The following is a 288,358-nucleotide window of genomic DNA, read 5'->3' as shown; positions in this document are numbered from 1 at the left end:
TCAATGCGGTGTGGTTGAGCCCCATCGAGAGCTTGGACTCGGTCCTGTTGAGGCAGTAGAAAGGCGGCTGCAAGTGCTGCGTCGCAGCCAGCACGCTGGACACTCGCGAGTCGTAGTCGAAAGTGCCCCCAAACTGGGTCTCGACATGGATGCGGGTCTCGCCGCTGTACTTTCCTTCGGCCACTCGCTTCAGCATCGACGTCATGGTGGCCTTCAGACCCTCGAGGATGTTGCGCGCGTGCGACGGGTACAGCCTGGTACCGGCTACCTGTTCCGTCCTGAACGTTTTGGGTTCCAGGATGTTGAGGTCGACTTCGATCGCCTACCCGTTGGCAACCAAGTGGCCCGCTGCCGTCAACTGCACAGTTTAGAGCAAACTTTTGATCCTCACTATGCCATTGCAGTAATTTCGAATGTTTTCCGCATGTTCAAACGCACAATAACCCTTCCTTCAAATGTATTTTCGGCCACACCAGCGCATAATTGAAAAAAAAAAAGGTCCACACCGACTAAGCATAACAAATTAACAACAAAATGGATTAGTCGTTTCGCCACCTATGCAGGTGGCAGTATGCGCATTGATATTAATGAGGGGAGCTCGACCAGTTCACTAATCGCTTACGTCCTTGTCAACGTCAGGTAGGGCACGGTTGGTGTTGAAAAACGCATTCGCTCAAACTGCGAAGTGGTCTGTGTGACAACGTTGCCAGCGACCCTGTAAATTCTTGTCGTGAAGTAACCGCCATTTTTTCATGACTAGTTGCTTTCATTTTCTATTAACCATGTACGCGCTCATCGCTGACAAGTGCATAAACTGATAGCGTTATGAGATGTACCTAACAGATGAGCGTGTCTGTTCATTAGTTGTATGCCGCGGCTGTTTCTCGCTGTTATATAGCGACATCTTGTTTTTTATATATGTACGGTATCATACTGCTCATATTCACGCTATCTCTTTAGATTGTAATTCTTTTATTTGTGAACGCCTATACATAGTATAACACTGCCCTCCCTTTCACAATGCCCTTGCTGGAGCCTGTGGGGCTTTGAGAATAAATTGTGTGAATAAATAAATAACTCTACGAGAAATACGGATGACAAGTGTGTTTCCACATATAGCAACAAGAACCGCAAAGGAAAACACGTACGTTTGTTGAACTGGCATGCGTAAGGTTTCAGTAGGAATGCAGCTTTCTACCCTATGAGAAGTGCGCGTAAAGGAACTTTTTAAACAAGAGCAGCTACTGCTGGTGGGTAGATAACGATTGAGCAGCAGTTGAAACCATCTTGTGTCATCTTGAAATAAACATTTGTTGAAAGATACCTTAACTTCACCGTCCGTGTCCTAAATTTGCGCTATTGCTACGTCGTATATTGAACAGTGGAGTCAAGAGATATGGCGCATCGCTATTGCGGTTCTACACAGCCATGTCCTTGGAGGCCTTTCACACTGTACTCCGCTACTCCCTTCAGTGTGCTCTGCAGTAGATATGCTCTGCAGTAGATAGCGCCAGCTTTCTTTTCCTAAAAATCACCAGTTTCAGCAAAGATGGCGCAACGAGGCGGACGATGCGGCCACGTATGGGAACGGGTGGTAACAGCGACGTCAGGGAAGCAGAAGAGATCGGCCTCTGGCAACACGCGCCTGATGATGAACTTGCAATGGTAGGGGACTGGAATTCATTCATGCACACATACCATCGATATATTGACAGCAATGCATTTGCCGTGTCGCGGAACAAAGCGTCCATACAAAGGCAGTCGTTCTATACGAATACAATTTCAACATAAACATTGATATGGAAGAACATTATTTCATTTACTTATATTCAGATGTGTTGCCATAGAGAAAATATTTTTTGATGCTACAAATTCTCGTATGTGCTACTGTAAGAAAAACTTAAACGCTTTCTTATTGATATCAAAACGAAGCTCACAAGCAGGACGCATGTTGATATTGCATTTCATTCTCTTTCTTTACGTTATCGTCCTATTTTATTAGTTTAAATTTTTTAAATATTAGTTTTTCCGTTGTCTTCTCACCGTTCGCGAATACCGGGTTACCTGTCGATAGTTGCAGAGCTGGTTGCGACATCCCGTGGCGTTAAATTTGCTAAACTACAACGCATGCAAGTTTTTTTTTTTATTTTTTCAGTGGCGCCACTGTTCTGGTAACGAAAATGAACTGTGAGTTAATGACTATCCCACTGCAAATGCTTTACACCAGCAGTTAGGTAGACCTGAGTTGTAACTTACTACAATTTTTCGTTTTATCTTCATAGGCGCTGCATCATCAGATGCCTCTGCGAGCGGATGCGAAACTTGCTACCACCCGATACGAAGCGCAGAGCCACATCATCATGGCATATACCACTCCGGTAACCCGCAATGCGTTAACGTAAAGGTCTAGGGACAAACCTAAAGTACCTATAGTGCTTGTAAGGGCAGCCAGCAGCTGGATGGCAGATAAAGAAACTTTTAAACCAGACCTCTTCTGAAACAGCGCTCACCTTGGCGCTCTCGAAGATCTCACGCAGCTCGCTCGCCGCGGTTTTGGTCGTAGACTAATGCCGCTTCGGAGGCGCCGTACTGCGGGACAGGCTTGGCACCGAGAACGTGCAGCTGACAGGCCTCCTCGTACGTCTTCTGCGAGTCGGTCACAGCTTGAGGTACTCGCGAAGAACATCACAGCAAGAAGAGGGTGGCCGTCTCGCGCTTCTCCGACCGGAGCACGGCCTCCGCTTGAGAGATGACGTCTCCGTGGAAGATGATCGCCTTCACATTGTGCCGCAGGTTGACCTGGAACAAGCTTCTGTCCATACCTCCGCGTTCGAAAACGAATCGCCAAGCCAACTTATCAAACAGCACGCAAGAATGGATGGGTCATCTACTGATCGCTGTCAGATATCTATACCGTGCACGAAACCGCATCCCTCCATCACCGCTGCACGGCCTTTCGCGCGATAAAGGACGGCTTTCCTCTCCGCTTGAGCCGGCTGCCCTCGCAAGCTTGCACTCGCACATGCGACGCGCGAGGTGATGTCACCAATTTAGACTTCACACAGAAGCTCACGGCGACGGCTAAAGTGCGCCTGAAATGTCCATATAAATGCTATCACTATAAAATACGGTCGTGTTGTAAGCATCGTTCGACTTCATGACGGACCAACGTTCTGGTGTTAATTTTCCTGCTACTAAATTGTTTTACGCTTACACACGAAGGACATCAGCCTGTAAGTTTCTTTTGATAACTCATATCATCCGGTGGACTCCTCAGTATCGGCTATATAATCAATGTTAGCACCGGCGCGGGAACGCCCGGATTGCAATGAATGGAATATGAAAGAATAACTACACTAAGAAAACGAACCCTAGGTCACCTAAGGTACGTAATTGTTTGTGAAGCTACGTTCTTCTCAACTCGCCGTGCTTTGGTTTCTGTTACAATGTTTACCTCGCTAGGCACACTGCCGACAATCATCTCGCCGATCCTGAAGTTGCCAGGAGGCAAGACGTAGTGCTCGAGCTCAGGGTTGCCACTGACTTTCGAGTAAATGTCGCCAAACGACGAGCAAAAAGTCGCCAGAAGTCGCCATTTTTTCACAAATTTCGCCAAAAAAGTCGCCATTCTAGATGTGTGTGGCATACCTAGTAATAAAAATTTCCACTCACGTATAGCCCCGTAGAATACAGTAATATCCAAGACCCCGAAATTATATGGCTGTTTCTCATCGCCAGTCGTATCGCCTACTGGGTGATTCCACGTAAGATCGAACAAACGATGGCTGGTCGACCTCTCAAATTTATTTCAAAATTTTATATATTATTGCCTGATGAGTGGAAAGAAGAGATCCGCAATTTGTTTTGCCGCCAAAAATTTTTTCGAACCACAGGAAATCAATAATGACGAACAGGTGGAGTGGAGCGCTCATCCGCTCTGCTGTTTTGGCCAACTTTCGTTATGAATTGCACAAATATATTAACTTAGGTAGCTGAAATTTATTTACCTAATATATGCATGTTTTTGCTTCTGCTCAGGTATTTTTAGTTTTTATGTGTAGTGTAGATGTTTTTATAAAAAACCTCAAAATGGCCAAATCGGCAAAATTTTCTTTACTTTGAAGGTCTTATCTCAAAAAAGCCTTGTAGCAGAGCGACAAAAAATTCTGCATTACGTTCTTCGCATGCTTATCTACCACACTGGCCAAATCTTGTATTTATATAACTTTTCAGTAAAGAGATATGATCGGGCTAAGTTCAAGAAAACACCGAACAATGAAAATTTCTGACGACATTAAAAAAAAAACCCATTTTTAAATTTCTTAAACTTTGTCCACTTATTCTCCTTCACATCAGCTTCACAATCATTAAAAACATGTTGCATAATGTTGTTGCACTAAAAGTTACGGCCCCGCCAATGAGACCCTTAGGCAAGGAGTGGCAATTCAGACTTCTTGCCCAGCAAGTGTATAAAAATGCAGGCAGGATTGAATTTCTTTTTATTAACAGGCCATACGATACCTAAAAAGGTGTCGCCGGCACTGAAGACGTTAATTTTGAAAATATTGGTCACTGCAGCGGCCACGAGCGCGGGGCTACCGATCAGGCGCGCGCGCCACCCGAGATGCTCGTTGTAAGAGACGGCGCAGTGAGAGCTCGTTTTTTGCGTCCTCAGACCGATTGGAGTTCGAAACAGCAACACCTCTCGGGTGACTTGAACGCACGTGCAGCGGTAGTCGCAGTGATCTGTTAATTGCGTCGATTTCTTTTTCAGGGGGCATATGAAAGTCATCGTTAAACTGTGCGTTCCGTGAAGATCTTTCATTGCAGTGGTAGCAAAAGCACGCGTAGCACAAGTAGTCCGTCTCACTGACAGTCACTGATCTTTCGGGCGTTAAACGTTCCTTCAAATTAGGTCGGTAACTCTGCGAAATTTTGGCTTCTTTGCAATAATTAAAGGAATACTGACACGATTGTGAGACATCGCAAAAGGGACATTTTTTTGCTTCGTTGGTATGCACTGTCCACGCTGTCCACACAATGGAGTCGGAGAACACGTATAAAATATTTTAATTTGACTTTGAAGTTTTCGTCGCTGAGCATTTGCAAGCCAGCCACACTGCAAGGACATTACCCCGACAAGTCAAGACAGTTCCTCCGAGTTCGCGAGTTCTGCGTCCTGCATGCAGCCTAAATCGTAGAAATCACTGTCAGGGTCACTGGACGACAATTAACTCATCGTTGTCTATTGCACCACGAGCAGATGACGGATTTCCCGCTAGTACGTCGCAAATTTCTGTATTTCCGTGACGTCACACTGCTATAAAACGACACTGAGAAGCCACCCCCTCGATATCGAAACCGAAAGTGTCTTTTTAAGGTGGCGCTAATTAAAATATATAGGATGCATTCCCGGGCACCACAATAGTCGTTTTAGGTTTCTCGACACCAGTATTTTTATTTAGAGCAACAATCCGAAATTTTTAAAATTCGTGTCAGTACTCCTTTAGCTCTTGTGCTTCGAAAGGTAGTCTCCACAATAGACTCATTCAGAGCTATACTTTCTCGTCATGAGACGCACAGGAGGAGTAGAGTAAGAGCAAAGCACAAGAACTATCCGCGCCGAATGAAGTGTGAACAGCGCTCTGCACGCGCGGCAAGTTCAGGCCGTCTGCTGCCGACATCTAAGATAAGCAAGCGCATCTGGTTACCGATTGTTTTGCTTTTCTTTCCTTTGACATTCCATAGTTTTCTTTGCCACTGGAGCGCCACGTTAATGTTTTCCACTGATCGCAACTGGCGCAGCGCAGTTTCTGTGGCAGCAGCGTGCGTGAAGCGAGCGCTCATAGCTCCCTTATAGAGTTTTCATCTTGCTTCCACCTCCGCCGTGTTATCAGCGCCTAGCTGAGATGCGAACAGAGGGCGGATAGAATAGCGAAGCTCCAGTGCACGTGCGTTCAAGTCACCCGAGAGGTGTTGCTGTTTCGAACTCAATCGGTCTGAGGACGCGAGAACGAGCTCTCACTGCGCCGTCTCTTACAACGAGCATCTCGGGTGCGCGCGCGCCTACTCGGTAGCTCCGCGCTCGTGGCCGCTGCAGTGACCAAATAATTTCAAAATTAACGTTTTCAGTGCTGTCGACACCTTTTTTTGGTACTGCTGGTCTTTTAATAAAAGGAAATTCAATCCTACCTGCATTTTATACACTTGCTGGGCAAGAAGTCTGAATTGCCACTCCTTGCCTAAGGGTCTTATTGGAGGGGCCGTAACTTTTAGTGCAACGACATTATGCAACATGTTTTAATGATTGTGAAAGCTGATGTGGAGGAGAATAAGCGGACAAAGTTTAACAAATTTAAAAAATGGGGTTTTTTTTTTAATTGTCGTCAGAAGTTTTCATTGTTCGGTGTTTTCTTGAACTTAGCCCGATCATATCTCTTTACTGAAAAGTTATATAAAAACAAGATTTGGCAGTTTGGTAGATAAGAATGCGAAGAACGTAATGCAGAATTTTTGTCGCTCTGCTACAAGGCTTTTTTGAGATAAAGACCTTCAAAGTAAAGAAAATTTTGTCGATTGGGCCATTTAGGGGTTTTTTATAAAAACATCTACACTACACATAAAAACTAAAAATACCTGAGCAGAAGCAAAAACATGCATATATTTAGGTAAATAAATTTCAGCTACCTAACTTTAATATATTTTGTGCAATTCACAACGAAAGTTGGCCAAAACAGCAGAGCGGATGAGCGCTACACTCCACCTCTTCGTCATTATTGATTTTCTGTGGTTCGAAAAAATTTTTGGCGGCAAAACAAATTGCGGATCTCTTCTTTCCACTCATCAGGCAATAATATATAAAATTTTGAAATAAATTTGAGAGGTCGACCAGCCATCGTTTGTTCGATCTTACGTGGAATCACCCTACTTCACCATGCGAGTGCATGGTGCTGCTTCTCCGACTAGCCACAAGATGTGCGTGGTGGCACAAGAATGAATAGACAGTTATAGTTTAGCGTTAGCGTGATAGCGGGGGTTAAGGGAATAGCGTTACCGTGCCGCAAACTTTGGTTGCGGAAAGCGTGTTTTAGATTAGCGGGATAGCGTTTACGTGCCCAAGCCGGGACGGTGGCGCCACCTAGCGAAGGGTGAATGCGTTAAAAAAAGTGAAAAGAACAAAACCGAGAATGCTCGCCTGTATCCCCGCACGCAGCAATATTACTCCTTTTTTTAGTGAAATAAAAAGTAAATATATATGAACTAAGCACGAAAAGCGAAATTTTCATGTTGCACACTTGTTTACACCGATCTTCTAGATAGGCCTAGGGACGTTCAAAAATGGGAAGCGATCTCAAAAACTAGGCTAGTTATCCGTAATGCCGTGTCGTCGAAGCTACCTGAAGGCAGCGAAGCCATTTCGCACAGTCGTTTGCTACGAAAGAAGTGGATCCGTCCACATCAACGCTAAATTCAGTTCGAAGCGGGCGTCGAAAACCGCCGCCATGTTTTACGTACACTACGTTAACTACGCAAACACGCTAACGCTAAATCTGAAAAATAGCGTGCGTACGGTAAACGCTACGGGTCGTTTACGGTACTGCGCATGCGCACTTCGATCCCGCTATTCCGGTAAGCCCGCTATTCCGTTAAACCCGCTAAACTATAACTGTCTAATGAATGAAACGCTCATGACATCTTTCGATCGCTGTCCGCCCGTTTCGAAGGTAAAAGGTGGTAAACCTTGGGCGAAAACCATGGAAGCGTTGTTTGTAGACAGCTTTACGTACCCTTATATGAATTAAAAGGATTAAAAGGTTTATGATAAACAGAAGGGCGCGATAATACGGTACACAAAGAAGAAGATGGACACGGGACGACATCTTCTTCCTTGTGTGCCGTATTATCGCGCCCTTCTGTTTATCATGAACCAACACCAACTCGCCCAACTTTTCACCTTGCTTAAAAGGTTTATTGATGGTAACACGACAGAACTCTTACAGGAACCGATCATTAGTGAGTCTTACACCTTTTCAGTGTGAACTAATCTGATACCGAACGCCACCGACCCTTTCTTATAGTCAACTATATCTACACGCGTCCATCCCATGCGTTATTAATAATGAGGTAGAAATGTAAAACGTTATAGAGCAATTGTTTTCATCGTACACGCTCACCGAGGACAGTAGAAAATGCCCCAATAAATATTTTTTATTGCACGAATAGCCACGTATCGGCCTCTCTTTGCTATTCCAAAACAGTCTTTACGAGCTGAATTGGGAGTACTGCAACAGTGAATAAGTCGCCAAGCTATTCAGAACAGTTGGAGCTTTCGCGGAACAAATGGTCGAAACACGCGGCCAACCCGTCGTCTAGCCCCATCAGAAACGAAACTTTAGAGAAGCTTAAAGCACCTAAAGCCATAAACTTATAGTCAAACACCACCTCCTTGCGGTATACAAGGCAGTCCACTGACTTACATTTGCTAGAATGTCGCTGGGGAACGTTCCAGTACCTCCTGCAACACATGAGTTACAGGACGGACATACCGAATGACGCATAATGTCCACATTCTACTCGGGGATCTGAAACCAAGAAAAATACAGAGAATGTTGCCGCTAATTTATTGGGAAGACACAAGGCTTAGGATGCATAAGTCTGCCGAGACCTAAGCCGAAAATCGCCAAAAATTCGCCATGTCGCCATTCATAATTTTAGGTCGCCACGGGCCTCTCAAATTCGCCAATTTGGCGAAAAGCACCATTGGCAACCCTGCTCAAGCTTCTGCACCTTGGTGCCAGGTTCCTCCTCGAAGATGATGCTCGAAAGCGTCAAAGCCAGCTTTACAATGGCCTGAAGCACAAAGTCGGTCGCTTTGTTCCGCCACAGGTAACGCAGCAGGTCGTCCACGTGAACCAGCAGCTTGTTCTTGCCCACTAGACCGAATCTGTACTGGTCCGGCATCCTGGCCAATTAAATTTGATCATTACTTGAAAAAATTCTGCAGCACTTTCTATAACACTTGAAGGCGAAAGCCAGTTGCGCACTTGGTAATGCCTTAAGTTGTACAATCGGGGACCAGGCAATTCTACAAGGACATAACGAGCGCTGCAGTCTGAGAGACACTTTTTGAATGATTTTTGAATCAGGAAACAGCGCGGTAAAAACGAAGACGAAGCGCTGCGCGGAGAGACACGCACGAAATTATTTTCACGTTCACCTCACGGCCCCTACGCACTGAAGCTTTCCGTGCCTGACCCGCTCTTGCAGTACCTCCGGCATCTTTGACCAAGTGACGTTGCCAGCTGATGACGTCCCAAATTTCAAAGAACTGTGACGTCATGATGTCGGCACAGATGACGTCACAACATTTCGTCAGACTGACTGCACATGTCGTAATAAATCAACAATTACAATAAAACGACAGGAAGTTGAGCTAATTGATTGGGGTGTAACGAAGAAATAAAGCGTGAATACATGAAACCATAACAAAGACAAAAAGAAACAGCCGTCTTCGCGTTGTGTGCGTGACTGCATCATCATCGTCGTCGTCATGAGCAGCAGCAGCAGCAGCAGCCTATCCACTGCCAATGACCCATCCTGCCGTGCGGGATCCCATTTCATGCCTCCTAATTTCTGAATGTCATCGCTCCCCTTCGCCGCGCTTCCCATCTCGTGGCATCTATTCCGACTGACCATTGTCAGTCCTCATGACACACTTATTTTTCTTTTTGATATCTATTATCGGCTACCCCTGTTTAGCCACTCTGCCTCCTTCTTGTTTTTTTTTTTTAAGTTACGCCTATCAACGCCTCACTAAATTGCAACGCCTCGTACCAGCCGAGACGCAGCCACCCGCAGCGGCTTTGGTGAAATGTCGTTGAATGTCGCAGCGCGCTACTAAGACACAAAAACGAAGCCGGAAGCACAAGTGAACAGGAAACTTGTGCTCCTTGCTGCATCGTTTTTGTGTGTCTTTGTAGCACGCTGCAAAATTCAGTTATGTACAAAAAGCTATAGCTCTTCTATCGTGAATTATGTACAACCAACAAGGCCATTCTTTCGTGAATGTCGCACGACGACTACAGCGCACATCACGCCTGGAGCCTCACTAATATAGTAGGACCCTGTGTCCCATATTTAGGCTTGCATAAGGCACCCTTCGTGGAGCAGCTCAGCACGTAGGGTGCAGCGCCACTAAGCTCGGGGGCGCGGATTCGATTCCTGGCCACGGCGGTTTCATTTCGATGGGGGCGAAGAACACCCGCGTGCGCGTTATAGGTGGCCGAAATTTAATCCCGACTATAGCGAGCCTCATAATCATATCGTAGTTTTTGCGCGTAAAAACCCAGCAATTTACGTAAGGCACACACTGGGAATTCACTAGACTGGCGCGAGGTCCCCTCATTCTCCAGTCAAACGAGCGTTTTTCATCCTGTACATCGGGAATGCAGACTTTGAATATAGAGTACCGATAATGAAGATTGTTCAGTTTTAATAGAAATTGTGTAGAACGTCCCACAGAAACAGTTCAGGCAGAGATAAACCAACCAAATCATGTGCTGCACGCGCATTCACAGACAATCAGGAGCATGAGAAAAAACTCAAAGGGTCCCTCATGCATTCGCCTAAGACGACTCGAAGGCGAAAGCCATGTTCTTCTTTTTGTTATCAGTTGATGTAGTGATCCTACCCCTCCGAAAGCCTTCTGCACCTAACATGGTCTTGCACTGCCTCCAGGATCGGAGGCATTCCAAGCTTTCTCCACCTCACCCGGTTTTGCCCTGCTTCCGTGATCGGCCCACCTTTGAACAAGCGACAGTGTCATGTGGTGACGTCATCATGTGATGTCATGATGAAGTCACAGTGGCGTCATCATTACAACTTCTGGCGACCTGTGACGTCATGGTGACGTCATCACGTGATGACTTTTTGCGTCACTCGTGTTGACGCCGCCGATGGTCAATTTTCTCGTTTGACGAGGTATCTAAGTCTTTCGCCTTATCGCTCCACTACAATGCAGTTGTGCGCAGTGCGTTCGGTTGCGTTCTTGCCTTGCGTTGATGTGCAGATGGCTGGCCTGGTTGGACTTGGTGCGATTATACCTCGCTCGGCGGTGATGTTGAAGAGCGTGTTGATGCCCATGCGCACGGCGGCCTCGGTCAGGGCGTACATGGTGGCGTTGTGGTCGGTGCGCGCCTCCAGAAACTCCTTCATGTCGTCCTCCAGCGAGAAACGCATTTGGGACGCCATGGTTTGTACGAAGGACTCTGCGCATGCACGGCAAATGTCTCTCCTTGCAGGCTTGTACGCGAATGTGCTACACTCTCTCGCTCAGAAACCCAGAGGTCAGTGATCCAGAGGTCGAAATTTAATGGTGGCGTCTCATTTGTGCACGAGTCTATAGCAAACGCTAGCGGAGTTACACGTGTATTACAATCGAAACGCGGCCGTTGCTCGTTTCGCTCTTTACTTCGCTACGCTCCGTTCGTCTCTCCACCCCTCCGAGTGCTCCTCCTCGCCGTGCGAGGAGAAAGAACGGGGAGCGCCTGCTAGCAGATAAGCAGGCTCGTGCTCACCCACTTGACAGCGCCCGTTGTTCATGACTTCACCTGATCGGACAGGTGACGTCACGACGACTGATGGGGATAGCGAAGAGGAGCATGCAAGCGTTTGTTGGTGGTTTATCTTCGCCTAGTCACGTGGTACGGCAACGGTGAGGCTTGCGAGCGCAGCTGTACGCCTCTCCACAGCGGATCACGCAGTGTGACGTCACGCCAACACCGTGGTCACGCCTGCCACACCTGCGCTCCGGCTGCTCGCGCTCCAGCCGTACTTTATGGCATCAGTTAAGGTCCTACATGATGGTAGCGCAGGCTAAGGACAGAGAAAACAGATAAGGCACACTCGACACAACAGCTCTTTTTGTTGTCCCTGTCCTTAGCCTGCGCTACCATCAAACAGAATGCAATACCAACAAGCCCACATTGCCACCCTCATCGGCTCAACTGGGCGGCGCCAGGATCTTTCTGGCGGGGGGAGAGGGGGCATCCACGACAACCGAGTTCCTTCAGAGGCCACGGAGGCTGGGAACTTCGGCGCTGTGTTTTGAATACGTTTGGTCTTGGGGGAGGGCGGGAGACAAAGGGAGGCGAGGCGGAAATATTCTGTAGCCAGCTGCCCCCACCCCGCCCCCCGCTGGCGCCACCCCTGCCGAACAAGGTCATTGCAACGCAATGCATTTACATATATGCACTGTGAATCCTGCTTGTGAGGGCCGGATAATGTATTCGCATACTCGGAAGGCGCACGAGTACCGTGACATGTGAACTAATGGAGGCCTCTTCTATCAATGTGAAACGAGATGTCAGTGATACGTCGGTCATCCTGCGCAGAGCAGAAGTAAATTTTTTTAGAGCATGATTACATAAACATCTGTTTGCACAAATGCGCACCTGTCTGCACTGTATAAAGGGTAACCGGTTTTATTTTTTGAAATAAATTTGGTTGCAAGTGGCGCTCTTTCTTGTTCCTCTCGTTTCTTCACCTTTTTGCTCAAACCAAACTAGACGAAGCGATCAACATGCATACGCCGCAAAGTTCGTGTAAAAGTTGAATATAAAATATGCTCTATAAAACGTGAATGCTCCTTAGTGTACAGGCAGTTGAAAGCAAAGAACTAATTTTGAGAAGTCGAGCTGGAGTAGTCCCTTGTTTTAACCTGAACAGACGCTGAATCGTAATGTTGGGAACTTTCCCTCATATAGTTAGATGCTTTTAGCATAGGCGTGCGCAGGGGGGGGGGGGGGGGGGGCAATGGGGGCGAGAAGGGGGGGCGCAAAGTCAGCCCTATACATTGTAGGGGGGGCGAGAAGAGGGGCGCAAAGGCAGCCGCATACATTGACATAATAGGGAGGGGGGCGCTGCGACGAACCTTCGCCCCCCCTGAAGGGGAACCCTGCGCACGCTTATGGCTTTTAGTGTTCTTGGCTTCCTTGTGAACAAGGCTTCCGTATGGAAGCCGGAACGTCGTTTCTTTTAAAACTTAAATGGTCGGTGGTTGCCTTTTATTCACCAGTCCTTTGTTTTATTAATCCACCTGAAGTGTTCGCAGGGAGGTGTCCTTGGTGGCGTCCTCTCTGCAATATGTACAGCACTGCTGCTTATTGCGGTGGTAGATATCTTCGAAAGAGGGCGCGACCTCATCGCGAGTGCCTGGGGTCTCCCTTTTCGGAGGTGCACTGAGGGACTGAGGTACGGGGCGGAGTCACTTTTCTTTTTGTTGTTGTTCGTTTCCTGACGTGACTTCCGTTTCTTTTTTTTTTATTTCTTCTTTTTCGCGTAGAGCGGCCAGGAGCGGCTGCATGTTTTCAAAAGTTTTTTTTTTTTCTTTTTGCGCGGGAACAACACTGTGCAGAGACCTTTAATCGCGATTTGGCTAACCTCAGAGCCAAACTCGATCCGTGTCGGCCCTGATCGCGATCAAAAGTGTTCGTACGACACCGGTATATGACACGGTATGAATTCATACCGTGTCATATACCGGTGTAACGAACTCTGGAACGAACTGCTGGAATTAAAACTGCTGAACGAGTTGGCTGGGTGAGTGGAGCATTAGTTAATGCGCGCTAAATATGTTAATACTTTAATGAGGACGCGTCCAATGTCGACCGCATCCTGGATTATTACGTTGGCCGTCGTTCCAGTACCAAACAGCTACTTGGTGGCCCGTGGGCTCGCCGTATGTCGTATCCAATCTTTACTCGCGCGTCGCAGGCGCACGAATAATAAATCGAGCAATGTTGCAGGAACAAAAGCAACAAACCGTGTATCATTGTATCACCATAGAGAAAGGTATCACTGCCACTGTCATAATAGCCGACACCACGATGGCTCGAACTTCTGCGTGCCGTCGAGCTTGCTTTCACACCGTGCCATAATACCGTGTCGCACGGACACTTTTGATCGCGATCGACAGCCAACGTGATGTCGTATGTATACGTACAACGCTTAATCCAGGATGCGGTCGACAGTTCGTTATTGAACTCAGCTGACGTCTGGCCAGCGCTCAAGCGAGTAGTTTCCAGGTCAGATTCTTCGGGAACACAGGAGGCTTATGGTCAAGTCGATCACGACAATAACCTTGGAAATATTACGTGCGCCTTCAACGACCTGCGTATCCACCGTCATAACAGCGGTCACCACGATGGCTCGAACTTCTGCGAGCCGTCAAGCTTGCTTTCACACCGTGTCATATACCGGTGTCGTACGGACACTTGATCTACTTGATCGCAATCAGGGCCGACACGGATCGAGTTTGGCTCTGAGGTTAGCCAAATCGCGATTAAACGATTAAACCATGCAGCCGACCTTGATGCAGCGATCAAATGTGCCCGTGTCAGCAGAGAACATCGTGTCAGCCTGTCGACGCTGTCGGGTTAGTCGGGTCCATGCTCTGCAATGTTGGCCCTCCTACCCGCGCAAGAAAAAAACAAAAACAATAATGACTTCAGAAAACATACAGCCGCTCCCCGCAAAAAAAAAAGAAAAGACGGAAGTGACGTCAGGAAACGAACAACAACAAAAAGAAAAGTGACTCCGCCCCCGTACCTCAATGCACCTCCGGAAAGGGAGACCCCATCCAAAGTGCCTCGTGAAAGGTGCGAGGACAGCGGCCCGCGCCAATGGGATCCCGGACTAAGGATCCCACTCACCAATCTTCTCAAGAACACGAAATAAACGTTTTATTCTCTCTCTGAAAGTGTCGAGGCAGGTCGAGGACCTCCAGTGTTAGCACGAAAAGTGTATGCGTTATGTGGTGTGTGTTTTCACGCTATCCCGAAAGCACTCTTATCATTCACCAACTTTACGTTCAGAACAAACATGGAGCACTTGTGGCGCGATGGGCATGCCACTATCGAAATGTCTGGGCTAAAGCCCCTTTGAGAATTTCTATCATTGACGTGCTCACGAGGGGGGCACGGGGGGGGGGGGGGGGGCTCCCCGGCCCTAATCACCTAGGAGGGGGTAGGAGGGGGTCAAGTCTGCCCCATAGGTTTACGCAGTTATGGCCACGCAGGTTTTTGACGATAATGGCGGCCGAAGGCCTCTGATGTTGCATTCCAAGAACTGTTTACTTCCCATCTTTACTGCCAAAGCCAGGGACCAGAAGCAGTCTATCGTCAGGAGCACGTCATCGCTTCATTTTCGGTTTTAACGCGATAGCGTTAGAGAGCTCGTGTCGCAGAAATACCGCCGTCGGTGTCGGCACCGTTGGTTGTGAGCGAAAAATCGAGAAAGAAGCATACAAAATAAAGAATAAAATTTTCGGTCCCATTGAGGATCGAACCCGAGCCGTTCGCGTGGCAAGCAGGTGTCCTACCACAAAGCTACGATGTTACTTGCAGCTGCTGCGGAAAAAAACACTACATAAATGCCATGTAGTGGAAGGAGTCTCCTTATCGCATTTTGTTCGACAGGTGTCACGACGAAAACGAGCCCATTCGGCGATTTGTAGGCGCATTTGGGAGGCCATCAAACTACGTCGGAAAAGGCCAGGACAGTGCAGCCATCGCCGCTAAAAACACACACGAACTTTCAAACAGCTCTAAAAATGGACAACTATGTCCATCTAGCGGAAAACATATCAAGCCAACGCCGGCTTTCCAGAGGAGGCGTTGATCAAGCAAACAGCAAACATAGATAATGTGCTGCCATCTGTGAAGCATTGTGAGACTCATCATGGCCTCCGAGATGGCGAGCGCGCGGCGTGTATCTTGGAGGCCATGCGACTCTTGCTTTAGATCAAAAACCTGTACCATTCGCGCGCGCGAGCGCGTGTGTGCGTAACAATACACATTAATAAGTATGCACTTAGTGGTTGAAGTGCGCACTAGGGGCCGGATTTCGCTATTGCGTTCAACTCTTAAAGGCGAAGCTTAAGGGCATAGAGTTAATATACTGACTCTAGAGGAAAAGCTGGGCCGCGAGACCTATAACCACAAGAACGCTGACATCTTGGAACGTTGTCATTCTTACCATCACATATCAATCCTAAAGAAGCATCTGCATAATTAAAAACTTGCGGATATTGTTTTGTGTTTATTTTGAATACTTCTACGAAAGAATACGACGTACGGCTATTTATGCAATTTACTGCGCGCGGAAAGAAGCGTTTGCAGGCTAGTTAACTAGATGGCCCCACCATATCAACACTCGCGAGTACGCGAGTGTGTGCATGCGGCCGATTGCGCCGGTTTGCGCGTCGTGCTAAAGCCCCTGAAACTTCGTTCGCGTCGTGTATCTCGTAGTTGTCATAGTGTCCCGTTGTGTGCGTTTTCTGTCGCCGCATACCACTGGACTTCATGTGACAGCCCTTTTTTCTTTCAAGCTGGAAACTTCAGTGCAAACCAGGACGGACGGCAAAGAAGAGATGAGACAAGCCCTGGAAGTATGTACGAACTAGTCGCAAACGATTTTTTTAGACTTTTTAACGGCGATAAAGCTTCGTGGGCCGTGTAACTTTAGTTTCGATTGAAGCTTTCGGGAGATGTCTCACTCACATTCGCCGCTGCATGCTGCAATCGACATTTTTCTGGTTTACGGCTCTCTGCACTGAAGTACGACAGCAATGAGCTGAAAAAGAACGTGGACACAGGTGTCTCGCCATTGCAAGTCGAATCAGCGCGCTACCACGGCCTACGGACTTTGCTTCGAGCTGCGAATCTGTCAAGTGACCTTTGTGCCAGCGAACGGAGAAACTTTGGTAGGGAGCGCCTAGTAAAAACCATGCACAAACAGGTGGAAATTTTAACTGTTATCAACCGGACCAGCTGCACAGACAACCGTACACTAACACACGGCTTCACGCATCAAAACACAGCTGATGTTCTCTGAACAGCGCGTAGCTGGCTTAGGTTGGTAGATTAAAACAGATTACTACCGTAAAATATAGCGAGCGTCTCAGGGTCTGGCAACGCTGGCAACGATCGTTTTGTTCCATCATGGCGGAACCCATGCGGTTGTAGGTTTCAATGCATGGGCCCTATGGGGAGCTTTTCCTCTAGAATCAGTATATTAACTCTATGCTTAAGGGTCCCCCAATTTTTTTTTTTTCATCCATTATGAAGCACGGTGTCCTTTGGACTCGACCACGGTGTTAGAATAGGTTAGGTGTACCCAAGGAGGTTAAAATATTTTAAACCTCCTTGGGTGTACCGACGTTCCGCCTCCGCCGCACAGCCTCCTCGCCGAACGTGGGGACGCGCTTCGCGTTTTTTCCGACAGGCTGCGCTGGGTGCATCGAGGCTTCAGGTCAGCCGCTTCAACGGGGGCCGCGTCGCTTACAAAGATGCATTTGCGACAACTCTTCAACTGCTGGCCATTCCTTTTTTATCAGGGTAACCGCACATATCAGTCTGATTTGAAAGTAAATGCACAACATCAAGAAATTCAGTGGCGGTAGCCAACAGATGGAAATACATAGGAAATATAGCTTCTGCGAACAGCGATAATGAGTTTACAGGTGAACACGAATTTCAAAAATATTTTAGCTCGTGCACAAATAAGGCCACCGTCCCAAATCGGTTGAGGCCGCCGCGACAAACTGGGTTAATAACATCTGGTGTTTTACGTCCCAAAACCCCGATATGATTATGAGAGACGCCGTAGTGGAGGGCTCCGGAAATTTCGACCATCTGGTGTTCTTTAACGTGCACTGGCATCGCACAGGCCTCTACCATTTCGCCTCTACCGAAATGCGACCGCCGCGGCCGGAATCGAACCCGCGACAACGGAACACCGTGCCCGCGACCTTCGGGTCAGCAGCCGAGCACCTTAGCCACTGGTCCACCGTGGCGGACCCGAACTGGGTTAGTCAAAAAGAAAAAGGTATTCCCTGAAAAAGAAAGCGGGTGTGAGGGGGGTTGACGTCTCTCTATATGATGCTTGTAAGAAGAAAGCAACACATTTGACAATGGTAGGTTAGAAATTCCTTTCATAGGTTGTCGTTGTGCATGCACCATATCGCATGGATTTAAGCAGCCGCCCACGGTGTTAGTTGTTCAGCCGCCTTTGCAACGTTTACACGTGCTGGCTGGCGCGTGGTAGTGAAGGTTAACGTCCGTTTACCGACCAATCCATCATGAATCACCATATGCCATTCTGATTCGGCCTCTCGTTATTCGTCACAGACGTGCTGTTTGTTGCAGTAGCAGAAGTAGAACTTTGTGCCCTGCTCTGGGTGCACAAACGTGAAATGGTCGTGCCCGTTTCCTTTTCAGTGTCCTAACCATTTGCTTTCCAGTTTCTTCTTTCGGGAATGACAGGAATTGAGAGTGACACCATCTTCCGTGACGTCACTGTCTGACCCGTTCAAACTAACACGCCAAACCAGACGAGGCCCCATTCTTGCACATACGTTCGCCAGTCGAAATGCCTGCCGCCTAAATGCTAGCCTATATGAAATAGCTTATCCTTGTTCATCGTGCCCTTATTTACACAACTTATATTGTCCAGGTGGGCAAGAAGTGCTCTTTGCCGCAATGCGTCTCGGGCTACAAATCGTGCACGGAGAAAATTTGCTTTTTCGCTGCTCCGAAGGATTGTGACCGCTTGAAAATGTGGCCACTGCTATTCCACGGAAAAATCGCGAGTTGCAAACAACAAATTTTGTTTGCGAAAAACATTTTGATGCGCGATTTGTCACCAAATCATGGGAAGCGCTATTTAAAAGGAAACGTTCTTGTGAGGAAGCATTCTCTCGTATCATTTAGCCGCACCATACAATACTCGAGCTAAAGCAGCTTTTTCAGGCAAAAATATGTAAAATTCGTAGATCGTGCCAATACTGTGATAAAGTTCTTGGCGCACCATAACGTATATATCTTGCAGTCTATTTATTTTGAATATGTCAAAGAGCGGCTTCGTAGTCATTGGCCACAAGCTGTCGCCCACTTCATTGCATTGTCTTTCAATCCTGTATTTTCCGACGTGGGAGCGGCGCGCCACATGATGCTAGTGCGCGCCCCGAAAGACCTAACTAGAGTTGTTCTATTCCATTACATCAAAGCATCCGTCTTCTCGCAAATGTTTACGGAATTTGCAAATAAGCGGTTCGTAGTAAAATATTCTGAAGGTTCACTTGATCTCATATGCGAAATGCCCCTTAACATGACACCTGCTCTTTATATGATGCTGACCGCAAATACATTAATTAATCTTTCTAGGGCAAATGAAGGGTGAATTCAACACGCGTCACGCAACTGCAGATTGACATTTGCAGACAAATGCGGGCACGATCGCCTAGGCCACGGTGTTGCCGAGGCCGAAGGTGGTGTTTATGAGCTTCACGCCGCATGCCGAACCGTCATGCATAAAACACTACTGAGTCTTTATATCTAACTTATGTATATGGTATTACAATACCACACAATCCTCACAGGGCCTTGCGATATTGCTAAACACGCTAAAACACCGAATGTTAGAAGCGTCAGGTTTGTGCTGGATATAGCCAGGTGGCCACCGTCCCGCGCGCGCCTCCTTTCGGCAAGAAAGGGAAAGATGTACCCGATTTCTCCTCATTCCAATGCGCCGTCGCTCCGCCTCAACTATTCTAACACCGTGGACTCGACCAACGGAGGAAGGGGGGGCGCTGCGACGAAGCTTTACCCCCCCCCCCCCCCCCCCAGTGGGGAACCCTGCATACGCCTATGATTCTTACGTTCCCAAACTGCAAACTGGTGCTCCCAAGGATTAAAATCGGGGAAACACGGAGGAGCTCCGTAAAAATTTAAGGGGAAGCCCGGCCTCCCCTGTCTGGCGATTAGCTATGCAATCACATATGCATACATCCCATTTTTTCCCTGATACATACATACATACATACATACATACATACATACATACATACATACATACATACATACATACATACATACATACATGCGCACGCTCCGCGGGCGGCACTGCTGATGTGAGGACAATTCAAAACGATAGCGCCGCTTGCAAGGGTGTTTCTGAAAGCCAAAGAAAAATTGTAAGCCGGGTATTTGTGCCTAGCTTTGTGGAGGAGGGAAAAAGACATATTGAAGCTGTCCTGCCAAAGTACCGGGAAAAAGTAAAAAAAAAGTGAAAGGCCAATTGCAGTGGTATGAGTTCGGAAGTAGAAGATTTCTACAAATGCACATTCTTGCCCTTATCTTCAAGTCGCAACATGGATTAGAATTATTGGTCATTGCTTAGAGATATGATTACTTCTTTAGTATATAAATACGCCACCGAAATTTCCATGGCTAACGATAGCACAAAGCCATGGTTGAACAAAATCGTTGGGTAATCGAAAGAAACGGCCAGCGATGTGTGCCTCCAGTCTGCATGTAGAAAAGGTCTTAAAAGAAGTTACACTTCTACTTTAGACTCTGCTTCATACGAATTTCTGGAACATTTTCTTTGTGAATTATTTGCATTATCTTGCCCATGCGCTCTTGAGTTATTGACGTGAAAAGCGCGTGTAATACACAAGGACGAAGAAACGACGAGGACTAGCGCTGACTTCCAACTGAAATTTATTAACACAAACATAGAAAAACGAGAACAAGTAGGCACACGTGATCACCGCTCATTTGAATTGCGCATGACGGCAGGCATGGACAGGGAACCAAGAACCAAAAAGAATTATTAAGCAAAAACCACAAAACCGCGAAAAGACGTCAGGAGAAGCAACCGGAGTATGTCTAGGTTATCTGGCCGGATGAACATGGGTAATCTATTTCTTTTTCAGTGAGGGCGATTGAAGGTTTGCTGATACAATTGCCTTTAGCGATGGCTGCAGCTTCAATGATTATGCGCGTGCTATCCTGACGATGCCTAGCTAAAATTTGTGTGTTATCAAATGCTGGAGCGCACCCGCGTTGTGAACAGTGCATTGCAAGGAAACCTTCTGTCCCTCTGCGTAGCTTTTGGTTATGCTCCTGCAAACGTACATTAAGGCACCTGCCCGTCTGGCCGATATAAGTCTGTCCGCATGAGAGTGGAATGCTATAAACAACGCTACAAGAGCAGTCAACGAATTTATTCTTGTGGTTAATTTTGCATGCGCTTTCATCCCGTTTTAGAGGGTTGGTCCTGACACTCAGCTCGGACAGCTTGTGCGGTGCCGAAAATACGACTGAGATGCCCGCCTTTTCACCTATCTTTTTTAGCTTGTGAGAAATAGCATGCTTATACGGGATAACCGCCACCTTGTTTCTCGCTGGTGCCTGAAGATCAGGAGACCTACTCGACGGCTTGAACCTTTCCCGCAGCTTATCAGCAACAGAGACGAGAAGGTGGCGGGGATAGCCGGCTGCCTTCAATCTACCTATCTGCGAGAAGAAGCTTTCGTGAATGGAGTGATGGCAGGACTTAACAAGGGCGTTGTGCAAGCATGCTTGGATGATTCCCCTCTTAACAAGTTTACTGTGTGCCGAAGTGTACGGCAGGAGAGGTTTTTTGGCGCGGGGCTCGTACTTCCAGCACACATGCCAGTTAAAAAAGGACAGTTTTAAGTCGAGATATTTGAGCACTCCCTCATCAGCGAGCTCATGTGTGATGGCAAGCGGGTCGAGGCAATCCTCAAAAATTGACAAAGTGCCGCGACACAATGACCCAAAAGTGGCATCGTTACACTCAAACGAGACAAGATAGTCGTCCACGAACCGGAAGCATTTTGCCACATTGGTTCCTTCCAATCTCGCTTCAAGCTTCCTATCAACATGGGCTAGAAACAAGTCACTTAGTATGGGAGCGATGCACGAACCGATACATACACCACTTTTCTGCAAGTAAACACGCCCATTCCATTGAGCGAATGTAGAGGTGAGGTACACTTTGAGTAAATGAAGAAAGCCTGCTATTGTAACACCGCACTCGTTTTGGAAAGCAACGGCGCCGAAATCAAGGATTGCTTGTTCAATGACACTCATGAGAGCGCGATGGGGGATAGAATAATAAAGGTCCTTGACGTCGATGGACATACCCTTGTACGATACAGTGTTATGCTCATTGAGGTACTCGATGACATCAGAAGAATTATTAACTATGAAAGGATCATCGACCTGTAACATTTTTAGGTGATGTAGTAACCAGTTGGAAGTCAGCGCTAGTCCTCGTCGTTTCTTCGTCCTTGTGTATTACACGCGCTGTTCACGTCAATATGGAATACCAACTAGCCCGGTCACACACCTTGCCTCTTGAGTTAGCCTGCGCGTTTATGTGTGTGTGTACTTTCTTTTCACCAATAAACTGAGTTGTGAGTCAGCGCTTGTCTGCCTTCTCCCTTTACGTCTTCGTTTGTTTTGTGCGCGCTGAAAATTTTACATGATGAATTCCTACAAACTCGACCAGTTTGGAATACTTTTACGCTGAACTTTTGTCCGTTTCTTCGCAACGCTGTGCCCTGCATACCTCGCTAGATTGCCACCAACGTGCGCAACTCCCAAGTGTATGGTACCCTATGTTTTAAACATAGACATGTGCTACCTATTATCTGTACTATTCGGGAGAACAATATAATTTACTTAAAGGTAAAGTTGTTACCGAAGAATTTGCAGCTCTCAGCTACAGTGAAATCATGCAGGCTTTCCAGAAAGAAATCTTCCCAGTGGGCAAGAAATTCGTTCTTGGATTGGAAACTTCAAACGGCTGGATGACAATTTTCCTCTCCCATGAAGCTTCGCCCATTTCGCGGCTTTCCCTGGAACTCATTTTCCAAAAGCCTTTTTACAGCTGAGGGCACCTGTAGCTCTTACTTTGGCTGACTCTGGTAGTTACCAAAGCAGCAACCCTTTTGGCCATTTTGCTGGTGCGCCTGTGCTCCAGAGATGACAAAAGTACTAGCTCCTAAAAGTAACTCAATTACATTACTAATTACTTTCCCGGAAGTTTTTAAAATGTAGCTAAATTACATTTCTGATTATAATTAGTCAAAAGTAATGAGGTTAGATTACTATTACTTTTGAAAACTAATGAAACTACATCAAACTTACTTTAACGGATGTTCATTATTCACTCACAATTAATGCGCATTTTAATTTCCGCACATGCACATAGAAATCTCAGAGATCCCATGCTTTAAAAGGACTGCCTACCGTCCTTCATCGCTTTTCTGTATTGTGCCGCAATAGAAAGCGTACCGTCTGAAGTGTCCAACCTTGCAGCGGTTTCTCTGAAAAGCGATGTAGAAATTTTTAAAACAGAATTTTTCGATCTGCGTTCGGTCTTCTTCCATTCGCGTGAAACATGCCCACAACACTGGTTGGTGGACGCGATGACGATTGTAGTGCCAGTAAAAATTAAAACCGAAATCACATGTGATTTCTGTAGGATTACTTTATTTTCGCTGAACCCTATTGTAATGAATGTAAAAGTCGTTTTCAGCGCGCTAGCGGTTAACTGAACCCTTATTACACGATTACAGAACACTTGTTCTGCTGTAATCGCAGTCTATGTGTCTATTTTAGCACTGCTGCCGCAATCCAAGCCAAGTCAAGTCATCAACAAGAGAAAATAAATGCGCGCCTTCACAGCGCAGCACATGTGAGACATCCTAACAACGATACAGCGGCACAGTACGACCAGCGCGGAGAGCCGCATGGCACAGCGCATGAATTCAAGCAGACGAAATCGAAGACGGCGCCGCAAGCAGCGCCACCGGGCGCCTTTTTGGATGCGTGAGAAAAGAAAAAAAGCAAGAAATTACTCTCTGACGCGATCTAAAGGTGCCCCAAGTGCGTAAAATACAATTTCAAGTTATATATGTTTGTTTTTAAGCAAAATGAGTCTAGCTGCGAGGAATTCTTGTCATACCAGTAGACTGAACCACATCGCCGTTGGGTGACGCTAGCGGTCATTATTTCACGGTTTTCAACATGAAATTAAAAATATAATTCTTTTTTTTTATGGGGCAAAGGCATGGTCGTTGCCGCCGATGTGACGAACAATCTCATTTTCACCACAATCAGAAAAGAATTTTCAGAGCGGTAGACAGTCCCTTTAAGGTATTGCACTTAGATCAACTTGTATTTGTTATTCTCCTGCCCTTTTTATTTTTTTTTTGCACCATAAGGAAAGCGGACACGCTGTTATTTAGTCACAAGTAATTAGATAAACTCATGAGTAATTTTCTTGTGAGTAATTTTCTTGTACTTGTTCGCTTGAAGTAATTCATTACATTACCAACTTACCAGCCCACACAAGTAATTGATTAGATTACTCGTTAGAGCAAAAAATGAATTTAGTTACTGTAATTTCATTACTGCCAAGTCCAATCCCCACTCTAGAATGGGTGGTTGCTCGGTCGGTAAAATGCGCCGCACTGTTCCAGACGCATCTTAGTGCGCATGCGCAGTGTTCAACGCCCTTGCCGACCCTCTCAAGAATGGACGAAGGGCTCCGAAGGTGCGTACGTCGTGTGGACAAATAGCAGCAACTGGGCAGTGGTGCGGTGTTCGGCAGAACCGGTTCTGGCGTAATTGTTTCTTCGACGTAATTAAAACAGAGAGAGAAACTTGATCATTATGTCGGCCAGTATTCATTAAGGCACCAGGTTCGGCGGCGCGCAATCATGGCGCGCGACGGCCGAGCTCTGTGTGTGCAGCCACTTTCAGAGGAGACCCGGCCGGGCGTGGTCGAAGATGCACTACAGACTCGACCATTCGCTCACTTCCGGCTTATCGTTAACACGATGCACATCGCCGTCATTTTCCCGCCGTTTCCCAGGTGGCGGTGAGACCGAAGCATGTTCTATAACTCGGCCATTGAAACCCGCCACTCGTATCACAGGCTCTCGCAAACTTCTCGCTAACAGCCGTCAACAAAGCCCAGCGCATCATTTTTTCTTCATCGAGTTTCCTGCTTCAAAATTGAGATGTAAGCGCAATAAACGTAAGTGTAGCGTTTCTTATAAGCTGATTGATTGGAAATGGAAGACGACCAAGTGTTCTCCCCCCAATATCAGAATCTGGTATACTTAACCTGCTTCTTCAACTTGATGTCAAAAAAGAAAGTCACAGTTTCGCCGCAAGGGCGAAGCAATGAATGCGATAGCAAGAAATCGAAATCTCACACGAATAACCAGAAGCAGCTCGATACTTGCAGCGTGCCGCTGAAGCACAAGGAAGGACGCCCTAAATGAACGCACAGGCACACACAGGGCAAGCGTGAACTAACAACTGTCGCAGTTGTTACGCCTATGTGCTTGAGCAACACGCTGCAAGTGTCGACAATGGAGCATCAGACGCTTGCTTCCTTGCTCGCTTGCTTGACCCTTAATTCTTGGCTTTTACCCACTACGGGGGATCGGCCATGAAACCGGCGGTTAATATAAGTGGGGAAATTTAGAATTTAGACGCTCTTAGGTATTTCTTCTTCTTTTAAACTGCGGCGCGTGGAGTGACCCTCTGCGTCTGCTACCACAGGGGGCGGCGTCTGATGCAAGGTATTAGTGTGCCCAAGGAGGTTAAAAAAAATTCTGGAGTGGAAGCTCTCGAAACGCCTTGCCAGCGAAAGCGAAGCCAGCTTTTGCCCACCAAAGAGCTCGGAAACATGCTCTTTTCTGGTGGTGCCTACTTAGAGATCAAATGGCTTTGATCTGTTAGTGTAAGAGCTACGTTAATTATAAAATAAAAGATTGTTGTTGCCGACAACAGTAACCCTTCGAGAGGAGTATTGGCGATTGATATCCAATAAAATTTGCCATGACTTTGAGGCTTATTTATGAAAACTAGTAACACAAAGACACACTTGCAGCAGTATCTGACCCGTAAAAGTTGCCACATTAAACTTCTCTGGCGTACGTGGAGAACGCTCGCTTTCCTTCGCCAAACGCCGGTGGCTTATCGTGCCCCTACTAAGATGGCGGGTGCAGCCGCCATCTTTTGGTGGGCACGGCTTCACTATTGCGCAATAATCGCCACTCCAGCAATTTTTTTAACCTCAGTGTGCCTCGATAAAACGCGCATCAAGGCACCCTACAAGGTATGCCCGGTGTTCTTTGTCTTTTTTTCGCCTTCCACATCCCGAGTGGGTACAGAAAATGGCCACTTTGTCGTGCGCGTCTCAGGGGCAGTATCCGAAATGAAAGAAAATTAGGAGCGCTGCGTCTGCAAGTGTCGACAATGAAGAATCAGACGCTCTTAGATATTTCTTTTTCTTTTAAACTGTGGCGCGTGGAGTTACCCCCTGCATCTCCAGCCACACGGGGGCGTCTGATGCAAGGTGTTCCCGGTCTTCCCGGTGTTCTTTCTTTTTTTCCTTCCACATCACGAGCGGGTACAGAGAAAGGCCACTTTGTCGTGCGCGACTCAAGGGCATTTTTCAAATTGAAAGAGAAAAAATCACAGCATATCCACGGAGTGAATGATGATGAGTGGGCGAAGCTGCGGAGGTTCATCGGTAAACCGTGAATCTTCCGTGAATTCTGCCCAGTACATCATCACCGACGTGAGATCGGGCGCGTTTATACTAAAGGTTCGATGAGTTATGACGACTTGCAGCTCACTTTAATTTTACATGTACGCTGTGAATTTTCATTGTTTAGAAAACCATTGCTTTAGAAAACATCTGGCGTCTTTCGTTAAGCAGCTGGCGCCTTTTCGTTTTGCTTTAGAAACATCTGGCGTTCTTTCGTTTTGCTTTTACAGAACATCTGGCGTCTTTCGTTGGTTTATTTCATCAATCAACGGCGTTTTGAACAAAATTTTTATTGTTTAATCACGCACAGGAGAAATCTCACCAGGCACTACCTTGGAGGTAAAGAATGGCTGCTAATGGGAATGAGAGACAGAAGAAGTCGGCTTTTAGCTAACGCTGCGAATTTTTTATTGTTCAACAACGCACAGGAAAAATCTCCCACCGGCACCACCTTGGAGGTCAAAGCGTAAGACTGGTTACTCACAACGACTACGACTACGAGGGACGAACGGGTGCCGCCTTAAGGAGCTTCGCCCCTAAAAATTAGGAGCGTTGCGTGATAGAAAACACGCTCACGCTCCTCCGAGATTTGCTTACCACCAGCGGTACATAGTGTTATTTCGCCGGCGCATACATGGCGTGTGGCTGAGCTGTCTAACGCGATTTAAAATTTCTTCATATTGCATGGGCAGAAGAGGTCGCCGCAGACAAGCGGCCAGCTCCAAACCCATGAAATTTCTTTTGAATAAAGTTGTATCCTCCTCCTCCACAGTAAGCAGGGGTTCTACCCTAGCCAACCATGAAGGAACGCATATGTACAACCGCAAATAAAAAAAAAGAAAGCTGAGTTGTCTAACGCAGCGCGCTGCGGAGCGAGGGGTTGCTGATTCGAATTTGCGGTCGGGTACTTCGGAATTTTTTTCTTCTGCTTTATTTTTATTTGTGTCTTTTTTATATATGTACATACATATACATATCCGGGACCTGACGGTGTCGGCAGACGGCGACGGCAAAAATCAGCCGAGAGTGTCCATATAATTGCTACCGCAATAAAATCGCAAGGCTCGGATGAAATTTCTAATGCATTTCTTAAACGCTATGCTGCTCAGTTATCCCTTTTCTTGCAGAAGATATTTTCCTTATCGTTAGAAACAGCGGTGCTTCCTGGCGACTGGTTATGTGCGAAAGTGATTCCTATCCATAAAAGCGGGAACGAACAACTGATAAACACATACAGGTCGATATCACTGACAAGCACACGTTGTAAATTAATGGAGCATATCATAAATAAAGCACTGATGAACTACCTGGAGGATAATAATCTGCTTTACCCAACCAACACAGTTTTCGAGGGAAGCTTTCGCCCACTACACAACTTTTAGAAATTACTCATGATTTTGCCACAGCTATTGTTTCTAGGCAAGATGTATATGCGATATTTATTGATTTCTCTAAGGCATTTGACCGCGTACTGCACTCGTTACTCATACAAAAACTTGCATCATTTGGCGTTAATTCGAAAAAAGACTCTTGGATTGCTGCTTATCTCTCCAATCGTACCCAGTATTTTCTCCAATCGTACCCAGTAAGCTGATTGGCACTTCTCCTCAGATTAAACAGCGTACAAAACACTAATTAGACCCGTCCTAGAATACGAAGCAATAGATTGGAACCCGCACCAAAAGAACATGACTGATGTATTAGAAAAAAAATTCAAAATAGGGCTCTTAGATTCGTTTATTTAAAGTATGCCAGGCAGGAAAGTGTTTCCGCGCTGCGTTTGCAAGCACGTGTCGCAACTCTCGCTAGCCGACGACAGCTGGCTTGTCTGAAGTTTCTTTTCCTTCTTTCGAACGACTCAGTAAATATAAATAAGGACACGTACCTAAAAGCTCCGAACCGTCACTCCAGAAGAACTAACAACGAGAAATGCGTACGCCCATTCTTGTCACGTTGTCACACGTTTAAGTATTCTTTTTTTCCCGCAGTTTTAGAGTTGTGGAATGACCTGCCCAATGACGTCGTCAGTGCTCAATCCCTTGATTCATTTTTGTGGCTGCTGGAATCTCATTCAGAGGCATTGGAATAAATTGTCTGGTATCGGTGCGCAAATAAAAGGAAAAAACAATGTATCGCGCATGTACTTGCACATTACTGCACGTGTTTAACAGTTTTCGCCTGTGTGTATTTCATGTCATCTTGTTCCTAGGGCATAACCTTTTATTGCTACATTCTTATTTGTCTCGAACATGTATGCTAGTTTTTTTTTTCTTTTTTACACCCTTGGTATAGTTGTATGCATTGTTCATCTATTGGTTTTTCTTTTCTTGCTGTTGTCGCTGTTATGGTTACTTTGTACTGCGGATTTTCCCTTTTTAATCTTCCTAGTTTGAAGTCCTCTTTATTTTGTGCGCCCTCTCCTGTGCAGGCCTGAAAAGGCCCACAGTGTTGAATAAATAAATAAAAATAAAGTAAATATATGCACTGCTTCGATTCCCTTTTAGACCACATTGTTATTTGAAACCTATTTTCTGTGCAACGCTTAATGTACGCTTGTAGAGGCGCCCTTGAGTATTTTGTTCGTTATGTATGTACATTATGCACATTTGTAATAAATACCATGAAAGAAAAAAAAAGTCTTGGTAGCCTAGTGCGTAGAGTTCCGGGCGCTTATCGTCGTGGATCAAAAGGTCGTAGGTTCGATCCCCGGCGGGGAACTTTTAGGGGCGAAGCTCCTTAAGGCGGCACCCGTTCGTCCCTCGTAGTCGTAGTAGTCGTAGTGCGTAACCAGTCTTACGCTTTGACCTCCAAGGTGGTGCCGGTGGGAGATTTTTCCTGTGCGTTGTTGAACAATAAAAAATTCACAGCGTGCGCGTTAACTAAAAGCCGAATTCTTCTGTCTCTCATTCCCCATTAGCAGCCATTGGCATGTTCCAGTAGGAAACGTTAGTAGAAGTAGCAGTGTAAGTGTTAGCTAAAAGCCGACTTCTTCTGTCTCTCATTCCCATTAGCAGCCATTGTTTACCTCCAAGGTAGTGCCTGGTGAGATTTCTCCTGTGCGTGATTAAACAATAAAAATTTTGTTCAAAACGCCGTTGATTGATGAAATAAACCAACGAAAGACGCCAGATGTTTTGTAAAAGCAAAACTAAAGAACGCCAGATGTTTCTAAAACAAAACGAAAAGACGCCAGCTGCTTAACGAAAGACGCCAGATGTTTTCTAAAGCAATGGTTTTCTAAACAATGAAAATTCACAGCGTACATGTAAAATTAAAGTGAGCTGCAAGTCGTCATAACTCTCATCGAACCTTTAGTATAAACGCGCCCGATCTCACGTCGGTGATGATGTACTGGGCAGAATTCACGGAAGATTCACGGTTTACCGATGAACCTCCGCAGATTCGCCCACTCATCATCATTCACTCCGTGGATATGCTGTGATTTTTTCTTAGAATTTTTTCTTCTCATCCGTTAGCGTCCATTTTATCAACGTCTTATCCGTGACGGAAATACGCCACTAAAGTTTTGGTGGACCCCGGCATAAAACACTCTCGTGTTAAAAGTACGGCAAATCTTACGCATTGCAGGAATCGCTTTAATTGGAAGCAGTCAGCGAGTAGCAGCCTAGGTATGCCGGTATTTTTTGCTTCGAGTCAAGCGTTACGAGATGGACCGACGTCTTTGTGCAAATTGAGTAGTTGTGCGCATATCGTGGGCTTGCCAGGCACGACGACTAAACTCTAAAGTGTAGCTCATGGTCCAACGTAACGTTGGCACTCACATAATTGGAGCAGAGACGCCAGTTTTATCGAAACGAAGTGCTTGCTACGGTGCGATGATGTACATATTATAAGTAGCGATCTTCGGCGTATTAGAGCAACGCTTGACTATAACTTCCAGAGTTGCACGTGTGCATATGCAATGCTTGTTACATTTTTATAAAAGCCAACACTGCGAGCAAAATCGGCGTTGTCCCTACACGACGCCTGTAATCTTTTTCTGAAGCAGTGGCGTGGTAGAATGCTTGACTGCCATGCAGGATGCCTAGTTTCAATTCCGGCTCGAGGCGTGATTTTTATTCTTTGCTTCCATCAGGGTTCCTCACCCACTGACAACGCCGACGGCACCGCATTTTCCGCGACACGGGCCCCTTATTTTGCATTGTCTGGGATGGATCGATAGAATAGCGTTGATCTGAGTAGGAATCCAACGTCTGCATTTGGGTTTACGGATGAGAAGGCCAATCCTAAAGCATTTGCGCCACGCAAGCCCAAAGAACTAAAGGTCTGGGTAGCCAGTTTCAGTGATGTGATCGACGGAAACCACTTTGGCGCAGCCTCTGGAGCCGCTAACGCCTCACTTTGGAGCAGCAAAGCAGCCTTTTGGAGCAGTTGCTTGTCTTAGAACGACAACTTTTTAAGTCGATAAGCGGAAGTGAACTTACCATGTTTAAGGAACAATATTAATGAGAATTAATAGACTAATATTGTGCCTAAAAAAGAAAAACGAGCCTTTAAAAGTCATCTTCTTTCCTTCACGTTTAAGGCAGTAAATGTATGCATCTGTGTTGATATCTGAAAAGGTGAAATACCTCACTGCTTGTCGCTTTCCTGCGCACAGCCCAAAATTTCTATATATCCGCGACATATGCGTCCGCCCGACATTTTCTCGCGATACATTTCGCATTCAGCGCGGCTTTGCTGATGCGCAAATTTTCGACTCGTATTTTTTTACTATCGCAAAGAACTAGTATTGTGATGACGTTTGTGCTTTCAATACAACGTAGGCGTTCGAGTTGTGTGGTGAAGTACAGGTGTGGTCAACAGTTCCCAGGCCACGCTGCCGTAGGATTGCATGCTATAGCGGCCTGGAACTTTTGACCGCCCCTGTACATGCTGTCGCATTTCATGGAAAGAATCGCTAGGCTTTTGGTTCGTTGTCCGTTAATAAAATAAAGGGTTTAATAAAGAATTGGTGTATTGCGTCAAAATTCCAACGCTGCGCTACACGAATTTTTGTGAGAATGAAAGGCTTCGCATTTTAGACAGGTTCATTAACTTGAATTTTTGCCCAAGCCAAGAAGCAGCACCAATATACCGGGATATATAGTGTGCTATCCTGCTTTCACAACAACATGGCACAAGCCACTGCAGCGGCTGTAATTGTTTTCATAAATCCTGGCCGTTGAATGGAATTAAAACGTAACTGCCCTGCATGAAGTCTTCTGGAAATCGGAACAAATATGACTACATTAAAAAAAATAACCAACTAAAACGAAAGGATTTAAGTGCACACACGTACTATTTACTGTAGTTAATGCAATTAATCTTCATATACAAGACTGACGCCTCACAATATCTTGTAACTTCACGGATTATTAGATTTTTTCTGACTCCACAACATTCAGTAACAATATTTAGCTGACTTCCCGCAACCCCATTACCGGCCGGGAAACTTACATGCGGAATTAACGGTGTTAAGACGTTTATTGACGGCGAGATTGACGGCGACGATGCACAACGACAGAGCGCAGACTCGCAGACTCTCACGAGCACGAGCACGAGGGGCGTGCTCTCCGAGAATAGGCGAAGAGGGTGACCCACTAGGAGGCGCTTGAGAGGACGACCCATTAGAGCGTTCCAATGCTTCTCTACAATCACCCCGGGTACGAAAAGGGAGCCGCCTGGCGACCTAACAGCTGGTCACTATGAGCGGGTCAGGGTAGGGCTTGAGGCGCTCCACGTTGACAATAGGGAGTTTTAGCTTGTAACGTATACTTCTTTACGTTACCGTGTTACCGGATACCGGATGGGATCTGCGCATGCGCGAACTTTTACGGAACGTAAAGGTTTACGGAACGTAAACTACTCGCCGGATAGGCTTTACGTTTACGGCCCTATCTCGCAAATCCAGCTTCGTTCGTGGCTACTCGCGATATCCGCTTCGCGGAGACTCCAGCCGCCGAGTCAAAATAAGCCGAAGTGCGAGCGCCACTTACGATCACCTTATTTGAGCCGGATTACCGAGGCTAGAGCGACGTAGAGTTGGTAGAATACCGAATCCGCAAACGTTAGAGGCCTAAACAGGCTAGTGAAAGAAACCCACGTGACCGGTATGGCAAATTGAGGCGCCATCTGTTGACTGGGATCAGAGTTAAAATCTGCGTTTCGTCTCTTTCCTCCCAACTCTCTTCAACCCCCTCTCTGGCGGGATCAACTCCCTTTCCTGCGGGAGGCGCGCTTTCCGCCGCCTTGCTGGCGCCGCCGACTTTGAAATCCGTTAGAAAGTTTCGTGTCTGGCGTTGGTAAGGCGTGCGTTAGCCGTCGTCGCTCGTCCGTTTCATGGGTTTCATTGTGCTCGCTCGCTGTGTGCTTGTGCGACGCGATGTTTTACGACTCGCGCTGTTCGTGCATAGTGCTTTGTTGCTTGAATACTTCCAGAACAAGTCCCGGAATATATGTGCCGGCCCCCAAAAGAACGACAGGTGAGCGTGCCCCTTGACAGACAGACAACGAACTTTGAGTCGCGGTTTTTATTGTGTCAATTTGAATTCACGTCCATACCGAGTAGCTGTTCTCTGCAGTGGGGCTACAGTTACTGTTTTCAAAAATGACTGATTTGAAAAGGGCAGGATGCTGCGTTTAAATAGTTATACGAACAAGCAGCGGACATGAAGCCCATGCAAAGTAACTATAGTTACAGGTTTACAGCTCTCACAGAACCGCGTGCTTGAGTGTGTGCTTTGCATTTGTCTCCGGTTAATTACTCCCCATCGCCTATAACCACGTTTCTGAGGCTATAGGTAGATGTATGAAAACTTATGCTGCTCTGAGACGAACAAACGAGTTCACTTTTGCACGAATCGACGGCGCTCTTTATCTGATTGAAACTTGCCCTTTTCTTTAGGGTGTATTTCGGAACGCAACAACAGCTGATCGGTGCGCCCAGAGAAAAGCTGAAGAATTGCAGAATCGGCGCACTTCAAGAAGAGATGCCATGAATCATCCGATATCAGCCGTTCATTTTCTCCGCGTTTATCATCACTAGTTATATGAAAATCAACGTTTTTGGAAATGTAGTCAATAAAGTGCGGCCAATATTAGTTGTGTTATATGTGGAGTTCATTTTGACATCTTTAAAATGGTCGTTACATTATTATTCTACTTTTAGGTATTTCAACTGCTTTCATTGTTTTTGCATTTCAGGAATGTTCAATTTTGTTAGTTATGATAATTTTGTGCAATATCGTGCGCATATATCAGAAGCTGTTCTGCACTTTTGTCAGTATAAATATTGTGTTTTTGAATATGTGCCCTAGTGTTATGTTCTGTTTTTTTTTCACTGTTCTTTAAATTCTTAACATTGCCGAGAACTTTCGTGTTATTTAGTGATCACGAACACGTGTATGTTAATATCCTGAGCCTGTATCGCACCACATTTGATAGAATGTTGATTTTCGGAAACGAGGAGAATAAAAAGAGACCAAAGATATTTTGTGTTGTGAGTGCAATTCATTCATTTGCGTTCTGGCACAATGCTGCACGACTGCAGTGTTTGCAGAATGCCTGATTGCAAATTGCGCACATTCAAACGCGCGGCGCAGCACGCGCAGCGGATGCAAAAAAAAAAAAAAAAGCGCCCGGCGCGCTGCACGGTGCAGCACGCGGAGGAGAGGCGAGGGGGTCATAAAAGAAAGGGAGTGGGAGGCCCGCCGCACGCAAACAAAACAAAAAGAGAAAACCCGGCGCGCGCGAGGGTGCTAGGAGAGGAGCGCGCTGGTGTTAGTGTTGCCATGACAACGCATACCGTGTGCGCCGCCATTCTGCCGTTCGAGTCTCTGAATCCCAGCCGCCAGGATATTAACTGAAGGGACGTTTGGCGCTGCCAGCGCTGACGTCATGAATTAAGGCATCCTATGGGAGGTATACGGAGTAACCTCCCCCTGGCCTAAAGACTCTGACAGGCTGGATAGGTGGCGCCATCTAGCGGGGCCAAGGTGTACCAGGCGAGCACAAAATTGTTATTGCAGGAAGATCGGGCATTCTACTCCCAATGTAAATGCCTTGCAGCGGTATTTTTACGAATGAGTTGCCTTTTTAATCATTTTTTCTCTTCAAGAACACTAAGCGAAAACAAACGTGCCCATGATTGTGGTTGCGAGAAGCGTCACAAGATGTCGACACCATCGCCCGGTAACCTGGTATTGCTACACCCCTTCACTTATACCGGGATACTGCACACGCTAAAAACCTCTCTTATGATTTTGCCGCAGCGTAATTCAATATTATCTCAATTAAATGTAGTTTAAATCGTTATTCATCATTATGTGCGCAACGTGAAGTTCGCTCTATTGTTGGGCAGTAAAATTTACAAGGTTTCCGTAAACGTAACGTATCAAGTAACGTAGAGTTACTTACAAGCTAAACTCCCTACGCCCCGACGGCGCATGTCCGAAGATGGTTCAATAGGTCCGATCGGTAGTTGCCGGGGATGTGCGTTCGACGACACGGTAGGGGCTCTTCGTATTTGGGTAGCAGTTTGAAAGAGAGGCCAGTTCAGAGTGGTAGGAACCGAGAGCCATACGAGCGCCCTACAGGGCGGAAACGTGGGTTGACAGAAGTGTTGGTGCACTGCGAATGCTCTGATCTGCCCGCTCTTGGTCATGCGTAGTAAAGGTCCTGGCAAGCTCGCGACACTCCTCAGCAAGTATGGCTGTGGCAGAAATAGGCGCACACTCCGATCGATCCGGCGTGTATGGAAGGATTGTGTCGATTGTGTGCGACGGGTGCCTGCCGTACAATAAGAAAAAGGGTGAGAAACCAGTGGTGCTTTGAGGGGCGGTATTGTAGGCGTAGGTGACGAAAGGCAGAATCGAATCCCAATTTGTGTGATCGGCGGCGACGTACATCGATAGCATGTCGCCGAGCGTGCGGTTAAAGCGTTCGGTGAGGCCATTCGTCTGCGGGTGGTAAGCAGTAGTTTTGCGGTGAACAACGTTGCACTCTTTGAGGATGGCTTCGACGACTTCCGACAGGAAGACACGGCCTCGATCGCTGAGCAGCTCCTGGGGTGGACCGTGGCGCAGCATGAACCTGTGGAGCAGGAAGGAGGCTACATCGCGCGCTGTAGCCGCCGGGTGGGCGGCAGTTTCGGCGTATCGCGTAAGGTGGTCTACAGCGACGATGGCCCAGCGGTTACCAGCCGACGTCAGAGGAAGTGGCCCATACAAATCGATGCCAACGCGCCCAAACGGCCGGTCAGGGCAAGGTAAAGGCTGTAGACCTGCTGGTGACTGGTGCGTTGAAGCTTTGCGGCGCTGCCAATCGATGCAGGAGCGAACGAACTTCTGCACGTAGCGGTACATCCCCCGCCAAAAGTACCGTTGGCGAATGCGGTGGTATGTTTTCGATACCCCAGAGTGCGCACACTGCGGATCAGCGTGGAACGATTCGCATATGTCAGAACGGAGACTGCGGGGTATTACTAGTAGCCACTGGCGGCCGTCGGCGTTGTAATTGCGTCGGTGAAGGAGGTCGTCGCGAATGGCGAAATGATGGGCTTGACGACGCAACGCGCGAGTGGATGGTGTTGCCGATGGATCAGTGAGCAAGTCTATCAGTGAAGCGATCCACTGATCCTTGCGCTGTTCGGTAGAGATGGTGTGAATGTCGATGGAAGAAACGGCATTGTGAGACATTGAGCTGTGGGTATTGTCGTCAGGCAAGGGGGAGCGCGAGAGTGCGTCGGCGTCGGCATGCTGGCGTCCGTTGCGGTACAGCACGCGGATGTCGTAGTCCTGTAGGCGAAGTGCCCAGCGGGCGAGGCGGCCTGATGGTTCCTTCAATGATGACAGCCAGCATAGTGCATGGTGGTCGGTGAAGACATCAAAGGGGCGACCATACAAATAAGGTCGGAACTTCGTAAGGGCCCAGATAATCGCCAGGCATTCCTTTTCGGTGACGGTGTAGTTGGTCTCGGCTTTGGTAAGCGTACGACTTGCATATGCCACGACGTATTCAGGGAACCCTGGCTTGCGCTGCGCAAGGACAGCGCCAAGGCCAACACCGCTGGCGTCTGTGTGTACCTCTGTAGGTGCCGTGGGGTCGTAGTGGCGTAGTATGGGAGGCGACGTCAACAAACGACGGAGCTTCGCGAAAGCTTCGTCGCACTCTGACGACCACGAATTGAGCGGCCCATTACTTCCGAGGAGCTTCGTCAGCGGCGATATGATAGTCGCGAAGTTTCGAATGAAGCGCCGAAAGTAGGAACACAGTCCTACGAAACTGCGCAGTTCCTTGACGGACGTAGGTTTGGGGAACTCGGTCACGGCCCGAAGCTTGGCTGGATCGGGAGAATACCGTCCTTGGACACGACGTAACCGAGTATTGTCAGCTGCCGTGCTGCAAATCGGCACTTCTTTAGATTCAGTTGTAGACCGGCGTCGCTCAAACGCGTCAAAACATGCCGCAGGCGTTGAAGATGCGTGGAGAAGTCCGGAGCGAAAACAACGACGTCGTCGAGGTAGCACAAGCATGTGTGCCATTTCAGGTTGCGCAGAACGGTATCCATCATGCGCTCAAAGGTGGCGGGCGCATTACACAGCCCAAACGGCATGACGTTGAATTCGTACAAGCCGTCGGGCGTGACGAAGGCGGTCTTCGGTCGAGCGTCATCAGCCATGGGTACTTGCCCTGAGCGCAAATCGAGATGAAAAGAATTCTGCTCCTTGCAGGCTGTCAATCGCGTCGTCTATTCGCGGTAGTAGATACACGTCCTTACGAGTGATCTTGTTGAGTCGTCCGTAGTCCACACAGAACCGCACAGAACCGTCCTTCTTCGCAACTAGAACGACAGGAGACGCCCAGGGGCTGTTAGAAGGTCGAATAACATCGCGGCGAAGCATCTCGTCGACTTGCTCGTTGATTACACGGCGTTCTGTGGGAGATACGCGATATGGACGTTGCCGCAGTGGCGGCTGGGTGCCAGTGTCGATGCGATGCGTAACGGCGGACGTGCGGCCGAGAGAAGTTTGAGCGACATCGAAAGAAGAGCGAAATTCTTCCAACAGGCCCAGAAGCTGGGAACGCTGGACTGGCGTAAGGTTGTCATCAATGGAGGAACCAAATACATCAGCGGGTGATGAACCAGACGTGGAAACAGCACCGAGCGTACTGGAACTGTGGCAGTGCATTTCATCTGGTTCGTCCATAACTTGTGCGTCTTCGAGGGGTTCCACGCTACCGAGACATTCCCCTTGCACCAACGTGACACTGTACGGGAATGGATTGATAACAAAAATAGAGGTGCTGCCCTGAGTGACTTGCACGGTCGCGAAAGGCACCAGCAAGCCTTTCCTCGTGCAAACACGGTCAGACGGCGAAAGGAGTGCAACGGTGTCGGAAAGACTTGCGCAGTAGACTGACACCGCCGTTGACGAGTTTGCAGGCACCTTGGTGTCGTCTTTGACAAGTACCTTGCCCGCAGCCGATGGACTGTCTGCCGCCGTCCAATCAGGGAACGGTGAGAGCTCTATTTCGGCTGGTGCGCAATGAATGAAGGCGTCGTGGAGGGAGAGAAAATCCCATCCTAGGATGACGTCATGAGAGCAGGCAGGAATTATGATCAATTCGACGGCGTACAGAGCATCCTGAATAATGACGCGGGCGGTGCACACCGCTGTAGGGTGAATACTTTGGGCGCTGGCTGTACGGAGGGAGAGACCGGAAAGTGGCGTGGTCACTTTTCGCAGTAATCGGCTAAGTCTGGCGTCCATGACGGATACGGCGGCTCCAGTGTCGATAAGGGCAGATGCGCGAACACCGTCCACAAACACGTCTATCACGTTCGATGGGCTTCGCTGAGGGCTTTCGCAGTTCGATAGCGTCGCAGCCCTTGCCTCGTGGACTGCGACGACTAGTTTTCCTGGTCACAGTGGGACCGGACGTGGCCGCATGGGCGACAGTGAGCGACGTCGTGGAGACGGTGACCGGCGGGTAGATGTTGCGGCGCGGGACGTCGGTGACATATATGCGGCGCTTGGTCATAATAAGGTCGGCTTGATTGGCTGGGGAGGGCTGGTGCGACCCGAGGTGGCTCCATGCGATTGCAGTAGCGTGCGACGTGACCGGCGCAACCGCACGCGAAGCAGATGGGGCGGTTGTCGGAAGTGCGCCAGCGGTTCGCGGGTCCCATCCATGACGCAGAACGGGACGGACGAGACGGCTGCTGATATGAGGGCATTGTGGGCAGGAGTCGGGGCCTGGGGACGACGTCGACGTACGTAGGCGGCACAGCCGCGTCGAAGGCCTGGGGTCCGACGACGGCTTCGGCGTAACTTCGCGGTGCAGCCACAGGAATCGTTGGGGGCGGCCTGGCTACAGCTTGCGCGTAGCTTAGTGGCGCATGCACTGGAGGCGGTTGGTGGTATTCAGGAATGACCTCTGCGATTTCCTGCTGAATCGCTCGGCGGAGAGGAGGCAGGAGGGTAGTGGGCGGCTGGTCAACACGCTGCGGTGGAGCGAAGGCCAGTAGAGAGATCTGGCGGGCAATTTCCTCACGCACGAACGACTTGATTGCGGCGAGCAAGGTGGAGTGGTCGGAAATGGCCGACAAGCCCGCGAGATCAGCATCGCGTGATGGCGGTCGACGGGTCATCAAGCGCTGCCGGCGCAGCTCCTCGTAGCTTTGGCACAGCGTGATGACCTCTGCCACTGTGCGAGGGTTTTTGGCCAGCAGCATGGTGAAGGCATCGTCGTCGATGCCTTTCATAACATTCCTGATTCTGTCAGACTCCGGCATGCTCGCGTCGGCTTTTTTGCACAAGTCAAGGATGTCTTCAATGTAGCTCGTGAACGATTCACCGGCCTGTTGTGCCCGTTCACGCAACCGCTGTTCGGCTTGCAGCTTACGGACGGCAGGGCGGCCAAACACGTCGACGATGGCGGTCTTGAAATCGGACCACGTCGGGAAATCGGATGCATGGTTGTTGTACCACATGCCTGCCACACCCGCGAGGTAGAAAACCAAGTTGCTCAGCTTGCCTGCTTCGTCCCATTTATTGGGGACACTCACCCGTTCATAAATCGCGAGCCAGTCCTCCACGTCGGTGCCATCCGCGCCGGTGAAGACAGGAGGGTCACGGATGCGGGGGACACCGGGACAAGCGGTCGGAGCAGGAGGCGGCGTTTGCTGCGCGGCGTCTTGCGGCATGGTAGATGGCACGGTACGGGATCGAAGCTCCAGGGGCATCGAATGAAGACCGAAGTAGTGGTGACGGTACAGCACTCTCCACCACTTTGTTAAGACGTTTATTGACGGCGAGATTGACGGCGACGATGCACAACGACAGAGCGCAGACTCGCAAACTCTCACGAGCACGAGCACGAGGGGCGTGCTCTCCGAGAATAGGCGAAGAGGGTGACCCACTAGGAGGCGCTTGAGAGGACGACCCATTAGAGCGTTCCAATGCTTCTCTACAACGGCTTGAATTGAGTCTAGACATGTAGTACAGCGCTGAAATAAAGCTTGCGTACGTAGCAATTATTTATACTGCGTTCCTACCACAGTACACAGTGGACACCTCGGCTTCCCCGAAGTGTCCACACAACCTTCCAGCTTACGTGATTTCGCACGTCGCCATTTACTTATACCCTCAGCAAAAGTTTACGGCAAGGCACGCGCTTCGGTGCTGAAGTCGCCATTTACGAAACATAGTTTTGCAGCTGGCAATGTTGCAGCACGAATGCTGGTTAGGCATGAATATTACTCAATCAAGAGCTAGGTGGCAACTGGGATTTGCTTGCTCATCAGCATTAGCTCAATCGAATAATATTCCCTGTTGAGTGCGTAGTTTTTTTTTTTTTTTCAACTGCACAGCTCTCGCCTGTCTGCTCCAATGACCACTAAAAACCATAACGGTAACGTAGGTATGTATTTCGATTGTACGTCAGCTTTTCTTTCTCCCCGAAAGACCACGAAAATGACGGCGCATGCTCGGCGCAAATTATACGATTTCTGCAGAAATGTAGCATGATGTAGCAGCTTTTACCTCTTGGCGCAGTTTGGTCAAATCGGACGCAGCAATCACATCACTGCACTTGTAAAACTCTCTCGTACTAAGCTGCCTAAAACGGGCTAGTAACAGCGCGGTCGGTGCACGCAGCATAAAACTCATTACCCTGCGAGAATTTCCATTGTGATCAAGGCCACAATCTAAGGTGTTCCGTGTGACTGACACGATGCGTAGGACGCAAATGAAGAAACACTGGAAGAAGAAATCCACCATGGCTTTAAAGGACCCCCGACAGCGAAAGTCTTGTTTGCGACTTTTGTACTCTAATTTGTAGCTCTGTGTCCGGTAATACCGAAACTGAATCGTAAATGATCTAACGCATCTGATAATTAATGCTAGCGTTGTTAATTGAGAAAAATTTTGCGTCAGTTCGAAACGCCCGCCTTAGTAAATACCATAAGAAACTAGTGCCCCACAGCGGGGGAGCGCACAAGATCACGTGCACTCAAGCTTTGGGGTTGTGGAAAGCGCAGTTTTCAAATCGGGGCCCCGCGCGCAGTAAAGATGAAACGATGCGGGTGCTGCGGTATGTTAACCCCCCCCCCCCTTTCCTTTCCAGAAACAAAAAAGGGAATCCTGGTCGAAGCAGCCAGAACCACATTAAGATGGACAACAGTCCTCGCCGAACAACAGCCCTCGCCGTGTGCCAGTCGTGCTATTCTGCGCGCCCCGCAAATCTTCTCGGACGTCGACAATACTCGCTTTACTCGTGGAACGTCACAAGGGGCCTCGGTCAACGCCATGCCAGTGGCGATGTCGCGAGGTGCTGCCAACTCGGATGAGCCCTCACGCTTACTTTAAACTAAATTAAAATATCTTAAAGGCAACGTTCGGCGCTAATAATCGGTCAAAAGTGCCCACGTATACAGGACAATCAAACATCACATATGTCTTGAGGTTTCAGTTTTGGAGTCGGGGGTCGTTTAAGCAATTTATTGCTAGCACTAACACATTTAAAGTCTTTTCTTCCCCACATGCTGTTGACATCTGCAATTATCTACTTGGTGCATGATGAACCGCAGCTCAACTACCGAGACGAGGGAAAGGCGCTCACTTACAACTGGTTTATTTTCGTTAGAGAGCATCTGCGAGCCCCAGTTTGAGAATTGCCGCATATTAGTAAAAGTTGGGACGCACTTACCCGTGAAATAATCGAGGCAGCATAGACTTGACTGCTGGGGCGAGCAATGCGTAAGCGTGGCTTCATAATGTGAACTTAAACTGCGCTCAGGGGCGTAGCCAGAAATTATTTTCGGGGGGGGGGGGGGGTTCAACCATACTTTATGTATGTTCGTGCGTGCGTTTGTATGTGTGCGTGCCTATATACGCAAGCAAAACTGAAAAATTTCGGGGGGGGGGGGGTTTGAACCCCCCCACCCCCCCCCTTGGCTACGCCCCTGACTGCGCTCAATGCGCTGGGGACGAGACACCAGAGTAGCAGTAGACAGGGCGAACGCAGACTAACAACTGATTCATTGAAATCACACGAACTTGCCTCCTGGAACAACGCGCGTGCGCAATGGCAGTCATGACCGCGCGTCGATAATGCAGTCCCTCATCAAGGCCTCTACTCCAGAAAATCAAGCTTTGGAGAGATAACGCAGATGCTTCGCTGACGCACTTGTCTGCCTATCAATTCACGAGGTGCCCAGCTTTCAATTCTTCTACAGGCTCCCAGGATTTCACGTGCCCTTCGCTCGCCCTAACACCATCGTCCTAAAATGGGCTTCCTGGCACACTGTCCTACAATGAACTGGCAGAAGAATAGACGATGACTTTTTAAGGGCTCGTTTCTTAGACACAATATTAATGAGAACTAACAGACAATAATGCCAAAGAAAGCTATAGGGGATGTTATTGGTTGTAATTAGGATAAAGTGTGAAGAAAGTAAAGTGGACGAAAAGATAACTTACCGCCGGCAGGGACCGAACCTGCGACCTTCGAATGACGCGTCCGATGCTCTACCACTGAGCTACGGCGGCGGTCATCCTCCCGTCCACTTTTATGGGGTATATATGTTCATTTAAACCTAGGAGTGTTAGTCAGCGCCAGTCGAAGCCATGGCGGCGAGTGTGGAACACTCTTCTTCTGCCTGTTGGCGCCACGTAGCACTTTCTTCACACTTTATCCTAATTACAACCAATAACATCCCCTATACTTTGGCATTATTGTCTGTTAGTTCTCATTATTGAACTGGCAGGTGCTTCTAATTGTTATCTCCTAGTGAGTTACAGTGCTCCATTCATACACCTCCCGGTCTGCCCCACATTACCCACTGCACGGGTCAGGGTAAATTCATACACCACTCCCGTTCTGCAGCGTACATATCTGTGTTTTACGCCACCGTTCTTTTCTTTACCTTTGTCAGAAATGGCGCCCAAACGCGACAGCTTGCACGGCGCCGAGAAAATCACGCCAGCCCCGAATATTCCCGCCACACTCTTCATGTCGTCATGCGACGCCTTGTGGACTTATGGCGTGACTGTCGCATCTCTCTTTTGTGCTTCTTTTACGCCGGCGGCAGCGGCGCACGCGCATTGTTCCAGGAGGCAAGTTTGTGTGATTTCAATAAATCATTTGTCAGACTGTCTACTTTTACTCTGGTGCCTCGTCCCCAGCGCAGTTTAGGTTAAAATAATGATACCTGTCCAACTAGCCTCCCAACACACGCTCCTTGCGTGGATGATTCAATAGCACTCACCAAGAAAGAGTTAAGCTATCTTAACAGAGCACGTGTCGATAACGGTTAATAGCGTCATATTTTGTTGGTCTATCATGCGGCTTTATGTTTTTTTCCTTGTTTCCACGTTGTTGTACTTTTTTCTTCGGTGCCACTTATACGTGAGCGTTTCTGAAGAAAACAAGTCAGCGCCTCGTTCGCCCTTCTTCTCATCGTCTCGGTAGTTGCGCAGTGGTTCACCATGCATCGCCAACTCACCAAAGTTTCCGCCTTATCTACCTGCGCTTACCCATTCCCTTATAACGAAATTTTCCGCCGCACTCGCTATCATTGCGGCCCCTCTCTCTTTTTAATGTGATTCCGTTCCTTAAACCACGTTCATTCTTTTTTTTTTTTTGCGGTTTAGACAGGTACCGACAGCCCACCTTTCCTGGGCTGCAGTATTTCAAAGTGAAGAATAAATGCGGAATAAAGCCAAAATGATAATGGGACGCTCTAGTGCTCTGAAGTATTTCCTTTTAGGAAAAAAAGGAGTGGACCTCCAATTCAATCACCAGATTTCGACATTGCAGGCAGGCGTGGTGAGTAGAACAGTCGGTAGCGATCGCGTTTGCACATTATGAGGCGCCTGCATGACAAGGAGAGTTCGACATTTTAGAACGGATCTCTGCGGCCCCTTCTTTTCTCTTCGAGAGAGAATGAAAGCCAGCACGCACTATGCCTCACTACCACGCACTCGTTCCAGGGCCATGCTGGAGTGGCGCGCGGCCACACCAGTCGTGAAACGTCACTTACCATGGAACGCGACATCATCATCCAATGCGGAGCGCCTCCACTGCAAGTGCGCCGAGAAGCAATATAAAAAAAAAAAAAAAAAGAAGAAAAAAAGGAGGGAGACGCGGCTCGTCACATGAGCACGACGTGCTCGTCCCCTCCGACACTTCAGAGAAGGCAAGAAACCTCATTCCGACGAACCTCAGTCCCCGCAAACAGCAGTTATGTCCAGTTACAGACCAAAGCCCAACTGCAGTTCTCCCACTAACCGCGGTAGCTCGGAACTAAGTTTGGCCACATCAGTTGAGGAAGCTGACTAAAGAAATGGCGGTTCACATGACGGCTGTCGAAGGCAGCCTGGGTCCAACGGACGCCGAAATGTCTTCCCAAACGCGTTTCAACTTGTCGGTCTCAACAAAAACGCTGATGATACGCAAAACAGTCCGGCAGAACAAACCACGCACGCCTCAAGAGCAAACGTATCAAGCAGCCGACTACCTAAGCTTTCGCACTGACCGCAGGGTGACCTCGCTCATAGTTGCGGGACCAGCCTTCACTTATGCCATATAATGTCAATGCACTTGAAGCAATATGCCCGGAGACTGCAGATACAAACGGGAACGAGTTAAAGATAGTCCGCTTTATTTGCCAGTGTTACCATTAAAAGCAGCTGAGTCTTCACATTCGAGAAGCTGAGTATAACGTGACGTGTTTAACAGCCCAAAACCGAGCACAGCTTTCCCGTGTAACAACTGCAGTTCACTCCGGTTAATTGAGGTTCCTCGTAACTGAGGTTAGCATGCCCCTGTAACTAGGTTAAAGGTGGTGGTTTGGCCTAGTTGGTACTCCATGATTCTTCAAGGTAAAGCGCAAAGAAACAGACGATGTAGAAGACTTACCCGTTTCTTCACGCTTCATCATGGAATCAAGAAAAGCACGCTGCTTGGGGACACTAGTAGCTGGTAGACTTATGTATGTACGGGCAGTGAGCTCGTCTGCCGGGGGCACGAACCGTTCTCTGAGTCCCCACCTTAAGCTCCACTGATTAAACGACATTTACAATGGGTCCTGGTGAGGAGCACGTTAAGGTGAAAAATGACAAAACTGGCCTTTGAAAGGCATTAGCGGAGCGAAGTAAACAGGAAAGAAGGCGACAGTTGAGATGACGCTTTTTTTTTTCTTTTAATATTTTCGTCTCGTATCTCTGTCACGTATATGTACAAAAGAACGAAGGGAAACACTCGAAACAAGCTGAGGTAAGAAAATGAGAAACAGCGTGACATATTTCTTAGTCGTTTTCATTCTTCGTGGTCTTCACCATCCACTTCCGAAAAGTGATTCAGGCACGCGCACAAGCAGTCACTCAACACGCGCACAGTGGACGCACTCACGGACACCCTTGCTCGCTCTCGAAGAAACACAAAGTGAACACAATCGCATGTTCCACAGTTCAATAAAATTACACACAAACGCTTGCGACACGTGGCAAAGTGAAAGCAACACAGATGGCACAGAACACCTCTAGGCTGGGATGTCAATGAAGATGCGCGTGAGGATAGGTATTTCGTTGGCGCTTTGCTTTAATAAAACAGATCCGTGGTCGCGTTCTGAGATGATTTCCTGCGATATCCTAAATTTTGTATGACGGTACACCCGACACGATTTCTTCACGCTACGGCCTCCATCGCGTCGACACGATGAACAAGCATGCGACGCTATGGCTTCCCGCCAGCATGTGTTGTTCAAACAACCGCATCACTGCTGGATTCTCGGGAAGTGTCAGCACTGTCGCCTTGACGCGTTGGCAGCAGAGCTTCAGTGCGGTCGGACAAGAGTGACGCCAGACAGCCTGCCGAGCAACTCGACCGTCACGGCCTGCGTTCCCCGTCTCAGAGCTGGTGCCAACCCGTGGTGATCGCGAAGCTCTACAGCGTGATGACATAGTGCGACAGGCTATCTCCTCCACATCTCTTTAGACCACTTGAACGCCTACATTTATTCGTCATTAAGTCAGTTGTACCTCGCTTTTCAGTACTTATCGAGGCTAGCACTTTCAGTACTTACGAGGCGCGCCGTGGTGGAGGGCTGCGGAAAGTTCGACCACCTGTGGTTCTTTAATGTGCACATAAAGGTACACGGGCCTCTGGCATTTCGCCTCCATCGAAACGCGACCGCCGCGGCCGTGATCGAACCCGACACTTTCGCGTCAGCAGCCAAGCACCGTAACCACTGTACCACCGCGGCGGCTGGTTTTGGTCAGACCGTCTCGGGGTGATCGCAATGTCGGATTACATCTCAGAATGCGACCCTCTTACAAATAGAGCAGCCAGGTTCGCGAAGCCATCCGACCGCCAGAACTGTGACGTCATTATAGCCGTTTCTGCCTGCACCGTTATATAGACTGGCCTGCAATGAACAGTTCTCGCGCGCGAATGGCTTCGTGCACGTCGGCTAAAAACACGGAACAGAATCGGTTGTGAGCAATGGCGGAACAATAACGAACAAAAAATTTTCGCTCTGCACAAATTTAAAATCGTTGGGCGGTCCGTGCAGTTTCATCATAATAAACAAAAGTCCCAGCGTCGCCTCACGTGCATTTCTCACATGCGGCTTGGCGCAGGCAACCTCTGCTGGAATATAGCCTCTCCCGAGGAACAGTGCCGCATGAAACGGAAGCTTCGAGGGAAGGAAAATGCGTGGCCTTACGTTGCGTCTCCTAATAGTTTTCCAACGTCAAACCAGCACAGACGCGTCGGAAGCTGGCCACTAAAAAGGCCTATCGAGCTTCCGAAGCACTGCGAAGGTTCGAGACAAGAGACTTTTTTTTCCTCCTCGGCAAAAAAGGAATCGCTCCTCAGGGCGGAACGATAAGCAATGGCCGCATGTCAAACGAATCCCCAAAAAGATTCAGTCCACTTTAACTCAGAGAAAGTCGCAGCCCGAAAGTTCAATATGCTTGAGGCATCGTCACATTATGTCTCAACAAACTTGGCAGAAGAATAGTACGAACCTTTTGTTTCCTGCAACTGCACACGCGACAGCAACATCTCAAATTTCGCTGCGACACACATTACCCGAGCCGCCTTGAGATAATGGACGCAGCATAAAGCCACAACGACGAAACTGCGTTCAGAAAAAAAAAAAAATGAAGTGATGACTAGAGCCTTTGTGCCGCCGTTAACATGACATATTCCGCAGTTGGTTCGATCACGACGTGTGGGCACTAAAAAATGCAAATGCGTTTCGCTCAGCGAGAAAATTTCAGGAGCGGGCAGGGTGATTCCCATACCTGCCGCACCTTTTTGTCCCGGTCGTAAGCAAAACAAAGCGGCAAACTTTTTTTTTTTTTTATCGCACGTTTCCCAAGAGGGATGTTAACGTTTTCACGAAAAATCAAGGTTATACGTACTAGATTTAAAGTATAATGCAATGATTGGTATTGCTTCGTGAAAGATTACGTGCATCAGCCTTCAGCGAACATTTCTACGCAGGCATCGACTCCCGCTCGTATTTCGGGATCTTTTTCAGACGACAGTAAAACGGTCTCACCAAAGGTGGAAAAGCGCTCCGCTAGCAGTCTCGCAGGGAAAAATTTGAAGGAAGTTCATAAAGGCGAGACGGTAAAATGCCGCGCTTCAATCAGCCGCGCCACTCCATGAAAATTACAGCAATCAAGCAAATTATCGTTTGCTGCTAGATGAATGCATATACAAGTGTACAAGTTCTGTGCAGCAGCAACAAATATCATGACAGAACAAGCAGAGGAAAGAAACTTGTTTTTCGCCACAAAAGAAAGCTAAGCAAACTCTTCTCGGTCACGTGGTTCTATGAAATCGTAAGCAAACGCTTGTATAAGCTGTCATGTAGTCGCCTCTGTCGTCACGACTGACATACCGGCAATGGCACGCACTGAGATCACACGACCATGTCACGCGAGACCGTCCGACGTCGTTATTATATTGAATAAATATACAGGCTATTATTTTAAAACTTGCGTGCCACTGGTAAAAGGGAAAATTTATAAACGCGCCATGAATTTGCTCGTGTAGCGGAAAAAGTCACCACTCTTACTGTCGCAAACAAGATTGGCGACCACATAGGTTTCTACACTTGAAATCCAACGTAAAAATAAGCAAGGACAAGACACACGGGAATTTAAACGAGCAGAGGCTGAACTGCACACACTCATGACGCAATTGGTTCTAATCTAATATCGCGAGCTGTGACGAGGCTGCTGGTCACTCACATTCATCCACGCTTGAGCACTACTACAAGGGTTTCCTCGGGGCCTCTGCTTTGCTTCTTCACTTTTTTTGTTTTTTATTTCAGATACGCGAGCTTAGACCACGGAAGTAATTCTTGTCCCGAAGACTAAAAACAACGCGCTTGTCGTTGTATTTGCGTAGCGAGAAAAATGCGTGAACGGACGAAATTTGCCACAAGAACGAAGAAGATACGACTCTAACAATCGATAACAATGACTGACGAGAGGAAAATTTAAATAAAGCGGTAAAGAAATTGTAAACGCGGCGATTCTCGCTCATACACATTGGTATATTTTGAGAGTAAGTTTTATCTTGTCACGCGCCATCCGAAAGTACAGCTGTGTTCGAAGGAGATGTGGGAGAAGCTATTCACTTAGAACGACAGAAAGCTGAGCTAGTTGAGAATGATCCTTCGTAAAATATGGTAAGGCGTGCGAACACAATAGAACGAGACAAAAAGAACGCCGACTATCAGCTGAAACGGCGCAGCGCAACAGAAAAGGAAGTCATAGACTTGTCTGTGAATGCGCAGGCATGGCAGCACCGCCTGTCAATCCGGCCCACGTGGGTGTACTAGGCGAGAGTTGGGGCATTTAATTTCCTCTTCGTGCGAGTTAATCGAAGGCTGGCTCACACATGCGCTTTCACTACTACGGCTGTGTTACAATTCTAGACAGAATCGTAGACAGTCTATGCTGACAGCTTAGAAGACAGCATCCAAACCCAGTCGTCCGAGTGATGGAACGCTTCCGGATTGCCTCGCGTGGCGCCAACTAGCGTCGACTGAGGCAGTTAAGGAAAGCAAACAGAATCGCTGTTTTCTTTGAGCTTCTTTCGTGTTGGAATCTATGAGAAACTGAACGTCGCTCACATTAAGCGTGCAAGAAAGCGCCTACTTCTGGGCAGGCGAGCGTACCGGTTCGGTACAAGCATTCCGCTAAGCCGCCATCTTGTTTGGGCAGCAAAGTAGCCTACATCCTCCTATTGGTCGCCGATGCTGTCTTCGTCCAGCTGCGCGAGAAGTAAAGCGAGACACTTAAGATGGCCGCTGCCCGCTTAGCTGTCCATTTTTCAGCATGCGGCGAGTGTTAGAACACAGCCTATGTTGCGCTCTTGAGCCCGTTTTTGCACGCCTTACCTTGTTTTATGAAGAGGTGCTATTCCTTTTCGAAAGCATCCTTTCCCAATTCGCTGGGCCTAATTTGATTTTAAAACGGCGCAGGCAGAGGAGAAAGAGGGTTGCACACGGGCGTGCGAAGGTTGTCAACAGTATCACAAGGGTTGGTTCTCTCCGGCAGAAGCAATTAAGCGTCACGTACGGGACTCGTTACGAGTGCGCCATCCTCGGCCGGTTCCTTGGGGTCGTTAATGCGCATCTTGCATACTAAACAGGCGTCGTTCCTCGCCACGAGAGAAAAACTGCGTAGCACTCGGGGGGACACACCAACGCCGCTCAATTTGGAGCAGGGGCATTTCTCAACAGCCCTTTGGGCATACTGAGAATTCAACTGGCCGCCAGGCAGTGTCTGTGAGCGACCGCGGCGCGTAACACGTTATTCGGAAGATATTTCGTTAAAAAAAAAAAAGGTTCGCCACGCGAGAAGCGCCGGTAAACAAGCGAGTGGGCATTCGATACATGCGCACGAAACATCACACTTGAATGTTGCCCGCATTAGCCATCGGTTCGGGTACGATGCGGGTGTGGCGTCCGTGTTTAGGCATACGCTTCCTTCCACGATGATCCCGGTGTATCTCACGATTAAGGTTTTGATCGTTTAAGAAGCAAGGGAACGCTACGCTGCTCTGGGAGAGCGGATATTTGCTCAGGCTTGAAAAAAAAAAAAAACTCGATGGCACTCAAGCGACTGTAAAGATCCTGGGCAAACAGATTCAAGTAAAAAGCGCGGCTTTTCCTTAATGTTATGCCGAAGCAGCACAAATCATGTCGCTCTGTAGGATCGAAGGAGGCCATTCTCGTGACCACTGGAGTGTCAAGCATTTTAAAGGAGCACAGCAGATGGATACGATAAGAGACCTCATCAATCGCAGAGTGGCCTCGAGATTCTTATCTTAAGCAGTTGTGTTAAGCTTACCACGCTTCTAGGGCAAAAGGGTGCACTAGATACGCTGCCCGCCGCGAAACAGTGACACAATCTCCTTCCCCTAAATCGAAAGAGAAAAACTAGGAAAACGTTGATATGCTCCCCTCTATGCTCGACAGCTGACGCGGTTCAGTGAGCATCACTTGCCACAGAACGCATCTGGAAAGACCTCTGACCGGCGACGCCCCTGCTTGCCTAGGGTATACACGCACACTCATTCGCTGCATAGTTTCTGTAAGACATTTAAATTATCTCAATACGTTACTACTACTAGTGTACGCCGAAGGTGCAACACTCGCCCACAAATCGTGAGACGATGTTTGAACCGATGGCTTGTCCTAAGACTACACGGCTAAAGGCCGCGCTGTCGGGAGGCTTGGGAAAGAGAGGGGGGGGGGTGCTTTTCCTACGACACAAAAGCCTCCTTTCCCCCAGTCCAACACGGATGAAGAAATAGAGCAGTAAGTGCGCATATTGCGTAGCCTCCGTGCGTCGCGCGATTATTGCGAAGAATAAGCTGCTCTCGGTGGTGCACAGGGTGTACACATGGTCATCCTCATCTGCTCGCCGGTTTGACTCGAACACATGGCTTTCGATGAGAAGGCAGATGGATAAAGAAGAGGAAAAATCGAAAGACGACTCTCTTGATCCGAGAAACAGTTCGACGACTAGGGTGGTAACGCTTTCGATGCTTCGAGGACAAGTGGACTTGTTTTGCGGGACGCCTCATTCGACAAATGACGCGGCGAAACGGCGTTGCCTGCTCGACTGGCAGATACGCTAGTAACTAAAAAATAATAATAATAATAAGCGCACGGTAAACCTCCTGTGGTTCATGCTAAACACACAATGTACACGCAACGTTCGGAAAGGCGCGTCCATTCCTCAAAGTCCCTCGCACGAGGAGTCAGCATGTCGGTACGCACGTGGTCGAGCACATGACACTCGGACGCGCAGATCACGTGCACAGAGTCCGACCACTCTGGTCAGTCGGGAAAACGGGCCTAATGTCACCGTATGACGGCACCACCGAAGCCTCCTTGGCCACTGTCCGAGCACCTTGTCCCGTCTTGGCGGCTACCCTGGCCCCGCCGATGGTGTACGGTCCCGCCGCGACTTCGTCGTCGTCGATGGACGCGTAGATGTTCTCCGCGTCTCCTTCGGCCGCGTTGTCCTCTTGGACGGCGCCGCACGGCTGCAGAAGGAAAGTCGAGAAAGGTGCATTGGGCGCCGGCGGGTACTGGCAGTCGGGCCCCATCATGAAACCGGCTTGCGACGCTGCACCGAAGTTGGCGGCACCGGGTGCCGGTTCAGGGGGCGAACTGTCCTGGTGCGGGTGCTGCATCAAGTCGACCGAGCTGTACGGGCCCGGGTTCCTCTGGTCGAACGCCAGCGCCGACTTGCTCAGGTAGTAGTTGTGCTTCGCCTGCAGTCCGGTCGCATTGTTGCGGTTGCGCTCGAGCGAGTGACTGTGCTTGGTCCTGGCCTTGGGCCGCCGGTTGCCGCTGGACCTGGGCTCGGCGTCCGGCGGGCACAGGTCGCCACCCGTGGAGCCCTGTAGGCTGCTGCTGGCCGACTCGGCCGGTCTCGGGTACTCGCCCAGGCTGAGCTCGTCCTCGGCGAACTCGTCCTCGCTGCCCAGGCTCCTCGCTTCGTCCTCTTCGCTGTCCTCGCTGTCGTGGTGACGGTAGCCGCCCCTCCTGGACTTGGAGCGGCCCGACACCTCCTCGTAGATCGGGTTGAACTGCTCGCTGTTGCCCCCGCGGTGCGAGCGGCGCGACGACGCCGTGCGGCTGTTGGAAGATGCTTTGTGCGACGAGCGCTGCGACGTGCCTGGCGCCGAGCGGCGGCCGCTGCCCGTCGAGCCGGCGTGGTGGCCATGCAAAGTGGCGTGCTGCGGCGTACGGTGCTGCGCAGAGTGGTCCTGAGGACGCAGGCTGGTCGGCCGGAACGTGTAGTTGGTCTGCGTCAATGGGGCAAGGTGCGGGGCGCCGTAACTGCCGTATTTGACGTCCAGCAACTGCGAGCACAAAGAGACCGAATTAGAACGAACGCGTCTTCCAGGCAACGCACCACATACAGCACTACATCATTGTGGGTCACACAGAGAACCTCGATCAAGACAGAGACGCACAGTAAGACATGAAATCTCGAGACGGTCGAACAAGAAACCTCTGTGGAGCCAACGCTTCCATAATGTCTTGGTCAGGGCTCCACTGGCGTCTTGGTTGATCCCGGTTCTATCCTAGGTGAAAGCTTTGCCGCTTTTAGTGCACCCTTTTACTGCAAAATACAGCCGATAAGACACCACTCAAGATGACAACCTATAGAGAACACGCCAACGCGAAGTGAGACTTACATCGGAAACAGTGTTTCGGATCTACTGACTCTATATGCAAACTACGGGCCCTATACTATAAATACCAGAAGACCACGGCCTCTTCAGTTTTCTTTCTTATTTTCAGAATTAAGACGGGCAGCGGTCCAAAACGACCATCACGACAGCTTCACGCATTGCGGAAATCTGACGAGTATAAAATTAGTGAAAACACGTATCGGTTTCTGGACTTCCTTACTGGCATGACAAGCCTCACACACAGCATCCTTTTTATGTTGACACTCTCGGAGGATTTTTGCCGTCGTCATTACCGTCATGTCCCGTATATGTATGTACATATACAAAAAAGGCACATAGAAAGATAAATCAGAAGAAAAAATTCCGAAGCACCGGACCGGGGATTCGAACCAGCGACCCCTCGCCCCGCAGCTCGCCGCGTTAGACACCTCTACCACGCGCCATGCATCCGCCGGGATAATAACGGCGAGCTATTTATATCTACTATTTACCGCTGACGGTACGCAGATCTCGGAGGAGCTTGGGTGTGCTCTCTATCACGCAACGCTCCTATATGTTATTTAAATTTGAAAACTGCCCTTGAGACGTGTACGAAAAAGTGGCTCCTTTCTGTACCCACTCGCGATGTGGAACGAACAAAAAAAAGAGAACCCCGGGCACACCTTGCGTCAGACGCCCCCGCGTCGCAGGAGACGCAGAGGGGTCACTCCACGCGCCACTTTAGTTTGCCTACCTAGTCTTTGAAATAAAGCGGCGCGTGGAGTGACCCCTCTGCGTCTCTGCCCCGCGGTAGCGTCTGACGCAAGGTGTGCTCGGCGTTCTTTTTTTTTTTCGTTCCACACCGCGAGTGGGTAAAGAAAGGGGTCATTCCCTGAATTGGTCGTGGGAGGCACGGCTCGCGGAACTGGAAATGGGAAGCCAACTGGCGACCCTTGACCAGGCCCGGCGAGCCGCTGTAGCCAGTGCGGCCCTAGAAGAGGGGCACCGCCCACCTTAACCATTCTAAGCCCTGATATGAATAAATGTTTCTTCTTCTTCCACGAGCCGCAGTTTTAAAAGAAAAAGAAATATCTAAGAGCGTCGGGTTCTGCATAGTCGACACTTGCAGCGCGCTGCTCAAACACAAAGACGTAACTGTGACAGTTAGTTCACCTGTGTATACCTGTGCGTTCTTTTCGAGCGCTCTTCTTTGCGCTTCAGCGCCGCGCTGCAAGTTTCGAGCTGCTTGTCGTTCCTCGTGTGACATTCCAATTTCTTGCTATCGCATTAATTGATTCGCCCTTGCGGTGAAATTGTGACTTTTTTTCTTTTTGCCGACGGCTATACAACATAATCACGGAAGCTAAAGAAAAGAATCTTTACCCAATCAATACCCTTATTCATCTTTATCATGCCCACTACTTTCCTTTCTTGTGAATCGAGCGCGAAATAAGCCTGCATGTAATGTTTTACCGACCATTCTAAGCAGCAGCCCTGCAAATTATGTGATATTGATGCAATGTTCAAAGAATATTGCGGATCAATAGCGGTATGCGTGGTTTCTTCCAGAAAAGAGGCTGAATCGCCGTCACCAACAATGCCCCGCGTGCAGGCCATGCACTCTTGTAGGTCAAGCAGCGGCTGCACATGAAATCTCGTTACTTATTCACAGAGTCCTCAAGGACCCCCTAATAGTGCGAGGCGATAACGAGGACATAAGGGCGAAACATTCGCAATAACACAGCATTAATCACATAACACGCTCTATCACCAAGACATGAATGTATCAATATGTGGACCAGTACTTTTCGTTTGCTTCAGAACAAAAAGAAAGTCAGAAAGAACAAACTCTGGTTGTCTGTGCGGCAGAAGCAATGGATTGAAAGTGAATGAACATTAGCCAACACGGACCATGCATCGTTGAGCCAGCACAGGGCAACAGTATTTACCGATATTAAACCAACCCTATATTATATCATTTCGCCATGATAAGCGCTGATGGTAGTATGTGAACACGTACGCTGTTCCCAAATGGCTAAAATATGCTCTCGCATGAAGCATTGATACTTTTCGGGTGGTCTTGAGGGTGCTCCCTGCGAAGTAAGGCGCCGAGAACACTAAGCTGCGTGTAGAGTAGCGCATTCGCCTCACCATCTGCCGGCCGCCGGAAGCGCTAATGACGGCCCAATACAGAATTTCAAATCAACTAGACACAACCAGCAAATTGGCAAAAAAGTTACATCACGAATTGACCGTTGTCAATTATGCTGGTCAGCGACACTTGGTCAGTTTTGTGGAAGCGCGCTTTCTTGGACGCGGGACATTCTCAAATTTGCGCAGTATTCCGTCCAACCAGGCGGGCGTCTGTGGCAATGTGCGGAGCACCGAGCTGTGGTAGTACAAGTCCAGAGCTCAACCAATCCCGGCGTCGGAACATTTGTAACATCATTTGTGATTATCCGGTGTTGAGAGAGAGAGATACAGTAGGGAAAGGTATTAGCCGGAATTGGTTTGCTCTAAAGGGAATCAAAGTTCGAAGAAAGAGCGAAGAAGCGCACGTTGAGAGAGGAAGGCGGTGAGTAAAGGGAGTCTGTCGAATGGTCCGAGAAAAATTCCACAAACCCTTGGTGAGACTGGTGAGACGACAGTTCGGGTTGGCATTCTAAAGGTCGAACCACACGTACACTTCCAAGCGCGCGCCTAGCTCAGGCGCGGCTGGTGAGGAATGGCGGTTTCAACCTACGCGAGCTCACTCCAAGCAGGCAGAAACTGGCAGTTGTCGCTTCTGTGACAGCCTGTGCGCGCTGTAGCGATGACAGCGGCAAACATGTTGGATTGTTTTCGCGCTGGCGCAGTGAAGGCATGCACCACTGTTACGCATGTCTATTGAGAAGGCAAGACATTTGGTGAAAGCGTCACCAAGCCACAGTCGCAAAGCTTCATCGTCTCGAGTCGAGAGATGGGGGTCGGAGATAGATGCGCGCAACGCTTACGAGCGCAGACTCTACACAAAAGCCGTAAAACACGCAGGTGGCGGGTGCCGTCAGCGCATCCGATATCCGACGTGCTGGATAAACAAATGCCACTCGCGTTTAAAATAAGAGTTCGCGAACGCTACGAGACGAACCTCCCGAGTGGATCTGTCCAGAGGGAAACATCGAAACTGCAGGTCCGACCGTTGGTGCAAACCTTCGTAAGCTGACGAGCTGAGTGGCGCTCGCAAAAAGAGAGATAACTTGTGACACTGCAGGCCTTTCGGTGCTCGCACGAAAACGACAAGAAGCGACGGTATATTTGACTCGACGAAGGAGCGGTAAATCTATATCGTGACCAGGGAGGAGAAGTGAAAAGCGTGGGGCATGCCGAGGAGGTCGTAATAGGTTTTTCGCTCGGAGCCCCCGGGGTTAAACTGGGGCGTGGAAGCTTGTTAGCGGCCGAGGAAAAAGATGAAATCCACGAAGGGCAATAGACGAGAACTTTCCGAGACCTGCAGGGCAGAGTCGCCGAGCATTTTATTGGGATGAGCAGGCTGCCACTCGAGAAGGGCACCGGAGGAATCGGCGATAAGTGATGGAACGAAATTTGCCGAGGTGGGCATCACTTGAACGTATACAGCGCTGTGGACGAAGTGGGCCCAATTTTAGTAATCGGTTATATTGGTTCAATGCCAGAAGTTATGTTTATTAAGGCGAAAGCCTTAGATGCCTCACCAAACGCGAAAACTGATCGCCGGCGTCGGGGCCCCACGGCGGCGTCACCACGAGTGAGGCAAAAAACCATCACGTGACGAGGTCACCGTATGACGTCATCATGTAGTTGCGTCACATGATGACATCATCGCATAACACCATCGCTTGGTTAAAGGTGGGCCGATCACGGAGGTAGTGCAAAGCCAGGTGAGGTGCACAAAAGCTTTCGGAGGATGACAGAGAAGGAAAAGACTGCTTTCGCCTTCGAGTCGTCTTAGGCGAATCTTTTTCAGTGCCAGCACTTTCTTCCACAGGGATTCACGCAAGAAGCTGCTACCGACAACTCCGGATCGTTCAGACGCCCCGGGAATGACGAGTAGTGCGCGGACTTGTCTCGTTTTCGTATTTTCGGAGAACCAGATGAGAAGACAAAGCGTGTGCTCTCGTCTTGCTCCTTTCGTGCCATGAGCGAGTTCTTTGAGAATATCAAGGTGCATTAAATAGCCCCATTTTTTCCGATGTTGAATTGTTTTTAAGGCGCGAGAGAGCACAGTCACAAGAAAGAACACGGGACAGAGCGCCACTAACAACTGATTTATTTGCAGAAATACACGTACATATATATCATTCTCGGCGCGTACGCAGAAAACATGTTCGCATCAATGGTGGCCAGATAACGTATGCTCAATACACTTATTCTCGGATTTATACAACACTACGGAAGCGTCAATAACGCACATGTCACCTTTTTCGCCGCTGTGAGTGGCGCTCCGTCCCGTGTCCTTTCTTGTGATTGTGTACGTTCGCGCCTTAAAAGCATTATGAACGTTCACCAACTCGCTCAACAAGAAGTTCTCTTAAGCGACGCTGAATAGTTTACGTGTTCGTGGCTTCAGGCGCTTTCGTGGCGTTATCTAGCTACTCCGCATTTCGCTATTCATATTTCCAAGAAATACTTTTCTAATCGTCAGTAGGCAATATGTGCCTGCGCAAACGCATAATTGTCCCAAATTGGCATGACGCAACATTTTATTAAAAATAAAAAAAGAAAACCGACTCGTAGCGCAATTTGATTCGAAGCTGAAAGGAGAAGGAAAAATGGAACGAACTATTTGCGGCTTTCACCTTTTGTTACGCAGATGAACGCATACGAGAACTATACAGCTGCACAGTGCTTCGGGGCAAATAGCCCACAGCAATGTTCCCGTCAAGCGGCAGCCACCACCTTTGGTGGCAAACGAAGCGGAAGTGAAAGGAGCAATTCGGCTCCATCCGGGTTCTTCTTCGGAGATAAAGCGACGCTGCGCAAAGGAGAGCATTTCCGGCGGCCCCAAAGTCGGACGCAATCTGTCAGCCAATCTGGCTGCAGCGAAGTCGGCAAGTGTGAGCAGCAGCGGACGCCGCCGCGGCAACAGTGAATAATGACAATCGACCCGCTCGACGGAAGCTCTTGGAGACAATGGACTCGAATCGATCGACCTCTAATGGGTCCCGCCACGCCAGCACACATTCTGCATGCCACCGCCACCGTGCTGCTAGAGGCCGACATCAGAACAATTTTTCCCCTCGTGCCCGTCGGAAAGGCAGCACTGCTTGCAGCCGGTCGGTTGGAAGAGGAACTTCTCCAAGGAAATAACCGATTTCAGATGTCGCGCTGCGGAGAGCATAGAAGGTACCGTTATAAATAACAGGATAGATAGGGCTTAACTGCTAAAAACAGGGACAGTGCGCATTTTACCGCCCGTGTGACATGTGCAGGAACGCCATGCTTCAATGTGATGGGGTTCCTGGGAAGAAGCAAATAAGAAAGTAGACCGTGAAATTTCGGCAGTGCTTCTCACGAAGAAGATTGAGAAAGTCATCCATAAATAAGCTTGCATGAATTGAAAATGCGTTATCTGAAAAGTGCTTGTAATTATTGCTATGTATGTAAAAGCACGCGCACGTCGCGCAGGCGTTTAAGAAAAGTGGATTGATATGCCTGTTGTCTTCAAGAAATAAACATTTGAAAGTGAGCGTCCGTCCTGATCATGCAGTCTTGCGCGTTCGTCTTTTTTTTTGGCAGCTAAGCCTACTGTTCGTACAAACGATGCACCAACTCGCCCAACGTTTAAGTATGGAATGGAAGGGTTCCCAGCCGAAATACCAGCTGCTGAGGTTGGTGTAGTATATATACCATGTTACAAGCACTTAAAGCTATCAGCAGTATTAACAACAGTGTCGCGTTACTAGCTCCGCGTTACTAGTACTCTACGTTACTTCACTACACAGCTTTGCTCAAGATTGAAGTTCACTGACGAGGGAACGAGGACCTCGATGAGAACAACAACCAGCGACAGGTACCACACCTTGAAATAGCTCATTTGGTAGAGCATCGGACGCGTTATCCGAAGGTTGTAGGTCCGTTCTCTCTGCTACGCCATCGTCAGACGACCATGCGCAAATTTGCTCAGTATGGCCGCCGATAATTAACTTGCTTCAGTTTAAATTTTACTACGCAGTTTTATGTTATTTCATTCAACTCATTTTCATACTGTACCTATTTCCGCCTTTGGAGTTTGTTTCACTGCGAGGACTAAGCGCCTTGATAAACGAACACAGTACATCTCGAAGAACAATCTGCACAGAGGAATGAGCGACCTAGAGACGAGAGAATGCGTGCGTACCGCTGAGGCACGGCGACTAGCTTGAACATACTGTTAGGATCAAGCATGCCACAATTTCGATGTCGTGCCTTTCATGCCCCGAATGCTTGTCTGCCTACGTTGGCATACTCTTGAACTGCTCGTCGTTGTATTTCTTTCTCCGGGCGTGACATACGGCGCTATACAGCGACCCCTACAGCGGACGTAGTGATCAACGCAGCGCCCTGCGTCAACTTTTTCACTCGCAGGCACCCTCGCTTCCTGTTTCTTTACTTGCACGGCTGGCACCGCTGCTAGAAGGGAAGGAGCACAACCATTTCCACATCACGGTTCGTTGCGCCGAGCAAACGCTGCGCGGCAGCGCAAGAGCTAAACAAGGAAATGGGGAGAAAAGGGAGAACAAAAAAAAAGGGGGGGGGTGAGAGAGGGAAGGAGCGCACGAGTTCCACGCACGCGGGTGTGCGCCCCGGGGCTGCAACAGCAAACTTCCGCGCGGCTGGACAGGACCCGGAAAACAAACAGCGAGGAGCGCCGTCGACTAGGGAGCTTCGACGCCGCCACGTCATCAGCGTCTCCCGCGGCCGTCAAATCGCGAACGACAAACAGCCGAGCACTCCTTCCCCGGTGTTCTCCATCCTATATACACACGGCGCAAGGAAAAAGTTAGCAGGGAGCATTGCGCCACGAGACAAGCCTACTGCGTCGACCCAGCACGTGATGAAAGACGTCAGAGCGCGCGGCACAGCTTTCAGTACTCCCGGCATGGTTTTGGTACTAACTCACTCCGTGAGCCAGCCGAACATGCGCGCTTCGATTGAGTACATTACTCGCCGCCGCCAAGCTATAAAGTGTCGGCAAATCTCATTGCGTGATCCTGACGCGAAAAGTCTCGCGTTGGACCGACACTACCGACACTGCTGGCTTCACGGAGCGTTCGCTTTCCAAGGCTGGATGCGTGACGTAATGCTACGTGGGCGCCCGGTAGTTTTCAGTCGAAGCGCGCTTCTTTGGCCGACTCACGGAGGAGGTTCGAAACAAAGCCGGGAGTACTCGAACCTCGCGCGCGTCTTCGATCATGTGTCGGACCGATAGAGCAGGCCATCATCGCGTTGCGCAATGCTCCGTCCTAACCTTTTCCCATGGGTGAAGTCCGAAAGTTCTTGCGCTTCGCGCCGACAAGGTATGGTGCTCGTATTAACAGCTTGCAGTCATCAGTCCGCGCACGCACACGGCCACCTTTGGTCGTGAATGGAACGGACGCCAAAGAGAAACATTGCGAGTTGTCATGCATGTGCAATGAGTGGAAATCGAAAGGATGGAAAGTTTGGCGAGTTGGTACGGCAGCATAATCGCTTTTATGTTTCGTTCGCTTCAATAAAAGTTCAGTTGTGAGTAGGCGCTCGTCCTGTCTTCTCTCGTTTTCGTCCTCGTCCCTTCACACCCAAAATTTTCAATTATACAATGAGTGGAATCGTATCAAGACTATATGCTCCTTACTTCCCAATTAAGAGCGCCGCTTCGAGCGAGTAGCGCTGCAAACTGCCCTTTCCCAAGCCAAGATGGTTCCGGTAGGGCGCCAAAAGGAAAAGAAGGGAAAAACAATAAATGATTCTGGGTAAGGATAGGAAGACGTTGCAATGCGGAAGCGTCCTCTTATCCTTCCCGAAGCAACGCGCAATATCAGCACGTTAAAGCCTGAGTGTTAATTCCCGCTCCATGCACCACCACGAAATCATACGCTGACGCTCTGCCCCGCAGGGCTAGCGAAAGCTGCCAACGCAGAATGCCTGGTGGGGTCATTCAAGCAAGTAAGCTATAGTCGAAGGCGAAGTCACCAATGGCTACGCGTATCGCATAAGGATGGACGAGGCCGCAGCCACTATGACGTTGAAGAAACAATTCAGCATGCTCCGTGTATCTGCAGGACGACACAGAGACGCTCGTTTTTCATAGTACTGAACAAGTGTGACTACCGGCACATCACGGAAAAAATTCCACGGGATCTATGGACGTCAGAAGGCTGTGCAAGGCGAATCTCGCGATGTACCGCATTTCCTGTGTCCCGTCCTCTCTCTTTACAACCCAAGTGCAGGGTAGCAAACGGGTTAACCTCCCCGCAATCATGCCGCTTCTCTCCCTCGCCACTTTGTGTCCCTGCAACAGTTCTTACACAGTTCAGGCGCTGCATATCTTAAGGACGATCGTAACGATGTGCATGTGGTTTGTGAACTTGCTTTTGAACAAGGTATACGCGCTGGAGCGCTCGCGTGAGATTTCTCTTATCTGCTCGCGATTCGTCCTGCGTTCCCAGTAAATGGATTCTTTTTCCAGCGCACTTGAGCTATGCACGAAAAAAAAAAAAGAAAAGAAGAAAAAGCGTTTACTCTTCCCTTCTCCGAGCAAGATAAGGCCTTAACTGCGCTCGGCGAACAACTGAACAGAGCGGAGCTTATTTCATTGGAGGCAGCGACGTGGGAAGGAAGAAGCGGGGTGTGCGAAAACGACGGTAATGAAACGACATAAAATAAAAATAAAAAAGGCAAGAACTAGAAACAGGGGCCGCTGATTCGTCCATCCACTTACAACTCCCCTGAAGGCACAATTTCCATTTGCGCTGTGGCGGCTTTCAGTTGCCGCTACGAGGTCGGCAACAGTCGCTCACGCTCCCCATCGCAACCTGCCAGTTTTCCATTGCTGAAACGGGGTGTGCATCGGCTACGACACGAGAGCAGTCTCTTCTCCCTACAGGGATCCTCTCTCCCAGATCCTGGAGTCTTTGAACGCGTTCTTTTTTCCCTGCCTTTCTCCCAATCAGACGCAGAACCGTTATTTCGCGGCCGTGTTTTTTCGCTTCACACCGAGAACGGCCTCTGCACTTCAACCCCATTTCGGTACTCTCCAAAGAGTGCTTACAAAAGGGACAGAAGAGAAATGCAGGGCCTAAAAAGTGAATGAAGAAGAAAGAATAATAAACGAGTGAGCAGTTTATTTTTTTTTACTTTTTCGATTGCGTCCAAATCTACCCAATTCACCCTCCATATTACAATAGTCTTCCTTCTATCGCGCTCCGACTTCACTTTCCCGTCTCCACGAGATATTGTGACATTGCCGAGCGCGGTGGAACTGCGTCATCTCGAGCCCAGGCGTAATGTGCCACCGCGATCGCGCCCCTCAGAGCGAACACACACACACACGCTCTTCATCGGACCGCCAATTCGCAACTAGCTTATTCTTCAGCCAGCGACACGGTTTCCTTTCTCGAATTCACCTGTGGCGGTTTCCCTAAGGCGTGTTCTCACTCACTTTTCCTAGAAACTCCTTCTCTCGAAACTGAACATCTCTTTGGCTGCTTTCGGCGAGCAGGTTCTGAGTACGAAATGGCACAGTCACGTCAGCGAATGAACAGAAGAGGCAATTGGAGAATCAGCATTTTCCGATTAAATGCGTGTGAAGAGATGCTGAGGCCTCGTACAGGCACCGTCTATATCAGGGGTCTCAAACACTGCGGCCTCTTCGTCCCACATTTTTTCTTTCTTTGATTAATAAGTATGTTTACGAGCTACACAGACGTGACTGGTCTCACGCGTGTTTTCCGCGCGACAGCCTATGCACTCGCCATGCTTTGAAACCTAACCGTGGAAATAGACTATGTTTGAAAATCGGCGTCCAGATTTCCGTCATTATGAAGATCAATCAGCATCGGTATGATTCTCGAAACGTGACATCAACTCCCCTTCAGAAATGACCCACATACGAGATATGGGAAAGGCCTTTTCTCAAATGGCAACGCTAGCTGATATTTTATTTTGACTGTGCCTACACATATCTCCCCAATTCACATTGCTGTTTCTTTATGTTTGTACAACATCTTCCTACGGATTATAGTTTACTTTTAGCAGTTTTGTGAAAAGGAGTGTCCGTCAACATCACAAAGGGGCTGCTGGCCACAGCTTCTACATTTTCTTTAAAAAGTAAGGAAGCCCAACTTTCTAATTCACAAAATAACACGACTGCCGTAAGCTGGGCGGATGTAAACAAACAGCACGAAGGCCTCTGGCTACTCGCAGTTCTGTAACAACTCCACTGGAAGAAACACACTAGGCGCCGAGCAGGCCTCCTAATGACGACGCGCGAGCTAAGGGTCAAGCCAGGCAAAAAAGGGGTTCGGGACAATCCGTTGCGGGCGCGTAGTCGTCGGAGCCGTAATCAGCTTACAACGCCGGGCCACAAAGCAGCGCCGGCGGCGGCGCGCCAGTTTGTTCCTCATTACGCGCTCCACTCCAGGATTCGCCACCTCCGCAGTCCGGCCTCGTCGTCGTCATCATCATCGCGAGGCAACACAGTGGCTTTGCGTCTGCCAAGTCGGCAGGAGCAGCTTTGCTCTCGTCTTAGCCAATGCGGCGAAGGCAAGCAAAACACATGGAGGATTATGCGTCCTCCCGGAAGCTGATTAGGTGCAAGCGGCTTTGTGTTGTGCGGACCTTGCCGCCCCTTTTTCCCGACTCGCAATCACTTGCGTTGTACGGAAGCTAGCGAGGGGCCTGCTGAAAAACCAAGGCCGAGCACGGATGCGCGTGTTCCACCGCGAGGTAAGACGCACCAAGGACGGAACGTCGTACACGTTCGGTTCCTTGTTCGGTTCCCGCTAGTGCGATTGGCCAGAATCTGTTTGACGACGACAGCTGCACTGTGGCCAGGCGCGCTAGCCGAGAACGAACGTTCGAGAACCGAACAAAGACCGCACGTGCACATGATTTCGTCTCAGATCAGTTCGGCAGAGCAGGGCTAAAAGATGCTGATCCGGATGACAGACATCTCAGAAGCGCGCGCAAAGACGTTAGTCTCTGCTGGCCGAGCCGACATCGGGCTTCAGCTGCATTCTTATTTGTCCTGAATACGCACACTAGCTTCATATACGCCTACTGAAGTATTCAATTGCATAGTTCACTCATTGCTGTTTTTGTTGTTATTTTTGTAGCTGTTATGGTTGCTTTGTACGGCGGCTTTTCCTTTTTTATTACCTAATATGACGTCCTCTTTATATTGTACGCCCTCTCCTGTATAGATCTGAATAGGTGCACAGTACTGAATAAATAAATAAATAAATAAATAAATAAATAAATAAATAAATAAATAAATAAATAAATAAGTAAATAAATAAATAAAAATACATAAATAAATAAATAAATAAATAAATAAATTAATTAATTAATCTCATCATTCTATTCCCCTTTCCAGCAGAAGATTTTCTGGTCAACCACTCTGTTTTCTACCATCTGTACAATCTCTTCAACTAATTCCATAACTTGAAGTGTCCAGGCTGTGCGGTCCAACCTTTCTCTTTCTGGCGTTTTCCCTAATCGCAAATCTATAAAGCTGTCATTGACCAAATCCGTACTCGAGCGTAATTTCTGGCTTACAATATGCAAAACAACACAAAACAATACGATGCAATGCAAGTTAACAACGTAACAACAGCCACACCAGTCGTGGTAGCTTTCCTTATGCTGTGTATAGGAACGAGCCACCGGAGAGATGGGGATTTAGAAGGGGCGACATAACGGACGACAACCAAGTCCTTCGGGCACTCCTTACTCCCCCAGGCGCCTTGAAGTGGATGCGGCTTCGAACCGGGCAGCGTTGTCGAAAAAAGAAGAGGAAGAAAGAGACAAAGACAACTGGAAAGAGGTCGGCGTGCAATGGTAACTTGGCCTCGAGGGAGCGCTGCAAACAGCGGTCGTCATTTTCCCGTGGAGGGAGCGCGGTACCCTACGCGCCCCAAACCACAGTCGTTGGGAAAAGCTTGCGCAGCTCAGCGGTGCCCAGCGGCACCAGAAAAGCGCACAGCGGAGTCTATAATCGGGACAGGACGGTAAAAAAAGCAAGGGCGCAGTAGCTCCACGCAGACCCCTAAAGAAAGGGTCTGCACCCCCTCCCCCCCCCCCACCCCTCCTCCATCCTAGCGTCGACAACCAATTTCGGCGCACGCCGACCAACTGCCGTTTCGCGAGAGGCGAGCGTAATGACGACAATAAAGGGGAATCAGAGACGTCGAAGCTCCCGATCCGAAGCTTTGCGCAACCTTTCCCCGCCCCAGTGCAAACATAAGCCGGCTGCATCAAAGGTCCACGTCAGGCTCTCCCTAAACTTCGCTTCCCTTCCGCCGGTTACAAGAGAGAAACAACAATGAATTAGAGTGGCAGGAAGAGCAGCATACCGTATACGAGCATGTATAATCGGCCTGCATAAAATGACCACCAATGCAAAGAAAGGAAACGCCTAATTAGGCGGATAAGAAAGCTAGTCGTTTGGCAATTAACGCTCAGAAACAATGCTGCTCTTAAGTCTGTATCAGTAGTGCCCTTTTTGCAAACAGTAATAGGCCGGAGTCGTAAAGCAGTACTAGCGCAGATGGCACAGAGCTCTTCCCGCCAGGCGGCGTCAGCGAGTCTGCGGCCATAGCCGTGGTCGTTCAGCGATCCGACATATGACAGACAGGTGTTTGGCAGCGCTGCACCTCACTAAGCCGTTTTCTTAGCAAAATATCAACGTAACACGCGCTGCCGAGAACTGTGGTTGTTGTGCCATACTCGTGGTTTCGCGTCATACTCGCGCGAAACCACGAGTATAGCGACTGCCGCGCTAGCGCCCCCAGCGGATGACGTCACGTGAATACCTCCTATAGTGCGCATAAAGCGTCACTGTATCCACGTGACGTTACAGTGCGCCAGAGCAGTCACGATTGATGTAACGCAGAGCACCAAGATGTCGCAACATCGATGCGCTTAAATTTACGCACACGTTGAAAAAATTGTTCAGAATAGAAACAAACAAAGCTCTGAGCTACGACATTTCCTCTGTGCACGAGATAGTGTACCTTCAGAATTTCAAAAACCAATGAATCGATTATTGAAGGAGGCAGTGCGAGCGCATGTGCGGTAGCCTCCTTCCCAACGATCGAAACTGGGACAGGCGAGGCTCGAAAAGCGAACAATGTGTTCGTGTATGCAAGCGCGAAAGAGACGCTCCCCAGAGTTCGGGGAAAAAAAGAAACAAATAAGAGGGAGAAGGGCGTGGCTGCAGCATCGATACGGCAAGCGTGACTGTACTCGGGGACCAAAGACGCCGCACTCGAGGTGCGCCTCCGAGTCATGGCGCCGGGACGGTGCACAAATAATGCAGCGCCGCGGTATCCGCGCATGCGCAGCACATTCGGAAGGCCTCGCGCGGTGTCACTGGCATAGGCTGCAAAAAGAAAGAAAAACAAGATCCCGTGCACAGTGAGGAATACAACCTTCTGGCGGTCCTCACTGCGGGGCCCTCAATTTTTCCAATTTCGCGTCCGCTGTTTTTCCCCGTTTCTTTTGATCCGCCAGCTCCAAGTTCCTTGAGCAGCCTCCCCCCCCTCCCCCTCCCTTCTTCGTATATTTTTTTGAAGATGTTGCCTTTTTTTGCAACCTGTCCACTTTGCAGAGAGCACAAGTTCGATGGCATCATTTTGCCTCGTAAATTTTTTTTTTCCTCAGTCTTGATTTGCTGCGAGAGTGGGAACGCGCGAAGTACAAAGACATAAAGCAAGCAGAGAGAGAAGATGGACTCCACGCCGGAGGGGCGACGACAGCGACGCTATGTCGAAGGACGCACGGCCACGAACTGCACGGCGCAGAGTCCGCACGCGTACCAGCAATGCGAAAAGAGGACGGGGGCCCAACGAAATTGAAAAATCCACGCCCGACTCCACAGCGCACCGTGATGCGTACGCCGAAAATACGGTGCAGCACACCGTGCGAGCGGGCATTCGCATCAGCCAATCACGAGCGCCAACGAGTATGTACCAAATCGCTGGGTTACGACTACGCATCTTGTGCTCCAGCGCAGGTGCGAGAAGCAGCGACACCGAAGTGGTGCCTCGGTGACTCCGCAGAGCGCGCTTAGGAGGGCGCTCACCCGCACGGTTGACGTAAAGGTTAGCATTAACGAATTTCTTCAATTCTTTAAGTATGGAGTGACTCTGGCATTAAAGACAAGTGGGCTTCGATACCAGAAGTATCGAAGCCCACAAGCGTTACAGACACGTGACACGGACAGCAGAGTCTGGCCGTTCACCTGCGCCCCCGTCCGAAAACAGCGCTGTGACTTTGAAAGAGCGCTAGAGCAAGACCAATACGAAAGGACGCAAGCACGGCGCTGATTAAACTAATAACCGTATTTTATTGCGTTTGTACGTCAACATACACACGAAAGACACAATCAGTATACGTATCAGGGCATAGGCATGCGCAGGGTTCCCTCTCGGGGGGGGGGGGGGGGGTGTCATCGCCCCCCCCCCTCCTATTAAGTCAATGTATGGGGCAGACTTCGCGCCCCCCTCTTCTTAGGTGACGAGGGCGGCGACCGCCCCCTGAGCGTGCACGCCTATGTATCAAAGAACAAGATATCGCTGCATACACCGCTAAGTCAATGATAGTGTACACCATTTCATTTTTGCGGAGCAAGAGCGAAGCTACGCTTACACAGCATTCTCCACTGTCTTCTTGTCCCCTGATATGTTTACTGATTGTGTTTTTCCTGAATATATCGAACGCAATAAAATATGGTTCTTAGTAAGCGCCGTGTCCTCTAGACGTCGTCTTCTTCTAGCGCTCTTTCATCGTTGAAAAACCGTAAGCACCAACAAGCCGAATCCAAGACGCTAATGCCGCTGTGATGCCACGCACGTCCCTTTGTCGAAAAGCACGTGGCAAGAGGTCGGTTGCCATGTTGAGGCATGGCAGGAAATTTTGAGAGGAGGCTCACCTATAGCTGCCACCGAGAAAGGCCACATTCAATGAAGAATAAGTGATGCTCGCTGCAAATGGCCTCCTCCTGCACCTCGAGGGCTGCGCAACATTGTCCCGTATTACTTGCCTCGCCGGGAAGTCGAGAATGCAGAAAATGCCCGTACAGTCGTTATCGATTTCAATTTTATTTTTGTGATCAGCAACATCGCGCTCTTCAGAGAGCGTTCGCCGCTTGATATCTTTTCATCTGGGCTTCGCACTCGGCGTTGCGACACGAGTTGGCAACACGGGTCCCGAAAATTGAAAACGAAGGCGCTGCGGAGAGAAGCGGGAAAGGCGAGCGCTGCGCGACACATTTGCATGCGCGACGCACGAGGTGAAGGCGACGTAGGCGGGGATTGTCGACGTTGTACGTCTTCTAAGAATGGCTGCACCTGTATGTACTGGTATTTTTTAGGAAAAAAAAAATAAAATAGAAATGACGCCGCTCTATAAGAAAAGAAAAGAAGAGAAAGCTAAAACTACATATGCTTGTCTTTGTTCACTTGAAGTAGTAACCGACTGCAATTAAGTTCTATTCATACGCACGTACGGTTGGTGTGACGTGCCAGGTTTGTCCTTGATTGTGTTGACAACACTCAACCTTAGCACATCACGCACTGACAACTATCGGAGATAACAAAATTTTGTATTTACTCTTTCACCTTAAGCGAGTAATAAGCAAAGCATCTGCCTGCGCTATACACTTCACAGAATGGAAACGTCTGCCTTGAAGCGAGTTCTTGCAATCTGCAGGCTATAGTGCCTCTAAAAAGTTATTTTGTAACGAGCAGATAAGGCTATTTGGTACTGATTAACAGCGGCAACGGTCAAACCAACGCATCAGATATATGCCTTTTTCTACAGGAAGTTCGCCCTAAATAGTGCTGCAGCGACAGCTGCCCTGGAAAACAGCGCATCGAGCGGTCGAAGCGAAATGGCGAGGACTCCGTCAGTTCCAGTCGCGTACCACGGGTATCGATATTAATGGGACACTAAAGAGAAAAACGACTTTAACACCATGGAGCCGTTTAAGTCGGGCGTAAGGTGTAATCCGCGGACTGGAAAAAATCTTGCCGAGCGATGACGTCGCTCCCAGAAAACGTGTGCACGGGCGCAGCTGATGTGACGCCACGCACCGCCGCCGAACAGGCACGCGCTCTTTTCGTCCTCTTCTTCTACGTCGTCTTATGCTTGGTTCCCAGAACACGTGTGCCGATTTCTCCGGCGCGGGGCGCAATAACCCTGATGGGCGAGACAACGAGAGAAAAAGAAGGAGAGGAATTCTAGGGGAAAAAATTTCGTCGCGAGGCGAGATTCGAACCCGCGTACACACGATCCGAAGGCGAGCGTCTTAACCACTCGGCTATCCAGGCACGCTAGCAGAGCCTTGTTTATTATAGTACAGCAAGGTGGTGGGAACGGGGATAGTGAGGCTGACGAGGAAATATATGAGGGCGCGGAGGACGGAGAGGAGGAGGGGAGGGTAAAGCGTAGCACAGAAAGAGAGAGAATCAGAGAGAGTGGGAGTAAGAAATAGAAAGAAAGAGGAAGCGAGAGAGAGAGAGAGAGAAGTAAATAGAGACAAAATCAGGCATAGGCAAAAAACAGAGAGAAAACGAAACAAGTCGAGGAAGAAAGGAAGAGAAAATTTGCAAAGCTTAGCGAAACAGCAGCCAGGACTAACCGCAATAGGTGCCCATCAGCTCCGCGGTCTCTTTACCATTGCGCCTCCAATGCAAGCTAGGCTAACTTTTTTTTCTCGTATCAGTAAATTACTCTTTCGCAATTCCAGCAGAGTCACCATGCTTGCCGCGAGAAGACGCTTGGTCAGCGAGAAAACGCACTAAAAGAAAATGCCGGCGGCGACGCCACCTTGAAATTGCAGCCGCAAACGTCGTGACGTCATATATTTAAAAGGCATCTACTAGGACCTACGTAGCTCCTAACCGGCAAAAATTAAGTACGTACGGCTTTGAGGCGCCCATAGGCTTAACATACCGAGTTTCAGGAAATTTCGTTGAGCCAATGTCGCCAAATACGAAAAATACGCTTTGAAATCCTTCACGTGCAAAAAGGCAACTTTGACCTTGATTTTCTCCTCTATTAAAATGTCCACAGTGTTGAAACTAACGCCATTAGAGTTCTCAGAGTACCATCTATCATCTAAACCGATTCGTTGTTTCACTTTAGTGTGCCTTGAAGAAACGTCCATACTTCGGACAAGAATCGCTGTCGATGTCAGAATCTAAACTTGAGATCGCGGCGAAGCACGGCGCGACAGCTCTCTTGTGCAGTGTCGGCTCATTCTCGTGGCGACCCACCGCCAATGTCGGCAACAGTGGGGCGACAAAAGAAAGAATCGCAGCGCCACCTGCCAAGGTGCAGCTGCCGAAAGTACAACGAGAAATCGCGAATGCGCGACTTCAGCCCCAAAAGCAGCAGCGAAGGTTAAAGGTGCGAGCGAAGAGATTTGTGCAGCGAAGGCGACTTCCCGGAGAAAGGAAGCGGCCAGAATCGATCTTCGATGCGCCAACAGATAAGGAAGATTACTGCCTTTCAGCTCCGGCTCACCAAGGCGAGCCCGGTGCACAGATACAAAGAAACAGGCCGATGCCGCTCGCTTTTTACCGACGCATGCCGCGCCTAATTGGACGCAGCAGGGCCGACGGTGTCGTCACGCAAAGGTGTAAGTTGTGGCAGGCGTATGTATTAGGGAGAACGGATTAGGTGCCTCGTCAAACGTGAAAACTGACCGTCGGCGGCATCAACACGAGTAATGCAAAAAAAAAAAAAAGAAATCATCATCACATGACGGCGTAACCATCTGGCGTCATCATGGCGTCACACATCGCCCAAAATGTGAGGTCATCATGACGTGAACGCGGCGTCACATCATGTGACGCCACATAACGTGACTTCACGTGACGTCGTCGCTTGGTGAAAGGCGGGCCGATCACGGAGGCAGCACAAAACCAGGTGCGGTGGAGGAAACTTTCGGAAGAGGGGGGGGGGGGGGGGCGATATGCGAGGATCAATGATCAATATATCGACGGAGAAGAAAAAGAAGATGGCTTTCGCCTTCCAGTCGTTTTAGGCCAATGTGTAAGGGACACTGTGAGTTGTTTGATTTGCCTAACGACTTGGTTATTTATTTCCTAGCTTAACGCTATTGTAAGGCTCAAGCGGGGACAGGAAAACAAGCTGTATAGCTGCATGATGTATAGTTCCAAACAAACTAAGGGACGAACGATTTCTTTTAAAAAAACAGTACAGTACATAACTGCGCACATGCCCCTAAGATTTCTGAACCCACTTCTAGAAAATTATTTGTTTTTGTTGCAGTGCAATCGGTCAGGCGGCGTTGCAGCGCGTGATCAGTTCCAAACCGACGCTGAGGCTCTTGCGAGCGTATGATACGAGCATATATCGGGATACATTCGACACTAACAAATGTGTGGTCCTGAATGCGAGCCGTGCGTACTATATCATACGAAAGCGCGGTCGGCACGTTTATTACTGACTGCAGCCCGTTTCGGACCCCTGAATTTTCTCACCGCTCTCTTTGGCCCATTCGTTCCCAATAAAATGCGTGCATTCGCTTCGTATTCTGTGTCATCGACTTGTTACTTGTTACCTCGCTCGCAGCCGAGTGCAATTGCTGGAACGAGCGGAAGCGGGAGCACGTGTGAGTTGTCTAGGCCTCGCCATGTGGAGGGTCTCTAGACGGCACCTGCGTAACAGGGAATCACACAACTAACCTCCATTAGGCGATGTGTGCTGATATATACAGGATAAGGTCATTCTGATATTTCACGCGTATTTATTTAGTTATGCTTTGCAAGGGAGGAGGCTTTTACATCTCGGTCACGGTGGCCGGGCGCACGCACGCACGCACGCACACGCACGCACACGCACACACACACACACACACACACACACACACACACACACACACACACACACACACAATACGTGCATAATTAAATTTACGAAAAAGTGCTTCATGCAAGCAGTCCCGAGGCGGAGACGATATTCAGTGCCATATATTATCGAAAAATGTTTTGTATGCCGAGATGGGGCGCACTTTTGTCGTACTACTCTTCAGGCACACTCAAGCTGTACGCCGCAGCTTGTACGGCACAAAACCACAAAACTGCCCTCAGCCTCGGTGACACGCAGTTCTGCGAGGGCACACCCGTCGGGAAACGGCGGTAAAATCCGTGATGCGTAATTCCTAGCACAGCGTAATGTGCGCTACAACAGGCCCGTTGTAGCCAGGGGGTGGGAGGCAAAATTTTGATGAGACATCGTGTTTTACGGAAAATGAATAATGAAAATAGACGTTTTTGTCAAATAGTGAAGGCTTTCAGCAAGTGCCCCCCCCCCCCCTCCCGAAAAAAATTCCTGGCTGCGGGCCTGCGCTACAAACAATGCACGTTGCAAGCCCCCCTTCACACGTCCATATGTCGTGGAGCACCCGTGTAGTCATAATTTGAGCACGAAAAAAAAAAGAACCGGATGCGAGTGGCAACACCACAAACAACAATAGAAGCCACGACGCGTCACCTTGAAAACCCACAACGCGATGCGCTCCAGTCGCTTTGCGAAGGGATTTCTCGGTGTACAAATGAAGCCGTAGCTACAGTACTGGCAAGGTGCTCGATAATGTAAGACTCATGCGACCATCGAGGTTGCGGACGTTCTAGCTGTCTGGGAAACCGAAGCACGACGGTAGACTGCCACAAAGAATCTAGCCTTCCACATTGGACGTATTTATTACTTTCTTTACCGAAACGTTATTTTCGTTCGATGTGCAACTGATAGCCTTATTTCTTCGCGCAGCTACGCCTCGCAAGTAGCTGATATTGCAGTTATCGGAAGTTCGAGTATTCTTGACGTTGAGCGAAAACGCCTCGAGTAACGCCCTTCGTGCGCAACCGTGTCAGCACTGCACGTAACAAAAGCGAGGCCACCAGGCTGGGCCTTTTACGAGTGAGCTCCGGCGTAGATGTGCACAGACAGACTCTCGGTGTCCAATGAAGAAGCCGGGGCCGAAACAGCGGCCTACGAAACTCGGGCGCGCGAAGGCCGTGATAAATGACCGCCCGCTCCATTAAAAGCACGGCGGCGCAGACTTCGGCCAATGGAGCCGCCTGGTGGGGAGAAACACGGCGTCCATGTAACGGAGCACGCCAGTGTGTTCTTGCCTTTCACGCGGCTCGGCTAATTCTCCTCTCTTTGTTGCTTTGCTCCGCCGAGCGAGGACGAGATCAACGGGCTGGCTCTCCGCCGAATCCAACGGCGGTGTTCGTGTATACGGGTGGACTAGACTTCCCCAGTGGTCGTTCGCCGAACTGCGCCGAAACGCTCGGCATAAGTCAATTTGTTCAGCAGACAGTTAGATACAAATTCCATCAGCGCAAGTCGGAATTCGGTGGTCATTCAATGAAAGTGACAGAGTCATGTTGTGGCGAGGAAGTGATTCGCTGTCAGACACGGAAACTTTCTGCTATGCAGTCAGATTCCTCACGGTTTTCAGAAAGTGCAGCACAGGCGGCCTATTACTCATAACCAGCGTCTTCTTTTTTTCTTCAGAAAGCAATACCAGGTCAGGAAGACAGGAAGGACGATGAGTTAGATTTAAGACGGCGGCGGTGTTATGGATTCTAAATGTGCGTGTTAAATATCTCGTTATCCAGCCCTACTTCGTGCATCTAAATCGTGACGGCATTGTCTCGATGTTCAATCCTCGGCGACACTTGGCGCTTCTGTGACAATAAGCTGGCTTTGTTAGGCTTGATGGTTCGCATTCTGGTTAGCGCGTGGTAAACCGACAGGCACGGCAAAGTCTCGTGAGTGAAGATCTTGCGCACTGGTCTCCAGACGCCGCTTAACACTTACATGTAGGAGACTGTTTACTGCGGAAAACAGCGAAAGGTCCATTGCTGTGATCTGGTCTCCCACTCAACATGCAGGGGAACAGAGAGAGACGCGGAAGGGTTCTTCTCTACAAACCGCACTTTGCTGAGGACGGGACAGTGAGCAGGAGGCCACGATAAGGGAGAGCTAAGCAACAAGACAAAAGACAGATAACGCCACGGCGGCACGGCGATGACAAAAAGCAACCAGGGAAAGGCGGGCGGTTCGGGCCTAACAGCGTGGTACTGAATCGCATTACACCGCCACGCTAGCGGACGATCGAACGTTTGAGGGCGGAGTAGCTGCACTGAGCGCGATCGACAGAACACGCGGCAATGTTGGCAAGCAGCTGCGATAACGACTGCACGGGACTCGACTTATAATGAGCACAATGACCGGCTCTGTGAGGACGATCTTAACCAAACAATCGATACTCTAGTTTAATCAAACGAAAACCCTGGAACTGTCCGCGCGTACTCCAAATGAAGTGCGTCGCAAAGAGAGAGAGAGAGAGAGATACAAATGTGGAAAAAGGCAGGGAAGGTTGCACTGGTTACCACACAAGCTAGGCGAAGAAAATGAGTGGTTGTTTAGTACCTGTCTTCCGCGGTTAATAAGGAACGAACACATACACAGAGGAGAATAAAGGTAAAAGAAAGGCAGGCAGGTTAAGCAGGGTAGGCCACCCTGCACTGGGCAAGGGGAAGTTAGAGAGGAGGAGAGAAAAGTAACTGTTGCAGCCGACGTAACAGTTCCAAGTTTGATATCACAGATGGTGATTCAGTCCGGTATTCTAAAGAAATCGCAGCAGCGCTTGCGTGGCCTTTCAGAACTGTGATAGGCAGTCCCATGGTCTTAATATCTTCTCGACAGTGAAAGTGTTTCCGTCCAGGTGATTTAGAGCAGTACGAAGGTGACGAATCGCGTTTGCGTAAGTCGGGCAGAAGAGGCGCTCAACAGTCTCATCGACAGCACAGTCGTTGCACTCGGCTCTGTCGGCCGTCTTAAATGAGTAGGCCTTGGTGAATGCTACACCCAGACGCAGACGGCACAACGCTGTATCGTCCTCCCGGGGAAGACCAGGTAGCAGCCGCAGGCGCAGAGAACACCGATTAACAATCATGCCCTAAGGCAAGTCTCTGTCGCAATAAAGAACACTGCGAGGGAGATGTGAGCAGGCACAAGATGAGGAGTCCCATACCTCGATGGGAGTGAGCGTGTGCGTGTCGGTTCCGTGCACGAGGTGTGCGGGCAGCCTTGTGGGGTGGTGGTGGTTGAGCAGGATGTCACTGTACGCTGCACCATTGGCGGCGCTCAGGTCGCACGGCACGCCCCCCTGGTGGGGGCTCTTGCAGGGCAGGAAGTTCTGAACCTTCTTCTTGTGTCTGCACAGAGCAAGGAGGGCGTAAGTAGACTGCGATACGAGTAGACTCATCAGCTTCAACAAAGGGGACTTGCAAGACAGCTAGGCGCAGTTGCACGCAACTTTAGACAAAATAGACTAAAAACAAATACGGCCAGGTGATCAGCGGGACACGATATTTCCTTTTTTTTCATTAACGGACATTTCTATGCGATCGAAATACAATCATACAAGGGTCTGGAAGCATAGCCACAATGCTAGTAGAGGGTGCAAAGAGGGCATATTAAGTACACGGCATCACGTACATTTCTCTGCACATACGAGCTACGTCTTTCGCGAACAGTGCACAGCGAACGCTCCAGATCACCAGGCGGAAACAAACCAACACACAAGTACTCCCTCAAAAAGGTTATTTCACAACGCACAGCACGCGAAAGACCACAGCGCACGGCACGCTATGAACGGAAACGCTGGCTGGTTAGTTATCGTGCAGCGATCAATCAAATTTTCTTACGGGAGTGTTTGCGTCTAAATAGGAGTGGACGACTTGTTTTCGTAGTGAACGAGAACAGCGCGAAAAGACGAAGACGTGAAGGTGACACATGCATGCGCTGACTTACAACAGCCTCTATTTTCGGAAGTGTGCATGTACACACCCACACACGAAAATAAAGAAACATACACCAACCACGCGTGCGCCGTATTCGCGTCCTTGTCATATCACGCTGCCGCTGAGGATAAAAACCAACTAGCCTACCGAGAGGCCTTAGCAAGGTTTACCTTTCCCTGGCACCCAGGCTGCGCTACACCATGGGGGAAGCGTAATTCCTCTCTGTTCCCCAACCGGAAGCCTTCCCCGTTAACCTCCCTGCTGCCTTCCTTCCTCTCCTAACGAGAAGCAAAATTATTCGTGCGTTCAGAGAGCACGTATGGACGAAACAAACAGCTCGCTGACATTTATCCTGCTGCCAAAACAGAGTGCGCAGTGTGCCTGCTCGACGACAGCGCCGCATTTGGCCAAAGACAAATTGGATGATGGCCAGCCTCGAGAAACAGATTAGGCGGCAAGTTCTTCGCGCAGCCCAACAAGGCAAGCGTCGCTTCTCGAGTGCGGGACGAGAACTAACTGGAAGACAACGAGCCATGCAATGGGCCTCGCGGGGGACACTCCAAATCGCGCCGCGGCCAGCGCTCCATAACGTGCGCTTTCCCGTCGAGCTCCTCTTTGCACTTGGCTGAGCGCAGGAAAGAACACGTCTCCTCCTTTTCATGGCTCGTTGAGAGACCGGCCTAAATTAAATGAGCCCTCGCGACGAAGACGGTCATCGAGACACGGCTTCCTTTTGTTCTGCTGCAGAACAGACTGCGGTTTGTCCCTTTCAAATGGGCAGCAACGCTAGACTGGACGCAAGGGTACATTAGAGCTGCCTCTAGCATATATATACGGCTGGCAGTTTGTGCGTGAGAGCTCCGATGGCTCACGCGAGTCACAATGAGCGAGCATAAAAGTGCGCATAATGCGTTCGGGATCGATACTCGCTTTGTGGGCGATGATATGGAGCGCCCTCCATGTCCAAGTTCGTGCATAAGTGCGTGCAGTCCATAAGCAATTACCATAAGATATAACTTGCGTACAGATAACATCACCGAATGAATACGCTGCGCAAAAAATACGAGGACCAGAAGGAAACACTTACATCAGACAAGCGCAAACTGCCAAGTGAATTTTAGTTTGAAGAAACATGAATACTTAGACATCGAAAAAACTGATATCTCTATCATGACATTTTGGAGGGCAACAGCGCGAAAGACGAAGGACCAGGCAGAGTCCTTCGTCTTTCGCGCTGTTTCCCTCCAAAATGTCGTACCAACTCGCCCAAGCAACCACTTTATCTATCATGACGTCATGAAGCCTCTAACGCGATATAAAGGCGATCATCCTTATGTCGAGAGGTTGTCTAAGAATCCCTTATGTCGGATAACATCACAAGCGGAGGCGTGCTTCGCTTAATCTCCCCTATAGGGCCTTATTTATTTATTTATTTATTTATTTATTTATTTATTTATTTATTTATTTATTTATTTATTTATTTATTTATTTATTCGTTTATTTATTTATTTATTTACTTATTGCGAATATATTGAGGCTCAGAAGAATGGTTATTGGGTAAAGGGAGCTACATGGCGTACACTGCACACAATTATAAGCAAAGGTTGTTGAGCTATGCCATGAAGAATAAACTATGCGCAGGTTATATCATGCACGAAAACAACCATATTAGAAAATCAGTGCAAAATAAAAATATGAGTTCCAAAACCGAACACATATGTTATACAAGAGACAGGAAACACCCTTATGCAGTATCTATAGGGAAAAAAAATTGTCAAAAATTACGCAATGAAGAATCAAGTGCTATCAAGTTTTGCATGCAAGAATATCACTATGTTAAAGACGGACTACTGTACGTAAATATCGGGTGAAAGAGGCTCGAAGTGCGTCGGGAAAAGAAGTGCTACAAATATCGTACGAAAATATTAACAAGCAAATGCAGACAAACAGTTAATTAAAGAAATAAATTGGAATAAACAACGCGACTATTATGATGGCGCGAGGGAGAAAAGAACGCGGTGATAACGGTTCCACATATAACGTGTAATATACGGTGCCAGAATATAAAATTCGAGCACTGTTGTAGCACCATCCGCCAGCAGTTATGGGGAAAAGAGCTACCCGAAGAATCGCCACGGTTTGGAAATTGCACAACCGCGTCATGTACGCCACTCAAGATGGGGCCCGCTGGCATCGGCAGAAAGCAAACCTTTCTTCGAATGCCTGTCTTTATTACTGCCGCCCTAAGCGCGCTCATCTGTTGCCGCAGAGCAGGCGATATAAGTTCTGGAAATCGGCCCATTTCTCGAGCGTCGCTCGCAGGCGCGCAAGTATGCGCCGGGCGTCGAAGATTGCCTCCACGCGTGAACTTCCAGCGAAGGAAAAAAATACTAAAAAAAGGAGAGAACGATGATCGCGCACGGCGCGGGAATTACCGTAAGTGTGCCAGATAAAGGCTCGGAGAAAATTCATCCTTGGAGAAGCTTAAAACAGAGTTCGCGAACTCCGCTCATATGCTGTGCGTACCTTGGACGCGTACTGACGCGATTATAACGCGACGGCGAGTGTTAGAGGAAGGATATAAAGGCAAACACTAAATCACTTTAGTATGATAAATTATTCTTCTGTAACTCCATCATCGTTAATTGCGCCATTATAATAGGCCCGTTACTACGGCAGAAAATTAGGATCAACGCTTCACGCTTGAATTTCGCGCCGGAGTCGCAACACCTGTATGCGAGTGTGAGATCAGGTATTCGTCTTTGACAACTTACAGCGCCAATTAGGCCAGGACGTAATGAAGATCACGACGCGAACAAGCTGAGAAGCAGCATCTCTAACCGCGCAGTGTGGACATCGTGTCGTGGCTGTGCAAAAGAGCGAAACTGTTGCCCCTTTCCGCGTTTGCAATTGCTGTTGCCATTTAAAATTAGTCTCATTCACCTCAAAGCGGGGATGAAACAAAAATAAGTGAACAAGCTTACATTCGAAGGAATACGATATCTTTGTGTGTGCTTTTTGTTGCTTACTTTCAAGGCTTCTATATATTCGTAGAAATAGCTAATTATCGTAGCTAATCTACAATTAGTTATGGCCAATTATGCTATGTTAGGCAATGAGTTATTTCTTCCACCTTGTGTCCTCGTTCTTCGCGCTGCCCATTTCAAGATGCATAATTCCAGATGCGCGACTCGTACAAAGAAGTTCGGATTCAAATCTAGTATTCGTGATATCCGATAACGCTCTAAGTACATTTGGCAAGTTTAGCGTCTGTCGATTGCTCAGTAATTAAGTCTCTTACAGTCTCGACGACAAGGATGCCGAAGAGCAGACGCCCCTGGCCATTCGCGACATGCTGTGGCGTGGACGCTCTGTCGCGTTATCCAACCAAAGAGAGTTGGCTGCCATAAACGGAATGATTAGTTAGAATTGGTTGAAATGTTCTGCATCTCGACGATTAGCGTGGAGGCCGTGCCTGCTGGCGTGCGATACACTCGACCAAACAGATCGAACATCTTGGTGCGACGAATGCGCAGCCGGACGCACTTAAATAGATGCGGCATTTAGCTGGCTGGCTTCTCGAGCACGGAGCAGTCAAAGAGGCACTCGCACCCTCAGAACACCCTCGCAGCAAGGCCATCGATAAAGCTTCGTTAAGACGGAGCTGAAACCAGACATGTTCTTTGCCGTAACTTTCACCCTATATACATGCGGTGTAGCCCGTTGGACCGTCACCAACATCTCCATTTTATTTATTAGATGAGAAGCATCTTATGGCGGAGTTCAAACCGGTGGTGGTGGTAGTAGTGGTGGTGTGCGGCGTGACCACCCTTACTGCGCATGCGCGAACCCTCTCCGCACACCTCCTCTCCCACTACCCCCTCTCCCCTTCCCCTCTCCCACTTTCTCCCTCTCCACTACCCCTCTGAAACGCGGGCTCGACATGCCGAAACGCTGCTTCGCATCGCCTCGTGGTCCCGTTTAGTGGAGATGGTGTGATTTATTTATTTATTTATTTATTTATTTATTTATTTATTGGTTCATTTATACTGCAGTCCCCAAAGGGATTTTAACAGGGTGAAAGTACAATAAAAAAGGGGAATATAGACAACAAAACAAAATGGAATAAAGTGCCTACAAAAAATACAAATACATAAAGATAGAACAAATACATCGGTTATACTATATTGCAAATAAAGATGCAATGCTTACACAACCATCATTTGAATAAAGCTGGGCAGAAAACAAAAAGAAATGAATGAATGAAGGAGGTCATATTTGAGCCGGCACGGCAGGTGACAGATGGGGTAGGCATTTGAGCTGGGTGGTTCATGATTCACAGTAGAAAGCGGTAGAGTAAGCAGCAACAGTAGAGTTTTTCTTCTGAAGTAGCACGCCTGGAGCTTGCACGTTTCCCAAGAACGCTTTTGACCAGCATCGCAGAAAGCCTAGTATCTGGTTTTAAAAGCAAGTGCTCATCAGCTGTTCAATCGCAGAAAACAGTAGTGACCATTCATCATGTGCACAAGGTGGCACATAATCTTAAGAAAGTGGTCAGCAGGGCAGGAGTTAGGTTGTTGTTTTCTGCCAGAAATAAGCTTGGTAGCCTGTGTCAGCAAGTAAATCGAGAGGTCAAGACCAAAAGATGTAGCAAGAAGCATTGCCAGAAGTATATGTTGATTGTTGTGATAGTGCTGTGTATAAGATACCTCTTTCTTGCGGGCGTTACTATGTTGGTCAAACGGGGCGGTGCGCTAATGACCACACGCATATGCGGACTGGAAGAATAAAAGACGCTTGGTTGTTAGTCAGCGCCGTGGTTTGTGCCCTTTCTTCGTCCCGTCTTTTAGCGCTGTTTTTCTACCGTTAAGTGACAGATGTTAGCAGCAAGTGAGAGAGTGACTTCAGTCTTATAGTCAAGCTATTCCATTCTCTTAACAATGTCAGCAACTTGCAGCATCGTTCCGAATGAAGTGCGAGGCGCGTTTATCCGAAAGGAAACCTAGAGTGCCTAAACCGGTCTAAGCGAATGTCAGCGAGGAGGTTTTTTGCGCCGTGCATATGTGACTCGGAATCCTGTAAACACGCTAGACGACCATATATAGCGCACACATTTGCAGCGCAACTGCTGCTCGAGCAATTGAGTTCATTTCCTCAGTTCGCAGCGATGAGTGTAAAAGAAATCCCGGCTCATCTCGTGCAAAGCCTCGCCGAGTCGTCGCTACAGCATAGACGTCGTTACGACGACGCCTAGCTGGCCCCCGAGATTTGAATACGCGCGAGACGGAGAGCCGTTGTAATGCGATTTTAACAGCCAGCGCGGACTCCGAGTTGCGAGCGAAATAAGCGCCGCGGCGGCATCGTTATTGCCGCCTCGGAGTGCTTTTCCTTTCCTGCGAGGGCTCTCTGTAATGATCATTGTGGATATCACCACCTCCGGGAGCGAGTGCTGCGGCTTTCTTCTTATACGGAGTCGTTGCAGTGCTGAGCTGGCCGCTGCGAAAATGTTTTACTAGCGGCTACAACGTATCTGCGGTTGCCATGATCCCAACTGGAGTCGGGACTGCCTCGAAAGATGCGCCTGGTGAAGACACTTCAGCGATATGTTATAGGGCACTATATATATGTGCGTATGCCTTGGAACTTCAGAGCGCCACGTCAGAGCAATTTCAGGTTGGTTATGATCTATAAGGCTTCCCACTTATGGCAGTCGCCCGAGATTTCTTTTTAACCTGTACTGCCCGCACGGTACGCGAGCTTTCTTGCATTCTCCCGATATTGAAACGCAGCCACATCAAGCGGAAATCGAACACGTGACGTCAAGCGCAGCAGCGACATTCCGCGACCACTGCGCCAACACTAATGTTAAAGTTGCAGCAGATGTAACGCGCCCGCATTCCCAGCATGCAGTGTGCCCCAGGAAACGGAATGCTGGCACGTGGCAATTGGCCGGCTACCACAGCAGGCGCGCATGCACACAAGACTGCAGAAGCCTAACTGAAATGACTCGCGCGATTGCATTTAAGCTAAATGACGTCATGCCAGCTGGTTCTGACTCGCTATTTAATTTAATAAAATCTACTACCAGCTTTTATGTTTCTTTGCTCCGCAACAACAAGCACTTTTTGTAATACCACATTGCTTTCGCGCACTACTAGGGCACACGCGGCTAAATGAGAGCTAAATGATCAAACGATTTCGTAACTGGAGAACTTTTTGCTGGGCTAGTTGGTGCATGTTTAACGAAAGGAATCAGGCGCAAAAGAGACGAACACAAGAAGTGACATGGACGAACGCCTACTGACAACTGATTTTATTCAAAGAAAACGGGAATACATATAGGCTCACATTTCGACAGCGCTAATCACATGGTGTTCTTAAAAGCGATAAAACTATACGTGGTGACGTGTCTTTAACAAAAAAGGACATGCGATCAATGACACGTGGTGTATAAGGCCAAAACAACATGAATATGAAAGAGCAACAATTAAATAAATGATAACAGCAACAAAAATGCAAACAGATCACACGTAACCACCCATAAAAAACATTTTTCCTCTTCCAGACATGCGCGGTCGGTATACCACCTAATGCGAGAAGTTACTTTAACCCAGTGCTTCTAAAAAGGAGATTTCGCATTCGTATAACACTTTTGATGGTTCGCTGACGCAGTTAACGCCCTTTCCTTTGATACAGAAGGCTTCTTTGAGCTCGCGTGCAACTTTGTCTCGACTCCTACCCGAAACCAAAGTTTCCTTTAGACGAGGAACGCACCCACAGGCTTTACAATGTATTGCTAAATTGGACCCAGTACCTTTGTCAAGTGAACGCTCATGTTCTCTCAACCGCTCATTTAGACAACGCCCCGTTTGTCCTATGTAAATCTTATTGCATGACAGCGGGATCTGATACACCACATTTTCCTTGCACGTGACAAATGGTCTTGCGTGCTGGGTTCCGCAGGTCTTCTTGTTTTCATTGCTGTTGTTAATTCGAGGGCACAGGGAAGCAAGTTTAAAAGGGGCTGAAAACACCACCGGAACCTTGTACTTATTTGCGACTTTCTTCAGGTTGTGAGCAACGCGGTGAGAGTAGGGTATTACTACCGGTCTCACACTCCTGTATTCTTCTGGTGTGTGTATTCTTGTTTGTTTGCCTTTAATTTTTTGGAGCAAGGACTCCACTATTGCTGTGAGGACTGTGTGAGGATAGCCTGCCTTTTTTAGTCGTTCAATCTGGTGTTGGAAACTGCTTTGCATGCAATGTTGACATGATTTTTTGATAGCGGACTCCAATGCCGCTGAGGCGATGCCTCTTTTAACGGTCTTTGACTGCGCTGACTGATAAGACAAGAGCTCTTTTTGTGCTCGGGGGTTGTACATCCAGTGCACCTCTTCTTTTCCCAAGGTTAATTCCAGGTCTAAAAACTGTAACTTATTGCTTTCTGGTTTTTTGTTGCTGTTATCATTTATTCAATTGTTGCTCTTTCATATTCATGTTGTTTTGGCCTTATACACCACGTGTCATTGATCGCATGTCCTTTTTTGTTAAAGACACGTCACCACGTATAGTTTTATCGCTTTTAAGAACACCATGTGATTAGCGCTGTCGAAATATGAGCCTATATGTATTCCCGTTTTCTTTGAATAAAATCAGTTGTCAGTAGGCGTTCGTCCATGTCACTTCTTGTGTTCGTCTCTTTTGCGCCTGATTCCTCTCGTGTAACTGGAGAGCACGGAGACAATTAAGTGCAAGGAGCGCAAATTGATTGATCCGCATCTCGAGCTCCTGGACAACGAGTATTGCGGAACACCCAGTCACATTCGATTAGCGCTTGTGCAGCAAAGGCAAAAACCAGGGCGCAGTCATATGTAGCGTGTCACGTGACAGTTGGCCGGGCGATAAGCTAGGACGACATATATGCTTTGATCCGCCCTTTACAAACGCGCACGACAAATCAGCTATTCCAAAACCAATGTTACCAAATAGCGTAACAGTGGAAAAAAGCTCCGTAAAATAGGTGAACGAAAAAAAAAAAAACTGCAGCGACGCTGATGCGGTTAATGGAACTTCTCGCTGACAGACTGTGCCCGTGTTCCACTTAGAAACAAATCTCGGCCGTCAGTCAGCAGCAGCAGCTCTGTCGCCAGGGGAAGGCGGCAGCGATCAATAGGCCACCGCCATCAGAGGCGAGGCCCAAAGCAAGGGAAATACCGACAACGGGTTGACGAACACTTCTTCCGAAGGGCTCTCAGGCCGGGCGCGGGAAAATGAATAAGCCGAGACAGAGAGCGTCCTCCGGATCGCCATAAAAGCGTGCAGCGTGCCTGCCAGACACGTGAGGCTGGCATCGCTCGCTGTGTTCGGCACAGCAGCCATAACCGCTCGAAAAGGCTGACATTCTCCAGCACCAGCATGGCACTGGTATGACGAGACATTGTACTTTCGGCTATAAGTAGAAAGTGAGAAGAATAAAAACAATTAATCCCAGAGTTCACCTTCCCAAAACTGCGTGACGCGCGAGCTACTTTTCTTCGACCACTTGCAGTTCATCAACGTACCACGTGACCGTTCTGGCATTCCGTCCCTATCGGAATGCGGCATCGAACCCTCGACCTCTATTTCAGATCGCCATAGCCATTGAGCAAACATGTAGGCTCCATTAGAGAAATGAAGTAGAGGCAAGTGTTGACACGTACGAAAGGTAAAAATTGTCTTGTACGCTCGAAACAGCTCGACAGGGGCAGCTGTGTGACTGCCACCAAGCGGTGAAACACAGGCACTCTTGATTATTAGAGGGCAGGAGCACGGAACAAGCTCAGGGTACTGCGGCTTGGGTAATCGGTTTTTCATCAACGCATTAAGCAGCGAACACGATCGGCAAACAAACAAACAAACAAACAAATAAATAAATAAATAAATAAATAAATAAATAAATAAATAAATCATACAGTTATAGCCACATGGCACCAGTGAACTTAATCCTCGAACGCAGATAAGTTTACTTTGTTCGCGGTGTATGCGGGTTGATGAGATGCGATCGTCCTTCGTCAGCTCCTTCTTCGTGACAAGCTTTTCTTCGATTTTGCGCCGCCGATGCGAATGCGAGCTGTGGCTAGCTCGCCTTTCCGCCATGAACAATGATTCCTCTTTTTCTTTTTTTTTTAATGGCCCGTAGAACGACGGGAAGTTGAGCTAGTTGGTAGGTATTCATCGTGGACGAACGTAAGGCGCGCAAACGCGTACGCAAGAGAAGAGACAACGCGGCACTTGGTTCTCTTCAATGAGTGTTTGCAGCAAGCCTTACTTTTCTTACACGATGAATCGTTTAGCCTGCGTGGCGTTTAGACGAACTTCCATTTCCGAGAATCGATAACTACGCTTTTATCGCTCGTCGGGCAGGCGTTGCTGTGCCAACTCGGGAGATACTCACGACATCGTTGCAGAGCACTGCGCGCATTTAGTGCGACCCGACGGCGAAGAAGACCGGCGCACGGAGAGGAAAATAAAGCGGGCCCGACTCGATAAGACGAGAAGCACAAGCCGATTAAGATTCGGGCCCGCCGCTCTAAAAGCATTCAGCGCAGTTGTACGAGTGCGCCAGTTCCCGTCGAAGAGCGCTTTACTTCGGCTTTGCCTTCTTTCTTGCTCGAAGCTCCGCAAGAGCGCGGCGGGCAATCTGAGTGTTTGTGCAAGCGCGAAATTCGATAGACAGAGCAGCGACACGGCGAAAGGGGAAAAAATAAAAAAAAAAACGAGTGCTGACCCCTTGCGTGACTAAAAGGCTTCCAAGTCGACGCTGTGTTCGGATGCCGGCCCGTATAGAGTCAATACCCGTCGTTCGTAGAGCGCACGGCAGGTTCCGCTTCGCATGCTCCTTTTGGATTCGACATCGCTGTAAAAAAAGCGAAACAACGAGCGCATACCAGGGCTATCAATCCCGAGCAACTTCGTACACAATATGCCCGATTGTTGTTTCCCAGTGTTGCCATACTCTAGCTTGCTACAGACAATTTCCAATGTTTTCGTGTTTTCCTGTTGTCCATAGCTTTGGTTTCGTTATTCGTGGGGAAAACAAAGTGAATGATTTTGTCGTGTCCCAAGCACTCCCTGTCTCCCGAGAAAACACCGGACATAACAGATTTACATTTGCCTCTTGCAGCCGTAACAGAAGGCGCGCCTGGCGGCCTTAATAGCCTTTCAGGCGGCCTGCCACGTCACGACACGTGCGAAGCATATGTGGGTCGAAACGGTCGCTCCACCGAAAACAGCGGAGATTCGACGGTGCGAAAAATTAAAAAAATAGAAAGTGGTCCCCTCGAGCACTCGCGGTTTGATCAAGCGCGGGCAGTCGTAACGGGTCGGCTGCGCACGCCACGACACGATAGAGTTCTGTGCCAGTCGTGCATTCGTTCCCATGATGTGATCGCGTGATGTATGGTCCAGCTTGAGAAACAGTGGAGTGCCCGAACCTCACAATGCTTTGAACAGGATCAATCTGCCACCTCAGCCGCCAACATTTTCTATTTTCTTCGGATCCCATCGTTAAATAAAGTACGGCATTTATACGCTGTGAAACAAAATGCAAACGAAACATTCAGTGATTGGTGAAATCCGCCAACTCGTGCTCTAAGCGCCGCAGATGTATACACTGCAGCGGTAGGGTTAGGGAGAACACCGTGTCAACTAAGCCACAGTGGTGGTTAGAATACAGCTGCTATAGGCTAATCTCGAGCACGTTCTGCTCCGCATGCCTATGCGTGACGCCGTTTTAACGCGCTCGCATTGTGTTATGGACAAGCTGCCCGTGCGGAACCAAGGAGTACCAACGTGGCAACACAGGAAGATGCGAAAGGAGCAGCCGTGCTACAACGATGACAAACTTGTTCTCGTTTTTGAGATAATGCGTACACCCCCGAACACCGAGCAATAAGCACTATAAATAAAACGACGAGAAGAAGTCAAGCATACACCTCGACAGGCAGTCTGACGTACACTGATTTATTCACAGGGGAACTCGACCACTGGAAGAGAAGAAAAGACGAAAGAGAGAGAGACATCGACTCTGCTCTGTTCTGCGATATTAATTTTCGCAGGACGAACTTTTTTTTTTTTCATTAGCTAGGAAGCAAGGAGCTCAAATGAATACAATTATAATATAATCACTTCGGTCGGGCTATTCATTTATTCGCGTATTGTCGCGATCAGTCCATCCCTATTCGAAGCGTATGTCTTTACACCCGAGCTGTCTCAGTTCTCTGTCGTTCTTTCTCACTGCACGCTCTGTGTGCAACATTATCAATGCGTTGTGATGCGTACGTAAGGCGACATTGTTGTTGAATGCTTTTGTGACGATTACAACTGTGTGGTACCGTGAGCTCCTCCCGGTCTTTTTTTTTTTTTTTTTCCTCTTTAGTACAATCTAAATATGCGCTCATATAGGTGCGGAAACTGAGTCAATTGTCCACTGCTGTATGAGCGTGAAAAAAGGCTCACAGTATGGCTAGACAGAGGAAAGTATGTATGACGATGCACGCTTGGCTACAGGTGCACATACAGGCGCGAGTGCATAGTGCGATTGCATAACCCGCTGACCTGCACGGGGGCCAGACGGAGACGAGAGCCGCGCTATTTTCTTTGACTGTCGCTGCTTCCCGGAACAATGTCTCCCAGAGAGATTAATTAGGGCCGCGCTTATCGGGCGGCGCCAGACGGCGCCAAGAGGAGGAGTCGAATGAGCTCCGCTCACCTAGGGGACGACATCGCGGCTGCGGATCAGGCACACATCGACCAAAAGGAGGCATGTAAAGCAGCAGCAGCAGCAAGGGCTTAGTCTACCTCTGGAGCGTATAGAAAGACAAGCATAAAGACAAACCGAAAAAATGGGCTTTTCGTAGCTGCAGTACCCCGGTGCACAGTAAGTATAACGGTCTATCGAGCACGCAATAAGGAAGGTAAATAGAAGTTTATGAAAAAAGAAGACGAAAGGAAAGTACAAATGAGAGCGAAGACAAAGGGAAAACAGGGGCATAGCCATGGAAAGGCGGAAGTAATACAGAAGGAACGAGAAGAAGACAGGACGTGTCTGTCCCGTCAATGTGGCATGTCCTCTCATCTTCTCGTTCATTTTGTGTTCCGCTTGTATTCGTTCTAGCGCTGCCTTTCCATCGCTATGAAGCCAAACCAAGTTGTCCAGCTATCCTTTATTCTGAAAAGCAGGGACGTCAACCGGGTTGTTAACCAGGTTGCTATCCTATTCTGGGGGAAGCGGAAATGGAGGCAGAAAAGAGAACAAAGAACGGAAAAAAAGGAAAGAAAGAATCTGCGGCTGCTGTGGAGAAAAAGTACTGGCACACACGATTATACTGAACAACGGTTGGTTCTTGCAGTGCCTTGCAGAAGGCTTCGAGCCTCTAGAGTTGCCATTCTGTTGAAGAGCGTCCGTATAGCGCTCTTTTGCTGACCTTAACACGGGGAGGACAACGATATGGATGTAATTTATGAACGGGGTGATGATCAACCAGAACAGAAAAATTAAGAAAACAGACAGGATGTAGTCCGAGTTATGTCTTTTTTTATTTTAACACGAAAGTGTTTTATGCCGGGGTCCACCAAGATTTCAGTGACGTATTTCCGTCACGGAAATGACGTCGAAAAAGTTTACACGATCAGATGACAAAGAAAAAAGTTCCGTCAACGGGCGTCGAACCCACGACCGCTCCGTCCGCAACAGCAGATGCCGGGCACGCTATCTATCCACTGCGCCACGGTCACAGACTCTAGCGGCATTACAAACGCGCCTTTTATATCTGCGACTCTCCCGGTCGGCGTTGTGGTGCTGCCTTCTGGGAGAGGTAAAGTAACGTAATTCGTCATTACTGTTGCCTCCGCGATTAGTACGTGCAACGCGTTACACGTCTGTCCCATTCGGCGCGTTTTCAATAGAAGTTCAATTCTGTCACTGCCTTAACACACCGCGAGGTGGCGACCTTAGTTCAAGCGTCGTAAAAGCGTCGGCCTCGCTCATAGCATCAAGCTAATCCAAACCAAAAATAGCTCTGCAACGCGCGCCTACCTCAACATGCTATAACACCGCGTTCCCCACTCACGCGCTCGCCCCGAGAAAAATCGCGGCCGGGCTACTGGGGCGGCACGACGCGCTTTGCGTTTCCCTCTAGTCCGGCCGTGGTGTTCAATCACATTTTAACATCCCGCGGGATGGCGACCAAAATTTTAACCTCCTTGATGGCGACCAAGTTCTGCGTCCGATATGCGACGCTCTTCTGGCTATCACCCCTCGTTCTCTCAAGACACTTTCACCGTTAACCACTACAGCTACCACAAGGGTTTCTTTAATCATTTAACATGGGCCTTAGTAGTCGGGATGGAGATGTACCACCAATCATCAAAGTGGGTGCATCCACGTTAAACGGTGCTATAGCTGCCAGACATCAATATACATTGTGAAAACTCTCTTATATCAATGTACAGTAAACATTCAGTTACTTCTGTAAGGACACGCTTTACTTTCGTGTTATTCCGATTCCTATGACGGAGGGATCAACCATCTTTTTTTACATTATCTCTTGCTCAGAAGATATATCTATCGCTTTCATATAGTGCCCGCTACTCCTTTTCAGAGACACTAGAATTCGTGAAGACAACAGAAAAAAAAAAAAAAAACTACATGGAACAGCACCTAAGGACGGTTCACGTAAGTCAATAAACCCATAAAATAACCACATAAGTACGAAGTCCATTCACGTAGCGACACGAAAGACAACACAAAATACACTCCAGTCACATAACGCTACAGTTCACATAAAATGCAGTCACACGAACACCGAATATGTTGAAAATAACGCCGCACTAGCGTCCAGTCTCACAACAGTAATATTGGCAAAATCCAGCCACAGAGACCCGGCATAAGTCTGCACAGGAAGCGACACATTGCGCAACTCCTCTTCATATGCACATGAATAATGTGCACCTTTCGCTGCACAGTATTTATTTATTTATTTACTTATTTATTTTCAAAAAGGTAACGTCCCCAGTCACTGTAGTAGCCGAAGAGGACCAAGATGTGCAATCGATGGAAGAAAAAGTCAGCTACATTGCTGCTGTGAAAATTACGAACTGCCAACATAAATGGCTGCAGCCGGTACCTCTAAAAAAATTATTTTTGTTTCAAGCTTATATCAGGCATGTGCAAATGGGACGCGTTCTCTGCAGTGTGGTCTGCCTCTACTGCTTCTAAATAAAGGGAACGCTGTGACGGAGCAGCGATCGGCGACTGCACGCAGGCACGCCCGCTGTTCAGTTAGCTTTGGGGAGAGAATTGAGGCCGAAAAGTGGCACCAACTGCGTTCTCGCAAGGTAGCGGCTGATCGATCGGTGGTGAACTAACAAGGAACTGGGCATTCGCCCGACTGCGTACAACTACGAAAAAAATCCACGAAGGAAAAAAGATAATAAACAAACAGCGTTAACAAAGTCCGGATCTAAAGTTAAAAAAGACTATCGATACCGCTGCGCTGTCGATCCATACACACGTCGGCTGCGGCCGAATTTCATTCATTCTCTGCGCAGAGCTGAAACCCGAGGAAGAAGGAAAAGCCCGGGAGGATGACGTCGGACTGGGGTGAGGGGGAGGAGAAGCGCGTAACGGAACAGCCGCCCGGTGCCAATAACTCGGAGTGGGGCTCATTGCCGAAACAACACGAAGCTCTGATCTAGAGCTGCTGCTGTAGCGCTTTTCAGACTGGCCCCATCGACGAGGCTGTCTCGTGCGTCTGTCTATACACAAACATTTCTCGCGCAGCACCTCTTCACCCCGTTTTACCTCGGCCGCTCTCCCCATTTTCCCGAGACTTCCCGAAAAGCCGTTCAGTGGTCGTGACAAATATACCTCCGTCCCTACCTGCGTACTGTATATTTCGCCGACCGCCTACGTCGCCGATCTGTATTTCTTTTCAGTTCCAGCTGCCCGTTTGTTGCTCCTTGTTTGTTGGCGTCTGGAGAGGTTAGGCCCCGCTTGAAATATGGGCCCTCGCGTACCCGGCCACCGGGATATTTAGTACATATATACGCTCCGATACGAGAGAGAGGTGCGCGCGCTTTTTCTCTGCTGCTTTCTCTCGAGCCGCCCGTGGCAGCCAATGCGACCGGGGCCTTTTCAATTGCGCGGGGCAGTTTGCTGTGCCCCGCCGAAACGGCGACGCCGACACTGCAGGCCCGCAATTGCACGGGGGAAGGCCACTCCGGAGAAAACGGCCCGGAGTGTTTTCGAAATGAGCTTTCCGCACAGCTACGCGGAGAATTGTATTTCGATTTTCGAAAGAACCGTGGCGAATGGCTGACGCGGAGTTCAAGCGCGTTTAGAGATTCACGAACTGATACTTGCGCGCAATTCCACGCGCAGTCTGTCAACATGCAACAGCCGAATTTCGATGGCAACACGGCATCATTCCAGCGGTGCATACGAAGGACAGGAAAGCAAGATTTGCTATTCTGGTTGGATTTCGGCGACTACGCAATTAAGGGAACCTTCGGGAAGGTCGCGGTCCCAACCGAGCTGTCTTATCGCGTACCTACGTTTCGCACGCTTGCTACACCTCAGTCAACTGACAAAGCCACTTTCCTTGGAGTGTCGCATTAATATATGTGGTTGTGTCCGACGAAAAACAAGTACGGGCTCCATTTTCCTGCTTTCGTTCGTTCACACACACGCACGCTCCATATATATATATGAAGAGAGAGAACGTTTATGCAAGCTGTGAAACGTGTTTCTTTTTTTCTTTTTTCTCGACACCGTCAACTATCGGGCAAGAAAGCGGTGCTGCCCGCGAATCAACAATGGCGGCACAACACAGGCGTGCAGCTTGCACCTCACGTCGTAGAGCACCTTTCGAAGCGAGTATACCGGTGTGCGCGAAGAAACACGCACGCTTAATTAGCCATCCCAGAGTAGTTAATCTCGAACGCCTCGCGCAGAGAACCTTGGCCCTAGCAGCGAGCATAGGCTTCCGAAGGAACGCGTGAGCGGCACCGCTCGCTTCTGCTGCTGGCGCTGGCCTCCAATGTTGCGTCAGCAAAGCTGCGCCGCGGTGAGGGTGTGATGATGCCGCGAGAAGCGGTGATGTCGCTAACGGCCGAGTTAGCCTGGCAAATTCCCCGGCTGAGCGCCCCTTTCCATGTAGCATGCACTTCACCATTATATCACTGAGCCGAGTCTCTCGCGAAAAAAGTAAGAAGAATGGCGGACACTTCCTTCTGGGAAGACTACCTGATCTCGTGAGGAATCGTCCTTGTTCTCACGCCGTTCAGATGTCCGCGAAAAGTGCGCACTTTACAAAGAAAGTGAAGAAGATTTAGTAAAGAGACGGCAGGAGAGGTCGACGTGTCTCTAGCCTGCTACTCGTGAACGGGTAGAGAGGTACGATGACAGGTGGTATGGTACAATGAGTTACTGTACACACGTGTTGAGCGCATTACTTCACTCCTGGGTCCAACAGTCCAACAGAGTGAACGAGGACGGAAAATTGTAGACAGCAGCGCCACTATCAACTCGAACTGTTGAGATTAACAGCAACACGTGATGACACGAACTAATGTTATTTATTCAAAAAGAACTTCATACAATGCGACCAAGTGACGAATGACGCGTTAGTGTTTGTGTTCGTGAACCTGAGGAACCTGAATTACCCAGAATGTGCCAGGAGGCTCGCTTAGTCATGATGTATGCAGTAATGCTTTCATTTGGGCCAGTTGGTGCAAACTTGTAACTTGATTCATGGCTGCGCTAAAAACACGGACAACAGAAGAGACGTACACAGGACGTCTCTTCGATGTATGACCGTGAGCGCCTGCGTCTATCTTTTACGTCATCGTCCTACTTCCTTTGGTGTCATTACACAAGAAATGACCTTTACAGCGAAGGTGAAGCAGGCTTCAAGCACTACGCCTCGAATGATAATAATAATAATAAATAATAATAATAATAATAATAATAATAATAATAATAATAATAATAATAATAATAATAATAATAATAATAACAACGCAAAAGAGTAGAGAGAAATAGATGAAAAGGAAGAGGCAGGGAGGTTAACCTGGTGCGAGTGACCGGTTCGCAACCCTGCACAGGGGTGGGGAAATAGGTGTAGGAAATAGGACAGAGAGAGAGAGAGAGATCAAATGAGAAACACACACACACACACACACACACACACAATAGGTAAGTAATGGTGCATATGATGTAAAAAAAACTTCAACGGTTAAAGCGAACAAACTGAGAACTGCATGTGAAAGTACTTTGCATGGTTGAGACAGGAAAAAGACTTGAGCGGTTATCGCGGGCTGCACAATTGTACAAGTCGAAAAAAAAATAATAAAACTGCCGAGTGTGCTAAGATTCTTCGTAAAAACGATGACAAGGTTTCATTTTTCCACTTTTTTCCAATTTAGTCATTGATTAGCAGTCTGCCGTTATCGTCACGATGACGGGTGATTATAGAAGGAAAAAAAGAAAAAGTTATAGGAATAATATCTCGGGTTTTGCGTGCCAAAACCAGGATATGATTATGAAAGGCGCCGTAGTGAAGGGCTCCGGAAACTTCGACCACCTGGCGTTCTTTAAAGTGCCCCTAAATTTAAGTACACGGGCCTCTAGTACTTCGCCTCCATCGAAATGCCACCGCCGCGGCCGGGATCGAACCCTCGGAAAAAGAAAAGGTGTACAGCCGTACGCTCGCTTTGCTGATTGGCCGAAGCACGCTATGGCTTGCACGTGTTGTTTTCGTGGGCGGCAGTTTACGCGTAGAGTCACTGGAAAATCAGAGTACCGCAAAGGTAGGCTGCACGCGGGCAACATTGGGTGGCGGCGGCCATGTCCCTTCCAGACCGTCCTCCGGCGCGTTGCTAGCGTGTGTTGAGAAGTGACCGATCTTTTAGCCTCAGTGCCGTGTTAGGCTCGGCAGAACGGCATTATGTGTGTGTGTTTCTTCAAGAGGATATTAGAAGTGATTTCGAGTCATCGACAGGCATGAATCGACAGCGCGGTTAGCGGTGTAACTAATGAAACGTACGGCGAATGTTGCCATGTGCTCGCGAACTCTCTTCATGGCTTCATCGGTCTCTTTTCGTGTCACGCCCGGGCGTGTTCGCTAGGTCCGGATCTGTAAACATAGTTGCATTAGCGCAGTGACATCGTGCGAGGTGCCATTTACTTCGACATTTGGTGAATCTTCACTGTTTGCGCTAGCTTTGCAGTCGGTGTTCAGGTTCACTGCACTCGAGAACGTTATCGAAGAACGTCGAGAATATTCAACATTGCGTCCTTCGACTGATCGCTGATGCATAGCTTGCTTGCGCACCGTGCTTGCTGCTCAACTGGTTGATATGTGTAATGGAAGTTGTTTGTGTGCGGCAATCGGAAGTTGTGCGCGACGTCTTAATTCGGAACGCCAGCAGCCGAATGCACGGGCGAACCGGCGTGCGGTAGGTAAGGTGCGTCTTATCTTACGATACGTAGAAAATAGGCCATCAGAAATTATTGGCATCACTACCTAATTGTTTCATTTCCTATTTCTTGTCTCCTAATATTCCCAACGTTGCAATGAATTTGCAAATATTTTGCTGTGTTCCCACAAACAGTTCTTTTTTTTTTTTTTTGCGTTGCCAGCGCGTAAACAGCTGGGGTTCGGTTTCTGCACTGCTGCACTTTTTTATCATAATGCACTCTTATTAAAACTTCCTCGGCACGGTGCTCTTTGTTCTTTTGATCAGAAATAGCACATCCCGGAATTTTTAAAGCGCATGCTTCTGCAACACAGTATGTATATAGACCTAGGGCTCGCATAAAATCTACTCCCTCAATGCGTGGGATCTGCTTTTTTTTTTTTGCTGTGACCATTTCTCACCAACTATACAGTATTTTAAGGGTACGCTCGGTGCAATGCAGCATTAGCAGCATTTTTTTGCAACAATGTGAAAATACGCTTTATAACATTGCCTTATACCAAGTTTATCAACAGAGTTCCACGCTTCTGTTTTGTGCAATGCCAAAGATCATGCCACAATTGCCTTCAAGGTATACTAGTAAACAGTTATTATTTTAATAAATCTTCGATTTCGCTCTCGTGCGTGACACGCTTTCAACTCAGATAGCATGCGTAATCTGTTCAACAGATCAAGATATAAACAGCCGAGCAAATAGAAAGGTATGTAGTTTTCAATATGGCTGACCATAGCGAACCGAAAAGGTGAAGTATCCTGTCGCATGAGATCTTTTCCAGCAAAGTTAGTGTAGTTCACTCCAGGAAGGAATGTTATTCGAGGGGGGGCGAATTCGTTAAGGCCAACTATGCAGCCACGTAGAACGGCGCTCTTTGACATTATTTTTTCCCACACGGCAAACGAGATTCCCAGAGTAGCTCACCAGTAACGTTCGATTGATGGTGAGCTACTCTCTTCTGGCATCTGCATGCAGTGGCGTAGCCAGGGGGTGGCACACCAGGCCCGTGCCCCCCCCCCCCCCCCCGGAAAAAATGTCTGCTTACGCCCCTGTCTGCATGACGCGTTTAAAAAAGCGACGAAGTACTTCTGGGGACCGTGGTACTGCTAAATGTCCGGCCACGCTCTGCACTAAACGCCCCTGCACCCAAAGAGCTTGGAAGGGATATGGCGGCGAGAGGTCACATGACGCGAGTAAGCCAATCGCGTCGGCGGCGGCGCGCGGAAAACAGATGCGATACTCTGAAATTTTTCCAGTGACTCTATTTACGCGCCAAGCGCGGCGCCGACAGGCGGCGGCTGAGGGCAGCACACGCGCGGCCGTCAACCCGACGGCGCGCGCTTTTGTTTCACTTTGGGTCGGCGGCGCACGCCGTACCGTACCGAGGTTACGAACGAGCTAATTAACGCGCCATTACCGCGGATGCACGCTCCGTAGCCGGCGCTGCTCAATTAAGGGACCTTCCCTACCACACCCAGCCTCCATTGGCTGTTGCCGGCAGAAATCGTTACAAGGGGCGGCGTCTTCTCTCAGCCGTACAGATTCGCCAGCTTACACACGCCGATGGCTACGCGTCACACGTATACCAACAATCACAACGACGGCACGAAAAACCACACTCGATCTGTAACGTCAGAGTGCAGGAGCATCTGCCGCTGTGAGCACCTAACCCTCGGAAAAAATGTTCACAGCACGACGGCGGCCCAGCTGACCTACACTCCACAACACAGAATGAATTATAGCGACACGGAAGAGAAAAACGATTTTGCTCCTCGCATGAGTAAATTAGAATTTCGCAATACCGAAGGCCACGCTCTCGCCGCGAGAAGACGCTCGGCAAGCGAGAGAACGCGTAAAAATAAAATACAGGTGACAACGCCGTCTTGAAGTTCCCGCGCCAGCTTGAAGTTCCTGCACCAGCGATGTGACGTCATAGATGTTGAAGGCGTCTGCTAGGGCCCACGTAATCGTTTATTGGCAAAAATCGCTTACACTGTGGTCCAATTAACACAATGTCTTGACATACCAAGTTTTAGAGAATTTCATTTAACTAATGTGGCCAAAATACGCAAAAAAAAAAACATTCGTGACGTCATGGTGACGTTCACGCACTAAAGTTTCGGCGCGAAATTCAAAAAGTGAAATTCTGAACTAGAATTTCTCGTCTCCCACTTACCCTGTGATGGCGTAATTAATGACAATAAAGTTGACAATAAAGGGTCCGTGAAGCCAATTCTGGGGTCTGCGAAACCCATGCTAGAAAAAAAAGCGCGTTTTTTTGGAGGTACATTATGACCAGTGAGAGCGGCCCCTTCTGATTTTTGGTATGCTTCACCTCATAACATCTTTGCATTGCGGCAGAGCTGACTTATATTTCCCCGTGTCAATGAAATGGCTGTAAAGCTTTTGCTGCAGTCTTCTACGACATATGCACGCGAGCCTACTTTTTCAAGGCTTGCATATCTGAAGAGCAAACACAACTAGGAAGAGGAATAATGTGGCTACAGACCGCACGACTTATTGGCAAGCTGTTGAGATCGAACTGGCGTGGCACTTCATTTCCACCATTGTCTGCCGGAGAGAAATAAAAGGCACCTATTTGCCGCTGCATGTTGTGTCCCCTCCCCCCTTTTCTCTCACCGGAAGGGGTCCCTCATCACTTCCACCGGTCCACAAGGGGTGCCCGAAGCATCCATGGCTGAGAATCACGTCACTGGTCTAAACAAATTTAATGTTTCATTTTAGTGTCGCTTTAAACCTCTGTTCTGCACCAATAACCACGATAACAGAGATGCGGAAGGAGATCAACGAATGACGCTGCATCATCAGGTTGAGCGTCAGAAAGCATTTATGAGGAATTCCTTCAGAAAATGAAACAAACGTGAATTAATGAAATCGATTACATATCTTGCAGTGACGCCGTCCCCGAGCAAGGTACACTAGCAAAGCACGCTGCTACCGCGTGCTCTTCAGGCAACCTCTGTTTCTAGCTTTCATTTAGCGCAGTCGAAGCTAGTTGACAACCCTCAAAGCAAAACTACGGATTCTTTTTCTGATAGACTGAGACTGCATTTGTCGAGACTGGAAGGCACTGCAAAAATGGAGCGTCTCTGTTTATGTATAACCAAGAACCCTATCCAAAACAACAATTGAGCTATGGTATACGAACTAATTTTAATTAGTGATATATGTATTGCACTGAGTGGCGTGGGCACACGCGGACGCAAGGACAACAGAGATAGAACGAAACGCGAAATACAGTTTATTCTTACAATAACGTGTTTGTTATTTGAATGATGTAACAGTGGGCGCATTACTTGCTCACCCACACGCGTTCGCGTCTTTAGGTAGTCGCTTCTTTTTTTTTCTTCTTTTTTTTTCGTTACTTCCACGTCTATATAGGTTTCGTACATCTGGGTTCGTCTTTCAGCTTACCTTTATTGAACTCGCACGTGCATTTCACGCAGGGCCGTCTCGTCTTGCCAGATTTCGCGTTCAGAGACACTGGCTCTGCCATCGCCAGGAAAGCTTTTCGGCGAGCACACAGCCAACCTCACAGTGGCCATCGGGCGTTAATCACACGCTCCAACAGACCCGCGTTGGAACATTTCGGAGCGGGGAATCAGGATCGAAAACAATATGAACAAAGGCTGACATCAACAGAGAAAGGGCTAGAGCTGTGAAAAGAAAAAAAAAAGGAGGCGAGGGGGGTGTTGCGCGTTGGCGATTGCCGGAGAGATTAGCATGCAGTGGCCTCGGTACAAATCGCAGCACCTGGCGTCCTCACGCTCTTCTCGGGTGCCCAGCTTCACGCAGACGAACACAATGAAATTAAAGCACACCTCTGGACAACGTCTGCGACGCGAACGAATCGCGCACGTCACTGGGCCGACCTCCCGCGCGGGCTCAGTTCCGCCAGCTACGAGAAAGTGCGCGTGCGTCAACCACAAGACCCCGTATCTGACTCGGCACAGAAGTCGGGGACGAATCGCGGCTGTGGCCGGTGTCTCCCTAAAATGGTGCAGCGCCATAGGAAGCAATCGAGCTGTGTACCGTCGCTCACCCTGACCGAAGAGAAGCGGCTAGTGCCTCCACGATTTTTTAATGCGATAGCACATTTGTCAGTAAGGTGCGGAGAAAAAAAAAAAAATGCTGCATACGGTGTCGTCTTGCGTTGGCGAAAACTTCACGCGTCTTGGTAAATGATGAAGTCAGTTACACTGGCATCGTCCGGTGCATTTGCCGTTGCTTGTGCACGCGCCTAGATCGCTCCTTTTGATCTCTGACGAGAGCAGTAGAAGCTGCAGCTGGCGTCAGCCAATCAGAAGGAATGCGCGGCCCTTAGTAAGAATTACTCCAAACCTCCGTGCCATCAGCGACGTATGCATTCTAAACTGCAGCGCCAATTCACACACGCCTTCATAAGGGAAAACGGTGCTCGCATCGTGCAGCTTCATTGTTCAATAAATCTGCTAGAATACCGTTGATACGCGCGTATTCGTTTGAAGTCTGACGGCGACTATATACACCCTACTTCACGGTGCTGGTCTACGCCTTACACACGTGTTGCAAACTTATACAGAAAATAAGTGTTCAGCAACGCTGCCATCATCGCGATCACGAGCGGCAACGCAGAGTACCGGAAGATCGGGAAATATATATTGCCGCGTGTGCACATGAGAGGGCGCTCGTTGTGCGACCGTTTTAATAAGCGGCTGCATATCTTCCGAGCAACCGAGCTTCACCTTGTCGTTGGAGGACGCATGGACCCCTCCACAATATCGCTCCTAGAAGCTTCTTCGAGTCAGTGCATACTGACTGTGTAGATTTTTTTCTACAATGTCGTAAACAGCCTAGACTGTCTCTCTATCTTTTTTTTTTAATAATTTAGAAAAGGACAATTTTTCGACATCATGTCGGTGTGCAATATATGCTCGTTGGCTTTAGTTGGCTATTCCTGATTTTATGCATAATTACATCGGCTTGATTGCAAAGTGAAAAGAATTAGCCGATATCACTGACTCACAACGCTACGCAAATAAGTTGCTTCCGTGAAATCGTAATGGCAGTCAGTATGGGTAACGAGCTCCGCCAGTCTTCCCCACAGAAAACTAGAACTAAAAGCCAGAAATTTTGTTTCCTTAACAAGCTATGGCCATAGTATACATGCGCTTGTCTCAAAGTGTAACTATTTTTCTGAAAAAAAAAGAACATTTAACAGCATTTCTTTTGAATGAAAAGATTTCTTCGTGGTGGGAATCGTTGCGCATTCAATCGGACGAACACAGGAAGGAAGGACAGAGTAAACGGAAAGTGCGCAAACTATCAACTGGCTTTATTCATTTGGTCGCTGCATATATATGCACTTTTTTCACACGTCCCAAATAAAGAAAAGTGGAGGAGAAGAAAAGAGGAGGAAACACATGTCAAGGATACCTCACGTCAAAAACAAAAGCTGCGCAGAAAATTGCTTTCTGCGCTATACAGAGCAACAGAAGTGTCACTCACGCAGTTGTCGCCTAATTCCTTAATATAAAAAGCTTCTAACAGCTCACGACCCACTCTCTCCTTGCTCCTTCCTAGAATTTTTACCTTTTTGAAGTCCGGCTCACACCCCATGCATGAGATGCAATGCGCGGGCAAGTTCGCTCCTTCTCTTCTCGTAATCGACGCAGCATGCTCCCCAACGCGCTCATTCACGCAGCGCCCTGTTTGGCCCACGTACGAACGTTCGCACGTGAGAGGAATTTGGTACGCCACTCCTGTGGCACATTTCAAGAACGTTTCGGCATGCTTTTTACCGCAGCCGCTTCGCCGTTGTCCGTTCCCGCCAATCCTTGGGCATAAGCCGGCGAGCTTTTTTGGCGCAGAAAAAACCACTTGGACGCCATGCATGGACGCCAATATTTGCGTGCAAACCACTTGGACGCCAACATTTGCGTGCAAAACAAAAACATGTCCAATAAAACCGACTGGTGGGCTAGAAACATGCCGTGTCACACAAGGTGTGTTAAATCTTTTATATGCTTTTTTTTTTTGGTCAGTCATTCACTATAGGTCAGTCATTATAAGCCAGTTTTTACAACTGCGTACACTGAGACGCAAAAAAAAAAATGCTCAGAGGGCGCTGGCGCTTCTTCTGGTGGACTGCGGACTATATCACTTCAACGACAGCAGTCTTTATAGACTACTGACACGCAAAATAACACGGACCACAAACACTCAGATCCTGCGCTTGTATGAATACGTCTCAAAAAACGCTATCGTAAAATGATCACGAAAATTGCCACAAAATGTACTATTTGCGTAACTTTTCTATGCGCGTCGGCGAAAATCAATCATTTAAAGAGTCAGGCAAAGCGAACCAAGAAACGGTAGACCGGTTAATTATGGCTGTTCGCAATGTTTCGAAACTTTACAAACGCGAAAAACACTCTCTCGAAACTCGCTAACGTGCCATCCACGAAATCGACAAAAGAAGTGAGCCTTGCGTTGGCCACGAAAAGCCGCATATACGGGAAAGAAGAGACAGCATCTACGGACTTCCGACTTTTCTTATTTCTTCTCTTTTCGCTAACGTCGTGCTAGGCTAATACGAGCGATCAAAGCTGCATAAGCAGGCAGCAACAAGCACAGACGCGCGAGCGAATAGCCCAGAGATTCCATGCGTGCGCTTCGGACGATAATTCGACTAGAGAATAAAAGAAACACCAAAATGGAGGAAACCACGAGGCAAGGCAGCGAAACAACTCGACGGTGGGCGACTTCCATTACGCACGATTAGCGAGGCAGCCAGAGGGAAACAAAAAAAAAAAAAGCAATCTGCCCGAATAAAAAGAAAAACGGCGCGATGAGGTGCAACAGATCGGGCAATTAAGCGCAAAGGCAGCGAGGGTGAAATGCGGTGTTGCGTCTACGCGATGCAGAACGATCCGAACGCTCGCAGGAGCGGAAAACATGAAACAGGTGACGCTTAAACGGAATTATGCGCCCCGAATGGCGGAACACTCGAGGCACGCAGTTAGACTTTCGGCCTTTCCTTTTTTTTTTATGCAGCGGGATTGCTCTGTTTATCGACGTAAAACATGCAGTGTAATAATCGGCGTCATGACTACGCGTTAACTGCTTGGCCATTACTGAAGGAACGGGACAGATAAACAAAGAAGGACGCTAACTCTGGTTGTCGTTCACGTATGCGAAGATGGTTTTAGTGAAGTGCAACCGAGCGAGTGCTGAGAGTTCTAGCAGCAACTGATCCTGAGACGATTTTCGTTCGGCCGTAGTTCAAGTGTGCCCTCGCATAAAAAGATGCCACTCAAGCCTTCGGACGCTCAGGTGTGCGCACGTTACCGCCAAAGTGCGAGTGAGGAATCAGACAATTTAGCGGCGGGAAGGAGGACGGAGCGTAGTGGGCCCAGAAAATAAAGTAAGTTTCCAATTATTACGGTATCAGCGAATGACACGGCTGTCTGTAATTTACTCGACTATATCAGACTGTACCGCTATACCGTTCACTATAAGTGGCTATAAGTTGCAAGGAAATCGTTTATCTACACTTGTAGATTAGAGAATGATAACATGTTCACTGCGCCCAATTTCGTTACGCGGGTCTGACTCGCTATCGAAAGAACGGCAACGTTCGCGAAGTATCACGTAGCGCACATGCGTCGTCTGTACCAAGCGACTCCTATGAAACCGCGGTAAACGCAGCTACTCGCGAAAACTAAAACAATGTGCGCGTGACAATCTATTTCCGAAATTTAGGATAGATTTATTAAGTCTGCTGCTGTATCGTCTACTTCTAATTAAAACGAACGCTTTTCGCCGACGTCCAACTAGGAACGAACATCGCAAGAAGTGCTAAATCCCGAATAATGTTTTACGAATAATCCATGTCAAACGTGCCCAAAATTATCTGTTTTCCGACTTAATGAATGGTTCGCACTGCAGTACCTTGCCGCCAATGACCTTGCGTCAACACTTCCCTGTTCGTATTAATGCTATATTAGCATTCTTAGCCTTAATTACACCACTGTGACCTTGAAAAAAGAAAGAAAAACCCTGGATTTTCGAAAATAATTTTCCAACGCTGTATCTACTCGGCCACAATCACGAGCTGGGTGGGCAACGAAAGAGTCACTGCCAGCGTCATAACGGCCCGGCGCGCCGCAACTGCAATCTCAGAGGCCACGCAAGAGAAGGGAGCTTCGCGCGCGTACCTGCCGCAAGAAGGCGCCGCGCGTTCAGAGGCAAAGCCACAGAGGAGCACGGCGGCAGTACGCGGCTCGTACATTATTATTATTATTATTATTATTATTATTATTATTATTATTATTATTATTACGTGCACGAGTTTCACAATTATCAGGCACTAAACGAATCTTCAGCAATGCAATCTTTCTTAAATATACTGTGACACAATTACATTACGTCCACCCCCACTTTAATGCCAATCGCGTTTACGTCGATAGACATACGCACTGGAAAGGTTCTGACTGAAGTTTTTGAGAAACTGAAACACTTTCTTAAAGATAACGACAAAAAACACGCGAAAAAAAAGCAACGAAGAGAGCGAAGAAAAGCCCTAGAAAAACGAAGACGCCATTGTGATCCAAACAAACGAGGCGATCCGATAAAGGACTCTAACGGCTGCGTTGAAAGCAGCTTTATCTCGGTCTTGAATTGAGATGCACGGCAAGCGCCAAGCGACTTTTCCACGACAAAATGCACAGCCAAATAATTTCTTCAATACTCAAGCAGGAATGTGCGCGGTTCTTGTCGATTTGCCGGCTTCGCATCTTCTGCGCCTCGTTTTCGCTAGCGTTGGGAAACGCCCCCAAACCCGAGACTCTGGCGCAGTTTGGCGCAATTTTCTTCGATTTTAGGCCATTTCGCGGCCTCTTGCAAGTGCTTTAGCGTTCCACCCCGCGCCCCTGCCGCGGCCGGTCGCCACCGGCATGGAGTGCGTGGTTGAAGGACACACGATTTCGGCAGAAGAATGGTCGGACGGCTCCTGGCAGCCGTCGCCCGGTTTTCGCGCCCAGGAGAAGCGACGGCTCGAGCTCCGCCAGGCCACGCCGCACCAGAACGCCGCCCAGCAAGCGACGGCTACACGAAACGACATGAAACCGCGCCCGCCGCCCCAGCGAAAACGCGGACCACTACCTAGGATGCCAGCTGACACCATACACATCGTGGGACGGCCAAAGACTCCCGTCGACCTTACCAAGCTGCCGCCATGGCAACTGTACGAAGCCCTGCTGAAGGCCGCGTCGTTACCGGACCAGCCACCAGCATCCCGCGATAAGCTACGTGTTCACCCCACAAACAACACCTTCACCATCAGTGTGCCAGACTCCGTCCGAGCACAAGCCTACCTTCGCATCACGTCCTTGCAGATAGGAGACCGGACCATCGAATTTCACGTTTACGCCCCACCGCCCGACGATGCCTTTCGTGGCATCATGTTCAATGCCTACGACAGCTTCACTGATGACGAAATCCTGAAGGACTTGCAAGAGAGCAACCCAAGCATGCCTGTCGTGGGCGGCCGCCGCATGGGAAGGAGCAACCACGTACTCGTCACCATGCTTGGAGACTGTTTGCCCCGATGGATACTCTATCACGGCGTCTACATTCGCCTCTACCCCTTCTACCCAAGAGTAGAAGCTTGTTTCAACTGTCGCAAGGTCGGCCACCGAACTGACGTTTGCCCCCATCCAAAACGCAACCGCTGCTCCCGTTGTGGCCAGGACCACCCGCCGACCCCACAGGGTACCCAACCGACGTGCCTTGCCCGCTGTATCGTTTGTAATGGCGGTCACGCAACGAACAGTTCGAACTGCAAATATCGTTTTATTAAGAAGCCCATCCCATCCGACAACGCGCCGAAGCAAGCACACAACCAGGAGCCACCACAGCAGCAGCCGTCGATCCTCCGCAACAGTCGCTCACCGTCACAAGAGCGGTCGCTCCCGCCTCCCGGCCAGCCGCAGCAGCAGGAACAGACCAGCCGCTCCAGATCCCACACCCGTCGCCGGTACCGATCGAGGTCCCGAACGCAGTCCCGATCACGGTCCCGTTCGACCAGCCGCTTCAACTCGTCCTCGTCGCCCCTCCCCTGCTCGCCGAATTCATCCCAGGGATCGTCACCGTCTTCGTCCACGCCCGGTCCCAAGAAGCTCGCCTGGGCCCAAGGACCCCCGGAGTCGCTCAAAGCGTCGCCGACGTCGTCGCCAGACGCACAGGTGAGGGAGCTGGTCAGGGAGAACTCCTCTCTTAAGGCACAACTGTCCTCGCAGCAGTCTCAGATCTCTAAATTAATGTCCCAAATAGGAAACCTTACACAATACATCCAATCATTAGAAGCAAAGCTAGACAGAACCATTGCGCAACCACCCGTAACCGCACCGCAACCGATGGAAGCTACCTCTCCGCCGTCCCAGCCGCAATCGCAGCCCGCGGGTAAGCGTAAAGCAAACACGTCTACCGCGTCGCTTCATGCGGAAATAGATATCGCCGCGGCGGTCTCGAAGGCAGTATCCGCAGCTCTCACGACCCTAGACGCCAAATTCGAAGCCCGTTTCAACACTCTGCAACAGGCCATTGCGGACACGAACAGCTCATTGAACGCCCTCAAGAGTTATACGGAGGCCACCAATACTTCACTAAACACCCTCAAAAATTACACGGAGGCCACCACAGCCGAAATCAACGCGCGCCTCGAGCGCCGCCAGCGTTCGACCACGTTCGGCCAACCTGCCACGCTGCAGGCGGGCCCCAAACCCGGAACGGCTTAATCATGGCGCGTCCTACACTGACCGTGTGGCAGTGGAACTGCAGGGGGTACCGTAAGAAACGGAGCCACCTGCAGCAGCTCGTACAGAAACTGCAAGCTGATCCACAGGCGACGGAACCGGCCCCGGATGTTATCGCCCTGCAAGAGACATCCACCCCCTCCACTCTCCCCGGTTACGCGGCCTACCATCAGCTCGGTTCGCACGCTTCCCCCTGCACATCTACGCTCGTTCACAACGGCCTCACGGCCGTGCAGCACGAAATAGAAGCCACGGGCATTCAGCACACGCTCGTTGAGATTCTCCCTCGCAAGCGCACAGGACAGGTCGCTGTTCGTCCTGAATGTGTACAGTTCCCCACGTGAGAAAGCGGCAGACTTCTCCCACCTCTTCAGTGAGACGATCGCTCTCGTCGGTGACGCGCAGCTGCTCTTGCTCGGCGACTTTAACGCACGTCATCCAGACTGGGGTTACGTGCACACGGACCCGAAAGGCAGAAAGCTCTGGTCGCTAGTACAAGACCTTCGCCTCACCCTGCTTAACGACCCGCAGCAGCCGCCTACACGCATAGGCAACAGTGTGTGCCGTGACACCTCGCCAGACCTCACGTTATGCAAGAACGTGACGCGCGCTACTTGGGACAATACGGGACTCTTGGCAGGCAGCGACCACAACATCCTCGCGATCACAATCGAGACGCGCCTAAGTAAGAAGCCGAAACCCACGGCTCGCATTACCGAGTGGCCGAAATTCCGCAAGTTGCGTGAAGAAAGAGCCTCCGACACCATTACCGACATCAACGAATGGATCACCTCATTACAAGAGCACGTGCAAGCCACAACCAGCGAGGTGGAGACCACCGCCGACTTGCACACAACCGACTCTCGCCTCCTCCACATGTGGGACGCACACGCTGGCCTCTTGCGCAGGTGGCGACGGCAGCGTCACAACAAGAAGCTACGCCGCCGCCTCGAGACTCTAGCGCGCGAAATCGAGAACCACAGCCTCGCCCTCGCGCAACAGCAATGGGGCCAGCTGTGTGACGGCCTCAATGGGCAGATGAGCTCCAAGAGAACGTGGCACCTACTGCGGCAATTGCTCGATCCCTGCTCGTCAAAATTGTCTGCACAAAAACAGCTGCAACGGCTCCTACATCGCTACCCTGGCACGGACGCCGAGCTGCTCGACGAGCTAGCTCTTCGTTACGTGAGCCTCGCCTCGCCAGACGCGCCGCCGGAGAAATTGCCCCCGTACAGCGGCAAACCGAACCCCCAACTGGACGAAGATATTACGGAGGCGGAAATCTACGCGGCCATGCTGAAGCTACGCACAACCTCGGCGCCTGGACCTGACGGCGTAAGCAACAAGTCCCTTCGAAACCTGGACGCCAAATCGGTGGCTGCGCTCACGCAGTACGCGAACGAGTGCTGGCGCTCGGGCCACATACCGCAAGAGTGGAGGCACGCGAAGCTCGTATTTATCCCCAAGCCAGGCAAGAAGGTGGACATCACCAACTTGCGCCCCATATCGCTCACCTCTTGTCTTGGCAAGCTGATAGAACACGTTGTCCTAGCCAGATTACAGACCTACGCTGAAGAAAATGACCTCTTCCCTCCCACGATGCTCGGCTTCCGCGCCCACCTATCTACGCAAGACGCGCTCGTGCAGATACACCACGACCTCCTTCGGACCCCGCCGAAAGCCGGCACTCGCGCCGTGCTCGGTCTTGATCTTCACAAGGCCTTCGACTCGGTGCGACACACGGCCATCGCCTCCAACCTTGCCGCCATTGACCCGGGCGAGCGGACGTACAACTATGTATGCGACTTCCTCTCTAACCGCACCATCGAATTTTCGTTGGCCGGCGGCTGCACTTCTAAACGCCTCACACTCGGAGACAGAGGCACCCCTCAAGGAGCAGTTTTGTCTCCATTCCTATTTAACCTTGCCATGCGCACGCTCCCTTCTTCACTCGATCGGATCCCGGGTCTCCGTCATACCATCTACGCCGACGACGTCACGCTGTGGACGACTACGGGCTCAGACGGACAGATCGAGGAGACCCTCCAACGTGCGGCCGACGCCGTCGTTAGCCACGCGACGCAGGCGGGCCTCACGTGCTCGGAGAGCAAGTCGGAGCTCTTACTGCTTCGCCCTCCCGACCGCCGTAGGAATAAGTCTCCTCCCCTACCGGCCATCCACGTCTATGTCAACGGTGTAGCCGTACCACACGTTGACCACATCGGCATTTTAGGCCTATTCGTTCAATCGAATCAACGCAACACCATCGCGCTAGAACGCCTCACCGTCACCGTTACTCAAACGACCCGCCTCATCGCTCGCGTGTCGGCTCGAAAGCAAGGAATGAAAGAAAAAGAGCTGCTCCAGCTTATCCACGCCTTCGTCATCTCTCGCCTCACGTACGCGCTGCCCTACCTTCGCCTACTGGGATCCGAGAGGGACAGAGTCGACCGACTCATCCGCAAAGTGTACAAGACGGCTCTTGGCCTCGTCCGTACGACTTCTACATCGAATGTCCTCAGCCTTGGCATCCACAACACCGTCGACGAACTCATCGAAGCACACCGTACAGCACAAATCCAGCGACTTCGCGGCAGCAAGACCGGCCGCTGGATACTCGCTCGCATCGGCCTCACCGCCTCGCCATCGGGCGCAGACCCGGCCTCAATACCGCCGCCTTTACGTCGACGTTTTTTCATCAAGCCACTGCCGAAAAATATGCTTGCTGGGCATCACGACGGTAGACGGCGAGCACGAGCCCAAGCCTTAAACGACGCCTACGCCTCGCGGCCCGATGCGGCCTACGTGGACGCGGCACGCTACCCCTCTCAACCAAGCGCGTACGCACTCAGCGTAATGGCTACTCGCACCCCCCTCGACACCAACGCAGTCTTACGAGTAGCCGGCTCCGTCCGTGCCCTCCACCCTGCCGAAGCCGAGGAAGCGGCCATAGCTCTCGCGGTGACCTCCGGGTTCACCACGATTCTCAGTGACTCGAAAACCGCGATCTCCCATTTCGCTCGCGGTACCGTTGCTCCCGGTACCTTAAGGCTCCTTCAGTCCCTCGCCCACTTCGAAGACGAGGATCCACCTCCCATATCTCTCATCTGGGTCCCTGCGCACGCGGGAAACCCGGGGAACGAGGCCGCCCACCGACAAGCTCGAGAATTCGTCAACCGAGTGGTGGGCCGCGCCACGAACCCCGAGGACCTCGGCGAGCCCCTGACCTCCTATCACGAAATAGCCCAGCACTATCGCCTCGGGCGTCGAACGAAACCACCGCCGCATCCCAAACTCACGAAACCACAAGAGATCGCGTGGCGTCGCCTCCAAACGAACTCCTTCCCGTGCCCACAGGTGTACACACACATTTACCCCGATCTGTTCAGTGCACACTGCTCGCAGTGTGGCTCCGTCGCCTCCCTCTCTCACATATTATGGGACTGCAGCGAGGATCCACCCCCGCCTGATCTCCTGACCACTCCCTCGCCCGAGGCGTGGGAAAGTGTACTCCGCAGTACGAGCCTCGAAATACAGCTCCGGGCCATACAACGAGCCGAGGAGGTGGCCGCCAGGCACGGCCTGACCGCCATCCCTCTGTGAAAATATTTTCACTTTAATAAAGTTGCTTCTCTCTCTCTTGTCGATTTGCCTCCTCAGCTGCTCGGCGAGCGGCCACACGCTGCCCACGCGCGACCCGGGCAGCCTCGCTTGAACACATCGGACAATTTTAGTTGAGCGTCCGCAACAGCTTTACGTACGCAGCCTGCCACAGGAAATGGCTGGCAGGCTGCGTCCACAGTGCTGCTGCGGACGCCCAACTAAATCTGTCTATTTTTGTTTAGTATCGAAACCGAGGATTACTCCACAAATGGCGGAAAACAAGCACACGCATAACAGCTGGCGCCTCGACGCCCACAAATGAAAGCCAGGGCCGGTGTGCGGGGTAGTACGGTTCCGCTTTAAATGAAACGAAGCGAAGCAGGGGTTTTCTCGATTAACAAACTTTTTTCTCTCGCCGCTTGACACCTGAGAATTTCAACAGTCCGAACTCTCGGTGACAAATTGCGCCTTCGTCGCAAACGTTTTCCCATAACACGCGTCGCAGAAAGCTGAAATCGTCGAGGCAACTCTTTGCAAGAGCTCGAAGGAAATCGACGGGCTTCGAGAAAGAAGAAAAAGAAGAGAGCTGTAAAAAAAAAAAAAAGTCCATCTGTCTGCCTTCCCTCGGATAAAAAGACAAATCGAGCGAGTAAGTCGCGCAAGGTGCGACCTTCAATTAAATAGGTGCCGCGCACTCCTTAATTACAAGCTCACGTTAATTAATTTTTTTCCTTCATTCTTCTCGCCCTCGAAGAGCTGGACTGCACGGAAGACGTGCGCAAGTGTTCGCGTGGAAACGCAGAATTAATTCGCGCGCCGGGCGCAAAGCGCTCTGTCATTAGGAGCTGTCAACTCGTTAAAAGCCAAAACCGATCCCCGCCGTCCGATGTGTGCGGGGGACATTACCTGCGCGGCCGTTCGCCGATGTGCGGTTAATGATTCATGCAGGCTACACACTCTATTCAATTAATTTTCTTTCTTTTTTTTTTTAGCGCGCCTTCCGTCATCTGCAGTGCGAGCGAAAGCGCGCGCGCGCACAACGCGTGGTGCAAAGCTTCCCCCTGGGCACGAAGGGCCCCTTCCGACAGCCGCAAGGACATCGGCGCCAGGGCGAAATTGTACCGCGTACGAAAAATCCGCGTTTGCCTCGCGACAAAGCAGCGCTGCTTTGCCACACGGCACGCGAGGCGACGAAACTATTCGAAGGGCAGAACTCGCATTTCCACATTGATCGCTGCTGTTCATGCGTGGATAAGAGTTTTATAAGAGGTAGATGCCTACGCTCATTCCAAGAATGAAAAATTGCAGCGCTGTACCAGCGGTCTCCGGGGCAACAGTTCCATATGCGTTACTAACAGATTACCTACAGTTGGCTTTAGCGCACTATAGTGGTGTTACGTGGCAAAAGGTATACCGATTATTGTGGTGAAGCATAGTAACTGCGTAAAGGGGGCACTCGCTGTCACGGTGCTTAGTACGCGTTCTTAATTATACACGAGCGCACGCGCCGTCATCGGCTCCTGTGTGAGCAGCAACAGGACTGAAAGTTGCAGTGGCAGGCTCTAAGAGCTGATGATCTCGTGGTTACAGCGATTTAAGCTTGTTTCAACCATCTTGTGCTGCTCTCAGCCTAAATAGGCCTGATGTGCTGCGTCCATCGACATCATTTCTATATTCTGTCCTGTCACGCCAAACACATCGAAAGCAGTCAGCAGCGATGTGACAAATGGTCAGACGGAAGCGCTTCTGGAGGCCCGTAAGTCTGCTGGCTTTCGATTAAGGGCCGCGAATGGTGCTTTGTCGCAGCGACTTCTCGAAGCCATTTCACCAAGCCACCTCGTATGAAGACTTCGCAGGCATCACCACAGCTGTTGGTTCGTTCGTTTCATTCATTCATTCATTCATGCTTAAACGGTTCCTTCTGGCGCCGTCCATGGGATTCACGGGTTACAATAGGTGGTGCCGTGCCCTTTCCGATTTCTATCCGGGGACAACCGGCCACGAGCCCAGAGCAAAGTCCTAAATCGCCGCATAAAAAAGTAACTTGGAAGGCACGCCAGTGTTTACACAGAAGGTAGCGCTTTGGTATTTGAAGCGCGAGCTGGACGGAAGCAAATATTCGAAACACACTGACGCACTCGTCCGCCGCCACATAAACCCGGAAACACACCGTTATGTCATTCCAGGATATTCAACTGAGCAAGAACCGCAGCTGGCGTTTCGGATGGCTGGTAATTCAAAGTAGATGGAAATAATTCGAGATAAGCGAGACACTTTTTCAGTATTCGTGGAAAAAAAGCAGGCCTGACGTAACCAGACTCGTTAAAGATGCGGGTACAGGTATGAAATAATAATAATAATAATAATAATAATAATAATAATAATAATAATAATAATAATAATAATAATAATAATAATAATAATAATAATAATAATAATAATAATAATAATAATAATAATAATAATAATAATAATAATAATAATAATAATAATACCTATTTTGGGGGATTTACGTGCAAAAACCGCGACATGATTATGAGGCACGCAGTAATGGAACGCTGCGCATAATTTCGACCCCTTGCAGTTTTTTTCTGACGTGCACTGACGTCGCACAGTACACGGGCATCAAGCATTTCGCCTCCACCGAAATCCGAACCGCGGCCGGGATCGACAATGTAAAAATATATACGTTTTAATGAGAGAAAATGTCTCAAAGCGATACGTGAAATGCAATACGGTTATAGTGGTGAGTAGAAAAGAACAGGTTACAGGTGGCTGTTTACTCCCAACTTACTCTCACAGCAGGACACTAAAGACTCCTCATGATGTGGCGGGTGCAGCGTCGTATCACAAACACAGTCTAAGTTCTCGGGTTTCACTTGTCACGATATGATTATGAGGTAAGCAGCTGGGGTGATTAATTACGACCACCTTAACGCGCACCGAAATCTAAGCACACGGTGTTACTTTTTACTCCACCGGAATGAGGCAGCCGTGAAAGGGAATCGACACTTAAGGTCGGGAGGAGGGTGCAGGCGAATCTAGCCTAGAAAGCATAGGCGTGCGCAGGGTTCCCCATTGGAAGGGGGGGGGGGGGCACCGTTTTATTACTTGGCCTCCCCCTCACCTCACACACATTGGTCAAGTGTGTGTGGGGGGGGGGGGGGGACGTGGCGGGGGACAACACCCCCCCTCCCGTGCGCACACCTATGCTCGAAAGATGTTCCCGCCACGGCGAGTACCAACACAGTAGTAGTCTCCGTTCGCGTCAGCCACTTTCACACACTGAAATTTTACGCCAACATTCAGTGGACCTCGGTGTTTGGGCACACAGTCACCGTGTATGGGTACGGGAGGTCACTCCGAAGCCGGCATGATTAAGGATCTCGGCAGGAAAGAGAGGCACGAATCTCCGCCCACTTTTCTCGGCAGCGAAGAGAGGCGGCAGAAGCTCCTTCATCTCGGTTGCGAGCCACCCGAGGCGTGACATCCGATGTGCCGTGCAGGCCGGCCATCATCGCTCTCTTGGTTAACGGCTTTTCCCTCGGCGGACAGAAACCAGGCATCGCGGCCGCTGCTTCTCGCGTGTCCCGGCCCGATCGGTCTCGGACGCCACCACCACCGCGCTCAGACGCAATCGCGTGCTGCTCGCCCTCCACGCGAGTCCACAACAGTCCCCTGGACCGGAGGCACAACCCTTCCGCACATTCCCAGCACAATAGTAAAAATAATAATCAACCCTTTACGCTGCTGAACCTGTACTGATCTCACAACACTAGTTTATTCATTCGCCGCACCTGACCGTGGCTCGAACCTACGGGACAGCGTTCCGTGGAGCTCGCGGCAATAGGCAACACAGAAAGCGAGGCCGCTTGGCTTTGGATATACGTGCGTATACAGAAGGAACCTTCTCTGCAACTTGGACAACCCGAGCTGCTCTGCTGGAAACTCCTTCCGATGCCAAGTAAAAGGGTCAGGAAAGTGAAACATTAAATTAGTTTAGACAGACTAAATATTTTTTCGGAACCCCATTGTTATTAATTTTTCCATAGGATATTATTAGAAGAGGAAGCGAAGGTGAATGTTCATTTTTGAATCGAATTTCAAAGCCTGTTCGCGCATTTTGGCCAAAGTGGTTCAATAAAATTTTCTGGAACTTGTTTTGTTGAGACTTTGGGTCCCTCAGAACACAATATAAACAGCTTTTCCCTAGCAGACGCCGTCAAAATCTGTGACGTCACGGCGATTTCGTGCGGGAATATCAAGGTGGCGTCACCACCGGTATTTTCTTCTCGCGCGCTTCTTCGCTTCCCAAGCGTGTTCTCGCAGTAAGAGTGGTGCTTTGAGTAGTGTGAAGTGGTAATCTACTAATACGAGAAAAATCTGTCCTTAGTTTTCCCCTTTAAGCCCACCAGCACCGTAGTTCGCCTCATCCCTGCTATTGTTACTACAGATCCCCCAAGCGGATTCCCCGAACATATACGCGTCCGTTGCGCGGAGTAGCAGCTCCTCCGCATGGTGCCCCTACAGAACCGGCTCTTCTCCTCGGCACGAAGTGGCCATTCGACGGCGAGTGCAGAAGCGCCCATTCTACGCGCTCGCTCGGCCGCTCTCGTCAACGTTGCCGTAGCGTGAAAGGAAGTGGCCGGCGGCCGCAGCAGCACGCGAGCAAGCAAGCAAGAAACGTCGGTGCAGCCGAACAGGGACTCTCGGCGGAGGAGGAAAAAGAGGGTGAAGCTCCGATTCGGATGCGGAACTGCGCTTCCTCCGAGCTGGGCACGCCACCGCACGCAGATTGAAAGCGAACACGCCCGTCAGAAGGCTCTCTCGGCCGTCAGGACCAATCACGTCGCCCGCCATTCCGGTCCACTTCCCGACTCACCGTTGGAATTCATCCGGGGATGATCACCTGCTCTGGCCACCTTGCGGCGCCCATTCGTCTCTCGATAGAGAAACGAGTATCGGAGATCACGCGGGGAGAACTCGGGAAACGAAAGATTCGCTAGGGTTGGCCTAGTTGGTTCATGGTTGCAACAGCACAACATTTTGACAGAAGGACGTGCCAAAATTTACAGGGCGCTTTTTAGACAATACAAATTTTTAAATAAAAATGCTATGACAGTTAGATACCTGTTGTCTTGGCACATAAACTCTACGTCGAGGCGGAAATGCTTTTATCGCTGCTGAAGTGACATCGATACGACTAATTAACAAAAACTTCTTAATTAATTTGAATTAAGAACCCGAAGGCAGATGTTTATGTGCAAAAGTTGTATGGATCGCAATTTATAGATTACCAACTTTTAGAAAAAAAGATCGCACGTAGTTTGGGATATTCATCACCGAATTTCAAGAGTCCTTTTGAAAACGAGACGCCGAGTGCGGAAAAGAGGCGAGCCCTCTGTGTACGTCAGACCAGAACTTCCCGTGGAAGTGACGAAATTTTAATTAAGGGGCGTCGCCACACAATCTAGTAACGAAGACCAGCAAATCATCTGAGATACACAATTGGGCCGCACTTATTATTTGTGTGTGAAATGCTTTAGGCACAAAGAACTCTTTCGCATGTCTGCAAGGAGGAGCGCCGCAATTGGCTGCTCCCGGAGTAGCAGTAGAAGCGAATCACTGAAGCTTGTGGCACACGCCCACTATGAGGGATTGGTCAAAAGCTTTACGATGTACTACAGTGAAAGGCAATGTGGAAGTTGTGGTTTGCTTGCACACAGCGCGAAAGGAACAGGTAAGCACTACCGATCACACGCAAACTATATCCGGTCCACTAGTGTAATTCAAACTACTTCATGTTTTTCCTCACCATATTTTGCTGCGACCCACCTACATTCATGTTTCGTCACGGGAAATCTCGGTGTGATGAAACAGAGCGGCCGCTTCTTCTGAGCGCATGACGAGCTCGATTTCGATATCGCCATAGAAGTTCGATTATGAATATCTCACACCACGTACGATTTCTTTATTCCTAAAAAGTTAGTATACGATCAATTGTGACTCCCTGCAACGTTTTCGTATAAACAGCTGCCTTCAAGTTGTTAATAAAATTTAACTATCAAGGTTGTGTTAATTATTCATTTCCACTAACTTTACAAGCGGCAAACCATTTCCGCCTCTACGTATGGTTCGTCTGCGATGACGACGGGTGCTTGGCTGCCGTAGCATAAAGAAATGCTACGAGCCGTAGCATAAAGCCGTAGCATAAAGAAAGTGTCATAAAGAAATGCTGTATTGTCCTTTTAAAAAAAAGAAAAAAAGAGAAAAAACGCCCGCCATAGTGGTCGAGTGGCTATGGTGTTCGACTGCTGACCCGAAGGTCGCGGGATCGAATCCCGGCCGCGGCGACCGCATTTTCGATGAAGGCGAAAGATGCTAGAGGCCCGTGTACTTAGATTAGGTGCACGTTAAAGAATCCCAGGTGGTCGAAATGCTATCGTAGTTTTGGGACGTAAAACCCCCACAATTATTATTATTTTTAAGAAAACCTGTAGTGCACCTGACACCCATTATAGTAGAGTACAGAGGTGTCAGTTACGGGGCGACGGTGCGCCCAAGTTTCAAGAAAAGAGAGAGAACATTGGCAGTCAAAGGCAGTGTGCACGCTGCTGCAGAAAAGAGCGATCGAACCAATCCCAGTTACTCTTCAGTTCTGGAGGCTCGGTGGACCAATAAGGTGCGTTCACGACGAAGAAAGAGTCGCTAATGACACCTCACGTTTACCGGCCCCGAAGCCCTGGACATGGTCCTCCGTTGCAAAATTCAGAATGCATTAGCGCGAAAGTATAGACAGACAGGGTGCTGAGGAAGCGTGCTAAAGTATTTCCCTTTCGTCGATTATTTTTATTACAACGGCCAGTGTGTGAGAAAGGCACGCGACTTGAAGGAAGCACGGCAAGCGCTCGTTTCCACGCTCTAGTTCTTCGAAAAACGAGAGCACTCACGGCGAAGCAGAGAAGTTACCGGGCTGCCTATTTATATCCGCTCGATGTAATAATAAGGCGTCGTTACCTCTGCCTCGCGTCGTCCGGCAGCGTCCAGCGCGCTACGCAACATCACTGCAAGTTGGCACGTCAAGACTGAACCGCCGTTCGACGTGGCGCAGACAGATGGCGCTCCTAATGTAGCCAGCGCACGCGCGCCCCCTGGTTACAGCCCGTCGTCCGACAGAAATGGCGATGCGACAGGCTTAGAGCGTTTTTCCAAGGTGGTCCTTTTTAAAAGTGCGCACAGTTGGGCTTGTTGGTTGTACATACTTAAGGAATAGCACAAAAACAAGACAGCGCTGCGCGCCTCTTCTTCCGTTGTCATGTTGTTTTTTGAGCTGTTCCTTGAAGTACGGTTCGTCTTATCTATCATTCTTAAAAGCCTTACGATCCAAGTCCACCAGGCCACTGGTAAATCATTCACGTAATTTGTAGCTGTCGTTTTTCATCGGAATTACCACCAAGTGGTCGGCCTGCATCTGGGCAGTCACGCGAAGTTTTGGAGCCGTAAAAATTTTACCTCTGCACAATTACCCGCAAAGGGCGCTCTTTACCGTCTGCATTTGGGGCAAATGGATTAAACAGCAGTCGTATATCACGCGAACAACAGCGAAATGGCCCCCATGCAAAGGGCGTCAGACGAATAGGAGAAAACACATCCTCGGCCAGCACGCGATGCGCAGAACGCCACAAAAGCTGCAGCCGGTAAAGGCACAGCGCACTGGAGTGCGCATGCGTCCATTCGATAAACGAAGTTATTATGGACTGTAATGATGCACCTGAAGTGAGTTCTGCCAAATGGAGGGAAAAAAAAAGAAATGCTATCATCCGTAACAGTGCACCACAAAGCCAGAAAAGGTGACGGATTTCTGTCCGAAGGCCCGTCAGCTTCGTGTGTTGTTCAGACAGGTGCGATTACGATTTCTTTAAAGGCTCGTTCACACCTGCGACTAGCCCCGGTCGCGCGACCAAGTTAGTCGCAAATTGCCGCTTTGGTCGCAAAGTGACTGCTTTGGCTCAGTCGCTCGCTGTTCGATTTGTCAGTCGCGCGACTGCAGTCGCAAAGCTTCGAACCAGTCACATGCGCCGGAACAGGACGTCAGATTATTTTACGGGGCAATGGCAATGCGAGCTATATGCTAGCAGACGTGAATTCTGTGTGGCGGCGAATATCAGTCGCACGAAGTTGTGAACATCGGTCGCCTTGAGTCCTCTTTTGGTAGCCAGTCACAAATGGTCGCGCGACTGGCGCTATTCTCGCAGGTGTGAATGAGCCACACACATTGCACCACGCACATTGCTAGTGGCGCTGACGCAGTTATCTGGCAATAGGCGCTCGTAAAATAAACGCCCATTTGCAGGCGACATATCTACGCATACGTTTTTGTCGAGACTCTAACCTGGAGTCTATGTTATGTATAAGCACCGGTTGGTGTACTTTAACTAAAGTGAATGCAGCTGCAACACTGTTTAGCTACCGCGCAGAAATTGCTCTCGATGGTGAACTGATCCAAGAGATATTGGGCGCCTGCGATGTGCAATGTTACAAGAGCGTTGGCGCACTTCTAGAGATATGCCACGTGTGTCCTCTTGGGATGAACTGAAGGATCGCAGTGTGTCCGACCAAAGTGTGATCACCTTTCAATGCCCCGAGTAACCAACAATACTCAACGTGGCTAATTTCACTCCGTGGTTCTATAACTTACGGAGACAAAATCTGGACTAATAAACAAACAGCCTTATAGTTTCTTTTTGCGTGGTTTTTACGCAGAGTGATTCACTACTTTTCCCCTGACTTCCTTCTCAGTACGGGTTACTCCGAAAGAAAACTCGGCAGTTGACGAAATGTCGGCCTGAATCCGGGAAGGCCTTTCTGGCCGGTCGGAATATATATATATATATATATATATATATATATATATATATATATATATATATATATATATATATATATATATATATATATATATATATATATATATATATATATATATATATATACTTTGACAAGAAAGACAGTGCATCCACGTAAATATAGCGATATTACTCTGAATATGTTGTTTTCCGCGCGAGCGAGAGTTCGCAGCCAGGTTATAGTTGGGCGACGGCTGACCAGGTTGTCGACGAGGGTGGTGAAATGAGCTTGTTGGTCAGTCCTGCAGCTGAAATGTTATCTGGATAGCGCAACAAAACATGGAAGAAGCGAAGAGACAAGCGCTTGCCTCGTCCTCTTCGTTTCTTCTCGCATACATGTTTTGTTGCGCTATCCCGATAACATTTCAACTATGACCAGGTTAGCCCGGGCCGCGGCGGCCTCGAATAACAGCGCCACGAGGCACGAGAAGAGGAACCATGGAAAGCGCTGAACGGGACGCATTTCTGGTGTTATGTTGGGCTGCACTGTCGGAGGCGAAGTAGCGCAACTGTCTAACATGACGGTCGGTGCACTCGAAGCAACGGTGCCCGAATGAGTGGTCCGCGACAGCCAATTGGGGGCGCCGAATTACGGGAAGAGGCCGCCGCCACGGCCAGAGCACCGTCGAGCCTTCTGGCGGCAGAGGGACCTCCTCGAGAGAGACATTCACCGGCGGGAGAGGGGGACATCCCGGACAGAGCACGCGGCTGCTCTGCGCCAGATCCCCCCGCGCAGGAACAAACCGCGGGAAAAAAAGAGGGAAGACACGTACACCGGAAAAACGCGCGAAAAACACAGTCGCGCTCTCCTCCGCTCTTTGGCGGGCTGTTTGAGGAAGGGGGCCGCAATGGTGTACAGATGAGAGTGGATGCCCATCTCCCAGCGGTCGTTAACGCTGTCCGAGGCAGAAGCCCGGGCAAGAAAACTCGCAGGCGCCGCCGTAGCTGGCACACCAGGCTTTTGGCCCGCGCCTGACAAATAGGGTTGCCTGGCAACGACCCCCACCCACCACCACGCTGCCATTCATTCGGCGAACGTCTCCCGCCCTGTTGAGTGCGTGCGTGTGTTTGCATCTCACGAGACGGCGGCCTCTGCGAGCGTCTCTGCGTATATTGTGTACACAAACTCATTGCCGTCAAAAACCATAGCTTCCGACTACGGCGAAAGAAGGGCTTCGACACACGACCTCGGTGGTAGCGTCCCGGTGGGAGCCAATGCCTGCCTTGCAGTGCCCTTCGCGAATGGCGAGACAGGAAAGGCAGGCAAGTCAACCAGTAGTAAGGAAAGTCAAGCTATTTGGTGCAATAGCGCAAAGAAATACGGGGACACAGGCTAGAGCGAGAATGTACAGCGCATCTATCGTCTCTCTAGCCCGTGTCCCCGTGTTTCTTTGCGCTATTGCACAATGCAGTGAGGTTAACCAGATTGCACCTGGTTTACTACCCTACACGGGGGGAGGAAAAGAATGGAGAAAGGAAGGAGAGAGGACAACTACTAATGCGCTCGCACGCATAACAGCGTTCCTCGCGCATACCCAGAAGGTTTCAAACTGCCAACTGTCACAGCTCGGCTTCGACTGTTTTAGAATGAAGTAGGCAGCAATCCATGATGTGTCTTCGTGAACGGAAATTACTTCTCAGCCTATGACTAGGTACGGGCACTGGAGAATATGTCATAAGCAAGCAAATATATATTTGCCAATACAACAAAAACTGCCGTCAGCCCGTCATTCGTCGGGTCTGTTTAGTTCTTACACGTCGTTTAAATGTGCTTACGTCATGTGGTTGCACTGAAAATGCAAGAAATCTGTGACAACCGCTCGGAAAGCTGATTTAAAATATCACTTCAGGTTCGGCAAAGTATTTCTACCTCGACGTTCGTGGGCGAAAAAGACAGGAGCCTGACTATCAAGATTTTCATTACAAACCCTTATCGCGATAGAAAAAAAGGCGCCCTGTACAGCGCGACACTCCCTTATAGGGTCGAATTAAAAAAAAAAAAAAAGAAGCGCTGTGTATTCAAGGAAACGATTCTCCCCGCCAACAAACAAAAGAAGACAAAAACTTCGTCCACTTAACGTGGTGCACAGCACATGTGCGTGCCACGCCATACTGGTGTGGCCACAATTACTAACATGCACCTCAGTGACAAAAAAAAGAAAAAAAAAACACAACTTCTTTTTGAAAAACTTTCTGCGCATACTGTGAATAAAGAGTTCAAGTAATCCCGCACATCGCACGCGCGGAGTGAGAGCTCGGACATTATCTAGCTCTGAGCATGATCTTCATTGCATTTCATATTTTCGATACATTAGTAGCGTTGGCGCTGTAGTTTTAATGATACCTTGCATCTCATTAGAAGAGGCGATGCGCTTACACTACGCATGCGTGAACGCACTGTGCTCGAGACAGGACACGACAGAAGAAGAGGAGAGACGAGCCTTCTTCCCTCGTGCTCTGACTTGCCGCGAAGTTCGCAAAAAAAGAAGCACTCGTACCAACCCGCCCAGCTATCACCCGTATGAATGTACCAAGCAGGCTTCTTTCCTCGAGTAAAAGTTTTGCAAGCTGGTTGCCCATCCTCTCGCTCGGATCTGAGCGCGTTTTCCCAGCGAATAATGGCTTCCGCTTTCGGGGAGCATCTGATAGCGATAAACGAACACCTAATTTCCTTTCAGAGCGACGACGGTTTGCGGCGAGCAAAGCGGCGGAGCACACCCTCGCCGCTCCGCTACGGAATACACCGCGTATTTCCGCGTCTCGCGGAAGCGTAAAGGTCGTGTGGCCCTGACAGCCAATCTGGGCGAGCGCTTCTCTCAACCGGATTCGGGCGTTGTGCCGCGCAGGGCGTCGCCACGAAGCACAATCGCGCTCGCAGCGTCGTGAAAAGCACGAGGCCAACGCGTTGTCTACGCGCGCGAATTCCAGTTTCTTCACGATTATTGAGAAATCGATGCACTGCGTACGTCGCAAGTCCTGCACACACATGGCGAAAACAAACGGCTCCGAATCGCGCACGCACCCGCAGTTTACATGTCGCACCGAGGAAGTGCTACCGGCCCACTACAGCTCTCTCTTAAACCCTATTGCACGCACACGGTAACCCAGCAGTCGGCAATCACGTACGTGCGAAGCGATTCGCGAAATCCGGCTACCGATTAACGCTAGTTTCCGTGACGCTGCACGTTTTTAGTGAGCCGTAAGGCGTTGCGAGAAAGCGTGCGTGAGCATTAAAAGTGGAGAAGGCTGGAAGCCAGTAAATATTTGAGAAGAACCCGGATGCCCGAAACAACCCCGGTCGCTTTCTCGAACCAGCGGCGCGAAGAACGAAAAGCAAAAAAAAAAACGAAGATTCAAAACGAGACAACAGAAGCCACACAAAGGCGAAGCCCGAGACCCGTGGATAAAGCGCTGAGACTGCGCGGCTTCCGAAAAGCTGCGAAATGAAAGAAACAAAGCGAATGTTTGAAGCTGACGCCAGAGAAGAAGAACTACCAAAAAAAAAAAAAACAGAAAGGAAAGGACGCCTGCCATTTGCAGTTTTGGTCGCGCTGGCCGCCGCACTGTCGTTACACCGGCGGTCTTTCATTCCTCCGCATGCCTAGTCAGCAATCTCCAAAAGCGACCAGTTTCGAACGCATTAGGGCGGACCCTTCCCTCTTTTTTGCTCGGGTCAAAACTCGCGGAAAGGGCGGCCCCCATCGTCATCACCAACGGGCAGCCATTTCTGAGGCGGCTCTCGGAAAACGCCGCCCTCATGATCGCTTCGCTGACGACGCCTCGCGCCGCCACGACTGACTTGGCGCTCGAAAACACCACGCCTGACGAACGCGACGTCCTGCTCAGGGCACTAAACGACACGCAGGGGGTTTTGTCATTGTTATACTATAATATAGCAATTATTCGGGTTTTACGTACGAAACCACGATGTCCTTATGAGGGACGCCGTAGTGGAGGGCTCGGAATTAATTTCGACCACCACCCGCGCTAGGCTAACTACACGGGCCTCAAGCATTTCGCCTCCACCGAAAATGCGCATCCCGCGGCCGGGATTCGATCCCGCGACCTTCAGGTCACAAGTCGAGCACGATATCAATTAGACCGCAATGGCGGGTAGGTTTCGTCATTCTAGAGAAGGGATGTAGCCATGCGTAATGAGGGCCACATCAGTGGCCCCAAGGTCTGTGGAGAACACAACAGCCAACGTTCACTGCACGACAAGCGAGTCTGCGCAGGTCCCAGGGGAAAACAGCACACTATGATAGTAAGGCGTAAATCTGGCATAATTACCACATTTAATGCACTTGTTATGGACATGCCCGAACCAGATATGACGGCGCTACGTGAAAACAGTGGGCCTTCATCCCAAGGGCGTAGCCAGAAATTTTTTTCGGAGGGGGGGGGTTCAACCATACTTTATGTGTGGTCGTGCGTGCGTTTGTATGTGCGCGTGTATATATACGCAAGCAAAACTGAAAATTTTCGGGGGGGTTTGAACCCCCCAGCCCCTCCCCCCCTCTCTCTCTCTCTCTCTCTCATCTCTCTCTCTCTCTCTCTCTCTCTATATATATATATACCTCCGTTCACTTTATAGTGTATATATGTACATTTAACGTGGCGCGTCAGTCAGCGCCGCCAGTAGCCATGACGGCGAGTGTGGAACACTTTTTTTGCCTGTGGCGTCACGTAGCACGTGGAACTTATTACGAGCTGGCAGCTGACCAATAATCCCTCGCATACCACCTGAAAGCATCAAGTTCTGCCAGAACGAGACCCTTGCTATGAATGAAGGAAAGAAGTGTAATTTCTAAGGGCTCGTTTTCTTTGTTTTACACAATATTAATGAGAACTAACAGACAATATGCCAAGGAAAGTATAGGGGATGTTTTTAGTAGTAAATGTAAGGTAAATGTGAAGAAAGAAAAGTGGACGAAAAGATAGCTTGCCGCGGGCAGGGACCGAACCTGCGACCTTCGAATAACGCGTCGATGCTCTACCAACTGAGCTACCGCGGCGGCCATCCCACACTTTCTTCACATTTACCTTACATTTACTACTAAAAACATCAAAAACATCATATATATATATATATATATATATATATATATATATTATATATATATATATATATATATATATATATTCCCTTGACCACCTTTTTACCCCACAAGCACCAGCGATGCGTGTTCCGGTGCTTTGATCCAGTTCCCAGAACTGTATCATGCGCTTGTTATCATTTTCATCTCACACGTTTTGTCTGTCGAAGATGTTCAGCTGTAGTAAACGCACTCTTCCCGATGACTGGCGAGGCAGAAGGCGGTTGCTTCGCAAGAGGCGACACGCGAGGAGGGCGCTACAAACGCCTCCGTCGACGAGACGGCAGCAGCGGGGTCTCTGCCGGATGTCGTGACTGCAGTAAAAAAGCGGCCGTTTTCTCCACGGACTCACGCAAGCGCCGCTCGGCTGCTCCAGCCGCATCCCGAGCGCGCGCGGGTCACGTCCGCGCTCTTCACCCGATGGCTATCACGAAATGGCGTTTGCCACTGCGCCTCCCAGTTGATGTCTATACGTCGAGCGGGAGGGCACCTCCCTGTTTGAACAGGAGCCCGCGTATTGCTAACTCGAACCAACCGCCCAAGGCTGGTTACGATTCCTCCGTCGCCGCGACGAGGCCGAATTTCAATGGGCTGCACGGACGGAATACCAGTCCGACAAACTTCCTGACCCTATGTGCTCCAAAAGCTAAGGAGTATATCCGGCGCCTTATTTGTGCGCCAACATCTCTTTACATCGTGTCAATGAAAAAAAAAAAAAAAAAAAACCTGCAGACAGACCCCGAGACCACTGGATCTGCCGTCGCAGAAAGTGACGATTACTCCCCCGAGTGCCTTCGCAAAACACACGCGTCACACGCCGCCATTTTGTTGTTGCCTGCCCGCTTATCGGTCAGTTTTCCGCGGTACCGCATTTATAGCATCTCTATTGCCGGGTTCTTCCGTACAAAAGGACAGAATCATGGGCTATAGTTGGTAGCACATGATTCACGCAGTAGCGCTGTGTCCAGTCTTACTCTTTCGCCGTCCATGCGATTCTTTACGCTACTGCGTGAATTATCTTTCACACACTTTGTAGAGACGCACCCCGTGGCATCGGCGTTCGATTCGTGCGAAAATCTAGATCTCAATTTGGGTATCGTGAGCACGCCGTAAATGAACACGGGACGGTCACTGCAATGGCCAGACACGCGAAAAGCGCGTTTAATGTATGCACAGAGGGCACTCCGTCCTATGAAACTGCAAATATATAGGTTGTCGACTTATTTGCGTTGAATTACCAAAGGCTGCAAGAGGAGATCCATTCCCGTGAACGATCGCCTGCCGAGCATCTTTAAAGCGCAGCATGCACTTTTGTAAATGTACGCCTGGTGTCCTCCACGCTCAAACAATTGAGAGTACACCCCCTCAAACTGCATGTACCACCGCTTGTGCTTTATTTAAGAGTCCAAGACTTTAGTAATTCGTTAAGGAAACAAGCGCAAAGAAAGCTGCTTGCACGTTCCACATCCAGAGATGCACGCATCATGCGCAGTGATTAGATCAACCATGTGCACCAGGCAGGGCTCAGCGTCTCTACGCTTCCACTTTTTTTTTTTTTTTTCGCAATAATTTCCCTCTTTTTTTGTCTTTTACTTAGGAGGGATAATATCAAGTGCAGCCGAGAGCTGCTAAGACTAACGCCTCTACAAAAAGTGCACCACTATGTGACAGCGAAGAAAAGGTCAGCACAGGTGACCGATGAGCGGAGCAACAAAATCGCGAATAGCATTACAAATTTAGGATATGGGCTACTTTTTGCGGCCTGTCACTCACAAGAAGGTCGTGCCTGCTACTGCTCTCTTCGCTGGGGAACGAGATGTCGCGATTTTGCCGCTGCGGTATCCGCCACTTGTGCCGATCTGTCGCGACTGTACAGGGTCTATAAGCTGAACACCTAACCATTACTCAAGCCGGCAAACTCGAACGTTTATTCTGGACGTCTAAATCAAGGTGTCCATAAACACAATAATAATTCTCCGTATTGTGCATTATTAAACATCAGCTTCTATGAGGCCCCGAACACTAATGAGGTGTTCACCTTAGACGACCCTGTACATTGAAGGCCCCGAGCACTTCGCTATAAAGGCTTCTCCCTGTACAACTTCGTATAAAGAGACGAGTTTTCGTGTGGGCCTTAGTTTTATGTCTACAAACAACTGGTTCCGTTTATTGTCAACTTGGAGAAAGAGCTAGATACGAAACACTGAGTTTTAGAATTATGCTGTTCACGAAGCGAACAGTCTGTGTGCGTTGTGCACGAGACAGACAGAACAAGACAGACACACTACGAGAAGGGGAAATCTAATACAGCTACCGTGTCGTCATGCAAAACAACATTGGCGAAGTGTATTGAGTGCGCTCGGCGCTTGAGTTCTAAAAACTCGTCTTTTCCGATTCTTCGCGGAAAAGAGCCCAACAAGCACGGCGGTGAGATGCGTCCCAGACTCGCTTCCGTTGCATCAGCCGCGCGTGTTCAGACGGCAGCCGAGCTGAGACATACGGCATCATATCGGTTTAAAAAAAGGAAAGAAAACACACTGCGCGGGAAATAAGAGACAATCTCGTCGCGGCATCGGTGTCGTCCTATTCGGTCGATGGAAAATCGAAAAAAAAAAAAAAAAACACGCGTCCGCCTCCTCCGCTGCGTTCGAATGCGAAAGGAGCTTGCGCGGGGAAACACAAACGGGAGGCACGCGCGGTTCTTTTCTCGCGAAAGGAGGCTTTCCAAAGGAAAAACGAGCGCAGTAAGAAAGGGAAGAAAGAAAACACAAACAAGAGCGGCCCGGAGGAAGGAGAGTAAATGGCGGTTTGGAGGATGGAGACGAGGCGGCGAAGTGGGCGCGTGTTTCCAAACATCACGTCGGACCACTTTGTCACCCGACAAGAAAGAAATGACACGCACAGGACGACGGAGAAGGGAGGGAGAGAAACACGGAGCAACGCAAAAAGAAAAACACGGAGGGAGTAGGAAAGAGCGGCGAGACGCCGGCTCTGTGGTGCAGATACACGTCACCGGAAAAAGACGTTGCCCAGAAAAGCTGTTCGTTCGGTACGGGAAGTCGCGGAAGTTATCAGCAGGCATTATTAAATACATCGCAGCAGGCAGTGGATAAGACGCAACATAACGCGCCAACCCTTAGTGCGACACTAAAGAGAAAAACGATTTTTCTCGTATTCGTAAATTACTCTTTTCACGGAGCACCACGATTGCTGCGAGAAGACGCGCAAACAGAAAAATGCTGGTGGCGACGCCACGTTGAAGTTTCCGCACTAATCACCGCGACGTCATAGATTTTGACGGCGTTTACTAGGATACACACTGGCGTAGCCAGGGTGTAGGGGGTTGGGGAGTTTCAAGCTCCCTTCCCCTCCAAAAATTTTCATTTTCGCATGTGTATAAATATACAGGCACATTTAAAAACGCACGCATGAACACGCGTAAAGTAAGGCTGAACCCCCCCCCCCCCCGCCCTTGCCTCCCCTTCCGGCTACGCCACTGGCCTGGACATACGTAGTTCCTCATCAGTGACAAAATTGCATTGTCTTTTGAGAGAGCCACAAAGGTCACATGCCAAGTTTCAGGAAATTTCGTTGAACCTAAGTGCACCCCCCCCCCCCCAAGAAAAAACACTATGAAATCTGTGACCGTCATCATCGGAGATTTCGGCGGGAGATTTAAGCGTGAAACTTTTGAAATCGATTTTCCCATCTGCTGATAAATCTATGGTGGTGAAATTAACGACACTACAGATTTCAGAGTATAATTTACCACTTTAAACTAATTTATTGTTCAACTTTGGTGTCCCTTTAAACGATCGCTGTAGCATCTGGCTAGGTCCCACATGTAAAAGCAGCTTTTCGCCAACTGTTTATTGAGTCACGTGATAAAAAGCTTGCGTAATCTACGCGCTTCCAAAAAAAAAAGAAAAAACGAAAAATGACCAGAGCCGTATATCTCGTTCCCACGCGAATACACTGAGCACCTGCAGGGGAGGCACGCTTCACAACAAGCACTGTGCATGCGTGGGGAAGACGCGTCGTGTGACGCGAACTGGCGGTTCAGACACGCGGGAGCCCTGCTGCTTTAGCTGTCATCACAGGGCAGGATATTATTTACACTCGTGGCAGCGGTGCTTGAACAGCAGGGGCTACGTTCTGCACACCACCTTCGCGGTGCGTCGCGGTGCGATTGTGTTGGTGAACCATTATGAAATTAAAAAAAAAAAAATGTTAACCACATGTGAAGATAGACTAAGTCGAATGTGGACGTATCCACGTAATGGCAAGGATCAGTCCCTGGCAGCTACTTGTGCCCAATGATTCAAAAACGCCACGTCCAACTTTGGCGCCGTAAAGCTAAGGTTGTGTCTTGCGATTTAGCCCAGTCAAAGACTTCTAATCTAGTAGTTGGTTCGGTACACTGAATGAAGCCATAGCGCTGCAAACACAGGTACCAAGGAAGGGAACAGGACCTGTCCTGTCCTCTTCCTTGCTCTCTGTGTTTGTAGCGCTGTGGCTTCACGGAAATAGCCCAATCAGCATCAGAGGTTGAGGACAGAGGCTGAGTCGATGCCGGCGGCGCAGCTTCCGAGACGTGGCCGTTTCGAAACGTAGACCTCGGCGTAGGCCGCGCCGACAGACACATCGCGCTGCAATCCATCAGATGCTCGGGGCACGCGAACAACCATTCGCCAAAGCAGCCACGCTCGCTTGCGGCGTATTCGTTCAAGAAACGCAAGAATGGAACCGATGCGAAATTACGCTTTGTGCGTTTTTCTCATTAGATCAATCAGGAGGCTAGGCGGAACCAGACCGCTGCGACGCGAGCCAGTCAGGCCGGCGCGTAATGGGATGGTAGAGATCGTAAACGACGTTGATGATCGGCCATCGGTCTTCGCCCGGAGATAATCCTCTGTTGCTCGCAGTTGCTCCGAGCTCACCTCTGATGGCTTCATCCTGCCATCAGTCTCGCACGGCAATACGTCGCACGATGTCGTCCGCCACAATGTCGCTCGGCCGCAGATTGGCTGGCCACACACTACAGAGGCGGCACTTATTTGCACGCACTTGAAGAGCGGCGGCCTTCAGTAGAGCGTCTTCTACTAAGACGTATAAAAAGGAATGACGCAAAACGATTATTAAAACTGCCCTGCATGGCGCGAGCTTTCAAGCCACCACTCGCTGAGCGCGACTTTGAACTGTAATTGAAAGTGAATATGACCCCCCCCCCCCCCAACCGAGGGCGCTTTGCCTTCAACAACATTAAACATCGGATGTCTGACGAACTGCTCGTGTCGCCTACTCAGGAATATTAGCTCCGTGGACTTGATCATTCTGCAAGACGTCACTGCGAAAGTGAACACTAGCATTTATGGTTTGTGATTGTAGGTGTGTTCACCCCTTTACTGTCACCAAAACGCTGTTGCTTGGACTTCTTTTGAGAAAAGACACGAAAGATGCGTGAATACTGTCACTTTCGCAACAGTGAAAGACATTCGGCACGACACGACTGTTAAAGTGAACCATACGAGCTTGAATCCGAGTAGTGTTCAAATGGCATTAGTTTACATTTTCAGTTTACAAACATTTGTTTGTTTCAATAAGTACGTCGCGGTTATTCTAAAACAAGCATGGCTACTTCATTTTTTCATTTATTATACCTCAAAGGCCCTACTTGGGGTATTGCATAAGGGAATTACTGTGAAAGATTGACTCGAGGGCAGCCTTGAAATTACGTGGTGCGCGGCGGTAGCGGGCAGATCGTTCCAGCCCCGTCGCAGGAAAGGAGCGAAGATGAGCTTGCGGCAGTGATGTTCCGTGGAGAGAATTTCGCCTTTTTTTTTTTTCAGGGAATTTTCGACCCTCATTTTAGACGAAAGGGAAAAAGGGAATCTTCGCGATATTGCAGGGAATTTCGGGGACGGAAAAATTTTCTTCGTAATGTTCAAAACACTTCGGTTACGAGGCGCCTTCGGATTCTCCAATAGTTTCTGGCGCATGTAGCATGCAAAACCACAGCCTTTGAGATTCGTTCTATTTATTTACACGGAGCGTCTTTTTTTTCACTCTGGGCGTTAGACTCAAAACCCACATGTGCACAATGCTTTTACAGCACATGAGCTCCGAGATCTACGATCTCGGAGCTCATGTGCTGTAAAAGCATTATATATATAATGTTATATTACTGTCCTTGTGCAGAGAAATATGCGGGGATTCTTGGCGATGCATGTGGGGGAAAATGCCTGAAATAGGGAATTTTCGTGCCTCGAAAAAGGAATTCTTCGGTGCGGGACTCACTGGTTTGCGACGGTCGATGCATGGTTCGTGCTGCTGGACAAGCGATGGACTGGTAAAATAGCTGGAACTTCGAAAGGAGCACCATAAAAATTGCGAAAGAGGTAGTCTCGATAAATGACCACCTCGCAATTGTAAGTTAGTAAGGCGACCCCGAGTTTTAAGTTAGGAAATACTGGATTGATAGGAATACGCAAAGTAAACAAATTTCAATTGATTCGATAGACCGTTTTCAATAGACGGATTTTCAATTGATTCGGTAATATTGGATCGGTTTAAATTGACGAGGATCCCGAACAGAGCAGGCATATTTAGGGCGAACGAACGTAAGATGAACTGACGGGGGGAGCCATGGAGTCTCAAGTTCCAACGAAGAAAACACAAAGCGCGATTCACGGAGACCAGGATAGATCGCTTGGAAAAGTTACGCCAAGATATTTATATGATTCAGCTGACGTAATTGCAGAGGCGGAAATAGTATATCGCGCCAGCTGGTAATGGCTACTTTCGGCTACTTTTACTGCCATTGGTTACTTTTTGGCTACTTTTCCCGATTTCTTGGCTACATTTCGTCTTTTCGGCATGGCAACCGTGCCCATTGCGTTCCACTCATATAGACGAATCTTAAGCGCACTCCAATTTTTAATTTCAATCCGGTAACTAAGTTATCTAACTTGCTAGTCCCGTAAAATAACTTTTAACAATCGATATCGAGTTATTTAATGCAGCAAGCGACAAAATTTCTCGAGCGAGACGATATTTAATGGCGAGACCATTGAAGCAACGCGAAGATAGACACCGTGCTGCGTACACGTTTGTCCGACGATGGAATTCCAAAGCAAAGCCGGCCAGCTTTGGGCAAAACAAAGCCGTGAATAGTGAGGCGGTGCAAGCAGCCAATCTCGGGGAGGAATTCCTGCACGAGCCGCCGTTGAACACGCGCCGTCGCCGACCGTGGCGGCCCGGAATGACAGAACGATTACGGAGGAGCTACCGCCGTCGGACTAATCGATCATCGGGCTCCTTCCTACCGAGCAGGCTGCTGCTTCTCCTCCGGTTTATCGATCGCTGCTGCAGCCTCGCTACTTTGCCTCCCTCGGTTGCACAACGCGTCTCTTTTAATCTGCACTCGGCCTTTCCGACTGTGCGAAACACAAGATGCGAGTCCATATAAAGTGCACCGAGACATTCGAGTACACGAGTGGACGATGTCTGCCGCGAAACTAGAGGAAGCTATAACCAGGGTTGAACGACGTATGCTACAACATTCATCCGATGCAATCCCGAAAGAGCAAGCGCCTTTGTACGGAAGACGAAGCCGAAAGAACTGCCAGCTTAGAACTAAGACAAGCCCACTAGCTCGCAGTGGTCAGAAAAGCGAGTATATTTCGGAAAAAAAGAAAGGGCATTAAGAAATTCATCCATCAAATTCCTGCAATTTTCTCATATGTACCATTCATGAAATACAAAGAGAAGTCGTCATTACCATAGCTTGGAGAAGTTATATAATACTAATGATATCAGTTACTGGGTCTTACGCCCCAAAAACACGATATGATTAAGAGCGACGCCGTAGTGGAGGGCTCCGGAAATTTCGACCGAAAGGGGTTCTTTAACGTGCACCTAAATCAATCCACACAGGCATCTAGGGATTTCTCCTCCATAGAAATGCGGCCGCGCCGCGGCCAGGATTCGATCCCGCGACCTTCGGGTTAGCAGTCGAGCACCATAACCACTAGACCAACGCGGCGGGCGTTTGAGAACCTCAGCCTTCAATTATGCTTTTGTCTCGGCTTATACACGGGAGACTCTTTGTGCATCACATATCACCTAATAAAACTTCCAACCTAACGCTAAATGTGAGCGCAGCTGTACGCATGTTTTCGTTTGGCGATATATGGAGCAAATGAATTTGAGAGTGACATGAAATCAAGGCTTCGAGGGACACCTGTCTGGCCGGGAAGAATACTTGCAAAAACAGACGAGGACGCCGACGACAAGCGGTTAAACAATGTATTGACGTTTCCGCACCCAGAGTCTTGTTCACGAGGCTCCCGTTCTGAGTTACGAAACGTCAATAGATCGTTTATCCTCGTGTGCTCGGTGTCCTCGTCTTTTTATGCAATGATAGTGAGATGTATGTACATACAATTACAGACTTCTCTTCATTACTGATTTTATTAGGGCCGAAGCACCGAGCTTTGTCCGTGCTCACACAGCACCGCGTAAAATCGAAACAACAGGTTTCACAATAGACTAATATCAATCATAATTGTGACGAAGCAATATAAAACACCTGCAAGCACAAACCCTTTATACTAGTCGGCGACTTTAACGTAGACATTATGGACCTAGCTTTGTCGTCGACACTTTATGTCACTTTACGCCACTTTATGTCTCTTTATGTCACTCAATTTACATTATATGGGGCAACGCTCGGGTAACGTACGGTTACTCACCCATACGATACACAGAGCTTCGCCCACTCTTCATGATTCACTTCATGGAGATACGTGTTTATTTTAAAAACTTTTTACATTCAAATCTTTATTTTTTTTTACTCCTTTTGTTTGTGTTTTCTTTTTCTTCTTCATCTTCTGCTTCGCTGGCGAAAACTGCAGCTACAGAAAGCTCTTTATATTAAAGGGGTCATGAACCACTTTTCCAAGTAATGATCTAATGACCTCAGTATCGGAGTTTACTGCCTCCCGAATCGATTGCCGCAAAAATTTCTCGAATCCGTCAAGAATCAGCGGAGTTACGGCGGTTTGGCGCACACTCCCAGCGCTTTCTCTCTTTTCTCGTGCCGATGAGCGCACTGGAAGCTAGACGGGGAGGGATGGCACGGGGGTAAGAAGTTACGTCAGCGCGCGTCATGAAACGCGATCGCCCTCCCGCTGTGATTCGCTTGCGCGAGGGCGGCTACCGTGTACTGAGGAGTGCGGCGCCGGCAAGTGGCGGCACCCCGCGGCAAGAAGCGCATCTGATCCGAACGCCGCTCTCGATTTACGTCGGCTGTCGGCCAATAAGCATGCTATGTCTCTTGCGACGTAAACTGGCAGATCCGCGACGTCAACATGCAGACGCCCCGCCCACCGACGAGAGTGAGAACCGGCCTATGTTTGAAAAGAGGGCGCCTGAGGAAACAGCAACTTCGCGCTCCGCTTGTGGCCTTTACGCGGCGCGCACGACTGTAATATTTGGCAGAGCAGTTCATAGCCGTGTCTGCTTTCCGCAGGATGTGTTTTTTCAACAAGCCCAATGGGTGCTTCATGACCCCTTTAAGTGCGTAGAACTTTAGGGGCCCGGCTTGGCGTTCAGTGCCTCATTTCGCGTGACCGCACTCAAAATCAAGTGGTCAATACGGCTAGCAATGCTCAAAACCTGATTAGGATAAACGAACAAGGTATAAAATAACACAATTAACAGAAATAAGCAATAAGTATTGCAATAATCAACTTAAAATAGCTAAAAGCGCTTCGCAAACATGCGGCTGACACCCGCGCCGCGCAAGAGAGGGCGCCACCGCCTCGCCAAGCGCGCGATTGCTCCTCCCATCGGCGCTTTCGTCGCTACGTCTGAAAGGGGAAACAACCTGACGGCACTCGCTGCAGACGACACGTATCTCAAGTGCCGTAACAAGCGGGACATCGATAAATCGCAGCAAGAAGTAGCGCGCATGTCGTACATGCGCGCGAAACCGTTTACCTAAAACACTGACGCCATTGGCGGTTTTGTAAACGGAGCAGTGGGGACTCTACGAACGGGAATCGCTGTGTGTCCGTGCTCCGCACTTCTTCCGGTTTCACAGTTGCGGAGCCGCATTTAGCGCATGATTTAGGACTACACCAATCACTACACAAGGACGACATTTATTTTTATTCTCTGCTTCGGCGGCGAATGCTTCAGAGCAATCCAGCCGGCCTCGGCAAAAGAAGAGCGTCGCGTGGCTCAAAGCGTCATCTTCCGCGGCACTCGTTCGACCTGCGGTAACGGCGAGGCACGACGCTCAACCAAGGAACCGCCGCGCTACCGCTCTAAAAGCGCACTTCGCTTGCTTACTACACATACACTTGGTGCTAATAATCTGAGGTGTTCAAAACTAACCCGTAGCCCTACGCAGTGCTGTTTTTGAGCCGTTGCAGTTCAGTGTTTCGAGAGCACGCACGTTCAGTGTTTCGCTCTGCTTTGTTTACTCGTGGGGCGTTGGCGACTGCAGCGCTATGGCCGCTGCCCAGCCACGCGTGACAGGGTCGCGTGCGATGCCCAGCCCGGGCGCGAGCCCGCAAGAATACGTGCACAGCCAGACGGGGTGGATTTTTTGTACCCGCAGATGCACAGGCGGAAAAAAAAAAAAACAACAACGCCGGGATCTATTTAAGTGCTTCATTCGATACGTTGCAGGAACCTATGCGGACAAGGCAACAGGCTCTGCTGGCTTTTCTTGCTGCTCTACTGCAATACCTTTCTCTCTTCAGATACTGGATGTTTTCGACTTCACCCATTATCGGCGCTATATATATATATATATATATATATATATATAGAAGAGACACAACTAAGCGGTTGTCTTAATTTTATTTGCCAACGGTTTCGACCGGAGGACCGGTCTTCGTCAGGGCTACGTTTGATTTAGTTTCTCATGGCCGCAGCGACGTCATGAACAGCTCTGAATGATTTCCAGTAAAGTGTTTAGACGTCAACGATCATACTTGTACTCGAAATATAGGGTGCATGCGCGCGTGTGTAATTATGAACCAGATGTGTTGTGCCCGTGACGCTAGTGGCCGCTTCCTAATCTTACTACGCTTTTTTTGTAGACACCAGAGTACTGCGGCGAAAGTGACTTAAGAAGCGCTTTGCACACGATAGATAGAGGCCAAGCTCCTTCGCCAAGACCGTCCGCTCGTATCTTGGGTCTTTGTCCACGTTTCATATGGGACTTCATGACGGACCCGCAGCCCAAGTTCCAGTCTTGTTTCGTAGAACGTCTGATGCGGGGACATGGCTTGCATCGACGTGGCAGGCACGTATACGTGTTAAACACAGTACAAAGACGCTGCTGCCTTGAGCACCGGAGCACGCGTCAACGCGCCGAAAAAAAGAAAGCGCGACGTCAACGTCATCTGTAATCTAAAAGCTAAGGCGCATAAAGACCTCCAAAATTCGCGCGCGCTATCTCGGAGGCAACGATGCACGTTGATGGTCGCGCCGCTCGCATACCCGCGCCCGCGCGTGACTACCGCGTCTTCCGCGACAGCGCGGGCCTCACTGTTCGTATCTGTGCGCTAGCGTACGTTCGTATCAAAAGTCGCGGAGTGCAAATCGGTTCGCAAGAACCGTACTCCAACACATTGCAGGCTAATAGGCCTTGCCGGGACCACAGAAAAATTCGTATCACCACGAAATTCGTACGAGCCGTGATCGTATCACGAGGTTGTACTGTATGTGTATATATCTATATATATATATATATATATATATATATATATATAATATATATATAATATATATATATATATATATATATATATATACGGACGGACATCTATCTATATATCTATCTATCTATCTATCTATCTATATCTATCTCTATCTATCTATCTATCTATCTATCTATCTATCTATCTATCTATCTATCTATCTATCATCTATCCATCTATCCATCTATCCATCTATCCATCTATCTATCTATCTATCTATCTATCTATCTATCTATCTATCTATCTATCTATCTATCTATCTATCCCTGTCTCTCGATCTCTCATCCTCCGAAGCCTCACTTCCCTTTGCCACCACCTTGCTGTACTATACCATACAAGCCTACGCGCTGCTCTACCAGCGTGTGCCCGGATAGCCGATTGGTTAGGACGCCCGCTTTTAGATCGTGGGTACACGAGTTTGAGTCTCGCCTCAGCAAAAAATCTTTCTCAAAGGAAATCTCTCTTTCGGTTTCTTTCTATTTGTTTCTTTACATATCTCTTCCTTTCTCTCTGTCTGTGGTCGTTATCTCGCCCATCAAGTTATTGCATCATCTCGCCGGACGAATCGGCGCACGTCGTCTGGTAGAGAAGCAAAAGAGGACGAAGATGAGGCTTCATGGTAAAAGCAGCGCCAAAATTGGTAGGCTACGAACAAACAAACAACAAACAAAGCAGCGCAAAAAGAACGACACAGAATCAGCGCCTGTCCTGTGTCGTTCTTCTTCTCGTGCCGTCGTTTTTCTTTTTGTTTATTTATTTATTTTCTATTATTATTTTTTGCGCTGTGTTTACCATGAAGGTCAACCAAGTACCCGTTTTGCCCGCTATTGAAGATGAGACGTGCCGGTTTTTGGTGATGATAATTTTCTATTTCGTTTTTAACAGCCCTTCAGGCTCCTGCAATGTATACGAGCAGTCATCGTGTGATATTCCACGAAGTTCCCCTATTCACGTAGCGATCGTACCATGTTTTCAAAAGTCTCGGGGCTCGGAACCGGCTCGCGCTGCACACACACTAGGCAGTTTTAGAATAGCGTACGCAAAGCTTTGCGTTGGCTTTTCGCGCAACTGCGCATGCGTCGTACGCTAACCGCTTGCGGGCTCCCGTTAAGTGACGGAAATAGCAGGCCGCAAACACTAACGCTAACTTGGCGTACGCTATTCTAAAACTGCCTACTATATATATATATCAGCTCCAAAGGGCCGCTATCTCAGAGCGGTTCAAAATGCGAACTCGAACGAAATGCAAAATGCGAGCGGTTCAGAATCGCGCTTCCGTCAGCAAAAGAGCGATTCGACGCCTGTGAATTACACAATTTTATGGCAGCCCGCATGGTTGAACATGGTATCTCACAGCAGGCGCCCGCACACAAACCACGAACCGTATGTAAAAAATTTACTCGAACAGTCGCTCATCCTTGAAGGTGGAAATCATAGCGCGCATCAAGAAAGGAACGACCGCTTCGCGTGCAGCGCTTTCGATAGAAAGGCGAACTTTACTACAACCGACTGCCGCTTTCGTACAGCGGCTGCGATTATCTCGACGGCATTATCTTCAATGCAACACAAAAACGCGCAGAAGGGCTCCATTTGCGACACAGTTTGCTATAACGGGTCTAGGCCGCACGCCAGACCCGTTACTACAGCCACTGCATCCACCGCCGCACTAATTGGAAGATAACCAGCAGAGGCACGAGCGGGGCTCAGCGCTGCGCGCAAACCACTGAACGGACTAAACTGGATGCGCAGGCAGAGGGGGATTAACGCGCGCGAAACGAGCCGCAACAACGTTCTCATCGTACAAAAAAAAAAAAAAAAAGAAAAAATATCAACAGGTGTCGCGTTGCGCGAGCATACCGCTATCATGCCGCGTTCGCACAACGCACCGAGGACGCAGTGCGCATGCGCGAACGCTCACGAGAAAAGGAAAACGCAGACACACAAACGCAAGGTGCATAGCATGCGAAACTGCGGTGGACGACGAGTGCGTAACAATTAACCCGCGCCACATATCAGCCAGGTCGACTCGACGCCGGACGTTAAGCGGGCTCGGTTGGAGTCCCCGCTACTACGTCATCATTAGAGCGGCGGCGCAGGAGCTGGTTCGTAACGGCCGGTGTTTTTCAAGGGGCGGGAATCCTACGTTTTTGAGGTGTACGACAGCGCCTTCCCGAAAAAACTGCGCTCCCCCGAGCATGAGGACGCAAGCCAGTGTTTAGGGCGTAATGAAATTCAAGAACGAGAGCCGTCGTGGAACGCTCTAGTTCCGAGTACAAGGTGGCGTCCAAAGCACGAACTAAGCGAGAAAATGTTACGTCACTCTACGCGCTGCCCTGCACAAGTGCTCTGTCGCGCGCACACAAACGACAACGTTTCCGGCGCATTTTATGCGCCGACCTCCGTTCCATGGTCCCGCGTGCAACCCCTCTCGGCTAACCCCCTCTCCCCCCCCCCGCACACGCGCTAAGCCTCCCCGAAAGCGAAGCTCAATTAGGAAGCGAGAAAAGCAGCCTGCCTCTTCCGTGCGCGCTAATTTGCGGTTTCAAGCATTGCGCAGTGTTTCTGCAGGAGGGCCCATATACGTTGGCAGTGGATATCATGGCACGCACTATACACTTATTTTTTGTATTTTCTCCCTCCCCCTCGCTTTTACGTCGGCCTTCGTTATTGAGCCGGCGGCACGCTTCTCCTCCTTCACTCCACCGGTGGACGAGGAGCAACGGCCGAGTTAATTTTGCTGCAGGGGGCATTCGACAGAATTATTCCGAATTAGCCGACCACGCCATGCCACCGCAGCCGTTCCTCGCTCGGACCCGCAAGGTCTGCAGCGCTGTTTTCCTTCTTTCGTGCGCGCGGCCTGCCCCTTTCAGAAATCACGAACACGGCGCGTTTCCTTATTCGGCACAATTTGCGAGTTGCGCTGGAAAACTGAGTTTATACGCACGAAATGAACTACGCTGTTCGATAAGCCGTGTACTATAGAGCGTGGTTCAGCATGAGCGTGTGCAGGCGTTACAAATAACCAGCGCCCTCTTTGGAATGAACGCTGTTTCCCCCCCACCACCCCATTCTTGTTCCTTCTATTTTTGTTATGGTTATTACCACAGAAGACAAGAAAAAATTGTTTTCATTTTAAAGGCTACAATCTCGGTTGCTGCGTGTTTCAGAAAGCTGCGTTTACTTTAGAGAAATGTGTACCGCAAGAAACCGCATTGAATTTGCGACGTTCCCTGCGCCAGTGCCAGCCATATATGAAATTAACAGGTGGTAAAACCACGGCAGAGAGTAGAACAAGGCGTGTGGAGCTACGACGAGATAATCCTGTATATTTACGCGCCACGTGATACGTACACATGTTACCCGCTCTTAACGTAGAACAGTGCAAATAAACAAGAAACAAACGAAAAAAATATATTTTATATAAGTGTAGCATTGCCGGCAAGAACGTTTCAGGTAGTAAATTGGATCCATGGACCGTTTCACCAATCTTTACCAAACTCTACGCACGGAACGAATTTCTTCGCATACGTGTGAGGGCCTTTTATGTTACGCTGTGAACTACATGTTATGCCTGAGCTTTCACATAAAAAAAAACTTTAAGGAAGAAGTGGAAAGAGGGAAAATTCTCGCGCGCAAATAGCTGTCGCATGCGAGGCCCGATAAGGAACTGCTGCAAAAAAACTGGACTGCTGCGGTTTCTAACAGCATCCTAGGCCGAGTAAATCGCCGAATGAGCCGCGCTCTTCCCGTCTCGCTCTCCCAGTCGAGCCAATGCAAATTGAAAAACAACCATTACGGTCGAACCTCGTGGAGAAAGCGGCCCTGAACGGAGAGAACGCAGCCGGGTTGAACGAAACACACAGAAGCACGACTCAAGTTGATGCGATCAGAACCGGCAGCGAGGAACGCAATATAACGTGTAATTCCAGGCCAGATACGCAGGTAATGCATGCCTTCCTGGCTACGCTGCGAGTATATATATATATATATATAGCCGGGCACTTTCCAAGCAAATTGCAGATACACTTTGTGCCTTGGAAGGCAATTTTATGCGCGCCGTACACACACTATTCATCATTGTTCGTCTCGCTTTGTTTAAAGATGGCGCAGCAGCTCTCGTTGGAAAAAACGAGCGGACAATCGTTATTCACCGCGAAGCTTCGAGAAATGGAGGCTAATAACGCGGCGCACTGCCGAAGTAGATTAGCCCATTTTTTACACCCCCGCAAGAAAGAAAATGTCTCAGCTGGAAAAAGAGAAAAGGAAGCATAGACGCAGACTAATTTGGTTTCCGCCATACACGGCGCGCACATTCTCCCGCCAGCAGGTGCGCTTTCTCAGCTAATTTTGGGGAAAAGAAAACTCTCGGAGAAGCGAGGCACGAAGCGCGCGTATACGACTCTACGCGAGGCGAGAAGGAAAAGCGAACAGTTTCGAAGAAGGCGGATTTTCAATTTTCTCAGGTGGGCTGGTTATGCACCCCGCTCTGCTTTTTGCACGTTGCGTTTAGTTCTTGAGGAACGGCGCCTGATTTCGGGCTTCGCGGGGGAAATTCGTTCAACGCGATGGCCAGTGCGGTTATTTGTTCGCCAAATACGAACGGGCGGCTAGCAAAGGCGGCGGCCACTTTCTGTTCACCCTTGGATCAATGGGCATCGATAAGACTATGGCTCCAGACGATATATGGCGATATCAACGAGTGACGTCAGAGAAGACACCTTTTGCGGAGAATGTTGGTAAAGAATGCCAAGAAGGCTCAATTGAGGCAAGCGTGATTAGGTGGAATTAACTGTCCAGACGAGAGTCACCTTATACGCTCCTGTGAGTCGACGTGCAACCAGCAACCACACAGAGCGCTGAGTGAACTCAACAGTCTCGGTCAACTTTGTTAATTGTACCTGCGTCCGCCGTGAACTCCATCACGCTATACAGGAACGAGAGACTTCCTAAACGAGTTCCACTTCACGAGACCGCGTCACACGGCCACCAGCGAATTTTCCACAAAAGCTGCCAGGGACACATAAGACGCTGATCGGTTAATGTACTCAGAGTTATGTCAAAAAGCAGTAACTCTACGTGTACCCGCATATAGTTTCATGTACTACGCTACGTGTACGCGGATAAAAGTGTTACCTTTAATTACCCCAGAAAACGTCTCACTGTTTCAATGAACAAAAAACATATCTTAAGCGAAATATTTATTCCTTGTGCTTACTGTGCGCGGCTAGGGGTTTTCCCATTTCTCGCTGTAATCGTGCTCGCAGACTTTGAGCCAGACGATTTCGTGAACAGTTGCGAAGCACGACGAGACGTAACTACGACACGACACACGCGCACTATGAATATCGCGGCACTGTAATTAAAAACTGGTGCGCGCGTACGCGCGGGCCGCTCAGAATAAAAAAAAAAACGCAGGAGGCATAGATGCGTTCGAGCCGTGTCTGAACTGCTCACTCATGGAGCCGATAGCATTACACATTTAGAAACACGCGTATATTTTAAATTAAAATTACAGTCGTATCTCGCGAACTGTAGGAACGAGATTATCCTGTTGAGGAGGCAAAGGATGTCGCCGAACTGCATGTATCTATAAGTGTTGTTTGCATAGTTATGATTTTTTTTTTTAGATTTCAGCCGCACTTGGTTACACGTTTATTGCCCTTTCATGTTTATGTGTCATTTGCGTCCGAGTACACGAATTCTATGACGTTGTAAGAGTGCGGAACTCAAGGGACTTCTTACATGCGAGTGCCGAATATCTCCTGTCTGAATATTTTGTTGTGTGAACTCTCCAGGTGCGTGAACATCTACATTGTACTGAGACTTTGACTATGTGAATGCCAGTTCGGGAAAAAAAAAAAACTGAGTTCTCGCACTACAGCGTGCCCAATGTCGTGTTCTGGCACACACACACAAAAAATAGTTATCTTGTTATTCGTCCGTGAGCACTTTTAGCAATGGCTGTGGGAGAACTACCGCGTAATGGAAGGATAAAGAGTGCTTAACAGCGCAAACGACAGGAGGGGATAGACAGAGCGCTGTCTCCTCTCTTCTATCCCCTCCTGTCGTTTGCGCTGTTAAAGAGACTGTCCACCGTCCATCGCTTTTCTCTTTCGTACCGCAATAGAAAGCGTACCGTCTGAAGTGTCCAGCCTTGCAGCGGTTTCTCTGAAAAGTGAGCAGAAATTTTTAAAACAGAATTTTCCGATCTGCGTTCGGTCTTCTTCCATTGGCGTGAAACATGCCCACAACACTGGTTGGTGGAGGCGATGACGATTGTAGTGCCGGTAAAAATAAAAACCGAAAGCACATGTGATTTTTGTAAGATTACTATATGTTCGCTTATTACTATTGTAATGAATGTAACAGTCGTTTTCAGCGCGCTAACGGTTAAATGAAGCCTTATTATACGATTACAGAACACTTGTTTTGCTGTAATTGCAGTCTGTGCGTTTATTTTAGCACTGCTGCCGCAATCCAAGCCAAGTCCATTCATCAAAAAAGAGACGATATATGCGCGCCTTCACAGCGCAGCACAAGTGAGACATCCTAACAACAATACAGCGGCACGATACGAGCAGCGCGGAGGGCTGCAAGACAGCGCATGAGTTGAAGCAGATGAAATCGAATGCGGCGCCGCAAGCAGCGCCACCGGGCGCCTGTTAGGACGCGGGAGGAAAAAAAGAGCAAGAAAATTGCTCTCTGACACAACCGAAAGCTACCTCAAGTGCGTAAAATACAATTTCCCGTTATGCATGTTTGTTTTAAAGCAAAATGAGCCCACCTCCATGGATTTCATGTCCTACCAACCAATAGATTTCACCACATCGCTGTTGGGCGGCGCTAGCGGTCATTCTTTCACGGTTTTCAGCATCAAATTAAAAATATAATGATTCTTTGTGGGACAAAAGCGTGCTCGTTGCCGCCGATGTGACGAGCGATCTTCTCATTTTCACCACAATCATAAAAATTTTTCCGAGCTGTAGACAGTCCCCTTAAGTACTCTATGTTGTAGCAACACGCCCAATCCTACTGTCTCTTAATGGAAGGCATAGCCCGCGCTATAGATGAGTGGTTCGGGCAGAACAATTGCCGGCTATGCATGCCAGGCTAACACCGCCTGCTGCAGCAACCTCTAATATAGTTCGCTTATTGAAGGAAAAGCTCCATAAATGAACACTTTAGCAGTAAGTTGACCGTGTAACAATATTACTTTTAACACGAAGAAAGAGTTGACAGCGGGTGGCCACGCCACAAGGGTATTATTGACCGCCAACGCATGTTGCTGCGAAAAAAATCACACTTGACTGCACGTACCGTTAGCTGATTTACGTCTCGGGTTCGATTCCAACACGGTTTGCGAGGTTCGGGGCGTGGCAGCTAACGAGAGGCGTGCGCGGCGGGGCGTATTTTTGGCGAGCCCGTCGCACACTGCGGTGTGTAGGAGGGTCGCTTCCGGGGCTGGTGCGCCCACGACGCCGGGTCCCGCACGGTGGTGCAACCATTAACGCCTTCTGTGGAGCACGCGGCGGCGCTTCGCACTGGTAGTCACGCTAACAGAGACGTGAGTAATGGTGTCCGAGTGCAGATGGTGTCAGTCCCGCCGGTATGCTCCTCCTAAATAATGGACGACACCACCGCCAAGTGACCAACTATTGCGCGCTGAAAACGACACCCTCGCAAAGACAACAGCAGCGGTGCGACAGAAGGGGGACACGAAGGCAATCACGAGGACGACGCTTCCCAAAGTCCGCCTGGACCAGCCGACGGTGGAAAAAAAAATGCAAAAATTAAAACGAGAGGAAGGGAGCGAAACGAAGGACTGCGTAGAAGCAGCAAAAACGACGAGGGTTTTAGAGAAGATTAAAAGTCGCGCCAGTCAATTTGTCAGAGAGTCCACGGTGATGAATGAAGGCCTCCTTGCCGAGAGTTCCTCCGCACCGGCAACTAGTCAGGCGGCGGCAAGATTATCGCCAGCCCCGAGCTCGCGCACGTGTGTGTGTATACCGCTCGCCATGCAACAGCGGATGGGGCAAGATGGCGCCCAGTTTGATATCCGCTACTGCGCTGCCGTTTTGTAACGGACGCTTCAGAAAACGACGTAGTAGCGTGAAAGACTGCGTCCTCCATCGGCTGATGAATTGCAGCGCACAACCAAAGCTTTCTTTTTTTCAAGAGTAAACGAGGGAAATCGCTTCTGCGTCTTTAGAATGGACGAAGGGCGGCTGTCGTGTCTGTCACTCGTTACGCTAGGTTATTAGCGTCGTCCAGTACCAGAGAACAACAGCCCACGGTGCGAAATAACACGAAAACGAAAAAATGTTGTCCTCTTGAATGCCCAATCAATCAGTCTGCGCTGTTTTTTGGTCTAAAACATGACGTGCCACCTATCCAAACGATAAACACGCGCGAATACGGCGGCCGTTTAATAAGACATGGCAAACCGACAGATAGGCACAGCGTGCCCAGCACTAGGCCGAGGCACCACTCGGATCCATTGGCAACCGACTTGTGGCCTGTTATGCATCGTCAAAACGGCCACACTGCTTCCAGTCTTCTGAAAGCCTCCCTTGGCGCTGCAGCGTTTTAGCACACGACAGGGTGGCGCATCTGTGGTCCTTTTCGCTGACGATTTGTCTTGGAGAAAAGGCGGCGGCGGGAACGCCTTCCTTGCCGCCCTCTGGCGTGCCGTGTTGCCAAAAACACCGGCCACCCGACCATTCTTCAGAGGCCCGTCTACGTGAACGATGGCTGCTGTGCTCCGGTTTTGGGGATATTTTCTTCCCCTTTAAGAGACTCCACCAATCTCAGCGGAGTGGTCACCTTTTTCCCCACCTTCAGAAACGACGCCGAAAGGACACGCGGCATCGATTAGAGATTTTTCCGACGAGTTGAAACGCTCCAGCTTCTGGAATAAGGTACTGAACTGTGAACCCATTTGAATAGGCTGTTGGAAAAATACACGAGGCATCGGCAGCAATATTTCCCTGTACGCGACCTGTCCACATTACGATTCATTTTGTGCATGTGGCCATTTATTAGGTTTCTTTTTTTTTTTTTTTTGGCGACAGCAACTGTATGGACTCTCAACGGGCATTTTTAACGTCGCCGTCACTGTCATGTTCCGTTTAAAGTCCAAATCGACGACATCGCCCACCGCGTCGTACGTTATATGAACGAGTGAAAGCGCACGAGCATCGCAACAGTCGCGGCTCAAATAGAGGTGAAACGCGCATGGAGGGGTGCCGGAAGCGGGCTGCGTGGCTCCGGCAGCAAAATGCTCCGAAAGGCAGCAAACTCAGCGCCCACGACTTAGGCGAATAGCAATGTGCGATCCAGCTGCAATGCCCGCGCTACAAGGCCATAGAGAGCTTGTGCACTGGGCTCAGACATGTATATAGGATACAGGGCTTCTTGGACTAAAGAGGCTGCCAACCTTGGGCGAAAAACTTCACTTACTATCCAATAAACGTTTATTTTCTATGTGACGCGCGTCATAATTGCAGCTGGATACCTTCCGATTCGTTACACTACACCTTAAGGACCATGGGTGGCATACACGGAGAACTGCATAATTACCTTGAGAACAGCAGCGCAAAATTTCACGAACACGGACAAGCAAGATAACACAGCCGCTGACCATGCTTGCCCGTGTTTCTTAAATTTTGCGCTGCTCAAGATCACGTACAGCCAACTGGCACGTCACCTATGCACACTTATCTGGTTAACCTCACCGCCTTTCGCGTCTCATTTACCTCTCCATCTTTCCCGATTGCACGTAAATGTCTTGTTTTGGCTCGCTATAACGGGCACATATACACACTAACTGACTGAGTCAACCCAACCTTGCTGTCGCACGCATTGGCTTCACGTCCTAAAGCTTGCATTCTGGAACTCCAGTTCGCAACAGTTTAACAGCCCCCGAACACGACGCAGCCTCACACCCCGTCGTGTCGAGAACAGCAGCTCCGGATGCGAAGCGCCCTTACACCATGACGACCTTTGATGCTCTCCGGCGGATGTTACGGTTCAAGTGCCCGTGGTCACGCGCCGCCGGAAGTTGAAAAGCCCCGCCACCGGAAGAGACGCTGTTACGAGGCCAGTTGGAAGGACCAAGTGAAAAGAATGGTGTTCTCGCGCACGCACCGTCTTGAGAAGAACTGAAGGAGCTCTGCACCTACAGGGTACTCGGGTGCCAACCTCAAGTAGGGGTGGGCGAATATACAGCAATTTTGAGTGTCGAGTCTAATAGTCTCCTAATTAACTCGGTGTTCGAAATGAACAGCCGTTAGTCGAAAATACCAAATATTTCTCCCAACAGTTCGCGAACACTTCAAAATGTTTACTGCACCCAAAGGAAGACACAATTGGTGCAAAAGCACAATAAATATCAAAAGGCTGGACCATTACTTGATGGAACGGCAGCTTGGGCTAGTTGGTGATTTAGAATAGACATATTTGCACAGTGCAAAATGAACGAGGACACATGAAAGGACACAACACAACGCCTGCGTTGTGTCCTTTCATGTGTCCTCGTTCATTTTGCGCTGTGCAAACAGGACCATTACAGTCCTAAAACATGAAAGTTCACGTAATGCCGCAGGATACATCGCGCGGGAAGCCCGACATATTACCGGCTTTCCAACGAGCAGTCGCACTGTCTGAGGATCTGTGTGCGTAAGAACTGCCTTAGTTGTTTCTAACGGTCCATTTCAGGTTATAGTCCTAAAGATACGCATACCAAGAAGTGAGCATCATTTAATACTTTTTGTGCGACCGGCTGTCTAAAATTCGAAAAATATTCTAAACGTATTCGACATTCGCGTTGCTTCTGACCCCATAAGGTTGGTTGTTCGCGCCGTTCGACTGTTCGCGCACTCTTCGTGACAAGTGTAAAACATGTCCGCATAAGTGGCTTGGGCTTGCTCGTTATCCATAGTTAAATATCCATAGAAACAGCGCGAAGGGCGAAAGAGACTAAAAGCACAGCGCCTGGCGGTCAACATGCCTTATTGCAGTAGCCAAGTCACATATATGTGTATGCATGAGGGAGCGTGCGCAGAAAGTCAATGACAGCAAGGAAAAAAAAAAACTACTGCAGTAAAGTGTGCTGTAACTCAACGCTGTGTTTGTAGTCTCTCTTGTCCGCATCTTTTGAGGACACAGGGCCGAGACAAGAGGAGTTGCTAACCAGAGTGTTTTGTTCCATGCACGAGCGACGCCCCCCCCCCCCCCCCCCTCTTTCCTTTCTTGCCTGGCCACCTGCAATCTTCTCGACATAAGGCAAATGACAAGAAGTTCGCGCAAGGGAGCGGCCGATCACGCAAGGCCCTCATTCGCGGCTTTCGGTCTTGATTTTGGCGTCACCGCCGCAAGCTCTAATCACTGGCTTTCCCGGGCATAGTGCGACAGCAATGCCGGAACCGGAGATGACGGATGTCCTCCAGCATTCAACGGCGACGTCTTCATCAGGCGGAGTGGACAGCAGACAACGGCGGCCGTTGCACTGCACAGCCCAAGGGCGTACTTCGGGGTGCCGCACAAAAGTGTGCACGCCCACTGTACACGCAGAAGGATAAATATACAGAATAACGTCGGACAGGGAAACACAAGAGCTGCACAACCATCCTAAACGTCCGACTACAGTCACTGCTAGAAAGCCCACGAAGAGCGCGTAGCAAGAACACAACGACAGCTTCACAGTTTCGCCTTTACGGTTCTATATTAATGTATTCACATACGAGGCTTACGAAAAGGGTTCGAGTTTAATTGAGGACGACGCAGCGAGGCATATGGAAAGGAAAATGATAGGTGTAACGTCAAGGGACAAGAGATCAGAGGCTCAAGGTCATCTTAGTCGAAATCAAGAAGAAATGAGCATGGGCAGGGCATGTAGCGAAAGGTCAAGCTAACCACTGGTCATTAAGAGTGGCAAACCGGATCCCAGAAGAAGGCAAGCGCGTGAGGGCGAGGCATAAAGTTAGGTGGGAAGATGAGATTGACCAGTTGGCGGGGATAACGCGGCCGCAGCAAGCACAGGGCTGGGTTGATTGGCGAAACATAGGAGAGACCTTTGTCCTGCAGCGGGCGTAGTGAGGATTATGGTTTGATATAGGCACGAACATCGACAGCCCGATCTGGAACAGCCTGTAGCACGCGAAAATTCATCTAGCTACAAGTATTCGCCAGTCCACGGGTAAGCTGCCACTCGATGAACCAGAAAGGGTACTCTGAACAGTTTACTACATTGCACGTATACGACGTCACCAGAAATGTACCGATTGAAAAGTTTAACAATAGGAAAATTGAATACCAGTCGCTGTTCACCATAGGTCACATGACGGTTGTGTAGGGGCGTCCGATTTACAAAGCCATTAGCGATTAGTTTTCTCGTGGTATAAGAGGCCTTCGGTGCAAATGTAAAGCGTCGTCAGAGTGGCAGCGTTCTTAGCTGCCGCCCCTGACACACACCTCATGGCAGTCACTTAGCTTGCACATATCTGAGGTCGTGTCGGGCCCTGCTCGTGGAACCCGCAAGTTTAAATATCAGCGGAGCATGGATTCTGCCGACGCGAGGCTAGCCTGTTCTGTCGGGTAAACCTCTTCAATTCTGTATTGAAGTGACTGATAACGCTGCTTTTAACAAGCAACCTCGCTAACAGACACTGGAGCACTATTTACATTATCTGTCCTCGATACCTCACGAGTGCGCCATTAGAGTCTTTTAGCAAGTTACGGAAATAGGGTACGCAAATACGGTAAGGCAGTACGGTACCGCTCCTCCTTTCCCAGTCGTTGAGCGGCCAAAGCACAACCAGCGGGAAAGGAGGAATGCTACCGTACTGCCTTACCGTATTTGCGTACCGTATTTTCGTAACTTGCTAAAAGACTCTATTGATGACAAACAACTGTCAAAGCAAGTCGGACATCACAAACCGTCGCAGCAGATGGCTGCAAGTTCATCGTTAGGATTACTTAAGGCAACACACCTGCATGACCTAGTTATATCGTGCTACATACAAGTCTGTGATTGTGCGCATGTGCTCTCTTTACTTTTTTATTGCGATAACAATTTACGGACGCTCGAAGCGCCCGTGGTATATTGTATGTGGGAGTGAAAGCTTGCGAAGGCTGCCAAGGGGCACGGCTCAAGCGGAGATGAAACGAACCGGACGGCTCCGTCGGGCGAAGGATCACGAAGGGGTGCCGGTGGCTAGGCAGCGTCGCTCGAGCAGGAACTGCGAACATTGGTCGCAATGGGCGCGGAGAGTTCAGCAGACAGCTCATACCCGTGTGCGTGCTGTGCTTTCACCCCTCACTTCGCGCTGACAGCGCGAAAACCACTTCGTTCAACGGATCGGCCGTATCCCTTACGTCAGCGTTTTGTAGAGTTATTTCAGATCGGATCCTAAAGGAGTTAGCTGCTAGCCTCACTTTGTATAACATTCTAACTTGATTGATGCTGTCGCATTCATTGCATCACCCTTGCGGCGAAACTGTAACCCTTATCTCTGCGCAGTAAAAAGTAAATGAAACAGCCCCGGCCGCCCTGCGCGCTCTCGCGACCAGATCGAGGTGGTCCCACGAGTTTACGCTTTATATTGAGGCTTCCCACTGTTGAACGGTTGGGCGTGGGATCGGTGGCTCGTTGCTCGTGAGCTGACACGCTCAAGTGGAGCGGTAGAAAGTAGCCGGGGCATTACAATCTGTGGCAGAGGAAGTGCGCACAAACGCACTCCCTGGACAGCTTTGTTACATCCTACGCTTTAAGCGCACCAGTGAAAATGAAAATTCGAGACCTTTTTTTTTTTCGAAATTACATAGGTAGCACCGTAACTGTTACGCACTTCGTATATATTGATGACATACAAACTCCATTGATTGCACTTGACACTGTTCACCCAATGGGCTTGCTGTTGCTCCGTATTCTAGTGAACGTTCAGCTTAATGAACTACTTCCCTACATTTGTTAAAGTTCACTCAAGTGATAGTTTACTGTATCACCCAGCGCCAAGTATATGGTAGCAAATCGTTTTCTTTTTCAACTTCTATGCATTTCTCCTACCTTTCAACTCTCTCAGAGTTTCGATAGCGCACTTTTCAGTTATCGCATCGTTCGAATAGCAGCATAGCTGCAGCTACCCTAGTAGTAATTCATCAAAACGAATGAATGAATGAAAAACTTTATTGGTGCAAAGAAATTCTCCCGGCGAAGGTGGAGCCCTCAGTCCAGGGCCCCTGTGGCCTTTGCCATCTTGCGCGCTCTGTCGATCAGCTTGAGCTGTTCTTCAGGCTTCGAGTGACACATGTAAGAATACCCTGTGCGACCAGAGCAGCTTCAACGGAACTTTTCTCGGTGCGGGAAGAGATGTCGCAAAACATGTGCCGTCACAGAGCACCGTCGTGCACTGGACCTTCTATAGCGCGAGTTCTATTTTTAGAGGGTTCTTGAAAAGCCCGAACGACGAAGACGAGAGAGACACATACCACAGGACCAGCGGTGTGTGTGTTTCTTTCGTCCTCGTTGTCTGCGCTTTTCAAGTGCGCTCTAAAGATGAACCAACTCGCGCCTAAATCAAGATATTGTTGAGAAGTTCCCTTTCGCGAATAAAGTTCCTTGTCTGTCTGTCCCGTTCGCGAAATTGTATGCGTCGCGTACGCTATACGTACAGCGTAAATACAGTGTAGTACACTCACTTCCAGAGGAGGAACGAAGCGACGAGGACGGCGACGAGGACGACCGAGGAGCAGACGGCGATGACGGGCAGCGAAGGAAAGGCCGACGGCGTGGTCAGTTCGGCGCCCACGGGACGAACCTCGCAGAATTGAAGCTCGTCGGACGAAGAGGCGCCCGAACGACGACCGGACGCCACCGACGAGCACAGGCCCGGAGGCAGAGGGGGAGGGGGCACGCCGAACTCGGGGGGCCGGGGAAAGCAGCCTGCGTATGTACAAGGGAAACACAACAACGCGCATTCATGCGCCTCTGCGTATTCTAAAAAAGAAAAAAAAAAGAGAAAAAAAAAAACCGCTATAGCGGAACATCGCAGAACATCGTTTGTTGTATATACGGGCTTTCGTTATCGAAGCTAGAAGCGCTCGTTTTCGTGGCGCACGGCGCAGGCGTCGTGCATGTTCGTGATTGAGGTGACCCAAGTTATAGATGCTCGCACTTACGAGCTAAGATCGATACCATCCTTAACTCTTGCAGTAGTGACGCTGGCCAAATAGTAGTGCGCCCAAGGCACGCTGTTAGAATCTGATACCGTGGCCCAAGGCGCATACAGTGAAGCGGCAAGCCTGTGTTTTCTTCGACACTGAGCCGTGCTTCCTTATAAATTGCAGAAATAAGCGTCATTTCTTTCTCATGCACTGCACTGCTGCTACTACTAGAACCACTACTACTACTACTACTACTACTACTACTACTACTACTACTACTACTACTACTACTACTACTACTGCTACTACTACTACTACTACTACTACTACTACTACTACTACTACTACCACCACCACCAATAGCCCCCCAGTGACACGGGCCGGGCACTAACTTAACCTACGAAGCCAAGGTCCCGATCAGTAACGTTATGGTGAACTTATCCGCCTCATGCGCCACCGATGGCGGCGCTGCGAACGGCGCTCCGGTGACGCAGAAGGGGGGATTCGGCTTTTGTCGTCTGCTAGGCTCTGGCTAGAACAGCAGCATTTTCGTTATAGTTCGCTCGCGTCACACGGCGTTCCTCGACTACAAGGTGTATTTTCTTCCAGTAATACTTCCTTAGAAGGCTGCCAGCATTACAGGAGGTTAAGAAGCGTTAAAAATTGACATATCGTCTATATACCCACAGCCATCGCGGACAGGATCATGCCTATATATGAGTTAGGAGCGTAACTCACTGGGCTGGATGGCGTTGAAATAGCTTGCGTGAAAGCGCGAACGTCCCGCCAAGCAAGTTAACGAGAGTCTACGCCGCTTTGGAACCGAAGCGCGGTCAATTTTACGACTTATTCGAAAAAGTTAGCGTTGCGTAAACAGACTTGTAAACAGACGTGTAAACATAAAATTCACACTTCACTCTCAATTGTAGTCATGTGTACCTGTGTACACAAAACGTTTGTCGACAAAATAAAATTGACAAGTTCACCAACCAGCGGGTTATTGCGGACCACTAGCGTAGATTGGGCAAGTTGGATGCACATTAAAACTTGTTACACGTATACTATCGGCGCCGAACGAAACGCCAGCAGCGGTGCGCGTGTTACAGCTCGCACCCTTATGATTAGAGATGGATACACTCCTGCGGTTTGCCGCTCGTGAGCCACAGTCATGCTTTCGATCGCGCAGTGGTGCCTAATCGGGTGTGCGGGCCTGCCGACGGTGATGGCAGGACGGCGCGCACTATAGTTCCTGATGCTTGGGCAACGCGCACCGCTGTTCGTGTTTCATTTGACACCGATAATACAGCTTTGGTAAACAGTAAGAAAAATCGGCGAAGCGGTCCAAGAAGAAGAGAAAGAGAGCTCTTTCCCACCATTCATTTTGGCCCTTCTGACTGGTCATTGGTATTCTTTACTGCGCTGTAACAAGACTGAATATCTTGAGGCGAAAGCCTTGGATTCTTCGTCAAACACGAAAATTGACCGTCGGCGCCCCGCGTCGGCAACGTCAACACGAGTGATGCAAAAAATGATCGCATGATGACGTTACCATATGACGTCATCATGACATCACACATAGCCACAATTTTGTGACGTCAAGCGATCACGGAGGCAGTGCAAAACCAGGTGATGTGTAGAAAGCTTTCAATACTTCCGATCCTGGAGGCAATGCAAAACCACGTTAGGTCTACAAAGCGTTCGGAGGGGGCGGAGGAGGAACAATACGTCGACTGAATAAAAAGAAGGAGATGGCTTTCGCCGTCGAGTTCTCTTAGGTAAATGCATAAGGGACCCTGTGAGTCCTCTTTAGTAAAATGATCGCGCCACGCCCTTTCTTGATTCGACCGCTGAAAGTGATTTACACTGTCTTACTGCAAATACACCTTATTACGACCTTCGGATGCGAAAGCTTTGTATTTATCTACGTTAGTATGATTACACTAATCCTGTTCAGTGAACTTTCAGACGACCGTGAAACACTCAGCAAACGTAGGCAGCAAAAAAGGGGGGGGGGGGGGGGGGGAAAAAGAAAGAAAAAACTCCGCATTACCTGTCGATATTTTATATCACCGTCGCGCATCCGCTTTTTCGTCGTGCTCTCAGCCTTTTTATCTCTTGTTTACATTTTAAGCACTTACGACGCGTTTACACAGCAGCTGCTGAAAATTTGGATCTAGTCAAAGGCTGTTGCCTGTAACGAGTACTTCATTTATTTGAATGGCACGTCGTTCGTCACGCGCTTAAAACTCCAAACAACGGAAATGAACCGAAGGAGCAGGCTTGGCAGCCGAACACGCGCCGCACGCGGTATATATACACCGCGCTATAACACGGAATCCCGAACGCTGACGTCAGTGATCGAAAACGGGCCGGAAAGTAATTTTGATTGCACCGCCGAAAACAGCCAGAAAAGAAATCCTCGCCATACATGCAGATGTACACATTGATGGCTAGCAGACGACGCCAGCAACAATCGACATTGAACGTGATCCTGATGGCAACTCCGCTCGATTTCGTGGGGCATTTTGCTTGAACATTAAGTACAGATTGTTTTATGAACTTGCCCACTGATGTTTCATTAACTCTAGCAGGACAGACTTGCCGGCAGCGTCGCGCAGCCTTCACGTAGCGAGCGCGCGCGCGAAGAGCGGCACCCTAGTCCTCCCTCTGACGCCACATGCGAGAGGGCGCCACTCAAAGATCTCGAGGCCAATAGCAAGCGACGACGACGCCGCACGCGGTACATGCCCGCAGGTAACGGCAACCGGAAATTTTGCTATAGCGCTTTTTTTTTTTTGACGATACAAATACAACACTGCAGGTCAGAATAAAATGAGGTAATTAACCTACTGACGAGGTCCTTCAAGCGTTCGTCCTAATAGCGGCAGTGTTTAAGTATACATAATCAAAATGCACAAAAATATCACAAATACCTTTTTAAATAGTGGTTAGTCATGCAACATGTCATTTTTAAACCATACATTTTTTTCCGCTAACGAAATAACAAGTACGTACTAGTGCTAACATTTAGCATAGTTCTCGAATCAATGTATGATACATCGGCGTTTTACGCAACTAGAACCAAAGATTTTAAAAAGTGGTTAACCACAACTAAATGAAACCAACGACATATGGTTTGCCGTCATGTGGTGCTTGTAAGAGTATTTTTTGAAACAGCGCTAAAGCAGTTAATTAGCTAAGAACAATTACGCAAGAAATAGAGAGAGAAATGTTTTAATGAAAAGCTGGGGATGTTAGCCTGGCTCTTCGCGTGACATGCTATTCCAGGTGCTGGGTGATGATTTTGATATATACACTGATAACCACAAAACACGTACAGCCACACGCACGTAGACTACACTGTTTACAAAGTTTCGTTCAGGCTCGTGGCTCGCAAGAAAGTCAACAGCGCTATCGTGGCGCGTAGCGCACAGGTGCTGCTTTGCTATGGGCCCAGAATATGTCGCTACTCTAAGCACGAGCCCCATTGAAGATGTAAGGCCGTCTTCAGAGACTATCTCTGATGCGTATCGCTTGCATTCACAAAGAACGTGATTCAGATCTTCTGGGACGTTACAGTGGACGCACATTGGTGAGTCCGACAGCTTAATCTTGCTCCTAAAGTAGTTGGTGTATGCGACGTTTAGTCTGATGCGGTGCAAGCATGTTTCATCTGCAACGTCCAGGACGGCTGATGACGTTGCCAAAGCTGAACATAACGCCTCGAGAGAAATCATCGAGATGCCTTTCTCGAGAAAAGATGCAGCGACACTCGTATCGGCACACGATTGGCGACTCCAGAGATCCCTCTGGACAGATGCTAGTCACCAGTATGGACCTCTTTACAAGATCGATCCGTATGGAGGTTTACGGACAAGCTACACTGTTCAGTGAAAGGACGTACCTGGCCCGACGTCGTCCCCGCAGTCGGGCGACGCTAAGGGGTCTTCGTCGTCGTCGGCCGCGGAGTCGCCCAGGCCTCCGCCTTCGTCCGGAGGCTCCGGGAACCGCGGAGACTCAAACGACATGCTGCCAGGACCCGCCTGGTCCGAGAGGGCTCCGGCTGAGCGAGAGGAAAGAAACAGACACACTGCTCAAGTGCTATAGCACAAACAAGCAGCCATACAGATTGGCGGGCTATTTGTTAGTATGAATAAAAAAAGAACTTGGAAACAAACGAGACACGGAAGAGCAGGACACAAGCGTGCGTGTCCTTCTCTTGCGCTGTCAAGCTTTTTTACGATGATACAACGCGTGAGAGCACTCTCTGAGGAAGCGAGCGGTCTCTCCGACGTCATTCAGTTACGCTCATCTATGAGTGCTGACTGCTCTTCTCCCGCTGTAAAACTTAATTGCAACAGATTTAGCACAGATGACTGTACTGGATTGCTCGTCGCATCACGGTATTGAAAGACACTGGGTTAATCTTTATTTACTCGCGAATAAATACATACATACGACATTTGCAACTATTTTCAGCCATGTCCCATGACGCATGGTTGAAAGGGGTCGTTATGTCAGAAATTAGGTGCAAATGTGAACAGAAGAGAAAAAACAGCAACAAAACAGGTTTGCGTAATCAGTTGTAACAATGCCCAAGATAAAAACAGCACAACTAGAGGATAATTTCAAAACTATGATCCGATTAAGAAAGAGTACATTTTAAATGTCCTTCTTAAACGCTCCTAAAATGAACATTACAATCATGTCAGAGAAGAGGAGATAGCAGGCGCCTAAACATAGGCAGGAAGGCCTCACACGTATGTGAAGGGGAAAAAAATGTAATTGCCCTCATTCGCAGGCTATTTCTAAGAGGGTCACTTCGACGAGGGTGACTTGTTGGCTATTATCGAAAGACGCCGCACCGCGAACACGCGGTCGAGTGGCTCAGCCGAATATGTCACACGCGAACTGCACGCGCATCCATCCGCATGATCCTCGGACTTCTGAGAGCAACATAAGTGAAGGCAAGGCAAAAGGTAGCAAAGTTGAAGAACGCCAAACACGATTTCCGACCCCGCATGACCTGAGTAACATCTTGTCAACGCCAGGCAATTGAAGTGGGCGGAAGGGAATAATGGTTTGCAAGGATGTGTGACGTTGAAAAGACGTTTCTTCACATCAGTGAATGCGGCGGTGTGATGCTATCGATCGAAAGACGGTAGCAGCGAGAGAGATCACCGGGCTATCGAGAACGGCCATCGTGCGCGCTCCTCCTCCTCATAACCGGCTCCACTAAAGCCTCCCCGCTCTGGCCAAACCAGAAATTGCCAGCAGGTTCTTCAATAGGCAGGACTGCTTTATTGCGAAGGTCAGTCGTCGGGACGGACACACTTCTTTTTACATTTCCCCTCCACGTACACCCCTCCTCGCCAAACGAATGCACCGCGGGCACGAAATACCTCCTCTGCAAACGCAAGCGCGCATCGCAAAACACACACGCACGCACGCTCGCCCGTCTATGGGAGAAGCGGGGAGGTGCCGGCACAAAAGTAGAAACGACATCCCCCCCGCCTCGCGAAAAGAAACCGTGCAGTGGCGTAGATACCGCTCGCTCGTCTGCGCTGTGGTCGCATCTGCGACCGCGTACAACGTACGCCGAGCAAGAGACCAGACGAACGGCGCGAGTGCTTTGGAAAACACACGAGCATCGCAATTAAGCGCCACGAGAACTCGGCAGTGGGACATCTTGTTGTGCGCGCCGGTGGTCACCTCGGCGCACTGCAGCTTCTGCAGCGCTGCACGGCACTGCAGAGACCGGGTGTAGTAACCCCCGTGGGCTCGAAGCAATCAAAGGCAAAAGGGACGAAGCCGGCCTCGCCCGCGCGGCAGATAGGAAACAGACCGGGCCCTCCATAAGCAGACGACATCCCGTGGAGAGAGAGTGAAACCGGGTTCGAGAGTCCGCGCTAGGTGACCAGCGAGGAAGAGAGAGGTGAGAATGAGGGCAGAGCCGCTTAGATCCTTGCTCGCCAGCCTCCCCGTCTCAGGAGCCACGCTCGCGCAGTTCTGATGTCGGAATTGGCCGCTATTATTTGCCTTACTAAAACTGTGCAGCGTCTGCGGAACAGGAGACCGAGTTCACGATACACGGACAGGAGGAAGGTATCGAAGTAACGAAGCGTATGGTTCGTACGATGTGTAAGAAGAACCGACCGGCTGGCTTCACCAACGCGTTCACGAGGCGCCTGCTTTTACGAACTGCCCGTGCGTGCCAAGTGGTTTGCGACACACGAAACTGGAAGCGGGATGTCGGCCAGACCGGCCGAAAAATGAGAAAAGCAATCAGGGTCACCTGCTGTCACAAGATGTGTCTGTTATGCGTGCACTGAATTCGGTTGAACCAGTATTGAACCAGTGCAACACTGCCAAGTCCCTCACAAATAAGGTGGGTGCCAGTTAAAGACCCAAAATACCCGCATGATGAGGCTTGGACAGAGGACTTCGGATTAGCTCTGACAAGCCGGTATCTAGAAGTGTGGGGGGGGGGGGGGGGGGGGAGAGGCTGTCTCGTGCGCCTTCTTCGGTATGCGGCGGACACTATAACTGAGCCAGGCGCTCAGCAGCAACAGAGAACGCCATATTCGCCGAGCCACGTCGGCACATACGCTGCTATACAACGACCCAAAGTTGATCTAGCTGCTAAGAGAGAGAGAGAAATGGTTTATTATGGCAGAAAAGCTGAGAGGTCGGCCTGAATCAATGTTCTGGCCTGCTCATCATAAGGATTCATCATAAAAGAAGGCAAGAAGTGCAAACACGGATACGAGAGAACAGGTCTTACGCTCTGTATCTTGTGTCCGTATTTGCGATGATCTTTTACGATGATCTACGCCGCCACTTCGATGGGCACCTTGGCTGTCACCGCGACGAAGGAAAGCGCGAAAAACACGGGACGAGAAGGAAAGCACGGCACGTTTGTCGTGCTAGTCTTCGCCGATGTGAAAGAAATAGCAACACGACCAGCATTCAATACTTCTTGGCTATCCCATGCATTGGAAGGAATAGCTCTATGTTATGGCGTGATGACGTAAAACTATTCTGTTCCCATTCCGTATGCGCCAGTGGCGCTCCGCGATTGGTCGCAGGGCCATCCCCACTTCGCTTGTTGGTCGCAGGATGCCGCGGAAACATCCACTCGCACGGCTGGGCCGATAAAAACGTAAACTTCTTTTCTGTGTAGCATGCCCCGTTCTGAAGAGAACATAGATGGCTGCCCGCCGATTGTTCTGGCGCTGGGTAGCTGGCCGCGAGAGTGAATTTGTTAGCTTCTGGTCGCCTGGCAGTAAAACGGCCGTCGAGCTCTTTCCTTTCTCTCAGAACAGAATTCGCCGCCATTTTCTATACAGTTTCGAAACAGGGGATTCTCGTCGCCTATTTCGTGCATTTTCAAGTTTGTTCTACATAATTTAGCATAATCTCTGCGTACTCGTCATTACAACGTCACGGGTTTCTGCGGTTTACGGATGCAGCTTCACTGACAGGCCAAATGTGCGCAGCCCGAAAATTCTAGACCGATTGAGGAGGGCTACTACTGGCGGTCCGGGAGTAAAAACAAAACAGAATAAAGCTAACACGTGCGCCGTATTCCAGCGTCGATCGGCTGACTTGTTCACATTCTAGCTCACGCAGCGCTGCACACTTCTGTCGAGTAAGACACCGGGTAGCGACGGAGTGTTATGTCGCCCGCTCACGCCACGGGCCCATTCCAGCGCGGATAAAAAAGGTCGGCGTGGTCGCATTACGACGGTAGCCGGCGTTCGGCTCCGCAATAAAGCTTGATTTCGGGAGGACACGGCGAATCGGTGAGGTCACCTCGGCAGTGCGGGTGCACGTTGGACGCCACAGAAAAGTTTGTCCGGCACCGTGCATTTTAATTTCCGTCATTCGAGTTTGATGATCAAAGTTTCGTTCGAAACGCGGAAACTCTGGGAGCGGGGGGGCGCGGATTCCGCAGTTTTACGGAGCACATCGCTGTAAAATGTGTCGCAAATGGGAAGCGAGGCGCAGTTACAGGAATGTTGCCTGCCAGAAAACTTTAGTCGTTTCATCTATTCTTAGTTGCGCCCCTCCACTAGTCCAATACTTCCTCAGCAAAAGACTTGAGCGACCGATTACACCAAAGCAGCGACGACGCCAACTGCTTAGTAATAAGCATGCGCGCCCATTACCAAGTCGCTCAAAATTCCCAAGTGCCTCGTGTTCCCAGCTGGCTAGCTATGAAATTCGAGAGTTATTACAACAATGATAAAAATCGTTTTAATTATATTAATAGTGCAAACATAAACACCACACAGAGGAAGACAGGAAAGCTCGCAGTTATCTCCTGAAGGAGAGGCCCCGCCCACGTGATTGAAGATGCGAGAAAGAGAACACAATGAACAGACTCAGAGGAAGGCACACACGTCATAACGCACGTCATAGCGTCACAATTCTTTGCTAACCTCAGATCGCTGTGCCTAGAGTACGATCATTGCAGACGCGAGCCTATAGTCACGTGGCTGACAAGAATTCTAGCACAGCTTCGTAAGCCCCGTAGCAGCTCCACCTTTCGGTAATACGCAATATGGAAACGAAATCGGGAATTGAGCACCGAGCAGGGAAGACAGCGGGAAAACTTTGAGGCGTTCTAACTTGCTTGGTGCAGCAGTGCAGTGTGAATCAAAGGCGCCTTTTCGGAAGTCGGAGAACAAGCGGGCTACGAATTTAAACAACTCTTGATTATGGTTATTTTCTTCATACTGTAAGCTATTCTGCCAGTCCATGCACTGGCTCGCAGGAAAAACAAACTACTGCGCAAGATATCTTCTAGAAAGAGCAATTTCATCCCGGGCTGCTTCCAAGACTGCTTCCAAGAGAACACACAAAGCGCGTCACATAATAGCTCGACTGAGGAGCCGAGCTTAGGGAAAATTACGAACGCCAGAACTTTTCCTTTTCTTCGAACGAGTGCCGCCTACAATGCGAGCCCTATACTAAAGAAAGAAGAAACAACACTTTCTTCCGAGATGGTAGGCCTTCATCGCGACTTGCGCAGTTTCTCCACAGAGTTTACATTTCTTTTTCTCTTGAATCTCCCAGAGCAGTTTGTACAGCTCAGATCGCGCGCGAGTGCAACAGCTTGACATCGCAATCTGTTCGCTCCTCCCGGAGTGGAGCAGTTTTGAAGCTCAAAACGGGCGGCCGCTCATCGCAACAAGAGGTTCCCTTCCTTCCCCGATCTTTTCAGCCTTCTTAATGTTTCATTTGTTGCGTTACCCTCCATCGTGTGCCACAAAAGGAAAACACCTTGCGCCACCAGAGCGCGCTGCCGTGGACTGCGCCTTTGTGAGGAAAGGATCCTCCAATTTCGACAACCCTTTGTGCGAAGAGAATGCGCACGAGATAAAGAAAACGGAGGACCGATTCAGGGCAGTCGCCATTTCTTCGCCCAAGAAATAAACTGCACACCGCTGTGCAAGCTTTACAAATATAGGCTGTGGAAAAGCATCTATACAGAGGGCTTCTGAAACGGGTGCAGCACAGTGAGTACCTAACTTAACTAAGCTTTTATACATCTTCAAAGCAAAAGTTCAGTGGGTCTGTTCCGTATAAAAAAAAGGAAGAGCGTACATGTACGTTATACTCGCCACAGACAATCATCAATTACCTACGCAACTGGCTCTAACGTTTCCCTGTCTAATGTGCACGTGAAAGGAAAAAAAAAAAAGGAGTGATTACTTGTACAACATGTTCCCCAGGTTCGTCGCAACACAAGTAATATCACGAACAAATCATAAACTCACGACTCCTCAGTAAACCTCGACAGATTCAAAGTTTATAATAATTGTCGCAGATTTACGTCCCAAAACCACGATATGATTATGAGGGACGCCATAGTGGAGGGCTCCGGAAATTTCGACCACCTGGATGGGGTTCTTTAACGTGCACCTAAATCTAAGCACACGGGCCTCAAGCATTTTCGCCCCCATCGAAAATGCGGCCGCCGCGGCCGGGATTCGATCCTGCGACCTTCGGGCCAGCAGTCGAGCACCGTAACCACCAAAGACCACCGTGGCGGTAGATCGAAAGTTTCGCAGTTCACCGCTTTATGATGGTCGTAATACCTTCGAGCACTGGCAATATCACGAAAAATTGAAATGATACCTCGTTTTATTTATTTATTTATTTATTTATTTATTTATTTATTTATTTATTTATTTATTTATTTATTTATTCATTTGGACATTTCACAATGCAAAGGGGGCGAAACATGACTGTCTGTCTCCTAACTTGGTCCACTCTCTGTGAGGCACTTCAAGCGGGTACAGCAACAAAGAACAGAAAAATATGCAACAAATATGCGCAACAAATAATCGAGAAACACTACAACAGCAGCAGCATATAAGTAGAGGCACAAGCAAACTGTTGTTTACACACATAAATTTCCACAAAGTTCGATGTCCAACTTAATACATAATCAGATTGCACGCAAATACAAGCGGGATCACTGGCCCATCCCTACAGATGCAAACATTCAGTGTGTATGTACGATATGGATTGATGATCGGTGCAAGAATGTGTTGTAGACCTTTTGTTTTTCTTGTGCAGACGAGCGATCGCTTATTCTCTGCAGCATACGCAGGCTGAATACAATGAGGCCAAAAGGAATCGCAAGGAGTGCACGCCTCCAAGGTCGAGGCGTAATGAATTCGCGCTACAAGTCGGCCTACACGCACATGCACGGCGACATAGAGAGCTGTGAAAAATGGCGGCAGAAGCACACTGGATCCGGCCGACCTTCCTCGGCTCCCCGCGAGGAACGAGAAAACGCTGAGCGCTGCCAACAACACGCTGTCCCTGACTGGTCGCTGCACGCGAGCGGATCGCAATGCGCGCAGCCGTCGCCGCCATGCAGACGTCCACCAGCGCCCGCGTCCGAGGATAACGGGGCGCTGAACACACGCACGCAGGCATAAAATAATCCCTTCCGAATGACGCTCTTTTGAAAGTCGTTCAATTGAATGTGAAACTTTATTTCATAAGCTATCCCATAATTCCTTATCCCGCGATGAACCAATATCTACGGTGAAGCACATGTTACCTAATATTACCACACGGGAACAAATTCCTGAACTCATTTCTGCCTCGCATATTCGACGAATGAAACGACATTGCTACACCTTCATTACCACGTTTTGCTGTTACAAGCTAATATTGTATAACATTAATTATGCTGCTTAGCCAACTTTCCCTACTGTAACGCATTCGGGTCCTGCGTGTATCGATAAATGAAAAATGTGAGCAGCTCGCACTAGTGGCGCAAGACTGAGTCACGTCGGAGCTGGTGGCTCAGCTAGGCTTCCCCTAGGTTATTGCTAAGTTCAGCTATAGGTGGTGCTAGGTACTGCTAAGTTTTGCTAAGTTAGCCCGCCCTTCGATGCGAGAGTCGACACGCAAAGCAGGACCAAGTGATTACAAGGCAAGCTAGACAGTTTGTAGAGTGAATTTTATTATGCACAGTCCTCGCCTAGAAGCAGTCGTCGTCAAGACCTTCCTCATCTCTCTGTTTTTCTACGTTTTTATTTGTCTCTGTTTACTTGTATTTCCTTCTCTTTCTCGCACTTTTTATCTTTCTTTATATTCCTCGCTTCCTCTTTCTATTTTCTCTCTCTATCTTTAATTCTTTCTCTCAATTTATTTATCTCTTGTTCTCTCTTTCTTTCTTTCTTCCTTCCATTTTTTTCTCTTTATCGGTTATAAGACGAGCCTTTGGTTCATTTAGCGTGCCAGTGCAGTTCGTTAAACCTACAAACAAAGTAGACTATGTCGTAATCCGTGATGTCATGCCGGGCTAGCGTTGGGATGTCCAGGAACACTCTGCCATATACACTCTAAGAAAGAAAAAAAAAATCAACGGTGTACAAAAGGGGTTCGCGTGTCTCTTTAAAAAGAGTCATATACGCGGCAAGTCAGGATTCAGAAAAAAAAAAGAGTCAAATGACTCTTTTTTTCTTAGAGTGCAGTGTGTTCAACCACATCAAGACTATTGGAGTGTCGAGGTTGCACACACACGCGCAGCCTTTGTACATCGCTTTACGCAGGGCTGGAGACATTGTCTTCAGCGCTGCACACTACTCGACACACTCGCGTTTCGCTCGAGGTGATTCGTAGTTCTTATCTTATATTTACTTGTTTTTCTTTACTCCTTCTCCTCAATATTTATTGTTATTTTGCAGTCGTGAACGCTCGAATGTCCGCACAGCGTACACAATTTATAGCCAAGTACACTAACGAAGGCAAGGAAGAAAATGGCGTCTAGCGAAGGAACGCTGAAACTTTCAGCAGTCGACAGTAACGCGGACAATGGGCGCCGTAACTGGGAAGGCGTCAAGGAGGACCGCAGTAAATTATGCCTGCGTGAGGTGAATCCGCACAAAGGAGAAGCGGGCCAACCGACGAACCAAAGCAAGAGAGCGAGCCGGCTGTCTCCGAAGAATTCGGTCGCCGCACTCGCTGCTGTCATGTGCGGGCGATGAATGGCTCACACAGGAGAGACCGGGCTTTTGCCCCACGGCGAACAACTCAGATTCATGGCAACATTCGTTTCGAGGACGCTGGGTTTCCACACTCGGCGTGCCACGGCGTCGCCCCTTTTAAAGCACGACGCCGTGTTTGCAACGACGAAGCGAGACGGTGACCGTGAGAAACATTAGTGGCCTAGTTGGGTTACGCCCATTTAGCTGCTGAAGATTATGCATTCCCCAGTGTTTTGAATTAATATCATTGTGAGGTGGTACTCTGCCAATTGCAGAGTAGCGTACACTCGGTTCGATCGAGACACCGCCAAGACATGCAACCGCTAAACAAGTATCAATAACGCTCAGATATGGTCCTACGGCGCCGATGCTAATTATATAGGATACGTAAAGTCCACATGGCATGAACGTCCGCAAAACTAGTACAATTATATAATATAGCGTATAAAATAGAAAAAAGAACAGAAATAGAAAACCACGCAGGACTGAGTCCTGTTGGCTACCCTGCACAGCGGAAGGAGGAAAATGTTGGGAAAACCTGTTCGGTTCTTTCTATTCCGGACGGATACAGACCGTCGAAAATCGCAACAGCGCCTTTGTGGCATATTGTACGAATATATGTGTATTCTACAACGAAAGTAACAGGATGTTTTGGCAGTGCCGGCCGGTTTACCGCACGGTAAGTACAGAAATACCCTTTACGTCGTTATCTTTATGTGCGAGGCCTGCATTAGCCACCATAATAATCTCATCTCGTTACCGTACGCATCAAGGAACTCCCGCAGCTAAAGGGTTTTCAGATCGTGGTACATTTAATACGGAACGGTAATGCCGATAGCGCTGAATATGACCTGTTATGCGCCATCCACAATCGTCTCTTCACCTGCGCCACTGTTGGGTCAGCTAGCTGGACCACTCCCTCCAACAGGTCATCCCTCCACCCGGTCGATGTGTTACTATGCGTAGACCCCGTCGACGAGCCGTCTGCATACAATAACATTTGCCTGCCTCTTTCCTCGACGAAATAGCCGGATAAGGGACGCCACTGATGGCCCACCCAACAAGCGCAGGAAATGCCCGTAAAAGAGCGTATCCGTCACGCCGAAAACCCTTTTGCCGAGTCCCCTATAAAACGCACGAATCCGAGAAAGCGAGTCGGCGGGATACAAACGATCTCGGTCCCAGGAAGGACTGCATCCTACCAGCGGAGTTGTCTCATGCTGTCCAACGTGATTCATTTCCACTCAGCTGCTTGCTTTGTTGTTCAATTAAGCGGCAGCTGCTTCTCCAGCCCCATTTGCTGATCTCCGAGCGTTCGCGCAGAATGGATGCTGCGGTTGAGCGGATATAAAAGCACTTTCGCACGCGATGCAACCTTTCCAAGCGCGCTTAGCGCTGTGGTGGACACTCCGGTGAGTACCAAAAAAGAAAGAAAAAGAAAACTACGAACAAGTTCTTCTTTGAACGCACAGTGAGTGCTAGGAAAGGTGAGTGAAAAAAGTAAAGAAGGTGCGTCAACGGGTGACAATGGCCAAGGTTCGATGCATATGCAGTCCATCACAGCTGAACCGTGAGGAGAGAACGTGCTACGAGTGAAATAAATAAAAAGTACAAAAAAGAAGCTCGCTTGCACGCGGCCATTCCCCGGCTCTGCGGCTCGAGATCCCCGTGGCGTTCTTATAAACGATGGCCCTCGCGAAGCCTCTTACGAGCGCGCGAATACGGCACATGCTTTTGCCCAGTTCGTGGAAATCTGTTCAGCCAAGAAGATGCGAAACAGCGGGGGACCGTTCCCCTTCCTGCGGACTTACTCACACGCAAACGGCTGCAAAGAGGACGGGTGGCGGAGTCTCCGAAAGCGATTTTTCTTCACAAATCAGCCGCACTCATTTCCGCTGCTCGCAGCAGCGAATCGTGATAGAAGCCAGAAATGACGTCACGGCCACTGAGTTGCTCGCACAAAGGGCGACGACGTTCGCCCGAATGCCGAAGGAGGCGTCACACTGAGTTGAAAAACTCAGAAGAAGCAAAGTTGAAGCACGCTGGAGATGCACGAAGGGACGCATCGCCGAAGAGCAGGCTTAGTCAGAAAGATCGCGGCGACTGCTACAGGGACCGTTTCAGGAAAATCTAAAGCTAATTACGATGTTCCTATTGAAAACAGGCCTCGTAGGATACATATCAAAGGCTTTTACGCAATTATGGAAAACAGTTTCTAGCCTACGGCTCTTCGCTTCCTGCAGTGGCCCCAGGGGTGACAGCGCTGAACAACGAGAAAATATATGCACGCGACTGAGGAAATATAAGCGTGCAGAACAAATATTTTCCCATAGCCGATCCAGCGCTGGGCGCTATGTGCTGCTCACACGGGTGCGAGCGGTGCAGTCCATTAGATATTGCACACTCGAGGTAGGCACGTACGAGTTCAACCTTTGCAGGCGCCTTTTATTTATTTAGTCGTTTATTTACTCGTTTCGGGCGTCAAGAATTGACCGAGCCACAGGGCGTGCATGCGCGCAACAGCCCATGGACGCGCGCGGGTCAAACGGAATGCGATTGACCTTCGGCCCCGACCAAACCGTTCCCGCCGCCGAGCCGGCCCCTTTCTCGACCGCGTCCATTAGCAGCAAAGCACCGTCGTTGCCTGCGCTGTACCTGCGCGACGAAAAACACGGACCGGTGTGCGTGTCTCGATACCGTCGAGCACAGTGCCGAAAATTCTGGTTATAACGACCGTCTCGAAGACAACTGTACGTGCACAGAAAGAAGAACCGCGGGGTACCAAACAGTAAATAGCGCTGGAAAGGAGAAATTTGTAGAGAATCGCAGCACACGACCTCGGGACGAATAACCATGCCCAGCAGCTGCTGGTTGCCTCACGGAAACAACACATTGAGAGGCTACGATAATGACACAGTACGAACACGCGTTTTAATTTCGGCTAATCAGCGAAACTACCGCCTCCAAGAAGACGTTTGCGCAAAGCGAGGCAGGCGAAAGAAAGCGAGTTTGAGCCAAGCATAGAAAACGTACGTGCGACTGTTGGTAAAATGTAATAGGACACGGGGCACTGAAATGAGCCAAAAGAGATTGATGAGATCCACACAGATCTCACCTTTGAAACAACACCCGCGAATCACGAGCCAGATAAGATTCGTAGCCCCGCATTGGCAAGGTCACGTGGTCGGGGAGAGAAACATCTAATTGGCTCGAACTTCTCAGAAGTAGTTCGCTCGAAGTGCGCAACAACTGCGAGGCGTCGGACTGTTTGAGAGAGAGAGAAAAAAAAACGAAAGAAAGAGCAACGAGCGTCCTGTGAGAATAACAGTGGAAGATAAAAGGTAATAAAGAAGAAGCCTCCGGAAATACCTCTGCCCCGTAGGTCTCTTAAAGAAAGGTCAAGCGGGTTCAAGTGGACAGCGGCAATTATATGGGCGAGTACAGCGTGTGAAACCGAAATGGGAAAGCCGAGAGGACAGACAAAAACAAAGCGCCGGTATGTTCGAGAGGCAAGCACGATAAACAAAAAGGGCAACGCCTCGGTAAAGGGATTCCAAAAGCGGTGCAAGCGCGCCAAAGGAGATCATTTCCAGGTAAAAGCAATCGGCTCCCTCAGTTCTCGGGAAGCGACGGGCCCCGAGGTGAAACAGAGGCATACGGAAAGCGTGCAGCGGCGCAAGGACTACAGAATTACTGCGCACGCTTTAATAACACTGAGAGCCACGTTCGCCTTTGAAGACCTGCAGCGCAATTTGAGGACACGGAGAGCAGGCAACGATATTCACCAACAGAGTGATGATTTTGTCCTTCGGTCCATATTTCCTGTACACATGGAAGAAAACAAAAGAGCGATTATGAATAAAAAGCAGACATAAGGCACGAACGAATTCTACACTACTTACGCCGGTCAGGCCTTTTGGACACTGTTTGATGCTTTCCTCCGCGCTTTTCCGATGCTTTTTCATCTAGCGATTCATTTTTCCTTTATATAACCTAGAAAACTTCATGTGAAGTAGCAGGTCCGGCGCATAGCAGGGCTGATATATTCACCATAAACCATCTTTGTCGCTGTATCGCATGTTCTGCCTTTTTTTCTTTCTTTCTATTTCTTCACCGAAGAGATGTACGAAAATTGATGCCAAGAAATAGACGCGTTCATTAGTCGGTTGTCATCATTTAACGAAGACAGCAAAACAAAGACGATTGAAAAGTATATACTGTATAATAACGTGGACTAACCGTAACCAAAGTCAACGTTGGGAGAATGGAAGCTGTCTGTCAGTTTCTGCCCTGGCAAGTTGACATTTTGAAATACAGCTTCCCAATCGGTTAAATCTAGTTCCGCGCACTGCTCAATAAAGGGTGTTATCCTGAGTTAAGACTTCATGCAAAGGCCATATTCACAAAAATGTCCTACGCTACAGAACTCTTCGTAAGAAAGAATTTCAGCCAATGGCAAAAACAAGGAAAATCTTCGTGAATTCAGACCCTGAACATATGCTAAGTGTTTTCAGTTGTTTCTTTCCTTGTCATTGTCAAGGTGACAGAAAGGAACAAAGCTGATGTTGCCCACATCCAAACCGGTGCTGTTTACAAGCGTAGAATGCAATGGACGCTTAACAGTAACAAGAACGTTGATCAGCTCAAGTAGCGAAGCTTGAGCTGTTATTGCACCTAATGTGCTGCCATTACGGCCTACCATTACTCACAATTTCGCATGCGTATGACGCCATCTTAGGCTCTAATTCCTGCCAGCAATTCTGCAGGCAGGATTCTGTAAGCAAACGTATTTCTGCGCATCGGAGCAAACGCGGATGTTGAAGGAGTGCTCAGGCAGTCAACGGTCGACAGATGTAAGCAAACGTGCGCAGGCAGATCTAAACGCGCGTCTTCGAGTGTCGCGCCTTTGCATCTCATACGCACGCATGCATCCCAGTAACATTGGACAGCAGCGTTAAACGTGGCGGACAACGCTGTCGAAACCATCAATTCTGTTCCGGGCAGCGTCGAATTCTGTAACGGCGGCATTTTGACCCACTGAGAGAGGCAGCACCACGGGACAATCGGAGCTGACAAGAGAGTGAATTTGACAACACGACGGAATACGTTCCGCAATACATCTTGAGTAATCGGGTGACACATTTGTGTACGTAAAGCTCCAAACCCTGCCTGAGTTTTATCGTAAACTAGCTTGGATTCTCTTGGACTTACTCCAGGCAGTTTGCGTGCGCTGTTTTGCGTCACACATACGACGCTAAATCTAAAAGTGCCTCTATCCAGAATAGTACATAGTCTCGGGGTCCTCATTCAAATTCGTGCTCCGGGGCCGCATTGAGAAAACGTCTCTTTCGTAAGTGCGCTTTCCCATTAGTAAGCCTGCTTCACTAATGATACATCCCGCATCGTGATTGGCTGAAATATTCTCTTACGAAAATTTTTAGCGTAAGACGTTATTGCGAATACGAGTACTGATCGGCTGACTTCCCCATCGTTGCACGGTTTTAGCGAGACGCTCGTTTGTGCGTGCCTGTTTTGCTTCTCGGCCCCGTGCCGAGTGTTGGCTACGTTCTCCCGGCCAGATTGCGGCGCGCCGTCGCAAGCCGCATCGGGAACGGCCTCCCCGTAGAATCACCTGTCAGCCATTAGTCTCCGGAGTCACGCGTCCAACGCGCAGGAGTGTTGTCTGTGCGCCGCCTTGTGCGCGGCAGACTCGCTCGAGGTATTTCGCAGTGCCTGTGCAATGACTCCCGAGAAAGCGGGAGGACTGCTTGCGCGAGGACGGGAGCGCACAGCGTGAGCACGGCGCGATTGCAGCACCCGATCAGCCTTCGCCACGAACGCTCGTGTTCTGCTCATGTGCGACGCTGTATAGGGCATAGCGATAGCGGGAATTCATCGACTTGAAGCAGTCGATGAATGTGTACGAATTTCAGCGGTACGATTGCACGAAACAAAAGCACGGAAGACCGGGTAGTGCAATGGGAAACATGAAAGTTTATTATCGCGGAGTCAGTGCGTTGTGTTTAATGCGTTTATTCATTTTGTGTCTTCACGTTCTTGTCTAACTATGTGGTTGACGACTAGAGTCGTCAACAACAAATTGTCGAATTCAAAGAAGGTAAATACGGGAATGATATTTAAAGGCTACAGGTTGCATACGTATATAAAAGTATTGGAAAGAACGTTGTTGGCAAAACAAGCTCTTCCGCCCTTCAGTAAAAATTAGTTATCGCCCGTCTTTCAAAGCTCTCTTGCGGATAAGTAAGAGAGACCCTGTTTTGGGGGGCTTTTTTCCCACGTTATTATACAGTAATCACGGATTGAAATAGGACAATTTAATGCTACCGCCAGTTAACCTTGACCGTGCTGTATGACTACGGGCAGCGACCTTGACCGCGCTGCATGACCACGGGCAGCGATCCTAATTGCGACGGCACTCTAACTGTGACTCAATTAAAGATTCCTGATCGACGTTCAAGGATTCTTGATGGTCAATTAGGAGTACCCCGACGGATTTTCCGACTGGGAAGGCTCAGTAATGCACATGTTTTCGTTCCTACCGTCTTCAGTTTGGGCCATATCGGCGTGATTTCGACTCGAACGCGTAGATCAGAGCCAACATTATCTTTAGAGACCAGATTCGTCGCGACATGACGTGGTTATCTCGAGCAACTGCGCATACAAGTTGTCATACCAAAAATTTTGATGTCGTGTTTGAATCCGAAAGTATGTACAGTGCCGTCCACTCTTAGGGTGAACACGGCACAGCGTGGCCGCGCGTTGCGGAGCGCCAGGGCATATAGCACGGCCGCGCATCGAAACGAAACGGCGCAGGCGCCCGGGAACGCGCTGCTCTTGCTGTACTACTGCGAAGCAATCGCGGGCGTGCCAGCACCAGCCAGCACTGCAGCAGACGATGCGATGTAATCGCTCCTGTGCGTTCTTGTGCGCCTGCGCCACTATGCTTTGATGTGCGGCCGCGCTGGATACACTGGCGCTCCGCAGAGCGCGGCCACGCTGAGCCGTGTTCACCCTAAGAGTGGACGGCACTGTACGTACGTGGCCTTTTCCGCAACCGCAATAGAAATGCCAAGCGCCTTCTAAATAGAGAGTTTTAGTACTACGTACGTACCGTATAGGTGGCGGTGTTGCGTACGTAAGGGCGCCACGTATTGCGTAGTACGCATGCGCAGACCGCCACGCGTACGTATCGCGAAACGTACGTGGCCGCTACCTACGCACGCACGCGATCCGTGCGTGCGTACGTAAGAGCTGGTCGTGCCGCTCTCGTAGATCGTTTGTTCGAGACGCAGCATGGGCGCCTCTATGTCCTAATCATATCGTGGTTTTGGGACGTTAAACCCCAGATATTATTATATCTATGTCCTTCCATATGAGGTACGCTTAGTAGTAGAGGTCCCAAATAATATTTGATTTCACCATTGTCGAGGATAGGTCACCGCCCTACCGCACGACATAGGTGAGAAAGCGCTAGCGTTTGGCAATCGCTACTCGCACGTGCGTTCACCGTCCGTTTGGAGTGGCTACAGCTACGGTGTAGTATACACTGTACAACAGCCTTACCGTGGCTAGAATTCTGGCCATAATCCGGCTATCCCACTTGGACCAGCTCAAATTGGCTGTCAGCGGCACGTGCGTCTATTTTGATCGACCAGATGGCGCAACACGCTTCACGTTACGCTACGTACACGGGTATTACCGTGCACTAAAAGCCCCATCGTGGCAAGCGACGCCATGGTGCATGTAACGCAAGGCGCTTGCGTGATACGTACGTAACACCATTCCACAGTACTAAAACTCTCTAATGTCAGTGAAACAAACGACACCTATGAAAAGATGTGGTCGTTTCTATCATACGTGCAGACTTGTTATCTACGATATAACACTACCGTTATCTTCTCACTTGTTCTTTTTTTTTTTTTGCGCGTGATGCAGTCAATTGCTTTAACCGTAATAAGCATGAAATAAAATGTACGTATAATAACAAACGTAAGCATGCAAAAAAAAAAACTTCAAGCAAAAAGATGAGGAGATGTACAGCACGAGCGCGCACTTTGTCAGTTGTGCTGTCGTTAACGTGCCTGCACTGTAAGCCAGTTCAAATGTTCTAAATTGCTAGCTTTGGCTTCTTGTCGCTCGCAAGAAAGTTCTCTTCACTGCCTACCAGTCTTATCGGCAGTCTCATCTATAAAGGACGCGAACACCTTTTAGCCGCGGTAATTTTATTATACTCAAGGTGTAGAGCGCATATCGATAATATGTAGTGTTCACTGTTCACTACAATAGACAGAGTGGCATCGGTTTCAGGATTTCGCCTAATGTACGCACAGGAACCCACAGAAGGCAAACGGAGAGCAATCAGGACAGGCTACGTGTAAATTGGCGATAGCACGTACGAGCAGCACTGTCTCATTATGACGAGAGAATATACCATACGTGAGTCAATCCAGACAAACGAGTCTCGTGATTAGCTTGAATGTTGCTCACCAAAAATCACTGAATCCCGAGGAGATGAACAATTCACGAACGCGGGTTGCCGGTGGAGCCGACGTTTCGAGAAGCGTAGTTGGCTCATTCAGGCTGCAACAGCAGTTGCAGCCTTGCAGAAGACAAGTCTGCTCGTCGAAACAATGGCTCCAGCGACACAACTTGTTCGCGAGTTGTTCATCTCTTCAAGCGTCTGCCTCGTTTGAATCCCGAGGAGGCTTACAGGTGAGCCCCATGCCGTAACCGTGATCCACGAATTTGCCACTGTTGTGAGTTGCAACGCCATTCGACCAATGTGCCACCCCCACGAAGGTGTCGTCGAGGCCGGCGCGTTTCCAACGATAGAGATGCCGAGGTGTACGCGAAGATGTTTTCGCTTCCGTGCCAAGACCTCGTGGCAGCGAGCAAGACGTGACCAGACTTCCCGCCCTGTTTCGCGCCGAACACGCGCGTATTGCGGTCGAGCATACGCCGCGCCACGGAGAGCCGCGAAAAAGAAAGCGCGCAAAAAGCCGCACGCGTCACGAAAGTGCGACGCATTATAAAAGCAAATCAAGCAGCTCGATCCCTCCTCCATGGACGGCAGGACTCGTGACAAAAGGCCTGCCCTCTCGCGATGACCGAAGACGACGCTTGCAAAACGTGCCGGTCGACAGCGCGTCACCGACTGAGACGTCGCCTGGACGGCGCCGCTCGGTCACGACGCTCCTCCGCTGCATTTCGTTGCTTTCTGTCCCCGATGGTAATACCACGGATGGCATGGGCAGACCTTTGCAAGCATTTTTCTCATCTCTTTCGAGCGCTGCTGGTGTACTCGCACGAGTCTCCCTCACCGACAAGCCACGAAATCCGTGCGCACGTCTATTTCGCATACATCACTTGCAAAACTGTGGCGTTGCCCGTGTTCGATATGCAAAAACACCCGTGCACTTAGCTTTGGTTGCCCGTTTAAAAACCCCAGGTAGCCGAAATTCGTGGCACCTCCTTCGCTACAAGACCTTTCGCTCGTGACGTCACGTGCCCATCTCGTGAAAGGTTCGCTCGCGTGCCGTCGCCAAAGCGTGGGCGCTTTTCCGTGCATCCCACTGCCGGCCAAAAGCGACGAGAAGGCCGGGAGGACTCGGATCGCTGACATCACCGCTACTCTGACACTGTGGCACAGCCCAGTGGGTCAGGGATACGGCGTCCGCAGCTCGGCATACGAGACGTGGGCAGTTGCCGAGGCAGCTCGTGAGCGACACGAGCTCTCGCTTGTTTGTTCGAACACACGCACAGCCAGAGGACATACATACATACACACACACACACACACACACACACACACACACACATACATACATACATACATACATACATACATACATACATACATACATACATACATACATACATACATACATACATACATACATACATACATACATACAGACGCTAGCGGGAAGTTCAGGTTGTGGAGCAGACATGTGCAACTGCCAGCAAAGCCTCTTCAATTAAAAAAAGGAAAAAAAGCATACGGATGATAACGTCACCGAAAAAAACTGAATCGATCCTTTATTGGGACGCTGCTGTGGATGAGTGCACTCGAAAGTTTCTATTATATAGAGGAATATATTTGAAGAAACATCGAGAGTATAACGCTGATTGAAATATATCAGTAAACGCACAGAGGCGTATCGTGAAATATCGTATAAAATCGGTGAGCTGGAACATTGCCGAGTGTAAGAGTCGATAAACGTTGACAAACACTCGTTCGCCAAGCATGTCGTTAAAGATTGGACGTTCCGTGATTGGATATTTCGGGTGGCGGTATATTTCCAACTGGCAATATGCACATACAAAAGTAGTACCGCTTCCTTCTCAGCGTATAGTAATCACGTTCGCAGAAGAATTCGATCTTAGATTGTCGGCATTCTTGGCGTTGTGGTTGTATGCGAAATGGGTGCTACTAGCGACGTTATTTTTAACTGGAATACGGGCTTTTCTGCAAGCTTTCTTTTACGATTGTGGTTTCCCATACGGGATGCAAACAAAGCATGATAAATTAAACGGTGACTGCGCATGTCAGTATCTTATGTACGTCATTTACGTTTTTTCAATAACACTGCCATCGAATATTGAACGAAGCTTATTCAAAATATCTATAAATTTTGAATAAAATATACAGTGATTTCAGAAATAATCTTGAAGTAGTTTGCTGTTGGCCAAGATGGCAAGCTGCGCAAAAGTTCGATTGTGCTGTAGGATGTAACGAGTAGAGGAGAACATATCAATGGCATAAAGTACTCCTTCCGACTTGGTTGAAAAGCGACTTCTGTTGATCTTTGCAGTTGCTAAAACAAACGTGGGCGTAGAAGGGAACCCCGCGCGACGCTCCAGTCCGGCCGTGACTTTATTAATTGACGCAGTATGTACTCAGTGCCATCTATTTCTATTTTAACTGTCGATAAGCCATGACTGATACGATCAAATGTGTGCGTGAATTTGCAGATAAGTCCACAGTTGCCTGCTAATTCTCAAAGTTATTAGGGCTATTTATCTAGGACTGCTAACTGGGTTATTTCTCGTATATGAAAGTCGCACTCAGCTTCAGCGATTGTGTCGCAGTTTAATCATAATAATCACCGTCTTGTTTGCAGCGTCTGTTCGCCTAATAGAGAAGCTGCGGTGAGCATCGAACGCCATCGCAACATTTAACACACACGCATTTAATAAATAAATAAATAAATAAATAAATAAATAAATAAATAAATAAATAAATAAATAAATAACTCGTTTGTCCGCCGTGTTTATACCATCCGTGGCCAGATTCATCCGAGGAGGCAAAGTGTAGCCTCTATAGACACAGAATGCACCGCGTCTATTGATCGAAGCAAACTCGATACCTCATTTGCACACGACTTGCGGCTCCCTCGTATATACTGTCCATAAAGCCGGCAGGCATACACACGATACTCGCATCGGGGGGTCACAAGGCTTTCGTGAAGCGTTCATCAAGCGAGCAAGCAAGATACTCATTGGCCTCGCTGTGGTACCACGCAGCTAAATGGGCGCCCATGAATATTTAACGAGTGCGATCTCAAAAGGAAACACCGCGTGTATCTCTCTATTGAGCGCCCGGACTCGCAACGCCGCCGCTTGCATCCCCGACAACGTCCACGGTGCGGGACTCCTGCGCAGATCCGTGCACGCTGCTGGCCGCTGTGGGTAAAACTGCTTTACGGATGCATGTGAGCGCCTCTTAACGTTGCAGCTTTGTATCGGCAACACAGCAAATTCACGTGCACGAAAACGGCTTATGCATTGGGCATGCCGTCACCTGCATGCCGTCACCTTATTTAATTGAGGTCACGACACACAGAAGTGAGAGACCATTCCTGCAAGAAAGAGCTCAGCACGGCGGCTTCTGTGCATCGAAAAAAATGTCTGTAGGCACCTTTGCTCTGCGGACCAATAGTTAGCTTGAAGGAGTAAACCATTTGGTCCAATAAGGTGCAAAATGTGCTCTCCACACGTTTAATTGTTAGCAGCAGCGGCATCTTTCGGCATCCTGAGCACTACTTCGGTCTTTCGTGAAATGCGCTGATTAAGCAAACGCAGGCGGCAATATCTCCGGTCAATTGCGACAAAAGCAGAGACTTTTCTCCTTTTATTCTGCGCAAGAGAAAACGGAAAGTGTGAATGGTTATGTGATAACGTAAGTACGGCGAATGTAAATTGTGTGAATGTTTTCTGACTTGCCGGCGTCATGAACTCGGGATCGGCTGCCGCCAATAACAATTAAGCTCACAGGCTTTGATTAAAGACATGCTGCACAGTTTTAGTGGTGTCGGGGGCCGGATGGAGGAGGGCGCGTGACGTAACACAGCGAACGAGAAAGAAAGCGGGCAGGAACGTGACGTGATTGGTCTTTCCGGGGGCAAGACAAACGGCGCTGGGCAGGGAGATCGACCCCGCATTTGGGCAGCAGTATCGGACTCCGATTAGGCTACTGCACCCCTCTTAACGACACTGGGCGTGGGTATGTGCATGCACGGGTTTTTATATCCACAGGTTTCGTCAGCCGGTCCCATAGCGTCGCCCCATGCCATCATCTAGTAGGACGACGATCACCTATTCATTAGTTGGATGCAGGTGCGTGCATACGCTTTTCTCTAAGCACGCAGGCAGCGCAGAGATTCTGGCAAACAACGGCGCCTTCTGCATGAAAATGCCGGCCCGCGGCGTTTTGGACGAAACTCGCTGGGTGGCCTTCGGAGTGGCTCATGCTGCGTGCACAACAGTCGAGTCCCAAAGATAAGTACGCCCAGACTAGCAGCAATTAAAATTCAAACAGCATGCGCCGAAGGATGCGGTGCACGGGCGTTCGAAGAGAGTCCCGCGATAACATTCCCCGTAAGCGCGTCTCGGTGCGTTATCGCAAAGTCACGGGAATTATTAATGATATTCTTACGCGATCCTCCCCACATGCGGTCTTGCTGTCGGGACTGTTTGCGACGCCCATGAGTGCACAGGCTTATATTGAGCCGAACATGTCGAGAATAGTTCTCATCTACGCAGTCGTCAACAAGACTATCTGGCAGAAGCGTCACTCGGTAAAGATTATTTAAAAGGCACGGAAACACAAGCCATCGCCGACTGTTCTATAATAAATACAGCCCGCGAAGCAGCAGCGGGTTGTCCGGAGCACAATGCTGTCGCACATCAACGCGGCGTATGCACAAAGGCAGCGTCAACACGATCGACACGCCCAGAACAAATGGCCCTCTCGAATGAACAAAAAATAAGAGCGGCGCAAAGACAAAAGGCGGTCGTCGACATTGTTTTCCCGCCGACTCGGCAAACGGCCACCAGTGGCAATGCTGCGGGCGCGCACGCAGCTCCCTCGGCTCCGAAAGCGGCCATGATAATTACCCTTCGTCGGTGAACAATAACGGTGCCAAAACCGGCGAGCAAGCGCAGCGATCGGCAGTTCCGCCATGTTTCGCGTCTGAAAGCGTCGTCAGCTTCGCTTCTGCATGGCAGGAAAGCTAGCCGAGCGCACCAGCCAAAGCGCTAGCCCCTCGGTCGCCGGCCGCGGACGTGTTACCACGACAAAGCTTTCGCGAGCGGGACATGGCCGCTCGTGGCCTTCGCGAAACGAACCGAAAAAGCAAAACAAAACGGATGGCAAAAAAAAAAAGGCCTTCCATTGTTCGCCTAAGGCGCGATCCTTTGTTCCTGTACCCTCCTCGGTTCCCGCTGCCTCCCATAATGCGACGCAAGCATCGAGGAGTGAAATAACACGAGCGGACCAACAGAGGCGCGAATATATCAACTACTACGAAGAGTAACGACGTTCGATGCGATGGTCACAGTCGCTGACACACACATACACACACACGTTGGCAGGCCGTGTATGGGAAACCGCCAGGACAGAATTGCACGGGGTCGTGTCAAGGTCAGTCCGGGACGTCCATTTGTATTTCTAACGATCACAGCTCCGCGGACGACAACGGAATGGTGTTTCGCACATTCCCCGCAGCGCCACGCGGTGCATGCATGACGCAAGAAGGTTCGCACGTCGGCCGTCATTGTTACGGTTGTTCGAGCAACACTCATCAATTCAGGCCGGAGCATATTGCCGTCAGCTGGGTGGGTGGAATGCGGCGCCGCTTCGAGATGCAAACACGGTTATGCGAAAACGGCACGCATTTCAAAGTCAAAGTACGGAATTTTAGAAAGCACCTGAATTATATCTTAAGGACAGAAGACGCGCAGTTGCAGACCAGTATGGCATAAATGAGCTTAAAAAAAAGGGGGTGTAAAGAGATGGTCGTACTTTTACAACAACAGCACAGTACCAAGTAAGAAAAATAGATGCGCGCTCATATGCCGCACTTACTGGAACGTAAGCAGGACGGACGTCCGGAGTATGGAGGCTTCAAGCCATCGAAAGCTGTTGAACAAGGATAGCCGCTAAAGCTAACGTTTCGACAAAAGTACGAAGACGAATCTCGTCGAAACGTTGGCTGCAGTGATATTGCTTCTTCGTTCAACAACTATTTGTTACTGGTATGTTGTATGCGAACATACATTTTATAATACACAGGGTGTCCTCGCCAACTGAAGCCAATGTTTAAAAATGCACTGAAGCATGCTAGAAGGACGTGCTAAATGTCCGTTGTTGGCACTGCATGGAAAAAGTGGCAATACGAGGCAGTGAGAGGCAGTAACCTCATTGTGGTTCAATATAGCGACAAGCAAATGTCACTGCTCACAGGCGGTGACAGTGACGCCTGTGTCACTGTCAAGCGACAGCACATATGGTCACGTGCGCCGTTCGCACGTAGAAATCCTGCTTATCGTGAGTGACGAGTGACCGCACAAAAGGGATGACTGGCGCTGTGTATATCTCTCTCTTCACCTTTAATTTTCAAACTTTCCCCATCCCTTTCCCTTGGAGTACGCGTCGGTTGTCTGGTCCCCATACTTCTCTTGTGACGAAGCCAAGTTGGAATCTTTGCAAAGGAAAGCCATAAGGTTTATATAAAGCAGATACGATCGCCACTTTTCTCCTTCATCGCATGCACATAACTTATCGCTTGAAACACTAGCACACCGACGCACGTGTGAACGGCTTGTCACTCTACATAAGATTGTACATGAATCATCGGTTATCGCGGCCCCTGTTTCATTTGTGAAGCGTCCTACTCGTGCTACTCGAAACTATCACCCACTTAATCTTGTCCCATTCCGCCCACGCTTAAATAGTTTTAAACACTCATTTTTCCCATCCACAGTCGAACTCTGGAATGGTCTTGACGGCGCACTTCGCCAGTTACCTGCCGCACAATTTGCAGAAAGTATTCATCAGCATGTGCCTCTCGAGTACTAAATGTGTGGCGCGCTTCTATTATATTTATGCCTTTTTTTCTACCATCTAACAAGTGTTATTTGATGCAATGTTGATTTGTTATACGCGCATTTGTATAACTTGCTCTTTTTATATGCTTGTTAAATCACGCAGTTTAGTGTTCATTTGCATGCTAATTTATTTTATGTTATGCCTGATTTCCAAGCGAATTCTGTACCCACCCCTGCAATGTCTCGCAATGAGACGGCAGTATATGTAAATAAAGTAAATAAAAAAATGTAGGGTAGCACACCGGTTACTCCCTCGCCTTTCCCCTGAAGTTCTCCTCCCATCAATCCATGCTGCGCGTCCACCATCATGTTCATTCCTTAGCGTGCTCCAAGAACTCTCCTTCTCGAAGATGAGAAAGTGAGAAAAATTATTTCGTAATCTCCACACATCTCGAGTCTATAGTGTCTCGGGAAGGAGAGAAGGCACGCATTCAGACATTCGCAGAAGCCCGAGTGATAAAGTTCTAATAACTTTTGCGAATGGCCGCAGTTACGAGATAATCGGGGATTGTCTGCAAAACGGAGTGCCCGTACGTTTCGCGCTTCACACTTTGAAAGGAGCCGACATCGCACCTGAAGTGTGAGACAGCTCAAAAATACAGAGGAAGAGGGCACGTACGCCGCCGGTGTACAAAAGTCCTGAAAGCGGGTTTTTTTTTTTCCTCTTTCTAACACGAAAGTGCTTCATGTCGGGGTCCACCAAGACTTCAGTGACGTATTTCCGTCACGGAAATGACGTCGAAAAAATGCACACGATCAGATGGCAAAGGAAAAACTTCCATCAACTGGAGCCGACCCACGACCTCTTGGTCCGCGACAACGGATGCCGGCCACGCGTTATCCACTGCTCCACGGTCACATATTCTGGAGGTTTCCAAGCGCGCCTTTTATATCTCACACTTTCCTCTCATAGTGCTCTTGCTCGGCGGGGTGGTGTCGCACTCTGGGAGCGGTAAAGTGAAGCAATGCATTATGACCCTGGCCTCCGCGATTGGTTCTTGCAACGCGTCGTTGCTACGCGTGCGTCCCATTCGGCGCGTTTCAATAGAAGTCCAATTTTGTCAACTCCTTAATACACCGCGAGGTGGCGGCCTTAGCCCAAGCATCTATCCATATTAAAAATAGCGCGCCTGCGTCGCCTGCAGCTGTAACACCGCGTTTCCCGCTTACGCTCGCCCCGAGAAAAATCGCTGCCGGGCTAGAAGGTAGACACGACGCGTGTTGCGTTTCCCTTTAGTCCAGACGTGGTGTTCAATAACTCTAACATGCGGCGGGATGCCGCATGCCCGAGTCCTGCGTCAAGTCAGCGAAGCTCTTCTGGCTGTAACACCGCTTTCTCTGGTTACGCTCTCACCGTAAACTACTACAGCTACCCCAAAGCTTTGTTTAATCATTGATCGTGGGCGTTAGTCGTCGGGATGGAGATGTGCCCCCAAGCGTCAACGTGGGCGCACCCACGTTAAGCGGTGCCAAAGATGCCAAACACCAATAGACATTGTGCAAGCTCTCTTATATCAATGTACTGTAAACATTAAACTACTTCTGTAAAAACAAGTTTTGCTTTCGTGTTATACCGATTCCTATGATGGAGGGATCGATCATGTTTTATTTTTTACTCTCGACTTTCTCTTGCACTCAGAGCGAATGTGTGCAGAACATCTACAGTCTGTTCTGGTTCCTCAGCTTTAATGCAACAAATACGGTCGCTATAGATTTGGAATCGTAGACTCTTAGTGGAGAGCGGTAGCGCTAGTCATTTCCAGCTAGAGCTTTTGTCTGATGCAAGTATTTCTGCCTCGTTTGCATATTTATCGGGCTGAAGGCGACGCATCGTCTCGTTCACGTGGGCTGAAAGAGAGCGAGAGAGGAAAGAAGAAGGTGGATTCTTGCAAACAGCTTAATCGCAACGCGTGCCAAGACAAAGCGAGACAGAAGCCGGAAGAAGCTTTTCAAGGCAGCCCCGAGAGAGGACGCCGGTCAAACCTGTTCTGCGACGAGGCTGCGGCTCGAAACAAACGCTCTTAAATGAACTTGACATTGAGACGCCGCTGGAAAGCTGGTGGTGGCCCCATGCGCGCTCCTAGCAGTTCATCCATCCGCGAAATTTCCCAAAAGCGCCGTCACAGTCAGCGGAGGTCACGCAAGAACAGTTAAGACAAGCAGCCGCGCGCTTGCGGGTTTAAAGAAATAAAGAAAAGAAAAAGCTCATGCCACGGGTACAGTTCTGCAGTCTACGCATGCGAATTACACCGAGCAATGTCAAGCAGCTTTAGCATGCTCCATTTTTGCTGTTAATAGTTGCTCACTTATGGGAAGGTAGGCTATCCCGGTACACGGCTGACACACCGCCTTTCCCCACTAATGCACATGCACATTGTACGAAGAAACAACACAGTAAATATGATGTCTTGCAGCCAACTCTCGCAATCACGGCTGCGAACCTTTCCTTCGCATCGTGTTCTCTCGGTCCCAAAACATACTTTACAGACGTTTACGCCGACAAGGGTTTTCCTTCTTTCCGGCTGGTTTCGATGCATGGATTCAGCACTGCTGAATTTGAACATTCATGCAGTGAGTGCAACGAACACAGAGAGCATTTGATCTGGCTCTGCAAGCACTTCTAACCTCAGAGGAGACTTCTCGACAGCATGAGAAAAAGGGGGTTTCCGCACGGGCGCGCTGAACGGGTGATCTTCCCCGAAGGATAGTGTCCCTCGTTCTTCTGAATATGCAGCATGAAACTCGCTTGAGTGAGTCGTGATAAACGCGCGATGTGGACAGAGACAATTGCCGACCTGGTCCGCCGAGCTAACCCCACCTGTAGCAACATTACTGTACCACCATCACCGAAAGCCCATAGGCATGCGTTTCATTTACTCTCCAAGTTTTCTCGTAGCTGGTAAAATGAACCGTCCGGACCAGATCACGGCGTAAGAAAGCGCGTGCCCGCCTCACCGGCTTGGCACGCACATCTTTCACTGCAGCGCCGTCATGGCGGCGGCGGGCAAACGCGCTTTAATCCAGACAAGAGAGGTCGAGTGGTGCAGGGATCCAATCTCGGGAGTTTCATCCGGCATCAAGCCCCGGGCGTGCGAGCCTAATGGAGCCGGTCACGCACACCGGTGTGTGCACGCGTGCGACGGGGATTTGACGCAGAACGTTGGCTGCGCGCACACTCGACGAGGATGGTTAGCGACATGCTACGCCGACATTAAGCACGATACGGCGGAACAAATTGGCGAATGTCTTTTAAAAAAGAGGCCACGGCATATCGCTCAAGGACGTTCCCAAGTCATTCGTACTTCTCCGAAGAGACACAATCCGCTTTCTTCGCGAGTCGAAAACGGCAATTTGCACGATGCTGCTCTTGAAGAAATGGCGAGTCAGGCACGTCTTCGAAATGGCGAAAAGCCAGATAGACTCAAACTTTACCGACAGAGAGGATAAGAAAAGCCGGCGCGTTTGCTGGGTGGCGCCCTGAGTCCAGAAAACCACGGTCGCAGAGATTGATCCCAGGGGATGAACCATCGCTGGTATTCCAAGGTCCCTACGGGAATTCCAAGGTACTCCAGCTCCGCTTGTGGTGGGCATAATGGATGGTGGCACGGATTCATCCTGCGGAGTTAATCTCCCTTCTCTTTCGGCGAGATTCTCCGTGAAAAACAATCCTTCTCGTCAGGAGTCCTATAACGATAAAGGAATTCTCGCCGTCCGTTTTCGCCTAAGGTCGGCCGTTTGTTTTTCTCAAACAATATGGGCTTCCCGAAAGACTTCATAGCGAGAAGAAGACTTGCCGCTTGAGAATTTGTGCGTCACTCGAATCGGCGTACTCTCGACGCTCTTCATTAGCTCTGTTAAGCGGAAATCAGGTCAAAGAAGGGAACAGGACAGTCGTGGTTGACCGCTGCCGACACCGAGTCAGGTCGTCTGCCGAGCTGTGCAGCAAACACAACTGACCTTTTCACGGGGAAGCGTGTACGTAGAAAGCCTCGCGATCAATGTGCTTCTTATCAACGGCAACTACCATGCTTAGCATGAGAAAAAAAAAAAAAAAGGTAGTCGAAGCTTAGAGTAGTTTTATTTTTTATGTCTTCACATTTAAGCACGCGTATGTTCCGCACACTGTCCGGGCATGTGGCAAGCACAAGTATAAACCGACCCATACAGAAACTATCAGCGATGCGTTCCGATACGTTTTTAAGCAATAACGTTAGCCAATAACGATATTGGTAATCCAAACGTTTGTCAACATGAAAAACAGTTGGCACTTAGGGCCTGTTGGTTTGTCATTAGAACGCACAAAGTTGCGCGACTGAGGCATGGACAGACACGAACTGCGCTTCGAGTCCCCCTTCTGCCTGAGTCGCGCAATTTCGTGCATGAAAAATAGGCGCGGATTCGCTCACGAAAACCCGGTCCATTTCACCCATATTATCGAGCTCATTGATTTACGCACGCATTGGCAACATATGGTCACTTCTTCAGTACCTTTCGCATTCGCAAGAACTTATTAGGCTAAAAATGTTCGTAAGAGAATATTTCAGCCAATCGTGATGCGGGACGAGCGAAGCTGGTCGACCAATCACAAAGAAGCACTTACGAAAGCGAAGTTTTGCGAATTCAGCCCCTGATAACCGACAAACACACTCGTGTAAATCACTGGCTTCACAAGGATGCCTGCGTTGGGTACGTGTACGCTTTCTCGCAGTTGAATGCGTGTTGCGCGAAGAAATCGTAGAGGTAGGGGAAAAAAACAATAAAAGCGCTGCTGTTAAATGCCCATTACTGATATTCGTTCAAGATGACCTATTAGTGGACACATGCCACGTGAAAGTAGACCTTGTTTCTGTACATATACAGCAGCTGCAGGTGACCTGCGCAGTGCCACGAGAACAGACGCAGCGGACCGGAACGCTCAGTCTCAGGACGAGCTGACGATATAAGCTCCGGTGCGGTTTTAGCGAAGCGAAACGCCGTCAGACGGAAACAAATGCTTGCAGTTGAACTACGCATGCGCAAGGGTCACTGCGTGCAACGTATTTTGCGGACGTGCGTGCAAGGAGTTCACATACACGAGAGTGATCCCTTCAAAAACAATTAAGCGAAAAAGTCGCGTCAGAGGAGAAAGCGAGCGAGTCTGCGACAGTCATCCGAAGCCATTAAGCACGCACGACTTGCTTTGTCCTGCAGACGAGGACCTCTTTGTCGTAGCCAGAAAGAATTCTTAACTGCTCGTCGAATTCTAGCGGTTCGCGTGCATCAGAGAAAGACGCGCGAAGAAATCGCAACTCTGCCATGCTTCCATGACTCAGTTTCTTTCCTATTTTTTTTTAACGATACATAGGAGAGGTTGACTGCTCTACGGCGGCACCAGCTACTCCTATAACTTATACCTAGAGCTCCGTGCTTCCGGATAAATCCGAAAAAATCCGATAAACACTCGCCGGTAAAATTTTTGATAATTCGGATTTATCCGATAAATCCCAATTTAAGAGGGCATTTTCCAAGCTGAGAATCATCAATCAAAAGGAGCGCACCTCAATCAGCGGCAGCAACCTCGTAAAATATGCTTGCGTCTATTGCAACAAGCTTTAAGGCTGTAATACGAACAAACGTAGGTATTTTGCATTCAAGTATTGCTGCTTGTATGTGCATGTGTTTGTGCGTTCAAACATTCCAGACATCTAAAATACACTTACTGTTTTCGCATGTTTTCGTGTTCGGATATTATTTCATCTAAGATATCGGAGTATTGAGAATAATAATAACAATAATAGGTCCTTTATTTTCCATCACTGAGGGAGGCTGGGAGAAAAAGCTGAGAAGCAGCTTGACTAGCTCCTGCCCCCCCCCCCCCCCTCCAATGTACACTTAGTGAGTTCACCGCAGTGCACATCAACAGCCTTATTAACAGGTTAAATGAACAGTGAGAAAGAAATGAAAGGATGGAGAAACAAGATAATGAGCAACAATGCAACGCATTTTCATTTGAAATAAAATTAATCAGAACACACAGCAACGACTTAAAATGCAAAATTAAACAACGAATTTCAGAGAGTTGGAGATTTACATGAAATAAACTCCGATAGACGCCGAATTTCCTCCCATAAAATAAACTCCAACAAACACCCTCCGAAAACACTGAGCCTTACTTATACCGAACAAAACATCAAATATGAAGGAATGAGAGAAATGGCACCAAATATGTCGTACAGTGGAACACCAGACCTCTCTGGACCATTATCCAACAGCACATGGCTCACAAATATTCGTTCGCGATTTCCGCAAAGTAAAATGAGCTCGCATGTACACACGCATCCCTTCATCCCTTAATGCCTTGCCCCCCCCCCTCCCTAGCGTAGCGTAGCAAACAGGCCTCCCTGCCTGTCCTTCCTCCTCCTCAAATATTTCGTGCGTCTTCTCTGACACAGCAAAACACGGAAGACAATCACCATTAACGTAAAGCGCACGACTCTCTCTGTGCCTGCAGCTATACGAGTAAGAGACGCAAGCTGAGCGGTCATACACATATAACGTCTCAATGCGCGCTTGCCGCAGCGCAGCTGCTACTGCGCTTTCTGCAGGGCAACTCTTTCATACATTACGGCTACGTATATTGCGCATGGCCGTAACGATGCGTCAAGTCAGATATTATTTGCAAGCGTTATCGCTTCCTAACGGCTATACGTACTGTGTTCTGGTAGCTGCATGTGGCTGCACCATACGCTGCTCGATCAGTATTAGATCCGCGACGTCTAGTCGCATTTAACAGCTACGTCACACCTTGCGGCAAAAAATGTATATATATTTCACATGAAAGCACGTAACAAAGGCCTATAAATCTTTGTGTCACAAGTGGCGCGCTACTTTTGAACACGAATGCGAGTAGTGAGATCTGGTCTGGAGCACGCTTTCCAGCGAAACGTACAACGTGTGCACGATATTTCGGCGAAAGATATGACAATGGCAGCAGAGGTATATAACACGAAGCAGGGAATGTTTTCGCGAGTGGCTCTGGAAAACTAGTGCCCCTCTCGACAACGTTCATTTTGCCGGACGTCGTGCAAAGCGCCAGCGGCAAAATTCTGAGCGCAGAGAAAGTCCTTGGACGACTTCTATCTCGCGCCGCTGACTTCCGGACAATGAAAAACCAATGACCGAAAAAGGGGGGAAGTGCACGCTTTTTGTCTTTAATATTAGTCTTGTTTTGTATATTTTCACTACGGTTAACGCCTTTTCAGCGCTACCTCCCATGCCCGATAATAAAATATAACACCAAGAGCCTCTTCGAAGAAACTACGAAAGTACACAGTTGATCCTTCTTTATATATATATATATATATATATATATATATATATATATATATATATATTCTACTTGCATCGAAGGACGACGCGGTGTATTGAAGGTTGGAAGAAAAATGCGCACGCCAAGACGAAAATGAGAACTGTTCGTTTACTATCTTTGTGAACTCAGAACACCAGTGCCCCCTTTAAGGAGAGCGGACAGGGGACGAGAAAAAAACAAAAACAAAAAACAAATTAAAGAAGAGTGAAAAGAATCGCTACTGCTGTAACAACTGAGCGAATACAGTAGCCTTAGGAGGAATGATATATTCGCAACGCGGGCGAAATAGCCGAGCGTTTTGGAGCCGCAGACGCGGCCGCCTCCTCCTAATGATGCGTGTGCGCAGCGTTCTCTGTCTGCAGCGGCATCGCGTGACGAATTCCATTTCAGTGCGGCGGAAAGGAAAAGCGCAGCTGCTGCTCCTTGGTCTTCGGCGCGCTTTATTCGCTCACCGGCCTAATTCAATATCCTGCCCTCCAGAATTTTTGTTCGTTTTCCTACAGCGACTCATTCGGAAAGTCGTTAGCCCTCTCTCATTTTCGTTCACCTCCGCTCTCTCCCTCGACGTTCCGCATCAGCGCCATCTTTGATTGAAAAGGTTGCCTCGCTGTCCATCGCATTTAGCGTTCCTCTATACGATCGCGTCAGAGCACCGCTATTAAAAAGCCGCAGATACATTGCACCATGCAATGTGGAATGAGCTATAGCTATAGGATGAAGAACCGCTATCACTAAAACGAGGCGGTTTCCAACGTGCACTGAAGCCAGAATGGACAAGCATGCCGCTACACTAACGAAACGTGCGAATTGAAGCCAGCTATAGAAACTATAGATATACCGATGCAGAAATATCGACATTTGAGGAACTGGCTGTGCATCTTGAATGGGCACCGCAACAAACGAGGAGGCAAGCTAGGCAGCAAGGAACACACAACAGCGCGGTCTCGCAAATAACGGTATTAGAATAACAGAGAGCTGAGCTTGTTGGTAAGTATTCATTCTAAAAAGACAGGGCGTGCAAACACGGACACAGGAAAGAAGTCGTTTGGGGTGTCCTGACTTCTTCTTTGTGTCCGTGTTTGCACGCCCTGTCTTTTTAGAATGAATAACGGTATTAGAAAGCACACACATCTGAACCATCACGCACGTGTTCTCCCATCGATGACAGCAGTGTTGTGCCCTTACAAAGAGTACAAAAGTAACACAAAAAGTGATCGATGACACATCTTCTACTATACGTTATGAAACGATTCAAAAATGAAAAAGTCGCTCTCATGCCGTACTTGTTTACACGTCCGGTGCCCTTTCTTTTTTGAGAAAGCACTTTGCGTGGCTGAGACAAGAACGAGACACTCCAGTGGTTATCGTCGGCGACATTAATGTTGGCATTGTAAACCCGACACGAAGGACTGGTTCTTATCGTTTGTGAGGGACAACTTCGTACTCGCATGCTACAGCTATATCCTAATCAACCAACCACACGGTACAGATCGTGCTTGGATTTGGCCACGAATGTAGCGAAAGCGGTCGCGGGACCTACGCCAATGCGGCGACAAAGCGATCGTCAATACGATTATTCTGAAGCAACAAAGAACCGCATGTCCCCGTCGGTGGCGGTTTTGGCCAGCTCCGCTGGACATCCACTTTCGAAGGGCCGGGGTGGCGAGTCAGTTTCTTCCTTTCCTATTCTATCTGTTGTTCCACATTTCCTTACGTGCAGTGAAATGCATGTGCTTGCCTGCGTTGTCCCTCTCTCTTGCACCGCAATTTCAATTTGCTGTGGATTGTGTGTGCCAGTGGCCCGTTACATTTTTTTTTTTGTTCGTCTTCTTAAATCATGTGCCCCCTTTTCTGACCACATTGCGTTCTTTCAAGAAGAATCGCGCCAACACTTCTCCGTTAGATCAAACCAAGGAAGCCGGGCGTATAAGGCGACCAAGAGACGAGTTGCAGAAGATGTTGACGGGATTTAGCGAGGCACTCTATACTTTATTCGGAAAAACGAAAATTTATTCGTCGCGAAATCAAATCGAGACGGGTGCTCCAAAAAAAAAAAAAAAAAAAAAGAGAGAGAAAGGAAGAGGAGGGTTGTCTTTTTGTGCGATCGCCGAGAAACGATCGAAAGAAGAGCGAGGAGGGGAGGGCGCAAGAAGACGCGCGCTTCGGTTCTGCAGTCCCATCAGAACGCAATACGAGCCGAAGACAAAGCAGGAATGCATACATAAGCGAGAACGCAGGAGGGTGCATAGAAGTTCAGCCAGAGTATTCGGTAAATTGAATTGAACGCAGAACGGTGTGAGCCGTGCTGCAGAAGAGATGTCGCAACTCCATTCAGCCAAAGAACTGAGGCGACATCGACGGGAGCGAAGAAAGAACGAAAACATGTCCTTCCCCGTGGATTGATAGACACAGCAGTGACACAGACGGCCGCATGCACTATAGATAAATGCGAGCGGGAAAGACAAAGGGGAGATACCAATCTGGACAGATGAAAACGGTCGGGGAGAAGAACATACGAGAGCGGAATCCAACATAACGGGTCGCCGAAAGGAAAACTCCCAGGATAAACCGAGCGGGCGAAGACAACTGGGTAGAGGAGGATCTGGATATAGAAGCGACCGGAGTAAGAAAAACGACGTGTTCCATAAAGGCCTCGCCGAGATGAAATAAGAATGGCGACGTCGGCCGGAAGAAGTCAGCGGGGCGTGTGCGATGGATTGGAGCAGCGGCGCTAAATCAGGCGTGCAGGGACTTTCGCAGAACTGGCGCCCCCGCACACAGAGAGCTGCAACTCGCATCTCCAACCAAAAAACACCCGCTCGTCACCGAACGCCGCCATCTTAGGTCAGCTGCGTTCCACGCCGCAAGGTGTCCTGCCAGAACGGGAGACAACGGATGGACGCGGAAAAGGTTAAAATATGCTGTCGCGTGGAGGTCTTTCGGACAAGTCACACCGGGAATAAAAATAATTATGACCCGCAACATCCAGTAGAAGGCAACTGAAAGGAAGACACTCCCTTGCACGGTCCCCGCGCGGTGTGCCGTTGCGTGCGCGATCGCACCAATATTCCCGTTCTTTCGGTGCACATATCTGACTCAAATTTATTAGTATTCCCGATTGGACAGATTAATATTGTTAGCGGTCATGGAGAAACCGGGTACGGTCAACACCTGTTCAGCTCAAGTGAGCACTCGTAACAAAGTTGCGTTACGGTACAAGATACTCGGGGATCCCTGGATGCGAAATCATCTCTCCCGTACACACGCAACAAACACTCTTCCTGAATTCTAAATGCGCTGATATTGCACGCAAAAGCACGGCCGCTACAGAAGGCGCACGAGAAAGAAAAGGGAATGTCCAGAAGGCCAACGGAAAACGAGCGCGCCGAAAGCGGTCTTAAATGCGGGGTGCACGAACGCGGGAGTATCGGCGGTGGTGGTGGGCACGCATCAGTTGCGTGCGGCAAAGGGCAGCACGCACGCAGCCTGGCTATGGTGGCTAGATACCATAGTCTGGCTAAACACAACGCAGTGTGCTTCCACATTCTGTAGAGTACTAAGTAAAACGAACAGCGAAATGTTTCCTAACAAAATAGTGGCTTACCAATAAAATAGGCGCATGCCCCGAGAGATCCGCGACACACCACGAAATGCCGCCGGCATTTCGGCTTCCGTATGCAGAGCTTTGTTGACATAAACGTGGCTCGACGAGGCGAGCTTGAAACGCCTCTTTTCCCGAACAGGCGAATTGTCAGCGAACCGCCGATTTCAGATTTAGGTGTATACGTTAAAGAATTCCGTGTGACCAAAGTTAATCAGCGGTACCACGGCATCTCTGATAATCATATGATGGTTCTGGCACGTTAAAAAACACACACACACACACACACAAAAATGACTTCACCCACAAAACGATATGATGTACAGACTTGCATTTTCATCGCTTGTAGGAGACAGCTATCTTTGGCCGGGGGCTGAGGGTGAGCCGCAACACCCTCAGCCCCCGCCCAAATACGTTCAACAAACTGAACTGAATAAAAAAAAAATAATAAACGGGTGGGGCTTAAAACATTCACTCGTTACGCAATTCACATGTTTTGACGCCTGGGGCGATTCTACGGTTCTACTACAACGAAAAAAAAAAAAAAAAACGAACGAGGTATCCGGCCTGCCATAATTTTGACGCAACCTTCTCAAGAAGTAGAACATAAAAGGAGCGACAAGGACTTCCAAATGGCGTTTTTTACAAAGAACCTCGCACACGTGATCGTATAGTCACACCCGCCTGTGCATGTCCTTAAAGACAGACACAAATCTTCGAGAAAAACAAAGCAAGATAAAGACGGCGCAGATTGATCTAAGCAATCGGTCAATGCTATACAGAAGATTTGGTGACACAGTTTTCCATTTGAGAAGATAGCAGTACTCGCCGGCATACCCAATTCATCATTGAAGCCGCGGCTATTGCAAGTGAAAACTGTGTCAGCAAGTTTTCTGTAGCTTGACAGATAATTTTCTTAATTAGATTAATCTGCACGCCCCATATCGTCTTAATCTCGCTTTCTTTTTCTCCAAGATTTTTTGTTTGTCGCTAACTTGTAAAGCATGGTGCGGTTCTGATAATGTGTGCGAGGTTATATCTGTTATTTATGCCTCTTTGTAATAAACGCCAACAGGAAGTCACGGCTAGCCCTTACCGCGGTTTTTGTGTTCTGTGTCTATTCATTGAGCAGGTCGCGTGAAAACGAAACACCCGGTGTTACTGTCCTTATTGTATCAGCTGTGACGTAGCCAAACCCGCAGCCCCGTGCTGACCGCGCAGGCAGGTAGGGTCAGCATTATGTATGCTTTCCCCAAGTGCGATTTGAAGGGCGAAAGAATCTGGTCTACATACACTTTTGCTGGGAGATATGACGTGGCCTACGTATGACGGAAAGAACTGTGCACCCAGCCCCCCATTACGGCTCTCACGAAGTCGTGGTTCGGGATGCGCGTTTCGCTGCGCCCAACTACGAGCGGGAGTCATCTAGGCGGGCGAGAGGAGTCGTCGTCGCCGCCATCCTCGCGGCACTTTGTCTCCGGCGCTCAACTTGTCAGGCTAAGTATATGACGAGGAGAGAGCGCGCGTAAAAAGGAAGGCAGCGCAGAAGCCGCGCCAGAGGCCCACATCCGTCCACGCAGCCATCCGTCTACTCTCTGCGGGACGAGGCGGTTGCTCGACGAGAAGATGCGCACATCGGAAGCGTGCAGCGCCGCTAACAACGCCCGCTTCGCCTTTCGCGCCCCCTTTTTAGAAGTTGTCATCGTTGCAGAGTTCAACGTCATCAAGTACAGCAGTAGGATACGAAAAACTCACGAGATCCCTTATGCGATGGGAAATTTTGTGCGCAAAAACAAGACAATTCACCAGAATGAGAGAGACAGGACGGGCGCTTTCACCATAACGTTCTGGTGAATCGTCTTGTTTTTGCGCACAAAATTCCCCGTCAGCTATGCACCATCTCGCCGAATTTCAAGTTTCGTTAACCCTTATGCATTCGCCTATGACGACTCGAAGGCGAAAGCCGTCTTCTTTTTCTTCTCCCTCGATGTACTGTCCCGCCCCCTTCCGAAAGCTTTCTGCACCTAACGTGGCTTCGCGCTGCCTCCGCAATCGGAGGCATTGCAAGCTTCTGCAGCTCACCTGATTTTGCACTGCCTCCGTGATTGGCCCACCTTTGACCGAGCGACCATGTCACGGGATGCCACGTTATGTGAAGGCATGATGACGTCATCACGTGATGATATTTTTTTCGTCACTCGTATTTACGCCGCCGATGCCGACAGTCAATTCTCGCGTTTTTTTTTAGGCCTCCCGCATTTCTCCGCATTTCTCCATGGCCCATGAGTGCCCGCAGCAACGATGGCTGCAATCGCTGCACACAAGAGTTCTGAACGCTTGCGCCAGCAAAGCGACGACTTGATTGTGCCTTACGGCACAGTAAGATACATTTCAAACACAATTAAGGGTATACTTCTGAAAGCGGTGCACAAGCGTTTTTGCATACCGCCTCAGTGGGATGGCGGTCGGCGCAGAACTCGAGACCTCAGAAGCGCAACGAAATAACCGCTGAACTTCTGCGATGAATCACTGGCAAAACAATACATTTGCTCTGGCTTACCTGACCGTCTTTCTAACTCGGTCTATAAATACCCGGTTAAAACTTAGTCGCACAACGCTATTGTATATTCCCGATTCTTCGAAGACAACGTTAAAGAGAGGTTCGTTGGAAAAGACGGACACTGCAGTAACTCTCCGTTGTCCCGCTTTCGCGCTGTGCAACATTACGTTAACGAACTCGCCGAGCTCGCCGGACTTGTGCAGAAGTCGCGGCAGGAATATTCTTTTGTAGCGGTTAAAAATAAACAGTAGCGGTGAGGGGAAGTGTAGAGCTCGTCGCAAACGGTAAGCAAGCTTGGCAATCTCTATGCGGCCGCTCGAGAACTCCCCTTCCGGGCAGCCCCGCGCAGTGAGTAATCCTTCGGTTCACCCGTACCCCAGAGCAGTGGGAAGGCACCCTTCGCGACGGCGCCCCCGAGGTCTGTCGGGCGCTCGTCCGGCGGGCCCGGGATACCGCAGAGGTTGTCCCCCGTTTTCTTCGTTTTCATCATCTGTATATTTAAGCGTGCTCGGCGGCTGGACGCACAAGAAGCGTGCACGACCCGAGCTCTGAAGACAAAGCAATGGCATACGCCGCCTTCGTGCATTCAGAGTGTTCGGCGTGAGTGCGATCAAGTTCCGACGTTTTACGTTCCAAGACCAAAATATGTGGCACGCCGTATCCCGATTAATTTTCAACATCTAGGCTTACTTATCGCACACTTTAATACAGGTACACGGGTGTTCCCATATCTCAGCCCCGTAGAAATGCGGCCTCCGCGGTATAGGGAATCGAACCCGCGTCCTCGAGTTTAGCCTGCGCGATACGTTACCCGGACAGTGACTGTAGTCGTTCACCGTCGTTATGCCTCCCTTCCGTTTAATGGAAAACCCTGAGCATGCCTATGTGTGTGACTTACTTTGTCCCCGTCTTCGAAAGTGGCGCGACCTCACCGGTATCACAGCGGTGCGTCCCAGGATAACTATACGCTGCACGCTTTTAACGAAGCGGAGTACGTCGCAGCCGCCTCCCCGTTGATGGCGAAGACGAGTGAGTAGAGCCTCTATTTTGCCAAGCCGATACGACGAGACCGCGGAGGCAAAAATAAAGGGCGAGTACATATTTCCTCTCTTGTTTCGTCGTCCTCGGGGAGTTGCTGTTTCCCCGGCGGTCGCGTTGTTTTCCCTCGCTGATGGCTCGTCGTCCGAGGGAGTATTCTCGTTCGATTACCCGCACGATAAACGACCGCGTCCAAACAAGCAAACGCCGTCCCGAAAAGGACTCGATATAAGAGCTCCCAAAACACGCACCGCTGCGTCTCGCCGTGGACAACTCGGCCGCGCTCAAGGTTTCGCGTCAGCTTCAGTGCAGCGAAATCGTGCCCCGATAGGAGAACCCGCGCAGAATTTCTGGTGGCTCCCATTTGCTGTTGGGCAGGGGGGCGGGGGGGCTAATTCGGTCCTTTAACTTGCATTATTTTGCAAGGACCACATGCGATCTCATATATCTCAGTGGAGGTGACGACAAGGAGACCTGAAAACATTGACTGTTCGTACAACTGCATGCGTAGCAGCTTCAGAAGTTATAGCATCACAACTGCGGCACCGTATTTATTCGAATCTAAGCCGATATTTTTTGTTTGTTTTTTTTTTCAAAAATAAATGAGCGAAAGTGGTGGTCGGGGGGGGGGGGGGTCGGCTTGGATTCGAGCACAACGATTAAGTATTTTTTTTTTTCTGGCCTTGTGAATTTCAGGGGTCGGCTTAGAATCGGGGCCGGCCTAGATTCGAGTTAATACGGTAAATATATAGTAAGTCGAAACATGTCTCTCACGGGAATAAAGCCATGCAGCTTGTTCGAGCAAGAGAGAGAAAGAGAGAGAGTGAGTGAGTGTGCGCGCGTGCCATTGTTTCGTGACCCGATTAGCATGCAGGCAATATAACGAAACGTTCGGTAGTCTATCATTGTCAAAACACCTTCAATTACAACTTGCAGTAAGTGAAGTAGCTGAGAAAACTAATCACATTAATATCCACGCGACCCAAAGTGCCAGACTCGCCAATGCGGAAACCTTCGAAAGAAATGTTCACTAAAGGCGGCTTTCAAGCGCAACAAATTTTGTTCCGCCGGACGAGGACAATTGTTGCTCAGCATACTTCACTTGGTGCATTACAGTTATTTCAATCAATCAATCAATCAATCAATCAATCAATCAATCAATCAATCAATCAATCAATCAATCAATCAATCAATACTTCATTTGGAATGAACTGCAGCCAAATCACATTGACTTAAGGCCCGTATTCATAGACCAACTTTATCCTTATCTCGCGGTTTCCTTATCGATTTCGTGCTTTTTGTGCGTTTTATAAACAAGTATAACATAACTGTTGTGGTTTAACGTCCCAAAACCACAATATGATTATGAGAGACGCCGAAGTACAGGGCTCCGGAAATTTCGACCACCTGGGGTTATTTAACGTGCACTTAAATCTAAGCACACGGGCCCCAAGAATTTCCGCCTCCCTCGAAAATGAGGCCGCCGCGGCCGGGATTCAATCCCGCGACCTGCGGGTCAGCAGTCGAGCACCATAACCACTAGACCACCGTGGCGGGTCACGGGTGTTCGATAAACAAAGTAGGCCGGTATTCATTGACCAATCTTGTAGTTATCTTTTTTTCTGTTACCGTTTTCGTGCCCTTATAACGCAAGTAGAGTGTACAGAAACTAGAGGAAAACATAAGATAAGGATAAGGTTGGTTTGTGAATACGGGCCTTACTTTCGTGGCCGGAAGAACGCGTTCTCCCACGTACATGTGCGGTCCGCCCGCAGTAAGTCACTTCATATATGTATAGTTACAACACCAAAGTGGGGGGAGTAGGCCATAATATGAACGCTATCGCATTAGACGACTCCTTTATTGAGAGAATTAGGAATCAAAACGCTTAAGAGCGGCTTAAAAACGGCACTAAATTACCGTCTTTGTCAGTCTTGCTTAGGGCACTTGAACGTTGGTCGAAATGAAACGAAACTGCAAAGCAACATGCGAAATTAACACGGCCATAAGGGAGGCAGGAGACAATGTGGATATCGATCTTAATTTCGATCTTCCTGCGTGGCAGCCATTTCCGAACACCAGGCGGCCACGTGATCACAGAAAGCACGCAGCCGGAGGTGCAGCTTCGACTAAGCCCGCGCGATAGAAGCAGCGCTGCTAATCACCCCACTGCGCGCACCACTTTACGGTTTAACAGCAGCCCGTGTACCCACGTGTTGGTACATCCGTTAAACCTCGCAACGCCCGCGCCATTCGTCGTGCCGTCGTGACCTGCCTTCCGCAGCGCACAAGAAGCGGCGTCTTATCTAAGCGTTCCTGCAGCGTCCGTCGCGTACAAGGCGCAATGACTCGACCACCTTATCGGCCGATGGCCGCACCGAAACCAGCGCCGTGACGTTTTTAGTATGCCTCGTAAAACACAAATGCGTAATTTAGAGTCACGGCCGTCGTTTTCCTTAGGCCTATCCGAGGACAATTTCTTCTTTTTATTTCCCTGCTATGCGTTATTTTCTTCGGCCTCCACTTCGCATCCTTATCAAACGGCTTGATCTGTCGGTGGGGGACGCGAAGCGCCATCCGCGCACCTGGTGGCGCAAACGCGAAACGAGACGACGCCCCGTAAGGCCTGTCACATCGCGTCTTGTCAAGATGCACAGCCGCCCGACGGCCGAGGAGGTCGTAATGTTTGGATGCCTCGGTGCAGACGCTGCAGGAGCGAAACAAATGCTAACATGGAAGTACATTTTGCAAACGCCATTTTTCGTTGCTGATTCGGCGGGCAGACTGGAATGACCGCATTTCTATCCTACCTGTCGCGATAAGAAAAATATTAGAAGCACATATCTCTCAACCACGCACATGCCGTGTACCAACTGCTTATTAACATGCTGCATTACGCACGCTGAACATGATGTCCCGTGAAGAGACACCGCTTACTGCGTGCAGCCTGGGAGACTCGTATGTCGACCCAGGGCTTTGCTCGTCGTGAGGGTCCCACTCTCACGACATGTGGTTCGAACAGAGCAGCCTAAATCATGCTGCTCCGCATCTGTTCACTTGTATACATTCCGGCCATATAAATAAACTGGGAACGTGTCTTCCTTTTTTTTTCTTTTATTCGCGTAAAGACGCAGAAGTGCAAGAGAAGCGAGCTAGCAATTATTTCTTAAAGGGACACCATGCATCCGCTTGAATAAGAAATTTAAAAAGGTGGGAATAAAAAGAAGGTGCACATATGGAGTGGAAGAAAAAGGAAAGGTGAGGAAAAACACGTCAGACCACGCGCCGAGTAATTGCACTACAAACAGGAATCTAGTCTGCAGCGGCTGATGAGTTCCAGCTATCTAAACAAGTCAGAAGATAACGAGCTAAACGTTTGATCTACAGTCTCACGTGTTACATACTGAAATAAAATTAATGTCAAAATGAATGTCCTCTACCTGTTAATTTCGCGTTTAGAAAAATGCCATTAATTTTGTTTAACGAATACGTTATTTGTACGCGGTAGTTGATTCTCGATTGTTGCAAATCAGTAGCACTAATAGTTTGGCGAGTTGGTAAGGGATCACGATCACGATCATACCGGCGCTTGTCTTCGTGTCGTCTTCTTCGTCTGTGTCACGTGTCTTTTCGTTGCGCCTTTTCATAGTCACGTTGCAGGTCAGTATAACACAAAATGACAGACCGCACGAAGTGTTATCAGGGTCCTTCAATAATAAATAAAAAATGTATCGAAGGACCCTCGTTCTATTTCCGCACTGAAGTGTACCGTCTGCATATTGAGCAGATAAGGATGCGCCTATTTAAGGAAATACATTTGTAAATGAACATGATAACCTTGCTTTATTGATACAAAACCGAAGGTTTGAATGACGTCGTCGTCCCCCAAGTAGCATCACAGTTCAGCCGTCTAAGAAGTCTCCCCTTGGTAGTTCGATGGGCCTCCTTCCTAAAACGTCAGGCGTCCTTTAAATAAAAGCGTCACTAAAAGCGCGTCCCTAATATTCGAGTCTTCGCGGACACTCGGCGAGTGTCAGGTCATGCGAGTCCTCGTAAACGAACTGCAAGATGTTCACTTTATTGCACGAGAGTTTTTTTTTACTTTCGCTTTTCTCTTCTTTTTCTTTTGTTCCGGTGTGCGGGTCACGGTGCATTTTCCTTTTCATTTTATTGCTCGAGTAGTTCTACGTTGCCTTAAACGCAGAGCTCAGCGTGCGTGTTTTGTGGTCGATGCATTCTCCCTGCATCTCAGGTCAGCGTTCAAGCCGCTTGAATCGGCCCCTAATCCTTCGGAAGAGGCAGGGATTACGCGTCCAAGTGGGCCGCGTCAATCACCGGCGGGACTTCACATGTGACGGACAAACACCGCCCGGAGAATCAACAACGTCTCAGCGAAGGAAAAGGCAACAATAAAAAAAAAATATTCCACGAACGCTCCTGACATGCCCTGGCGTGCTGAGGCACTGCAGACACGACCGTGTATACAGTGGCGTCGGGGATTTGCGAAACAAGCAAAGCGCTTCGCCACACATCTGCGCCTGGAATGCGGCCCTTGGGTTGTCGTGCGATCGTTCAACTCTCGCGAGCGTATATACGCATTATGTCCCGCGTGACGAAAACATCGGCTCATACGACTCCTTAACAAACGCGGTCCACCGCACTACTGTTGACATGGACAAACCGGGATCAAAGCTGTTCGCCATATATGAAAGTAGTCACTGTTACGATAAGCACTGGTCGAACAAGTGATGTCGTTAGAACCAACGTTCCACAAGGGGCCCTCCATTCGTCAGGGCAATAACTGCATAATAATAATATATGGGGTTTTACGTCCCAAAACCACGATATCATTATGAGGCACGCCGTAGTGGAGGGCTCCGGAAATTTTGACCGCCGTGGCCGAGATCGAACCCGCGACCTTCGGGTCAGCAGCCGAGCACCGCAACCGCTACACCACCGCGGCGGACAGGGCAATAACTGCAGTCGTTGCCATGGCGAAGACAAGTATCCCTGTGGCAAAACAGCGCAGAAACGGGACGAAAAACACACAGGACACGTCCCTTGTACAAGTATCCTTGTTGAAAGCGTCCTTGGTGGCGCGGATAAACACCTAGGCCGCACGAAGTTGTTCTAATGTTTGGTAAGTACAACATCTAACTACCGCATGCAGCATCGAAAGCGATCACTGACATTCCGATCTGCTTCAAGGTACAACTTATAATACTCTCTCGAGGTATCGCGGTCGGTGAGACCTATTGTCGGCCTAGTTGTTTGAGAGTGTCGGGTGAGTACGCAGCCGAGAGGCACTCTCGCGTTTTGGAAATATACTAATTGCGCACGCACGTACGCAGAACAAAGGCCGCTTTGCTTCTGCGCGGCTGACCCGAATGAAATGCATCGGCCCGACTCTGGATCTACGAGGTTAACGCGGTCTCGGAAAAGCGATACCTCGGGCGTGGCATGACCATATCGGGCAGACGCAGCCCCACCGAGGCTACGTTTCGACAGTTCACAGAGATTTTTATGGAAAGCGTTCCGGACAGGCTGGTGAAATGGTTTGAGCGCGGGTGCGCCTCCAACCCCGAGGTTGCTTAGAGGCAGCCGAGTGAACTGGCCGAGACGAAACACGACTCACAAAGGGGCCACCATATCGGGAGAACTCGGGACGAAGAAAAAACCAGGAGGGCGTCCGAGAAGAAAAGAGCGTCTGTCGCTCGCCGCGCAGACGCACCCCTCGCGCATGCGGCGGAGTCGGGGCCGTTTTACAACCGGGGCGTAAAAAAGAGGCAGATGGGAGGCCGGTCCCCTCCGCCACCGCACAAGCAAGCCACTCTACCCCGCTTGCGAAGAAATAATAATAATAAAAAAAACTCTTTTTGCCGCAGCAGCAGTACAGGGGTGAGACATCCCTGGGGTACCGGCAGAAATGTGCGCCTGCGACTCGATGCGATGACGGGTATGAATGACGCCACGGACGAGACGGCAAGCCAGTGCGGTCAGGAAATGCAACGGGACATCTCTTGCTCGTCTCAAAGGCCACGGTACCACACACGCTTACCATCACCCGAGCCTATTGGCAACCGGGATTATCCGATCTGACGGAGAAACCCGCACGCACACTACGGCTGCGAACAACGTCGAGGCGTCTAACCGAGCCAAAGGAGGGTACTGTAAAGCAGCCGTGTGCATATCTTGACTAATGGACTAGCATCTTCTTCGGGCACACAGTTCGTAGAATCAGTCGCATACCGGTAGCCATTAGCTACAACGATTGCCAAAGCTGTCCGCGGAAGTGATGCCATCGGAAGATGCCGGAATCCCCGGCCGTGACACTGCTTCGCGAGGTGTGCGGCCCCGCATACGACAGTGGCGGGGCTCAGCGGTCGCCAGAGTCTTCCGGGAATTTAAAAAGAAAAGTGCGCGCAAGTTGGCTGCAAAAAGGGAGGCAGGGGCGGGTTGCACAGAAGATATCCGCCGAATCCGGTTCGTGGCGCTTTCAAAAAGAACCAAACAAGAAAGCGGGCCCCGTCTGGTGGGGTGGCAGTGAAGGGAAAAAGAAAAAGCTGCTTGCATTAGACGGGGGAGAAGAAACGAAAACGCCCCAAGAATGAGCCGCACTTCTTCGCCGCCAGGGGTCACGACGGTCAAAAGCGTGCGCGGCCGGCCATGGTTAGGCGGCGCTGCGGTCGCGACATACCTCTTCTGCGTTTTTTACTGCATACCAGGTATCACGCAATTACTGCGGGTATATATTCGAAGATTCCTTCGATTGGACCGCGCAGAGGGCACTGCTTACTCTAATCAGATCGCAAGCTGATAAGTGCGCTGTAGGTCCCGGTGCGCAAGGGATTGCGCGCCGCTTTGTCGCGCTCATCGTACCTCGTAGGAGCAGAAATCAACCTTCAGGTGGGTTACACTAACGATGAAAAATATCAGCGCCACTTGACGATAAAGAAGGCCGAAGTCTCGCGACAAACACGTATTGCAAGCACATCTTTCAAAACCAAGGAGAACCGGTCTCTCCGGTATATTGGTTGCGTCTGAACAAGTATAATCCGAAGCAAGTGAAGTTGAACAAAGCTGCAGTCTGGAGTGAACGCTGCGAACAAAATTGATGCGACTCGCAGGACCTTTCTCGCGAAATGTGCCCACGAAAGCGCGAAATTAAGGCTCATGCACAGCTGCGACTACCATAGGTCGCGCGACAATTTGTGAATGGCAACCAAAAGGCGACTTTACGCCACCAAAAGGCGACTCTACGCAACCGATGTTCACACCTGCGTGCGAATTCCCGTCGCCACACAGAATTCACGTCTACTTGCATTGCCATTGCCCAGTAAAATAATCTGACCTCCCGTTCCTGCGCATCTGGTTGATTCAGAGGTTTGCGACTGCAGTCGCCCGACTGCAAAACCGAGCAGCGAGCGACTGAGCCCAAGCAGTCGCTTTGCGACCATTTTCGACCACCGGCGCTAGTCGCAGGTGTGAACGAGCCTTTAGCACACGGAGATTGTTGTGCAACTCCGATGGCAAGAATAAAGATAAGTTCAAAGGAAACTAGGATGTCGCAGGTGAAAGGAAGACAATCACCTCCGGCACTTGTACCTATAGATACGAGCGAACAGAGGCCCCCGCTGACGCAGAGCGAAGAAACAGAAGCAAAACAGCGAGCCCTTTACCATTAATGTGCTAAACGCCTACATTGAAAAATCCGGCACATCCCATGCACTGTAGGAATCGATGTAATGTGAAGCAGCCAGCTAAAAGCTCCATAAATTGCCTTGTTTCTCTGAGGAAAATGGAGTGATTCATGTCATGACATCTAGTTCGCTATATAACCCATGTCTCACGCATGTATGCATGTAAATCTGGCATATATGCTAATGAAAGATATATTCTGGTATGTACAATGCATGACCTGTCATTTATGTTCGTCCCGCACTCATGTCATGCCATACCACTTTTGGTGTAAATCATGCTGTACATTAAATGCATTTCATGATTGTCATGTCACCGCCTGCCATTGGTGATTATCACACAGTCGCGTCGCGCAACACCAATATTGGTGTATGTCAAGCTAGCGAAACGGCCGCGAGCAGACCGCGAGCATGACATGTAAATCATACCCTACACAAAATGCATGTCATGAATGTCATGTCATCACCTGTCATTTATGTTCGTCATACACTAACGTCACGAAATACCAATATTGGGGTATACCAAGCTAGCGAACCGGCCGCGAGCGCACCATGAGCGTGGCATGTAAACCATGATGTACATGAAATTCATGTCATGTTACCACCTGTGATTTATGTTCCTCATACAGTCACGTCAGGCAATACCAAATTTTGTACATGTCCAGATAGCGAAACGGCCGCAAGCGCACCATGAGCGGGGCATGTACGTCACGGCATGCATGACATGCATGTCATGATTTTCATGTTACCACCTGTCATTTAGCTTCGCCACACAGAAGTGTCTCGTCGTACCAATTTCGGCATATATCCATGTAATTAAACGGCCGCGAGCGCCACGAGACTATGTCATGTAAATCATGCTGTACATGACATGTGTGCCGCGATTTGCACGATAGGACCTGTCACTTATGTTTGTCATACACTCTTGTCACGCCATACTAGTTTGGGTATATATCAAGTTAACGAAACGGCAGCAAGAGCACCAAGAACGTGGCATGTAAACCATACTGTTCATGACATGCATGTCATGATTTTCATGTTATGAGCTGTCATTCATGTTCGTCATATAGGAATGTTATGGCACACCAATTTCGGCATACATCCCATTAACGAAACGGCCAGGAGAGCACAAGGTCGTGGCCGGACGGACGGACGGACGGACGGACGGACGGACGGACTGACTGACTGACTGACTGACTGACTGACTGACTGACTGACTGACTGACTGACTGACTGACTGACTGACTGACTGACTGACTGACTGACTGACTGACTGACTGACTGATAGATAGAAAACGAAGAATAGGAGTCACTAATGCCTATATGTATCACAGAACGATACTCGCAGTTCCTGACTATATAGTCCGTCCACCAAGCTTAATAAGCGTACTGAACGCTGCGACACCAAGTTGAGGGCGAGAACAGTATGCAACCTACGCGTGATTTTTTGGTTTCTTTTTTTTTTGAAATGCGTTGAGTTTCGTAGAAGATGTTTTTCCTTTTTCTTTTTTTTTAGTTTATCGCAGGATATCAAGACACAAACGTGAGGAAGACTTGTAGTAAGTATGTATTATTTCTACACATTTTTGTCAATATATGCCGAGTTTCACAAAGGCGGTAATTCGGGCTGCTATTCATGATCGCCTAAACACAACGGACGAACACGTGAGACATGCAAGCGCTGGTATGTCCACCTTATATGTTCGTCCGCAGTGTAGTGGCTGATTTAGATGATATCCTGTGTTATAGCGAATATCACGAGTTATAGTAATTGATAGGGCGGGTCTATGCCCACTTGAAGTCAGATTAGCTTGGAAAACACACCTCCTGCCAAGCTTGACCATATTTAATTCGTGGTCCACAACGCAGTGCAATTATGCAAGACAATAATAATGCAAGCAAGAAAAATTAATGTTTAGGGTGCGTACGCTTATCTCCGGGGCGGCACCGTAGCGTCTTTTCCCGACGTTTTTCCACATGCACCCAGCGACGCCCTGCTTTCTTGGTTACGCTTTTCTTTTTTTCTTATTTCCTTCTCGGCCGTATCAACGAACGAAGCTTCCGCGAAGTGGAGATTGGCAGCCCCATCACGACAACGTGGCCACCGGAGCCAAGTCAGAGCCAAGCCCAAATCCGAAGCCGTAAGCCGGTCCATCGCCGGCTCCCGGCAGCTGCTCCAGTGGAAAAAAGAGCGCGCGCGCCTTCCGTCCCGGAGAGCGGTGTTTCAACAAAAAATACCAAGAGCCGAGACAAGACTTGCCGCTGGCAGCAGTAAAGAGAGGCAGACGTCAGTGGCGGCCGTCTTCGGCGCTACGTGACCTGCGTAGACTGCGGCCGTGTCATCTCGCGACTGCAGCCGCACACGTAGAGGAGGGAGGCAGGGCGGACGTGTCCACTTCGTTAGATGGTTGTTGGCCCCCACCACTGCTCACCCCCGGTGCTCAGCATAAAAGCGCCCGCTGCGTTCTTGTAACCTTCGCGATCGGACGCGAGCAGTCGCGAGTTGAGAGCTAGCGCCATCGGGCCAGTGTGACCAACGTGACCGCGATTTACGGCCCGAGGGGTCTGATTTGACCTGACAGCTTTGGAACTGAGCGCCGGATGAGACGCCATAAAAGACGCTTTTGACAGCGCGCGAAATGGCCGTCGTAAAACAATGCTGCTCATCTCTGCAGTCGTGGAGCAGGTCGCTCTTCTGCGAAAGATCCGAGAGTACGTCAACATCTCACATCGTGCGAGTAATACAGAAACAAAAAATAATAACTGCGGCTGGTGCATTATTTATTTACACGTATGTATTCAACAACGACACGTAAACAAGAAGAATGCAACGGAGCTCACTATATGACAATTAGAGCGAAGGAAATAGTGAGCCGAGAGATTCTAAAAGACGCCCTTAATGCACTCACGCCTAGCAAGAATATTCTTAAGCTGCACAGACTCCGAGACTTGCCGAGCACGATGCGCCATTTGGTTCCTATGCACTGCAGTGTTTATTGTGAAAAAAAGAAAAGAAAAGAAAGCTCGTGTCTTCCGTTAATAGCCGCACGAAAGCATCACCAGCGTTTCCCCGAAACAGTGCAAGTACAAACAGCGAGCCGAACAGCGCATGCACAACCTGAAGTGAATAATAACTAACCAAAAGCAAAGCGCCTCCCGGCGAACAAGAAAGAAACGAAAGCAGGGCGATGCAGCCGCATAATGACGCTAATGAAGCGGATAACGAGCGATGCGCTCAGTCCCGGACGCGGGAGAGGCACGACGCGCCCCGTTCGAGCCAACCACAAAATTCAAACGAGCTTTGAGTGGCACAAGACATCGAGGTCCTATATAGACTGTCTCGATCAAAGAGCACGCTGTTGCGCAAGCTGCCTCAGTGATGCTTCCTAATTAATGGCCGACACAGAAGGAACACGGCATTAAGTGTGCGTTCACAGTAACGGTCCTTTGATGAGACACCGACTTCAGCGGGAATGAACGTCGTGATTCCGGTTTCACGACGAGTAGCTTAGACGGGTGCAGTTCATCGGTCGCTGAACAAGCAGGAGCCAACTGCGCCTACACGACGATCTTAGTGCGGCTGCAGCAGGGAAGCCGGAGCTCACTAACGATTAAAGCGTACAATTTACATAGCAAAATAACGACTCAGAGAAACCAGCATTAAATGATGCGCCAGAAGCAGCTAAAGATGCTGGCGAATATATACAAGTTTGAAAGTTTCGTCGAAGCGCACCGAAAAACGCAGACTAGAAGAAGCACACAGGACAGCGCTCACCCGTGATTAAGCGCTGTCCCGTCTGCTTCTTCCAGTCTGTGTTTTTCGGTGGGCTTCAACCAAATTTTCAAACGTGAACGTAAACCAACTCGCCCAACTTGCCATCTTGCTGCAATATATAGAGAAGCGAAGCACACAAACGTCCAATACAACGCTTCGACATACGGAATTCACTGCGATGCTTGAAACACGTTTTATCTCCTTGAGCTGCACACAACTGTGTCAATTATGCCCCACACGAGAACGCCTGGCACGCATGCGTTATTAAAAGATGCGAAACGCGGCAAGAGAGGAGAGTTCGCATTGTGTTGGCGTCTCGAACAATATGCAGGTCGGCACAGTACCCGAGGAGTTTATAGATTCCACTCGAGCGGTACAGATTACAGAAAACACGTGCCACAGAAATTTGGCAAACCCCACTAATCACCACTGGCCCACAAAAAATGAAGGGAACATACGGTCGGAAAATACCGACCCACCTTTTTCACGGTGCCAGGGCGCATGCGCCCATCCCCTAGCGGAAAAGGCGCGAAACGTTTCGGTATGGTATTCGCTTGCCTCCGGATCTCGGAAGCTTTCGTTCTAGCGATCCCCTTTGTCCCAGATCGCCACGCAAAGCTCTGGCCCCTTATCAAAACTTACCAAAACGGTAAAGGGCAGCACAGAAAAATGAAAAAAAAAAAACCGGATCGTGCACGAAACGTCAAGCGCATGCAGCAAGACAGTCAAGACGATGCATGCTGCTCAAGCGGAAAACGTTAAAAGATCACACGCTTAAATTCGAAGGGGACATCTACAGACAGACATTTCGGATTTAATTGCAGGGTGCACGATCGGCTCTGTGTCGCGTGCTGAACAGCTTCGCTGCTGCAGGTCATCCACCCTCACAGAGTGGAACGGCTCCTCGATTCTTCCCTGTAGTTGTTCTCATTTCTAGGGAGGGAAGGGGGTGCTGACACCATGAGTGAATATGTCATTGGCCAGCATTGCTCAATTTTGAGTGAGCTCGAGAAAATAATATATTTTCCATATGTTTAATATGCTTGGAATACCGTCATTGCCAAGGTCCTCTACGAGAAAGAAGCCTCGCTAGCGCTCTTCGGGCGTTGTTCGGTTACACCTGATTGAAACTCACCACAGTGGTAATTAAAAACATTCCAACAAGTGAAAATGCTCTCTGAAGGGACATCGGGTTTCAAAATGAAATCAGAAACGCACCATTTTTATGCAGCGCCTTTACGTACTGTCGCACACTGATTCTTCGCTGCGGCCGTGAAAATTTCGCGCTAGAGGGATACCTTCCTTTTTTTTCAGTCCTAGTCAAATTGTACGTTTACTCGCCGTGGTAGCTCAGCGAGTGAAGCGTTGAGAAGCTCGAGAACGCGGGTTCGATTCCCGGCCACGGCGGCCGCATTTCGATGGGTCGAAATGCAAGAACAGCCCTGTACTTAGGTGCACGTTGAAGAATCCAAGGTGATTGAAGGAAGTGCTCCCCGGGTGCATCGTATACGATGGTCTGCGCCCCTAAACTCGGCTAAGTCACGATGCAAGCGAGCAACGGCAGAGGGTGTCTCGTCCTGCTTCATTAACCGGATGCGCACTAACGAGCAGTTACAGCATCCGCCACAGCGGGCCGATGCCAGCACTGACACGCGGAACGTCCAAGGGATGACGAAGAAAACGAAAGCGAGGCAAGGGCGAACAAAAGAGGGGGTCGTTAGTGGCAGCTGCCAAGGGTTCGTCACGTTCCGGGAGCACACTCCGAGGCGGCGGCACGCGCGCCACCGGGAAGAGAACGGCGGCCCGCATCGTGTCCACTGCCGCCTTGAGGATTGCCAAAAGCAATTCACCAGTGCGCGCGTCCAAAGTAGCACGATTCTCGCTTGTTGCATTTCACAGCGAGTGCGCACTTGAATGTCACGCTGTTCACCTCTAGAGCGCACGACACGCAGTTGACGCTCGTACAGTGTACAGCCCGACTAAAAGGGCGCCTGGCCGCGGCGGCCGCATTTGAATCGGTGCACCTTAACCCTTTGACACGCTACGCAGACAGTTGTGTACAACACTTGTTTTTGCGATCTGTAACGACTAAGAGAGAGCAAGGTACATCGAGCTTTGGACGACATTAACCTCCCGCGTAATACATTTATTTTCACTTAACTTCATTTTGCAGTTGTACACATGATCAGTTTGCTGAAGGTACTACACTGTTCGACGTGCCCCTTCCCGCGAGCCGCGTCAAAAGTATAATTTTTCTTCGCTCCAAATGGACATACCCAGAAAAGAATTTGCACTATATTTCTGGCGTAAGATTTCATTCATTTAATGCGAAAACGGAGCATGAATGACTTCCCAATAAATATATAATTAATTACAATTGAATTATAATTAATTGCTATAACACACATAAATGAACGCAGTATGACATTATTTTTGTTGCAATAGAATATCGAGTGCCTTGAAATAGCGATTTGACGCGACGTTAAACCCCCAATATTATAAACGATTTGACGCATTTACAGTAGGTTATTCATAGTCTGAAAGGGTTAAAGAACCCCGGGCTGTCGAAATCTACGGAGCCCTCCAGTACGGCGTCCCTCATAATGATTATGTGGTTCTGGGACGTAAAACCCCAAGAATTATTATTACTAGAATTACTAAAAGGCTCATTCACGCCTACACGACTAACGTGGTCGCGCGACCGACGCTAGTTGCGGGTGTGAACGAGCCTCAAGAAGTGCGCCGTGTGCAGCGTTCCGAAACAGGAGTGCGAAAAACAGACGTGTGTCGATCGTGCATATATGGCGACGAGGCTTGTACGGAGGCCAGTCCACGAACTGCAGCCTACAAACGCGCCACGGAGAAGCAGCAAAATGATTCCATCTCGGCAATGGCTGCAGTTAGAGGAGTGCTGCACGGCTCCCGCGAAGCGACGCGGCAAGAGGGCGGCCGCGGAACACCATGCAGACAGTGCGCAGCGGGGCGAGAGTTGTAATTGGCGGAGCTAATCGAAGGCCTGCTCTTCTCATTGCCAGCCCGCTCGAGTTGTGCGCCCGGTGGCAGCTGGGCTTCTGCGCTGCGCTCGTTCCGACGCGTTGGCGCCAGCGAGAAGCTAAATATAGCGTCGTCTGGGCGCTCCTTAGCGCGGGGGGCACGTCCTTATTACGCCCTCGCTTTCTACTCGTTTCGTGCATCGCTGCGATGCGAGGTGCGCGCGCGCTTGCAAGGCGAAACCCGGGTCAACCTCTCGCAGACACTGGCGGTGAAAGTAGTTCAGCCGGTCCCGATGGTGGCCACTGCGACGCTTGCACCGATGAAGCGGACTCGTGGGAAAATGAGTGCGCCGCCTGGACGGAACAGAAAGCGCCCCTCCACTCTTCCTCGATTCATTTCACTGTACATGCAACGGAGACGTCGAGTACGTAGAGGACGGGTGGCTTGCTGCGATGCACTTATGCGCAACATGCACTGTACAGTCCGCGAAAACGCCGCCACGACACGTTGCGCGAGCACGCCAATAGCGTCTCCTCGATTTTCGGGCGAAGGAACATGCTACACCGCTGAGCAGCGAACGTCTCAACTGATGCGAAAGAAGGTGCGACTCCAGGATCTTAATTTAGTGTGCCCTATTTTGTTCTCGTGCCCGTGCAGTCTTTGCGATGTGTTTCAAGACGTTCAAGGACAGTTACCAGCTGGCTCAGTACGGATTCCTCCAGAGCAATGCGGGGGCCCAGGCTCAGGCTTAAGCCACGGGCCCAGGCCGGACTTGGGTCCGCTCATTAAAAGGCCCAACTAAATCAGGCATTCGAGTACGCGTCAACTTTATACATTGTGTCATGCCGAAGTGACACATGCAAAAAGCTGGCTCACCTCGGCGCAGAAATTAGGAAAACGAATGAAGTTCTAATTCCTTGTTTTCCGCCGAAAGGCCCGGCTTTCATTCCCGGCCGCAGCGGTCGCATTTTGATGGAGGCGAAATGCTAGACGACTGCGGCCGTGCACACCAGCTTCTTGCGCTATAACAGCGATGGCATCACTTAACAGTGCCAATGACACTTTTGACATTACGTACTGCACCAGAAGTGAGCTTCAAATAATACAATCAATATTTTAACACGGAGGCCCAATGCGAGGAGGTGGATACGCCGAAACGTCATTTACGCAATTCACACCATCGAGAACTGACGCAGTTATGCCCTCGATGGCAACATAACTATGTCGTCGAAGTACCCAAATGGCCGCGGACTGGAAGGTTTCTCAAGAGAAACTCTTGCGCCTTGATCGGGCGCACGATACCTTCCCACGCAGAAGACTAGGCGAATGCCCGACAGTATTCAGACTATGATGCGAACAGCGAGCAGGCCACATTTCTCCGATTCGAGACAAGCTGACGGAAAGGAGTGACTGATGACGATGTTTTGATGGAGGCTGCCTTTCGGTGCCGACACCAGGATAAAAAAGAAGCAGGCTGACACGTGTGTGCGCATGCGAGCCGCGTCGTCGCCACTTCCGTAAAAGCGAAGCGATCGCAACATCAACAACAACGGCACGTTCCCACAATTTTTCGCCGCGCGCTGTCAGCGGCTGCTCAGACAAGACAATGCGATCGCCGCAGAAGCCGTCGGTCAGCGCCGCAACAAAAGATGGGAACCGGTGTATAGTACTCGGGGCGTCGCCATAATTGCGCGCCACAACTGCGGGCCGATCGCATGCGGGGTCAGATCCTGCATCCTCTCGCGACTAAGCCCCGTGCACTGTTGACGGAGCGAGAGTTCGCGTGAGCCAATCAGAGTTTGACGCGTTTGTTCTGGCATTGGACACGGCCGAAGATACCTCGGCGAGGAGGAGCAGTCATGAGCGAGCCCGCTCGTGAACTCAGTGCGCCGAAGCCAGCCGTCGCTTACAGAATCCTGCACAGAACTAGCGAGTACGCGAGGGAGTGCCCAGTGTCTCGGGAAGAATATAAGTATACACACTCACACAGCGGGAAGAAAACAAAAACAGTTTCTTTTAAAAAAAGAAGAGAAACAAACAAAGCCACGTGCATTGTCCGGCATACATCTCTCCCTGCGGACGAACAATGTTGGCTACAAACCGTTATCGACAAATATCGACGAGAACCAGGTTGCCGCAATGGCGCAACGACACTCAGTTTGGCCAAGTACATAAGCTCGTGCCGCTAGCTCTGAGAATCTTCAGAGTTGTCAGTTCACTCATAACAATGCAGAGAAGCTTCGTTCTGTTAACCCGCCAGACGAGCACGACTGTACACAGGCGGCCTGCGCTGACGTTGGCTTCCATCAGTGGAGGCCGGGTAACATATTGGAACAACTGAACCCTGCTGATAAATGCCACGCAGACACTTGGCTGATCAGTAAAAATACCTTTAGATCTGCCCCTATAGAGCCTGACACAGCTATTGCGTGACAACGAGTGAGGTAATCTGTTGCCAACATATTCGCATTTCGTGAAGGAAAAGTGCTCGATCGCTTCGAGGCGTCACGAAACAGGCGAGGTTAGTCAGATACCCTGCGCTCACTTGTGGACTGGACTTGAGGCTACCCCACAAATATTGCAGCTTCCTTCCGTCAAAGGGCGATTGTATGCTGTTGATGCGGACTGTCAAATCTACAGGAACACTGAAGGCGTAGTGCACGAAGTCTACGAGAAACATTCCGACCTTTCTTCGCTTCAAGCGAACTCGAGCTTTTCGCGATGGCAGCTCGGAACGTAGCAGTTGAATAATGAATCAAACCTATGCGTTTTGCTGATAACTGCATACCGTTCAGCGAGTCTGCGTCAGCTGTAGCGATGCGCTTAGATTTTTCAGGGTCAGAATTAACAAACGTATTAAGGTAGTTAAGCGTAGTCGGTGCCGGTCAAACGGGCGAAGAAAAAACAAAAACGAGTGCGCGCGCATCGGCAGATCCGAAAGGTAGTTTCATCTGCAAACAACTTCCTTATCTGCCGATCTGAATAGTCGAAGGCTTCAGCGGAGGCAGCCGCCGTTTCGCCGAAACAAAACACACGGCCACATGCACGAGCCCTTTGCAGACACGAACCAGCCAGGTCGAGTGACAACCCACGAAGAAGGAGCCTCGTTGGCCACTCCAAACACGTGCGCTTCTCTCCGGGCCGAGCAATCAGAACTCGTTGGGCGCCATCGCCAGGGAGGTTCGCATGCAGGGGCCACCTCGGGTAGTCGTCGATATAAGGCAACATCCCCTTCGAGATAAGGAAGATTCTCATGACCTATTTTGCGACCGCTTAATCACGCCGAGAACGCCGTCCCGCTTGCCACCGGGCACGAGGGTTAAATCGATGAGCAACTGTCGTTGGCGCACGGCTGACGTTGCTCGCAAGGACCTCTCGCGCGATTGCCTCGTTCGGGCTTGAAACGCCACCAGGGGCTAGCAGGCATCTATGGTCTTCAGCTATAGATCCGTTTCATAAGCGAGATGCTAAAATAAGTATTACTGCAAATAACGGCGGATAAGCCAATGTTACGCGAGGCTGTAACGTTAAACTACTGTCGAGCCACCGGGTCTACGAAGAGGCGCTTAGTGATTGGCTGCGGTTAATTACTAGAGTTTATCTAAAACAGAATTAACGATACGCCCAAGTCTGCTATTGCCGCTGAGGCTACCCACGAACGAGAAACGAATAAGAAACGCGAGAAGACGGCCGTTGAAATATTCGAGGCCACGCTTGGTTCGTTCTCCGTTATTTTCTTCTGTAGTAGTTGGCTCGGACGAAGCCGTTACCGCGGACTCGGCTACTCAGGTAGCGTGAAAAGAGGCGCGGAACACACAGAGAGATGAAATAAAGCGGTGCTTCGAAAATCGTTATAGCGACGGTTTACTAATATAGCCGCCCTGGCCCGTAGCCAGGGGGGGGGGGGGGGCAGCCCCCACCCCCCCCGAAATTTTGATGACACATGCTGTTTTATCGAAAATAAATCATGAAAATAGGCGTTTTTCCCAAATAGTCAAGCTTTTCAGCAAGTGCCCCCCCCCCCCCCCCGAAAAAAATTCCTGTCTACGGGCCTGTAGCCGCCATCCCGAAAAGCTGGACCACTGCTCCAAAGCTCGACAACATGAGCAACCTGTTTACAGACTCGCGCATATTGCGTGGCTCAAACGTCTTTCGCCTTTACGACCACTTGGACTTACATCGATGCATGCAGCAAAGTTTGCACCACGTCAGTGCCCTAGGCCCATGTCGAGAAGCAGCTAAGTGCTATGACAGTACATTTATACTCCGCGACTACTGGATGGCAAAATGGCTGCAAGTTCGTATCCGGCGCACAACTATAGGTCGGCGTAAACAACACTGCGACGACAAACTAACGCGACGCCATTGTAAGCCTGTTCTTTCGATTTAATGGAATGTCGAGCACGAAGACGCGCCTTCGAGCTTCCACTTATTGTGTTGTGCATGTATAGTGGTGAGAAATATTAAGTGAGACACTGAAGTTACCTTCACAAAGTATATCTGTTAAATCAATACGTCTCATTCGTATCAGTACATTACTAGTAATCGTTGAACAAGCATGAATTCAGTGTTCCAGCTTATATTGATCCCGATAGTACATTACTCGATGTAATGGTTGATAGAAAGATTCCAAAAAACCGTTCACATCGTAGCCTGACATTTCACTACACACCTAAAACCATGTGCGCTGCGTGGCGGATGTTACCTCGAAAATGACGACTCATGTGAAAACAAAAATACGCATTTCCTCCGATTGCTTCAATGGTTAGGCAATCAAACGAATGTCCATACAGTTATACATAGACTTAAAAGATAACGTAATTTTGACGTCTGTGCGGGAACTCACGACTGCAGCAGTAAGCACAGAGCGGCAACATATAGTCAAACGCCACACATTCTTTGAGCACTTGCCGCGTTCGTCAGCAGTATTATCGCACCGCGTGTTTCGACAAACAGGCCTATCTGAACACGGAAGAAAAGCCGGCGAGTCAAGGGCCAACGCCCTTTTAGCAAATTGTGCAAAATGACCGTTCAGTGTGCAGAATAGAACGCGCATTCCGTGCCCACAATCCCGCCTGCTGACCGGCCCGTTTTGCTCAGAGAAGGAGACCAACAAATGATTATCAAGCGAGAAGGCGTTCGCGTGGCCATCGACTCTGGTTTTTCTCACGCCCGCAATCGCGCTGCTGGCGACGACGCCGTTTTGCCCGAGAAACAAATCCGCGCGTAACATGAGGCGGACTTCTCGCGCCGCCGCTCCGCTAAGCGTTTGTCCTTCCGCAATGACCGTTCCCAAAGCGGCCGCGTTTTTCAGTGCCCATTGTTAGAAAAAGGTGCTCCCTGTCGCGCGCTCCGTTTTTGCGCGAGCGACAAACAGTAAAAAGCAAGGAAAAAAAAAAAAGCGCGTGCGAGACGCAGCGTCGTCGATTTCGAGGGCACCTCGGTAACGACGGGCACGAAAATGGCTGGGCCCGCCGCGCTGTTTCAAATGGTCTTCCCGAATGGCCTCAGCTGCCACGCATCGCTGCTGATGTCGTCGGTGGCGAGCGTCACATGCATGCGCGCGCGCGGGCTCGACAAGCGCGAGCAGCCACAAGATCGCGGTTCGCCCAAACAAAGAAGGTCAGTGTTTTGGGAGGCGTGTCTGTCTGCACTTGGAATCATTCTGCGACTGCAGAGAGGCCGTGAGACGGAACCACGTGCTTTGCCGACGTTGTTGGTTCGAGGAACCGCGTCGTTGATCTAAGAAGAAAGATCAGTGCCAGCTTGATGGCTCAGATGTGGACCATGAGATTTATAGTCAAGTGGAGCGCCGAGATGACCTTTGCAGACGTTCGAGAAACTGGTCTACGAGTAAGCTGTGGGCAGCTTACATCAAGTGGAACACACTGGCACGGCCGAGAACACTTCAGTCAAACAAAGAGGGCTGGTGGGGCCTTGGCTACGTGCTACTCGCGTGACGCGCTGTCATGTGCGCCGCGTGTCCGCGATTGGTTAAAAATAGCGCGTAGAGAGTGCTGTATTCTCGTCTCTGTGTTTTAGATAGAAAGATTCCCGGTAGGAGATGACTTATGACTTCGGATCACCGCCACGACGGCCACCCGACGTTGCTCCCTGTTTCGATGGCGCACGCACGCACGCACGCACGCACGCACGCACGCGCACGCACACACACACACACACACACACACACACACACACACACACACACACACACACACACACACACACACACACACACACACACACACACACACACACACACACACACACACACACACACACACACACACACACACACATTCGTTCGGTGGCATAACGAAGTGGACGCAATATCTTAAGTTCTTTTCCTGAAGTGCGGCTGTAGTATATCATATATGCTGCTGTTAGAAAATTTTGAACATGATGAAACGTTTCAGTTTGGTTGTTAACAACTTAACAACTCTACAATGAAGTTGTTACCAACCAAAATGAACCGGTTGAGTGACAATCTCGTTGAGCCTTGTGCAGCTGTGTAAGCTTTCATCGAAATGCCACCGAGTCAGTACTAAACACTACGGCAAGGTTCCAAAATATATTCTACGCAAGAGACATCTAGTTTATAAAATTATCGCACGCTTAACAACTTATCTCGCCAGAATGTAGCTTCAAATGGTGCAAACAGTACAGTCGGAAGGCCACTGTCAGCGAAAGCAAACACCACGGTTTTGTATGTGCGCTGCAAATGTACACGACTAGCCCCGACAAAGACTACAGCATGCGCATACTACGCCGTCTACTCGAACAAGGCCTCTCACAAACAGATGACAGTGTTTGACGCAGCGCAAACGTTACGACAACGCCCCGCGCACACTGGATAATCAGCGCTGTCCCTCGGCAGGCATTGCCCCTTTCATGAGCGCCAGCGCGGGAAAAGGAGATCCGAGCAACCGAAAGAAGGAGAGAGATCAAACAAAGTGCTACAATCTGTTCATCGCAGCTGAAGAGCGGTCCACAACAATGATTAGCTGCGGTAAAGGACAAACGCGCACTGCTGACCGATTCCCCGGCCCAGCTGGAAATCCATCAAAAAAAGAGTCGCACAGTGCGCAATCGCCGGCGCAGACGCGGGCGAGGAACTGAGCAGCGCCGATATTATTGGCAAATACAGGGAACCGCGGAAGCACGTATGGTCCACTCGCCGCAATTCATAAGCGCTCGATCGATGCTCTCACCAGAACGCGAGGTCGCATGCAGATTTGTTTGGACGACATCGACATCGGCGCTGAACGTGCGCTGTTTGCGCAAGATGCATACCTCCTCCGACAAAAACTTAAAAAGAAATGGTGTAGCTACGTGGTGCGAAGACTGACGAAGCAGCGGAGCTGGTGGCGTTGCCCTCCTCCTTTCCATCCTCCTCACTACCACTTGCTATACCATGCCATATATGCATGGCTGTGCATGCTCCCTCTTCTTTCGTCTCTTTCTTTTTGTGCCTGTTTCTTTCTATCTCTTTCTCTGCCTATCTCTTTCTCTCCCTCTACCCATACTCGTTCTCTCGCCCTTAAGAGTTATTGCATCCCACGCCGGACAAATAGGCAGGCGTTTTCTGGGAGCGCAGCGGAAGATGAAGAAGAGGACGAAGAGAGCGCGTGCCGGTTTGTGACGATGACAGTTTTCAGGTCACGCCACGCGGCATAACGAAAAGCTCAGCAGCTCCACCGTAAAAGAGCCCATTTTTCAAAGTTTGCTGCATGACTGCGCGATGCAACGCAGTCGGTAGCCACATGAAGGGGTACTGAACGACCTCTCGAAGTAATCATCGAATTACCTCAGTAGAGGAGTTCATTGCCTGACGAACTGAATGGCTGATATCCATGACGAACGAGCAGGGGATTTACAGGGATCTGTCTTTCTCTCGAGCTGGAAGCTGCACAAAGACGTGGATGGCGCGGGGGAAAGAAGCTAGGTCAGCGCGCGTCATGACCTTGAGAGCGCGCGATTAAACTCAATCACTCTCTCCCGTTCTGATTCCTGTGCACGCTAGCGTGGTTGCTGTGTAGATTTAGCAGACTGCGGAGCGGGGCACCGGCCCTTGGCGGCATCCCGTGGCAAGACGCACACCTGAACCAAACGCCGGATTTATGTCGCCTATAGGCCAATGGCATGCTATATATATGTTGTGTGACGCCGAACAGCGAGCGCTGGCAGCTCCGTAGAGAGTGAGAACAGGCCTCTGATGATAATTGTTGGGGTTTAAGGCCCAAGAACAACGATATGATTACGAGGGACGCCGTAGTGGAGGGCTGCGGAAATTTCGACCACCTGGGGTTCTTTAACGTGTACCTAAATCTAAGTACACGGGCCTTAAGCATTCTCGCCTCCATCGAAAATGGAGGTGAGAATGCTTGCGACGGTTCCCCCGCGGCCGGGATTCGATCCCGCGACCTGCGGGGGAGCCGTCGCTCACCATAGGCACTAGAACACCGTGGCGGGTATGACAGGCCTCTGTCTGAAAAGAGAGCGCCTGAGAAATCGGCAACTTCGCGCTGCGCAGCTAAACTCTCCTTGCCGCGCACCACTGTGAGAACTGGCTGAGCCGTTCACAGCAGTGTCTGCTTTCGGCAGGATGCGTATCTTCATTGAGCCCGAGGGGTGGTTCACGGCCCATTTTACACTTACCGAAGCTGCGGCCTCTTTAGAAGCTCCGTCACCTGCGAGTGAAGTGGCGCGCGACCTCGGACTATAGACTCGATAATGACGTCAGAAGAGCGCCCGATCTGTCTGAACGGACACACTATCGAGACCGAGCACCGAAGATCTGTACCGAGTTCGATGTGTGTGTGAGTCGTCGATGATCTATTATTTACACTAGGGCTACTCTGCAGCGCTCTTGGTCACATAGCGACATATGTAAAGAGTAGTAGCACCTGGTCACTTGGAAGCAGCTCGAACCGTTCAACGTGCGCCAAAATATTCGCGGAGAGGCTTTTTTGCTTGAACCCTCGTGACTGGCCCATAGTTTCACAATATAACACGTTAATCCTTGGTTCTCAAAGTCTGGACAAGCGTGACTGGTGACGACAGCGTTGCCGGACGGAGGAGGATCGGTGCGTCACAAACAAGCCGCCGTCAATCTGCATGTGGGATACGCTGCGTGCAGAAGGCGGCTCGTCTCAAGCGGCCAACACGCAAGCCGAGGCCTCGCTCTTTAACGTGACTCCCGAGCGAGGCAGAAAGGACTCGCTCCCAAACGTGGCCAATTTTACGCCGGGGAGAACGAGGGACGGGGAGGGCCCGGTGATGGATGACGCCCAGAAGATGCCGTCCGCATCGCAGACGAGCTAGGCCCGGTCCATTTTCCGGCAACCGGCGCTACAGTTCCTGATGGATTTGCGGGGATAACTCGAGCGCAGACTCTTTCCAAAACTTATTTTTTTTTTTTTCTCCCACGCGATGTTCATTTGGCTCCCCTTATCTTTTTCGGCAACTGTCAGGGTTACGTCACCGAAGGACGCAGCTTTGGACGCGAGTTGACCTTTTCACCGACGCTCAACTGGCAGAGACTCGTTCGCCCGTTCATCTGGATGAAGACTTCCGGTGTTAGGGATTTGGTGACGTCACCGTGAGAGTGCTGCCATGAAATGGACCCTATACCTTCTTTTTCACTTGACGCGTGTTTTTTCGCCCTCACATTCGGCAACAACGAAAAAACATCGCAGCGAGACTGAAGCCATATTTCACCTTTGCAGAGTCATTAGTCCCAAAAGCACAGCAGCGTGAGAAGCAAGAGATGGCAGAGTCGCTTTATTTAAGGTGCATAAGCAGTCTTACCAGATATCGTCACGCTGCAACACTGAAGAATAGCAAGAGCTTAAACGTTTCTTTTTTTTTTCTTTTTGACGAAGGGGTGGACTTTAGTGCGGCGCATCTGGGATCCCGCAATAAAAACATGTAATCGAGGCTACACCGGCGGGCGTAATTACGAAAACTGCTACAATGGAATTATGAATGTGGCGTATATGCGCGGCTACGCAAACTAAAACGCAGGCCGTTAATTAAAGGTGTCTAATTGAGCTACATGCGGCGCAGTAAGACGCGATTACATCAAAGCGTCGCTCATCATGAAACCGTACTACGACAACCATGGTCAACGGTTGTTGCGTGATATAGTACATATATACAACGAACGCTTCCCGCGCTGTTATGAGCTTAAGTTTCAGACAGCGCGTCACAATGGGGCGGAATGCTCCCCAGAAAGAAAACGAAATGAAAGCACATCGCTGTGCCCGTGCTACGCCTTCACCGAAAACGTGCAGCTATGTGAGGGCTACGAAGTGTGCCGAAGACTCGAATGAAATGACAAGCTCGTAGCGCATATTCGTCACTCTTGGGATTGCGGCGGGACCACTCATCGAGGCAATCACTGGAATTACTCGTCAAAGCAGAGCATCGTCCGCCCGCTCTTCTCTGCAGCGGATGACGTGGAAACGCCCAAGCCGACGCGCTGTGGGGCGCGCTTGGTGCCGCGGTCGGCGTAGCTTCGGCCACGTTGCACGCATGTAGCATAGAAGAGCGCGTGTGTCCGCACTTCATCCCCGCTTTCATTGCAGGACACCAGATGACAGTCCGAGAAGGAAGCCCGACACACAGCGACCGAAGCTCGGCGCGCGTTATTTCCGGGCCATAAAAGTGCGACGATGAAGAGAAAAGCCGAGCGGGTCAAAACAGCGCTAAATATTATCCGAGAAAAAGATGGCAGAACACTTTCCAGGGCTGACGAAAACTTGTTCTTTCCCATCACATTATGCAGGAAGCCACGCTTACGCGCTCACTCGTGAGCGTTCTCAAGTTATGTATATGCGTACGCGGCGGACCGACGAATACGCTCGGACGGGAAGAACTTTAATTCACGCTTTTAAAGAAAGCGCATACCTTAAAGGGCAGGAAAGCCGAGCACGTGAAACAAATAAGCTAAACACTGCAGTCGGGGTTCGCGGGGCAATAAAAAAAGAAAGGCAGCGTAAAAGAGAAGAGTGAAACAAAGTCCAAGAGTCAGTGGGCGTTAATGAACGCGGCTGCTACAGGGTCGGGGCCTCTTTTGTAATTTTCCCTTGCTCGCCAAGACGTGAAAAATGGGAGTTTGCGGGTGCGGTCAACTAAGAGCGGCTGCCCTCCTCTCCGTCGTCCACTCGGCGGCTTTTCCCGCTCGTTTGTATCAGCGCGCTGTGCAGCAGATTGTTTTTTTATGCGTTTCTTTTCCGAAAGCCCCCTTCACAGAAATACTTTTTAAAACTTCGTGTTCCCGGCATGTCTTGTTGCATTTGATTACGAAATTTTCGCTCCCTTTCTATTTTACAAAAACCGAACGTTCGCAAGACTTCTTTTTATAACAGAGAATGTTAAACGCAAAAGAAAGAAGAAAGAAAGAAAGAAAGAAAGAAAGAAAGAAAGAAAGAAAGAAGAAAGAAAAGAAAGAAAGAAAGAAAGAAAGAAAGAAAGAAAGAAAGAAAGAAAGAAAGAAAGAAAGAAAGAAAGAAAGAAAGAAAGAAAGAAAGAAAGAAAGAAAGAAAGAAAGAAAGAAAGAAAGAAAGAAAGAAAGAAAGAAATAGATTGAAAATCCTGAAAGTTGCTCAAGCGAAGTAGGAATCCCTGCAAGAGGATTCCCTGGCGCAAGTGCGCAGTATGTCCAAACTTTTATTCGCACGAATAATTTGTGCCGCATGACGAAATCAGAGATGAACGTATAAATAGAGCGCCGTCGGCGCGCGCGTGCGAGTGTCTGAGGCCACCGTTGTCGTCGAGCTATCCATCATGAACAAAGTGCGCAGTAAAATGCAGTTAACGTTCTGAGCGCCTGAAGAAAAAAACGCAGGGTCCCTTGTGCATTCACCTAAGACGACTCGAAGGCCAAAGCCATCTTCTTTTTCTTCTCAGTCGTTGTATTAGAGAGCCTACATGAACGGCCGGTCATGTAGACATCCCTAGATGTATTTATCTTGCCCCGCCACCCTCCCGAAGCTTTGTGCACCTAGTGTGGTTTCACACTGCCTCCAGGATCGGAGGCACGTCACCTGGTTTTGCACTGCCTCCGTGATTAGCCCACCTTTGACCAAGCTACGATGCCATGTGATGACGGTGTAGGCTTATGCCACAGGAGCGAAGGAAAGCGACGGCTGAACTAGAATCGACGCCAGCAGGGAACACGGGCCGTGGGCCCGTGGCTTCACGTGCCACTGTGAAGCGCCATCTTTATTTTCTTCTCTTGCAGGTGTACCCGCGGAACGCGATCGCCTCACCAGCTACAACGACATCACCAAAGCATATTACCTTGAAAGAAGAACCTTCCCCACCCCTCATCACAAGCTAAACAGAGCGCAGGCAACCACCCTCCGCCTGTTACAGACAAACACGTACCCGTCACTACATCGATACCACAAGATATACCCAGACATTTATCCTAACCACACCTGTAAGGTATGCAAGACCCAGGTCGCTTCGCTCCCGCATATGCTGTGGGAGTGTAAACACCAGTACCCGTCCGTTAACACCGAGACCCTCTCGTCGAGATGGCATGCCGCCCTGCGCAGCTCCCACTTCGACGACCAGCTTTGGGCGACCCAGCAGGCCCGCGAGGCGGCGGAGAGGCAAGACCTCGACGTCCCCACGTGGGAGGCCTAGGCCCAGCCAAACAAATTGCTGGTCTCAATAAAAGTTTATTCCTCCTCCTCCTCCTAGGTCACGCGCTCTCTAATTTTGTTCGCCGTCCAAAGGAGGGAGCTACAACGGCATTATGTGGCGTTACGTCACGTGACATCACGCCAGAATATGTGACGTCATGATGACGTCACATATTCTTGCCATCTATGACGTCATCACGTGGTGATTTTTTTACCACTCGTCCCGACGCCGCAGGACGATAGACGCCGCCGACGACGCGGGTCGCCGACAGTCCAATTTCGTGTTTCGTGAGCCATATAAGGCTTCCTCCTTAAAAATTCCCCAATACTGGCTTGCTCTTAGGATCCCCAATTTGACAAATTTAGCTTGGCACTCCTGGATCACCGATCTGAAGAAACAAAAACTTCACACGGAATCTTACACCGCCAATACTGTTCTTTGAGGCTGTCAATAACGCGGCAGTTCCGAAAGCGACGAGGAAAGACTCGCGCAGCAACAATCGAAGATGACTGCCAAAGTACGTGGATGTGTCATTCGGATGATGCATTGAGAAGCGTGCGAACTTGAGCTTGTTGCTACACATTCAAAGTAAAAAACAGCGCGAAAACACAAGGACGAGACAGAGCTAGTCCTGCTTCATCTGTCTCGTCCTTGTGTTTTCGCGCTGTTTTTTACTATGGATGATGCGTATCGCGGAAGCCGCGGCCTCCACAGGTATATTTATTTGTGTACGCCGTTGGCAAAACTATCGAAGAAGAAAAAAAGAAACCGCAAATATAGTGAAAACGATCGGAGCACTTCTCATATTATATTACCAGCCTTCATAACGAGTTTATAACGTGTTTGATGACGACGGCAGTTTGCGCTGCCGCCATCGACGCCGTTATGAACGCCAGCAAGTGAGGGTGTGCAGCAAACCGGCGTGCCACAAAGCCACTCCAAGGACACCACTCACTTTAAAACCACCGAAAAGCGTCTATTCCCCACCCCTTTTTCCTCAGTATAGGTGTTTTGAGCCACGGCGAGCCAGCAAGGACACTTCTCCTTCAGACATGTAGATTGAGGGGCGGCGGAACGCGCCCAGCAACTCGAGCACAGTGTCCACTTGGGCTTGTCGGTTCAACATACAGTGAAGACAACAGCGCAGAGCCCGAAGAGAGGCACACAGTAGACAAACGCAGCGCTGACTTTCAACGAAATGTTCATTTTGCACGTGCACAGCCATTTATACCTGGCGAAAAAACCAGATCACACCCGCGCACAGATTCCTCTCATGTGGGTACTTCCCTTATATTTTTGTTATCTAGGGAACTCGCTCTTTTTTGCACATGGCGGCTGCCTCGAGGATTTCTCGTGTAAGTGCTGACTTACATCGCGATAAAATCTTGCATCTATCGAAAAAAGATTTGCACCCACAATCGCGACAGTGCGGGTCAGAATTGCGTTCGCTGTCCATCAGTACATAGCCTTGTGTAAAAAAGAACTGAGCTTCCAAGATAATAAAAATGTCGGAGCGATAGCGAAATGAAAGGAATGTGTGCGTGGGTTTGATCTGTTTCTTTTATTGTTTTTTTTTCAGGTGTAAATGGCCGTGCATATAAATAAATGATGATTTTGTAGAAAGTGTGCTACTGTGTGCCTCTGTTCGTCGGTACCTGCGCTGTTCCCTTCACCAGCAACTCGGTTGCGCAAGAGCACGGACGTGACGTTTGCATTGGCGATCGAGTCAAGCCGACAACGAAGGAGTTGACAAAAGTACGACGAAACGAATATTTCCGGCTGCGCGTCATGCTGTAGCATGCGCGACGTGCGTCTTAAGCGGCATTAATGCGGCCAAGTGCGTTGAAATATTTATGGTCTTCCACGCGGGACAGGGTAGGGAGATCAATGGGAGAGGCCTCGGTCCTCACTAAAACAGGCCGAGAATGGCGATGACGCAGTAACCAGCCTGAAGACAGGAGGCACCCGCTATACAGCAAAGTGTTCGATTGACCTCGGCCTTTGAAAGAGCTTTCCAAACAAAACGAGAGAAGTTCGAGAATCGATGAAGACGTCCGAGAAGGCGCCTTTTTTTCAGCGGCGCTTTTCAACGTCGCGTCCGGTGCAGCCTCTCATTGCGCGCTTCATTAATCTGATCGCCGTCAGGGCCATTCAGCGGCCATAACTGTCACAATCCAATATGGTGGCTCCCTCTTTCACTGCCCGGATGGACGCGGACGTGAAAGGAGAGGGACGAACGCACGAGGAAAAGAATAACGGCGACTGCAGACCAGACGCTCTTTTGTATCGGCCTAAAGGAGATGCGCTTGATATCTATGGCCCTATAGCCCTGAACCGATATCGCCACCCCTCGGCAAAACCGTGCAGTGACGACGTTTAGCACGAAGCGCCCTCGGGAGCACAAAACGCGCAAACAGGATAAGCGCTGAATCTGGTCAATGCTAAACAAGACGACGTAACCAATGTTGTGGTTTTTCCAAAATCCAGGTCATGGACTTACTTACGGAACCTCATATACAACGCCGCTTCCTTCTTGCAGACTTAGTGCTTTAAGCTTGCCTTCTTTAGCCTCGCACTGCACATGTATAGGAGACTAAGACGTTTCTGACGTTTCAGGCTAACTTTCACAAATTTAATCGCTTCAACGGCACAAATATTATGCTGATAATGAACAGCCCTCCTAAGTTTGCAAGGATGGTACGTGGTGGTTTAATAGCGCAGTGCCCGCTGATGAGCGCCACATTGTAAGCAGTTGGTGTAAACAGAAAAGTGTCACCAATGACGACCGCTCACAGCTTTCTTCATAGCTATGCATATACGGTCGCATGGCCGGATAAAGCACACGTCACTATAACGACTGCCACAATGCCACTCGCAAAGTTCTTGTCATTGGAAGAACACGAATGACGTGACCGTGAAAGATGAGAAAGGAAAGAGTAGGACCACCGCGTAAAGCAACGAGACGCTGAATAATTGCACGCTGACTGTCCAAATAAATATACAGCGTATAAGAAGACCAAGTAGCGAAACGTATGTTCCGCAAACCTATATATATTTTCACAACATAGTAAGTTATAGAAGCGTGCCAGTGGTATTCATACCGCGTGACGTGTGGCAGTAAACTTTAAGCTATCAGTCAGGAGTGGGTGCAGTTTCTCCAAGAAGAGAGAAGAGCGCAGATACCAATCACCCTTTCCCTTACCCCCAACTGAGACGAAGGGTACAGTATATACATACTACTGCAGTCTACTGCTGTACATGTACACCCCAAACCCCGTCTTTCTAGCTCTATTTGCTGCGAAGCTATAGGCATTCTACGGCGTATAATGAGTCACTTAATTCATTGTAATTTAGTATTACACGTGGCACGTATACTCCTTCCTAGCCCAGGGTATCACCTTTCTACGTTCACTTACGGCTAACCAAAATGCACTTATCCGTGCTTTCGTGGTGTTAGTGGCCCTTTAAATTAGGTTTTAGTTAATTATCCACTGGGCTAACTAAGCCCACCATTAACTAGAACCACTGCTACCTTTCTATAGGTTTTTCTTTATTTATCAGACTTGCGTTACACCTTTTATGGCGCCATTCTGGGTTCACGAGAGGTCAACCTCTCCGCTATAGCCGTATGTCGTGTAGAGCTCGGAGGAACCTCTCGTGATCTCTACGGCAGTGGCTAGTGTGGGAGACAAAACGCAGCTTTTCCCTCGGCTGTACGAGTAACATAATGACAGCGTCAATGACGTCACAGCATACCTCCTGCATTAGAACCAGTCTCGCTCTAGTAGCACCCTTGGCAACGCTGCATGTATCAGTGCGACTTGTACAGGCCCGCGACGAGCCCCGAAAATCTGGCAGCCCAGCGAAGCTGCTAGGAATACGCGGTCCCTCCCCTCCTTCCCAGGCGGCGTCGCATAACGCAGTGGTCGCTGAAAAGAGTAGACGACCAAGCGTTCGTTAATCACCGGACGTGACACTCGCACGCCACGTGATCATGCAGGCTTCTTTCTGTTGGAAGACCCACGGCGGCCTTTAAAGTCGACGTTGGGAAAATGATTCATTCTACCTTTCAGCGCTAGAGAATCGACGGACGGCACATTTTTCTCGAACGCATACGAGAGCGAGATAAAAAAGTGAGCTTCCCATCTCTCAGAGCAAATGACATTACCGACGTTCATTAAGAAGCGTTTCACAGAGAGAATTTGAGGATATGCAAGCAGCGTTAATGCTAGTCAGGATAATGAAAAGGGTCTGCGAGAATGCTCTTCGTCGTATGCAACGTGACGATCTCTCCCAGCTTGACGTAGCAGGTGGCGACAGAACAGGATCACTGCATCGTGCGCAAATAGATATTTGCGAGCAGTGAGTGACAGCCGAACTGAGTGGCAAACTCTAATCTCCGAGCATGAGACAGGTCATCTCTTCGGGTATACTTGCGCATTAAAAATAGCAGCCAACAATTTTTTCATGCTGCATGCAGCTCGCGAAGGAGGTCGAAATAATTACTTCGTGGCAACAACAAGTCCGTACAGCTGCGCGCACCGTTTTTGCGACGGCGAAAACTGTTTTGCACGCACAATATCCCAGCTGTGCATCTCGACTAAGTGCATTTCTTTGGGTATCCTTCATTGTCATGGGTGCTGACGGTCTGTAACCAAGCCCAGCTGCGAGAACAGCTCGTATGAGGGACGAGTCACGACCGAGACATTATCGGCGACATGCTCTGCACTAGCCGCATTAGCGCTGCTATAGCTGCAACTATATGCGATAACAAAACAAGGACACCGCGAGGGAAGAGATTCGATGTCAGAGACGCGAGAGAGATTCATGATGTCCCGCGCCATCCTTCGTAATTAAGGTGTAACCACCCGCGCCTATTCGAGCACGTCGCGAGCAAAGCGCCAAAAATGAGAGCGCCACCGTGCGGGGAAGTGGGTCAAACCGTAATTAAGTGCCACGCGTGAAACGCGGAAAAATTCGTCCATCCGGATTCTGCGACCATTACTCACCCTCTCGTTCTTGCGTTTTCCTTGCTTCCCTCGGACGAAGAAAAAACGCACACTGCAGAGCCAAGCCCCCGCAGCGAAAAAAAAAAAAAGAATCCTCACAATGTGCAGTAACAACGTTACTTGGGCAATTCTCTCATTTTCGCACGACGCAGGTGACGGAGCGGGCAAGTATGGGAGCCAAAAGAATGTATCCCAGCAGAGATGTGTTCTCGAACGTGGTTTCCGCGAGCCACACACCGAAAGAAGCTCCGCCGAGCAGGAGTGCTGCCATCACGATCGGCGTTTAGGAACATAAGTGGTCTGACCGACCGCTTTGAGGGGAAACGAATTAATAATGAACATCTCCCGCCTCATCCGAAACCGCACCTGCTCCTGCCACTATTTTCTTTTTTCTTTTTGCCTGGCTTTTCTTTTTTTTCCTGGATCTTACGTATACGCACTCGTAAGTACGCAGACGACGGGAGGAGAAGCTGAACTCCGATCCAGGTGCTGCCTGAATCGAACAGACAGAGCGACCGCAGCCATTCTTTTTTTATTCCCGGGCATCCCGACCATGCGTCATGGCCTTGTTTGCCTCCCAGAGAGCGGTTCTTCGGAGACCCCTGCCCCTTCTTTTCTTTTTTATCGATGGCGTCTCGTTTTGGATGTTCGTACTTTTGAGAACTTCCTGCCCACATCGCCATAGCTTCCTACTCGTATACGCTCACAATCGTCAGGAAAATTCCCTTCGCTTTCACCCAACGAGAACGGGGATCCTCTTCGCAGCCATTACACGGATCGAGAAAGAAAGAAAAAAGTGGGGCCAGAGACAGTTTAAGCTGCATGAAAAGTATAAAAGCGGCTGCCTCCGCTGGCTGCCATGTCGTGCACCGCCAGTCACGTATCGTGTTTGTCGTTTCGCCGTAGCGACCGCGCATAAAGGAGCTTCAGCTTATTCATTTTATTCCTTACCAACCAGACAAACGGAACAAACGGGGGGAGGCTCGCGATGCGTTCTACGTGATGGACGATGGTGCGTGCGAGGGGAGCGCGTAAGGAGTTCGGTCGCGATAGAAACCGACCACTCGCTCCGTAGGAAGCCGGGTCGCGGGCGGTCACCGCGTGGTCATCGCGTGCTGGTCACGCATCCTCGCTGACCAACAGGCCACGTGTAAGGGAATAGCCGCCACCACACCGACACTCGTCACGTCGACGCAAGCTGAGCTTTAAGTCGACCGACCGAGAGTTTATACATGAGCAAACTTCTCTGGCAGAGACGCTGCGAAGAAAAAGCCACGGACGTTACGCTACCATAGGCAGTAGGGAGTTTGAGAATAGCGTACGCAAAGCCTTGCCTTAGCGTTTGTCGCCACTGCGCATGCGTCGTACGCTATCCTCTTGGGTGCTCACGTTAAGCGACGAAAATAGCGTGTCCTCCCAATGAGCGCTACCTCTGCGTACCCTATTTTAAAACTCTATTATAGAAACTTTGTCTTTTCCAAAAAGTGAAAAATGCTTTAATGAAAAGCTATAAAGAAGTCATTGCAAACAGTGAGTGCCCTCGAACATACCTTGCGGAGCAATCATGACACATGGCGAACACAACCGCAGGAAGCACATATACAACTTACGTTTCTTCGTTTATCACGCTCTCGCAAGCTCATATTTAAATATAAAAGATACACAGCACATTCATATTCTTGTTGATTACAACAATTAGGACGGAAAGACACGCTAGTTGGTACATAGGCATCATTGAAATTTCAAGCGCGAACTGGGGACAAGGTCAAGTGAGGGAATGACACCAGCGCTTACTATCGGCTGAAAGCGTTATTAAGCAAGAACGAACACACACACCCAACCAGGGCAAGTGACCCGCCGCATATGCGCACCGGTGCAAACACAGGCCACTATCACACCGTACCCTTTCTCTCACCCTATCCTTACAGAGTGACACTTGTTTGCTGGAAATAGTTAATGACGGGTGACTGCATGATACGGGTTGACGCCGTTATGCTAATATGGAATGCCTCAGCAAGTTCCTGACAGGGGGCTGCATAAATGCAGCGCCCTTGACGGTAGCACCTGTCGTTTTTGATAGGAAGGCCACTCACACTTTTGGCTCTGCATACGCAATGTGGTTGTGAAGCGCGCTTTCCCCATACGGTCGCACCACACGGGAACTGCCAACATGTATATGTCAATATGTGTGAACTCGATACCAACACATGTTTTTCTTTCGTGCGCGCATGCAAGCAGTGGGTTTTGTCGATTGCTTGGTTGAACCAAAGAAGCCTCGCTTCATTTTTGGCAACTGCGCGCAGTGTGCGAGTTATGAAAGCATCTCGGAGTTGTCAAAAGTGGAGTCAAAATGCACGGTATTCGCGATCAACAGGCACAGTTCAGCTAAAGTGGTTGCTTGGGCGAGTTGGTACGACATACTTCACATAAAAAACAGCGCTAAAAAACGGCGGACAAGAGAAAGAAGGACACAGACGGCGGCGCTGACTTACAACAAGATTTATTTGTTAGCACCGCGCAATATATACTTGTACAGTATCTGACAAATACAGGAACAACAAATAAAAAGTAAAAAACAGTGAAAACCTATGGAACATAATCATCGCCATGAGCCACACGTGTGTAAGCGTTCTGAAGAAAATCAATTTGTTTTTGTGAGACGCGGCGGAGGGGCAAGGCCTCTCTGTCCCGACGTGGGAGCGGCCCGCTGCGCGCTAATCGCGCGTACCGAAGGACTAAAATAAAGTTGTTCATCCATCCATCCATAGGGCAATTGAAGGCCTGCTGACACACGCATCGCCCAGCCTAGCCATTTCCGCAGCCTCGTGAATTTCGCGTATCATCTGTTCCCGGTGACGCTTGACCACTGCACAATGCTGGAAGTCGGGGGAACAGCCGCAGTCTCGGCAATAAATGCCGAGGTGCCCCGAAACCGTGGAGGAGACATTGTGAGCGTGCTCTTTCAGCCGCTCATTTAAACACCGGCCTGTCTGGCCGATGTACCTTTTGCCACAGAGCGAGCATGCCAGAGCGAGCATGCCAGACCAGGCATCGGAACAAGTTCGTTCCATGCATTGAAGGGGTGGTCTATTCTCTACCCTTGTCCTGTGGCAAAAGGTACATCGGCCAGACAAGTCGGTGTTTAAATGAGCGGCTGAAAGAGCACGCTCACAATGTCTCCTCCACGGTTTCGGGGCACCTCGGCATTCATTTCCGAGACTGCGGCTGTTCCCCCGACTTCCAGCATTGTGCAGTGGTCAAGCGTCACCGGGAACAGATGATACGCGAAATTCACGAGGCTGCGGAAATGGCTAGGCTGGGCGATGCGTGTGTCAGCAGGCCTTCAATTGCCCTATCACAAAAAGAAATTGATTTTCTTCAGAACGCTTACACACGTGAGGCTCATGGCGATGATTATGTTCCATAGGTTTTCACTGTTTTTATCTTTTTATTTGTTGTTCCTATATTTGTCAGATACTGTACAAGTATATATTGCGCGGTGCTAAGAAATAAATCTTGTTGTAAGTCAGCGCCGCCGTCTGTGTCCTTCTTTCTCTTGTCCGCCGTTTTTTAGCGCTGTTTTTTATGTGAAACACAGTTCAGCATTGGAGATACCGCCAGCCACCCTGCCAACCGCCATGTTACGACGAGATACCCGCCGCTTAGCCAAATGTGACGTTCCGGAGAGTCAGAGAGAAAGCAAAATGGAAAGGCTGAGCCCGATTGGCTTTTATTCAGTAGGGACTTTTTTTTAGGGAGCTTATACAAAGCGACAACTTTCATCTCTGCGCGGCTAATGATAACTATATGCATTATGCGCTGTTTTACTCAAAAACATGCTATGGAAATTTAGTACGCAACTATAATAAACTAATAACATTACAAAAACGTCCACTACGCTGCTTTGAACGCTATATATGGGCAACCCACGGGATCTTAGAACACCACCATTATTTCTAAAGTATAATATATTAAGGGCTGACCAAATATTTTATTTAAAGTTACTTCAATTAATACATCGTGAAAAATCATACATTAACAACAACAACAACAATAAATCAACGTACTATTTTAGAGATCAAAAGCGCCACAATAACACGGACTAATTATGAAAAGCAATCTTTGGAATATCAAACCATGTCGCTTCTTAATAAATTCGAACGAGATTTGGACTTGGATGTTACTCCAAACCTTTTTAAGAAACAACTAAAAAGGGTGTTGATAAATAAAGCATTCGCTTTCAGGTTATTATATTAAAATACATGTTACTTCCTTTATTGTGTATATGTATACATTTCCTTTGTGTATAATGACCTGCCGTGCATTTGTTAAGAAGCACTCGCGCTTATAATTTCTTTTGTTTTATTTATTTATTCTTAACACAAGTATTGTGCTCGACAAAGTGTACTTGGCATGTATTCTCCCGTTTTACATATTGTTTTCTTACTTCTCTGCAAGGGAACCGTTTCTAGTTCCATCCCTATAGGTATTCTTTCAAATTCTTGTGAACTATGAACTTATCGAGCTTTTGTATATCTTTTCATCCTACACTTAAACAATTTTTGTATGCTGCGAACAATTTACTATGTATTTGTTGTTTAATATTTTTGCAAAACCGGTACAGAGGCCTATTGCCAGGTATTGCTATGCCTTTAGCTTCCGCACATTTCTTGGTGTAATTCAAGAAAAATGAAGCATCTGAATCTGACTGAAAGATGACGAGGGGGATAGCAGTTGGCACAGACGCACAAAGAAGCGTTCGTGCATCTCACCACCCGCCAAGCACAGCTACTCGCGTGACAGGCATGTCTCTGTCTGCTTTCGGCGTGCACTCGCTCCTCTCACCAAATACAAACGCCTAAGGGCGGCTGAAATGCTTTCTGCGCTGTTGTCACCTTTGCGCAAAGCCTGCAAAACCCAATTCGGCTCGTATTTCACCGAAATACATTCTGAATCGTCCTCGAGCGCGTACACTAGGCGAACTCAACTCTGCAGCGACTGCCGTTTCAAGCAGAGTGCCTCAGAAGAAGCACGAAGCCGACGCTTTTCTTTTGGCCGGTAACGAAGCGCCCGCCAGGCGAAGAGTCCGCTCGTTAAAAGCTCAAGCTGCCGGGCGTTTTGAAAGCCTCCGTTGCGAGGTGTGTATACGCGAGGCACGCACGGGGCTCGTCTCCATGGCAACGCGCGTTCCAATTTAGAGCGGCCGATATGCCAAGTTGCGCCAACATTTCCCTTAATAATTCACTGCTTTGATCGCGGCACAGTCGAGGCACGCGTGCATGTGTACACAAGGCGGTGCTTTTCATGCATATACGTGACCGAGGACACGGTGCCGACCAACTTGCTCTTTCGTTTCGTTGGATTGTTTCTTTTTTCCCTCTCGTTTCCTTGTTTTCTTTGTTTGATTGATTTGTCGGTATGTTTGAAAAAAAAATGCAAAATATGCGTAATAAACGAGTCACATTACTTGTATGTAGGAAATAACGTGTCGGAATTGGCCCGATTTGACTGTCCCATATATGCCGGTAGCACAGCGCTTGTTTTAACCCCCCCCCCCCCCGCCCTTCTCTTGTGAATGTGCCTACTTGGCTTACAAGTATTGCGTCAATCAAGCTAAAGTTACTATGTGGCTCAGAGGATGGGTCTGAGCTAGTTGATACAGTGACGTTTTGAAATCGGTAAGCGGACGAAGACGGGGACGAGAAGACGACACACAGAGCCTTCTAATTATGTCTCCTTTCTTGTCTAATATACGAGGCCTCATCCTGTCATGTCTCCAGCACGTCTATATAAGCCCAGCGTGCCTTTTTTGGTGTAAAGCTGCAACAAATGAAAACTGAGCGAGTTGTTAGGAAGTCGCTGGCTGGGGGAAAGGCGTGCGTGCGTAGGACAACGAGGCAGCACAATCCCCAAGCGCGAACAACGAATGGGGCGCTTCATATTTCAAAGCTATACGTGCCGTACCAGACGCACTCTTCGTGACTCGTTGCTGGCGCAGAGTCGGCTGCGATGCACAATGCGAGATTGCACTTTAACGCGCCGCATCGTACAGAAACGCACGACGTGTGCTAACATTAAAATAGAACTGCTAGAACTGGTGTTCGCCCCAAAACCAACGAAGGCAGCGATGGTGTGGACTTTTGTAAGACGAAGCTCTGCGTCATTCCTCTTCAAGTATACGACAATAATAATTGATGGCACTTAACGCCCCAAAAGCACGACATGATTATGGGGGACGCCGTAGTGGAGGGAATATGGACCGTCTGTGTTCTTTAACGTACACCTAAGTACACATCTGTAAGCGCTAAATAGCATTAAACCACAATGTTAAAGGAGCCGCAACTCCGCGAGAAACACCGACACCACGGTTCTGCATCCAAAGCGAATATCAAAAGCAAAGTTCAGCCGTGGCGACCGAATTTCGATGGGAGGAACAAAAACAGTGTGCTTATGTTTAGGTACACGTCAGAGAGCACCAGGTGGTCAACAACCCATCACGGCGTGCCTCATAATCACATCATGCTTCTGACACGTAAGACCCCAAAGGCAGCAACACAACGGTGACTTCGATGCCTCCTCTTAATGTACAGTAACCGGCCGCCATCACGACTGTGGAAAAGCGGCCAATCGCGCCGCGACATTCGCGATGACGTAATAAAATAAACCAGAGCCTCGAACTGGACATTACGTATACATCTGTTATACTCTCGGGTCAATGACCGGTCGGCTCGTGCAGACGTACAGGGTGCGCCAGCATGAGAGAGAATACGATATTTTTCGTTCGAATCCAGTTCAAATGGTTGCACTCGCATTAAAGATGAAAGCATCCAACAAGCACAGCGGTGTTATGACTTGTAATTCTGCGAGAATATTTGCCTGTACGCAGGTCGAGTGTTTCCTTTCTTATTAGCGCGCTTGTCCTCTGCATACACGATGGGCTGCTCTCGCTGGAATGGCGTCTCTATACGGCCGACTTTAGAAGAAGCAGCTTTCTGTTAGAGGCGACATTCCGCCCGTGGCGCCGTTCGATCTAAAGCCATCGTAAACATGGCGCTCCGGTTTTACAGCAGCAGCAGCATGAGGGAGACACCGGGAAGCAGCGAGCACGTCAAAAAAAGAAAAATGAAAACAGGAATGGCGAGCGAAGTAAACAAACAAAAAAGGGGGGACAACTAAGACAGTCGATGAGAACTGAGCCGAGCGTTTCATTTCCGGGACACAAAACATGGGCATCCGCCGCCAGGCACAACTGCTAGAATGAGATGATAGCGACGGAAAAACACGAGAGGGAACTTCAAGCGGGCCCCGGAGGCGTTTTCTCGAAAAGCGCCACCGACACAGAGACGACACCGCAGGCACGGACGCGAGTCTCTCGATAAATAAAAGAGGAAAAAGAAGAAAGAAAGAATCGGGGGCAGGCTCTGCTCGCGACCTCATTAAAGTTTCATAAAATGAGCTGTGCACACACACGCAGGTCTTGGCGATTGAAGAGAAAGCAAACAAAACAAAACGCAGCCGCCGGCTTCGTCTTAATTAGGGCCGACGAGAGTGAGTGCGCGCGTGTTCATCCTTGGCGTTATTGATCGAAAGCAGCCGGCGGTCGTCGTCGCCATTTCTCTCTTCTTGGCAGCGAGCTTGCCAACGCGTTAAAGGTTTCAGCCCTGATTAGTCAGCGGCCAGGGATGAAAAAGGGATTTGCACCAACGGGTTATCGAAAGAGCGCAGCCGGTGCACCGCGCCCCCATTGTGCCGAGTCAGCGCTTGCGTAGGCGCCTATACATAACGCGGAAAAGGAAGCACATTCGGTGCGAAGTGGTAATTTCACGAGATGCTCCTCAAGGAGCCGCGCAAACATGAAACGCCGAGCAACGCGTAAAGCAGTGGCAAAAGCACATGAAAAATCGAGTATTTGGGGAGTATTTCTGCCACACATCTCTGATCGTCATCTGGCTTGCTCGCGTTTCCTTTCTCGAAAACCCGGCTCTCGCCACCTTCCCATCAAGAATGCTATGTTACGCTGATAACGCGCACGTGACCGGGAAGTGCCGTGACCGCGGTGATAACGCGAGGAATGCACGTGAGGTTGAGTTGTGCGACGGAATTACTCCTCAAATACTCCGTTTTTTTCTTCGAATGGAGTGGGCGGCATCCCGGGCCATCCAGAATGATTTCTGTCATAATGGACGCTGCTAACACGGGTACGAAACATTGACAACACGGACGCCAACAAGGATTCTTGGCGATGGCACCGATTTAAAGAGCTGCACCTCGGTGTCATCTGATGATTAACTCTCGAAAAGTAAGCCGTGATGGTTGTGAAACGTCGGGTTTTAGAAGTACCCGCGCTTTGCTGGATACATCACAAAAATGTTAATTAATCAGCCAAATCTATTCTTATAAAAAAGGAAACCGTGAAGAGAGTAGTTGCCGATGAAGTTGGTCTCCCGTCGTCAGCCTAAATGGCTGAGGTCGCTGGCGTAACTTGAATATCGCTAATAATCCAGAGTATCTAGATTCGCCGCAGCTATCCACATGTATTGCGCACGTTCTGCTCCTCTTGAAGTAATAAAAGTGCGTTCTTGTTTTCCAACGTGACTTTTGTGGCATACTTAACCAATTGCTAAGGAATCATCTTCGAAGATGTACACCACCCTTCTGCGCACCCCGTTCGGTGGCAGAAAACGAAGCGCGGCTTGCGTAATGGGCCGATTTCTCCAGCAGCACTCGCTCTGGAATCTACCACTCGGCCAAACTCTGCATCTTTGGTGAAATTCATTGGAGCGAACCTTATGCATTACTAATCTGCCTCACTGCTGTGCCCGTAATGTAGGTCGAATAAATAAATAATACGTGCGCCCATTACGCAAGACGATGCAAGGCCACACCTAATTAGTGCGGCGCCAGATGGGGTTGCAGTGCAAAGCAGGCCGGCGCGCTTTTGCCGCAAGGCAATCGGCGAGCACTTTGGCGCGCTTGTCTCGTCATCTCTCGTTGCGGGCCGGTGTGGTGCCACGCGAAACCCGAAGCGCTTCCGCTGCAGAAAACAGCGGTGCACACAGCATCGGAGATCGTGTTTCCCGGAGCTTTCAGCGGCCGACATCCGAGCAAGCTATACCCCCCGGCCATCAACGCCCGACGGTTCCTCCGCTGTTTACATTATACGCTGCAAGGACAAAGCACTGTGAGAACAACCACGGAGGAGATTAAAGTCAGCAGACGAAAACTGTGCAAGAGTATAGAAGCACGGGCGAGTTGATATTGGTTCATGATGGCGTATAACAAAGCGCAAACGTAGGAAAAAGGGGTATAAAAAAAAGCGCTGAAAAAAAAAAGACAGCGCTGTTTTTTCTACTGCGTCCCGTTTTTTTCTATGTTCGCGCGCTGAGTTTTTATATACGCCGTCATGGACAAAACTGCCCTCAGTAAGTGAACAGTTCCGTAGCACTGAAGGCCGTTTTTCTTTTTTTTTTTTATGGTTGGCTATTCGTAGCTGAAATCAGAAGCTTGGTTTTGACCAGTATAACGACGCTTGCGAGGTCAAAACTAGATTTACAAAATAACTTTCCAAACTGTGAGAACACAAGGTCACCGAGACGAATTCTCGCTATTATTTGGAAGCAATAAGAAGAGCTCGCGTGAGGAGAGGGCTGGAGGAAGATGGGAGAGAGGGATCGTAAATGACGATGTCCTAAACGCAACGTTGCTGCTAGTGTTGAATCGTTTCTGTGTGTGACAGCACCGCGACGGTACCGCAGAGAAAAATGTCCTTCGTTATTGTCCAGCACAGCTCTGTACACATAGAATCGCAATTAACCGGCAACCAGCAAGCAGAATACGAACAGAGCAATGAGGACGTGTTTGGCGGTAGCACTGCGCGCTCAAAGCAAAAAAAAAAAAAAAGAAAAAAGAAAAAAGAACGAGGTCAGAAGGCAGATAATCCGCGCTTGTTCAAAAAGCATGCAGACGATATAAGCATTTTACATAAACGTATTTAGCATATTGATCGGGAACATCGGCCGACAATTAGTTATTATCGATGTCACCGGCGGCCCTCGCAAAGATAGATCGATGCGTCCAGGTCCGCCGGCCACTCATTCATGAAGCGCTGACAGGCGCGCCTTCCCTTCTGCAAACCCGGAAGCGGCAACGATGCACTCAAAGCATCGCTGGCTCGGACGTAAAAGCGGCATTAGTTAAAGCGGCACTAGAGAGCAATTCTAGTTCAGTTTATAGTCAAGCGAAGCGGCTTTTTTTTTCTTCTCTCGTCTTCTTTTAAAGCTCATCCTGCCGTTTACACTGGGGAAAAGGGGGCTCGTAATTATCGGAGAAAATGAGTCAGCTTTCACGTTTCTTTATTATTACAGCGCTAACCACTGCGCCATATATGTTTCTCAGACGAAACGGATTACGAAAGAGCGACAAGCAATGTCTGCGTGGTCACCCTACGTGAAGCGCCAATGCAGCCAGCGCATGCGCGGTATCGAAGCTAATCTGCGCAAGCGCAGTTATGCCTATGGGCGTGGTGGCATACCGTGCCCTCAGCTACAGCGCTGGCCGCTCCAAGTTTGTGTTGCATTAACGAGCCTTCCGCATTGCCATCGCGGGGTAGCCGTAATGAACTACGCGCACATAAGTTTGCTTCCCCACCGAAGAATGGACAATTTGACCTGCACTATATCCCTATAGCGAAAAGAACAGATTCCTACATCTATCTCACAAGGTAATATATATATATATATATATATATATATATATATATATATATATATATATATATATATATATATATATATATAGCCCTCACTCACTTGTCGCGTGCCGGAGGAGGAACTTTCCAACTGGTCTTTTTTATTATTATTATAACTCTCACGGTTTTTCACTCTTTTAGGTTCAGACTATTTGGAAGGCATCCAGTTAAAACGAGAGAACTTGAGCGCAATCGGCCGGATGGCTTTCCAGCCACAGACTGCACTACGGAATCATTCCTATAGTGGAAAAATGAGCAATCAAAACTTATGAAAATGGCAGGAAACGAATATATTTTACCGATATAGCCACATTTATTGTAAAAAATACATCGACGCAGAAACATGGAAAACAACACGTTAACAAACCCTCGCAAGAGTCAGGAGTTGCGGCTTTTGGCGCCATTTTTAAATGGCTTCGAGCACTCCTCAAGCTCGCCCGTCCATGGTTTTGCTCCACAGAGTGTGTATTATTTTTTACTTATGAAATAAAAAAACACTCTTTCGTTCGCTAGAGTAGCTGTTTGGGCTTGTTGGTCAGGCATGACACAGGGTGAGAGCGCTTGTTTCCGAATAAAATACTGTTGTGCGTGTCAAGCCACTTCCCCGTCTTCCGTCTTTTGCGCTGTCCTCCCGTATTATTCTTCGTTCGACTTACCCTACCAAGCCCCCTTAAAGGAGCGAAATCCCTCAAGCGGAAACAGTCCTGCGGTTGACTTGTCTCGCGGTGGGGCATACATCTATGCCGGCGTGCGATGCGCGAGGATGGCATGGCATAGATACGACACTGTTCGTGCAACACTGCTGCGGTTCGATTTGTTGCATGCAGCAGACGACACGAGGCCCACCCTTCCGGCGTTTCAGCACACGCGCAGCCGTGCTGGCAGACAGCGCCGTACAGCCCGGTCATGCCCTCGCGTGTTCGGCGCAACTGCGCTCGTCGCTCAACGTTAGATCGTTCGGTTCAATAAAAGGGACTATAGTATTAGATGCAAATATCACTGCGTGATATTTGCATCTTATGCTTATGGATAAACTATTCTGCTTATGGATAAACTATTCACTAGTCCCAAGCGTCACGACGACCAAGGGCAGGAACTGCAGGCTCGCCATTTATTTTTGCGTACCCTCCTGGTTAACGAGATCGGCGAATTGTGACAGTATTTTGAAATGACAGAAGTATACAACGAGTCTACTGCTATTTGCAAGAATTACGCTAAAGGGAAGTTAGAAACGCATTAGCAGAGGCTAAATAGTTTTCTCTTCCACCATCATTGTACGAAATACTTGAACGACAAACGCACGCTCAGAAGCAGCATACTTGAGGTGTAGTGTGTGACCTTGCACCTGCGCCCTCTCCTCCCTCCTTCTCTCTATCCTTAAAGCTCCTCCATCCCTTCCCCGGTGTAGGATAGCACACCGGTCCTTCTAGACTGGTTAACATCCCTGCCTTTCCTTCCTCGAGGTGTCCATCTGCGGAAGCAATGCAACGAGCCCGATCCGCCAAGTCCTGGTGTAGAGAGGCCAACCTAACCGGACCGAAACCGGCCGAAATTCCATTGCACGGGGGGACAGGAAGCGGTGCCGGTGAAAATTGCACGTCACGGCGCTCGACACGCGTGCGACACGAGTGCCCCTAGGCGGAGAGAACAATGCGAATCCGCGGCTTTTTTATTCACGCAGAGAAGGCAATGCGGACCGACTTCCGTCAGCTCGAAAGGCCAGCTTCGTCGATTGGCGACTTCCGGGCCCGATCGGGGAGGCCGCACGAACCCCGTAATTAGTGACGCAAGAAGGCCGGCGAGAATCTGGGCTAGAGAGCCGAAACGTCGCGGCCGTGTCCGGGAAACGCCGCTGACCGCCCCGGGACATGCATCCCGTTCCGAGCCGCTTGGCAGCTCGGTCGCTACATCGACCACCGCGGTGCACGGTTCGGCACAGCGGATGCGGTCGCATGAACGGGACTGACCTGGCATGCAACTAAAAGTGGGCGCTGTTGTGGTCTTTTAGCTGTGCCTGTCTCTAATACTCTACCGTCGTTGGTCGGTACGCGGCTTTTATTTTATCTTCCAGACCTTTATTAGTCACCGTAATCATTTGACTGTGTTGCCGTACGCAACTAGAGCAGCTAACGCTTTTTCGGATCGTGGTAAACAAACGGTAATACTGAACCGCGAACGGTGCAGTCACTGCTCAGCATGAACTGCGAAAGACCAGTGCAAGTCTGATCGTGCGCTAGGTCGCGTGCCACGTGGCAACGTCCACCTGGGTGGACACTCATGGTCACGATGTCGTAAGAATGCTACACTTGACGTCCGGAAGAATGTGCCCCGAAATACCTCACCAATGTAGTTTCTCAGCAGCAGGCATGGATCTTTCCCACAGGATCGTGTCAAGTGGTGTTACGCTGTCAAGAATAGGCAACACCCTACGTGATTAAAATTTAGCATCGTCAATGCCGGTGTTGCTTAGCGCAATTGAAAATGGCGAGTTCACAACTCGAACGTTACTTTCTTCGCAATGTAAGAGCAAACGCTCTTACTGCACTACTGCAGCTGAGAAACTGAAAATGGAGGTTCAGTGAGCGGCGCCGCAAGCAGTGATACAGTGAAGCCTCGGTGGTACGATCACAGCTCACACGAATTTCGGGGTGATACGAATTTTTTGTTGGTCCCGGCCAAGGCCCACTGGCCTGCAATGTAATGGATTACGCGTTACGACCTGCGACATTGTGTGCCCGAAGGCACACGGAGGCTCTTATGTGCCTCCGTGTGCCTTCGCGTTTAGATTACAGAGGACATTAGCGCCATGATTTCTTTTTCTAACGCGTCGACGCGGGCTGCTGTCGCTGTATGTTCACACGTGCCTGCTTCGTGCATCAGACATCCTATGAAAGCTGGACGAGGACCGAAAGAAGGCGAGGACGGTCTTGGCGAATGAGTCAGGCCTCACAACCTCGACATGCGCGACCGTTGAGCTCGCACTTGTGCGGGCACGGCCGTAAATCTCCCAAAAAACGTCCCCGACACCTCTGCGATAACAAAATCATAACACGGGACCTTGGTCCTGTAATTTTGTGGCCTTGATCCATGCTTTCTAGAGAGAGAAGGGGAAGGCAGGGAGAATAACCAGAATCCGGTAATCTACCCTGCACTGGGGTTGGGGAATAGGGGGTTGAAAGAGAGAATAAATGATAAGGGACACTACCCCACACACGCACGACAGCGTTCCACTCAGAGTCATTCTGACAGGCCAGTAGATCGCAGGAAGCCTAGTAGCGCTTGTAAGGCCTTCTTCTGCGACGTTAAGTCTGGACGATGACGTAGTAGTCTTTCTTCTGATAGAGGCTGGTTGCCTAACTCGTTGAAAGCATTACAAAGAGATTGTTTCCATGTACTATATTCCGGACAGTCGCACAGAACACGTCCAATTGTTTCTTCGTCGCCGCAGTGTTCACAGGCGGTGGTGTCGGCAATCCCTATACGGAACGCATGCGCACTGGTAAACGCGACGCCCAGCAATAATCTACTCAGGACGCTAGCGTCACTTCGGCGAAGTCTTGATGGAAGTCGAAGTTTCTAGGACAGACGCTGCTCGGAAGCTCCGCATGCTCGTTTGCCAATGCACAACGTCGAATTGGAATGAGCCACATTTCATGCATGCACGATTACACTCCCTTGAGCGTCGAAAGAAACCGCTGTGATAGCTATGGCGTGGCAACTGTAAGCAACCACGTCGTAGCAAGCGCGTGGTGCAGCTAAGTAACCACGTGCTTGTCCTTGTTTAAGTTACGCGCTCGCATTTCAAGTATCACGTCGTAGGTTTGATTCCCTGTAAGTGGTCCGGCACTGACACTGGAGCAAAATTTTTCAAAAAGAGACCAGTGTACTTAAATGTAGGTGGCCGCACAACAACCTCCAGGTGTTCAAAATTAATTTGGATTTCACTCACACGGTGTGCCTCGTAATCGTGGAAGAAAGGGAAGGCATGCACACGAGAACCGGACAACACAAGCGGTGCCTTGCCTGCGTTCTCTGTTCTTTTGTGTCGTTTTAGGCATGCCGTGCTTTGTTCCATGATGCCTGCCAAGTAGCGCAACTTTATATCGCTCTAAGCCTCATAAATAGAGACCGGATTTTAGGCAAATGCCTATTTTGTTCCTTGCGCTCCTATCGCGCCATTTTGATATATGAGCATGAACTAGAGGTTAAGAAGGGCTTTTGTAGTGTTTTTATAGTGCCTATAAATGCCTATTTTTGGCGTTCGTGCCTAAATGCTTACAAATGCCTAGAAATGCCTATTTTCAAAATTGGCGCTTATATGAACGTTATTTAGGCTCAAGTTTCGCTCCCGGGTGCTATTTGAGGCCGTTATTCACGTTCCCGCGTAACATTGACTGTTGGGAACTATGGGCTTCAACCTCGCCCCTAGTTCAACCAGCTCCTGGAAACAACCGCTAGCAGCAGTGAAGGAGGACGCGCCGGCGAGAATTCGCCGCCGCGCCGACATGGCGCGAGCGGTTATCGAATGCGAGTCCGCGGAGAGCCTTCAGCGGAAAGGAGAGTGAAGAGCAAAAAAAAAAAGGAAGAAAAATGTTATGTGCATGGGGCTTTTGCATAGTTCGTAATTTACTTGTTTAAGTGGTCACTGCAGTAACGTAGCCAGAAATCATTTTCGGGGTGGGGGGTGGGGGGTCAACCATACTTTATGGATGTTCGTGCACGCGTTTGTATGTGTGCGTGTATATACGAATACGCAAAAAATGTCTGGGGGAGGGGAGAGGTTGAATCTCCCCCCACCCTCCCCCGCCTGGCTACGCTATTGGTTCACTGCCAGGGGAGAAATTGGCTCTACGCGAATCGACCCGGCGAAGACGAGGAATGCCTCCTTTCTGGTCTTTTAGCGATCTGGCTGCCTGCTCATGCTCTGCCCTTCTCAGTCATGCCGAAAAGACACCCAGGAGTGAGTTTATTCGACGGTGGACACGACTCACCCCGCAGACACGGAAGAGACAGTGTTCGACGAACCGTGCGGAACGAAGCACAATTGCACAGCTATGTTAAACTGTTGGCGCCTTTGTGCTATCTTAGACAACAACATTTTTGTTTTCCTGTCGCAGATAGAGGTCGCGCACGTCTTCGTTTGAAATTATTTTCATTTATGTGCAAGTTTATTGTGCCTATATTTACGATATTGGAGGCCTAAAACGTTGTTTTGCCTGCCTACTTTTGGCGCATAAAACGAGCTTTTTTTATGCCGAAAAATCCGGCCTCTACTCAAAAACATGTTTTGGCTTTGGCACATAGAGTGATACGAGCTAGTTTTAAGCTGGCCGGCGACTTCAGCGCCAGAAAGAGCACCCGTGAGGCGAATAAACGCAATCTTATCGGCTGAAAGAATCAAAGCCCGACCGACACCCGTGAGGGGAAACGTCATCTGTCACCGGCGAAAATCCAAACGAGTTCAGGGGAAGATGGAGGATTGAGGAGATGGAAAAAAAAAGGTCACGCCGGATCCGCGAAGTGAATGATGTTAGAGGAGCTTGCTCGGACATGATCGCGTAACCCGTGAATCCTCCTACACATCCCTCTGCCATCATATATAGACGTGACCACGTTGTTATATATATGCACATTATATACACAATGTTTCTTAATTTACATTTTCATGCACTATATACACAATTTACAATTTGATGGACTACATTATATACACAAGTTTACATATATTTTTACGATTTACAAGAAGGGCGTCCCTCGATAAGCTCGGGGACTCGTTTCCCTTAGAAGATGACTGCTTTGTGATCCGTAAAGTACGTGGCCAAGGGATCTTCGATGATAGGATGTAATGGAAAGTTCTAGAAGGCAACGTCGATACAGGTGGTGGGACGTTTGCAGTCGTACGACACCCATCGGAGAGCGTGGCGGCGAGCCCGCCATGCTGCTGCCTTGCGAGTCTTCCCCCCCGCTGCCTTGGCTTGTTGGGTGTTCATGCTGAGTAGCGGTAGCGAAGTGTACTTCTTCAGTGGTTCAAAGGAAAGAAAAAGTGAGCTCCCGGCGAAGAGAACGAGAGGGCGCAGAGAGCAAGCGCTGTACATGGGCGCGGCCCCTAGCGGTCACCTATCTAACGAGAGCACGCGACGAGTGTGCAGCGCAGTGTGCGCCATCTAGTGAGCGCGCTTGAATCACCGGAGAGAGCACAGCTGCGCCTCTAGCGGAAGCAATGAGAACTAGCGAATACGGAGCTTGGCGAGCAAGCTCCTAAAAAAAAAAAATCCTTACACAGGGAATGTAGATCTAACGTTTCGACAAGTAGACTTCGTCTTCGTCGACTTGTTGAAACGTTGTTGGCTCCAGCTACATTCCCCCCCCTTCAAGTTTTTTTTTTTTTTTTTTCGCCTGTCACTGGTTTTCGCCGCAGGTGTTTCGTCACTTCCAGGCACACGACGCCACGCTCGGTCGCGCCCTCGCGTCCCTCTTTTTCGGTTTGTAGTTTCCCGCTGAAATGAGAGCCGTGCCTTCGACCCACGGGTACAGGCAAATGAGCGAGACATGCCGAGCACACCAGCCTGGCACACGTGGTGCAATTCCACGGCGGCATGGTTCTTTGCATGCCTGACGCAACCGACGCCTTTTCTCAATAACTGCGGCCGTTGAGGTCGCAAGGAACGCCTGCGCGCCATCTTTAAAAAAGAGAGAGAAAAGAAAAACTGTCAAAAGTGTTTTTCCCCGGGGTGACCGAAGTAGCCCGAAGGACAGCAATCTTTTGTCAGTCGCCAGGGAAAGAATTGAAGGAGAAACTGAGAAAACAGAAATAACAAGAACAGTGCAAAGTATACGGAGCGAACCGTCGAGGCAATGCTGTCCACCTGCGGGCGCCGTTTGCTGCAGTTTCGGCGAAGACCGGAGGAGGGAGTCCCGCGTTCTTTTTCATAGACGAGCGTAATGATAGGCCCCCTGCCTTGAGGGACAGGCCGCCGGACAGCGCGTGTACCGTGTCTCTTCTGCTACTGTGGGCACCCCTTCTTTCCGGACCGAACATAAAATGAAACGATGCGGGCGCAGAGCTTCTAGAACAGAAGAATGAGCCTTTCAAGCGCCGTACACAGTGTCGAGTAAATATGACCAACAAAACCGCCATCCAACTCAACATTAGAACGAAGCATATACAAAGGAAAGATGTATACGTGTTCCTCAGATAGAACGTTTCGCAGATACAAAATATGTCCTGTTACGGGACATTTCGTGCTTGACTAAGATCATTATGAATGTTCATATTACTGCGTAATTGCTATATTACATTGTTCAGCTTTTTTCATCCTTACAATATGCCTCTGCACAACATTGCTTTAGATTCTCACACCAATATGTAAGAAGAACTCATCCCGGCTGCCTAGACACAAAGTACCTTTCTTGTCTGCATTCATTAACGAACTTCGGAATACGTACGACGGCCCCATTGAACGCCTTTCAAGGACGGTTGCTCTACTATAAGAGCTAGCAGAAGTAAAGCCCCGAAAACAGACATTAAGGCGAAAGCCTTTACTGTCTCATACTCGCGGCGTCCGTCCGTGCCCTGGAACCGTGCCAGCTGTGGCCTCTCCCCCTCACACTCTCTCAGCAATCACGTGGTGGCACAGTGGCGCTCACGGCAACGCTCCTTCGTCAGACGTCTCGTTGCAGCAGCCGAGTTGGCTCCCAAGCGGCCCGGTGATGATTCCACGGCAAGCGGTTCGGAGAAGCGCCCCAAGAATGTGGATTCCCCTGATACCAAACGCCAGGAGAAGAATGAGCGAATGCGCATGCGGCGGGCTAACATGTCACCGGGCACCAAGGCCAGGGAAGCGGTTGCAGGTGACACTCCCAGTGGAATGTGCACAGGCTTTGGCCGAACACGCTTTGGAACTTACAAAGTGTCCTTCAATTTTGTAGCGTTTGCTACACTGGCCTAGCCGAGCCAGTTTCGTGCGCCTTCTCAAGAGCCGTGCTGCGCATGAGCGAGGATCAGTGATGTCACACAGCTGGCGCAACGGAGTCGGCACCTCCCGCGCACTCCGCCGCCGCTGCACGCGCGACTCGCCGCCGCCGGTCTGCTCTTTCAAGAGGAGTGACGTCGTAGCCGTGACAGATGTACTGGCGCCGGCGCGCGCGCAGCTACTCGCCTTCGCTGTGCAGTCGCCGTCTGACACTGCGCTGGAGCCGCTTGATAGCGCCTCTGAATGGCGTTTCCCAGTGTGGTATAGCCATGGAGAAGGAGATCGCAAATGCTGCTCAACGGCGCAGAAGAGCGGAGAAGTTTAAAGGAGTCCTGACACAAAAAATTTTCGCCACGCGTTTTTTTTGCTGCAATGTGTTGCTGGGGGCCTGTTAGTCATAACACGGCACATCGTTTGCTGTAGCGCGCGACAGATAATTAATTACAAGCTCCTCATTACCGACACAGCGTCAGTTTCGGTTTGACAGAGCTCCAAAAACGGCAAGCCGCCGGGTGTAACTATCACCACCTAGCGAGTGAAACGCTCGGTCACGTGAGCACAGAGAACAGTGACGCATTTCCGCGCGGTCTGTCGTCGTCGGGCTCATCGTCGTCTGATGGCGACGATTTTCTTTGCGGCGGCGATCGAAGGAATTTTCGACGTGGCGAATCACTTCATGTTTGACCCGCTGGCGAGGAGCGATTCGTCGGGAAGCGCGTCAAAACAGAAATGCGGCTACGACGTCATCGTAACTTGTACCGGCTGCAACGGTTACGTAGGGGAAGTAGGGGGGTCACCTCGGGTCACCTCCGAGGGTGTCAATGCACTAGGTGCGGCCTATAATGCTGGATCGCGCTCGCAAACTTCAAAATTCATATAAAATACCTTCCAAGCTTTATTCGCTGCCGATATTTTGCAGATGGTACACGCACGTACACGGGAATCGATCCAGCAGGCTATCTCGGCCGCGAAATTTTGTGTCAGTACCCCTTTAAGTCATCGGATTTCGAAGTAGTTGCCTAGCAAAATAAATATACATCTTCCACATAATACGTATACCGTGTGTATGTCATTGGACCAGCAGTAAGCATGATAATCAAGCTAATCCTAGACAATCAGAAAAGCTAAGAATAATCAGCTGAACATGTGCTAACGCTACGTTATCCTGGCGTAGCCGAGCTAAGCCACTGCAACATTTTTTAGTACCGTTGGTGTTGCGTGCGACCTTTCAGCGGTGCCTCGTTTCTTTCTAAATAGTTAGCGGTTGATCGTGTCCTCACCTTGTTTGCGTCTCCATTTTTGAGCCGTATTTACGATGGATTCGCGCCAACTGGCGGAGCTTATTACACTTATGCAGAATTACGCTCCAACTGCGAAGCTTTCTGCTTAGGGTCAGCTGACAATGTATCCCTAGGATGAAGCTGCTTCCGCTTTGCGAATGTCGAGCCCTCTCATTGGAATGGCCAACACTGCGGCATGAAACTTATGCGGCCTTGAGGGGACGATTGAACACGACCGAACATACCTTGTTCATACATACGCAATGTCCCAAAAGGCCCTGCTGTGCTACGCGAAAACGACCGGACTTGAATATTTGTAAACTGCTAGCGTGTGTTCGTGTTCTGTAAGCGCACAGACTGTACATACCTTATTTTTCTTACTCTTTCTTCTCTATCCTATCTGTTCCTCCTACCCCCGTGTAGGGTAGCCAACAGAGCACGTGCTCAGTCAACCTCCCTGCCTCTCCTCGTAGAAGCAATTTGCCGTTCTGAATAATGTGATTCGCATGCTTCGTAATTATTCCAGACAATATTCGCGCACAATAATTAAGGTACAGGCGAGACGAATACCAGCAAGCGATAGAAGGGTACGCGTTCTCAAATCAAATCTAAAGCGAGCAAAAATATAGCGGGGCAAAGCAGGCCCACCGCGTCTTAGGACAATGGAAACAAGAGGAGAGGTGAGAGAGAAGGGTGCGAATCCAGCGCCGCGCAGTGAGGAAAAGAGGCGATTGTGACGGGGCCGCGCGCAGTAGCGGATCACTTGCTCGCGATATCAAAGGGAGAATTTGTTCCGCGTAAATGCACGCGCGCGCGCCTTCGGGAATCTGCTCGGCATACTGTATTCTCTTGACAGAAAAAGCCGCGGCATTGAACAGAAGCTCGAACAACGCGACCGCACCATCGGCGTCACTTGCAGCAGGTTTGATCACTGTGACAGTCCCCTGTATCAACCAGCATAAGGGAAGGAACAAGCATGAAGAAAGCATAAGGGACATCACTCTAGCCTAGTAAGTATGACATAAGTGGAAACTCTAGTCTGGTAGTATCTGACATAAGTGGGAATTAATTATAATAGACGAAAAAACTCATTAGCGGTCGGTGGGGTCCAAACGCACAACCACCATAACAGAGATCGACGAGGCATTAGCTCCAACAATGTTCCCGAAAACGGAGGCGGACAGACAATGCGCCGAGCGGTCGGCAGCTCAGCCCGTTCTCAAATGACGTTCATAGATCAACCATAGCGTCTCTTCTGCTAATTTGTATTATGCATATGCGATTTTTCGCTTCATAGATTCAATATCAACCAACATTAATTTTACCTCTTTACCACGGTTTGCTCAGTAAGCACCGAAGGAATACGTCTCATACATCGCTTTTTTTTTTTTTTTTTGCAGAATATCGGCGGAATAACACCCGTAGAGGCCGGCTCGGTGAGTCTTCAGCGAAGACAAGACGGAGTGGCGGCGCTTGGACCCATTGCAGATGTATGCCCAGCTTTTTACGCGTGTTACACTTGCCAATATGTACAAATTGCGGGCCATTTATTGAGCAGGTGAGATAGAAGCAGCTACAGTCGAACCGGACAAGCGATTGTCGTTCCGCGGCGTCCAGGAGGCTCGCTGCACATCGAGCCACACCGGCCTGACCCGCGTCAGCCGGTCGCGTGTGCGCGGTGAACAGGCGCCGCCGCCCGCATGCATCGACCGCGGAAACGTGAGGCAATTTACCGACCGGCCGATGGAAAACGCCCGCAGCTATGCGAGGAGACGAGCCCGCCCGTATATGCGAAGTGCCAAGCTATACCGTGCACCAGTGGTGCACACGGCGTAAACTTGTCCGCGCGTGTGCCGTACACAGAATTTCCTCTGGAAGAAGAACACTCTTGCCTGCTCCTCCTTTTCCACCGGCACTAGGTACGATGTCTGCGGGAGAATATGCGCCGATCCCGAAGGAAGTGCGCGTTTAAAAGATTACGTCTCACTAAGGCCTGTGAAATCAACTGCAGTATTTACTTGCATATGCCAGCACTCGTTTTCACTCTACCGAAGTTGGCTAAATTACGGCTAGTACCGACTTATGTTGCCTCAAATGATTTAATGGCTGAGACTGCACGAAGGTATAGGCCCAGCACCAGTTCGCCCGTCTCTACTCGTTAATTGTCACTTACCTAACGCTGGCTATTCGTTGTCATACGGCCAACATTGCCTTCCTTCACTTTCAATCGGACAACATTCCTTTTTAACTCTCTATGCGAGCTAGAAGAGTGTCCCGGTGCACTGACCGTACTCGAGGCGGTGGTAACGGTGCATTCTTAGCACAGGGAAGGCCCGAAGTGGTCAGCGCACTTTCTCGGCGTTCGTGCACCGATTTCCGGACGAGACCCTTCTTCTCGCGGAAAGCGACGTCCGAAAAAAGTCGCGTCTCTTCTCGGCAACCTCCTCTCGCGCGGCCGGTTTTCTCCGAGTGCTTCTTCTCTTCTTTGTGATGCTCGCCGTGCTTTCGATATTTCGCCGTTCGAGCTTCTCGACACATGCGAGGAGGCGCGCAGGCCAACGAACCGGTTCCGCCTATTATTGTTATTACCAAACCCATCTGTCTTGCGAGCTGCGGGGCTTGTTTTCATTGCACCTTCTCTCCCGGCTGCGTCCCGGCGGCTTCTCGGTGTTTCGCGTCTTCGTCGGGATTATGCGCGCCGAGAAAAGCCGCCGCCGCCGCATCGGATGGCTTTCGGAGGCCAGAAGTTATGCATAGGCGGCAGCGCGAGGTAGTGCTTACGGCGGAGTGCGTGAGAATCGAGGAGTCGTTCGGCTTCCCGGTGGTGCACCGAACTATTGGCGCGAGTAGCACGGTGGTGGAGGCAAGGTCGCACGCCCCTTCAGTGTATGCTTTGGGACGGCGTGCATCCGCAAGGCCTGCGAGCGCTGGTCAGGTTTTACACTGGCACGACCAAGAACGATGACCACAATCGGGCGACCAGACGTGCGGGTAAAACACGAGGCCGCAGGAACAAGAAAAGCAGCTTCGGAACAGATGGAAGACCTGTAGGATGACAAGTGGTTAGAGGGAGGGAGAGGTTGCCGCAACGAGCTGCGCAAAGATCAAGCAATGCCACGGGGAACTGCACGAACATGGCCTAGACTTGGTTCAAGAAGTCTAGGTGGTGTTCGCTGAACGTTTGCGTTTATGAACTCGCACCCAACACTCTGAGCAGGTATCTTGTGCGCGTTCCGTCTTCGAACGTTCGGTTTCGGCTCCCGCGCTTGGAGGCCACTTGTAGTCGTACAAATGTGCAGCTTCCGGCCACTCGCGTGAGCGGGAAGCCAACGCTCGAAAACCGAACAGTGACCGAACGTGTGCAAGATTCCGCCAATCGGCGTCGATGCGTTCTCCCTAAACGAGGGTTTCCATGAAAGCGTATAGACCTTGTCGACTCAAGACCTGGTTTGATCAGAACTGAAAGTGAGCACTAGGCCCTGTCCATTCCGCCGATATTGTCCTCGGCTTTGCACAGCCCATGCGCGCCAAGCTTTGCACTGAATTCCGCGTGTCGCTATATCGCAATATCCTTGTGGTTGAGATGACGAAAGCGTAAAAAAAAACTTCTTCTGGGAATTAATTTAACGCTCTCAGACAATGCTCCTTTCAATCTGAAACAACAAATAGTATGGCAGGCAACGCAATTACAGAAATGAAAACTTATCGCGTTTAAAGTCTACGTGGAAAATATAAAAATATTCGGCACGTACTAATTACTACTACTAAACGTACTAAAAGTACTAAAAGTTTAAGCCACTACCTTTTCAGCTGGTGACGTAGATAGTACGTGTGTACCCCGGCTAGCTCCAGCATTGGTCGCACCTGATCTTGTTGCAATGCTCATCTTTTGCTACGCACTACATATGTACAGAACGTATTCTGGTGTTCTGTGCGGTTCAACTTGTTAACTGAACACGTGCGAGTTCTTCCAGTGTCCTCATTTACTCGTGCGCGGTACTTGTCAAGCGTTTTTGATATTTGACTGCAACCTGTGCTTTTTGATTGCTTCAATCTTTTAAATGCGAAGCATTTCTTAGCGAACCTCGGGCACTTTGGCCGTTTCTATCGACGTATCTATCTATCTAGCCGTCTACGTCTGGGCGCTCTCCTGGTCGTCTCCATAACTTGTAATATACCAAACTTGGCATAACAGAGGATCAGTGTATGACGAACACGATTCACTGGTCGTGACACGAATAACGCAAAATACATGTCGCGTACGTCATAAAACCCTTTCTCTCAGTCACGTGTGGCACATACCCGTAAACGAGAGTTAATATTATGCGGGTATGGGCCACAGGTGATACAAAGTCTCAACCAACACAGTAACGGCGAACACACACACTGATACGCAAGGAAAGTGACAATAATAATAATTGTTGGGGTTTTATCTCCGAAAACGGCCATATGATATGAGAGACGCCGTAGCAAAGGGCTCGGCAAATTTTGACCATCGGGTAATCTTTAACGTGCACCGAGATCGCACAGAACACGGGAATTCAGCATTTTGCCTCCATCGAATTGCGACCGCCGCGGCCGGGATCGAACCCGCGATCTTCGGGTCAGCAGCCGAGCACCTTAACCGCTACACCACCGCGGGGCACGCAAGAAAAGTGAGGAAACTGAAGACAGAACACCACTGGAAGACGCTCAACTACCATCCACTCGTCCACGTGGTCCGCAACGTGCACCACGTGGATTACGCAAAAACCGGCGTCAATGCTTCCTACAATAAATATGCGGAAAGTGCCAGGCCTCTCATCATTACCGGTGACTTCAACATTGATTTATCAAGACCCAACAACGCTTGATCTTTATACTGCGTGAAACACGGATTAGACGTGGAGAGGGCATCAGAAGACCTCGCTGCCACGTCCACGACAGGAGGCATCATAGATCATTTCATCGTAAGAGGAATCTAGGATTTCCACCAGCTGCACTATACCTCGCACTTCAGTACACTTAGACTCCTCATAGCCGCGATCACGAACGGATCCGATTAACAAGTCCCGTCCAGCTGCTGGTGCTGACTGATCACGGTGATGATGACCTTGTTCACTAACTGTCAAGAATCCCTTCTATACACATACACACGGGTTCGTGAAACGTGCGTGCGTTCTCCGTCATAAAAAAAATATAAGCATAACAACTGTAACTGTGACTGTAACGTACGAGCAGTGCGCCTGCGCGTGCCAGTCGGCCGTGTATTTATTTGGGGAAGCTTTCCTGAATGAAGCTTAGTTAATAGTAACGCCTGTCCTGTGCATCTGTGTACCTTCTTTGTCATGTTCGGATTCGCGCTATCCTGTATTGAAGAATATAAGCACTACATATCAGCTTACCGCGTCTGGTGTTGGTAACACCCACGTTGCTCTTGCCATCGTTACGCAACTGCAAACAACTGGTTATATAATACATATACGACTCTTCAACAGATGAGTGGGCGTATACCACTTCCATATTTCTCTAGCGTCATTCCGCAACGTTTCGCTCAATATGAAAAATTACGCCACAGTCACCATCTCGCGCATGCTTCGCATAACATCGATTCCCACGGTACGTGGGATCTGCCGATTTTTTTTTTGTGTGTGTGCTTTTAGGTTTTTGTTTACACGCGAAGAGGAGTAGCCAGAGCTAATAAAGGCACCAACATCAGCTAGATAAACCTTTTCAACAATAATTATTATTATTAAAAGGGCCCTTCGGGTGTTTCGGCAGCTGACACGGTGAACTTGAAAACAGAGCGCAGGAGCACAGTTACTCTTTGTTGGCCATCGCGACGCGGCGGAGCTCAGCGCCTTGAAAATACAGACATCACTAAATGTTGACCGAAAGCTACACGTATTTTTGCGGCAGTCGCCGCACCTGTATATTCCTTTTTCAGCTCGTCTCGTGATAGCTCACCGCAACCGACGCCTACTTGAGGCGACCAGAGCGGGGCAAGGAGTCTGCCAAGCGGCAAGAGGACGTGAGGGCGCCGTCGTTCCGTCTCGTCGCGGGGAACACTCGCGCAAACAGCGCGATCAAACAAGGCGGCCGAATAAAGGCCTTCCGAGATGAATAGCGCGTGGCCCAATTCCAAACGGCCGCTGATCCTCATCGACACAACACAAGCTAACACGAGCACGTAATAAACCCGACGTGACAAGCATAGTCGTAATATAGCGGTCGGTGGAGCGCGTGTGTGGCGCCCTGAAAAGGGCCGTGAGATAGGCGGAAGGTGAGAAGAAATTGAGCGAATCTCGCGGAATAAAGAGACGGCCGTCGAAACACGACCTTCGTTGGCCTGAGGCCTACTCCTGCCTGATCGGAATGGCCAACGACTCTACATGCAATAACTTCAGCTGCGAAGAAATGATCTCCCATCTTCTGTCCCCGTTTCCCAGTGCGCCAAGACGAGAACTTTCGTACGCGCTAGATAAACTTGATAATCGCCCTTTGTCGGAACAAAGGGTTTTGGGGCCGAGTCCGTCATTAGCACAGAAGGCTTTGAAAACATTATTGCGCTTCTTGCGGACAAACAGACTCTAAGCTGTGTCCTATTCTCATTTCCTTCTTTTTTCTTCGCTCTTTTTCCTTGTCTTGCTCTCCTTTTTTTGTAACATCTCTCTCCCATCACCTTTTATCCCCCTTCCCCCAGCACAGGGTAGCCAGCCGGTCTAAGAACTGGCTAACCTCTACGTCTTTCCGCTTGTTTCTTCCTTCCTCCTCTATACTAAAAACGTTGCACCGTTGTGGAGGCTGCCTGAATGATAAAAAAGTCAAAACCATTTCCACACCAAGTCTGTTCGAACTGCGGAGCATTAATTCGCCTGTGTTTCCCTTGTGTTTATCTGTTCTTTTCGCGTGATTATGTTATATTTTATATCATTTTCTCTTCTCTTCTTGTGATTATCTGATTCCTTTGCGATTATCTATTTTCTGTTCAATGGTCTCCTTTCTACTGTTTTTCTACTGTTTGCAGCTCCGAGCGCGGTGCCTCTAACTGCCGACGCTGGCGTTTCGCTGTCTCGGACAGACGAATGAGCCCTTCGGCGACGCTGGCGTTCCAAACGCGCAGACTGTTAGGATTATGCGTATCAAACGTGGCACCTGCGCGACTCTAGCGCGAGACACGAGACGAAGTCAGGGCGGCTGCTCCACAGTTGAAAGACCTTCTCGAAATGACCGGTTGAGAATACCGTACGATCGCGACAACCGAAACGGTACACACGATGGTCAATCAGCAATCGGTTTTTACGCGCGTTCATCCCGTCGGTTCGCGTCGGCACTTCCGGCCTGACGCTGCAGCTGCACGCTTCCTCTGTGCAGCCGATGAAGCGGAGCCCATCCATCACGCTTAACAAAAGTCCCATGTCTCTGTGACGTAAGTGGGCACGCGCTTTTGTCCAATCGTGGTGGTGTACGAGTCGCATGTAGCGCGGCAGCAGCTGCATGCAAGGCCACGAGCCGCGCTCATTGTCCTCCCGATGGCCAAACACGGTCGCTGTGTGCCGCGGCGCCGTGTAATCGAAGCGTCGCGCGGTAATTAAGTTGACAGCGGCCTTCGCGTTCCGGATTGAGCCGGCTGCACGCCGGAAGAGCCGTGCGCCATCTATTATGCACGTTGCCCGTGTCAGGCACCGTTGTCTTCCTTAATATTCTCCCATCTTTCGGCTCGTCACTGGGTTACCGCTGCGCAAGAAAGCACTCGTACGTTGTATCTCTTGCGCGATTCGTCGCTTAAACTAGCGTAAAAGGTATTCGATGTTATGTGCAGCTAGGACGGTTGCCCGGTTGTACTCGACCCAAAAAGAACGGTAGATTTTTAGATGTGAAGCATCTTATAGCGGAGTTCAATCCGGTGGTGGTGGTGGTGCGCGGCGTGACCACCCTTACTGCGCACACCTCCTCTCACTCTCACTCTCCCATCCCCCTCTCCACTTCCAATTTCCCCTCCCCTCTCCCATTTCCCTCTCCACTCCCCCTCTCCCACCCCCTCTCCACTTCCAATTTCCCCTCCCCTCACCTTCTTCCCTACCTCCCATTTTCCCCTCCCCTCTCCTATTTCCCTCTCTCCCCTCCCATCTCCCATTTCCCTCTCCCCTCCTCCTCTCCCATTCACCTCCCCTTTCCCCTCTCCTCTCCACTTCCCCTCTTCTCTTTCCCTTCTCCCCTCCTCTCTCCACTCCCCCTCTGAAACGCGGGCTCTACATGCCAAAGCGCTGCTTCGCATCGCCTCACGTCCCCTTTAGCGGGAGATGGTGTGATTTTTATCTTTTAATGGATCGAACAAAAATTAATAGGTTGTCCAATGAGTATTTATGCACAAGCGGCGAAAACAGCACTCGCAAGATGGTCGGATGATGACGCTGGTGATTTTACGAGTTGATGCCTTCGGGTGAAACCGACCGTCTCCCGCTTACGCTCGGCCGCAACCGTCCACGTGTAGGAACGAGGCATCCGTCAAGGAGGGCCAACTTCCTCGAAACGGACGGCGTTGGGCAAGAATACCGACGGCAAACATTGTGCACAACATAACTCCGCCTGCCATGAGCCTCTTAAATATAACTTACACATAACTCGGTAGCATATGCGAGGATTTATTGGCCAGCTTCCAGCTCTAAAAAGGTTAAAAAAAAAATAGATTGAAGCTGGCTAACAGTCCACGGTTACACGCACAGCAGTACACACAATAAAGTGGACGTGTTATCCGAAGGTTGTAGGTTCGGTCCTACTGAAGGAAAGTTTTTTTTTTTTTTCGTCTACATTAAATCCTTTTACTAATGCCACAACTACGAATAATGTCATCTATGCCTGCCCTCATTAGGCTGCGCCTAACAAAGAAATGAGCCCGTTGTCCATCGCCCTCCTTTCCTTCGGTTACTACATAGAAGACAAGTATTCGTTCCAATTAAGCTGTTCTTTTTTCTTTGCGCCTGATTTTTTTTAAGGTGGTATAAGGAAACCAAGCTCAAGTCTGGGAGCGACGCTCGCGCGGCCGAGCTATGCGTCACTTGGGGCAAACGCTGCCCGCGAAGGTAAAGTCGCGAAGGCGGTTGCCAGCGCTGCCAGCGGCGGCGGCAAGGACTCGTGCGCGCATGCGCTCCTCATTCGGCCCGATCACTGCTAGTGAGCAAAAGTTACACTGCTAGTGAGCAAAAGTGTGACGCACCACAGATGCAATCCGAGAGCTCTGCGCGTGCACGGAAGCAGGGGCGGCAGTGTTGTGGCCGTGGATGCCCCCATGGTTGCGGTAAGAGCAGCGGCGCCGCTGCTTTGGAAGCCTATACAGAGCAGCTTCGCTGCTTTTCCTTTTATCCTTCTCCTTTCCTGCGATGTGCGAAAGCCACGATAGCTTTGCTGCAATTCTTGAGATGCGTCACACGACCATTCAAGTGTGACGAACTGAGCGATGACAGTCATCCCGTTGCGCAACGCTTGCTGGTTGACCTCGGTGCCTGTCTATATTGTCACTGCTCTCTCTCGCCTAAACCATCCGAAATGCTTCAGCCAACGTGGCTGGGTCAGCCAAGGTATGCGCGTATTCTGACGAGACTGTTAATTCGCTCTTCGGGCAGTTAGAAAAATTGAGATCTGCATTATTCATTCGAGGCAACCCTTCTTTGAAAGGCAGAAAATTTAGCCGGCGCATACAAATCGCTTGCTACTCCGCGTGGCGATAGAGGCGCGCGATAAAATAGAGCAAGAAATGCGAGAAACAATTAAGGTTTGTCACCGATGGCAATGAATGCACCACTGCGCAAGTAATTGAACAACTACTTATCCACGTGCGAAAGCAGCCACTATCCTCCAGAAGACTAAGTCTGCACGCTACAAGAACCGCAGATCGGATAGTGTATTCCCCAGATAGCAACCACAGTGACCTGCTTCAGCTGTTTCTCAGATCTGACAACGAGCTTATTTTTTTTTTTTCCCCTCCTCGAGTGTCCCCACATCGCGAAATGCAATTTTCACGACCCTAAAGCTGGACGGCGAGAGAGAACTGTGCGCCTGCGCACTAGGAAGGCAGAAAGCGTGCAGCCATGCAATGCTGCATCAAGCGCCACCATTGCAGCCACGTCTGACCCGGCTCCGCGAGACCACGCCCACCGTGGCCACGGCAAAGCGAGTGACCACTGCGAGAGCTCTGGAGCGAGTCGCCGCTTAGCATATTGATCGCGGCGGTGACAAGAGCGCGCTGATTGCGCTTACCTATATAAGAGTGCACACGTTACCACCGTGACGACACGAGGCACACACGCATGTTACGGGGGTCACACAGTAGGAGGAGGAGGCGTCTATTGATAGCCCGCACGTGTCGTCATGCACGAAGGTTCACGCAGCTCACACTAAAGATAACAACTATTTTCCTCCTATTAGTAAATGACCTTTAGCGTACTGGTACTCCACCACTCTTGCCGCGAGGAGATGCTTGTAAGCGAGAAAACGCGCAAAAAGAAAATTCAGGTGGCGACGCCACCTTGAAGTTCCCGCAGCCGCTCGCCGTGACGTCATAGATTTTGATGGCTTCTGCCAGGACCCACGTAGTCGTTCATCGCTAAAAATCATTCACATTGCGCTTAAAGAGACACAGTCTTAACATAGGAAGTTTCAGAGGAGGAGGAAGGAAAGACAGGGAGGCCAACCAGACGCGCGTCCGGTTTCCTACCCTACACTGGGGGAAAGGAATTAAAAGAAAGGAACAAGCTATTTTCGGGGTACATGTGCGCCTGCCCACTACACGCCTACAAGCGATCGCTCAACCCGGTCGATTTTAAAAACAGTATCAATGCCCGCGTCGCTTTGCTGGCCTGCGACGCGTAGGTTCACGATACGAGAATCTTCTCTTCTGAAAACGGTCTGTCATCTAGTTTGTTCAGGACATTGCGTAGAACGTTGCGTTCACTCACAAAACGTTCACAGAAAGACAGGAGATGTTCTAACGTTTCGTCACTGTCGCACGAGTCACATCTGGAGGTGTCTGCCATTCCTATGGGATAAGAGTACGCCTTCGTGAAAGCCACTCCTAACCACAGGCGGCACAGTAAATTTGCGTCACGGCGGGTGAGGTGCAATGGAACCTGCAGCTTCCTCGATGGGTCTCGTTTACGTAGGCGACGGTTCCCGACCCTGGGGTCGCTCAACCAAGTTTGCGACATTTCGTCAGCTACGAGCGAAGTCCCCTTGCAGCGTCTATTCACGACAAGGGTATTGGGGTTGTCTGGGCGTCCTCGTGGGCGGACCGGGCGGCATCATCAGCAAGATCGTCACCGACAATGCCACAATGTCCCGGCAGCCACTCAAATATAACGTCGCGTCCCTTCGACAACGCTCGCTGAAGGACTACTCTCGTTCCGTTAGCTAACTACTCGTGCACCCTTCGTCGTGACGCTGATTGCAGAAAACTTCATTGAGCCTATGCAGCCAAAATATGCGAAAAAAAAAAACTTCGAAATTCCTGACGTCACACTGACGTTACGAAATTCAAACATGAAACATTGACCCTTTCCTCTTCTAATAATTACCCCATGATGGCGAAGTTAATTGCAACAGAGTTCTGAAGGAATATTTTATCGGTTTAAACTGATTTAATGTTGTACTTTAGCGTCCCTTTAGCGTACTGGTACTCCAGCGTGGCGGCTTTAATGACGTCGAGGCAGCATAATCACGTGACGATTAACCTGCTTCAATGTGACATCGACGACGCCGGAACATTTCTGGCCTCTGCGCATGAATAGCGAAAGAAGCTGCATGCAATTTAATGATAACATTAACGCGACACGACAAACCTCGCGCCCCACAATGGCGGTATGCTCGAACATAGCGGGACGTGAAGTCCTGGTGGGTCACGTGGCTCTCGGTCACGTGATGGCAACCGGAAGTTCCGCTATTGCGCTCTTTAGGATATGGAAATACGCCGAAGAGTAGTCGTCACATTTGCATTCATGTCTCTACGACCCTTGCACCTGCCACGCATAGCTTTGCCGAAACTAAGTGCGCTGCGGGAATGCTCCGGCGTCGAGTGAGGGGCAGTGGAACTTGACCACTGGTCTACCACTCACTCGCGCGCACGCACACACCGGGGCGTGTCCGCGCGGCCACCGCAAAGAGTGCGACGTGGCTTAACCCCAATGACTGGACGACGTGCGAGCGTTTACGGCCGCCAACGACCCAATTGCGGGCCAACGACGAGGCACACCGGCCCGGCGTACACACAACGGGACCTTTTATATAAGCGCAATTACCCAACGTCGTCGCCGGCATGATACTGCGACGGAAAGGCGAGCCGCGGACAAACTGCCCGCGCGAGCCGCATGACAAAAGCGGGCGGCTGCAGACCGGTCAGGCCGCGCTAATCGACGCGGATATCAACAACGCACACAGCAGAGAACAAAAGACGGGAAGGGGGGTCAGTAAACGCTTTCGCGTTATCGCCAACGCCGCTTCTGCGTGCGTGCCCGTGTGAGTTACCGCGCGCGCTCGCCCAGCACGCGAGCGACGATGAACGCGATGGAGACGCCTCCTCGCGGCGAGGACTGAATGAACGCTCTCGTTTTTCTCGCCTTATCGCGGCGCTTTGTTCGCCACGCGTTTCTCGCCGAAGAGAGGAACAGGTTTCGAAGAGCGTCCGCACTATGGAACCTCGTCTATGTGGGCACGTGTTCGTGTTTTAACAGTCGTTTAAGGCGGGACTTTAGAATATGCACGATGCTTCGAGACAGTGATTATCTCGGTCAACTTCTACAGCGTCGTCTTTGTCAAAACGAATAGAGTAAATACATACATCACCCTTAGCAGGCCTACGTTTCAACGGGCAATGGATGGACTGCTTAAGCTCACTGCTGGAAGCCACAACTGATTCAATGATTGCACACGACGTTCTAGATTCACGCACTGTAGTACACAGCATTCCGAAGACAGCAGTGACGGACGGTTCCTACGCGAGGCAGCCCGCTGACGCGCGGTCACTATACATCATTCCCATGGTACTAAAGCTACGCGCTCTAATACAGCGCGTGGAAGCAGGCTCGTGAAAGGACAAGATGGCCAGGGAGAGCAAGGGGGCGACGCCGTCCCGAGCGTTCGATTTCAAACAAATCGAACACACTTAGGTCCTAAACAGCGAGGGATGTGCAAGCCTAACTTAATTACGTTAAACACGAGCACAATGGGCCTGCGAGCACAATGGAGGACAGAAAAGAGCTCGGCGCGCATTGTGCGGGGCGCACTTTTCTCCGCCGCTATCAACCCGGGGCCCGCAACAATAGCGGCCAAGACACGGCGTCCAGTGACGCGGCAAGAGGCGAGTTTCTTTCACGGCGTCGACCCCGCGAGATAAACGGTCGCGATGAACCGATGGCACCGATTCGGCTCGCCGCCACACTGTATCGTGCAGCGACTCACGGCGCCAGTTAAAGCCGCTCAGGATAGAAAGAAGTGCCACTCGAACAACTGGCAAGTACAACCGCTGCACAACCTGGTTGTCTGGTTGTCGAAAGCGGGCAGCACGAATAATCACGGGTGCCAAGAAGGCGTCTCAAACAGTTCCCAAAACACGAAGAACAATGCCCTCGAAGATCGTCGATGCAAAATTTGCGTTCTTGCGCACTGAAGTCATTACTAGCAGGAGACTCGTAATTGAGAGGCTGCGCATCGTCACACCAAGTATCTTCTTCTGAGTGTTGGAGAAGGCACGAAAGAATAAGCCGCAGTGTAAGCTCACCGCCGCATCTTGGGGCCTATCACTGCAGCGGCTACCACGCGGAGGAGATGCATCCCTCTTCGGATTCAGCGCAGCTCGCGTAAGCGCGGTGCCGTGGCCCGAAAGCAGCGCGTGTCGGCGATTAGCGACAAAGCAGCGAAGATTAACTATCCCTCCTTCGCTGGAGTCGCGATTAGGGCGTCTAGACAGCCTTAAAGCTCGGCTAACGGAGCGTGCCTGGGCGTATAAGTGAAAGTGGGATAGAATTGTCGCTCACAAAAAGGGCGAGGCGAACCCGCGCAGCGACAGTGTTGCTCAATGACTGCTCGCTAAAAAATATAGCACGCAGCTGTATGCACGAGCAGTTGCCTTAAATGTGGAAGCAAGCGCTAAATCAATAGCGAGCCAGAACAATCTCTCGAAAACATCTGGCTTCATCTGGGGTATATGATAAGGATGAGCAAAAAAATCTCGGCCACGAACTTTCGAACTGTGTGGAGTCAATTGCTTCACGCGCTGTACGCCTGAGCCCCTTTTGTGCACGAAGAATTCGAGACTTGTGGCCACGTGTAGACTTATCGAGGAAGGCTAACCACGTATATTCTATCGATCAGGACGTAGTTTTTCGTTACGCAGATGTCTTGCTGAGCGTACGTTCATTTTACGAAGAACCTCGATGTTTCCAGCGCGCCACACTGAGCCAAGAGCAAAGCTTTGGTTCGAGCTATAGTTCGTCATAGATCGTGCAATTTGTAACTGCCGCTCCCGTAATATAATGTGTAGCGCCAGGCACGTAGCCAGGATTTTTTTTCGGGGGGGGGGGGGGGGGCCCAAGGCCTAATTATTCGAAAGAAAGTCTTTTCATGGTAAAAAGAAAAAAAAGTTGCCCGGGAATATAAAAGGCTGGACGAATTCCGGGGGGGGGGCCCGCCCCCCCCCCCCCCCCCTTGCCTACGTGCCTGTGTAGCGCTAAGGCCGGCAGTGTGGAAGTTGATATGGATTTCCCAGAGTTATACATAACAAACCCTGCGACGCAGTCACCAATCCTTAATCTATATATAGATGCACGCAAGAGCCACAAGGGATGTTTCAGGAAAGCATCCCTTTCTATCCGTTCTCTCGATCAGATAATTAATAATAATAATTTCTGGGTTTTTACGTGTAGAACCACGATATGATTACGATGTACGCCGTATACGTGGAACTTCAGGAACTTTCCACCACGTGGGGGTTCTTCAACGTGCACGTAAATCACGGCATTTCGCCTGCATGGAAATACGACCACCGCGGCCGGGATCGAACCCTCGTCTTTCGAATCAGCAGCCAAGCACCATATACCAGCGGCCAGTCTCGATCAGAGGAATCTATCAGAAGAGTTCGAACGGTGGACGGAGAACATCCGCTTTTTTTTGCTGTGTGTCCACAAGTGTTGCGGAATGGGCGCCTCCATTCCATTCCAATTCCGTTCCGGGGAATTATAACTTGCCGCGATTCCATTCCTTTCAATTCCTCGGAATGAAAAAAACTCAGCCCATTCCCACTCCGAAAATGGCCGGGCAGTGCAATTCCATTCCTGTAATTATTCAACGTAGGAGAGGCATCTTGATAGTTTTATCGAGTTAAGAATGAACGCCCCATAAAGCTGATGTCATCAGATGCATTAAGAACTGCAAAAGTACGCAAAACACTTTAACAAGGTCGAGAGATAGTAGCTTGGTGACATATCTCGCGCAGTACAACCACCCTACTAATTCCCATAGGGGCAGTTCTCCCGCAACCTATATTATCTGCATGGTCAGCACGTTTGAACGAATGGTGATGTTTTAATACTCTTTAAGCTTAAATGTGTTAATGCTAAAATGACGACATAGCGTATTCTTATGATGACAAAAGTAGTGTTCAAGAAGACTAAGCAGTTTTGCCACGCGTCTGGAGCGGTCGTGAATATGGAGAAAACAAAGGTTTGGTTAATGGGGAACACAGTCGCCTTATTCTATTTGAAAAGAGCCACTTTTCCTTTTCCCTGATTTTTACTCAATCTTCCAATTTACTTTAACCGCCGGCTTCTTGGCCAATCCCCCGTTGCGGGTGTGAGCCAAATACAAGGAACAAGCAAGCAAGCAAAACCCTCTAGATCTGCTGGTATTTGTTGGAACAGTGCACCACTCTTGCCTTTGCATCGAATACGGAGAGAGATTGAGGTGAGACGGCGCGCAAGCTGATATACGAAAGCTTGCATATCGCGCCAGCGTCAATACGCATCACAGCTTAGAGAATCACTTTTTCGAATATGGGTCCGAGTCGCCGACAGCGACAGAAGCAAAAACAAAGAAGTGAAGGGTATGCCGCCGCCGTAGCTCTGCACGACGGATACCAACGGCATAGAGCCGCGGTTACGCGACGAATAGACAAACTTCGGAGCCACGCAGTCTATATAAGGAGAGAATTGCAGTAGGCACCTTGCTTATAAGTGTACCGTGCTTGTAATCAGCCAAGCCATTTTAAAAATATTGCTTTATTGTTATGCTCGAGGCTCTGACTTAATAATGTTTGAAGTTTGAAAAACAGCGCGTAAACAGCGCGTGCTCTTTTTTTCGGAAAAAGACGTAATTCCATTCCCATTCCATTCCGTGCAAAAGGAGCTTAATTCCATTCCCATTCCTCTAAGAGAATTCCATTCCTCTAAGAGTTGTCCCCATTCCATTCCCATTCCCATTCCGGGGTCGGGAAAATGTGGAATGATTCCGGAGTCATTCCAATTCCGGAGTGGCAACTCCGCAACACTGGTGCCAACATTCGTTTGCAAGGCTTCGTTTGCAAGAACACAACACAACCTTAAGCGGGGACCAGGGAAGCAAAACGCTGGTTCAACGCCGCACTTGCAAAAAATGCAGATCAATTACGCCGTTGTTCGATCGTGCGACCACCACAGCGAGGGGAAGGAACGCGTATTAGCGGCAAATCTTATCAGCGTTTCGTATTGCAAAGCAGACAGGTAATCGTGTCAGCGATACGCCAGTGTGTTTGACCGAACGTGCCTCTACATATAACGGGTGAGTAAAAGCTGTCACGTGTCGTGGATTAATCCCGATCGGGCATGATCACGATTACAAGTGACCGTGTAGCAGCGCCTGATCCGGATCGAGCCAAACGCGCATAAGCCCTGATCGCGATCAAGACTGCCCCTGTGACACCGCTTTCTTTTTTCCGCATGTATTCGATGACACCCACAGTTTCACGTTTATATCATTTCACTAGCTCGACGATGGCTCAGAGCAGAAGCGCACGTGTGTATACACCGTATACACGGTATACGAATAGAACGTGCAGCACCCGCACGACTCGGGAACGTCAGCAACGCCAAGAAGGCCGACACAGGGGAAGCAGAAAGCGTGTATAATTCATAGCGCGGGCGAAAAGAGTTACGGCGCAGAAGACGCGACCTGCTTCCGCGTTAACTTTGCATATCCCGAGGAAGGCTGCTGCCGCGATTAAAGGCGGATGTCGCCGCGTCTCCTGAAAGGACAACACGGGAGCGACGACGAGCACTCGCACGAGAGCTGCGCCGTGTTCTCCCTAAATTCAAAGCGAGGCGGCGCTGCTTCGGAAGAGGGACACGGCAATCCTGGCCTCATTTGCATGAAACATGAAAACGCTCCTCCGCCGACGTCTCTCCCGCGCTCCAGGGATGTCTGGTAGCGACTGGGCTCGCTTTAATGCGAAGGTAAAGGGCGCACAAAGAGGCACCATTTTGGCTCGACCGAGGCTGCGATGCACCTATACACTGGAGCTACAAGGTGAACCGCAGCGCATAGGCGGGGTTCACGACCGATGCGGGCAATTTTTAACGGGAGATACGCGGCCTGCCGACACAACGAAACGGAGTGTGATCACATCGTCAACTCCGAGTCGTTGGGATGATCTCCTGAACAAACATTTAGACGTAAAGTATTGCTGCACGAGGCTCGGTGCGCAACTCGCGAAGGGCACTTTGATAGCGCGGAAATGGCGAAACGCTACTATGAAGTCGTCGTTACCGAAACCATCAAAGCTCGTGCTTACTCTGCGAAGAAAACAGGAGGTATAGGAAATAGCGTCACTTGGCTTTATTTCTGCATCAGTGATACGTCTCTCGCTTTCGTAGAGCAGAGGCACGATTTTTTTTTTTTTAGATCATGATAACATAAACATGTGATTGTACCTGATTGTCCTGCACTGTATAAAAAGGAACATTTATTCTTCAAATAAACCCATTTGCAAGTGACGCTCTTTCCTGTACCTCTTGTTTCCTGCGCCTTGCATTGGCTCATCACCATTCGCACAGTATGAACCAACTAGCCTAACAACATGTTTTATTAAGCACGTACTTACGGCTAGACAGAGGAACACAAAAGTAAGGAACATCATTGCTCAACCTCTCGAGTTGTCGAGCGGTAAGCTACGACAAACATCAGCTGGAGCCCGATTTCTGACGCTGCCCGCACCGAGTCGAACGAGCTTGGATTCCGTGCGCGGACACTTCACGTAAAGGGCAAGCGTCTCCGCTTTAACCAAGCTCGTTCTTGTTTTCTTTCACGCATCTGGCTGCCCTAAACGACATGGAGCAAATAGGCGGAGTGAGTTCCGCTCTCCGATTGGCTGAAGCGACCGCCTCGGCGCATGAGCGAAGCCGTGACGTTGCACCTCCCTCGGAGCACAAAACGGGACCCGTTCTCATCGTCTTCGAAGCCGGGACAGAGCGAGATGCCAGCGCCCGTTTCAACACCGGCGTGTCGAAATCGAGAGAACAACGGGCACGCAGGAAGCCTGCAATCGCACGCGAATGATCGCGACCAGAGGCCGTAGACCGAGCCTGTGCAATTTCTTCCGCGCGGCTGAACCCTTTTCACCCTCTCTTCGTGTAGGAGAGGAAGGATTACCGACGTTCTCCGAAAAGTGAAAGCGAAGCATGCTCCCCTTTGAAAGAAAGAGCCAAGGGCACGCAAGCAGCAATGCACGCTACAATGAGCCAACAAGACTGATCGAGCTTGCATAAAATCTTCCACTTCTCCTCGTCGGTTCATCTTTGGCTTCCTACACTAAACGCTATCGGTTTCGCCAAGAAACCACACGACGTTGTGCCAAGTGTGCATGGTCGCACTGGTCGAAAACGCAGCACCCCACGTTGCGATCGGCCGCCACGTACCTCGATAACCAAAGCCTCGAATATCTCGATGCCTTCAAAGCCGCACGTGCAGCTTAATAGCTCAGACGCGGTGACTGTCAGTATTTTGTAGCATGCTAGAAGACTTGACGTGCGTGCATCCACACACCGCTGTGCGTGACTTCTGCGAGATGAAGGCGATACACCAGCCCTTCTATGAACCGCGTGTATCGCAGCGAAAACATGCGTGTTTCGACCGCAAGGAATACGCCTGCCCGTCCTTTGCGTGCGAGTGATTAGCGCCCTCCCTGGATCGTGCAGCTATGTCAGGCAAAGAAAAAAAAGAAACTCAGAGTGTCGCTTATGCATTCACCTACGACGAAAGCCTTTTCCTTCTCAGTAGATGCACTGGCCCCCTTCCCCGCTCCGACAGCTTTCTCCACCCAACGTCATTTTGCACTGCCTCCGTGGTCGGACCTAATTCGACCAAGAGATGATGTCATGTGATCACGTCATCATGTGACGTCACGTTACGTGAGGTCATGATGACGCCCCAAATTTTAGTGATCTGTGACGTCATGATGACATCATACAGTGACGCAATTTACAGTGGCGCAATTTGCGTCACTGTAGGATGTCATCATGACGTCACAGATTACTACGCCCCCCCCCCCCCCTCTTAGGTGACTAGGGGGGTCGGCCACCCCCCTCCTGCGCGCGCCTATGGTTACCAAAAGGATGACTCCGATCGCACATGGCTGCCCAGAACTTTCGACTTGGATGGTGAATATACGAAGAACCTTACGGAAGACATCGAACATCCCTGGCTTGCCCAATATTGAGCGCAGAAAAAGAAAGCAAGAACAAACGCGCGCAGTCACAACGGATGGCACATGCTCGTTTTCAAACAGCCAACCCTCCTCCCACCGACGGGTCCGACTCGAATAGCAAGGTTGTATGCAAATGTGACGACAGGCACCTCTTCGGGGGCTCGAAAAAAGGCCTCCCATTTCGAGGAGAACTAACAAAACAAGAAAAAGAGCTCCAAAGGGGATTTCTCCCCTCTCTCTGCAGACAGCGCTCTATTTAACTTTATTTCTTTCATTTTTCTCCCCGCCATATCACTGGCTTGGCTGGCTTAAGACGGACGCGAATTCCTTTTTCTCATGATCGATGCAGGGAAGGCTGAGACTGTTCAGCTCTGCCAATTCTACCTAAGGTCGTGCAGCGCAACGGAGGCGGCATCATGACCACCGACAGGAAATTCGCATTGTGGCTGCCTCCGCTCTCAACTGCAGACGACGATCAGACGAGACGCGGGCTGCAGTGAGTGAACAGTCGTTAGTACGTGACTGGCTAAGTTATTCATTTACTTGAAATACTGCTGCCTGTAGTGAGGCTCGTTGCAGAGTGAATAGGAAATTACGAGTTCATACATAACAACAGTATCCTGAACGAAAACCAGTAGCATAAAAAAGAGGGGGGGGGGGGGGTAAAAGACACAAGCACTTAATATCACCTTTTCAGCTCGCAATCAAAGTTTGCAACTTTTTTATGTGCGTGCGGTTAGCCTTCATAGTGTTGTCGCCAAGTGCAATGTGTTACGCTTGCCGACAACTAGTCACAGGCGAGAGTGTATGTTGTCGATGCTGAAAGACAGGGCGTGCAAACACGGACGCAAGAGCGAAGTCAAGACCCCACAAACGCCGTTTCTGGTGTATTGACTTCGCTCATGCGTCCGCATTTGCATACCCCGTCTGTTTAACGTGATTACCTATCATCTAGCTCAGCTCTCTGTTATTCTATGTTGTCGACATGCCTTCCCCCCCCCCCCCTCATATAAGGGCATCTGATATTTGCGGTGGTTTTTTGCTAAGTTTCCGATAACCACTATCAGAGAACGGCCCAAAGGAAGCAATGTTAGCCCGATGTACACACTGCGCCTAACAATCACGACCTGTTAAGCCGCCTCGTCAACGACTGCAAAAAAGGCGTCCCGATAAGCGCGTGCCTTCTTTTGATGAAAACAGACTGCACAAGCAGTTTCAAAGCTGCATTCGCGTGTGAACGCCTCGCATAGCTTCGAACAGGGTGCACGGTTTTACTCCGGCTTTCCGATGTAGCCTGGGCGCCGAATAGCGATGCATACGGAATTCCGCCCCGTTCACGGCAGACTCTTCCAAGCAAATGCGTAGAAGACGACGCCTTTTCATTTGCAGCAGTACGCGTCAAATTCGGCTCGCTTCGCTTTCTCTTGCGTCGGCCCACTTTTGCAAACAGCGCGCCTCTTCCAAGTTTATTCGCGCATAATCAGCTGCCCGAAGGCATGCAGGGGTAATAAACGGATCGCGCTCTCCTTTCACAACTTCGCTCTTAAGTTTGATGAAATTCGATTCCCGACTCCAGCGCCGCCTATGCGCGCATTCATAAATGAATGGGTCACCTTTCGAGATGCAGTCAAACCGAAACGCCTTTCTGCGTCTGGATTCAATGTACGCGAGCTTTCCTATAGTAACGATATAGATGGCTTGCATCCATGCCGCTGAAACCGCCGCATTGGAGCATGGAGGGAAGCGAAGTTTGTGACGTCACATTAATGTTATCGAAGCATCGCGCATGCGTGTTCTTTTGCTATTCACGCACAGAGGCGTTCCTGCCACGTCGTCATCACAGTGAAGCTGGTTAATCACGACTCGTTTTTCATCAAAGCCAGAACGAGTGCGAGAACGTTCAGAAGCTGCGACGTCACGTGCAAGCTATCATCCATTGCAGAACCCGACCAAAACTGTACGCGTAATGAAGACATATACCGCACAGCAACGGCTGGGTACACGAAATTGCCTGACTTAAACCCGTAACAATCCAAATGAGGCAGAAGTTCAGGGAAAGATGGAAGCTTCAAGAGACGAAAAATCCTTGGCGTGTCGCTAGGGCCAACGTTTCGACAAGAGGACTTGTCTTCCTCAAGGCTGGAACCTTGGCCTGCTGCACACATGCACCTGTCTAGTCATCTTCAGTTGCAGTCTTGAAGATTGACAAGACCGCTCGTCGAAACGTTGGCTCGAGCGACACACCGTGTTCGAGAATGTTTCATCTCTAAACCCGAAGCTCTAAGAGAGGCGCTGAAGAAAGGAATGCCCCGGCGGTGCGCAGACTCACGATACTAGAAAAATATTTTACAAAGGCACTTTCAATTTCTAAAGTCGCCAAGTGCAGAGTGAAATCGACAACAACGTTTTAGAACTGGCCGCGGTGACCATATGACCGATACCGACTTGAGACACATTTCGTTAGCTCGAAAAAGGGCAAAAGAGACGACAGCACGCAGCGCTAACTTCAGCTGCCGAGAATTTATTACAGAAAAGCAAACGAGCCACACGATGCGCAGCAACTGGAGCAGCACAGAGAAAATTCACTCCGACAGCGGGCCGTATTTTCACCTTTAATCTTTTGAGTTGTTCAAAATGCGGTTACCACGTCTAACGAAACAGTTCAACGCAAGAATTGCTTTCAAGGTATGCGCATCCATTACTGACGAGAGCCAGCACTCACACACCTATCACCCGCTTTTCTTACGCAAATACATCTGTATGCCTCTGTATCCGCCCGAGCACGCGGGTGCTGTGGACATACTGCTTGGTGAGAACCAACAACTGAGGTGAAGTTTTCTTTCTTGCAGTGACGATCATCTTCCGTGCGTAATCACGATGCGCGGTTGGTGGTACAAGCCGCCTATGCGACGCTTTCGCGCCTTGCATTAGTTTTACGGAGGACGCCGCCGCTGAGCAGGGATCCTCAGAGTGAAACTATTCCGTCCTATTACAACAGCGGCGCTGTTCTAGGGCTGGAACGGACGACAGACGAGTGTCGAAGGTAGTCACGCTCCAGATACACCCATGGATGGCGTAACTGCCTCGGTCGCGGACGAAGCGGTAGCCGCACACCGAGAACGGGGAAGCGGGGTTCGAGCGAACTGAAAAGTGTAGTGCCTGTGTGAGCGGTAGCCTCAAACTAAAGACCTTGTCGTGAAGATGCCGTGGGGGTAGTGGTGGTGGTGGGTGGCGCCCGCACAGAATCCCAAAACATCACAGAAAATCCCAAGGAAAACACAGGAGAACCGCAGCTCCGTGGTTTCTGCTCACTTCACACTGGGTGAAACTGCGGTAACGTTTATTCCGTTCTGCCTGAAGTGATGAAGTTTACATCACCGGCGACGCAAGTACTGGCGGGAACAAGCAACTCTTTATGAACATGCCAAGTCTTCGTGTCTACCGGAAGTCATTTTTTTTATTTTTTTCGTAAGCGAATGGCATTGTCTGCTCTAGCTCTGGGGTCATTCCACGCCAAAAGTCCCAACGTCAATAGGGAACTTCTATGAGGAAGCTGCCATATGACCGAATGGCCGTCAATGGGGAACTTCAAAAATTATTTTCTTCCTTAAAACAAAATATGTAATGATGAAATCTGCCATATACGAAGAACTATTTATTTGCTTTCTATAGAGGTCTAAAGCTAATTTTTAATTGGAGCCCCACCTGGTGTAAATTACGTCTCATTCTAGACCAAAATGATGATTTTGTCAAATTTGTGGTATTTCTCGTAAAATTTAGAAACTTCAGTGGTCTGAAAATATTTTTAACGCGGAATATACCTTTGATAGAGCATATATTTATTACTCAGATATTCATACATAGCGCAATATTACAACAGCAAAAATGCAAACATAGAACATTTTGGCGAAATTCCTGGAGGCGTACATGGCAGAAAGGTTGCAGTAATATTATTCCGGTTCGAATACCTTACATAAACGCCTTTGCTTAATACACAAACCAATTTTGGTATTTAAACGAGAAACGATACTCTCAGAATAAATTTTGTGACAAACAACACTAAGACGACATCCTGCGAAATTCGGAAATCTCCGACGTAAACAAAATATTTTTTCTCACCGAAATATTTCAGAAATTCACTGTTTCCAATGCAATAAATCAGCACAACATTTTTTTCAAGTTCATTTGAGATTGTCGACAAAATGTCTCTATGAAGACATCCAGACAGGTCATTATAGCTACGCCAATATTCAGCTGATAAAACAGGTACAACATTATCGACGCACAGTCACAACTTGCCGCTCAGTGTCGTGTCTATACACCAGAGCACGCCTGTCTCGCACCCAGGCTGCTGGCGAGCCGAGCGGATACTCTCGCACCCAGACGCCGGGCTGACCGGGCTGCCGAGGCGCGCGCGGGCTGCACCAAGTAAACAGGGCAAGCTGCAGTTCTGAGGCTTTAAAGTGCGAAAAAGTACCCGTTGACGCCGCTTCAGCGTATAAGAGCTCGTGTGGGCACTACTGCGTCGTCTTTGGATGCCAAAACAAGCAGCGCAACAAGAGGATATTAGCGTTGTCTGCGACGATTACGACGCGCCACGGAAATAGTGCCGGTGCGGTGTTTTCAGCTTCGCCGCGAGTGGATAACTGTGATTCAAGCAAAAAACTAGGAGTCGAGTGAAAATGCGCGAGTAAGTACAATAACTGCGTGTGTTCTGCAGTGTGATGCCCACCTATCTCCTTTTGCGAACGTAATTTGCGTGACACGCACGTGGGTTGAAGGCAGGCGCGAGCTTTGTGTGGGGGTGCACTTCATACCTTTGGGCGTTTCCTTTGACGAAAATCTAGTGCAAGGTAGTGCTTTCAAGCACAAGCAATCAGCATGTTTTGCCACTTTCAACGTAGTATTAAGCTTTAGTAATTTGATGGCATCCACACCTTCGAGACTTCGTCTTCAAAAGGTAATAAATGGCACGGTGCTCCTCAACAGCTGGTCAGAATTTCGTGCTTTCATTGCAGTGTTTGATGTCCCCAAATTTATTTGGACACGAGGCATCCAGCTGCACATAATACATATTATATATTGGTACGTGAGTAAACAGTACTCGCGCCAGTGTCCTTTATGTCGCAGGCGGAGCTAACCGGCTTAACTAAGAGTAGCACACTTTCGCTTGTAAAGCATCATAGTTACAAGAATAAAATCGCGCAGGTAGCTTCCAAATGGGATCGCTGAACGATACTGCAGGTTATACTCTCAGATAGCACGCTTTTGTGAGCAAGACGCATTTTTGTAAGAGCGCTCGTGAAAGAAAAATTACGTTCCGCGAAACTACCCGTAAAGCGTACTCTAATTATTACGCGATGCATGCTGAAATGATCACATTCCACAAAACTTTGTGCACAACTTGTAATATGGCGCAACAAAACATCGTTTCACTCTTTCGCGAGCTGCACTGCAATTACAATTCACGCGTACCACAGCGACAACGTTTTTTTTACAAATGTAACAGCGTACGTATCTGACGAGGTTGCTTCCGCAGCCCACTCAGCACGTACTGTATACATTGTGGACTTACATAAGCAAGATATTCTTGATGTTCCAATAAAATCAGCGAAAATGTCCAGGCTAGAAAAGACGTGCAACACGCCATCCGACGGGCTGAGTTCGGGAGTTTCACGTTTGCTCTGTGTAGCGTCTGCTGGCGTGGCAGCCCGCGCATGTTGTTTCGTCGCGTGTGCGATAGATGGCGCGACGCGCGATGCAAATATGGCGATGCGCATTGAATTCTCTGTGTTCTGGTCTATAAGCGAACGCAGCAACGCCTTTAAAAGCAACTGGAGTTCGACGTGTTCTTAGATCAGAGCATCTTTGCGCACAGCACAGTCGCAGAACGCTGCCCGGCCGAGCACTCCCTCGAGCGGGAAAACGGGGGGAATGCTACACGGCGGCAGCAGCGTCGTGATCGCATTCCGTTCACGTTCGGCCCGCCCTCATAATTCGGTCGCTCTTATGGCCGCACCGGTCCCGTCGAGGACGCCACTTAGCGATTGTCCGAATTCGACTCGACACCAAGAGCGCGCGAAGGTCGCCTCCTCGTCGTTTGCACCGCGTCAGGATTGCGTTCGGCCACCACAATAGCTGCGGAAACCGTCGCGAGGCACCAGCGCTGATATACATAAACGGGGAGCGACAATGTCGTAGCCTCAAAGTTCCGCCGCGGGAAAGCGATGCAGCACTGTGGAAGCCGCACGTACAAGCCGTATTCCTCGGTGGCCACATCGGCTTGTCAGGCAAGTCAGGCACCGATGAGAAGGATTGCATCCGTGCGCTTATTTGTGTCCGCAGAAGGATCCTCGGCTTATGCACGCGGCAAATAAATGAGGAGCTTTCAGCAGTACGCAGGAAGCAAGAATGAGCATTAGTGCCACGCCTGTCACTACACCATCTTTACTACATCTCCGAAGAGCACAGAACAGCTAACCAACCGCTGGCATAATCTTTAATATCTGTATACTTTTTTAACACACTCTACAGCGTCGATGATTTAGGCCTCTGTACAGCCCCTTCCCAATTATTCATTATCATGACTAATCGCACCATTTCATACACGCACGTGATCTCTCGGAGCTCTTTTGCCGTAAAATGACCTTTGTGCCCTTGAACAACATGTATCGACGTTATCATCAAGAATCGGCGTAGCTCGGAAGACGTGAACCAGAGCGCTCCAACTGAACGAAGTTCGAGACTACGCGTGAGTCTCGAAAGATCGCGTCCGCATCGCTGAACATTGCACACACAGCGTTATCGCCCACGTACTTCCGAGCACTATCAACCAACCCACGAGAGTCCACCATGCTGCACAGTTCTTTACGGAAGCTGTCAGATCCGAAAGCGGGAACCGAAGGAAGCAAGACCGGCGGCGTTTGAATGCCGCCGTGCAAGGATCGACAGTGAGAAGCGGACAGAATGGGATTAGGCCGGTTGTCAGCTTCGCGGCTGATCGAAAAGACGACGCCGACCAGCCTCCTCGTCAAAGCGTAATCACGACAGTGTTCCCACACCGGGCCAAGGAGAGCGAACAGAACGAGAGTTTTCTGTCCCCAATGCATGCAAATGGAGAGCAAGAAAGGGCGCCAAGCGATGCGCTCGGGGTGATTCGAGAATGAACGTGACGAGGCAAGCAAAAACAGAGGTCGCAAGGAAGGACGAGATCGATGCGGGCGCTTCTTTTTCTTTCCACGCTTGTCAATCTCCGGATGAAATGAACTGCAGCTTCCTGACGTATTCCGTCGTGCTTTTTCGTGTTGTTGCGCCGGTGATGCAGACGACGCGAATTCCCATTGGCGCACGCCAGACGCGGAAGACACGAAGGCAGTAGGCGACACAGAAAAGACGACGACGTCGGGCAGCATGCGAATCGCCAAGCACCTCCGCGTACAATCAGCACGAGAGCCCGAACAACGCAAGGGCTGAAGGAGTGGCAACCGCGCAAGCCATAGCGCTTCATCTTTATATTCCGCTGTGCCCTGCATGTAGGCGCTATTACACGCGCGCACTTCGCAGAATATATATATATACACACACACACACACACACGCACGCACGCACGCACACACACACACACACACACACACACACACACACACACACGCACACACGCGCACACACACACACACACACACACACACACACACACACACACACACACGAGACATTCCCTTGAAGCGCCTACAGAAAGATGAAGCTACACCAACTGCTTACTTGAAGGTCTACTTTAATCAACAGAGGGCGTTTTGTACTACGCTGCTCTCTCTCTCTCTCTGTCTCGCCATCAGTTTTTTTTTTTTTTTTTTTTTTCGCTAGCTTTCTTCTTCTCTGAGCCCGAGTAGATGAGTCACCTCTAACAAGGGGTACGACGACCAGATCAGTTCTTGAGTGTGCATGTTCCAAGTTTTCTCAAACCTTTTGAGCATGCATGATATCAAAACCCACAGATAGCCGAATTATACTAATGATAATTATCTACACTTGGCGTATAGTGAAGGAGGCGAGGAGTTTAACGTGACGGACGTCTAGGTTGCTACCCATCGCTGGGGAAGGATAGCACACAAACCACTTACATAATTCAGCTCGTACTGGCACGTCGTATTATCCCTCGACAGTTCTCATTATCAGGTGGTTACCCTGCGCGACGCCTTGGGTTTTACAGATAAGCAAACGGGTAAAATGAATGAAAGATGGAGTAGAAGACCACCGAAGCCCAGTTTGCGCGTAAGTGCAGAAAGCGAAAGCATAGAATGAAACGGAGCATCGAAAGCTTCTCACACGATGTTCGCTATCTGTTCCGCTTAGGCCAATGTGACACAGAGCCGTGTGCCAAGGCTCATCGTCGAGCAGCGCTCATGCCAGAAGCGGAAACCAGAATACTGCCCTCGATGGTTAAATCACTAAAGAGGCACGCCGGGTGCTGCTATCATTCAGCTGAATCATGGTTAGTACATTATTTCTACATTAACGTAACAAAAAAGAACGCCCCACTTTTGTTCGAACATAAGAGTGAGGACAGAATTCTGCACAACGTGACTAGCTTCAAGCACTTTGGTACAACAATTACGAGTAAACGAAATTGGCGCCATCGTGTAGGATATGTCTTTTTTTCCGGATATAAAAAATACGTTTTCTTTCATTTTTTTTTTTCCTTCAGGAAGGAAATACCGAAGGCATCGACAGAGGTGATATTATTGGCGTATAGGACTTGACCTATCCTAGAATATGCCGTCGCCGGAGCAGCCGGAGCGCGCATCAGAAGGTCCTTGAGACAAAATTGAAAGGTATTCGGCGAATCTCAGTACGCAGGCGTGCTGACTCGGTAACAGACATTTTAAGGAATGTAATTTAGAGCCGCGATAGGCAAGCAGACGAAAGTTTAGATTAACATTGTTCTTTCAGATATTACGTGGAAAAGGAAGCGTAAACGAACACACATATATAAAGCACCAGCTTGAAAAACGATGCCTGCAAACAACCCACTCTCTCCTACTTCAACCAACGCGAACCCTACTTATTCGTTTTTTTTTGTTTTTTTCCTGACGTAATGTGTATGAAGAACAGCATCTTATGCGGCACCAACAAAGCCGATCCTGCCCGCAGAAAGCCTACACAAACAACGTGCACGCGGAAGACCGAATTCTCATGCACCGGTTTTTCGTTTTAGAGCAGCGTACGGAAAAGAAAATGACATGCCGAAAGAGGCGAGACCGCGGTGTGTTAGAACTCTTGGCATTAATTTGCACTGCTCGGAATTTCAGACGATTATTTGTGGATGCCACCAACACTCTTCTTAGGCGTATGAAGCACCCTTGGTGCCCCGCCACGGTAGTTAGTGGTTATGGCGCTCGACTGCTGACCCGAAGGTCGCAGGATCGAATCCCGGCCGCGGCGGCTGCATTTTCGATGGAGGCGATAATGTTTGAGGCCCGTGTACTTAGATTTAGGTGCACGTTAAAGAAACCCAGGTGGTCGAAATTTCCGGAGACCTCCACTACGGCGTCCCTGATAATCATATCGTGGTTTTGAGACGTTAAACCCCAGATATTATTATTAAACACCCTTGGTGACAATCGAAGGGTGTTCATGATGTAAGCAGCCTACTGAGAGGGTGCAGTATTTCAAAATAATGATAAGAGGGAGTAAATGGGTGTAATAAAAGGTCGAAAAACCTACGTGCCCCCTTCTTACGCCCTTTTGAGCGTTTTTTCTCCTGTGTACGTGCAGGCGCTGGAGCACGAACATGAACTGAAAATTGTATTTTGTCTGCAATGTGCGACTAGAGAGCAGCAATTACAAGGGATGACTTTTCCAAGACTACTGAATTAGGAGGTTCTGCTGTGTGACGTAGTTATTGCATCACTTCTTTCTGCAATTCAGTCATCTTTTTTTTTTTTTTTTCCCCTGTGCAGAGTAGGAGACCAGAGCCGGTGGACGCTTTCTTCTCCAACTCACACCGGTAGTTGCTCACGAACAATAAGACGAAACGTATCCCTCTTAATTGACCCCTTTGAACTTTTACGCTGAATTCTCTTAAAACATGACACAAACGCGCCAGTCCGACCCATCGCAGACGCAACAACAGCCGTGTCCACGGTATTCGCAATGAATTTCTCTCTCTGAAAACATTGCAACCGATAAGAGCAAAGCCGCTTAGTCATACACGGCACCGATGCAGAGTTCCCAGGAAAAGCGAGCCATGCAGTGGCCCCGAGTGAGGTACTGTGAAAACTGGACACAGCGACATCGCTTCCGTGCGACGACTTCAGCGGCCAGGAATTTCTCGAACAAGTTTTGGCGCTCGGGAAATTCACCGTCTAAATAACGCCCACACCATTTGCAAGGGCTTTACGAGACGTGCTGTGAACTCGGTGTCGTGTCTGTGTTTGTCGTTGAAAAATGACATCCGTGTGTTTCACGTATAACCATGTTCTTGTTGAACTTAAACGTGTGTGCATACTGGTCGTTTTTCCTGGCATGGTTTGGTGTGCTTTGCTTGTTTTCTTTCTTTCCTGAATTAGCGCGTTGATTCTTTTGTGCAATGAGCAGTCGAAACGTTTCAACTATGTATTGAGATAACAGGCTCCGAGGTAGTCTAGAGCGCCGTATGTGTTCGCCAATAAACAACGACACGCAGAACTGGTGCTAGGCTTGTTAGTGTTTCGACCATGCACACTGAAACAAAAACAACAGGAACTCAACTTGAAGAAAAATGTGCTTGAGGACGCCATTCAGTTGACACTTGTCGAACTTGCCTCGTTTAAAATTTTGAAGGATCGGTGCATCGATATGTGCCACTACGGTTGTTTCCTAAACGCGCTAGTCGCTTGAAGTGGCTTGCGTGAGAGTAGGCGGACAGCCTTTGTTTATCTCATCTGTCGAGACAACAAAGCACCCGCACGGACACTCTTAATTATGTCACTGAATGCAACTTTAAGGTGGACTTTCTCGAGCCTACAGAACCAATATCCTGCGCTCTGAAAAATCGGCGCGAAGCCTTCGTTTAAAGCAAAAACTGGAAACAAACGAAAGACGCATGCAGTTGAGCACCTCCCCATAAGCAAATAAAAGCTATACCCCACTACGCACCAACATATCGTATGAACGAAAGTGGGGTCGAGGCCTTGTTTATTTTCTTAGAAACAACCCAAGGTTGTAGGTTCGGTCCCTACCTGCGGCAAGTTGATATTTCACCAACGTTAATTCCTTTCCATTTATATCTTAATTACTATACTACAGTTAAAACATCCCAGTAACGTCGTTGGTCCCAGTGTCTGTGGCTCTACACATTCTTAATTGTACCAACTGAATAAACGTTTAGAAACGACAGAGTGAACAGACATCTCCGTAAGGTTCTTAAAGGGACACTAAAGAGCAAAACGATTTTTCGCGCATTAGTAAAGTAGCCTTCCACAATACCAAAAACGCCACGCTTTCTGCTCGAAGACGCTTAATAAGCGAGAAAACGCGCAAAAAGAAAATACAGGTGGCGACGCCACCTTGGAATTCCCGCACCATTTGCCGTGACGTCACATATTTTTGACGGCGCCTGCTTGGGCCTACGTAGTTCCTAATCGGTTAAATCGAAGTACATTGTCCTCTGAGGGGGCCAGAGACTTGACATAACGAGTTTGTGGAAATTTCGTTGAGCCAGTGGCGCCAAAATACGTTAAATGCTCATTGAAGTCTTTTACGTCACGAATTACAAAGTTCAGCGCGAAATTTAAAAATGAATCTTTGAACTTGGTTTTCTCCTCTAATAATAAACCTATGGTGGTGAAATAAACTACACAAGAGTTCTCCGAGCACACTTTATCAATTTAAACCAATTCATTGTTTCTCTTTAGTGTCCCTTTAACTTAAATAATCAGCGGCAGGTGGTGCAGCCTGGTCGGTGTCATTATCCTTCGTGGGACGCACTACTGATTTTCCTCATAGCCACATCATTTAATGTGCTTCCTTCGCCTAAAATGAAAATAAATGCGCGCTTCGGACATGCCGTGCGGTCCCCGACTTCATCACTCAATATTTCGCTCGCTCGACGTTAAATCAGCGTCAGACGGAGGTCGCCTCCCTCGTGTCAGCCTATATGGCGATGTTGAAAAGTATTGCGGCCAGTCTGAGTTGTTGTAACGAAGACTGCTGCGTGCGCACGACGTTGAAAAGACGTGGACAAAAAAAAAAAAGAAAGCCAATGCAATGAACGGTGTTCAAAGTTTTCGAGGAACAAGTATTTTAGGAATGCGCTTTAAGCGATCAATATCTAACGTGAACGTTCACAAAAGTACATGCCTAACCGAAGAGAGCCGGAGTGCTCGAAGGTAGCTTAGCGGGCTGATGAGTCGTTTTGAATAAGTGCTGCGTTAACATAAAGAAAAAGCGCTCAGGGACAGCGCTCAGAACAGGCAGTTATGTTACTTTACTGCGGTGTGAGAGCTCTACAAGGTGTAGATACAGTCGTGAACAATGTCAGAGGGAACACCGAATTCACGTTCATTCAGCGATTACTTGCAATGTACCGTTACGACTGTGACGTATTGAATCGCAAGAGACACCTTCCCGCTTGAGCAAATAGTGTTACGAACACTTTTGCGCTAGCTAACTGCGCTTAGACTCTATGGTCTTTAAAAGGCAACTTCGGTGTTCCCTCTCATAATTGCGCACGACTGTACATATTAAGCGGAGCACGCATTGTTGTAGGAGATGAATATTTGTGTGCAACAAATATGCAACGAGTCGGCGTGGGTATCTGCGAGGAAAGGATCACCGAACTCGTTACGAGCCAATGGTGTCGCAGTAATTACAGCCTAAACAGAAGTGCGTTCAAACGGCGTTGACGAGAAGCAACTGACCTTTCTAGCGTATATCCATCAGACGCCCAAGTAGAAGGATCGCCGTCTGCAGCGCAGCAGAGAGATGTATCCGGGAGCGAACACGTCGTATCCACAAAACATGGGTGTGCAATCCAGTAAGACGCCTCCCCGGAGCGAAGATGCCACTCCACAAACAGCGCGCCGCGGTAGCTGCCGAACAAAGACGCGTACACGAAGAACAGTTACCGCCGTAGATCGTTGCCCGCGTAACTCCTCAGCCGCCGTCAGTTCACGGTTTCCGAGTGCAAAGTGGCGCGAGAACAAGGCATCGCTTTGTTGTTACCGGGCCGCAACGAGACCTGCCGGCGGCGTCGTTGCTGACGCCGTGAGGTGAAGCCGGCTTGACAAATCCTGGCTCGGCGGAAGCAGCTGTATCTCCACGGCGCGTGAGGTGGTATGCCGAAGGCCGCTTCGAAGACGAGGTGGCCAGTTTTGTGACGCTACCGTGTCGCAGATCCTCCACCGAAACAACGCGCAACGTCGTCTGCCGCTCGCACGGAAAAAGGATCGGCGTCGCTGAAAGTATCCGTTCTTGTCCCTCGAAACGTGAAGGAAGCACCGCGAGGCCGCTCTGAATCCTCGGCACAACACAGACACACACACAGGGGCGCGCGGACTGCCAAGCCAAGGCAAGAGTCTGGGCTTGGCGCGGTCAATACTCGGCGGCGGCAGGCAGCGTCACACGCAGCCGCCGGTTCAGGAGCGGGCACAGCAGCGATGGCAGCGACTCCACGCTGCCACTGGGGAGGGAGAGGAGGAACGCTCGGCGTGGGGAGTAATGGACGAGTCCATTGGCTCCGAGATTCCAGAGGGGGGAGGGAGGGCCCGCTCGTCTGGTTGCGCGCGGCTCGTGTGGTGCAGTCCACTCTCGGCAGTCCCGGTGGAGGGAAGAGGTATCTGCGCGTGTGTGTGTGTGTGTTCGAGTGCTGCCGCCGAATCGTCCCCAGTCCCCACTCGAAGGCGGGTGGCGAAGCGCACGTTGCGGGTCTGAGAAACCCCGGGCCCGCTTTGTGCGGAAGATGCAGGAGAGAGGGAGGCCGTGCGAGTAAATGGGAGTAATCAAGAGGGGAGCGAACGATCAGGCCCTCTGCAGAGTAGGAAGGAAATAAAGAAAGACGGCGCCTTTCTGGAGATGAAATCGTGGAGGCCAGGTGAGGGGAGCTGCTACCTTCGGGGAAATGCAGGGAGCAAGTAAACAATACATGCGCCTTGCCTCCTCGCAATGAAACAGCGAAGAGCATCTCTCCACGGCGAGATAGGTGGGTCGTCACATACCTCTTCGGTCCTTCTCCAGTGCCGTCGGCTTCACGGCACGACTTCCGAGTCACCCGGTAAAGCGCGCTCAGTGGCGATGACAGTAGTGTGGTGGAGAAACCGCATGCGCCAAGCCAGAGGGGGTTTGAGGCTTTCAAACAGCAATAAGAGAGGAAAAAGTTTATTCGACGTTTTCCACCGGAGCCTGGCCTTCATTCCTGACGAGGTGTGTTCTCTAGTCGAAACGTCGCATAAACCTTTTCGCTCTTGCTGGCACACACACACACACCTGACTTCCATGCGGAATATCTGGTTACGATTAACGCTGGAACCCCTAGTTTTTATTCCTTGAATCAATCGCGATATTGCGCTCAGAACCGCCGATGCCTATACCGGAATTCCTGCGACATACGTTTCTACCGTCTTCAGCTTGGGCCATATCGGCGTGATTTCGACTCGAACGCGTAGATCAGAGCCAACATTATCTTTAGAGACCAGATTCGTAGCTACTATACGTGTTATCTCGAGCAGTTGCGCATACAAGTCGTTACACTAAATTATTTGACGTCATGTTTGAATCCGTGAGTACTGTACCTGCGATTTATGATGGAAGCCTAACTGCTCCACCTTGGTGTAGGCTGCTGACGTTTACTCGTCTGGAAAGCTGCCTACACATACACGCCACCGCTATAAATTGCGTGCTGTCACGGACGCAAACGGTGACCGTGCGAGTGGCCTCATCTACAGACTGCGGTAACTTTAATTGTTAAGAAGTTTCAATATGACCAGCTGCGGTAACAGCGCTCACTGATAAACTTTTTGCTCCATCACATCAACCTGCCATCAATAGCGATTAGAACCCCTCTCGACTCGCGTAACTCCCGTGTCGTACGTAAGCTGGATGGCAGCGTCAATGTCGTCGACCTGCGACTATCAAACAGGCTGTTGCCAAGGGAGCCGTGTGTGAAATTGGAATCGGCAAGCGAGGTTGTTCTTACATACGGCCAAAGAGGCAAACAATCGAAACGCACTAGGAGTTGAATCTAATTAAAATACGCCATGGCGCTCGCAGGGAGCAGGGCCGCCCTCTCCTATGTCGTGGGGAATCTAGAAGCTAATGAGCAAATTATGCCTTTACACGACATTCCCATTTCGCGTTCTCTGGGGAGAAGAAAATCTCCTCCGAGAGGGGCCCATCGAATTTTGCTCAGCCATCTCTCGTGCCCCGTCAGCTGCCGATGTTTGCTGTCCCAGATAGTCGTTCGCCGAGCTGCGACATTTCGGCGAGCGCGCTTCTGTTGCCGTGCTCTTACTGTGTGGCCCTCCGCCCTTTCGCTAAAACTGTGCACTGTTCTTCAAGAGACGAATCGCTGACGGCGCCATCAACGCGTCTATAATGCGACATTTAGTCGGGCATTTCGCGACCGAAAAGAGCTCGTCCGCGCTTTGCCACGTCCTCCGTCCGGTCTTTCACGTGCGCAGGTAGATTTACAAGCAGGCAGGCAAGCCCGAAGGTATACAGTGTGCTCGAGGCCTTCAGATAGCATGTGTCGGTTCTGATGAGTTCCTTACGGAACGCGAGAACATCTTAATGGCCGCAATTGAAAAAAGGGACAAAAGCTCTACAAAAAGAAAACTCGTTCAGACAGGACAGAGTTAATGGTTCCGGCACTATCATTTTTTCCCTTACGCTTTGTATACTTGGAGAAACAATGCCCCGATTAATGTATTACCAACTCGTTAGAAGCTTTTGTAAAGCGGGCGGGCGCTACAACAGAAGCTGACGCCTTCCTCGCTGTGTGCTCTGCGTTGATGTGCATCCCTTTTCTTGCTCGCCTACTCCAGCCTTGTTAGCTATTTGCTTTATCCATCGATTTGTAAGAAGTGCACGGCAGCGCAAAAGAAGCTGACAGACAGCAAGACATGCGCCAGTGGGGGTCTTTCGCTTTTGCTTTACCGTCCCGATAGTGATGAGACAAGTAATCCGATATTCCATCCCGACCTATTTCATTTATCATCTTTTTTTCTTGTTGAAAGCATTGTTCGGCGCATAAGCGTCCTGACTGGAATATAGCAGCTATTTGTCTCTAAAGCTCCTGCTTGGATACTTATTCCGTAAAATGCAAATGCGTAATTGATGGTCCCTTTTCGCAATCGTCATGTGCTTGAAGCCTCTCGCATGCGATGTCACAGAACGGACTGGCCCTCCATGAATCGCGCATCGCGTGCACACGTTTGCAAAGCACTGCACGGTTCTGCTTCATATGCAGCACCTACTCCGAGTCGCAGACTTCGAAACAAGCTCGTAATCAGCGCTCATCGTAAACACTGGGGACAGCATGAGCCTTTCGCAGTCATTTGCTTCTTATCGCATTCTTTTGGGGAATGCTACTTGCGAGCATCGCTAATATATAGCGTCCTATCGCTCTGTAGCCGGGGTCCTCAATAAAACGCATTGACAAAGATGGAAACAACAAAATAACTGGCGGCCATGGCAACCCAGAAAACAGTATTTGCCGGGCATTTTTCGCTTTGTGTTATTTACCCTTTGTTTGATCAGTGTCCCTCGGCAAGTGCTTCTAACAAAATTACCGATTGAGCGATACCTCTGGTGCTCTTGTGGGCAGGCGAAGCTTTACGCCATTGCCTGATAAGGTTAAATGTACGATTTCTATTAACGCTATCACGCTGTCACGCCATAACTAACGATAATTAGAAGCGATCCGAGCCAGCAGCAACTGCATTGCAACGAGCCGGAATGCGACTCACAACGGGCGAAACGTATAAAACGGCATTCGTCTTAAACGAAGTGTGGTGTTCTGGCCGTCTTGGAATAATTATTACAGGACAGCGAAGCAGAGACAGAGGGAAAGAGATAGATTTATTTGCGAGGACAGCGAAGCATCAACCATTATACGATTTGACCTGTTACTCTGAATGAGAGATTAAATTCTCTTGGGCTATATACCTTGCATTGGGAGAGAAGACCACGCTCGGATACAGATAAATTCACAGAAACGCCAGGTCAGCGAAGCTGTAAGCGCGCGAGTGTGTGTGATTGGCTGGCGAGATCACGTGGTGTCGTAAATCCGCCCCTAGATTTGAAACACGCGCGCTTATTATTGATTGAGGAAGGCAAGATCGTGGTGGTGGTGGTATCTTTATTGCGACCTGCGGGCTCAAACAATGGCGTTTCAGCGAACGCTTCGCGTCACGTGATTCGAGCCGGCGCAGCGGGAACCTTGCCAAGTGCGCGCTTCCTGTTATCTACATGACCTCTTACGCGCCCAGGCGCCTTGCCTCAATTTACGACAATCAATGTAAGTCTCAAATTAACGTAATTAATGAAAGTACGAATCGCTTTCCCTTGCCTTGGTTTATTACAATTAATGTAAGTTTCCAACCAATGAAATTAATGAAAGTGCGAATCGCTTTCCCGGTATGTTGCGCTGAAAGACATCATTATCATTGTGTTTTATTTATTTTTTATTCTCCCCCCCTTCTGGTCACGTCAGCTAGCTGCATCACGCCTACTACTACGACGACGACGGCACAGCGCAGACTAAGGCGGCTTCGCTGTAAAAATGGATGCATAAGAAATAAAATTATTACAGTGGTGGCAAAGCCAGTTTAACTGCCCCATAGATGTGCCCATTGCCCTGTACAACTACCTTGTAACTACAATGCAACACACGATTGTAGTGTCGAAGGTCGACACTAGGTGACTTTAGTTATGTTCAGCTGTCATCAAGAGATGGCGCCACCTCTGACATATATAAATACGACTGTCACCGGAATAAAGGGGTTCTTGTGTGGCATGGGTTGAGTGTGTTCGTTGTCCTCAGTCGCGCCGTGTTGCCGACACTACAATCTGGCGACGAGGATGGCTTCCGCCGCGCTTTCGCCGCCGCCCCCCTTTCTCGCCGCCCCGGGCACTCCAGCCATACCATGGACCCGCTGGATACGCCTCTTCGAGAATTTTCTTCTCGCGTCTGGAGCGGCCGACCTGCCTGCGCCCCGCCGTCGAGCCCTGCTGTTGCACTGCCTGGGCCCGGAAGGACAACGTATTTTCGATGCGCTTCCACCGACGCCCACCGCACCCCAGCTACCGACGACTGAGCCGTTGGCCGCCGCCGCTACCTCAACCGGTGAAGTCAAAGACCGTGGCGTGCCCTCCAAGCAAGAAGCAGCAGCGACGAGTCTCCCAGACGTATACGACGCGGCCCGCGAGATTCTGGAACGACATTTCGCCGGCGCGCGCAACATTCGCCTAGAACGACATCACTTCCGAGAGCGCCGTCAGCTACATGGTGAGTCCATCCCCGACTTCGCCCTCGCGCTTCGTGAACTGGCAGCCTCTTGCGATTTCGCCGAGCAAGCCAACGATAATATGTGCGATCAGTTCGTTACCGGAGTTGCATCCCCGCAGTTGCGATCACGGTTGCTCTTGGAAGGTGACACGTTGACGTTCGACCGTGCCGTTGAAATTGCGCTACTCAGCGAGCGAGCCCAGCTGCAGTCGGAAGCTTTTTCTAATTCCGTTGAGCGCATCACACGCCAACATCCACGTCAGTATGACGCTTCCGAACAAAGCACGCGCGATAGTCGCCGGTACAACAACGAGGCACGCCCCCTTTATCAGAGCCGCCCTAGCTTGCCGCACGCTCGTCAAACGAGCTCGCCATCTTCAGATACCAACGCTGCCGATGTTCAGTACAGCAAAAATACGCAGGCTTGTGGTAATTGCGGCACACGTCACTGTGAACCGACGGCATGCCCCGCTCGCGGTAGAACCTGCTTCGCATGCGGCCGCCGTGGCCACTTTATGCGAGTGTGTCGTAGCTCACGCAGAGCACAAGGACAACGCCCGACTCACATCCAAGAAGTAGTTCCTGAACAAGATGCATCAGATGTCATTAGCCTACTGACTGTTCACGAAGACAAGCGCAAGGGCGTCTACATTGATGTCGTAGTCACGCCAGTCGCCTCGAGCTCAGAACCGCGCGTTGCTAAGTTCTTGGTCGACACGGGATCAGCTGTGTCAATTATACGGGAACAAGAATTTCGAAACATGTTTGAAGGGGTTCAGTTGACCAGCTCTGCCCTTACATTGTTGGACTTCCAACGCCGGAAGATCCCCGTACTGGGCCAGTTTAAAGCAAGCATCTCGTTTAAAAGGGAAACAGCCGTGATAGCCATTCATGTCACCCCCGGAGGAACTTCTCTTCTGGGTCTGGACGCGGTGCAAGCTTTAGGACTGCACATTGTGGGCGCGCAGCTACGCTGCCTGTGCACGGCTGCCGAAGCTTCAGAGACCATGAGTCAGAAAACAGCAACATCTGCGCATACGGGCGGCGCAGTTCCTGCAAGCCCGCCGAAGTTCGATATGCCACCTCTGTTATGGGCTAAGTTTTCACATTTGTTTTCACCGGGCCTTGGCCTGGCCAAAGGCGTCCAGCATCAGGTCAAAATGAAGCCGTCAGTCCCTCCAGTGGTGCAGAAGCTGAGACGCCTCCCACTTTCCCTGCGCAAGCCAGTTAGCGACCAGCTTCAGCGGCTCCTCTCCGATGATGTAATTGAAAGGGCTAACGCCTCTGAATGGATCTCTCCTATAGTTGTCGTCCGCAAGAAAGATGACAGCATCCGCCTATGCGTTGACCTCAGAGAGCCCAACAAAGCAATTGTAGTTGATAGCTTTCCCCTGCCTCATACGGAAGAGCTGCTGCACTCTCTTAATGGTGCACGTTACTTCTCAAAGCTCGACTTGGCCTCTGCATATTACCAAGTTACCCTTCATCCGGACAGCAGAGACCTTACGGCTTTCATTACGCACGACGGCCTTTTCCGGTTTAAAAGAGTGTGCTTCGGATTGGCGTCTGCTCCAGCCGCATTTCAGCAACTCATGACTGCAATCCTGCATGGTTGCAAGGGGGTCCTCTGCTACATAGACGATATCATCATCTTCGGTAGGACAGAGTCAGAGCATGTGAGAAACCTGGAGCAAGTTCTGCTGCGCATCTCCGAAGCTGGACTCAAACTCAATGATAAGTGCATCTTTAATGCATCAGAGCTATCATTTCTTGGCCATCATGTCAGCGCAGAAGGAATAGCACCCCTTCAAGCAAAAGTTGACGCAATTGTACATGCTTCCACCCCCACAGATGTAGGCATGCTGCGTTCATTTCTTGGTCTTGTGGAGTATTATGCCAAGTTTATTCCCAACCTTGCCGAAGAGGTAGAACCTACGCGTAAGCTACTTCGCAAGGACGTTCATTTTGAATGGGATCTTGCTGCTGAACAAAGCTTTACAAAGGTAAAGGAACTTCTTGCATCGAGAAGAGTTCTGCGAATGTTCGACCCAGCGCTCCCAGTTATTGTAGCCACAGACGCGTCTGCATATGGCCTGGGTGCAGTACTGCAACAAGTTTACGGTCCATCCATTCGAACCGTTGCATTCGCATCACGAACCTTAACAGAGACAGAACGGAAGTACTCGACAGGAGAACGCGAGGCCCTGGCCTGCCTATGGGCATGCGAGAAATGGCACATTTACCTCTGGGGACGATCATTCACTTTGGTAACAGATCACCAGGCCCTCGTATCCTTGCTGTCAACACAAAGCACAGGACAACGACCACTTCGCATTGCAAGGTGGACTGCTCGGTTGCTGCGTTACAACTTCGTTGTACAGTTCCGGCGTGGGGAACACAACAAAGTAGCAGACGCTTTGTCCCGGCTTCCTGTCCCAGGCACAGAAGACGGCCTTAAGATTGAAGAAGAAATAGTGTCCATCGTAACGTCTTCAGTCCATATCAATGATCTCCGTATTGCCACAGCCGAGGATTGCAAGCTCCAGCAGGTTGCAATGCGTTCAGACTACATGGCCAACCAAGAAAACATTGTCACCTGAACTAAGACCTTACTATGATGTGCGAGAGGAACTGTCAGTAGTGGACGGCCTGTTGATGCGCTCAGAACGCGTTGTAGTTCCAGCCAAGCTCACAGCTACATTTGTTCAACTAGCCCATGAATCACACCCGGGAATAGTGAAGACAAAGCAACGTCTTCGCGAAAAGTACTGGTGGCCAGGTCTGGACAAGCAGGTTGAGAGTGCTATCCACAGCTGCGCAACCTGCCAAGCTGCAGACAAGAGTGTTAAGAGCTACCCCACTCCACTGCAGCCAGTAGCTCTTCCCGACCGGCCTTGGAGCAAGATAGCTATTGATGTTGTTGGGCCATTTGAGCGTGCATCAGCTGACTGTCGTTTTGTCATCTCTGTAGTCGATTACTTCTCAAAGTGGCCGGAAATAGCTTTCTGTCGTGAAGCCTCCTCCCGTACAGTGCTTGACTTCCTCTTGTCGATATTTGCACGGGAAGGCTATCCGGTTGAACTCGTCTCGGATCACGGACCACAGTTTACATCTCAAGAATTCGAGTCCTTTCTTCAAGACAGAGGTATCAGGCACAGTTTTTCGGCTGTATATCACCCCCAAGCCAACGGACTGGTCGAAAGGTTTAACCGTGTCCTCAAATCATACATTCAGTTGGCAATACTGGAGCAGCACCCAATAAAAAATACTGTTACATAGTACTTGGGAATCTACAGAGCCACTCCTCACAGTACCACTGGACTCTCTCCGGCAGTGCTTCTACATAGCCGGCACATGAGGACATCCTTGGACGTCATTGGCTATCCCACTGCAAACTTCTTCGCAGATCCCGCTCAGGAGATGTCCTCACTTCGGAAGAGGGTGAAAGAGCGCCAGCTTAAAAGCAAGGATTATGTTGACCGACGGAGAGCTGCCCGAGTACCCAAGTTCCAAGTTGGAAAGTACGTGAGGGTCAAGAAGCCAGTCCCTGGTCCGAAAGGCACTCCCACTTTTGGACCTCCTTTGAAAATTCTCAAGCGAATAGGACGCTGGTCCTTCTGCCTGGAAGATGGTCGCACGTGGAATGCCTCTCAATTGACTGCAGTTCCCAAGGAAGCCCTGCTGCACCATGCGCTAATATGGAATGACAAAGGACACTCCCACGACACCGTGCGAAGTCCACCGACGCCTGGCAGACCGACTCTCTCCTCTGAGCTTCACCAGCACCCTGCTCCTAATGATGATGATCGTGATGGTGATAGTGCTCCAGTGGATGGTGATGGTGATTGTGCTCCAGTTTTTGGCACCGAACCGGCTGGTGAGCCACCACCTCTTCGTAGGTCCGCAAGAAACCGAAGACAACCCACGAGATTTCAGGACTATGTATAATGTACCATGATGTGAACATTGACTCTTTTTGTAATTATTTTTGTGTAAATATGTATATATTTAGGGAGGAGTAGATGTAGTGTCGAAGGTCGACACTAGGTGACTTTAGTTATGTTCAACTGTCATCAAGAGATGGCGCCACCTCTGACATATATAAATACGACTGTCACCGGAATAAAGGGGTTCTTGTGTGGCATGGGTTGAGTGTGTTCGTTGTCCTCAGTCGCGCCGTGTTGCCGACACTACAACGATCATGCGCCCAATTTATTTAATATATTGTGAATAGCTTTCTTGAAGCGTGCGGCCCTTCCCAATCATCGTCGTTGGTTGCTGCACATTTTTTTTTTTTTCGAACGTCCAAGTCTGCACCATCATCGCGTAAAAACAATAGAATACGCAAGCGCTCACGCATGCCACTTATTGAAGAGGAGCTCCTCTATGGAGCTCCTCCACGCGCATTTTGTAACTGGGTCAGATTTCTATGTGGCTCGATCCCCAGGCCAAGTGTCGTTAAATCGGCACGGTCACCCAACAGTACAGGCAGATGGTCTATTTTCTACATATATGAAAAAAAAAAACGTGCTGTAAAAGAATAGTTCAGTGCAAAATAAGCCTTAGAAGTCGCCGGTTATAAACCCCTCCCAACGCTGGCGGCCGCCATTTTGTCATGGCGCGTGACGTCACGTGCTGCATGCAGCGGATACATCGTCTCCTACCAAAGTTTCAGCCGCTGCAAATCGTTCAATTTCACCGCCAAGCTGAAAAAAGCTGAAATAACTCGATTGCAGCTGACCACGGAACAAGATCGTTCGCCGGAATGCAGACGCTCGCACAGCAAGCAGCTTGTTCCGTCACGCCTCGAGACTGCGCCAGTGTTGCCCGACCCTCAGGCCGCTCGCCTGTTTATAAAAATATTCAATCATAAATTAAGTTGTCGACCAAATGCTTATCTGTGAACGCTCAAGGATTAACCCACACGACACAGACTACGGTCGAAAATTGCGTGTCATTGTTCCTTTAACTACAGTATTTGCTTGCATTCTGCCAGGACCAGTGGCGCCCCCCCCCAGACATATTTTTCGGGGGTTGTTATACGAATACAGTAAAAAAAAAAAGAAGATTAAGAAGAGCTCCCGCTCAAGCAATATCTTAGTCGTTGCACTTAACGAAAATTACGGTCAATGAAGAAGTGAAAAAAGAGCCAGTTTTTGACTTGGTCATTGACGGTAATTTTCGTCAAGTGTGTGGTGTCGTCGTCGCTCCCGGCGCCGTACGCGCCAAACACCACCGCGGGTTCGAGCACTGGGAGCTTCATGCAGGCCGCCGCGTCCTCGTTCGCCCCGAATCAGTGATTTATTACGGGGGATTTTAATACAAGAGAACAATAATTCATTACAACCAATCGCACGTAAGATAGTTACACAGGACACCAATTAGCTAATACAATTGTTACCAAATGTGGCCGCGAATGGCACACCCACAAAACGAACAAACAAAGAAAGAACCAGGTTTGGAGAGCCGACCTACCCCTCGGCCAGCGCTCCCGCGATCTCGCACCCCAGAGCAGAAGGAAACAGAACAGACATACGGACACTTGAAAGAAACACACGGTGCACGATCGCGAGGCGCTGCCTCGGGACTTCGAGACTGCGGAGGGTGGCGCGCGCCCGCTGAGGCCGGAGCCCCGACAAAACGACGTAACCGCCGGCCGGCGGCGAAGAACAAAGAACAAAGGATCGCCGCCGGCCGGAGCGGCCAAAACGCGTACGCACCCTTCGAGGTCCCCAAGTGGTCTCTCTCGAACCTCGTCGCGCGCGCACCCGCTTCTCGGCGAGCGCGAGCAAGGTCCAAATCCCGCCAAAATTGGGCCAATCGGCCACCGTGTTTAACCTTCGAGGGCGGGGTGGCAGCAAAGTGACAGCGATTTACGACTAGCTGCCACCCGCCTGGTCGAGAGGAGAGGGACACGAGAATTCTCCAAGGGAAGATGGCGTCGAGCCACTGGCGCGGACGCCTGAA

The 288,358-nt window shown here is 49.5% G+C and overlaps 2 protein-coding genes across 2 annotated transcripts in view; one reads left to right on the top strand and one right to left on the bottom strand.

Annotated features, from left to right (window-relative positions):
• Positions 1 to 51,002: 51,002 nt before the first annotated feature.
• On the bottom strand, positions 51,003 to 277,554 carry LOC119401275 (uncharacterized). The gene is made up of 5 exons (XM_037667965.2): positions 276,807 to 277,554; positions 153,502 to 153,660; positions 149,133 to 149,376; positions 74,951 to 75,134; positions 51,003 to 52,359 (listed from the first exon to the last, which is right to left on the bottom strand). The coding sequence occupies exons 2-5, from the start codon at positions 153,623 to 153,625 to the stop codon at positions 51,298 to 51,300; spliced, it is 1,614 nt and encodes a 537-aa protein (XP_037523893.1). The 5' UTR covers positions 153,626 to 153,660; positions 276,807 to 277,554; the 3' UTR covers positions 51,003 to 51,297.
• A 4,410-nt stretch (positions 277,555 to 281,964) lies between these two features.
• LOC119402522 (uncharacterized) overlaps positions 281,965 to 288,358 on the top strand; it is a 9,454-nt gene continuing 3,060 nt past the window's right edge. Inside the window, exons 1-3 of the mRNA XM_049418688.1 lie at positions 281,965 to 284,047; positions 284,243 to 284,329; positions 285,798 to 286,268. Of these exons, the coding sequence (XP_049274645.1) occupies positions 281,965 to 284,047; positions 284,243 to 284,329; positions 285,798 to 286,268 (2,641 nt within the window). The remainder of the gene's footprint in view (positions 284,048 to 284,242; positions 284,330 to 285,797; positions 286,269 to 288,358) is intronic.

This window comes from Rhipicephalus sanguineus, chromosome 8, assembly GCF_013339695.2.
Source record: "Rhipicephalus sanguineus isolate Rsan-2018 chromosome 8, BIME_Rsan_1.4, whole genome shotgun sequence".
NCBI lineage: Eukaryota > Metazoa > Arthropoda > Arachnida > Ixodida > Ixodidae > Rhipicephalus > Rhipicephalus sanguineus.
The sequence above is the reverse complement of the archived record's forward strand: the minus strand, read 5'-3'. Positions and strand labels throughout refer to the sequence as shown.

What these genes read in the sequence shown, in the direction of transcription:
- LOC119401275 (XM_037667965.2), bottom strand. Translation starts at nt 153,625, where the DNA reads ATGTCGTTTGAGTCTCCGCGGTTCCCGGAGCCTCCGGACGAAGGCGGA. An exon ending in CGGGGACGACGTCGGGCCAG is followed by an intron (nt 149,377 to 153,501) that starts GTACGTCCTTTC and finishes GTACATACGCAG; the next exon opens with GCTGCTTTCCCCGGCCCCCC. An exon ending in ACACGCTCACTCCCATCGAG is followed by an intron (nt 52,360 to 74,950) that starts GTATGGGACTCC and finishes TTGTGCTCGCAG; the next exon opens with TTGCTGGACGTCAAATACGG.